Source organism: Scyliorhinus canicula, chromosome 4 (assembly GCF_902713615.1).
Source record: "Scyliorhinus canicula chromosome 4, sScyCan1.1, whole genome shotgun sequence".
Lineage (NCBI taxonomy): Eukaryota > Metazoa > Chordata > Chondrichthyes > Carcharhiniformes > Scyliorhinidae > Scyliorhinus > Scyliorhinus canicula.
Window position 1 is genome coordinate 210042174 of NC_052149.1, and position 288358 is coordinate 210330531.

Sequence of the window (288358 nt, forward strand, 5' to 3'; positions counted from 1 at the left end):
CTTTTGGGTGAAATCTCCCTGACTTTCCGCAGGCAGTGCAGATCTCCTTGTCCCAGGAAAGCATGGAAAGCGGTATCCAAGAGATATAAGGGATGGAGGTGAACATTTTGGGCCATCATCCCACATGTGGTACTCCCGCGGGCCGGTCCGAACGCTGCGGTAACTCCGGCCCTGGGTGAAGAGCTGGCCGCCGAGAAATACAACGTCACCGGACTCGGCTGAAGGGGATTCCGGCCCGTGTGTGATGTGTGGACACCGGTCTAGCCATATTCGCAGATTAGAAAGGCCAGCGCTTCAGCCGCCCCAGTCAAAGGCGTCAGTCCCAGTTCCGGGCCTTGCATCTGGATGATCCAGAAGAAGGGGAGGATGAGGCTGAGATGCACCTGAACTGTTTTGCATCACCCCGTGTGGCCCTAATTTGTGTTCTGATTTAAGAGAATGGTCATATGTTCCAAATGGAGTTGGATATGGGAGCTGCCATTTCTGTGTGTTAGCGCAGTGCACCTAAGTCGCATTAAACAAGGTGTGCATACTTTGACTTTGGCTGACATGGCGGTTCATTTTGGCCACTTACACGGGGGAAGAACTGAGTGTTGTGGGGTACAACTGAATATTGTGGGGTACATCCTTGCTCCGGTGGTTTATGGGAACCAATCAGTTTGCCTTCTGCAAGGAAACGGCCTTAGCCTGTTAGGCCGTGACTGGCTACACCAGCTGTAGTTGGATTGGCAACATATCCTCCAAGTAGGATCTGTCGGTCTGTGTGTGGTACTGAACAAGTTCCCCGAGGTTTTTCAGTCTGGCTTGGGTACCATTAAAGTGGCCATGGTCAAGATCCAGGTGGACCCGGAGGCCTAACCCCGATATTTTCGTGCCGGCCCTTTTCCCTCCCCTTCAGTGGAGAAAGTTGAGACAGAACTTCGTCGTTTGGAGAGTTTGGGCATAATTAGGCCTGTGTGCTTCGCCAACTGGGCAGCGCCCATGGTCCCTGTAATGAAGCCGAGTAAGATAGTCTGCCTCTGCAGAGACTATAAATTGATGGTTCAAGGTCGGACCGTTATCCTTTACCACGCATTGAGGATCTGTATGCGACATTGGTCGGTGGCTGTACATTTACAAAATTGGATATGAGCAATGTTTATCTGAAGCTGGAGCTCAATGAATCATCACAGAAGTACTCCATGATCAATATAAACGAGGGACTATCTTGAGTATACCCAGCTCCTATTTGGAGTATCCTAGATACTGGGGCTGGTTTAGCACAGGGCTAAATCACTGGCTTTGAAAGCAGACCAAGGCAGGCCAGCAGCACGGTTCAATTCGCGTACCGACCTCCCCGAACAGGCGCCGGAATGTGGCGACTAGGGGCTTTTCACAATAACTTCATTGAAGCTACTTGTGACAAACAAGCGATTTTCATTTCATTTTTTCTCATGTGCAGTCTTCCAGCGTGTCTTGGGGTTAATCCAGCACGGATTTCCACACATAGCGGTTTATGTTGTAGACAATGCGCTAGTCACAAGGACCACAGACCAAGAACACTTGCAGAACCTTGAGATGGTGTTAAAATGTTTTTCAGAGTATAGTGTCCGCCTGCACAGTGCAGAGTGCATAATTCATGCTGAGGAAGTGGGGTATCGGGTGGACCGGGAAAGCCTGCACCTGGTCACCGAGATAGTGAGAGCCATCAAAATGGCCGCCGTCCTGTGAGGTGCCACCGAGCTTTGCTCTTTTCTTGGACTAGTAAATTACTACGGGCGATTTATTCTAAATTTGGCATTGGTCCTGGCCCCCCTTCACTTGGTCCTAAAGAAGCACCAGCCAAGGGAATAGAGCAAGGCCCAGGATGAGGTGTTTAGGAAGGTGAAACGATGGTTATCCTCTTCGGGAGTGTTGACGCATTTCGACCCCTCAAAATAACTGTGCACCACATGCGATGCTACGCCGTATGGGGTTTGGGCATTCCTGTCTCATCAGATGAGCGATGACCGTGAATGTTCGATCGCCTTTCCCTCCTGGACGCTGGCTTTGGTTGGGAGAAAATATGCCCAAATAGAAAAAGAATGCCTAGCGGACGTATTTGGTGGAAAACAATTTCATCAGTACGTCTGTGGCCGTCATTTCTTTATCGCCGTGGAGCACAAACCATTGCTGGGCCTCTTCCGTGAAGACTAGGCGATTCCGCTAATTGCGTCTGCAAGGATTCAGTGCTGGGCCTTGTTATTGCTACCTATGAATCCTCTGTCGAGCACTGCCCTGGGACCTACATTGCATACTGATGCTATAAGCCATCTTCCCCTGCAGACTGAATCCGCAAAGCCCCCCCGGTGGCGGACAAAGTGGTTGCTGCCTGAATTTTATGGACTCCTTGCTCATCACTGTATCATGTATTCGTGACTGGACACAGACCAGTCACAGATCTGCGGTATCAGATACCAAACGGTGGCCAGCATTCACAGCTGGATTTGAAAGCTTTCTCCTCCAAGTTCTCAGATCTGACTGTGAAAGGTCTGGGGCATGAGGGTTGTTGTTCTGACAAAGGGTCAGGCCATCACAACGGGCACCCTGGAGTGTCCAACATTGTGATGCTGGTGAGAAGCTACGTCTGGTAGCAGGATTTGGGCACTAATATCAAAACATTGGTCCAAAGCTGCTCCATCTATAAAGAGCACCAGAAGTTCCCTGCGGCAGCACCCCTCCACAATTGGGTGTGGTCGGGTCACCCCTGGGCTTGCATACACGCTGATTTTGCTGGTCCATTCCTGGGGTCGATGTTCCTTGCGCTGGTGGTCAGCCACTCAAAGTGGTTTGAGGTCCAGAGAATGGCGACACCTTCCTGGGTGACCGTTGAGCGATCGCGAATTTCTATTTCCACGACAGAATTGCTGAGATATTCGTGACAGATAACGGGGCCTCTTTCACGAGTGAAGCGTTTGTCGCTTTTATGAAAATCAATGGGCAGCCAGTGCTGTCTGGGACGAGGTGGCGGCGGCCCTCAGCACTGGAAGTGTGACCAGGAGGACTGGCCACCAGTGCGGTAAAAAGGCCAACGACCTCCACAGGGTGGCACGAGTAGACACCAACTCCTCCCTTCCCCACCTGAGACCATTCTCCCCCCTACGCGAGCATCCATCCCTCCAACTCTTCATGTGGTTCCCAACCCTCCCTTCAACTCCTTCTCTCCCTTCAACCCCCCCCCCCCAACCCTTCCATCACACCACCCCTCCCACCACTGTGACCATGCATGTGGCTAATGATGCCAGTTCTATGTCTCCTTAGGAAAAGCTCTTCCACAATCATCAGGGGAGGGGGATTTGTAGGGGGTGGGGGGCCCTTGGCCCATTTCTCCAGGCATCTTCCCCTACCCCCTGGGCACACTGGGTGCAGGTGATTAGTGTGAGCGATCGCTCAGCAGACCGGCAGGGGGTCAAACTATGGCAAAGATTAAGGAGCACTGGTGCACAGGTCATGCGGATTATCCTCGCGGACGGCACCACATGGAGGAGGAGGACACCTGCTCCCGGTGATGGTCAAGATCACTGCAGCCCTGAACTTTGTGCCTTGGAATCCTTCCAGGGCTCGAACAGGGACCTGTGTGGCATCTCGCAGGCCACAGCCCAAAGGTGCATCCAACAGGTCACGGATGCCGTATTTTCCTGGGTGGAAAACTACATCAACTTTGACATGGACCAAGCCCAACATGATGCCCGGGTGGCAGGTTTCTTCACCATCGCCGGGATGCCCAAGGTCCAGGGGGTATTGGATGGCACAGATAGTGCCCTGTGCACACCGGACCATCTGGGAGTGCCCTACGTTAACATAAAGGGTACCACTCCCTGAACAGGCAGCTCGTGTGCAACCACCACATGAAGATCATGCACATGTATGCACACTTCCCGGAGAGTGTCCATGACAGCTACATCGAGCCCTGGAAGGATCGAGAAGCATAGACATTCAGGGCTGTGGTGACCTTGATGACCACCGAAAGCGGGTGTCCTCCTCCTCCATGAGTTGCCAAGTCCGCGAGGACATGACACAGAGGCTACACCGTCTCCTTGTTGACGCGGAGCCTCCCAAGGCATGCGCTGTCCGTCATCTGGTAAAACAACTGCAACACCTGTACACCATGGGCCATCACAGGACTTCCTCTCTGGGTCACTCCGTGGCCTGATGGGCGGCTGGGTCTTCAGGGTGTAGGGTGGGCTCTGGCACGTGGGCCGCCACCTCGAGCATCTGCTGACGCTGCTGCTGCCATCGTCTCCGGTGTCTGGCCACCCGGCCTAGAAGCAGCATCACTAGGACAAGTTCTGTTGGGTTCGAAATCCTTGTCATCGCTTTCAATATTTGTAAGACATTGGAGAGGGTATTAGACTGACAAATGGCGACGTGTCCCATCCTCAATACTGGGACCCCACAAGGCTGCATACTTAGCCCTCTACTATACTCCTTGTACACACACGACTGCGTGGCAACATTTGGTTCCAAGTCCATCTACAAGTTTGCTGACAATAAGACCATCGTGGGCCGGATCTCGAATAAAGACGAGTCAGAATACAGGAGGGAGATAGAGAACCTAGTGGAGTGGTGCAGCGACAACAATCTAACCCTCAATGCCAGTAAAACTAAAGAGCTAGTCATTGATTTCAGGAAGCAAAGTACTGTACACATCTCTGTCAGCATCAACACGGCCGAGGTGGAGATGGTTAGCAGTTTCAAATTCCTAGGAGTACACATCTCCAAAAATCTGTCCTGGTCCACCCATGTCGATGCTACCACAAAGAAATCACAACAGCGTCTATACTTCCTCAGGAAACTAAGGAAATTTGGCATGTCCACATTAACTCTTAGCAACTTTTACAGATGCACCATAGAAAGCATCATATCTGGCTGCATCACAGCCTGGTATGGCAACTGCTCAGCCCAAGACCGCAAGAAACCTCAGAGAGTCGTGAACACAGCCCAATCCATCACACGAACCTGCCTCCCATCCATTGACTCAATCTACACCTCCCGCTGCCTGGGGAAAGGGGGCAGCATAATTAAAGACCCCTCCCATCCGGTTTAATCACTCTTCCAACTTCTTCCATCGGGCAGGAGATACAAAAGTCTGAGAAAATTCAAAAACAGCTGTTACCAGACTCCTAAACGACCCTCTTATGGACTGATCTCATTAACACTACACCCCTGTATGCTTCACCCGATGCTGGTGTTATGTAGTTACATTGTGTCCCCTGTGTTGCCTTATTATGTATTTCCTTTTATTTCCTTTTCTTTTCATGTACTTTTAATGATCTGTTGAGCTGCTGGCAGAAAAATACTTTTCACTGTACCTCGGTACACGTGACAATAAACAAAACAAAATCCTGGGACCCTCCATTCCCCATTGATCCCCCGCCCCCCCCCCCCCCCCCCCCAACACACCCAGAATGCCCAGCTCATGCACTCATGGCCGCAGCTCGCTCCTCTCACTGGGCCCTAGAGTCTGTACCCCGCTCAGAATGTCAACTGGAAAGGGCGGTGGTCACCTACCCTCCGGCCGTGGACATGTCCCTGGAGCAATGTCCCTTCCCCTGGGTGTTTGGATGATGGCTGCTGCATCTGTGGTGTTGCCTTCTGCAGTGTTCAGGCAGAGTGTCCAGGCATCACAGTCTGATTGGGCTGCTAGGCAATGACTTCCAAATATTAGTAGCTCACCCACCCATGGGAATCCACTTGGGTTGCGTGAAGTGCTCACTTAACCACAATTGCCAATTCCCTATTAGTAATAGCCTTCAGCCATACGGCCGGATGCCTAGGCAGTTGGTGGGGGTTATGGGTCGTCGGTGAGGCAAGGACAAGGGTTGCACCCAGAGCGGATACACACAATCCAGGGGTATGCATGGTGATGCCTCATGCGGTCCCCCACACCCCACCGGTTGCCCTCTCAGCACCTGGCCCTCCACTCGCCCATGGTGGCTGACCCCTGCTGAGGGTCCCCCACCCCCAGCCGTAGTTCCCCTCAGCTGATAGTCCCCCAACTCCACCGAGCAGTGGGGTGGCAAGCCCAGCGTCCCCGAGCTCTTTGCTGTCAGGATATGCAGACACACACATAATGACATACAGACAAGCAGCTAATGGACACAGAGAACAGGACATGACCAGTGAGCAGGCAGGACACTCAGGGGTGGGATCTGACTATAAAAGACACGAGGGACTGACACTCTGCCTCTTTCCACTGATGAACATCTAGAGAGTCAGTCAAGGGTGTTGTTACAATCTCACACCTCCACCACATGGCTAAGAGCTAGTCTGGTTCAGTCAGACAGGGTAACCACACTTAAATTAGCAGAGAGTCGAACTCACAGAGAACTGTGCTAACTGTGCTATTGGTTCAATAAACCTGATTGAACTAACTTCAAGGTCTGGAGTATCTTTCTGATCTAAGCTGCATCCAGTTGCAGCCAGTGTTAGACCAGTGTACCTAACATTTGCCTGTGAGCAAAGATGGCTACTCACCTCCTCAGCTCCCCACAGGGGCCTTTCCGCTAGTTTCACGTTTTTAAGGAGTACTAATCGGCGCCAGGGTGACCACGTGCTGAATCATGAGACACAGTTGAATAAGGGGTGGCTCCTGTTAATTGTAGGGCTTAAGTGATGATAATTGGTTTCTTGCCACATTATGGTGAGATCCTGATTTCGACTACGAGTGTGAGCCAGTTGCATCGCAAATTAATTGGCATCTGGTGTGGTTCTCGTTTTTGGCCTCTCCTGCTTTTCACCAGCCTTGTTTTGCTCGCGTGAGAGCGCAACGAGGCCGGGGAATCGCGCCCATCGTTTTACTTGGTGTGGAGTCCTCATGTCTTTATTAAAGATGGCATTCGGCCCAACAAGTCTACACCGATCCTCCAAAAGAGCACTTTATCTCGGCCCACTCCCAGGCCTATTCCCATAACCCATGCATTGATTATTGCCAATTGACCTAACCTGCACATTGTTGGACACTAAGGGCAATTTAGCATGCTCAATGTATCTAACTTGCACATTTTGGGACTGTGAGAGGAAACCAGAGCAGCAGGAGGAAACCCACACAGACTCAGGGAGAACATGTAAAGTCCACACAGACAGTCACCCAAAGACGGAATCGAACCTGGGTCCCTGGCGCTGTGAGGCAGCAGTGCCGCCCTAATGTCCCATGTCTAGCTATATATTTAATTTTGTTTCAGAGAAATTTCAAGGCGGGTTCCCGTGTTAACATATGCAAAGGATCCAATGCTTGTTTAATGCAAATGTTGTGGATGACTGAATATCACTATAATCAATACAGCATTGGACTTACTTCTTGATAACAGAGTACGTTCTGATCATGTTCAGCATCATGAAATTATACCCGACGCATCCTTATCAAATTGAATTGAATTATTTCTCATGACACTCTCAGTATACATTCACACTGATGTTTAAGAGCTAAAACAATATTGATTTTCTCAACCACCTTAAAATGTTCTAATAACTTAATCAGATTTTCAGTGGCATAATTATTTTCACATTAGGTGTGCGAACCTCATAAGATACAAAGTGTATTTTTCTTCACATTCAAAGCAGTCATTGCATGCTAGACATTGATTTACTTGTAACTTACACCTGTCTTCAGTACTCTGTGAAATAAAGTCCTCTGGATATTTTTATTGAAGCACAGTCAGAAGGGAACTGGTGGCAATGGTTCAAAGTATTCTTCTCAGAAGCAAATATGCTTTTGATTTCGAAATTGTGGCAGGAATGCTGCTCAAAAGAATACATTCTCCAAACTTAAAGAACTGCTCAGCGTGGGAATGAGGAGAGATCTCAAGGAAAGAATTATCAACACTTGTTATTTGCTCTGACTTGTTTGGGACTGAAACATGATCCTTGAGAAAAATGGTCATCCAAAGATGAGAAAGTTGTGAAGTGTGGTTCTGGACGGAGCAGGTCAGCTGGAGAGAACACAGGAGCAAGGAAGAAGTCCTCAGGATGGTAGAGGAGGAAAGACCATCATCAAGAAAAGGCAAGAAGCTTGGATTTGCCATATGCTGAAGGAGGCGACGAAAGGAAGATTCAAGGGATGTAGACTAGGAGGGAGAAAGAATTATAATATTAGACAACTTGCAATTGAAAATCGGAGACACATACTGGCAAGAAAAGTGAAAGATTAGGATGTGTGGGTAAATGAACTCAGGCAGATCATACAACTAACTGTTCATAAGTGGAAGTGGCATTTGTCGTATTTTTGGCCTGGTTTAGTCTCGACTGGTTCACAGTTTAGCAATTCTTCAAGCAGATTTGACAACCATGGCAAGTGAGGCCAACTTTCAAGCACCTGAATCAAAGATGTAGTAAAAATCATACACACAGTGGCAAATGAAATGAAAATTCAGTGTTAGCTAGAATAGTTTGTACACTCTGTTGCTCGTTCTGGGTTAGTGTGCTTAACACTCACTTTGGCTCTGTCTCTCGTTCTAAGCTCTGGAGTCGCCAGGTGCCATTAAGACACCACCACAAGCTTCAAGGTGAAGTTCAAAGCAATAAAACTGTACACCAATTAGTAAGTCCAAACAACTGGAGTTTATTATAATACAATTATAATAACTACCCATGCACACGCTAAAGGATTAAACTTACTCCTACCGCTAAACAACTAATACTTATCTCGAAAGAACTGCGAGGTCAGGGAACAAGGCCTCTTGCTCTGCTCTGGTCTGCAGACTTCGGATTGTTATCAATTGCCAAGGGTGTCAGGAGTGCCTATTTCTGGTAGCGGTCGTCGTCGTTAGGCACTTACTTGTTGGTGGCTGCTGCTCGATGGCTGGAGTAGAAGACAGGAGCCCGGAGACAGGAGACTGAACCATGTGTGGGACCTTTCTTTATAGGTCCCAGGGGGTCCGCGCCCCTTTGGGCGGACTCCCTTACCTGCTTGGAATCGATTGGGTCTCTTCCCAATCGATATGTTTGAACCCCCCAATCATAGGGCAGTTCCTTGGTTGCTGGGGCGGTTCTTGGGACCTATTGTTTTGGGCTTCTCTGGCGCCACTGGGTCTGGCCTTCCATAGAATGTATCGATTTGTGCTTAACTTTTGTCCATTGTATCTGGGACTCGCCCGGTATTGCCTCATTAGTATGTTAACGGGTTTTCTTTCACAGTGCTGTCTGGTCTCTGCAGCAGTCAAAACCGGTTTCTGCAGTCGTCCCAATACACAATCGCCTTGCAAGCTGCTTGCTTTCCAACATGTCCATTTTCCCTGCATTCCTTGCAATCTTCCATTTTGTGTTGGGCAGTGGCCACCCCAGGTGGCTACAATTCTCATATGTGGCCCTCACCCAGCCGTAGCTCCACTGCACCCTGCCTTCAACTGGATCTCCATCATGTAATCCTCAGCAAAGTCTCCGGTAAGAACCTTTAGCTGAGCACCCATACTGAAAAGAAGTAAGTCAGCGTTACAGAGAGGGGTGGGATATAGGGAAATCTCCCACTTCCCACCTCTTGACATTCTGCAACAACACGTATTTTAAAGAAGAAGTGTTTTAACTCCTTAAGTGCTGTGACTATTTTCTCAATAGCTGAAATGTAATCACAAGAACATCCATTCCTCATTCACACAAGACATACGCACACAGGAAAAGATGATTACAAGCAAAAAGTAGCATGCACTGATATCTTTTTTAAAAAATCAAAAGCCACCATTATGCTGATTCTTCAAGATAATAGTTGGAAACATTGCTGGCTTGAGGATTTTCCTTTGGTTCACTGAAGAGAATATGGAGGTTGGAAATGGCTGTTGATGAACTCACAACGGCTTGCTTAATACTTGCAACAGCTAGTCCCTGACTCTGCTCTAGTCAATGTTAAGCTCCAGTAGTGAAGATGTGTCTTGTAGATAAAATTAATTAGCCCCACTTTTCTGTCTGTAATAAATGTTTTGGCTGGGTTCCTCTTTTTACTGGATGAGATCTCTTCCCTCTGTGTTGCTTGTCCCAGACTGCTTGCTGCTGGTCCTCGATATCAGTTAATAAGCCTTATTTTGCATAAGCCAGTTTCTGTCATGTGACCATTGAATCAGAGCTTCCATTGACTGCACATGTGGGTTGATCGCTAAGCATTTTGTTACAAGATGGACAATATCTGATATCCCATGAACATTCCCTCTTGGGTCAAGGTAAATTGTCCTTTCATTCTTTTGTTTTTCAAAATGAGCAAATCCATCTATAAATCTGCCGCCATATTATGTGGCTGTAACATCAGTAATAACATTATTCATTTCAATGTGCAGATTGTCATAAGATATTGATTGTCAGGTGTTATTGAGAGTTCGCTGAAGCCTGTTACGGAGGGTTATGTTAAGGACTTGTAGCAGGGATTGGCTGACAGCTGTTACAATGTAGCAATGCTACTATAAAGTTGTCCAAATTTGTGCATCTATTTCCCATTGTAATGTTTAATACACTGCAATCCAGCCTGCTCTTCTCATTTTCAACTTCCTGTATGCAAAGACTTGTCTTTGTGTGTTTATATGGATAGTGTTCTGCAGGAACACGTTTACTGTTGTGTTGTTTATCGACCAGAAGAAGCATGCAATGATATGATGTACTCCTAATTGTTCGATGGACCCCAAAACGCTATCCCAGCAGACCACATAGTACAAGCTAAGCAATGGATTAATTAGTTTTATAAAAAATTACACTTAAGTGTTTTGTCTTTGTTTTGAGGTCGAGATGGTGTTTCATTTCGGTTTGCCTGTTACCCTAGAGTGCTATTTATTTGTAAAAAGACATTCTTGTTTATTTACACGTCTCAGTACTCGACATGAAGTTGTATTTTTGCTTCCCAACAGATCCCTGTCATGTGACATTGCATGATAGTTACATCAGTAGTAACACTCGTGTCAGGTGCTTCTTTACAATAGGTGAAATCAATAAAGCAAAATACTTAACTTTCACCATCACTTAACTGATTCAAAACAATAAATATGTCCAAGTCTTACTAGTTATTTTCAATGACTTTTGAATGCAAGTCCACAATGAAAAGCAAACTGGCAGGTTAAAAGGTATCTTCACACTGATCAAAACTATGTCAAATGATTTCCTGTAGCAACAGGCCAGGAACTTGACAAAGTAAGCAATTTCAACAACTGAACTCTGGCTAAACAAACTTTGACTTAATTAGATTCAAATTTCGGACAATGGTTTGCATATTTTCCACCACTGACAGGTTAATCAAAGGACAAGATCCAAAAATACCTCATAATATAACGACAATAACTTTTGGTTCTCTGACCTTGCCATGTTTGTGTAAGAATCAATCATTATAAGAATTTATATCATTTGAAACTGGACAAATTTCAATCCACCAGGTAACTATTGTCAGGGGATGATGATTATTTCTGGGGCTGATGTATACCTTGCAAAAAGCAATAATAAATGTAAGGACTTCCCATTCACCTTATTTGCACCTAACACCTCCTGCATCTTATTCCTCTGCTCTCATTAGCGTTGCCAACTTTGATTAAATGTATTCCTGGAGCTTTCATCACACAACTTGCCCCCCCCTCCCCCCACCACACTCTAGTTATTCATTGGGCAACACTTCCTTCCTTGTGTTACACTGACTTGCTACACCAAGTGGAAAGTAAAATACTCGTTACCCAATTGATGTTTGCCAAGCAACCTTCAATATTTTTTACAAAGAAATGTTCAAACAATTTTCTAAAATCTATTCTTTTTAATGTCTCTATGATTTTTCTCCAGAGTGCGACACAGGGTGCTGGAGATTGATCTAATTCCTGGAGACACCAGGTCACTCCTAGAGGGCTCACACGCCTAGCTCTCATGCAATGTGGGAAAGGGCTACCAGATTTTCCTGGCTGGAATTCAATGTCTGTATTTGCCCCTCAAACAAATAGGCTCAAGCAGCCAGTTCTGCTCAGCAATTATGGTTAACGGCAAAGAAAATACTTCAGCCAATAAAAACAGAGCATGTTGGAAATATGGTTAGAGTTAAAGTTTCAGGTTAATGACCTTTCTTCAGACGTACTTAACTAAACAGCCAAAGCGGTTTTGCCTCCCAAGATGTGTACTAAGTGGCCCACTAATGCGCTAATTATGCAAATCCAGATGTTTTTTCATCAGGCAACACATGTACGGCTAACTCACCATGAGGAAATGTAATTTTGAATCAGTATCATGCATTATTGACTGTTATTGATTAAAAGATGATACATTTTCTCAATGGAATGACCCAGTAAATTCTACGGCACTTTCAGGTCAATGAACTATGGTTACTGTTGTGTTATGCTTCTTGACGTAGCATAAGCTGCTTCATTGATATACACTCTGACAAAGGAAGGTTCAGACTTGGAGATAGTTTTAACACATTTATTGAACAGTTAACAATTCTCCTACTTGAGTTCGACTCTCTTGCTAATCTAACTATAGTAACTATATCTAACTAACTAGTCTTCTCTAATCCATGATGTGGAGATGCCGGCGTTGGACTGGGGTGAGCACAGTAAGAAGTCTTACAACACCAGGTTAAAGTCCAACAGGTTTGTTTCAAACACGAGCTTTCGGAGCACGGCTCCTTCTTCAGGTGAAGAAGGAGCCGTGCTCCGAAAGCTCGTGTTTGAAACAAACCTGTTGGACTTTAACCTGGTGTTGTAAGACTTCTTACTGTTCTCTAATCCATGCAGTGGGTGTGATGCTTTCCTCATCTGCTCCTAAATCTCTAAGTGTTGCCTATGGAAAGACAACGAGCATGTGTGCTCTGTCCTTTTATATGGGTAGCCCCCTTGTGGTAGTGTCACCTCTGGGTGTGTTGTGACTGCCCATTGGCCGTGTTCTATCTTACTGGCCTATTGGCTGAGTGTCTGTGTGTCATGATGTCTCTGTTGCATATCACCACAGTTACTTCCACTGCTTGATTAATGATGGGATCGGGGTTATAGGGAGAAGGCAGGAGAATGGGGTGGGAAACATATCAGCCATGGTAGAATTGCGGAGCAGACTTGATGGGCTGAATGGCCTAATTCTGCTCCTATGTCTTATGGTCGTATGCCCCATATTTATGGCCAATGTGTTGAACTCCTTTCATTCCATTCTAGTCAGGAATTATATTGCCCTCAAACAATGAAGAAGGCAATCTATATACTGATAACTCTGTACCAGTTACAACACATCTATATATGAGTACACCACACAAGTCTTTTGTTCACCAGTTATTCACTATGATTGGGAACAAGGATGGTGCCAGATTCCTTACTTTCAGGGTGAATGAACACTCATGGCTCACAGAAGCAGATTTTGCCCAGATGCTCTCAGACCAGCAATATTCTTTATGCCCCCCCCCCCCCCCCCCCCCCCCCCCCCCCCCATTCCATTTATGACATTTAACTTAGCTTGCATCACCCTTCTGCAATTTATTTGGTTGTACTGTGAGATTATTAGGTTACTAACATGATAATTGTTCAAATTTAACATACCTGTGCGGTAGAATGAGAAAACGTAGGAAATAGGGAAGAGCATAGAAAAGGGATTTTGGGGGTTTATGTCACATCTTGAAAAGCTTAGGACAGCTAGAAGCTAAAATAACTTGAAGGCTACCTGTGCAAAAGACAAAAGCGGAATGTAGAGATTTCTCTATGCAATGAAAGAAAATGGTGAATATGAAGGCCATTATGTAACAAGAACCCCATGACCTTTACCTGGTTGGTCAAGAAAAGCATGCCCACCACAGTGCTGAAGAAGGCTGTCCAGAACCCGATAAGTCTGGCTCATGCCCAGAACATGTGGGTGTGGTTGGCTGGGCCTCCCTGGCAGCTCCGGGAAGAACTTGTTCATTCGGGTTCTGGTTAGGTGAGCTCTGTGCACCAATTTAAACTGCATGAGACTTGGCTTTGCACAGGAGGGAGTGGAGTTGTCCCTACTTAGTGCTTCGTTCCACAGTCTCCAACTCACTTCCATCCCGAGTTCGTCCTCCCATTTCTGCCTAGCGACCTTGTCCTTTCCAGAAGTTGTCCGTAGCTGTCCCCACAGTTCCCCCGCTCCTTACTATCCATATTTATTAGCGCCTCCATGAAAGTGGCTCTCGGGGCTCTAGGGTACCTCGTCGTCTCTTTGCGGAGAAATGAAATGAAATGAAAATCGCTTATTGTCACAAGTAGGCTTCAAATTAAGTTACTTTGTAAAGCCCCTAGTCACCACATTTTAGCACCTGTTTGTGGAGGCTGGTATGGGAATTGAACCCACGCTGCTGGCGTTGTTCTGCTTTGCAAGCCCACTGTGCTAATCCAGCCCCGAAAGTGTTTGATTTGAAGGTGCCGGAGTTCCTGTCCTGTCAGTAGCTCCAGTTCTTCCGTTAGTTCATCTAGGGTCACGGGTCCGTCCCCTATGCAAAAATCCCTGACCGCGAGCATCCCCTGTCCTGTCTCCATGTTTTAAAGGTGGCGTCCAGCATGGCTGGTGGGAATTCGTGGTTAGCGCAGATGGGGCAATGGAGGACATCCCGGTTAAACCGAAATGCTGCTTCATTTGGTTCCACGTCCTTAGTGTGGCTACCATTACTGGGTAGGATGTGTATTTTGCTGTGGCCCGGGGGGGGAGATGGTGACGAGGGCCCAGAGGGTCATTCTTTTGTAGGAGAACTCCTGCAGCCTCACCCATTCCATGTTAGGTTCTCAAATCCATCCACTCACCCTCTCAGCTGTGGCTACCCATTGCAGGCTCGGGAGGGCCAGGCTGCCCATGTTTTTCCTCCTTTGCAGTGCAGGCTTGGGGATCCTTGGGTTTTTCACCCCCCCCCCCCCCCCCCCCCCCCCACACAAACGCCATGATCATTCTGTCCATCCCTTGGGAAAAGACCTTGGGGATGAAGATCAGTATGGATCTGAACAGAAAGAGGAACCTCGGCAGCATATTCATCTTGATAGTCTGCACCCTCCCCGCCAGGGAAAGCGGGAGTGCATCCCAACTCTTGAGGTCCTTTTTGACTTCCACAGCCAGACTGGCCAGATTCCACTTGTGGATCTGTGTCCAGTCATGGGCTATCTGGATTCTCAGGTACAGAATTTGCTTTGAGTTAGTTTAAATGGTAGGTCCCCTTGCTTTGTCCCTCACTCGCTCGGGTTCACTGGGAACGCCTCGCTTTTACCCAGGATGAGTTTTTAACCCGAGAAGGCCCATACTCTTCCAAGAGCTTAATGATTACTTTCTGTAGGTCCGAGATGTAGAAGAGCAGGTCATCCACCTAGAAAGAGACTCTGTGCTCTCTGCCTCCTCTTCAGATGCCCTTCCAGTCTTTCGTGTCTCGTAGAGTGATCACCAGAAGTTCTTTGCCAGGGCGAACAAGAGCAGGTCAGTGGGCATCCCTGCCTTGTGCTTCTGTGCAGCTGGAAGTATTCAGAGCTGCTGGTATTGGTCTGAGCACTCACCTTGGGGGGTGTTGTACAGGCGTTTTACCCACACGATTAACCCCGTCTCTGGCCCAAACCGCTCCAGTACCTCAATGATATATTTCCACTCAGCTCTGTTGAAGGCCTTTTCTGCGTCCAGGGAGATGATCACTAATGGTGTTCTCTCTCTGGATGGGATCGATATTATGTTCAGCCGCTGCCTGATATTCGCAGTTAGCATGTCTGGTCCTCTGCAACCACCTCTGGTATGCAGTTCTCCAGTCTCATTGCCACGACTTTTGCGAATACCTTCGCTTCCACAGTGAGCAGCAAAATGAATCTATATGATCCACGTTCCATAAGAACATAAGAACTAGGAGCAGGAGTAGGCCTTATGGCTCCTCGAGCCTGCTCCACCATTCAATGAGATCATGGCTGTTCTTTTGTGGACTCAGCTCCACTTTCCGGCCCGAACACCTTAACCCTTAATCTCTTTATTCTTCAAAAAACTATCTATCTTTACCTTAAAAACATTTAATGAAGGAGCCTCAACTGCTTCAATGGGAAAGGAATTCCATAGATTCGCAATTCTTTGGGTGAAGAAGTTCCTCCTAAACTCAGTCCTAAATCTACTTACCATTATTTTGAGGCTGTACCCCCTAGTTCTGCTTTCACCCGCCAGTGGAAACAACCTGCCCGTATCTATCCTATCTATTCCCTTCATAATTTTATATGTTTCTATAAGATCCCCCCTCATCCTTCTAAATTCCAACGAGTACAGTCCCAGTCTACTCAACCTCTCCTCGTAATCCAACCCCTTCAGCTCTGGGATTAACCTAGTGAATCTCCTCTGCACACCCTGCAGTGCCAAAACTGAACACAATACTTCAGGTGTGGCCTCACTAACACCTTATACAATTGCAGCATAACCTCCCTAGTCTTAAACTCCATCCCTCTAGCAATGAAGGACAAAATTCCATTTGCCTTCTTAATCACCTATTGCACCTGTAAACCAACTTTCTGTGACTCATGCAATAGCACACCCAGGTCTCTCTGCACAGCAGCATGCTTTAATATTTTATCATTTATAAAATAATCCCGTTTTCAGTTATTCCTACCAAAATGGATAACCTCACATTTGTCAACATTGTATTCCATCTGCCAGACCCTAGCCCATTCACTTAACCTATCCAAATCCCTCTGGAGACTTCCAGTATCCTCTGCACTTTTCGCTTTACCATTCACCTTAGTGTCGTCTGCAAACTTGGACACATTGCCCTTGGTCCCCAACTCCAAATCCGTCGGGTCTTTGTCTTTTTTGTGTATCAGCAATATCATGGCCTGCATTAGCATTGGAGGCAGGGTGCCCCTCACCAGCAAATCCACAAACATTTCCCGGAGGTGTGGGGCCAGGGCTGGTTCAAATTTTTTGTAGACGTCAGGATAGATGCCATACCATTTAGGATAAAGCAATACGCACCCCATCCATGGGTTAAAACATTCATTTCTTTATGGTTACAGAGTTTACCATTACAAGATAAAGTGCAGCAACTTGCCAAGTCTTTAGAAGCACTTCCCAAATACTCGGGAAGCGCGGTAGCAAAGTGGTTAGCTCAATTGCTTCACAGCTCCAGGGTCCCAGGTTCGATTCCCGGCTTGGGTCACTGTCTGTGTGGAGTCTACACGTTCTCCCCCTGTGTGCGTGGGTTTTCTCCGGGTGCTCCGGTTTCCTCCCACAGTCCAAAGATGTGCAGGTTAGGTGGATTGGCCATGATAAATTGCTCTTCGTGTCCAAAATTGCCCTTAGTGTTGGGTGGGGGTACTGGGTTATGGGGATAGGGTGGAGGTGTGGGCTTGGGTATGGTGCTCTTTCCAGGGGCCGGTGCAGACTCGATAGGCTGAGTGGCCGCATTCTGCACTGTAAATTCTATGAAACTTGACATCAGCCATTTTGAAGGACAAGAGCAATAAATGTATGGAAACTTCCAAATTCCATTCCGAGGCACATGCCATTATGAATTGGACTTATTTCATTATTCCTTCATTGTCACTGGACAAAATCCTGGCATTCCCGACTCAACAACATTGCGGGAGTATCTTCACCTCATGGACTGCAGCAATTCATTTACAGCTTCACTCTTAGATCTTTGCAGAATCACAGAATTATTATGGCTCAGAAGGAAGTCATTTGGCCCATCAATTTGCACTGGCTCTCCAAACAAACATCTTGACTTAGTGCCTTTTCTCCATTTCCCTGCACACTTTTCTATTCAAGTAATCATTTGATGTCCACTTGAATGCCTCAATTGAACCTGCCTCCACCACACTTTTAGGCAGTGCATTCCAGACCCTGAACCATTTGTTGTGTGAAAAAGGTTTCCCTCACATCACATTTGCTTCTTTTGCAAATCACTTTAAATCTGTGCCTTTTTTTGAGTGGGATCAGTTTCTCCCTGTCCACGTAATCCAGCCCCTCATGAATTTGAATGTCTCTATCAAATCTCCTTTTGCGGGAGGGTCGGGGAAGTCATATGATGTGAGCATGGGAGTGGCTGCGTTTTCATGAACTCTAGCTCTGCTCATTTTTTAATCCTTTATTTTATCCAAGTGCAGATTTCATTATTGTCTTTTTTGGGGATACATGTCTCTGGATGGTCCTGATTGATGTTTTGAGATGAACAGTTGTAAAGAATCCTCGTTTGACCGTGGCGGTCGGAGCTGGCCGAAGTGGAGCTCCGCTTGCAAAGGCATTACTGTTGGCGAACAGGCCTTCGCCTGGGCGGTGCTGTGTGCATCGGGATGATGACGGCCATTGAGAATGTTGTGTTAGATAAGAATCTTGGCACCGGGTTGCAGGTCTTTGGGGTTTGATAGGGCACTTTCTCTGGCAAGGGCCCACCTTCGATTTGTTAAGATCCTGCTGCATGGTGTGTCGTCTATCCTGACGGGTTCGAGATCCTGTCAATGGCTTTAGCCTTTTTAGTGGGTGTGATTTAACGAAAAAAAAGCAGAGTCCTGTTTTGGGTGGGTTTAGCGGGGTCGTTCCCGGTGTTGTAACGACAGGAACAGCCCTGCTATCTAACGGGACTCTGTTATTTTTTTCGGGCCTCGGTCAGGAATACCCCACTGAGGCCGCACTCAGTCACATTTCCTGCACTGAGGAGCTCCGCTCACCAGTGGAGGAAGAGATTGGGGACCCATTTTCAAATGGCGCCCCGATCTCTTGACCCCCCCAATGCGACCCCCGCACACTCCCAACTCATCTGTTGGGGGGCCCTCAAGCCCCTCCCCGCACCCACCTCATAATGGCAGGGCACCCGGGCCCGATTTCCATCACGGGCAAAATGCCATCCTCGCATTGCCCCTGACAGGGTGCCAGGCTAGCAGTACCACGGTGCCCAGGCGACATCAAGAGTGCCAGGGTACCATCCTGCCCAGAGGCCGAACACCCGGGAGCCTCAGATCGCCTGGGCGACCCTCCCCCCTGAAGTGCCGTTCTGCCTGATCCCCGTTTGTGGAGACCAGTGCTAAATAGTGTCCGGCTGGGATCTCCTCAGCAAGGCTGATAGATCCTGGTGGCTGGTTAGTTCTGGCATAGGCATACTTAAGTGAGCAGCTAAATTCTCTTGACTGTGCAATTCTGGATCCCGCCTGTTGTGGACGCAACAACTGTCGGTAATCTCGGAAGACACCTCTTGCGGAATTTACTGGCCACGTTCCGTCCCGATTCCGGTGTTATTATCCTGCTATTCTTCAATAATCTTGGACTTTGCTCCCATGTGGTTAAGTTGTTGATTATTGTTTATTGTCTTTTCTCCTGCAAGGGTGTGTGAGGTGTGAGTATGAGAGTGAGAGTCGCCTGTTCCCTTGTTCTAGCAAAACCCAGACTGAGTCGATTATAGTTTTACTCCTTTTTTAAATTCTGTGCTGTAATCCTTGTGGTTATGCAAAGTGTTTTCTGGACATCCCTTATCTCGGTTAAAATGAAGATGACTGGAACCAAGGAAGTTGGTTGTGGAGGTTGGAGGTCAATCATTTTAGCTCCAGGGCATCACTGCAGGTGTTCCTCAGGGTAGTGATCTAGACCCAACTATCTTCAGCTGCTTCATCAATTATCTCCTTTCCATCATAAGGTCAGAAGTGGGGATGTTTGCAGATAACTGCACAATGTTCAACGCCATTCTTCACTCCTCAGATACTGAGACAGTCCATGTCCAAATACAGCAAGACTTAGACAATATCCAGACTTGGGATGATAAGTGACAAGTTACATTCATACCACACAAGTGTCAGACAATGACCATCTCCTACAAGAGAGGATCTAACCACTGCCTGTTGACATTCAATGGCATTACCATCGGTAATCCCCCACAATTAACATCCTGGTGGGGTTGCTATTTCTCAGAAACTGAACTGGACTAGCCATATTAATACTGTGGCTACCAGGGCATGTCAAAGGCTTGGAATCCTATGGTGAGTAACACACTTCCTGACCCACAAAGGCCTGTCCACCATCTAAAAGGACCAAGTCAGGAGTGGAATGGAATACTCTCCATTTGCCTGGATGAGTGCAGCTCCAGCTCAAGAAGCTCAACACCATCCAGGACAAAGCAGCCTATTTGATTGCTCCCCCTTCCACAAATCTTTAAACCCTTCACCACCAGTGAACAGTGGCAGCTGTGTGTACCATCTACAACATGCACTGCAGTAACTAGACAGCACCTTCAAAATCAACGACCACTACCATCACTGCTCCTTCTCTGGTGCTGGGGTAATATCCTGGAACTTCCTCCCTAACAGCACAGTGGGTGTACTTACACCTCAAGGACTGCATGGTTCAAGAAGGCAACTCACCACCACCTTCTGAAGGACAACTAGGGATGGGCAATAAATGCTGGCCTAACCAGTGACACACACATCCCGTAATGAATTTTAAAACATTTTTTAAAGGGTGAGGGTGGTTGGTTGGAATTTGGTGGTAGGGTTAAGTCCTCACTGAGATTTGGGATGGCCCCTCGGTTATAGCTAACCATATAGAATCTTTATTTTGCTTCTTTTTACTTTGAATTAAGGAATCCTTTGATGGCCGGGCAGATTATGTATCCTGGGAGGATGAGGTTCCTTCTAAGTTTTCCTCGATGTTGGAGTTTTTTGGGGGTCTTTGTCTTTAGAGCTATTAGAATAGGAGGAATTGAGTGGAGATGCACACCGAGCTGGGTTTGATTAATCCTTGACCGATTTGTTGAAAAGTGAGGCTATTTACCATTTATCAACATTGTTAGAGACCTTCACCCATTTCGGGGTATGTTTGATGGGGTTGGGGGGGGGGGGGGGGGGGTGGGGGGGTGGGGGGTTAGGCACCCTCCTCCAAATGGTCTAGATGATTGTTTCCTGAGTGTCTGACTCCGGTTGGAGTTTCCATGTGGAAACAGTGTTTATTTCTCTGTTGAGGCAACGTTATCACTTTCCTTGATATCCTTTGTGTGATGGGGTGCAGTGTGGGGCGGTGGTTAATATCCTAGCTCAGGTTTTCTTCCCTTTGGGTTTTTTTCTTCTTCTCTTCATCTGGGTGAGCAGTGTGCTGTTATAAATCCTGGTCCAGTCCTGTGGTCTATGGGAGGTTCCCCTTATTGTACTGGGGAGGAGGAATTCAACCCACACTTCCAGGGCACCCAATTATTGGGTGTCATGATGATTCATTTTTTCTTCAGTGAGGGCAACATCCCGGCTGGGGCTGGTGTAATTTTTTTTGTGTAAATGTGGGTGGTCGGCTGCCCTGGGTGTGGTTGATGAGGTGCAGGATCTGCTGAGGTGTAGGTTTTGGGATGTGCTGGAGGGCCGAGGCTGATTCCAGTCTGTCAGAATGTTCTGGGCTAGGTCAGGGTCAGTTCTGTGGTTGGCATCCCATTGCCGCCTGGAGCTTGGGATGTACTCAAACGCAGTTATTAGTGAAATCCTGAAAGGCTGAATTTTGATTTTTTTTGTGCCCCAGGGCTGTGGTTTAGCAGAGTCCTGTATTTTGGTTGATATCCTGTTGACCCCGCTGCTGCCAATGTTCGGGATGCTTTCCTGTTTGAATGAGAAGCTTGTTCTCTTCTTCATTAATGGGTGATGGGTGTGCACCAAGGAAATACAGCCCCATGGTGGGGTCCAGATCCTTTATTATCCTGTGATCCATTCCTGGTCGTTACTGGGGCTCTCGCGTATTTTTGTTGTAAGTTTCCTTTTTTTTTAAGGGAGGTATACAGAATCCGTGATTCATTCCTGCATGGGTGCAGATCGCTCCAGTATCCGAGGACAGGAGATTGTGATGTATCGTTGGTGCCTCCGGTGCTGTTAACATTGAGGGAGATAAATATTGGTGCAAGACCGAACATGGCATGAAAGATTTACCCTGAACTCTTGTGCCAATTGCGAGGGAAAGGTCCACCATTTACCATATTTTCATGGCCTTATCCTATTTCTCCCTTGGTCTCTGGTTGGATGTTGCTCATTTTGAGTAAGTGTGCTTAACACTCACTTGGCTCTGTTTCTCTTTCTATGCTCTGGAGTCGCCAGGTGCCGTAAAATACACTATCACAAGTATCAAGGTCAAGTTCAAAGCAATAAAGCTGTACACCAATTAGTAAGTCCAAAACAATTAGAGTTTATTATAACACAATTATAATAATACTCATGCACACGCTAAAGACTAACTTACTTCTACCACTAGACGACTAATACTTATCTAAGAAGGAACAGGCGAGGTCAGGGAACAAGGCCTTCGATCCGTTCTGGTCTGCAAGCTTCGGGTCACTATCGGTCGGCAAGGGTATAAGTAATGCCGGGGTCAAGTAGCGATCATCGTTTGGCACTTACTTATTGATGACTGCTGCTCGACGGCTGGTGTAAAAGACAGGGGTCTGGAGGCTGGAGTCGGAGACCGGAGACAGGAGACTGAACCATGTGCGGGACCTTCTTTAATAGGTCCCAGGAGGTCCGCGCCCCTTGGGGCGGGCTTCCTCACCTGCTGGGGATCGATTGGGCCTCTTCCCAATCGATATGATTTGAACCCCCCTATCCTAGAGCCGTTCCTTGATGGCTGGGGCAGTTCTTAGGATGCATTGTCCTGGCTTCGCTGGCTCCAGCGTGTCTGGTTCACTATTAAAAGTATCAATTGATACCTAATTGTATCCATTGTACCTGGGACTGCCCGGTATCACCTCATTACTATGTTAACGGCTTTCCCATTTACAGCGCTGCCTGAACTCTGCAGCTGTCGGGAAACCGGTTTCTGCAAGTGTCTCAATGCTTAATGCTTCTGCAAGCTGTTTGCTCTTTACCATGTCCGTTTTTCCCTGCACTCTTTGCAGTCTTCCATTTTGTGTTGTTAGTGGCCATCTTAGATGGCTACATGGGCCAATAGAGGCATCAATTTATATTGAATGATTGTATTGAGCTAGTTATACTGCTGTTATCCTGTCCCCCCCCCCCCCCCCCCGTATTTATGTATGCTGAGCATTTTGTTTGCTTGTTGTGCTATGTCATTTTTGTGGTTTTGTTGCATTGTTTGTCAAAATGTAAAACCTTAATAAACGTACTTATAGTAAACAATCTCCTCTTAGCCTTCTTCTCTCCAAGGAGAACAGTTCCAACCTCTCCTCATATCTGAAGTTTCTCATTCCTGGAAGTATTCTTGTAAACCTCTTCTGCACTCTCTCCAATATGTTCACATCATTCCGATAGTGTGGCACCCACAATACTCCAGCTGAGGTCTAACTCGTATCTTGTATAAGTTGAGCATTGCCTTCTTGCTCTTGTACTCCATGCCCCTATTAATGACACCCAGAATACTATATAGCTGTATTAGCTGCTCTCTCCGCCTGTCCTGCCATCTTCAATGATCTATGCATCTAAACATCCCTTTAAGAACTCTATCCCTCAGGGGCAGCACAGTGGTGCAGTGGGTGAGCCCTGCTGCCTCACGGCACCGAGGTCCCATGTTTGGTCCCGGCTCTGGGTCATTTTCCGTGTGGAGTTTGCACATTCTTCCGTGTTTGTGTGCGTTTCTCCCCCACAACCCAAAGATGTGCAGGGTAATGGATGAGCCACGCTAAATTGCCTCTTAATTGGAAAAAATGAATTGGGTACTCTAAATTTATTTTAAAAATACAAAAACAAACAAGAAAGAATTCTATCTCTTATTTTATATTGTCTCTTACTGGAAGATGTCTAGAAATGTCATGATTGCTGGAGCAAAATTTTACATTATCCAGGTAAACATAATTAAAATAAAGCCATTCCAAGTGATAGCCATCCCAAGTGATCATCCAGAGCTTGTGTTCTTGGAGAGCTGCTGTCATGTCTTAAAGTGAACTTAACAAATTAACTTTTTTTTTGAACAATGTGTATTTTTTTAAATTAAGTGCAAACCTGCTAAAATTGAAAAGATCATCTCAGTCAAAATTGAAAAGGGAAGCTGGGGTTCGGGGGGGGGGGGGGGGTTGGAATGAGCTTCAGAGGCATTTCTTTAATCAAATAAACCCGCTCATTCTGTCCCTGTCTGCCATTGGGGATCACACTGCGAGCAGACTGGTCACAGGGACAATAGGACTGGACTTGAAATTGTTCAGTAGCAAGAAGTGGATGTCAGTCAGCGTTGAAGTGGCTCAACAGACCACTGGAATGCGTTCAGCACCAAAAGCAAGAGGAGAGCACAGGAATTTGCTGTGATTTTTGTCTGGGAATAGTTGGGAGCGGATAGGTGCTGCAAAATCACCACCTTTCCTGCCTGAGGCTCCCTCGGATACGAGGGGAATGTGGTTAAGATTGAGGCTCTTGAGTGTGTGTTTAAACTTGGATTACAGGAGGTTGCTATGACACACTTCGCCCTCTGTACTGCTCTCTCTCTCTCTCTACCTCTCTCTTTAGCTTTCACGTGGAATCGCATCCATTACAGTTAGAGCAGCTACGTATAATACCAAGCTAAAAAAAACAGCCAAATCAGCAGCGTCTCGAACCATACTGGGGCTTGTGACGGTATATTTACCACAGGAAACGTCGTGGATTTTATTGGTTTCAAAGGGAAGGTTCCTGTAATGTCTGGATTAATGTCACAATTCTAAAAAAAAAACCCGGAATATAAGGTAAATATGCACATGTAATAAAGATACCATTTTCCAAAGCACATTAAAGAAACCTGCCTCGGTGCTCCCGTCTCCGAGATTGATTTGCAATCGAAATTAAATGAAATGTTTGGGTGTAAAGCGTAATAAACTTATTTCCCTACTAGTTCCGATTGTAAATGTGTCATTCCCTGGGAGACGGGGTTTTTTTTGGGGGGGGGGGGGGGGGGGGTTGCTGTCTGATCTGACGTTTAAATTGTCTTCAGCAGGCTGCCGATCGCTTGCCGCACGCCAAGAACCAAGTTGAAGCTGCCTTGTGCTATGCTTCTGAGTGGATATCGGCGGTGAGCGGACCGAGCCGACGACACGGATGAAACGAGAGATGGCTTCCCGCAAAATACATCTCCAGTGTCCCATCGCGTCCAATAACGCCTCTTACCTCAGCAAGGTAATCTTCTGGACATTTCTGATCGCCTGTCTTCCATCCTGGTGAGTAGTTGGCAATTGTTTTCCGCTTTGCCTGTGCCTTAGCGTTTTCCAGAATAGAATTAGAATTGGAAACCCCCTCAACCACCCCCCCTCCTCCCCCATTACTGCATTCACGAGAAGGCTTTAGCTTCCTATCAGGTGTTCCACAGTTCCGTTGCTATGGGTCATAGGGACTGTTCAAATTTCAACTTGGCTTTATGTGTGTTTATTTTTCCTGAAATATTGTAACATGTCAAACTCTCTATCGCATTCCCCTGCAAGCCTGGGGCAGAATTCGGCTTCCATCGCCCACATAGCCTTCGTGGCGGAGAAAGGGATCATAGGATTCCTCTGCATGGCTCCTCTCTCTTCCTATGTTTTTTTTAAAAACATGGGATGGTTTGCAGGGGACGCCAGAAAGGACGGTTGTTCGATCACAGCTTCCTCGGTCCCCGTTTAAAGGCTTTCCATTGCAACAAACCCCCCCCCCCCCCCCCCCCCCCCACCGCCTATTTCCCATGCCCTCCCCTGTAGGTCATAGTTTGCCCCACACCTGGCAGTCGTCCAACCAAATATGCATTCTCAGTCACGTATTCTGACAAATAAAGGGCACTGGGGCTGACATACCTTACACCCAGTTACATAAACACGTGCCTGTACACACACACACACACACACACAAAGACATGTAGCTGCTTTGTTTGACAGCTGTCAGCATGGAGTGAAAGTCTCCATGAATCCAGGTTGCACATCGTCCAGCCAGCCAATGGAGCGCAAAGGGCGATCAGATGGAGCAGTGGCACCAAGTGTTTTACGAATGGCTCTAATGGGACACAGGCCCTGTCAGGTTTATACCAGCCTTGGAAAGCCGCCCTGACGTTTGGGATTCCCAAGTTTATTGGTGGTGAGGTGAGGGCAGGAGCTGGGGTGAATGATGCATCCAATCTCTTCCCACGCTTGAAAGATTGAATATGTCACCTGTGGCTGTCCCCAACAATTGAAAAGATAAATACATTTGCAAAGTTAGACAACGCAACACAGGTTTCCCAACATTGGGGTTACAGAGAAGTCCCAGATTAAATTGATTTGATGGCGACACATTAAAATTGGACTTTATAGATAGGTCATGAAGAGGACTACACGTAGGTGTCATCATACTGTGCTAAGATTTCCATTGCAGAGGCAGTAATGTAGGGACGTGCAGTTAAACAATTATGTAGAGATTGGAGAGAAGGACACCTGTTATTTTTCAATAGAAAAAAGTTTGCCCTTTGTGGATTGAATAGATGGCCTGATGAAAACAGAAAAGTGGCCTTACATCACACCATTCCATTCTCAACCATGTTGGTAATCTGTGGCCTGGGCCAGATTATGCATTAATTTTATTAGATTTTTTTTTAAAATGCTGCAAGGAAAGAGAAGACAACCAATTTTCTTTGTAACCAAAGCCTTTGGATACTAAACCACAACAAATGGATAATTTAGAGCTGCCTTTCCCTATATCACCCTTCCTCTCCCATCCCACCACACACATGTCTTGGAAGTATTTTCTTTAAGTTTTCCTTGGGTGAGTATGTGGAGTTTGCGCATTCTCTCTGTGTCTGTGTGGGTTTCTTCCGGTTGCTCCGGTGTCCTCCGACAGTCCAAAAATGTGAGGGTTAGGTGGAATGGCCGTGCTAAATTTGTCCAAACATTTAGGTGGGGTTACAGGGATAGGACTGGTGCGTGGGCCTCGGTAGGGTGCTCTTTTGGAGGGTCAGTGCAGACTCGATGAGCGAATGGCTTCCTTCTACACTAGCAATTGTATGATTCAAAGTTAGGAAAAGATAAAAACGCATGGAAATGTTGAATAAATGTTACACATTGAACAGTTTTCAAAAATGAGAAAGTATAATGTATTATAATCTATATTTTTACAGAAACACCGAGACATCTATTTTATTTCATGCAATATTTTATGAGCAACTCTGCTCTTTTGGGCTGAGATTTACAATCTGATGATCTTAAACCTAAACTTTATTTTTTTTTAACACGCTTTGCTTTCTGATAACATCAAGCTGCCTGTCAAGTATAAAGGAAAGATCATTTTGGGCCTGCTAATTAACTCAGTGACTGTGTCTGTTATATAGTTTTTAAAAGATCACAAGCTCATATGGTGGCACTTTTTCCTTTAGCGTGTGCAGTAATCACCAAAACAGGCGATGGCTGCCGCAGTGGCTAAATTAAACTCTCTGAGACCTCTGAATTTTGTGCGGGGAGGGGACAGTCTTCAATGATGTGAATCATTGATGGTGACACTGTCTATTACAGAACAAAGAGGGATACCAAAGATTAACTATGACATGTTCCAGTCTCTAATTTCCCTGAAAATATAATAACTATTATCATAAGCCAATATTATTTGATAGAATGATTCCAATTTATATATAGTGATGTTAATAAGGTATGTAGTGCTTACTGAAGTTTGTACTGACCATATTGAAATAAACACTGAAGTTGTAATTTTACTGATGTGCTTTCAATAATGGCACACACCATGCTATATATTATTCAAAACTACAGTTTTGAGTCCATTTTTTAGTTATGTATCAACAATTGACCCAAAACCTTTAGATTTGTTTGCATAATGCCTTGTAGCCATTGCTCAGAGAATGACATTTCTACTTTGCAAACACATTTATGTTTTGGTGTGAAATAAATTAAGTGGTTAAGTTATCCTAAGAATAATAATCTTTAATTATCGTCACAAGTAGGCTTACATTAACACTGCAATGAAGTTACTGTGAAAATCCCCTAGTTGCCACACTCAGGCGCCTGTTTGGGTACACTGAGGGAGAATTCAGAATGTCCAATTCACCTAACAAGCACTTCTTTCGGGATTTGTGGGAGGAAATCCACACAGACACAGGGAGAACATGCAGGCTCCGTACAGACAGTGACCCAAGCGGGTATCGAACCTGAGACCTTGGCACTGCGAAGCAACAGTGTTAACCACCATGCTACCGTGTCATGCATATTCAAGCCAATGTTATATACTCATTGATGACCACATGTCTTAAGTCAGTATCTTGCATGGCAATTACAAAGGCCCATTCTGGAGACATAAAAGAAATCTCACACTCCAGTTCAGCACACTCCAATGCAGCACAGAGGAAGGGCTGCACTGTCAGAGGTACTCTCTTTTGGATGAAATATTTGTCAGAGGTTGCATCTCCCCTTTCAGATAATCGTACAAGCTCACATGGCACTATTTCAAAGAGGAGCAGCAGATATTTCCCTCATATCCTGGTCAAAATTTATTTCTCAGCCAGCATCACAATCGGATCATCTGCTCATGATTTAATTCCTGTTTGTGGGGCCTTGCTGTGCACAAACTGGCTCTCATTTCTCCAACAACAAAACTGTGACTTCACTTTGCAAGTACTTCACTGGTTAGAAAGTGTTTTGAGATTTCCTGAGGTTGTGAAGACACTATGTAAAATACAAGACTTTCTCAATTATAACTTCCATTATGTCACTTGAAATTTAGTTGCAAGGAATATGAATCATCAATCAAGGGTATTTAGTAATACTTTCAAAGGACTTTCATGTGTTGGTATGAAATAAGTCTTAAGTGATAAAGTTATCTGAAGAAGCACAGCAACATGAAAAATAAGTGAATACTAAATTAAAACAGAAAATGGTGTAAATACTCAGCAGGCCTGAGAAACAGCAGAGAAACAGAGTTAACCTTTTAGGTGGATTACCTTTCATTAGAACTAGGACAAGTGAGAAATATAATCAGTTTTAAATAGGTCAAATGAAGGAGGGTGGAAAAAGAAGAAAAGGGAGGGTTACTGACTTGAGAAGTTAACTCTGTTTCCCTCCATAGATGTCACCTGGCCTACTGAGTACTTGAAGCATCTTCTGTTTTTTTAACAAAATGGGAGGTCCGTGATCGGGTGGATGATGGGAGACATTCAATGGCAAATGACTTGAGACAGATGAGTTGGAGCAGAGCCAAGGTAATGGGACAAACAAAGAAACAAAATAAATAAAAGCAGAAAATGCTGGATAAATCCAACAGGTTTGGCAGCGTCTGTGGAGAGAGAAATTGAGTTAATGTATTGAGTGTGTATGACCTTTCCATAGGAGAAACATACAGACTCAAAACTTTAAACTCTGGTTCTCTCTGTACAGATGTTGCCTGGCCTGCTTACTTTTCCCAGCATTTTTTGCTTTTATTTCAGATTCAGATCACCTGGACTACACCCCAGGGTTCTAAAAGAGATAGCTGAGGAGATTGTGGAGGCATTGGTGGTGATCTTTCAGGAATCACTGGAGGCAGGGAGGATCCCAGAGGACTGGAAAGTGGCTAATGTAACACCCCTGTTTAAGAAAGGAGGGAGGCAGAAGATGGGAAATTAAAGGCCGGTTAGCCTGACTTTGGTCATTGGTAAGAATTTGGAGCCCATTATTAAAGATAAGATCGCGGAGTTCTTGGAAGTGCATGATAAAATAGGACTGAGTCAGCACGGCTTCATCAAGGAGAGGTTATGTCTGACAATCTGTTAGAGTTTTTTGAGGAGGTAACAAGGAAGTTAGACAAAGGAGAACCAGTGGGCGCGATTTATTTAGATTTCCAGAAAGCCTTTGACAAGGTGTTGCACAGGAGAGTGTTAAATAAGTTAAGAGCCCATAGTGTTAAGGGTAAGATCCTGGCATCGATAGAGGATTGGCTGACTGGAAGAAGGCAGAGAGTGGGGATAAAGAGGTCTTTCCCAGGATGGCAGCCGATGACTAGTGGTGTGCCTCAGGGGCCGCTGCTGGGACCACAACCTTTCACAATATACATTAACAATCTGGAAGAAGGAGCTGAAGGCATTGTTGCTAAGTTTGCAGATGATACAAAGATATGTTGAGGGGCAGGTAGTGTTGAGGAAGTAGGGGGGCTGCAGGAGGACTTGGACAGGCGAGGAGAGTGGGCAAAGAAATGACAGCTGGAATAAACTGTGGAAAAGTGTGAGGTTATGCACTTTTGAAGGAGAAATGGAGGCATAGACTATTTTCTAAATGGGGAAATCAGAAGCACAAAGGGACTTGGGAGTCCTTGTTCAAGATTCTTTTCAGGTTAACGTACAGGTTCCATCGGCAGTTAGGAAGACAAATGCAATGTTGGCATTCATGTCGAGAGGGCTGGAATACAAGAGCAGGGATGTAACTCTGAGGTTGTATAAGGCTCTTGTCAGACCCCATTTGGAATATTGTGAGTAGTTTTGGGCCCCGTATCTAAGGAAGGATGCGCTGGCCTTGGGAAGGGTCCAGAGGAGGCTCACGAGAATGATCCCTGGAATGAAGACCTTGGTATGAGGAACGCTTGAGGACTCTGGGTTTGTGCTCGTTGGAGTTTAGAAGGATGAGGGGAGATCTTATTGAAACTTACAGGATACAGCGAGGCCTGGATAGAATGGACGTAGAGAGGATGTTTCCACTTTTAGGATAAACTGGAACCAGAGGACACAATCTCAGGCTAAAGGGACAATCCTTTAAAACAGAGATGAAGAGGAATTTCTTCAGCCAGAGGGTGGTGAATCTGTGCAACTCTTTGCCGCAGAAGGCTATGGAGGCCAAATCACTGAGTGTCTTTAAGACAGAGATAGATAGGTTCTTGATTAATAAGGGGATCAGGGATTATGGGGAGAAGGCAGGAGAATGGGGATGAGAAAAATATCAGCCATGATTGAATGGCAAAGCAGACTCGATGGACCGAGTGGCCTAATTCTGCTCCTACGTCTCATATTTCCATCATCCATAGTATTTTGTTTTTATAAGGAAACAAAAGATGGACCTGAGGAGGTGTGAAAAGCAGAATAATGAACAGCTTCAAAGACAAGGAGCTGGATTTTCCATGGGGTCGGGAGCTACTACTCATCCCACCTCAGAAGAAAAGTCAGTCTCAAACGGATCAACTCTTTAAAAGACTTCCCCTCAGTGGCATCACGCTGTGGGCAGGCTATACCGGCTCAGGGCCAGACATCCGCCCCCTCAGAAAGTCTCACCTTTGAGAACTGCCGATGAATTTGATCGGCCATCAACTTTCACAGTCCTCGTGGCAATTGAAATCAGAAATTGGAGCTGTTGGTGGGACTGGAAGGATGCAAAGGAGGAAGAGTGATGCCAATTCTCCACCTTGTACCCACGCCGACATCTCTGTCCTTGGCTTCCTGCAGTGTTCCTATGAAGTTGAATGTAAGCTCGAGCAACAGCATCTCATCTTGCACATTCCAACCTTTTGGACTAGCACTGAATTCAACAATTTCCAACCTGGAATAAGTCCTGGGGTTTTCAGGGCAGGAAGGGATTGGAGAGCTTAGGGAAAGGGAGGCAGGGGGGAAAGGGGGTTAGCCTTTGGAGGGCTGGCAGTGAGGGACAACAGGAGGGTGACATCTTTGGGGTGGAATGGGGGGGGTCACCCCCTGAATGATGTGCCCCCCATCTCCCCCCCCCTACCTTCCCATTTTTTTCAAATGAGTTCTTTCAAAATCAGGCTTTAGACTCTGACACACCTTCCACTGCTTAACCCTTCCTGACAGTGAGGCAGATTGAGTGCCCACTAACTTCTTGCAAGTTAGTTTGTTTTAAAGCGTGGCACGGTAGCACAGTGGTTAGCACTGTTGCTTCCCAGCACCAGGGTCCCGGGTTCGATTCCCGGCTTGTTTCAATGTCTGTGCGGAGTTGGCACGTTCTCCCCCTGTCTGCGTGGGTTTCCTCCAGGCGCTCCGATTTCCTCCCACAAGTGCTGAAAGACGTGCTGTTAGGTAATTTCGGCATTCTGAATTCTCTCTCTGTGTACCCGAACAGGCGCCGGAATGTAGCGACTAGGGGCTTTTCACAGTAACTTAATAGAGGCAGCACGGTAGCACAGTGGTAGCACAAATGCTTCACAGCTCCAGGGTCCCAGGTTCAAATCCCAGCTTGGGTCACTGTCTGTGCGGAGTCTGCACATTCTCCCCGTGTGTGCGTGGGTTTCCTCCGGGTGCTCTGGTTTCCTCCCACAGTCCAAAGATGTGCAGGTTAGGTGGATTGGCCATGCTAAATTGCCCTTAGGGTCCAAATTGCCCTTAATGTTAGGTGGGGTTACTGGGTTATAAGGTGGAGGTATGGGCTTGGGTAGGGTGCTCTTTGAAAGAGCCGGTGCAGACTCGATGGGCCGAATGCCCTCCTTCTGCACTGTAAATTCTATGAGATATGAGATCAAAGTTGAGCAGTTAAGGTCTTCTCAGGCCTAAGGATGGGTGCACGGCCTACCCACACTCTGTATTTTGGGGAATGGGTTCGGGGTGGGCAGGAAGGAGCTGGGCTGTACAACCAACACACTTTGGGCTCCCGTGGAAAATACGGCTGGCAGGGTGCTGTAAAATCCAGCCCAAGAAAAGTGAGATTAAAATCAACACATTCAAGGAAGAGGAAATAAAATGTAGGGCAAAGGTTAGGACAGAGAGGTTGGAAATTGTTAAACACAGTGCTAGTCCAAAAGGTTGGAATGTGCAAGGTGAGATTCTGTTCCTTGAGCTTACATTCAGCTTCACAGGAACACTGCAGGAAGCCAAGGACAGAGATTTCAGCGTGGGTGCAAGGTGGATAATTAACATGACCACTCACAGAAGCTCGGTTTCACGATTACAGACTGAATGGCGGTTTTCCACAAAATGGTCACCGAATCTGCGTTTGGTCTCCACAGAGCAGAGCAGACCGTTTTGTGAGCAGGGAATATGGTGTAAAAATGTGAAAGCAGTTTCAAGGGGAAGGAGTATTTAAGTCCTTGAACGATGAGAAGGGTAGGTGTTATATCTCATGCAATTGCATGGAAAGGTGTTGTGGGACAGTGATGGGCTGTTGGGGGTTATTGAGGAGTGGGCCAGGGTGTCGTAGATTGTCTTTTGGAATACCGAAAGGGAAGGGGAAGGGAAGATGGGTTTGGGCACATGATGCTGGAGGTGGCAGAAAGGGTGGAATTTCATCCATTTGATATAGAGGATGCTGGGTGCAAGGTGAGGACAAAGCGAATCCTATCATGCCTCTTGGAGGGAGGGGAAGGGTTGAAAGCAGGTGCGGGAAATGGGATGGAGAAAGTCAAGAACCCTGTCATACATGGTGGGGGGGGGGGAAGGGGGGGGGGGGGATAATCCTCAGTTGAGGAAAAAGAAGGATATTTCAGAAACGCTAATGTGGAATGTTGCATCAAGAGAAAAGATGTGATGAAGATGGAGAAACTGTGAAAATGGAATGGAGCCCTTATCGAACTGTACAGGAAATATAGCCAAGAGAGCTGTGGAAAATTAGTTGGTTTCTGGTGAATATTTGCTGATGGCGTCTCTCCAGAAATGGAATCAGAGAAGTTGAGGAGGGCAAGGGAAGTGTCTGAGATAGACGTGAAGGTAAGAGAGGGTGGAAATTGGAACCAAAGCTGAAATTTTCCCCTTCAGTATCAGAGGAGGAAACAACTCCAAAATAGTCATCAATGTACTGGAAAAGGAGTTGAGGGAGGGGACCTGAGTACTGGAACAAGAAGTCTTCCACATCTCTCACAAAAAGGCAGGCACAGCCAGAAATCACTCATATTTGGAGAAAGTGAGAAGAGCTAAATGAGAAATTATTTAAGTTTAGCTGGAAGAGGAGGGTGCTGGGGGATGGAAACTGGTTGGACCATTCAAGGGAAAATGGAGAGCCTTCAGACTGTCCTCGTGGGGGATGGTGGTGTAGAGATATTGGCAGCCCATTGCGAAGAGGAGACAATGAGGGTCAGGAAATTGAAAACTGTCAGAAGTAACAAAGGGCAACAGAAGAGTCACAGATTTAGATGGACCAGGGGAAAAAAATAGAGTCAAGATTGGCTGTTCAGGGTTGGGGGCCTATGAAGTTTCTAGAAGAATGTCAATGTTACATAGTCATTGAGCATCCCATATCGCAAATCTAAATTTTGTACATAAATTAATTATTTCACATATTATTTTCCTATGCATTCTGATTATTGAATGAAGTAATCCCCAGAAGCATTCTCACCATCAGCTGGTTGCATTCTCACATATCCTTATTATTCCTCTTTCTGTTCTGGCTGCACTAATACACTGTGTGAAACAGCAGATGTAATGTGAAAATTGTGGGTAGGAAATCTGACATAACTGGCTTGTGGCAGTGAATCTCCTAAATAAAGAATATTTCATTCCCGATGTATCTCACTATTGATTGGTGACTTTTTTCTTTGTATTTTTTTATCTCTTAATTTTCCAAGTTCTGGCAAAAATGAAGATGAAGACTATGAAGATTTGATACTTAACAAAACATGGGTATTGACTCCAAAAGTTTATGAAAGCGATGTTACTCTTATTTTAAACAATTTATTGGAAGGGTATGACAATAAACTCAGGCCTGATATAGGAGGTACGTGTACTTGAACCTCCATTTATGCAATTTTTTAAATTAATCTTTTTTTTTCAAAATTTCATGTGCATTTTTTTTTCAAAATTTAATTTCTAAATGAGAGCTCTAATCCTGACAACTTGGTATGTTTTATTCCAGTGAAGCCAACAATAATTGGTACTGACATGTATATAAATAGCATTGGTCCAGTGAATGCTATCAATATGGTAAGTAATACCAATATCAATCTTAACTTTTGAGTTATTAGAGTTGTAATGTTAATATGTCAAATTTTGATTGATTTGGATCTTTGATTTCTGAATAATCTTTGGGTCATGAGAACAGGAGCAGGAAAAGGCCTTACAGCTTCTTGAGCTTGACTTACCATTCGACAAAATCAACGCTGATCTGATTTTGACCTCATCCCCACTTTCTGGCCTGTCCCCCACGATCCTTGACACCCCAGCAGATGAAAAAAAGTTGTCTTACTCAGCCCTGAATATTCAATTACCCAGCCTCCATTGCGCTCTGGGGAAGGGAATTACAAAAATTAACCACACTAAGGGAAGAAATTTCTCCTCATCTCCGTCTTAAATGGAAGACCGCTCATTTTGAAAACGTGTCCCCTAAGTCTGAATTCTCCCAGGAGGGAAAATATCTTCTCATCATCTAAGCTGTCGAGCACCATCTCTGCCCGGCACCTCAGCTGTCGAGGCCCCTCAAAATCCTATATGTTTCCACCCAATCACCCCGCGCCGGCCTCCCTATTCTACGGCACGTTTTCGGCTGCCCACTGACAGCGCCGCCGCCCCCCCCCCCCCCGGGCGATTCTCCGGGCCCCGATGGCCCGAGTGGCCGACGGGTTTGGCCGAATTCCTGCCGGCGTGGATTACTCACCTCCCGCATGGCAGGACCTGGACGGTAAGTGCGCGAGGGCCGTCCTGGAGGGGGGGCGAAGGTATCCGACCCCGGGGGGGGGGGGGGGGGGGGGGGGGGGGGGGGCAAGGTGGCCTGGCCCGCAATTGGGGCCTACCGCAGACTGATTCCGTGGGGGCCTACTTTACTCCGTGCCGGGCCCCTGTAGGGCTCCGCCATATTGCCCGGGGGCCGGCAGGAGAAGGGAACCCCTGCACATGTGCAGAAATATGTGGCCCGTTCCACGCATGCATGGAAATATGCCGGCCGTTCTCGCATGCGCGAACTCGCGTGGGCATTCGGCGCCGGCTGGAGCTGTGGGAACTACTCCGGCAGCAACCTCGCCCCCTAGAAGGGGGAGAATTCCTCTTGAATGGTTGGCGCTGGTTTTCACGCCGGCGTGGGGACATAGCCCCATTATTGGAGAATTCCGCCCAAGATCATCTATATTCCTCTGTACCGTAGCATTCTGTAGCGTCTCTTCATTTAAATAATATTCTTGTTTTTCCATTCTTCCCACCAAACTAGACAGCTTCATATTTCCTCACATTATACTCCCTCTGTCTAACTTTTGCCCATTCACTGAACCTGTCTGTATCCTTCTGCAGTCTCTTTGTGTCCTTCTGACAACTTGCTTTCCTAAGTATCCTCAGAAAATTTGGCTACTCAATTTGGTCAACCTCAAACAAAATATTTTAATAGCCTGGTGTTCCACATGCTCAATGTACTGGCAGAAGTAAGTTTGGCTAAACCTGGTGATATTTTTATTCAAGCAGAGGAAGTGGGTGTTTCTTTTTTTTAAATTTTAGATTACCCAATTATTTTTTCCAATTAAGGGGCAATTTAGCATGGCCAATCCACCTACTCTGCACATTTTTGGGTTGTGGGGGCAAAACCCACGCAGACACGGGGAGAATGTGCAAACTCCACACGGACAGTGACCCAGAGCCGGGATCGCACCTGGGACCTCAGCGCTGTGAGGCGGTTGTGCTAACCACTAGGCCACCGTGTTGCCCGGAAGTGGGTGTTTCATAGCAAGGATGGTATTCATCATCTATTCCCAATTGTCTTTGAATCAATGCAGTCCATCTAGGTACACACACCATGTTGTTAGGTAGGGAGTTACAGGATTTTTACCTCATGATAATGTAGGAATGGCAATATAGTTCCAAGTCGGGATGGTATGTGATTTGCAGGGGAACATGTGCATTGTGGTATTTCTGTGTGCCTACAGCCCATGTTCTTCTCGGAGACCAGGTTTGTGGGTTTGGAACAAGCTGTTGAAGGAGCTTTGGCGAGTTTCTGAAGTGCATCTTGTAGATGGCACATCCCACAGCTTTGGTACATCTGTAGTTGATGGAATAAATACATTTCTGAGATGGCGGATGGGTTGCCAATCAAGCTGACTGGTCTAAATGGTGTCAAGCTTCTTGAGTGTTGAAGCTGTAGGCATTTAGTGGGGTGTGTTCTGTCATATTTCTAACTTATGACTTTCAGATAGTGGAAAGATTTTGGGGAGTTAGTGACATAGTCCAAAAAGTCAGTTGGTGAAGGGTAGAACTAGAGTCTGATTTAACACACATTAATAAGATTTATTTAAAGATTCACATTACAAACATATATCTTCTCGACAAAGAACCCCAATCACAGTGAGGAAATCTTATGAGAGCACAAGTGAATCTCCACGTAATGCCCACCACCAGCATAAAATGGATTTAATTAATATTCAACTAATAATCAGGAAGTAAGCTACTCACCACAAAATACCTCGCCTTTGACCTGCTCTTGTAGCCACAGTGTTTATGTGGCTGGCTGGCCCAGAGGTTTCTGGTTACTGATGGCTCTAAAACTGTTGATGGAGGATTCACCAATGGTGGTGCTCTTGAACATCAAGGGGTGGTGGTTAGAATTTCTTCTGCAGATGGTCATTGTCTGTCACTTGTGTAGTGAAAATGTACTTTCCACTTATTAGTCCAGCCTGAATATTGTCCAGGTCTTCCAGTCATGGATACAGACTGTTGCATTGAAGAAAAATCCCTGACAACATTCCGAGGTTATTTTATTGCAAATGCACTGTTGTGGTATATGCGATTTTTACATTCCAGTGTGATTATGTGCTGAGGCTTTATATTTACAACTGAATAGCCTTTTAAATGGTGTTATTTAGATATTTTTGGAAGGGTAGGCCAGTCTTTACAATGTTGGTAAATCCTGGGATTCAAATACAATAATGCCATCCACATGTCACATTTGCATGCTGGACATTTTGCCTTTTTGGCATCATTGCAGAAAAGCCTGTCTTTCATGGGTAAATCAAGACTCCCAGAGTGTTCAAATTACACATGAAAGTTGACTTTCATGTTTCCCATGTGGCAAATCAAGTTTCATGATTTATTTTGTATTTTTGTTTTCCTTTGTAATTCTGTGCACCATGCCTTGACAAGCCTCCTGGTATATTTGAGATGGGTGAATAGAAATTTGGATTTGCAGCACCTATATTTCAGGCACTACCGATCCGAAGTCCAAATATGGCAGGTAGAAAGCGTTCACAGATGTCTGACCAGAAATACGCTGTCAACCATGATTGAAAATTATGTTGTGCTGATGGTAGAGTCACATACTAGCAACATTTGAAGGCAAAATTATAATTGATGTTGGAGATGCTTCCTACAGGACCCACTCAACAATGCTTCCATCACCCCACTGATTCATTTGCCACACACTGATGTTGCAGAGCATAAAGTGGTGCTAACTCACCATCACCATTTAAAGGGACTGTACAGTACTTACAGGTCATTATTTCGCACTAGCCCAGCATAAATTGGAAGGCTCCAGTGCCTCAAAGTACAGGTGAGATGTGACCATGGGCAATGCATCAAGCTGGTCTGTTTCCGATACCCCAGCAGCAGTAATGACTCTTTCATCTGGTGCCAGTCCTCCATGCTACCATTAATTCAATTAAGCTACCAAGTTATAAGCTGGCTATTGGGTGGTGAGGGTTATATCCTCCGGACATTGCTTATGACTGCTCAACAATTCACACACAGCTCCAAAGCAGACCTAGAATTAGGGCTGTGCTCTGACAAGGAACAGCTGGCGTGCTGTTAGCGACACTTCTGCTAACTGGATTGTTCTGTAGGAGCTTTGCAGTACATGCCTGAGCTGGTATCCATAATTGCCTTCATCTGCACACTACAGGGACCAACCTTTACCACTACCTTGGCAGCGACAAGTGCAGGATGAGGAGAAGAAAACAGAAGAGGAAGATGATGATGAGATGGAGGTAGTGTAGCAAGTAATGCAATGCCTACTTGCCTGAACTTTCAGAGATCAGGGGCTGGATTCTCCCCTACCCGGCGGGGCGGGGGGCTCCGGCGGGATGGAGTGGTGTGAACCACTCTGGCGTTGGGCCACCCCAAAGGTGTGGATTTCTCTGCACCTTAAGGGGCCAAGCCCTCACGTTGAGGGGCTAGGCCCGCGCCGGAGTGGTTCCCCTCCCGTCGGCTGGCGTGGAAGGCCTTTGGCGCCACGCCAGCTGAAGCCAAAGGGACTTCGCCGGCTGGTGGAAGTCTGCGCATGCGCAGAGTGTCAGCGGCTGCTGACGTCATCCCCGCGCATGCGCAGGGGAGGGGGTCACTTCCGCATCGGCCATCGTGGAGGCTATGGCTGACGTGGAAGGAAAAGAGTGCCCCCACGGCACAGGCCCGCCCGCGGATCGGTGGGCCCTGATCGCGGGCCAGGCCACCGTGGGGGCATCCCCCGGGGTCAGATCAACCCGCCCCCCCCTCAGGACCCCGGAGCCTTCCCGCGCCGCCAGTCCCGCCGATAAGGGAGGTGGTTCGATTCACGCCGGCGGGACAGGCGTTACAGCAGCGAGACTTCGGCCCATCGCGGGCCGGAGAATCGCCGGGGGGGGGGGGTGTCCCACTGACCGGCGCGCGTAATTCCCACCGCTGCCGAATCCCCGGTGCCGGAGAATTCGGCGGCCGGCGGGGGCGGGATTCACGCCGCCTCCCCGTCGATTCTCCAACCCGGCGGGGGGTCGGAGAATCCAGCCCCAGCTCATTGAGACCTCACATCCCCATTCACCAACAGTGAAACAGCTTGCCGTTTCGTAGTGCAGAGTTTGAGCATTGCTGAAAAAAGAGACATGCTATTAAAGCTTTTCATCTTGACTAAACTCTGGCTCATTTCGCAGGGCAGTGCCTCAACCAATCAGAGACAACCTGACTCGTTTGAATTTCAACTAAGTTGGGCAGCTAACAGCGCCTCCACCAGAGTCCACTTGCCAACCAATCAGCACTCTCTTCTCATGGAGCATACATTGTTGTTCCCTCGTTACATTTTGGTAAAATCTTGCAAGTTATCCTGCTGAGTTTTGATAGCATGTCTCTTTTTTCAGCAATAGCCATGCGACTTTCTAACAAGCATCATTCAACAACATTCCTTTACTCTAATCTGTTGGGCCTTTTTACTTAAAGGACAACCACAGATTTGATACTCATTTTTCTATCCTTGTGTTCCTATAAAATGTTTCTCCAATGGATATAGCTTGGCTGGTAGAAGATTGATGAGCTTCAATTGGGGATATTTCAGGATCCTTAGAGGATGACCTTGAATATCTCTGGGCCTCAAGGGCCTGTCTTCGGACTGAACTATCCTAGTTTGGGCTGACTGATTGATTGACACTCACAGAAGCACTGGTTGTGTGTCTGACAGAGGAGCAGGCATGCTATCATCTTGAACAAGGGCTGCAGCTGCCGTTCCTATGGGACCATGTGCACACACCTTGCTGGTACATGCAGAAATGATGTGATGCCCTGGAAGTCGCTGAAGCCACAATCGTCGGCTCTTTTGAAAGAAGGTAATCAGTTTGTCCTCCCGTAGAAGCTATCAGTGATGTCAGGAGGCCCCATTAGGGCAAGGCAGGGGGTGGGGTTTGCACTGTGATGCTGATGGATCTGATCACTTGGTTTCTGTACAATGGTCTCTGTGCCCTCAAAAAGCCTTGGAAAATATTCAAATAGGGCTCCTCCATTCTTTATGATATTGCACACCAGCTTTCTTGCTGGCTTCTCAATGCACCAAGCATTTCCTGATCGATGTCCATCAGCTTTCTGCGACAGCCTGAATCTTCAAAGTTTGCATCTGAGTCTTCTAAAGAAGCATTTGTATGTAAACGATATTCTGACGAACTGGTCACGGGTTCCTGCTCCTCTGTTTGAGCTCCTGTGCACTCGTCAGAGCCCTAAAGAGTCATCAGATGCAGATACCTACTGTCACAAAGATGCTATGTGGAATTGATTTGATATATCTCGTTGGCTGTTTTCACATACTAAACTTTTTAAACAGGGACATTGCACTGAAAAACAAAGAAAGACTTAAAATGACTGTCAGTTTGCATCTGTGCAGCCACAGTCCATTTCATGGAGAGGTCTATGGGGGCTGCAACAGACAACCTTCTTGGAGGTGTGAAAGTTTATTTCCTGCATCATCCAAATGAAAGAATGAACCATTCAGGAGACAATTGCTGGAACATTAAATATAAATAATCTCAATTATCACAATGAAGAGGAGGAGTTGTGCCAAGTCATGAATTGATCAGCGTCCTTTTGGAATACACAATCAGCATGGAGGGAAGTCATGTATTACAACCCTTTGTGTGGATGTCGAATTTGGGATTTGGCAGAGATATTCTAGCTGCTGGAGGGAGTGGCTGTCTTTTGCCCTGTCTCTCTACAGTATTCCATCTAAACTTTGAACCCTGTTTTGCTGACTTAAGAGTGGGTCTACATTAGTATGTCATACAGAAATGCTCCACTAAAAGCCATTGGATTTCTAGAAGTGTTTCAAAAAGAAAATGGACATACCAACCATGACTTTAAATCAACTGTTTCAGTCGAAGAATCAACACATCTGGATACAATCAGCGAATCTTTATTAACTTTCCTTTTGCTTAACCTGCATGTCAATTTGACCACGTTTAGAACATAGAACATAGAACAGTACAGCACAGAACAGGCCCTTCGGCCCTCGATGTTGTGCCGAACAATGATCACCCTACTTAAACCCACGTAACCCGTATACCCATAACCCAACAATCCCCCCATTAACCTTACACTACGGGCAATTTAGCATGGCCAATCCACCTAACCCGCACATCTTTGGACTGTGGGAGGAAACCGGAGCACCCGGAGGAAACCCACGCACACACGGGGAGGACGTGCAGACTCCACACAGACAGTGACCCAGCCGGGAATCGAACCTGGGACCCTGGAGCTGTGAAGCATTGATGCTAACCACCATGCTACCGTGAGGCCCCTAACATCTGGTACTCTATAAAGTTGCATATTTTCTGCATGCTTGTGTTCTGAGTGTGTTTGCATGTGTTTGTTGGAAGTATGACATATTTGTACATTTTTTTACATTTTAAATAGTTTTGTGTGGAGAGGTTTTAGCACAATAGAATTAATCCTTACGCGTTTAAATAAAAAATACCTGTATGTCCTATCTTACAAATTTTACACAGTCAAGTGCATACTGAATTAGCAATCCAGCATCCTTTTAAAATTCAGAATCTCTGCTATAACCAAATGGGGAGGTGGAAAAGTTGTAAAAGTTTACCCCTCTTCCTCTGTTCACCAAAGCCCTCTAATCTAGTTTATAAAATTCCCATTTTGACAACATTTGAAACACTCGCTGAAACTCACAACAAGTGAGAGTGCACTTTCTGGAAGATGGGGCCCTTGTCCTCTTTGAGTTAGGGGCATTTGCATTCTAAGCGGCTACAATGAAAGAGAGGGACAAGGGTGACAAGTGGTATGGGAGAAAGCAGAAAAGGAATTGGGAGTTGAAACTATCTGCAGCTGTCATGCTATGTGTGCAGTGTGAGGGAAGACAAAGTAACAAAGATTGGATGTGATAAAAGTCCTGTGTGGTATCTCTTGCAGCATTACCTACCACGCATGACCTTCACTTGCCCCTTTCACGTTGTGGTCAGTGTGCACAAAGATGGTCTGGAGGCAGACTCCTCATCTGGTTCCAGTCTTGTGTCATGTACAATCTTTTCCTGAGCAAAAGAAGGGAAAGAGTTAGAGTCTTCAGGTGTTTGGAGAATGTAGCTGTCTGGGAAGGACAGCTAACAATCTGTCAATGAGCTCAGAGTTGTTGGTAAGTGAGAGTTGCAGTAGGGATGAATGTGTGAGTATAAGGAGAAGGCAGTGCGATGATATGCTGCAGTGATTGCAGGAGAGTGAAGGGTAGTGAGGGAAGGTACTCTTGCGTGCCTGCCAATATTACAATGAATGGGTGGTATTTAGTCTCTGTGGCGAGTTTGATGTTGTGGTTATTTAGTCAGGCAAGAGGATAGAGGGTTAGGACGCCATTACCTTCCTGCCTCCACCCTGACTGAGTTTGTGACAGGAAGGTGTGTGATGGCCTTCCAACTTCAGTGTCAACTGAGGCCCAGAAGTGGGCAATTAATGAAATCAGAAAACACTGGAAATATTCAACAGTTACACAAATGATACTCATTCAAGAGCTTCACCCCACTGCCGCTTGTGCTAACCCAGTGGGGAGCATGGGAAGCATCCCCAATCGGGTTTGCTTGTGGGTGCTTGTTGGGGGGAACAGTGGTGGAGAGGGTCCCTCGTTCAAAGGCACTCAGTGCCTGTTTGAGGATCTTAACATCGGGAAGAGGAATCCATCGACAACCACCCAGCCCCCTTTCTGCTGACCACCGTCCCCCCCCCCCCCACCACCCACCACCCCCACTCTCCTCCCACTGCAACCACCACTCTGCGAACCCCCTTCTGCCATCACTCACCTGTGCTCTGGGATCCAGTAATGATTCTAGGCCTTGGATGCACGTCATATTGTCAACAGCCAAAACCTGTAGGTAGCCTTGTTATTCAATAGAGTTGGAGCAGCTCTCGGCCTGAGATCTTGTTCCTGGGGAAGGCCCTCCACTGTCCAATTAACAACTGAGTAGCAATTAATTTTAATTAATCTTCAATGGGACAAGTAGGTTTACATTGAAATGAAGTTACTATAAAAAGCCCCCAGTTGCCACATTCCGGCGCCTGTTCGGGTACACTGAGGGAGAATTCAGAATGACCAAATTATCGAACAGCACGTCTTTCAGGACTAGTGGGAGGAAACCAGAACACCTGGAGGAAACTCACACAGACACGGGGAAAACGTGCAGACTCTGCACTGACAATGACCCAGCCGGGAATCAAATCTGGGACTCTGGTGCTGTGAAGCCACAGTGCTAACCACTGTGCCACCATGCTGCCCTTTGGCATACCTCACCTAAAATATGCATCGCGGGGCCCTCACTGGCTCTCCAGTCAGGAAGGAAGACCCCCGTCGTCTCCATTAAGTACTTCCCGATAAAGTTGTGAGCAGAAAAATATGAGAGCAGCCTTCTTACCTTAACAACTCAAGTTAGAACATTTAATGCTTTTTTACAGCCTTGTAGTTTGGTCCTTGGTGCAATGTTCCTGATATTCACATATAGTGGTTTCTTCTCACTGTGAAGAAGGAGCAGGGGGAAACGGAAAGGAAATGTCCCTGCTGTTCAATGACTGCGTAAAGGTCCCAAGTGCGACATCCTAAAACCTTGGCAATAACTTGCTCCCTCTTTCAGAGATTTGATTTGATTTATTGTCACATGTACCGAAGTACAGTGAAAAGTATTTTCCTGCGGCCGAGGGAACATACACAGTACATACATAGTACACAAAAGAAGAATCAACAGAGAACATTGACAAATGGTACATTGACAAACAGTGATTGGTTACAGTGCAGTGCAGAAGAAGGGGCCAAACAAAGCAAATACATGAGCAAGGGGAACATAGGGTGTCATGAATAGTGTTCTTGCAGGGAACAGATCAGTCCGAAGGGGAGCCTTCTAGCTGTAGGGAAGAAGCTGTTCCTATGTCTGGATGTGCGGGTCTTCAGACTTCTGAACCTTCTGCCTGATGGAAGGAGGCAATATCTGGGTGGGAGAGGCCTCTGATAATGTTGTCTGCCTTCCTGAGGCAGCGGGAGGTGTAAACAGAATCAATGTGGGGGTGGCAAGCTTGTGTGATGCGTTGGGCTGAATTCACTGTGTTGACTATGTTCAACACTCATGAAACCATCAATTTAGAACTGAGGAGTCAGCAACATTTTTGTTACATTTTATAATGCACCATTTAGCCGAGTATAAAATAACCAGTAAAGTGGCATCCATTGTTTGCAGACCTGGGTATCTAAAGTAACTCAAATCTTCAATGTTGATAACATTGACATGTAGTATTTCTTAAGGCTACCTTATATGCAGATATATATTTTGGATAATTAATGATTTTAAGTAATTGATAGATGCAAATCTCAATGAATGAGAATGATAGGTGGGAGTGTTTTTATAAATAAATTAAAAGAGAAATTCAGATGACAAACTACCTGAACTTCTGGCTTGCAGTCTGAAAGCTTAAATTGAATCAGTTCCTTTTGTGTTTACCTTTGCATATCTATTTGTTATCGGGGAAATACTGATGGCTAGATTATTCATCACTTTGTCCTTCTGAACTGATGTTTAAAAAATGTCCCATCTGCCCTCTCTGATAGTTCCATGTTAAAGATCAAATGACAGTAGTTACAGAAAGATTCTATTGGCCGTAATGGTATCCAATAATAGGACAGGCTCAAGGTGCTGGATGTCTTACTCCTGTTCCTTGATTCTTATTTGAATAAGAATGGGTGTTTGCCTTTTTCTTACTCTTTCACAGCATGTGGTGTTACCTTCTTGAACCTGCTGTGTGGTCCATGTGGTATAGGTACACTCAGTTCTGTTAGCGAGGGAGTTCCAGAATTTTGATCCAATGACAGTGAAGGAACAGTAATATAGTTCCAAGTCAGGATAGTGTGTGGCTTGTAGAAGAAGCTGCAGGTGGTGGTTCCATACACCTGCTGCCCTGTCCTAGCTGGTAGAGGTCTTGTAAATGGTACACACTGCTACCTTTGTGCATTCATAGTGGAGGGAGTGAATGTTTGTGGATGGCGTGCCAATCAAGCAGGCTGCCTTGTCCTTGATGTTGTTGAATTTTTTGAATATTATTTTTATCCAGGTAAGTGGAATACATTCTATCACACTCCTGAATTGTGCCTTATAGTTGGCAGGCATACTTTGGGGAGTTAGGAAGTGAGTTAAGTTTTGCAGAATTCCCAGCGTCTAACCTGCTCGGTAGCTACAATATTAGAACATAGAACATAGAACAGTACAGCACAGAACAGACCCTTCGGTCCTCGATGTTGTGCCGAGCAATGATCACCCTACTCAAACCCACGTATCCACCCTATACCCGTAACCCAACAACCCCTCCCCCTTAACCTTACTTTTTAGGACACTACGGCCAATTTAGCATAGCCAATCCACCTAACCCACACATCTTTGGACTGTGGGAGGAAACCGGAGCACCCGGAGGAAACCCACGCACACACGGGGAGGACGTGCAGACTCCGCACAGACAGTGACCCAGCCGGGAACCGAACCTGGGACCCTGGCGCTGTGAAGCATTTATGCTAACCACCATGCTACCGTGCTGCCCTAAATATTGATATGGCTGACCCAGTTCTCTGACTGGTCAATGGTAACCCCCCAGGATGTTAATAGTGGGGGATTCAGTGATGATAATGACATTGAATGTCAAAGAGAGATGCTTAGATTCTGTCTTATTGGAGATGGTCATTGCCTGGCACTTGTGTGGCGTGAATGCTATTTTCCACCTTATCAGCCCAAGCCTGAATGTTGTCCAGGGTCAGGATTTTCTGGTCACATCTGCTGCGGGATCTTCCAAGCCCTCCAAAATTCAGTGGCCTTTTGGGCAGCTTGCTGCATTCCCCATGGCTGGTCCGCCCATGGTGGGGTTAGAAAACCCTGGACCAGGTCTTGTTGCAATGGACACAGCCTGCTTTAGTATCTGAGAAGTCATGAATGCTACTAAGTATTATGCAGTCATCAGTGAACATCCCCACTCCTGACATCATGACGGTGGGAAGGTCATCAATGAAGCTAATGAAGATGGCTGGGTCTAGGACACTACCATGAGACAATATCATGGGACTGAGATTTTTTTCCAATTATGGGGCAATTTAGCCAAGCCACCAACCCTGCACACCTTTGAGTTGTGGTGGTGAGACCCACGCAGACAGGGGGAGAATGTGCAAACTCCACACGAACAATGACCCAGGGCCGATACCGAACCCGGGTCCTCGGCGCCATGAGGCAGCAGTACTAACCACTGCACCACCATGTCGCCCCCCTCATGGGACTGAGATGATTGACTTCCAAAAGTCACAACCACCTGTATTTGTGCTCGGGATGGCTCCAACCAGTGAAGAATTTCCCCCCCTTTCAGACAGACTTCAGTTTTACTTGGGCTCCTTGATGCTACTCATTGTGAAATGCTGCCTTGGTGTCAAGGTCAGTCACTCTCACCTCACCGTGGAATTCAGCTCTTTTGTCAATGTTTGCATCAAGGCAGTAATGAGGTCAGGAGCTGAGTGGCCCTGGCGGAACTCAAACTGAGTGTCAGCAGGTTATTGCTGGAATATTCTCAGGGCCTATAGCCGTTGCACTATCCAGTTCATTCAGCCATTTCTTGACATCAGGGAAGTGAATTGAATTGTCTGAAAACTGGCAACTGTGATGCTTGGGTCTTCAGGAGAAAGCTGAGATAGATCATCCACTTGGCAATTCCGCTGAAGATGGTTGCATGGTGGCACAGTGGTTAGCACTGCTGCCTCACAGCACCAGGGACCTGGGTTCCATTCTATCCTCGGGTGACTCTCTGTGTGGAGTTAGCACATTCTCACCGTTTCTGCGTAGGTTTCCTCTGGATGCTCAGGTTTCCTCCCACAGTCCTAAGGTGTGCAGGTTAGTTGGATTGCCCAAATATTAGGCTGAGATTGGGCCGAGGTAGGTTCCTCTAAATGAACAAGGGCCGGTGCAGACTTGATGGGCCGAATGATCTCCTTTTGCACTGTAGGGATTCTATTAAATACACTGATTAGCTGGGTTTTCTCATCATTGAGAAAGGGAATATTAGAGCAGCCGCCTCCTCCGGTGAGCTCCTTAATTGCCCACCATGATTCACGACTGGATGTGGCAGGACTGCAGAGCTTAGATCGGATGCAATGGTTATGGGATCGCTTAGCTCTGTTTATTGCATGGTGCATTCACTGTCTGGCATACAAATAGTCCTGTGTTGTAGCTTCACCAGGTTGTTAGCTCATTTTTAGTTATGCCTGATACAGCTCCTGGCATTGAACCAGTGTTGATACTCCGGCTTGATGGTAATGGTAAAGTGAGGGATATGACGGGCCATGATGTCTCGGATTGTATTTGAATGCATTTGAACTCAAGGTTTACTTGGCTGATACCTGGAATGGGTGAGTTTTCTCATGAGGAAAGGTTGGACAGTCTTGTAGCCACCGGAGCTTAGGTGCGTAAGAGGTGACTTGATTGAAAATATAAGATCGTGAGGGGTCTTTCCAGGGTGGATGTGGAGAGGATGATTCCTCTTGTTGGAGAATCTAGAACTAGGAATCACTGTTTAAAATTAAGGGGTCACCATTTAAGACAAAGATTTGAATTTTTTTTCTTTCAGGGTTGGGAATCTTTGGAACTTTGTTCCGCAAAAGGCGGTGGAAGATGAGTGTTTTAATATTTTAAAGCAGAGATACATATAATCTTGATTTGCAAGGGGCTGAAGGTTACAGGGGGTATCTGGGAATGTAGGATTGAGTTTAGAATCTTATCAACCATGATCTTATTAAATGATGGAGCAGAGTCGAAGTTCCAAGTGACTTACTCCTACAAATTTGTATGTTTGTATGTAATTCTGCTGCTGCTGATGGCCGACCACTCCTCGAATGCTCAGTTTAGAGTTTCTATCAGTTTGAAATCTATCCCATGTAGCACTGTGTTCGTAACACACAATACAACGAAGGATATCCTCAGGGCGAAGACAGGACTTTGGATGGGATTCTCTGTCCATGCACAGTAGCAGGATTCTCCCATCCCGCTGCAGTGAATGGGAGATTTGGCTGAGCGCCAAATTCTCTGCCCTCACTAGCAGCGGTAACGGGGGCGGCTCGCAACAGAGAACCCCAGCCATTGTCACCACAAGGACTGAACGGTGCAAATCCTACCAATACTGTCATGCATTTCGGTAGTTACATTGGTGAGGACGAGGTCAAGTACGTTTTTACCTCTTGTTGGTTCCCTCAACATCTGCTGGAGACCCAGTCAAGCAGCTATCTCATTCAGGAGTCAGCGAGCCTGGTCGGTCATGGTGCTATTGAGACCCTCTTGGTGATGGACATTGAGTTCCAACACCAGGAGTACATCCTGTGTCCTTGTCACCCACACTGTATCTTTAAATTGGCGTTCAACGTGGAGGAATACTGATTCATCAGCTGGGGGCAGTGGCGGAGCTGATGGTGGGGATGCTAGGTGTGAGATCAACAGGAAGTTTCCTTGCCCATGTTTGACCTGATGCCATGGACTTCATGGGTTCAGAGATTTTGTTACAGACTCCCAGGGCAACTCCCTAACTGTTGTGCACCACTGTGCTGCCACCTCCAGTGGGTCTGTCCTACCAGTGGGGCAGAACCTATCCCAGCATGGGGCTGGTGGTGCCTTGTATGTTTTAAGATATGATTCAATGAGTATGACGGCTGCTTGATTAGTCTGTGAGATAGCTCTCCCAATTTTAACACAAGCCTCCAAATGTTCATGAGGGGATGTTTGCCAGATTAACAGGACTGGGAATGCCTTTGTCTTTTCCGGTGCCAAGGTTGATACCTGGTGGTCTGCCCAGTTTCATTCCTTTTTGACTTCGCAGAAGTTAGGTACAATTGAGTGACATTTCTATGAGCATTTAAGAGTTAACGAATTGCTGTGATTGGCCAAAACTTCGACTAACAATATAATTGGACATTAATCTAATAATTATTTGTGAAAAGTTGCTAGTGTAAGCTGGCTGCTTCATTCACCTGCACACTGACAGTCACTACTTCAGAATAGCAATTCGTTGTGTAAAGCATTTTGAGATATTCTGATGTGGAAGTTGTATGTCCTTATAATTGATGCATAATGGCCTCCTCATTGAAATATTACCTTTATTACCTTATTACAGTTTACCAGAAACTAATCTGCATTTGATTACTAGGAAGCAAAATTGGCATAATTAATGAAACAGAGATACTGCACAAGTGAGGATGATCCAGTAATTCAGAACTGATAATACAGGAAGAATTGGCCTGCTATGTAATATTAGGAGGTGGACAAGACATTTCATGGTATAAATAGATGGTATGTCATAGATGGCTGTGGAATGTGATAAATATAAGCACAAACTGACTAGATAATCTGTGAAGACGTGAGTGGGCTGTGATGCACCTCACAACTACAGATATTTATCACATCACAGTCGCCCAGACACATTCAGTATTTGCACTGTGCACTGCATTGTTCAACCCTTAAAATTACTCCCACGTAGATTTTATTGGGTCTTTGGCCACACGCTTTGAAGATACTAGGCAGGAAGTGAAACATTTTGATGTGCATTGCGATTATTGCATCACAAAGTACAGAGCCTCTTCCCCACCACGATGTGACATATCTTCCTTGACTAAAGTATCATCCAGCAGTCTGCAGTGCATTAGTGCAGCTTCCTTTTTATAGGGACAGTGCCTGTAAAAAGGGAAACTTCCCTGGAGCATGTGTTTTGTGAAGCACAGAGACTACCGAAAGTATTGCAGAGAGGAGTAAAGTGCCAAATCTGCTTGGGGCCACGCTGCAGCGTGAAAATGAGATGTGCATGCCAATGGTTCTAGCAGGTTGCAAAATGTGACAACCTCCCCCTCCCGTACCACCTCCCCCCACCCCACCCGCCCAAAACACAGAGCTATCCAATTCCTTGCCCATTTAGTCTTTGATACAATACTGTCAAGCACTTATGAAATTTGTATCCACTGCCAGTGAATTAGTGGACATGGGTTTCCCTCTGCAATACCACACAAAATCAGGCAGCACAGTGTTGGAAGAGGAAGGAAGTTTTGGGGTTGTGAGTGTTGCAGCTGACTCAAAGCTTAAGCTGGATTTCCCGTCCCTTCTCTTTCTGGTACAATCTCTCATTCCTTGTGGTGCATTAGCAGCTGTTAGGCAGAATGGCCTACTTTTGTGCTATAATCCCATGCAGTTCCACATTTGCATATGATAAATGATAGTGCAGATTTTTCCTTCTGTGCGCCTCACAGATCCCCACCATCATCATGTGGACTGTGAGGTAGAAAGCTCTGTAGAGCGCCCTTCCTCCAGTCTCGCACGAGCATACCTCCTTTTGTGGGCCTTGGTTTCTGCTGAGGCTGACGAGTCTAACTTGCTCATCAATGCGGCCTTTGCGTCTCTTTTTAAATGCTTGGCCACCACTCTTGGTGTGGTAGTGCCAATCCTGTTGCAGCTCCAGGTGAATTCTTCAGGTTCTTCCTGTGCATCACAAAAGGATTTAAAAACAGAAGGTAGTGCATATTGTGTTTAGTCCCTTGTACTTTATGAAGTAACTTATCAAACACTTTCATGTCCAAACCAGGATCTTTTTATTATGTGTCGTGGAAGGGTGGCAATCTGATTCAGAGCATGTAATCATGGAGTCTTGCTATTCCTCTGGAACGTATACCTGGCAGTAATCAATTACATATACATCTTATTTCCCTCTCCTTGTTCTGCTGAAGATGGCCTGATGTGCCTCTCTTTATATCCGAGTCCTATGTCAAATTACCTTGGTCTGTGGACCGCATGGTGTGTATATACCGCCACCTGCTGGTTGGAGGTCTCACACCATCCAACTATGATGTAGCCCATCAGCATATCACAGAGTGCAGTTGATGTAATTCATCTGGATTTTCAGAAGGCCCTTAATAAGGTGTATAGAGTGTAAATAAAGGAGAGCTATTCATAGTGGCAGAAGGAAGAAAGTGGTGTTCCACAAGTATCAGTGCTGGGCCCGCTGTTGTTCACAATTTATATTAACGATTTGTACTTTGGAATCAAAAACAATTTTTTTAGTTTCCAGATTGTGGGGAATAGTCAATATCAAGGAGACATGCAACAAATTATAGGAGAGTGGAAGTAAACATGCAGAATGGGAAAATGAAGTTCAACACAGATAAATGGGATATTTTGATGGGAATAACTGGGAGGTCTCTAATTATTGGAAGCCACAAGTCTAGGTGGGACTGGGGAACAATGGGATCTTGGGGTACGAATATAGTAATCACCAAATGTTGCGCTGTATGTTCGTTAGCAAATCCATATAAATGCAAACCAAGAACGACAGGCCCAATCGAACGTCCTCATCGTGCCCGATTACCCAGGTGACACTGTCATGAAATAAATGAAAATCGCTTATTGTCACGAGTAGGCTTCAATAAAGTTAGTGTGAAAAGCCCCTAGTCGCCACATTCCGGCGCCTGTTCGGGGAGGCTGGTACGGGAATCGAACCGTGCTGCTGGCCTGCTTGGTCTGCTTTAAAAGCCAGCGATTTAGCCCAGTGAGCTAAACCAGCCCCTGTCATGTTACCCGGGTGCCAGGTTGCCCAGGTTTAGGGTACCTCAGGGTACCCTACCCTTATGAGGTGGGTGAGGGATGCTCAAGAACCCCCTAATCGGTATATTGGGGCGTTTGCGGGCATGTGCGCGGTGGCCATGGTGGCGGTGGAGAGATCAGGGCGACATTTAAAAATGGTGCCTTGATATCTTCCTGAAGGTAAGTGCAGCCTTGGTGGGACGTTATTCGCTCCGCTATTCACGCGCAAAATGGAACTCTGGTTTTTTTCTGTTAAATCAGGCTCTATATTTTATTTCTGGTGGGATAGAATTGGAAAGCAGACAAATCATCCTGAACCTGTGTTAGAACATAGAACGTAGAACAGTACAGCACAGTACAGGCCCTTCAGCCCACGATGATGTGCTGAACATTTATCCTAATCTAAGATCAAACTCACCTACACCCCTTCAAATTACTGCTGTCCATGTGCCTGTCTAAGAGTCGCTTAAATGTCCCTAATAACTCTGACTCCACCACCTCTGCTGGCAGTGCACTCTACACACCCATCACTCTCTGTGTAAAGAGCCGACCTCTGACATCTCCCCTATATCTTTCTCCAATCACCTTAAAATTATGTCCCCTTGTGACAGCCATTTCCACCCTGGGGAAAAGTCTCTGGCTATACGCTCTATCCATGCCTCTTATCACCTTGTACACCTCTATCAAGTCACCTCTCTGCCTTCTTTGCTCCAGTGAGAAGAGCCCTAGCTCCCTCAACCTTTCTTCATAAGACATGCCCTCCAGTCCAGGCAGCATCTTGGTAAATCTCCTCTGTATCCTCTCCAAAGCATCCACATCCTTCCCATAATGAGGCAACCTGAACTGGGCACAATATTCCAAGTGTGGTCGAACTAGAGTTTTATGAAGCTCCAGCAAAACCTTGCGGCTCTTAAACTCAATCCCCCTGTTAATGGAAGCCAACACACCAAATGCTTTCTTAACAACCCTATCAACCTGGGTGGCAACTTTGTGGGATCTATGTATGTGGACCCCTAGTTCCCTCTGTTCCTCCACACTTCCAAGAATCCTGCCTTTAACCCTGTATTCAGCATTCAAATTCGACCTTCCAAAATGAATCACTTCACATTTATCAAGGTTAAACTCCATCTTACACTTCTCAGCCCAGTTCTGTACCCTGTCAATTTCCTGTTGTAACCTGAAACAACCCTCAACACTATCTATAATTCCACCAACCTTTGTGTCATCGGCAAACTTACTAATCCATCCTTCCACTTCCTCATCCAAGTCATTTATAAAAACCACAAAGAGCAGAGGTCCCTGAACAGATCCTTGCGGGACACCACTGGTCACCGACCTCCAGGCGGAATACTTTCCACTAACTCGCTGTCTTCTTTCGGCCAGCCAATTCTGTATTTAGACAGCCAAATTTCCCTGTATCCCATGCCCCCTAAGTTTCTGAATGAGCCTAGCATGGGGAACCTTATCAAATGCCTTACTGAAATCCATATACACCACATCCACTGCCCGACCTTCATCAATGTGTCTCCTCACATCCTCAAAGAATACAGTGAGGCTTGTGAGGCATGACCTGCCCCTCACAAAGTCATGCTGACTATCTTTAATCAAACTATGTTTTTTCTAAATAATAATAAATCCTATCTCTCAGAATCATTTCCAATATTTTGCTCACCACAGACGTAAGACTGATGGGTCGTAATTCCCAGGGATTTCCCTATTCACTTTCTTGAAATGGGGAACAACATTCACCTCCCTCCAATCATCCGGTACTAATCCAGTGGAGAGTGAGGACACAAAGATCATCGCCAACGGTGCAGCAATCTCCTGCCTCGCTTCCCGTAGTTTATCTATCTTTGGTTTATCTAACTTTGGTATATCCCGTCAGGCCCAGGGGACTTATCTATCCTGATGTTTTTCAAAATTTCGAGCACATCCTCCTTCTTAATATCAACCTATTCGAGACTATTTACCTGGTTCACACTGTTCACATGAGCAACAAGGTTCCTCTCTCTAGTGAATACTGAAGCAAAGTATTCATTTAGGGCCTCCCCCATCTCTTCAGACTCTAGGCACACGTTCCCTCCGCTAATCCTGATTGGCCCTACTCTCACTGATCATCCTCTTATTTCTCACATAAATGTAGTATGCCTTGGGGTTTTCCCTAATCCTTCCCACCAGGGCTTTTTCATGCCCCCTTCTAGCTATCCTCAGTCCATTTTTGAGTTCCTTCCCGGCGACCTTGTAACCCTCTAGAGCTGAGTCAGATCCTTGCTTCCTCATTGTTACATAAGCTTCCTTCTTCCTCTTGACTCAAAGCTCCACTTCTCTTGTCATCCAAGGTTCCTTCACCTTACCATTCCTTCCTCGTCTCAGTGGGCAAACAATTCAGCACTCGCAGCAAGTGCTCCTTAAACAATCCCCAGATTACTGTTGTGAATTTCCCCAAGAACAATTGTTCCCACTTTATGCTCCTCAGCTCCTGTCTAATAGCAGTATAATTTCCCCTCCCCAATTAAATACCTTCCCATGTGTGTTCCTATCCCTCTCCATGACTATGGTAAAGGTCAAGGAGTTGTGGTCACTGTTACCGAAATGCTCTCCCTCTGAGACATCTGACACCTGGCCTGATTCATTGCCGAGCACCAAGTCCAATATGGCCTCCCCCCTAGTCGGCCTATCTACATATTGAGTTAGAAATCCTTCCTGTACATACCTGACAAAATCTGCACCATCCAAACCATTTGCACTAAGGAGGTTCCAGTCAATATTAGGGAAGTTGAAGTCACCCATGACAACAACTCTGTTACTTCTGCACTTGGGGTTTGGTTTGAGAATGCTGGGAGACAGCACCAAGGGGATAGTGGACCATTTTTATGGGGTGGGGGCACAGAAGACCCCCTTCCTTCTCACCTTTTACCCTGAGCTGGGTAAGTAATGCCCGCCATCCCACCCTCTTCTGGCCATCATGTTCTGACAGTGGACGAAGAAAGAGGCTCTTAATTGGCCTTTGATAGAAAACTGAAGGGCATAATAGGCCGAATGGTGTACAGACCTGCTGATGCATCACACTCTCACCATACCATGGAGGGCAACTTTGGGGTAGGTGAGTACACAGTGGGCTAGCCATCCATTTTATTTTATGTAAACCCCCCCCCCCCTCATCCACCCCACCTTCAAATATGTCAGTAGGGGCCCGTAAAACTCTTACCACTATGTCAGCAATTTAAGTCTCTGCAGTGCAGAAGGAGGCCAATCAGACCATCAAGTCTGCACTGTCGCTATGAAAGAGCACCCTCCCAGGCACACTCCCTTTCCTCGTAACACCACCTAACCTGCACATCTTTGGACACTTAGAGGCAATTTAGCATGGCCAATCAACCTAACCTGTACATCTTTGGATTGTGGGAGGAAACCAGGAGCACCCGGAGGAAACCCACGCAGATACGGGAGAAAGTGTAAACACTACAGAGTCACCTAAGGCCAGAATCGATCCCAGATGCCTGGCACTGTGAGGCAGCAGTGCTGACCACTGTGCCACCGTGCCACCGAAATCTGATCTGAATCTAATCCTACACATTCCGACTCAGTTTACTGAAGATCTAGTGCACTGAATCAGCTCTGCCCTTGAGACATCAATTGTTAAGCTGGCTTTTAAAATTCTAATTGGATTTAACAGCGATGGAAAAGGTCCATGCCACTATATAACCACTTCCTTGTTCGTAGCTATGAAGGAAAGGGCCAGCTCAGTTAGACTGAGCCAACCACATAGGTTAAATCCCAATAGTAGCTGAGGTAGTTCTTGACTCCTCTCTCTTCTGATTCCAATATGATACCATGACATTACGGAGCCATGATTGAAAATCCTCAGACAACAAGGGGGCTAAAAAGAGAACAATCAAGGAATTCAATATGTTAACTGAAGTTCTGATTGATGTATATTTAAACTGACTAGTAGCTTCCTACTGTTCCCACTTCACTTTATTTGAAGAAATATATTTGCACATTTCATAATTGTCTTATTAACATATTTTGCATAATATTTACCCATAATGAATTTTGAACTTTATACACATGCAAGATGTCATCCAAGATTTTATTTTCAGAAATTAATTATCCCATTCACTTGTTGAATCACAAATGTATTTATTGTTTTAAAATTATGTACAATTTTCTTGGATAGATATAAATTTCTTAAGGGACATAAAAGATATTCTGCCCATGGCAGAGGATAAATGACATCTTCATTATAGAAATAAGTTGTGATTGTTCTCCCTGTACTCTGCATCTCCCATGGGTGGAGATTATTAAAACTGATCTGAACTTAAATTATTTTACAAGTGCAAAGGGTATTTACTAATTCTCATCAAGACTTATGAACGAGCACTCAGCTCTCCTCAGAGGTGCCTGGCCATCGATCTCTTGGAAATATCTTGTGCAGAAATGATTCAATTCACACGACCTTCTCAGCCAATTCTTTAAGAGTGAGTCAGGAGCTTCTCCATGAATCTAAGACATGAGAGAAATATATATTATGACAAGTCATCCACTGGCTGTTATAGGCAAGGAAATCTCTCTGTTTTATTTCAATTCATTAAAGTAGGTCGTAGGGCACCATATCCTTCCACTAGATTTTTAACACTAACAGATTTTATGACAGAGTGCTCCTGATACATTTATCACGCCCAGATATATAACGCGTGTGAGGTAAGCATGAAATCAGCACTACTTATAATATTAATATACATTGGATCAACTCAATATTGTACTGTTCTAAAATTTTAATTTGTTTCATATTATTAATGTTTTTACTTGGATGTAAAACTCAATATGCAGTTTTTCCTTAATGTTAGCTTGATGCATTTCAGTATCAAAAATGACAGACATTGATCATGTTAGCCATTGGCTTAAATACGTTAAGATCAATTTTGAACTTTGTACCTCGGATTAACATTGCTGATTGGCCGCCTGCTATAGAAAATCCCCAATCTTCTTTCTTGTTGACAGCAGGAGGGAAACATGTGCCCTTTCAAGGGCTGTAAAGTATCTTTCTTCACTGAATGGTTAAAAAATAGATGGAAGTATCAACTAATGAAACATGCCTCCCCTTGTTTGATTACATTTTTGTTAAAATTGTTGAAGACAGGTACTCCACTTCTTATAACTTGAGAATCAATATTTATATATATGGCATCACAGGTACATTCACAGCTAATTTTGTATATACATTACTGATTCTATAATTGCTCATGACTCATGCTATAGAAACAAAGAAAGATTTTCAAGGCTGCTTCTAGTCTATAAATCTGGATTTAACAGGGTGAATGAATGCCTAGAGCAACTCAAGAACATTAATTGCCTTGAATCCAATTTAAAGCAACTTCATGTTAAGAACAGCACCATGTTTACTTGAATAAATAAATTGTTACTTGTTACTGACCCTGTTGGCCCAGATGATTCTCACTATGTATGCTGATTAAACAGATTTAAAGTAAAATACCATTGATGCTCCATAATGCATTTTACTAGGGGATGTGTCTGATGGGCTGCCCTCTTAAGGGGATCCTCCTTTCACCGCTCAGATTTAACGGGTGATAAGAGAGGCATGCATTTAACATATAGGCCAATAGGCTTGACCATGTGAGCCAGGGAAAGGAATGGAGGGGTTGTAGAATGCCACCTTTTTGGGTTGACAATGCCATTTGGAGGTTCCCCTTACACTCTTCCCTCCTCCCTCTACCCTCCCTCCCCTCTTTGCCTTGTCCAACATGCACCCCACTGCCTCTCAGATCCCCATCACCTAGGCCTGCCAACATGGCCCTGGAATGATCCTGGACTTGGTTGGAGGTCCAGTCCAGCACATCACCCCCCCGTGACTTTGCTCAGCTGCAGTACAGGCAGTGGCCACCATTCCTGGTGGCGCTTCTGGTACTGTAGAACTGCCTACATCTGATTGGTCAGTAACTTTATAATGTGGGATTTCCTCTTTAAGAGGGGTAGAAATCTCGCCTCATAACAATTGCTTGAAAAATTAAAGCAGGGCGAGGTAGTCAGCTGGAAGTGAGCTTGCTTCTGACATTTATGCTGGGAAACAGGGAACCTACCATCAGCATATAACCCATCTCGGTGTTTCAGGCTTTCTGTTCTGAATTCATTTTCAGTTGAGGTAACCCCATGTTTTAACACTGAGTACTTCAGGGGGAAGATAGCAATGTTTTAGAAGCTTCATGTACAGTATTCAAACAATGTTCCTGAAAACAAATATTGATTACTTCATATTTTTATTTGATCTATTCAACAGGAATATACCATTGACATATTTTTTGCCCAAACGTGGTACGACAGACGTCTCAAATTTAACAGCACCATGAAGGTTCTCAGACTCAACAGCAACATGGTTGGCAAAATATGGATACCGGACACATTCTTTAGAAATTCCAAGAAGGCTGATGCACATTGGATAACAACTCCAAATAGAATGCTTAGGATATGGAACGATGGGAGAATATTATACACACTAAGGTAATTTAAATTAAGTTATCAATATTTTGCTAAAGATTAAGAAAGAAAATCAACTTTGTCCTCAGATCAACTGAGTGCACTTTTTAAGTGTCATGGAACAAACTTAATGATTTCACTTGCTTATTTTATTAATGCCAGTAAATCTTAATTTTATTCCAATTATTCCGATGGAGAAGCTGGAGAATAGGCTTTTATTCAAATCAAGATTATTTGTTCTGAACATTGCCTATGAAATTGAGATTCACTTTTTATCCACAATGTAGAATATGTCTCCTGCCCATCATACTGCTGAGCAGGATCTTGCTGTGAGTGGCAGATTCATACAGATCAGGAATGCCATGGATTGAATCCCAGAGTTCCTGGGTTAGAGAGAGAAAAAAAATCATCCAGGAATCTTGCTCCTGAGCATCATCCAGTTCAAAGTGCACAAGCGTGAATATTGACTAAGGATAGGAACAGGCTTAGCTGTGAATAGCTCACTGACACTGACAATCAAGGCAGGTTAATGAACATAGCCAAGGTGCTGCATAGTTTCTGTGTGAAGCTTAAACATTTTCTGCATCCTCCTTACAGTGAGCAACGATAGTAAAAACTGAATTATAACCACATTAACTGAGAAATACAAAAGGAAAGATCTGATTATCTTGGCTTTGAATGTCCTCAAGCTTCCGACTGTTTAATTTCAGAGTATGTGTTGGAAGCCCTATATACATGCATAGTGGTGGGTTCCATCACATTTTCACTCGAAGGAAATCATTGACCCAGAATATTCTGGAAAAGGGCATCATCAGTTAAACTTTGTCCTGTACTTTTTAACTTGTAAAAACAAGTAAGTTTGCTCAAAGTTCGATGCCAACAGGGGACCCAGGACATACGAATATACAAACATATGAGTTAAGAGTCGGAGTCATTCACTCAGCCCCTCGAGCCTGCACCGCCATTCAATAAGACCATGGCTGATCTGATTGTCACCCCAACTCCGCATTCCTGCCTGCCTCTGATAACCTTTCACCATTTGCTTATCAAGAATCTATCTAACTCTGCCTTAAAAATATTCGAAGACTCTGATTCCACTGCCTTTTAAGGAAGAGAGTTCCAAGACCCTCAACTATCTGAAAGAAAGGAAATCTCCTCATCTCTGTCTTAAATAAGCAACCACTTATTTTTAAACAGTGACCCCTAGCTCTAGATTCTCCGACAAGAGAAAACAACCTCTCCCTGTCAAAAGCCCTCAGGATCTTAAAGGTTTCAATCAGATTGTCTCTTAATCTTCGAAACTCCAATGCATACAAGCGGAGCCTGTCCAATTAGTCCTCATAAGACAACCCATCCATTCCTGGTATTAAAACAGAAAATGCTGGATAAACTCAGCAGGTTTGGCAGCATCTGTGGTAAGAGAAACACAGAGCACTACTGACCCACCACGTTGTGCCCATTGTGGATCTGGGCGCACCGGAATAAATGTGGGAAGGCCAAAATCGAGATTCACACCGGGCGCAAATCTGTTTGCTATATACCCAACCTACTACTGATGGTGAATTCTGAATCACACCCAGATATGGCGAGCATATCATTAACCCTCATCTGCATTCATTTTCATCTCATTAGCGAGATCGAAATTGAATTTAATGCCCTCCCAGGAATTAACCCGCTCCCCACTGAGAAATCATGGGGCAGCCATTTAGTACTCCTTTTTAAAAACGTGAAGCTGGTGCAGTGGCTGCTGAGGGGATCTGAGGAGTTGAATAGCCACTTCCATTTTCTGGCATGCAGCTCAAAGGGGTTGGACTGAGGTGGGGGGCGGGGGGGGGGGGGGGGGTCGGGCTGCAGTGTTCCAGGGCGAAGAATACTTGGGGTGGGGGGGATGCGGTAAGGAGCTTTCTGTCTGTGATGCCTTAAAACCATCTTTAAATATTGTGGATACCCATAACAAGGGCAACTACAGATGCTGCCAGGATAGAGCTCTGTTCTTGGTTCTATGCTGAAGGTCACTTTAACTCCCTTTGACTGTAAGCAGCCTCTAGCTTCACAGCTGATGGCTTTTGCTAATGAGAAATTGGCTTTGTTAGTTGTGAGAACACTTCACAGCTCTCAACTGGTTTTGTTTGCTGCTTGTTCCTGCTGGTGGTTGCAGATGCCTGGAGGCTGCTGTTGCTGTTTCCTTCCTTTTCTGTAGCCGGAAAGAAGGACAATTTTTTCGAGATACATGGTTGCCAGAACACAAGTCTCGGGAGGACATATGAGTCCACGGGCAATCTGCTTTGAATCAAGCTGTGGGACCTGGTGCGCAACAGTGATCTAAATGGGCCACCTGATGAGGCTGCTGAAGAAATGCTTTCGCAGATAGCTGATGCTTTTGATGCTGGTGTAGTGAGTGCTGCATGTAACTAGGGGTTAAACACGCTGGAAGTCAAGGATGTTCAACTGCACCTTGACAGCCAGTGGAATATGTGGATGCCAGGAATTGATTCCGGTGAGATTGGGCCGTGTAGGAGGGCCTGCACAGCTGCGGCTCTTGGACAGAGAATGGCACTGATACGTGGAACAAGGAACACATTAATGGACAGATCATTTCTGTGACAAAGTTCTGGACATAATAACACATTCTCAGGCTTATCCTCCATTTCTGTTGAGGAACATGTGAGGGGTGGTACCGCGTGTTTGTTTTTTTGCGAAAATGAGCTGATATAACTTTGTATTTATACAAATGTAGAACCATGACATTTCCTTGTTGTTTAATGGTTAGTGTGATATGTGGAATGTTACCTATCATTTAATAAACAAAATATTATCAAGTGGCTTCTCGTGGGTACACGTGCCATGTCTCAGATGATGATTATTTGGAAATTTTGAAGTCAGAACAGTTTGCCTGAACTCTTGAAGTGTCAGCACCATAGAGACAACAGGCAACAATCAAACACTTAAGACCTGACTTTCAGACCTGAGGATATCCTCGCAACCATAGGATCAGGGGAGGAAACCTGAGCACAGTCTTTCTAATGTTCCCGGCAGGGTCTGGAGTCTAGGAGCTCCTGCTGTGATCAGGGGGTGAGTGTTCACAATGAGGTTTTCCAGCACAACTGGCTCGCTGGATGGCACTCTGAGAGAAGGCAGGACACGGAAGGATGGGAGAGGCTTGGGGAATTTGAGGTACCTGAGGTGGAAATCTTCTCCAATTCGTTACAGACATAACAATATGGCTAGTGTTGCCGGTCCCACGGAGGCCGTCCCCGCTGTGCGGATGGCAGCCGAGGCAGGCAGATGCTGGAGAAGGCGTCAGTAGCGTCGATCAAGGCTGTAGGCGGCACTCCATGTTCAGGGGGTCACATCACCCTGAAGACTCAGCCGCCCATCAGGCCGAGGAGGAACCCAGAGCAAGACACCAGTTATGGCCCAGGGTATAGAGGCATTGTTGGTCTTTCGAGGAGATGACGGACAGCGTGTGCCACCGGAGACTCCATCTCAACAAAGGGACAGTGCAGCACCTGCGCCACGTCCTCACGGACTTGGCACCAAGCGGAGGAGGAGGAGACCCGCTCTCAGTGGTCAAGAAGGTCACCACAGCCCTGATCATCTATGCAACTGGCCCATTCCAGGGCTCGAGCAAGTTCTTGTGGGGCATTTCTCAAGTTACACCCCATATATGCAACCGTGAGGTCATGGATGCCATGTGTGCCCGTGCATCAGATTTTATCAAATTTGAGCTGGACCTGGCCTACCAAGTTGCCCGGGCTGCTCGATTTCCCGCCATCGCCAGGATGCCTCAGGTCTAGAGCTAATTGATGGCATGCATGTCATCTTGCATGCATCAATGCATCGGGGAGTGACAAGGTTCAGCATTTCCGGAGGATAAAGAAGGCCCTCATCCTCGTTGATTCTCATGGGACGAGGCTTTGTCAGTCAGCACACACCCCTCAACTTCATCCCTCCTTCCCCAAATTCCCTCTCCCCCAACGCCTCCAAACCCCCTCCCCACATTCCCTTCCTTCCCACCCACTTAGATCCTTCCCCCCCACCATTCCCCATCCATCCCACACCACCCACCCCTACGACGACCCAGTTCCAACCTCTAAGGGTCTGTGTAACATCACCTCAGGGTGATGGGCCTGTGTCGGCACTGTCAGCGGGTCAATATACAAGGCAGGAGAGTAACACGGTGTGAGGTTAGCTCTGTTGCTCCTCACTTTATGCCAAAATCTGACTCCTGTCACCTCTGAATGGGGTGTGCATTGGAGGAACTTGACCTTGGACCACTGTGCCCAGGTGGGGGAGATCTAGTGTGCCCGCTGCCCTTGAGATGCGCCAGTGTCAGCAGCGGGGATTTGGTAGAACTGGAGACTGCCTCCAGCACTTCCTTGTCCCTGACGGTGCTCTTGAGGTCCTGGGGATCTACATGGGGCAGAGATGCAGCTGGAGTGAGATCCAGAGGCCTCTGTCCTGGCAACTCCCCATTGTCTGCATCATGGTGTTGACACCCTCAGTGATGCTCCTCTGGACTGTGCCACGCTCTGGAGTGCAGTGTCCACATCCCTCAGTAATTGAGCCATGCTTTGCAGTGCCTCGGCAATGTCCACCTGCGTCTGGGACATGTCCCTCATTGACTGGGACTTGATATCGCTGACCTCCCCTCCTGAATTTCAGGGCTGTGTCCTATCATCTGCATCTGCTCTGAGATAACCTTGTCAAGAGGCTCGGCATCTGACTGGCACTCAGCTACGTGCTGTGATTCAGCAGACCTCTGACTGCTGACTCGCTTGGATGTCCCAGCCTCCAGCTGATGTGCATCATCAACTGTGTGGTGCTCACTAGATTGTGCCCCAGGAGCCTGTCCAGTAATGTCCTCCACTGACATGTGTGCCTCTGTGCTGGTGGAATGTGGGGGTGATAGCTGTGATGCTTCAATGGTGGTCTCCTCGATGCTCTCCTCTGTGGTGGTGACTTGGGTGGCAGGGGTGGAACGCCCCAGATGGCCCAGCTCATCAGATGGAGATCCTGCGAGACAATGGACATGTGAAGTGTGAGAGGGAAGGATCATTTTGTTTGACATGAAGAACTCACTTGTGACAGGCCATCTGGGTGATGGGGCAGTGTATCCTAACTTCTGCGGTGCAGGCCAACCTCGCTGTTGGTGACTGCTCCCTCCTCGATCAACCCCGCAATCTCCAGGGCCCGTTCCCCATAGGGGGTGAGGACTCGAATCTCTAATATCCCGTCTCCTGCCTTGGCCCTTTCATGCTTATTATGGGCTATCTTCTACGGGGACAAAGAGAGCGCGTTGTGAACCACACACTTGATGGGTCAGGGGTCTAAAGCAGGTGCCATGTTTGGGCACTGCACCTGGATATGATGGGGTTGTGCTGGTGGGTGCCAGTGGGTTCTGAGGAGCAAGCACGATGATCAGATGTGGGGAAGGTGCAAGGTGATTTGGGCGGGGGGGGGGGGGGGGGGGGGGGGGGGGGTGGTTAAGGGGAACTGATGTCATATAAATGACATTGATGACGATGTGGAGGGTAGGATCAGTAAGTTTGCGGATGACACAAAGATAGGCCGGGTGATTAACAGTGAGGCGGAGAGTCTTGGGTTGCAGGAAGATATGGTCAAATGGGATGAGAAGTGACAGATGGAATTTAATCCTTAAAAGAGTGAGGTGTTACACTTTGGCAGGAGCAATTTGACAAGGAAATATTTAATGAATGACATCAAACTGTGAAGTCCTGAGGAACAAAGAGATCTTGGCGTGTTTGTAAATAGAACTCTGAAGACAGAAGGGCAGGTTAATAGGGTGGTGAAAAAGGCATATGGGACACTTGCCTTTATCAATCACGGCATAGATTCTAAAAACAAGGAAGTCATGTTGGAGTTGTATAGAACATTGGTGAGGCCACAGCTGGAGTAATGTGTGCAATTCTGGTCGCCACATTACAGGAAGGATGTGATTGCACTGGAGTGGGTGCAGAAGCTTTTCATCAGGATGTTGCCTGGGATGGAACATTTTAGTTATGAAGAGAGGTTGGATAGGCTTAGGTTGTTTTCGCTGAAGCAGAGAAGACTGAGGGTGAGCTGATCGAGGTGGACAAGCTTATGAGGGGCATGGACAGGGTGGATAGGGAACAGCTGTTCCCCTTAGGTGAACAGTCGGCTACGAGGAGACACAAGTTCAAGTTGAGGGGCGGGAAGTTCAGGGAGGATTTGAGGAAAAACGTTTTTACCGAGAGGGTGGTGGTGCACTGCCTGGGAAGATGGTAGAGGCGGGCTACCTCACATCCTTGAAAAAGTACCTGGATGGGCACTTGGCACGACATAACATTCAAGGCTATGGGCCAAGTGCTGGCAAATGGGATTAGCATTGGCAGATCAGGTGCCTTTCATGTGGTAGTGGAGACTCGGTGGGCCGAAGGGCCTTTTCTGCACTGTATTTTTCAGTCATTCTGATTCTGAGAGGTGCAGCTCAGTGGAGGTTGTTAATCTTCTTCCTACATTGTACGGCTGGTCCTCCTTACCATGTTGCCCGCACTGACAGCTGCACACTATGCCTCCCGGGCAGTATTAAGGGCCTCCCAGGCCCTTCTGCTGGTCACCTGATCCCCTTGGAGGAGCAGTATGTCCCACCTCCCTTCCACTGTGTCCAGAACCCTGGCCAGATCGGCATCCCAAAACGAAGAGCAGGTCTGCCCACTGCCATGCTTAAGTTTTGACTGGGAGTGAGTGCTGAGGGAGCATTTAAAAGCAGCTCCCCCCAGTGAATCTGAAAAATCAGACGGTGACACGGTAGCACAAGTGGATAGCACTGTGGCTTCACAGCGCCAGGGTCCCAGGTTCGATTCCCCACTTGGTCACTGTCTGTGCGGAGTCTGCATGTTCTCCCCGTGTCTGCGTGGTTTTCCTCTGGGTGCTCCGGTTTCCTCCCACAGTCCAAAGACGTGCAGGTTAGGTGGGTTGGCCATGCTAAATTGCCCTTAGTGTCCAAAAAGAAAGTTAGGAGGGGTTATTGGGTTACGGGAATAGGGTGGAAGTGAGGGCTTAAGTGAGTCGGTGCAGGCTTGAAGGGCCAAATGTCCGCCTTCTGCATTGTTCAGACACAGCCAGTAATGACGAGAGGTTCATGGGGACTCATTTCCGGCACCAAGTGCCATTAAATATGGATCGTGATCTCGCCAACACGACTGTTGATAAACACCCCGCCAATCACGCTGAAAATGACACTATAATAATAATCTTTTTTATTGTCACAAGTAGGCTTACATTAAGACTGCAATGAAGTTACTGTGAAAATCCCCTAGTCTCCACACTACGGCATGTGTTTGGGTACACTGAGGGAACATTCAGAATGTTCAATTCACCTAACCACGTCTTTCAAGGCTTGTGGGAGGAAACCGGAGCACCCGGAGGAAACCCACACAGACGCGAGAAGAACTCACAAGCTCCGCACAGACAGTGACCCAAGCCGGGACTCGAACCCGGGTCCCTGGCACTGCGAAGCAACAGTGCTAACCATTAAGAAATGTTGCCATTAAATTGTGCCCACAGTTTCGAGTCCTTCAACCCTTCTGCAGAACACTTCTGTAGAAGGGCTAAATGGACTTGAACAGTTAATTCTATTTCCCTTCACAGATGCTGTTGGACCTGTTGAGTTTATCTAGCATTATCCACAATTATCCACCTTCTATAATGCATTTCTTTCAATAAGAATGCCAATACCATACACAGTACTCCAGATATGGTCTCACCAGTGCCCTGTACAACTGAAGCATAACCTCCCGACCTTTGTGTTCAGTTCCCCTGACAATCAATGATAAAATTCTATTAGCTTTTCTAATTATTGCTGTACCTGCACAAGGCTATCCAGATCCCTCTGAATCTTGGAGCTCTGCATTCTGTCACTAATTAGATAATGGATTGGATTCTCTGTTTGGCAGACTGTGGGTGGGATTTTCTGTCGGTTGACACCGGAATCAGGAAACGCGATTGGGCGGAGAATCGGTTTTGACGCTGAAATCGTGCGCAGTTCCGGTTCCGCGGCAAATCTCAATTCTCCGTGTCTCAACAGTGGCGTCAGTGCGTGCCGTACAGTAAACGCTGCTGGCATATCACTAGTGGGCCTGTCCCAGTACCTCCGTGGCCTCCTTCATGCTGCACTCCACTGCGACAAATTCCCGACGGCCAGGTTGACGTGCGCATTTAAAAATCATGAAACGGGCGCCGTGGCTGCTGAGGGAGAGAGGGGGTACAGAAAGTATCCAACATCGCCATAGTTTGCTGGTAGTTGTGCTACTGGCTGGGGGGCTTCTGCCAGGGCTGGGGGAGTCACAGGGGATGGCCAAGAGGTGGGCCACAGGGTCGGGGTGGACAGACACTGAACACCATTGCTGCAGTCTGCAAATCAGCCATGCAACTGTGCACACCACTAACATAGGGCCACAGCTCATATGGGTGTCCCCCCAGGGCCCATCCGTAGGTGCCCTCTGGCCCTAGCCGACCCATCAGTGGCATGAGCGTGCTCCAGCACAACCACTGCCATCTTGTTGGCTGGGATGGTGTGTGTGGGGAGTGAAGTGTGTATATGCGGCTGCATCTTCCCAGCCTCCCAAGTGTCAATTACGGACCCGGCAAATCACGCACCATTTCTCACTGGAATCAATTGTGTTCCATGTGGCGCTGGCGCTAGCCCATCCAGAGTCGCTGAATTGGTCCAAGTGCGGCACCAGTTTAATGTCATAGAAGTCCATGAATCCTGTCCCTGCGTCAACATTTAGGGCGGGATTCTCCATTGCCCGACGGCGATTTAGTAATCGACGATCGAGCGGACAATCCCTTTTTACGACCGAATCAGGGGTGGTGCCTGTTTTCGGATGCTCTGCCCCCTCCAAAACGTCATCATCGAAGAGTATGCCGCATGCCGTTGGGAAGGCCTCAGGATGTTTCCTGAAAGCCCTCCCCCGATGCTCCGCCCCGGTGGGCCGAGTTCCCGACCACGTGGATACAGATGCTCTCATTTTTTGTGAACCCAGTGTGGCGGCTGCGGACTGCTGGCTGGGCGGACTTCGGCTAGGGCTGGTGGGAGCTGTTTGGGGGTGGCCACGGGGGTGGCGAGGGGTTGTCTAGGGAGGCACCATCTGGCAGGTTGGGTCAACGTGGTGCCGACGCCATGTTATACATCGCGACTACTGCTGCAGGTCGTCGTCGCGCGCATGTGTGTTTACGGTCCCACCAATTCTCCGGGAGTTTTACATGGCCGGTTGCTAGCCCTTCACCGGTCGGAGTATCGGTGCGGGGGAGACGGCACCAACTTTTTCATCGTAAAACCAGACACATCCTCTGGACGTAGTTTCAAAGTCGGAGAATCCAGCCCTTAGTCTCAGGAGTGGAGAAATCCGCGCTCCCATCGGAGATGAATCGCCTCTAATTTACGCGTGCGTTGCCACTCACCTTTGCACAATTATGTACTTTTCCTTTAAGCTGATACCATCTTTAACTTTTTTAGTTAATCATGGATGGTGGGTTCTCCCCTTGGGATGGTTCTCTCTCATTGGAATTTATCTATTCTGTGTGCTCTGAAACATCCCTTTAAATGCCTGCCACTGCATCTCTAATGCCTTATTTGTTTTTATACTTTCACTCACTCTATGTTTATGCCCTTTATTTAAGTTTAAAACACCAGTCTTGAATCCACCTGTCTCCCCCTCGAACTGAATGCAAAATTCAATCTTGGTGAAACATGAAACTGACAGAATATCCCCTAATTGGTGAGATTTAAACATTGAGAAAGAAACTGAGGAATGAACGAAAAGGGAATAGGCTGAATTGCAATCAAATCAGGTAAAGAAAATGAAATTAAGAGATGAGCAGAAAGATTGTATTCAGATTCAGAGAAGTAAGAAAAAATAATTTAAAATTAGAATCAAAAGTGTCTTACATGCAAGAATGGGGCTCAACAGTTGGAAGTTACCGTGGGCAGCACAGTAGCACAATGGTGAGCACAGTTGCTTCATAGCTCCAGGGTCCCAGGTTCGATTACCGGCCTCGGGGGACTACCTGTGCGGAGTCTGCACGTTCTCTCCGTGTGTGCGTGGGTTTCTTCCGGGTGTTCCGGTCTCTTCCCAAAGTCCAAAGATGTGCAGATTAGGTGGATTGGCCATGATAAATTGCCCTTAGTGTCCAAAAATGGTTAGGTGGGGTTACTGGGTTACGGAGATAGGGCAGAGGCATGGACTTAAGTGCGGTGCTCTTTCCAAGGGCAGTTGCAGACTCGATGGGCCAAATGGCCTCCTTTTGCACTGTAAATTCTATGAAACTGTTTGAGTTTTTTTCCTTTTTGGGCCAGATAGGTTGATTGACATTATGGGCGGGATTCTCTAATCCCGGGGCAGAGTGTCCACGCCGTTTTACAACCGTGTGAACGAACCGACCCCATGACTAATTCTGGCACGCACGACACTGGAGCAGTTCACACCGTTCCAGCTGCTAATCCCGGCGCAAACTGGGTGCCACAGGATCCGCGCATGCCCGTAACCCAATAACCCCACCGAACCTTTTTTGGGCACTAAGGGCAATGTAGCATGGCCAATCTACCTAACCTGCACATCTTTGAACTGAGGAAGAAAGCGGAGCACGCGGAGGAAACCCACACAGACACGGGGAGATTGCGCAGATTCTGCGCAGACAGTGACCCAAGCTGGGAATCGAACCTGGGACCCTGCAGCTGAGTTTGATTTTCAAAATGTGGCAAATTCCTAAAAGGAAACTGGGAACTTGAGGGCTGTTTTTAGAGCCTAATATAAGGGCACCTCAAATTGTCCAGCAACAGGTGATGATTTGCAATTCAAGAGGAATCCCTTCCTGATCACAAGCTGCTGGATCATTTACATGTGAAGAATGATGAGTCCGATTAAACCTGCTGTCATTTTGGCTGAAAATCCTGGGCCATTATTTCTGTCCTCTCTTACTCAGCTAATCAAAAGCACCACTTAATAATTAAGCCATAATGGAGTGATATTAAGAGCTATGGGCGTTAAATCACTTTATTTAGTAAGGTGATGATTTATCAACTTACTGCTTCACTATGACCACAGCAAATTCCAATAAACAACATTCGATATTTTTGCAGAAGCTTTAGATATTTTGGCTGGTAATTAGCTTGAATTGTTCAAATCTATAACTTCAACAAAGCACTTTACTTATGCAAAAGATTGTTGATGGAGAATAATGGGAGGGATTCTCACCCCCTCCGGCTGCTGAATTCTCCGGCAGCAGGGTTTTGGCGGGGGCGGGAATCGCGCTGCGCCGGTCGGTGGCCGCTGGCAGCAGGTGATTCTCTGGCCCGCGATGGGCCAAGCGGCCACCCGTTTTAGGCCGTTCCCACCAGTTTAAATTAGACCTGGTACTTACCGACGGGACCTGGCTCTGTGGGTGTCTTCCGGGGTCCTCGGGATGGCGCGGGGGGATCTGGCCCCGGGGTGGTGCCCCCACGGATGTCTGGCCTGCAATCGGGGCCCACCAATCCGTGGGTGGGCCTGTGCCATGGGGGCAATCTTTCCCCCCGCACCGGCTGCTCTGGACCTCCGCCATGGCCGTTGCGGAGACAAAACCCTTTGCGCATGCGCTGGAATGACGTAAGCACACGCTGGTGCTCCCGCGCATGTGGCAACTCGCAGCAGCCAGCGGAGGCCTTTCACGCCAGTTGGCGCGCCCCTTCCATACCGGTTGGCGCAGCGCCAGCCCCGCCGGCGCCGGCCTAGACCCTGAAGGTGCACCACCCCTCGACGCTGGGACCGCCCGCCTCGTCGGGTAGGAGAGAATCCCGCCCAATGAGTGTGGTATAATATGCTGCTGGAAAATAAATGTTTTGATAGTAACAGTCATGCTACAGAAATGCCAGGCAAGGGACATCTCCGACAAATGGGAATCCAACCATCTCTCCTTGATTTTCAATGGCATTACCACCATTATCAACATCCTGGGGGCTACCATTGACCTGAAACTAAACTGGACTAGCCATATAAATACTGTGGCTACAAGAGCAGGTCAGATGTTGGCAATTTATTGGAGAGTAACTCACCTCCTGGCTCCCCAATGCTTTCCCACCATCTACAAGGCACTAGTGTAATGGAATATTCTCCACTTTCCTGGAAGAGTGCAGCTCCTACAACACTCAGAAAACTTTACACCATTAAGGACAAAGCAGCCTGCTTAATTAGCACTCCATTCACTACCTTCAACATCCACTCCCTCCATCACCGACACAGAGGCAACAGCGTGTATCACCTACAACAGTATTTTTCAAACGTTTTTTCCCACGACCCACTTTGACCAACTTGCGGACCTTCGGAATCCACGCTGGCTGACGTTCATGACCCATGTCGGCCGACCTTAGCAACTGACTCTGGCCGACCTTCACACTACATCATTATTGATTACTTTTAATGCGGCAGATGAGCTTGCTCAGTCCTCACAATCTCACTTGCTTCGTCATTCAATATTACATTTTTGCGAAGGACTTCAGCTGATGACTTAACTTCTCACTGCATCCCTTGAAGAAAATCAAGAAGTTTGTCCTGGAACTTGCCATGCTAAGTCTTTAAATTCCTTTGAATATTTAGGTTTTGAAACTTTCATCTTGCAGTACTTTCGTGCAAATAACTCACATGGGCTTTGCATCCTGATTTGCACTGGCACAATTACAGCCATATCTCAAGAAATCTTCTTTCTATTGTTTTGTTCCCGATTTCAGTCTCTTCTTAATTGTTTGTTCACCAGAGGCCCTGGAGCTCTGGATACAGCTCACACCAGCGTTGCATTGTCCTGCCATGGACTCTCCTGTGAGGCTCTCTCCAGCAGATTTAATTATGAGATCCTGGCCTGTTTGTGCCTTGGGTCCTCTCTTCCTTATGACAAAATAATCCATCTTGAGTTCTTCATGCAGTCCTGTTGCTTGCTTGCTGGCAGCTACAAAATGGAGGAATCTCTCCTCCATGATTTTGCACTCAAAGCACGGATGTCCAGGGCGCGTGGTGTCAGTGAACATGCCGGGCACATGACCTTCTCTCTGCCGCTGCCTCTGGCAGAAAGACTTGATCATTCATATTTAAAGGCCAGTTGTGGCTGGCCTCTTTTTTTACTTTGAAACTTTATTTCTAATAGCTGATTTTTTTCCAAGTTTATGACTTTGTACTGCAGATAATTAAGACAATTTCAGTTGAAAATGCGCATCCTTACATTAACACACAAACTTTGTTTTAAATTTATTCCCATTTCTTTAGAAATTTAAACAAGTCTTGTTTTTACTTTACAAACTACGACTTTAGACGAGATGAAGTAACTTGCAAACACATACAATGTCACAATATTTTTTACTGGTTCAACTGCATTGCACTATCCAAACGTCCAAGTAATGTCCTGCTCCATTCTCACCAAAAGCACTTAATTACTGGTTTCCAGAGAGTGTCGGCACAAAGTGATGAGTGTTGACATGTTTCAGCCCTATTGATTGGTTTTGTTTGATCGATATTCCTCGCTGACAAACCTGGTCTGGCTTCCCACTCACTGTCCAGTAACTGCGTCCACCTCAGTCACAGACCACTACCCGACCAGTACTTCATGCCGTGGGAGTGCAAGCGGACGTTGTGCCGGCCGTTGAACAGCTTGACCATGGAGCCGCTGGCCGCATACTGCCAATCGGTAGCGAGAGACAAACTGAGAAGTGTGTAAGCAGTAGCACCAGAGCGAAGCTCCAAGCTGGGGCCACCACCATCAGTCCCAGTCCCCACCCACCCGCTCACATACAGTGACCAGGATGCAGCCCAGCCTTGCACCGCCCCACCCTCTCAAATGTTGTAACCAATCGGGGACTGCACGCGGCCGGTAATCTTGACAACTGGTCACGTCATTGGGGGCTTCTCCCTGTGATTGGGAACGCCACAACAGATCGTTCCACAACCTTCCCGACACCCGGCCGCGACCTACCCGCGGGGTTGAGAACCTGAGTTTGAAAAACCCTGATCTACAAGATGTAACGTAGCAACACACCAAGGCTTCTTCTGCAGCATCTTCCAAACCTACGACCTCTACCATTTGGAACAGCAGATGCATGGGAATACCACCACTTTCAAGTTTCGCTCCCAGTTACACACCATCATGACTTCCGTTGGGTCAAAATCCTGGAACTTCCTCCCTAGCAGCATTGTGTGTGTACCTACACATGGCATGCAGCAGTTCAAGAAGGTGATTCATTCCCACCTTCTCGAGGACAATTGGGGATGGGCAGCAAATGCAGATATTGCCAATGATGCCGACGTCCTGTGAAAAATTATTTCAAAAAATATTATCATCCTATTAGTTCCAAAGCATTTAAAAGTTAAGAAATTTATCAATACATCAGACATACAACATGTTAAAGTATTTGAATGGTGATCATGCTAACTTGCAGATACTGACTGTCTTAGTTTTTTAAAGGAATATCTCAGAAATAAAATTAGGCATGTCAACTAGATTTACCTTTCATTATCTGAAACAATTCCAATATTGTGATTAATAGCTAAAAATATAATTGAAGAAAAATTTCAATTATATTGTTTCTCCGTGTCTAAATAAAATTCACCTTGAGTAAGAATTGTGTGCAACATTCCCGTCATTTGAGTTATGCATAGTCATGCCACCGTATTTTGCATTTTGAAGTCTACTATTTCCTGTGTATCTTACGTAGCATCCCAAGTTAACTCTTTCTGTGTCTCTGTGTCTTAAATATGAAACACATGCCTATGTCTTTGGTTTAACCCGATTCAGAATTTTACATGTACTATATGTAGGTGAATATTTTTCATAACGAGATTTCCCTCTCGGTTATTTCAATGCATACAATGATCTTTTACTATTTTTAGGTTGACAATTGATGCCGAATGTCAGCTTCAGCTCCATAACTTCCCAATGGATGAGCATTCATGTCCTTTGGCATTCTCAAGCTGTATGTATAAGTTTATGTTATATAATTTAACTACACATACGTAAAATAACACTATCATCTGTTAAAGATTGCAAAATGCTTGAAGAGAATTTTTTCACAAAGAAGGCTGTAAAAGATTTACTTCAGAATTTTAGTGCATATCAACATTCTTTGAGCTCATTCTCTTCCTAAAGTGCATATTTCAGCGTTTATAGTATAAATTAAAGTTTTAAACTGTGGGATTTTTCAATAATTAACAGTTCAACGCTTCCTGCGAATGCAATGGAAACTCACAGTTGTTCTTTATTAGTGATATCCAGAGGACAGCACGGTGGCACAGTGGTTAGCATTGTTGCCTCACGGCGCCAAGGTCCCAGGTTCGATCCCGGCTCTGGGTCACTGTCCGTGTGGAGTTTGCACATTCTCCCCATGCTTTCATAGGTTTCACCCTCCCAACCCAAAGATGTGCAGGATAGGTGGATTGACCACACTAAATTGCCCCTTAATTGGACCAAATTAATTGGGTACTCTAAATTTATTTTTAAAACAATTAGTGATATCCATGCTCATCTCAAGATGGTCCTGGTTTTGAATCTACACGCACCTGGAATCAACAGTGCAGGTGGGGGTTACGGCAGATTGATAGTGGGGCTATGAGGGGCAGATTTGTTCCTTGTTCATCCTCCTAATTGCTTTACTTGCCTGTCTCCAGGCACAAGAAGGTTAACCACACCAGAGTTGTGGAGCCATAATTTAAATTGTGGTTCGCGCCCAGATATTTCAGGGATGTGATGTTATTTTAATTGCATGCCTTTCACAGTTTTGCAGCTTCAGCATAGATGATGGAGCAAGCTTGCATTCTTTTTTTTGGAGTAATTTATCATTGTGGGCCACGAGGCTGGCATGGTTCCTTTATTATGATCATTGACTTGACAACCTCTCATAATTCCTATTTACGTTACCGTATCTAGATCTGAACTCCCAACTAGTTTGGACTCTTGCCCACCAGTGGTGATTGTGCTTTGGACCTTGCATACCCATTTCCCTTCCTAATTAACACTGACCCTGCAACAGGCTATTCCCCACGTACAGGAAATTATGGCACCGATACCCAATAAGTTATTCCATTTAATGGCCTTGCATTTGTAACACTAAATAGCTTTGCTTCACTAACACATGATCCTTGCACCTGCAAAGATTTGCTTCATAATCATGCATCATCGTCAGTTGACCAGATATTACAGCTACTAAAGCAGTTTAGTGGCTGTGCGTGCAACATAATAGTTTGTTTCTTGCCTTTGTAAAGCTTTTCCTCCACACACTCAGCAAGGCACATGTGAGGAGTGTGGCAGATTACTCTCTGCTTCCCTGGTTGGATGGAGTTGCAAACAGAATTTAAGAAGCTTGATGTATGGGCAGCATGGTGGCACAGTGGTTAGCATTGCTGCCTACGGCGCTGAGGACCTGGATTTGAATCCCGGCCCTGGGTCACTGTCCGTGTGGAGTTTGCACATTCTCCCCGTGTCTGTGTGGGTTTCACCCCCACAACCCAAAGATGTGCAGGGTAGGCAGATTGGCCACGCTAAATTGCCCCTTAATTGGAAAAAATAATTGGGTACTCTAAAATTTAAAAAAAAGAAGCTTGATGTAATGTTCTTGTTGGATGGCCTGATTTATATTACAAAAGCACTTGTAGCTAAAGCTATAAACGATTTATTAACATCGACCGTGGGTCAAATATATACCAAACAACAGATGAATAACAGTATGAACATGCACAAACCACTATCTCTCTCCCAGCTCTCAAGTCAGTCTGAGGTCACCTGACTCTAACATTCAGTTATATACAAATGAGACTCCTAGTGGTCAGTTGGTGAATTACAACACATCCATGATATCACTACACTTGACACCATTCAGAACAAAGCGATCCATTGAACCGGCACTCATCCATTCACCTAAATATCCAATCCCCCTTCACCACTGTTGCCCCCTGGCTCTGATGTGTGCTACCTTTTGGATGCACTAAAGTAACTCACCAAGGATTCTTCCCCAGCACCTCACAAACCTACAACCATTACCAACTGGAAGGACAAGGGCAGCAAGTGCATGAATAAACCATTAGATCATAGATCATAGAATTTACAGTGCAGAAGGAGGCCATTTGGCCCATTGAGTCTGCACTGGCTCTTGGAAAGAGCACCCTACCCAAGGTCCACACCTCCACCATATCCACATAACCCAGTAACCCCACCCACCACTAAGGGCAATTTTGGACACTAAGGGCAATTTAGCATGGCCAATCCACGTAACCTGCACATCTTTGGACTGTGGGAGGAAACCGGAGCACCCGGAGGAAACCCATGCACACATGGGGAGAATGTGCAGACTCCACACAGACAGTGACCCAAGCCGGGAATCGAACCTGGGACCCTGGAGCTGTAAAGCAATTGTGCTAACCACAATGCTACCGTGCTGCCCACAAGTTCCCTTCCAATTCACAAACCATCCTGAATTGGACCTATATCGCCATTCCACAATATTAAATCATGGAGCTTGGTACCTAATGGCACTTTCACCATATGGACTGCAGTGATTCAAGAAAAAGGCTCATCATCACCTTCTCAACGAGGAATTGGTAATACATGGTGAACTATCCAGCGACATACACTTTCCAAGAATCATTTTAAAATAAAATAAGCATTATTAATATCTATATCTGGTTGCATAATTATAATTACCCACTGCTAACGTTTACTCAATATAATACACTGCTAACATTCATTAGGTAGAAGGGCAGTGGGGGGGGAGGGGGGGTAGGTTAATGTTACTTGTGAATTGCACCAGACAAGGGTGGAATAGTATTCAAAACCAGGAAATACTGGACAATCTCAACAGGTCTGACAGCATCTATCGAGGGAAAGGGAGCTCAAGTTTAGAATCTGGATGACTCATTGTCAAAGTCGAAATATCTCTCCTCAGATGCTGTCAGAGCTGCTGAGATTTTCCATATTTTACATTTTTGTTTCAGATTTAAGCATCTGCAGTAATTTGCATTTATCTTCTGGTGAAATAGTATTGTTGTTGGAATGGATAAATATTCAGAAATTTCGATCAATTAAATATTAATCAATACTGCTCAGGCAACAAAACAGGATAGAGAAGTCAAGCTTTGGACATATGCCAGTTGAAAGGACTTATTTAAAAAACGTTAGATGTTTGTTTTAGTCGGCACCGCCATGGGAGGATCTTGCAGAATCCATGCTAAAAATACTGCTGTTAAGTTAAGTATAGCTCTCAAGGGATTCCATTCACAAAAACTTAGATCGAGGGAACATAGACGGTAAGGCTGCACAGTGGTTGGCACTGCTGCTTCACAGTGCCAGGGACCCAGGTTTAATTCCGGCCTTGGATAACTGTCTGTGTGGAGTTTGCACTTTCTCCGTATCTGCTTGGGTTTCTTCCGGGTGCTCCGGTTTCATCCCACAGTCCCAAAGGTGCGCAGGTTAGGTGGATTGGCCATGTTAAGTTGCCCCTTAGAGTACAAAGATGTGCAGGTTAGGTGTGGTTGCAGGGAACGGGCAGGCGAATGGGCCCAGGCGGGGTGCTCTTTCGAAGGTCAGTGCAGACTCGATGGACCAAATGGCCTCCTTCTGCATTGTCTGGATTCTATGGGGTCTAGGTGAACCACTTTGCACTAGAAAATAGAAATTCTTCAGTAACCCAGTGAATATCCATATTTGGTGCGTTTGCAGTGACCTGTCTATTTGAGCCCAGCATAGGGTTCTACTGATAATACACACTGCGGAGGGAAAATTGTAAGGCTTATAGAAAAGCTAAAGATGTGTACAACAATTATGGGGATTAAGGAGATAGATCTTACCTTAAATTAATTTGTAAGAGTAGCTGACAAAAGCACACAGGTTCAAACTAGTAAAAGTTAAATTCAAAACTGATATCAGGAAGTTCTTCACACAAAGAATGATCAATTTCCAGAAAGAGAAGTGGAAGCAAAAATCATCAAAGTCTTTGAAGAAAGAATTAGATGAAGCAATCATAGGGCTGCAGGGTATTTCTGAATGGATTACTCATGGTGGGCTTACTCATCCATAATTACATTTTGATCTTATGATTCAAGCTGTTCTCTGATTATTTACTTCTGGATATTGAATAGATGGGATAGCGCTCATGGTAGGACGGTGTACTTGGTTTGTGGAATGTGCAGATTTGACAGTCTTTTATTCCTTCATGATTTCTCGTACCTTCCCAAATAAAAGATTACACCCCCACTCAAAACTGCTCACTCAAAACTGCTGTCTTAATAGAAAAATAGCAAACTTTCTTGAATCTAATTTTTAGATGGCTATCCCAAAGACGAAATCATATACCAGTGGGCAAGATACCATTCTATTATCTTTGGAGAGCCACGCTTTTGGAGGCTGTATCAGTTTGCATTTCTTGGATTGAGAAATACGACAGACACTGTCAGAACGACTTCCGGTAAGTCACTTTTTGAAACTGTGAGCCAAGAAATAGTTCTTCTCATGAAGTGGTCATTGAGATTTCAGCACTTGTGCATGCTCTAGCAGTGAGTCTTTCAGAACTGTGGACTGAAATATTTGCTTAACAAAAACGTTAGTAACAAGTTGATTTATGCAGCTGAAGTTTTGTTCTACCATTGATAAAACTTGGTACTTACATCTGGAAATGTTTATGGTCAATCACTAAGGAATGTAATGTGCGAGAATGCGAAAGTTAACTGAGGATCAATTTGGTGCTTTGGCAGAAGCAAAGTATGATTAAAAACCTACAGGAAACCATCTGGAAATGCTATCCCATTTTTGGCATAAGATGTTACTCTTCTGAAGTTATATGGGTAAATTTGGTATGTTCTGATGTCAAGTATGACAGGTATCAGCACACTGAGCATGATGTGTTGAGTTGATAGGCTATGAAACTAATGGAACAGAATGCAAAATATGTAAATTCAAGCATAATAATTTAGTGAGTCTGTTCCACACCTGAAACCCTTGTTTGGGTGAACTTCTGGAAGCTCAAAATGGTTTGGAAATCAAATTAAATTTGAGTTTGCCTTAAAGTGAATGTTGGCAAACATTCATAAATCACAGTTCTGATTTGCGGCTGATTATAACTGAGTTCAAAATTATCATGTAACTTATATCTGTAGAAGGCATATGTAGTTTAGATTGAGATAAAGCTGGAGGTTTTCATGGACAATTCATGTGGACTACCTGCTTCCATTCTGTATTCTTCTTATACAACGGACAATATTTAATCGGACTGATTGAGGTCATGCCCACTGGGCGCAGAACCGGTTGAGAACACCGGTTAGCTCCATGTGGGAGGCCACATGGTATTATAGGTACCTTTCAGGGACTTATGTGGCCACCCTTGGGCCTTTCCCAGGATTCAGGAACCTGGCAGCAGAAGTCCGGCAGGCTGAGAGCTGCCAGCCAAATCAAAGGCTGTCCTTACCTCTGACCCCCTTGCCTTTCCCTCCTCCTTTGACAGGCACACCACAATCCTTAGTTTGCCCTCGCTCAACTTTGACCTGGAGTCCTTTGGATATCTCTCGGTCCGTCCCAGTGGTGTTTCCGGCAATGAGGAACTGTCGCCTTCCTGCACTCCCACCCATCCCCACCCACCTCTCCCCGATACCAGGTCCTTTGATCCGGTATAGTGTGCATGATAATGAGTGACTCATCTCTGGGAGGCCACAGACAAACCCAGAAGGATTTTCTGGGCCACCTTCGGGAGGTGCAGGAAAGCCTTGAGCTCCCACTTAATCCCTGAGCCACTGCTGAATTGTGGTGGGATTAAGGATGATTGGTTCATGAATGAACCTAACTGAAATCCTTTTGCTGGCAGCCGGTAATCCCAAACCAGCCCCTTCCACCCTCCGACTTAATGGAGCGTAGGAGATGTTGGGGGCTTTTCCCATGATAAAGTAAGTCAGGCCACCTGTGGTAGTCACCACTGTTTGTATATATCACATACGTGAGATGTAATACGGGAAGGCTCCTGTACTACAGGTACGGGGGTAGATCCCCGCCTTCTGGCTCTGCCCAGTAGGCGGAGTATAAATGTGTGTGTTCAACTAGCTGCAGCCATTTCGGCAGCAGCTGCAGGAGGCTACACATCTCTGTGTAATAAAGCCTTGATTACTGTCTACTCTCGTTTCATCATAATTGATAGTGCATCAATTTATTAAGCAGAGATTTAACAAAGATGGACCTCCACATCCAGCCAGATCACCTGCAGCTGCACCCTCAAGCAGACAACGCCACGTTGGCCTTCGCCCACTGGCTAGCTTGCTTTGAAGCCTACATCGGATCTGCGACAGAACAACCCACAGAAGCACAGAAACTTCAGATCCTGTATACACAGCTGAGCTCCGATATCTTTCCCCTCATCCGGGACGCGCCCACCTATGCTGAGGCCATGACACTGCTGAAGGAGAACTACACCTAGCAGACCAACAAACTCTACGCCAGGCACCTCCTGTCCATGCGGCATCAACTCCCCGGTGAGTCCTTGGAAGATTTCTGGTGTGCCCTACACGCCCTGGCGAGGGACTGCGATTGCCAGGCAGTCTCGGCCGTTGAACATTCCGAACTCCGAATCAGGGACGCTTTTGTTACGGGCATAGGGTCGGCTTACATCTGCCAGCGCCTCTTAGAACGGTCTATCCTCGACCTCATGGTGACCAAGAAACTCACGACCTCACTAACGGTTGCCTCCCGTAATGTACACCTGACTGCACAGCGCCCCCCTCCTGGACATCGTAGACCCCACCAGCGAACACCCCATCGTTCACCCCACCAGCGACCGCTCCCGGTCAACCCCAAGCCTACGCCGCATGGCAGCCAGCCAACCCCGGGGGTCCCAAGTGCTATTTCTGCGGGCAGACAAAGCACCCCCAGCAACGCTGCCCGGCGTGGAGCGCGCTTTGCAAGGCCTATGGGAAGAAAGGACATTTCGCTGCGGTGTGCCAGGCCCGGTTAATCGCCGCTGTAACCAGGCCCATTATTCCTTCACCCCCCACGTGCGGCCTGTGGGCGCCGCCATCTTCCTCGCATCAGAACACGTGCGGCCCGTGGGCGCCGCCATCTTCCCCCCATCAGGCCTCGTGCGGCCCGTGGGTGCCACCATCTTTAATGCCACGTGCGCCCCGTGGGCGCCGCCATCTTCCTCGCCTCAACCCCTGCTCGTCGGGCACCTCATCGGGCCGTTCATCGCCCGCAACCGCCGACGACCAGCCCAGGGCCTACCAACACCAGCAATAGCTTGCCTCCATCACGATCGACTAGTCCCGGCTGCACAATCTCGCAACCGCGTCGACGACGGTAAAGGTCGATGGGCACAAGACATCCTGCCTTCTTGACTCCGGGAGCACAGAAAACTTCATCCACCCCGCTACGGTAAGGCGCTGCTCCATCGCGGTACACCCCATTATGCAACAAATCTCCCTGGCCTCCGGATCCCACTCCATGGAGATCCGGGGGTATGGCACCACCACCCTCACCATCCAGGGCATAGAGTTCAACGACTTACAGCTCTACATCCTCCCCAACCTCTGCGCTGCTTTGCTACTCGGCCTTGACTTCCTGTGCAACCTCCAAAATCTAACCCTAAAATTCGGTGGGCCCCTACCACCCCTTACTGTATGCGGCCTCACGACCCTCAAGGTCAACCCGCCTTCTCTGTTTGCAAACCTCACCCCGGATTGCAAATCCGTCGCCACCAGGAGCAGACGGTACAGTACCCGGGACAGGACCTTCATCAGGTCTGAGGCCCAGCGGCTACTGTGGGAAGGCATAATCGAGGCCAGCAACAGCCCCTGGAGAGCCCAAGTAGTAGTTGTGAAAACTGGGGAGAAACACAGGATGGTCGTTGACTACAATCAGACCATCAATCGGTACACGCAGCTCGACGCGTACCCCCTCCCACGCATATCTGATATGGTCAATCAGATTGCACAGTACTGGGTCTTCTCGCCAGTGGACCTGAAATCTGCCTACCACCAGCTCCCCATCCGCAAGGCAGACCGCCCGTACACCGCGTTTGAAGCGGACGGCTGCCTTTACCACTTAGGGTTCCCTTCGGCGTCACTAATGGGGTCTCGGTCTTCCAACGGGAGATGGATGGAATGGTTGACCGGCACGGACTGCGGGCAACCTTCCCGTACCTGGATAACGTCACCATCTGTGGCCACGACCAGCATGACCATGACGCTAACCTTTCCAAATTCCTCCACACCGTCAAACTCCTGAACCTTACGTACAACAAGGAGCAGTGCATGTTCAGCACCAACCGCTCAGCCATCCTTGGCTATGTGGTGCAAAATGGAGTTCTTGGCCCCGACTCCGATCGCATGCGCCCCCTTATGGAACTCCCCTCCCCCACTGCCCCAAGGCCCTCAAACGATGCCCGGGGTTCTTCTCATACTACGCCCAGTGGGTCCCTAACTATGCGGACAAGGCCCGCCCACTCATTCACTCCACCGCTTTCCCACTGACGGCTGAGGCTCACCAGGCCTTCAACCGTGTCAAGGCCGACATCGCCAAGGCCGCGATGCACGCAGTCGACAAGACGCTCCCCTTCCAAGTCGAGAGCAATGCATTAGACATCGCTCTGGCCACCACCCTCAACCAGGCAGGCAGGCCCATGGCATTCTTTTCACGCACCCTCCATGCCTCCGAAATTCAGCACTCCTCCGTCGAGAAGGAGGCCCAAGCCATCGTAGAAGCTGTGCGGCATTGGAGGCATTACCTGGCCGGCAGGAGATTCACTCTCCTCACTGACCAACGGTCAGTTGCCTTCATGTTCAAGAACACACAGCGGTGCAAGATCAAAAATGATAAAATCTTGAGATGGAGGATCGAGCTCTCCACCTACAATTACAAGATTTTGTATTGCCCTGGAAAGCTCAACGAGCCCCCCGATGCCCTATCCCGAGGTACATGTGCCAGCGCACAAGTGGACCGACTCCAGGCCCTACACAACGCTCTCTGTCACCCAGGGGTCACTCGGTTCTTTCACTTCATAAAGGCCCGTAATCTGCCCTACTCCATTGAAGAGGTCAGGGCTATCACCAGAGACTGCAAGGTCTGCGCAGAGTGCAGACCGCACTTCTACCGGCCAGAACGAGCGCACATGGTGAAGGCCTCCCGCCCCTCCGAACGCCTCAGCGTGGATTTCAAAGGGCTCCTCCCCTCCACTGACCGAAACACGTACTTCCTTAACGTGGTCGACGAATATTCAGATTCTCCTTCGCCATCCCATGCCCCGATATGACGTCTGCCACAGTCATCAAGGCACTCAACACCATCTTCGCCCTGGTCGGTTTCCCCGCTTACATCCACAGTGACCGGGGATCCTCCTTTATGAGTGCTGAGCTGCGTCAGTACCTGCTCAGCAAGGGCATTGCCTCGAGCAGGTGGAGAGGGAGAACAGGACAGTCTGGAAGGCCGTACAGCTGGCCCTCTGGTCTAAAAATCTCCCGGTCTCCCGCTGGCAGGAGGTCCTCCCCGACACCCTTCACTCCATTTGATTGCTACTTTGCACGGCGACTAACGAAACACCCCATGAATGTCTCCTACCCTTCCCCAGAAAGTCCACCTCTGGGGTTTCAGTCGCAACAGGGCTGGCAGCACTAGGAGCCGTCCTCCTCAGCAAACACATGCGGCTCCACAAGGCGGACTCGTTGGTCGAGAGGGTACAGCTACTCCATGCAAACCCACAATACGCCTCACCTCGACGGCCGCCAAGACTCAGTCTCCCTCAGGGATCTGGCACCAGCTGGTTCCGCACCCCCTCCCCCCAACTGCCCTGGTGCCATCCATCCTCCCCCAGCACACCTCACCACTGGCAGCTCCAGGACGATCCGTCCTCCCCTTGGTCCCACCCGGGGATGAAGATGAAGTCTACATGCTCCCGGAGTCACCGGCGACTGAGCCGACTCCTGCATCGCCACCGTGACTGCGGCGCACACAACGGAGGATCAAGGCACCGGACAAGCTGAATTTGTGAACTTTCTCCAAAATGTACACTTTAAAATGCTCACATACATGTAACTAGTTTTTCCACCACCCCCGCTGGCCTCTTTTTTAACAGGGGTTGAATGTGGTAGTCACCACTGTGTGTATATATCACATACATGAGATGTAATACGGTAAGGCTCCTGTACTACAGGTATGGGGGTAGATCCCTGCCTGCTGGCTCTGCCCAGTAGGCGGAGTATAAATGTGTGTGCTCACCGAGCTGCAGCCATTTCGGCAACAGCTGCAGGAGGCTACACATCTCTGTGTAATAAAGCCTTAATTACTCTCTATTTTCATCTCGTCGTAATTGATAGTGCATCACCACCATAGTTCCCACTCTATCAGTCTGCATTAAATTGGACCCAATGTATGTGAACCGAAAAATGTACTCTGAGAATTTAACTTGACATTTGGAGGTCAATAGGTCCAAGAAATTCTATGCTCCCTGTACTAGTTCATTGAATTGTTTTCCCCATTTACAACACTGTACAGCAACTTAATAATATACTTAAATAGCATTGGAGTAGTAAAGTTACACAATACAAATTAACCTGCAACAGTTTTAAAAATACATTGAAAAAATGTAAAGACCTTTTATACATTCCCTCATCATGCCCTCCTTTTTTTTATCAACTCTCTTTTCCTCTTCTGCTCTATTCTCTCAGCTAATCCATTCTCTCTCTCATATTTATATTTCCTCTTCACTGTTTTTACTTCAGACGCAATCTATTACTTTATGCTAATCTTAGCCCCTTTAAATCTTAAACGCTTCTCCTTGCCTGTGTTCCACTGCCATTTGGATTGTTCTCTTGGAAGAACATACTGTAATGTTGACCTTCCTTAAAGCAATCAATTTTTAATCAGACAGCAGCTGCTTGTTCATAATATCTGAATATTATGTTCACAACAGTTGAACTTGAGATCGCCATTTATTAGCCAAAGCAAATGACAAATACTCTGGATATATTTGCATTCATATTGTCCTTAAATACAATCAAGCCAATTGTAGCATCGAGATTAGATGATCTAGCAGATGGCCTTGAAGGTCTTCTTGCTTCATTTGCTAACACTCTTATTTCTTAAGATCTTTTTTCTAAGGATTTGTTTTTGATATTCAGTATCCCTTCACCCCATTGATGAAAGTCATGGACGTACATTTCTTGTGATGCTCATCGATCGAGTAGGAACTTATACGATGGGATTTGCAACTGTTGCAATTGTGCAAAGTAGACATTATCATGGCTGAATGGAAAGTAGACATCATCATGGCTGAATGGAAAATATCAATGGTGTTTATCGACGGAATTAGATGGTTGTCAATATTTACCTTTTTAACACTGAAACATTTGTTTGGTAGCCATATCATGAGGCAGATAATGTAGTAGTTCAATTCTAATTTGCAGCAGATTTCATTCACACCACCTTTCATGTGTAGCTGTTATGTTCAGGTCTCTGCCTGTGGTATATTGCTCATTGCCTCAGTTGATTATCTCTTAATTAAGGACGTCTGAGTTTAATTTGGAACTAACTTGGCAGGGCGATGGAATATAGAGTGAAGGTAGAGTAGGGAGTGATGCACAGCCAAATGTGGAGGAAAAGCCAAGTCAGTCTGGAAGGCAGAGAGATTATAGACAAATTAGGACACAAGGGAGTAGTATGGCAATGCTGGATGGCATTTATTTTATTGCAAGGACTCTTGCGAGTCAGGCACATTGAGGGTGTTGATTAACACATATATTACTGCTATCAAAGAGACATGGCTGAGGGAGGGGCAGGACGGACAGCTCAATATTTTGGAGCATAAAATCTTCAGGCGAGATGGGGCAGTGGGGGTATCCAAAAAAGGAGATGATGTTGCAGTATTGATCAAGGTGTCAATTGCTGCATTAAGGAGGCATGATATCGAGGATTCCTCAAATCAGGCCATAAGGGTAGAACTAAGAAATAAAAATGGGGCAGTCTCATTGCTGGGAGTGTACCGTAGGCCGCCAAACAGTCAGGGAAAGATAGAAGATATATAGGCAAATCTCAGAGAAGTGTAAAAACAATGGGGTAATAATAATAGGGGATTTAATTTTCCTCAACATTAACTGGGAAACTGTGGGTTTGAAAGGCTTAGAGGGGGCGGAATTATTAAAATGCATCGAGCAGTGCTTTTTATGTCAGTACATAGAAAGTTCCGGTGGTGGACATGGTGTAAGTGGTCACACGCAGGGCAGCTCCTGCTTGAAGGCACAGAAAAGAGCTCTTTTTACCCGATATTGGGTGGAATTTTGATGAAAAGGTGTAGGCGAAGGTTGGAGGAGTCATTTCCCCCGGGAGTGGTATGTCTGCTGGTTACCAACCCAACCTAAGATGGTGAGAGACCAGGCTAAAGAGTTGGAGGAAGCCTGTATTTTAGCAGCAGCCAGTCTAAGCATGGCTGCGGGAGAAGGGCTGTTGCAAGGTGGAAGGCCCCAGATGGAGCAGTTTTATTCAGGAGACATTTTGCCAGCGGAGGAAGGTAATGCAGGAGGATCAATCAAAGGCCATCGAATGAGCTGTGGCACCCCTGAAGAGTTCTTTGGAACAGGTGGAGAAGTGTTTGGAGGTGCAGGGGTCAAAGATTTGTGTGATCGAAGGAGTGATCTCAGACCACAGCGATCGTGTGGTGGCTCTGGAGGCGGAGGTGGAGCTCCGAGATCTCTGTAAAATGGTGAGAGCAAAATTGGAGGAACAGGACAGGAGAATACCTCAAGAAGACAGAAGCTGCGATCAGTGGGCCTGCCAGAAGATGTAAGTGCCACGAGGTATGTCTCGAAGATGCTGGTGGGGGGTGGTGGCAGAAGAGGTGCTAGATAAGGCCCCTTACGTGGACCGAGCGCTTTGGTCCCTGAGGCAGAAGCCTAGAGCTGGGGAGCTGCCACTAGCGGTGATCTTCAGACTCCGGAAATTTGCAGAGAAATAGAAGATTTTGCGTTGGGCCAGGGAGAAGCGTACCTACAGATGGGAGGGGAATAAGGTCCAAAATTATCAGGACATCGGAGCCGAGTTGGCAAAGCGGCGGGCAGGTTTCCAGAAGGCCAAGGTGGTACATGTACCGGCGGCATATCAGGTTCGGTTTACTCTCCCTGGCGAAATTGTGGGTGACGATCGGAGGCCTGGAGTATTATTTTGAGACCCCAGAAGCAGCCGAAGACTTCATTAAGGAGCATAAACTGGGGGAGAACTCAGCGGACAATGCTTGGGAAACTGAGTGCTGGTACTTCGTAATGGTTGGGAGCATGTTTTTTTACACTAATCTTTATTGTCACAAGTAAGCTTACATTAACACTGCAATGAAGTTACTGTGAAAAGCCCATAGTTGCCACATTCCGGCACCTGTTCGGGTACACTGATGGAGAATTCAGAATGCCCAACCCACCTAACAGCACGTCTTTCGGGATTTGTGGGAGGAAACCTGAGCACCCGGAGGAAACCCACGCAGACACAGGGAGAACGTGCAGACTCTGCACAGACAGTGACCCCGAGAATCGAACCCCTGGCTCTGTGAAGCAACAGTGCACACCACTTTGCTACCGTGCCACCTGCTTGAAGTGGGGGTAGGGATTGGGGGATTTTCATCCTCTCCGGTTTGGAGGGCGTCCTTTTTTGGGGGAGGGGTTTGCTGTTTACTATTGGGGTTGGAGGGGTGAAAAGTTTATGTGCGGCTGGATGTTCCCATCCACCTCTCCTGTTTTGTGGGACTGTTTGTGTGTAGCATTTGCTTGTTTGCTTTTGAAGGAGGCTGCCTGGAGTTCAGGAGAAGCCTTTGTTTGGGTGAGGGAAGGTAAGGTCAGCAGGGAGCCTTCCTCCTTGAGCTGAGGGGGGGGGGAGGGGAGATCATTGTGAGGTGCCTTTGGGAAGGGGCTGCTGCGCTAGCCAGCGATGCTGGTGAACGGAAGTGAGGTAGTGGGGAGAAGGTCGAGAGGGGTGGCCAGTGGGGTGGGGTGGGGGGGGTGGGGGGGGGGGGGGGGGGTGCAGGGGGTGCGGGGAAGGGGGGAATGGGTGGGGGGAGAGGTTTTTGCGACGTGGCAGGGGTGAGAGATGAAATGGTCAGGGGCAGAGAAGGGAGGAGGCCATCTGGGGTGGCCAATGTTTACAAACATTGGGGTTTCACCATTAGGCCACTGAAGAGTGAAGGGATACAAGAACATAAGAACTAGGAGCAGGAGTAGGCCACCTGTTCCCTCGAGCCTGCCCCGCCATTCAATGAGATCATAGCTGATCTTTTTGGACTCAGCTCCACTTTCCGGCCCGAACACCATAACCCTTAATCCCTTTATTCTTCAAAAAAAAACTATCTTTATCTTAAAAACATTTAATGAAGGAGCCTCAACTGCTTCACTGGGCAGGGAATTCCATAGATTCACAACCCTTTGGGTGAAGAAATTCCTCCTAAGCTCAGTCCTAAATCTACTTCCCCTTATTTTGAGGCGATTCCCCCTAGTTCTGCTTTCACTCGCCAGTGGAAACAACCTGCCTGCATCTATCCTATCTATTCCCTTCATAATTTATGTGTTTCTATAAAATCCCCCCACATCCTTCTAAAGGTTTGTTGTCTGCAAACTTGGGCACATTGCACTTGGTCCCCAACTCCAAATCATCTATGTAAATTGTGAACAACTGTGGGCCCAACACTGAACCCTGAGGGACACCACTAGCTACTGATTGCCAACCAGAGAAACACCCATTAATCCCCACTCTTTGCTTTCTATTAATTAACCAATTCTCTATCCATGCTACTACTTTACCCTTAATGGCATGCATCTTTATCTTATGCAGCAATCTTTTCTGTGGCACCTTGTCAAAAGCTTTCTGGAAATCCAGATATACCACATCCATTGGCTCCCCATTATTTACCGCACTGGTAATGTCCTCAAAAAATTCCACTAAATTAGTTAGGCATGACTTGCCCTTGATGAACAATTTCTATCCAGGTGCCTCGCTATTTCTTCCTTGATGATAAATTCCAGCATTTGCCCTACTACCGAAGTTAAGCTAACTGGCCTATAATTGCCCGCTTTCTGCCTACCTCCATTTGCTAATTGCCAATCCGCCGGGACCACCCCAGTCTAGTGAACTTTGGTAAATTATCACTAGTGCAGTTGCAATTTCCCTAGCCATCTCTTTTAGCAATCTGGGATGCATTCCATCAGGGCCAGGAGACTTGTCTACCTTTAGCCCCATTAGCTTGCCCATCACTACTTCCTTAGTGATAACAATCATCTCAAGGTCCTCAGCTGTCATAGCCTCATTTCCATCAATCACTGGCATATTATTTGTGTCTTCCACTGTGAAGACCAACCCAAAAACCTGTTCAGTTCCTCAGCCATTTCCTCATTTCCCATTATTAAATCTCCCTTCTCATCCTCTAAAGGACCAATATTTACTTTCGCCACTCTTTTTTGTTTCATATATTTGTAGAAACTTTTACTGTTTTTATATTCTGAGCAAGTTTACTCTCATAATCTATCTTACTCTTCTTTGTAGCTTTTTTAGTAGCTTTCTGTTCCCCCTAAAGATTTCCCAGTCCTCTAGTCTCCCACTAATCTTTGCCACTTTGTATGCCTTTTCCTTCAATTTGATACAGTCCCTTATTTCCTTAGATATCCACGGTCGATTTTCCCTCTTTTTACCGTCCTTCCTTTTTGTTGGTATAAACCTTTGCTGAGCACTGTGAAAAATCGCTTGGAAGGTTCTCCACTGTTCTTCAACTGTTTCACCATAAAGTCTTTGCTCCCAGTCTACCTTAGCTAGTTCTTCTCTCATCCCATTGTAATCTCCTTTGTTTAAGCACAAAACACTGGTGTTTGATTTTACCTTTCAAATTCCACCATATTACGATCGCTCCTTCCGAGATGATCCCTAACTATGAGATCATTAAACAATCCTGTCTCATTGCACAGGACCAGATCTAGGACCGCTTGTTCCCTTGTAGGTTCCATTACATACTGTTCTAGGAAACTATCGCGAATACATTCTATAAACCCCTCCTCAAGGCTGCCTTGACCGACCTGGTTAAACCAATCGACATGTAGATTAAAATCCCCCATGATTACTGCTGTACCATTTCTACATGTATCAGTTATTTCTTTGTTTATTGCCTGCCCCACCATAATGTTACTATTTGGTGGCCTATAGACTACTCCTATCAGTGACTTTTTCACCTTACTATTCCTGATTTCCACCCAAAAGAATTGAACCTTATCCTCCATAGCACCGATGTCATCTCTTACTATTGCCCGGATGGCATCCTTAAATAATAGAGCTACACCACCTCCTTTACCATCCACTCTGTCCTTCCGAATAGTTTGATACCCTTGGATATTTAACTCCCAGTCATGACCATCCTTTAACCATGTTTCAGTTATGGCCACTAAATCAGTCATTCTCAATGATTTGCGCCATCAACTCATTTATCTTATTTCGAATACTACGAGCATTCAGGTAAAGTACGCTTGTGTTGGCTTTTATATCTCTGTTTTGAATCTTAACACCTTGATCAGTAACTTCTCCTAAGTTATTTTTCCTCTTAACGTTTCTCCTAATTTTCCTTGTCGTTGAACCCATATCTTCATTTAACAACCTGCCGCGTCACTTTCCATTGATGTTTTTACTTCCCGTTTTATTCCTTTTAGTATTACTGGGCCTATTCACTGAGCTCCCATCAGTCACTGTACCTTGTACTGTCGCCCTTTTTGATTTTTGACTGTGGCTTCTCTGCCTTACACTTTCCCCTTTATTGCCTTTTGTTTCTGCCCTTGTTTTACTACCTTCCTACTTCCTGCATCGGTTCCCAGCCCCCTGCCACATTAATTTAAACACTCCCCAACCCTTCTAGCATATAGCCCCCCTAGGACATCAGTTCCAGTCCTGCCCAGGTGTAACCCGTCCACTTTGTGCAGGTCCCGCTTCCCCCAGAACCAGTCCCAATGCCCCAGGAATCAGAAGCCCTCCCCCTGACACCATCCCTTCAGCCACATATTCATCCTATACATCCCGTCATTTCTACTCTGACTAGCACGTGGCACCGGTAGTAATCCTGAGATCACTACCTTCGAGGTCTGATTTCTTAACTTCCTTCCTAGCTCCCTGTATTCTGCTTTTAGGACCTCATCCCTTTTTTTTACCTATATCGTTTGTACTGATGTGTACCACAACCACTGGCTGTTTACCCTCCCCCTCCAGAAGGTCCTGTACCCGCTCCGAGACATCCTTGACCCCAGCACCAGGGAGGCAACATACCATCGTGGAGTCTCGTTTGCGGCCACAGAAACGCCTGTCTATTCCCCTTACAATTGAATCCCCTATAACTATTGCACTGTCACAATTATCACCCTCCCCTCTGCAGCAGAACCAACCGTGGTGCCACAAGTTTGGCTGTTGCTGTTTTCCCCTGAGAGGCCATTCCCCTCAACAGTATCCAAAGCGGTATATCTGTTCTGCAAGGGAATGGCCACAGGAGATTCCTGCACTACCTGCCTCGCTCTCTTGCTCTGTCTGGTGGTCACCCTTTCCCTTCCTGCCTGCGGAGCCTGAGCCTGCGGTGTGACCACAGACTCAGGCTCCGTGTGAATGGATTAAAGCTGCAGATGGTTTTTACGAGCTGTCAATCACAGACCATGACTGGAAAGCTATGAATGGCTTCCAGATAGTGAGTCTGTGGGAACCAGAGGCAGGCACAGCTGCTCTCCATGGAGGAATGGGCAAGTGGAGCTGCAAGGTAAGTATTGCAACGATAATACTTCCCACTGCCACTGTCTGAACTGCTCTCTAGCTTCCAGACAGGGGCCCCTTTACTCACATGTGGGTTCTGTGTGTGGGGGTATGTGTGGAAGGGTTCCTTTAGCCCTGTGGGGGCTTCTTATCACAGGTGTCCCTGTAGGGGGTCCTCCATTACATCGGCACCTATGGGGGGGGGTCTCCCTATCACAAATGTCACGGGGCGGGTCCCCCAATCACAGGGGTCCTGGGGGGAGAGATCTTCCTGTCACAGAGGTCTCTGAAGGAGTCTTCCTCAAGGGGTGGGTCAGGTCACCCCTGTACTTGGGGGTGGAGGGGCACCCAGGCAACCCACGGCTTAGGGGCTGCGCTGCGGTGTTGTGGGGTTGGGCCTCAGATGTTCTGTACCATCGTTGCCGTGGCATGATGGACCTCGCGGTGGGCCAAGGAGGCTTGCCCCCTTGGCCCACCGCATTGTCCATCATGCCAAAGCCACGATGGTAGAGACCACAAGTGAACCTCGCCCACATGATTCCCATCTGCGGGGACTAGAGAATCGGGGAGGGTGGAGCATAGGGTGCTGGGCCCGCTAAATAGGTGCAAATAGGTCAGTACGGTGCATTTGTATTTATTTTCCCCGCTGGTGTGGTACCCGTTCACGTCCTGACGCCCGATTCTCTGTCCCATTGGGTAATGCATTCTGGGTGTCCTGGAACAGAGAATATTGTTTCTTTGAGGTGGCAGCATTCACAAGTTTGTTTAATGAGGCTTTGTGTTAAAACTGAAAGTCTTTGAGTTTTTATACAATTCCAGTAATTATTGACAATTTATGCAACGTAGAACAAGTTTACGGAAATAAATCATTGATATATCTTTGTGCACAACGGTATTCTATATGTATAAACATTGTTTCAATTATGTCTAATAATTCATAATAAACGTCATTACGATATTTAAATAATTTAAAGGTTTACCTTTCTTGCATTTAATTAATTGGACTCAGTAAATTAATTGTATGTGGTGGTGCCATAAAATAAACAGAATGTTCTCGGTAGTGGATCCTTTCTTAATCAGGGGATGTCTCTGGATAACTTATAAAACATGTATTATTCTGGTATACTTATATGTGGTCCTCAGAGACAAGGAAATCTGTGTTTTATGCACAGATTGTCTTGTCAACTCGGAATGGAAAAGCCTGAATCTTGAAGGGAAACTTTTTAGTTATAATGTTTTGAAAACTGCAACTTGCTATGCTGCACAACTGCTCAGCACTGATTAGTATTGACAAGTTAAGCAGTGAGTCAAATTACATTACTGTTATGATAGCTGGGGCAATTGGAATCTTATCCTGTAGAAAATGCTAAGAACACAGGAGTTTAGACACCAGAAATACAGACGTTTACCATATTGGACCCATGTGTATTGTTGCGCATGCTGAGTAATTCAAGTATCAATTCAAGTGAATCTCCTGAATGTCTTTCCTTTTGGACAAATGTCAATTTGTAGTTAGTCTTCAGTGCTGCAGTCCCCAGAGGCTGGTTCAGTTTCATTTAACAACTGGTGAATGATCTTTGTTCTGGATTATATCAGCCCGTTAGAAACCCACATATATGACACTCATTCTGGTTTAGTCTTGAGTTTCCTTCGTGTCCCTCCTTTGGGCTGGCGTCAAACCATTAATGATGCTCCAGAGTGACATTCTCATTGGGCTAGCCCGAGATTTTTAGTGAGCTTTCTTAATGATGGACCCATTGGACCAGTGTCTGTACAGCAGTGAGCTTCACATGTGATATTTATCTCTGTGCTGCCACTAGTTTCTCAGTGGAACTTATCGACAATGTGATTTCTTTCTCATTTATAATACTGCCTTCAGTATCTTTCAGCCTTACATTCACTACAGTACCCCTAGAAGCTATTGACAAGGGAAAGTACTTTGAAAATTGCAAATAGAACAATCCTGAATAATTGACTTAATGTCAGTTTGGGGCGCGATCTAACGGGAGTAGCACTAAATGCAGTAGCGGGTGAGATTTGCCGGGTGTTTCCCGACGGCCGACCCAACGAGATCGCAGCCGGTATCTAACGCCAATTAGGGCCGGAAATGATCCCCCACGGGCTTCACGGCGGAAATGGCCATCCCACCAGCTGATTTGCCTGGATCGCACCCGCCTGCTCCCCACTAACAAGGGCAGGCAGCACATAAACCATACGCTCCAAACACACTCCAGACAGCACACAGCCATGGCACCACAGAGACCTACTCCGAGGGGTTGGAGGATCAGCCACAGGGCTGACAGTGCCACATGGCGGCAGCAGCCGTCGGTCCGGGCACCATGACAAGGAGGACCTCTGTCCAATGTCGGAAGAAAGATGGCATAGTGGCACAGCTGTTAGCACTGCTGCCTCACAGTGCCAGGTACCCGGGTTTGATTCCTGCCCGGGTAACTGTTTTGTGTTGAGTTTGCACATTTTCCCTGCATCTGCATGGGCTTCCTCTGGGTGCTCCGGTTTCGTGCCACAGTCCAAAGATGTGCAGGTTAGGTGGATTAGCCAAAATAAAATTGCCCTGTAGAGTCCAAAGGTTAGATGGGTGACGGAGATAGGACGTGGGAGTGGGCCTCGGTAGGGCTCTATCAGAAGGTCGGTGCAGACTCGATGGGCGAAATGGCCTCCTTCTGCACTACAGGGATTCAATGATTCAACGACCTCCACCGAGCTGCACGGGTAAGTTGACACTGGCCCCCTGGCATTGGACCTGCCTGCCACTCCCCTGACTACTGCCAACCCCCCCACCAGCCCCTTCGAGTCGGCAGGTGGCACCTCACACCACACCCTGGGTGGGTTGTGCTGGTGGGTGCCAGGGTATGCTGGAGCACGGGTGTAGTATCCTGATGGTGGAGGGGGAGGCCTCCCTGGGAAGCGTGCAAAAATGTACATGGTCCAGAGGTGGTGGTCGCACACAAGTTGAACATTCAGGGAGAGGAACCCCTTCCTGTTAATGAAGGGCCCTCCCTTCCCCCCATGCATGCCATCAATTCCCCCCTGAACCTGGGACATCCTGGTGATGGCCGAGAATCCTGCTGCCCAGGCATCTTGATGGACTTGGTCCAGCTCCAAGTTTATAGTCAGCTGCCTGGGCAAACAGGGCATCCGTGACTTCACGGATGTACTTGTGGACTGTAGGTTCGAATGTGCCACACAAATCCCTGCTCGAGCCCAGGACTGAACCCATAGCATAGATGTTCATAGCCTCAGTGTCCTTCATGGCCACCGGGAGCCGGTATCCTCCTCCTCCACGGGGTGCCAAGTCCGCAAGGACCGAGTACAGGTGCCGCACCATCCCCTGATTGACGCGGAGCCCCCTGCAACACATGCTATCCGCCATGTCATTGAACAACCAACGACACCTGTACACCTTGGCTGTTGCTAGTTTCCCCCTCGGGGTCTCTCTAGGGTCTGCAGGGTTTGTGACTGCCACCTTCTCCAGCATCTGGCTTCCTGTACTGTCACCAGCACCACAAGGATCGCCGCTGCGGCATCTTCAATACCATCCATATTGCATCTATTAGCAATTTGAGACAGTGAGAGACCGAAAATCAGTTATGACATCCACCCGGGACCCTCAGAGCCCCAAAGCCTCACACACCCTTGCGTGTCCTGTCGACCCTCAGGATGCCATCCAACGAGCCTGTTGTGCTGGGGGATCGCACCCTGCACACGTACCCACGGCCAGGGGCCCCTGGATATCAGACCCCTGCCGTGAACATTAGGCAATCTGAGTTCAGGTACCCGCGCACCCCCACCCCATCCACATGCCCACCTCCGCCCACCCCATCCACACACTCACTCTCTGGATGCAGGGTAATCTGCAGTACTGAGGCCCAGCCCTTGAGTATTTGACTATCTCCAGACATCAAAAAGTAAACAGTCAACAGTACAATAACTCAAATTACGTGTATCACATTAACTAACAACCGACAGGGAAAGGCACCGTGCCATACACAGAGGCACCTTTTCACGACAAAGTATTGGTATATACACAAACTGTAAGAGTGTAGTTATACAAAGAAAACCAAATACACGGTAAACATTAACTAGGCAACAATGTAATTGAATAAATACGCCGCTCTCTCTGCCTCCCACAGCTCCAAGAAGCAGACTCGCATCAGTGGAAAGTCACCTGGGCATGATACGACAATACACCGGAAAGTCACATTGATGCAGAGCATGGCGCAAGAGCGAGAGATCACCCCCTTACAGACTCCAGGCCTCAGACAAAAGGGGTCGCAGCAGACAAACACACAGCCTCCACACATTAAACAGTCAACAGTACAAGAACTCTCCACCCCCCCCCCCCTCCCCCCTTGCCCCCCTCCCCCTCTCCACATGCAGCTCAAGCAGTAGACCCACATCAGTGGAAAGTCACTCAGGGGTGAGCAGAACAATACACTGGGAAAGTCACACCAACACAGAGCATGGTGGAAAAGCAAGACAGCACCTCCTCCCCCTCTTCAGCACTGGCAGTGGTTCTGCACTCCAGGCCACAGAAGTAAAAGGGGCTGCAACAAACAAGCACATAGCCTGCAGGCAAGAAACAGTAAACAGCAACAGCACAATAGCAAGCACATGGCTTCCGAACATCAAACAGAAACAAGCAACAGTATGAAAAGGTACAAGCAATCTGCACTGCTTCCAAATGTGAAATAGTAAACAGTCACCAGCACAATAAAGCCACCAGAAATCTTCAAAGGCATTTCTGTTCCACCTTCAAATTACTCAGGTGCAGTGAGCCATCACTCTACCCTTCCTGTAGTATCGGTGTCTGGTCACAAACTCTACCCAGTCCTTGGCCCAGGCCACAAAAGCAAAAGAGGTGGAAACAAGCAAACACACACTTCCAAACATGAAACGTTGAACAGTCAGCAGTACAACAAAATCACCAGCAAGATGCAAGAGCAAGCCTTTACACCTTTACCAAGTTGCTCAAACGAATTGACCCGCCATTCTTCCACTCCTGTAGCACCGGCTTCTGGTCACCAACTCCACCTAGTCCTTGTTCCAGGCCACAGAAGTTAAAGAGACGGTAGGAACATAGAACATAGAACATAGAACATAGAACACTACAGCGCAGTACGGGCCCTTCGGCCCTCAATGTTGCGCCGACCTGTGAAACCATCTGAAGCCTATCTGACCTACACTATTCCATTTTCATCCATATGTCTATCCAGTGACCACTTAAATGCCCTTAAAGTTGGCGAGTCTACTACTATTGCAGGCAGGGCGTTCCACACCCCTACTACTCTCTGAGTAAAGAAACTGCCTCTGACATCTGTCCTATATCTCTCACCCCTCAATTTAAAGCTATGTCCCCTCGTGTTGGTCATCACCATCCGAGGAAAAAGACTCTCACTGTCCACCCTATCTAACCCTCTGACTATCTTATATGTCTCTATTAAGTCACCTCTCAGCCTTCTCCTCTCTAACGAAAACAACCTCAATTCCCTGAGCCTTTCCTCGTAAGACCTTCCCTCCATACCAGGCAACATCCTAGTAAATCTCCTCTGAACCCTTTCCAAAGCTTCCACATCCTTCCTATAATGTGGTGACCAGAACTGCACGCAGTACTCCAGGTGTGGCCGCACCAGAGTTATGTACAGCTGCAGCATGACCTTGTGGTTCCGAAACTCAATCCCCCTGCTTATAAAGGCTAGCACACCATATGCCTTCTTAACAGCCCTAATAACCTGGGTGGCAACTTTCAGGGATTTATGTACCTGGATGCCGAGATCTCTCTGTTCATCTACACTACCAAGAATCTTGCCATTAGCCCAGTACTCTGCATTCCTGTTACTCCTTCCAAAGTGAACCACCTCACACTTTTCCGCATTAAACTCCATCTGCCACCTCTCAGCCCAGCTCTGCAGCTTATCTATGTCCCTCTGTATCCTATAACATCCTTCAGCACTATCCACAACTCCACCGACCTTCGTGTCATCTGCAAATTTACTAACCCATCCTTCTACACCCTCTTCCAGGTCATTTATAAAAATGACAAACAGCAGTGGCCCCAAAACAGATCCTTGCGGTACACCACTAGTAACTGAACTCCAGGATGAACATTTGCCATCAACCACCACCCTCTGTCTTCTTTCAGCTAGCCAATTACTGATCCAAACCGCTAAATCACCTTCAATTCCATACTTCCTTATTTTCTGCAATAGCCTACCGTGGGGAACCTTATCAAACGCCTTACTGAAATCCATATACACCACATCAACAGCTTTACCCTGATCCACCTGTTTGGTCACCTTCTCAAAAAACTCAATAAGGTTTGTGAGACATGACCTACCCTTCACAAAACCGTGTTGAGTATCGCTAATCAACTTGTTCTTTTCAAGATGATTATAAACCCTATCTCTTATAACCTTTTCCAACATTTTACCCACAACCGAAGTAAGGCTCACAGGTCTATAATTACCAGGGTTGTCTCTACTCCCCTTCTTGAACAAGGGGACAACATTTGCTATCCTCCAGTCTTCCGGCACTATTCCTGTCGACAAAGACGACATAAAGATCAAGGACAAAGGCTCTGCAATCTCCTCCCTGGCTTCCCAGAGAATCCTAGGATAAATCCCATCTGGCCCAGGGGACTTATCTATTTTGACATTTTCTAAAATTGCTAACACCTCCTCCTTTTGAACCTCAATTCCATCTAGCCTGGTCGACTGAACCTGAGTGTTCTCCTCGACAACATTGTCTTTCTCCAGTGTAAACACTGACGAAAAATATCCATTTAATGCTTCCCCTATCTCCTCTGATTCCACACACAACTTTCCACTACTATCCTTGACTGGCCCTAATCTTACTCGAGTCATTCTTTTGTTCCTGATATACCTATAGAAAGCCTTAGGGTTTTCCTTGATCCTATCCGCCAACGACTTTTCGTGTCCTCTCCTCGCTCTTCTTAACTCTCCCTTTAGGTCCTTCCTGGCTAACTTGTAACTCTCAAGTGCCCTAACTGAGCCTTCATGTCTCATCCTAACATAAGCCTTCTTCTTCCTCTTGACAAGTGCTTCAACTTCCTTAGTAAACCACGGCTCCCTTGCTCGACAACTTCCTCCCTGCCTGACAGGTACATACTTATCAAGGACACGCAGTAGCTGTTCCTTGAAAAAGCTCCACATTTCGATTGTACCCATCCCCTGCAGTTTCCTTCCCCATCCTATACCTCCTAAATCTTGCCGAATAGCATCATAATTGCCTTTCCCCCAGCTATAATTCTTGCCTTGCGGTATATACCTATCCCTGCCCATTGCTAAAGTAAACATAACCGAGTTGTGATCACTATCACCAAAGTGCTCACCTACATCTAAGTCTAACACCTGGCCGGGTTCATTACCCAGTACCAAATCCAATGTGGCCTCGCCCCTTGTTGGCCTGTCTACATACTGTGTCAGAAAACCCTCCTGCACACACTGCACAAAAACTGACCCATCTATAGTACTCGAACTATAGTATTTCCAGTCAATATTTGGAAAGTTAAAGTCCCCCATAACAACTACTCTGTTACTCTCGCTCCTGTCAAGAATCATCTTTCCAATCCTTTCCTCTACATCTCTGGGACTATTTGGAGGTCTATAGACAACTCCCAACAGGGTGACCTCTCCTCTACTGTTCCTAACCTCGGCCCATACTGCCTCAGTAGACGAGTCCTCAAGCGTCCTTTCTACCGCCGTAATACTTTCCTTGATTAACAATGCCACACCCCCCCCTCTTTTACCATCTTCTCTGTTCTTACAGAAACATCTAAATCCTGGAACCTGCAACAACCATTCCTGTCCCTGCTCTACCCATGTCTCCGAAATCGCCACAACATCGAGATCCCAGGTACCAACCCATGCTGCAAGCTCACCCACCTTATTCCGGATGCTCCTGGCGTTGAAGTAGACACACTTCAAACCAGCGTCCTGCTTGCCGGTGCCCTCTTTCGAACTTTTAACCCTATCCCTGACCTCACTACTCTCAACATCCTGTACACTGGGACTACAATTTAGGTTCCCATCCCCCTGCTGAATTAGTTTAAACCCCCCCGAAGAGCACTAGCAAATCTCCCCCCCAGGATATTGGTACCCCTCTGGTTCAGGTGAAGACCATCCTGTTTGTAGAGGTCCCACCTACCCCAGAATGAGCCCCAATTATCCAGGAAACCAAAACCCTCCCTCCTGCACCATCCCTGTAGCCACGTGTTCAACTCCTCTCTCTCCTTATTTCTTACTTCGCTAGCACGTGGCACGGGTAACAACCCAGAGATAACAACTCTGTTTGTTCTAGCTCTCAGCTTCCACCCTAGCTCCCTGAATTTCTGTCTCAAATCCCCATCTCTCTTCCTACCTATGTCGTTGGTACCTATGTGGACCACGACTTGGGGCTGCTCCCCCTCCCCCTTAAGGATCCCAAAAACACGATCAGAGACATCACGAACCCTGGCACCTGGGAGGCAACACACCAACCGTGAGTCTCTTTCGTTCCCACAGAACCTCCTGTCTGTTCCTCTAACTATGGAGTCCCCAATGACAAGTGCTCTGTTCCTCTTCTCCCTTCCCTTCTGAGCAACAGGGACAGACTCTGTGCCAGAGACCTGCGCCCTATTGCTTACCCCTGGTAAGTCGTCCCCCGCAACAGTATCCAAAACGGTATACTTGTTATAGAGGGGAACGACCACAGGGGATCCCTGCACTGCCTGCCGGTTCCCTCTCCCTCCCCTGACGGTAACCCATCTACTTTCTTCTTTTACCTGAGGTGTGACTACCTCCCTATAACTCCTCTCAATAACCTCCTCCGCCTCCCGAATGATCCGAAGTTCATCCAGCTCCAGCTCCAGGTCCCTAATGCGGCTCTCGAGGAGCTGGAGTTGGGTGCACTTCCCGCAGATGTAGTCAGAAGGGACACTAGAGGTGACCCTTTCCTCCCACATTCTGCAGGAGGAACATTCAACTGCCCTAGCCTCCATTCCCACTGAACTAACTTCCCAACTACTGAAAAATAAAAAAATAAAAAAACTTGTTAGTTTAGCAATCCAATGGAAAGAGCTTTTTTTTTTGGTTAGAGGAGGAGGATGGGTGGGAGACACTACGTAAGTAGTGTTTCGGGTAAAGCTGTCACTCGAGAACAGCCCCTTCACAAACCACCTTCAACTTACGCTGACCGCACTGCACGTATGCAAATCTCCCCGGAACAGCCAATCAGAAGCTCTGCTCTGCTGCCCTCTGCTGGATGCAAACCCACACCCTCCGGACTTGAAACACAGCACAATCAGCAGTACAACAAATCATCAGCAAGCTGCAAGAGCAGTTCTTCATACTTTCAGCAAGTTGTTCAGTTGAATCAGCCACCAGCCTTTCCCTTCATCAACACTGGCAGTCATTGCATCTCACTCTTTCCCCTTCCCTGCTCCAGGGAACAAAAGCAGAAGTGGTGGCAGCAAGCGGGGCGGGATTCTCTGACCCCCTGCCGGGTCGGAGAATCGCCGGGGGGGGGGGCAGTGTGAATTCCGCCCCCGCCGGCCACCGTGTTCTCCGGCCCGCGACGGGCTTAAGTCCTGCTGGTTCTTTGCCAGTCCTGCTGGCGTGAATTAGACGAGGTCCCTTACCGGTGGGACCTGGCGACGCAGGCGGGCTCCTGGGTCCTGGGGGGGGGGCGATCTGGCCCCGGGGGTTCCCCCACGGTGGCCTGGCCCACAGTCGGGGCCCACCGATCCGCAGGTGGGCCTGTGCGGTGGGGGCACTCTTTTCCTACGCGTCGGCCGTGTCAGCCGACGCGATGGCCGATGCGTAGGTGAACCCCCCCCTCTGCGCATGCATGGGGATGACGTCAGCAGTCGCTGACGCTCCCGCGCATGCGCAGACTCGCGCCGGCCGGCGGATCCCTTCGGCCCCAGCTGGCGTGGCGCCAAAGGCCTTCCACATCAGCCGGTGGGGTGCAAACCACTCTGGCGCCGGCCTAGCCCCTGAAGGTGCGGAGGATTCCGCACCTTTGGGGCGGACCGACGCCGGTGTGGTTCCCGCCGGGACCCCCCGCCCCGCCAGGTATGGAAGAATCCCACCCACAGTTTCCAAGTGTCAGCAACAGCAGTCGGGTCACTCCTCTCTCTCACCCTCTGACAGCTTTTAGCACAGTGGGCTAAACAGCTGGCTTGTAATGCAGAACAAGGCCAGCAGCGTGGGTTCAATTCCCATACCGGCCTCCCCAAACAGGTGCCGGAATGTGGCGACTAGGGGCTTTTCACAGTAACTTCATTGAAGCTTACTTGTGACAATTAGCGATTATTATTATATATTATTGCTCCCAGCAGCAGGTCCTCGAGGCAGGAGCAATCGTTACCTGAAAACCATACTAATACAGACCATAGCACAGGAGTGAGGGAGCACCCATTCCCCTTCTTCAGACCAGTAGTAGGCCAGCCAATCCTCCCATTGCCTGACTCCAGGTCACAGAACCAGAAGGGGCAGTAGTAATCAAACACTAGGCCTGCATGATGTGGAGATACCGGCGTTGGACTGGGGTGAGCACAGTATGAAGTCTTACAACACCAGGTTAAAGTCCAACAGGTTTGTTTCAAATATTAGCTTTCGGAGCACTGCTCCTTCCTCAAGTGAATGAAGAGGTATGTTCCAGAAACATATATATAGACAAATTCAAAGATGCCAGACAATGCTTAGAATGCGAGTATTTGCAGGTAATTAAGTCTTTACAGATGCAGAGATAGGGGTAACCCCAGGTTAAAGAGGTGTGAATTGTCTCAAGCCAGGACAGTTGATAGGATTTTGCAAGCCCAGGCCAGATGGTGGGGGAAGAATGTAATGTGACTTGAATCCCAGGTCCCGGTTGAGGCCACATTCATGTGTGCAGAACTTGGCTATAAGTTTCGCCTCAGCGATTCTGCGTTGTCGTGCGTTCTGAAGGCTGCCTTGGAGAACGCTTACCCGGAGATCAGAGGCTGAATGCCCTTGACTGCTGAAGTGTTCCCCAACTGGAAGGGAACATTCCAGCCTGGTGATTGTCGTGCGATGTCCGTTCATTCGTTGTCGCAGCGTCTGCAATGTACCACGCTTCGGGACATCCTTTCCTGCAGCGTATGAGGTAGACAACGTTGGCCGAGTTGCACGAATATGTACCGAGTACCTGGTGGGTGGTGTTCTCATGTGTAATCGTGATATCCATCGGGAGCTGTGTAATGGTCTAGCATCTTTGAATTTGTCTCTATATATATGTTTCTGGAACATAGCTCTCCGTTCACCTGAGGAAGGAGCAGTGCTCTGAAAGCTAGTGTTTGAAACAAACCTGTTGGACTTTAACCTGGTGTTGTAAGACTTCTTACTAGGTCTGCAGGCACTGTGCATCTTGAGCAGGAGCAGTCAGCAGACACACCCTACCCAGCCACTTGAGAGCTGTGCAGTGCTCATATAACCAACAATGTCAATTCCTTATGAGCAAGGGCCTTCGGCTGTGCAGCCAGAGGCTGCTTACAGTCAGAGAACGTTATAGTGACCCTCGGCATATAACTGTGCACAGGGCTGTCTGTCCCGAAAAGTGTTTGGTGGGACAGACAGGCAACAGCTGTAGTTTATCCTGTTTTGGGTCTCCACGATTCGGGGAGGGGAGCGGGGGGGGTGATGGCCTTGGGACCTGAAGGCGCTGTGACCTTGATCCTCCCCAGCCCAGGGGCGTCCACCGACCGATATCGTCTGACCCCCTCCCCGACTAGGTGCCCCCCCCCCCCAACCTGGGGGCTCACCGCTGAGCACTCGCCTCTTCCAATCCCCTCAGCAGCCACTGTGCTAGGTTCCCATTTTTAAAAAGGAGTGCTGATCGGCGTCCACATGCCCTTTTGCTGGGGAGCCGATTAGATCCTGGGTTGCCATTAGATAGGTCGTCCATCTCGTTAGTGAGATGGAGATTGCCCATAATTAGTGATGATTGGTTGCTTGCCACATTTGGGCGTGATCTGGAACCCCCCCCCATTGGGAGCATGCCGGTTAGATCGCAAACAGCTCGATGCCCGGTGTGGTTCCTGATTTGGGTCTCACCCGCGATTCAACCGGCTCGCACAGATTCGTGCCATGAGCGCGGCCTTTAGATTACACCCTTCGAGAATAACCAAGGAAAATTATCAATCACAAATCAAAAAGATCTGATCAGATTATATCAGTGTCAATATTTAGCTCCTTATATAACATTTTGATCGGCGATTAAACATTGTGCAGAACACTGACAGACAACAATATTATCGCTAAGTCTTCATCCCAGTAACCTACAAAGTGACAAAATATTTCAGCTGTTGCATTGCATCTTGAATTAGTCACATTATTTGAATGTGAGCTCTTGAGAAATATAGCGATACCATGCAGTATATTAGATGAGCAAGTTCATAGAACATAGAACATAGAACAGTACAGCACAGAACAGGCCCTTCGGCCCTCGATGTTGTGCCGAGCAATGATCACCCTACTTAAACCCACGTAACCCGTATACCCGTAACCCAACAATCCCCCCATTAACCTTACACTACGGGCAATTTAGCATGGCCAATCCACCTACCTACCTTCTACCCCGTCAGCATAGGGTACTAAAAGTTTGCATTTTTTTCTACATTTAGCTTTATGTATTTTATTAAAATTAAGTGATGGTGGTTGCACATTTCAAAATAGACAAGACTGTCATGCTCAGCCTCCTGGCGCAATGCAGACAAAGTCCATTATTATATTCCATCACAGTTTCTGTTTCATCCACTCTGGCCTTTCTGATTTCCCCCGAGCGAATGTTATATATTGTTCTTCACTTGCCAGGAATATAAAACAATTGAGCATGGATGATTCTACGCAGAGATATATTTGCACATTGCATGTGCTTTAAACTTCAAGGGGAGAAGGAGACATAAAGAGGGAAGAACCTGCCTCGGCACTGTTGAATTGCTTGTGAAGGAATGAATTGGGATGTGCATAGATAACGATTTGGAATTCTCATTTTCTACTCCACTTGGCAACTGTTGCCTTGACGTTGCCTATTATCACAGCACAGACAAATTTACTTGTTTGGATGTACATTCGTGCCATCAGCAGCCCATCCTGTGCTGATGTGTTTTTAGGCAACAAAAGGCAATTTTTGAAATTTCAGTGCCGCCCTACGTTCAGAATGGATGGTGGCAGCATATAAGTGGAAACAAAAATCAGGAGCGGGGTACTCTGAACCCCCGCCGGTTCGGAGAATCGCCAGGGGGCAGCATGAATCCAGCCCCGCCGTCTGCCGAATTATCCGGCGCCAGGGATTTGGTGGGGGCGGGAATCGCTAAGCGCTGGTCGGCGGCCGCTGGCAGCGCCCCCCGGCGATTCTCTGACCCGCGATGGACCGAGTGGCCGCCCGTTTTCGGCCGGTCCCGCTGGTGGAAATTACAACAGGTACTTAGCAGCGGGACCTGGCTGCGCGGGCGGCCTCCAGGGTCCTCGAGGGGCATGGGGGATCTGGCCCCCGAGGGTGCCCCATGGTGGCCTGGCCTGCGATCGGAGCCCACCGATCCATGGGTGGGCCTGTGCTGTGGGGGCACTTTACTCCTCCGCGTCGGCCGCTGTAACAGTCCGCGATGCCCGACACGGAGATGAACCCCCCTGCGCATGCACTGGGCAGATGCCAGCACACGCTGGCATGCCTGCGCATGCGCCAACTCACGGCAGCCGGCGGAGGCCCTTTGGTGCCAGTTGGCATGGCGCCAAGCCCCCTCCGCGCAGGCCAGCGCGGCGCAAACCACTCCGGCGCCGGCCGTGCCCCTGAAGGTGCGAAGGATTCTGCACATTTGGGGCGGCCCGACGCTGGAGTGGTTCACGCCATTCCTTTGGGCCGGAGTTCCCCTTCCCGCCGGTTTTCGCAGAATACCGTCCCAGGTCCATAAAGTGATTTGAGTAAAACTGAAAGGGTGTGGAGGGTGAGCAAGAAAGTAAGATTAGATTAAATAGCCCAACAGGGAGAAAAATCCCAGCAAAGACTTTATGGATTGAATTGCTTATTTCTGTGCTGTGACATTCTCCAATTCGATGAAATTAAGTAATTTAAATAGAACATAGGGAGATAATAGATTAGGAACGCAGAAGCAGTTTTTTATTTTGAAAACTGGTTCAAATAATAATAATTACTCTTGAATGTCTGAAGCCATCATTATTAGAGTAACAAAGCTTAATAGTTGAGTTGGTTTGTTACTGTGATATTAATTGTTAGTTCCATGTGACAATTTTCCAAACAGATTAGGATTTTAAAAATCAGAAGATTAACACACTATTAATTTTATTTGAATTTGCTTAATGTTCTGATGTAAGGTAATTCAATTGACAAACATTGTTGAAGTTGAAGCACTGTGGATTGGTTACAAAACCTCTTTTAATGTTAGTTCATTTCACTCCCCCCCACCCCCACCTAAATAAGCAAGTTAATGATTTTTGTTGTGCAACTAACTAACTTTAAAATAAAGATTTTTGTGGGAAAGACGAATATAAAACATTTTGTCTCAATTGATGGGAGGGTGCATACTTTAAACTTAGTGTTTAGCAACATATAAATGTTGTATGCGCTCCTTTGCTTTACTCCGATTTGGTGCTGTTTTTCGTTTGTTTTAGGGAAAGCTTATTAAACCAATTGTGCCAATTGCATTGTGCTTGCCCCTTATTATTTTGCATGCATGAATCTCCACAGCTGATGTGTGTACTTTGGCAGTGAAATTACACAGTTGTGTAATCAATAGAGTGAGACAACAATCCCCATAAAAATGAATTTTGACACTTAACTCCTCTCTGTTAAATCTTTTATTTCCCTTTAATTTAATTTTGTGCTTTCGGTAGTAAGTGCCCGATCAGCACTATTATAAGTGAACTGCTCATTACAGCATTCCCCCAAGAAGCCAACTATTTTAGTTTCATAATGATATGCAGTGCATCAGAACTGCCTGAAGAAAGCAGGGGATGCAGGGCAAATTTGGAAGCCTTATCACAGGGAGACTTACATTTGAAGGTGGGTGGAAAGGAATTACTTTTATTATTGGCAGCCTTATAATGAGGCTGGGTTGTAAAAGAGACGCTCCTACTATTAAAAACAGATTCTGAAATTCATCTGTCAGGTTTGTTTAATTGTTTCAGCAAGAGTCCTTCAATTGTCAAGTTCTCAAATGAAAAGCATCAGCATATGGGTTGAAATGCAATATAAAAGGATAAATCCTGGGGCAAAAATAAGGAAAAATCTGCTCCCTCGGTTAGCCAGTGGTTAAAGTTTTAAGTTTTCACAACTTGATGCTCAAACTCTAGTGCAACTCAGGGAAGGCAACACATTAACAGCAGCTTGTTATTCAGCCCTCAAGCTGATCTGTCTTTCAATTAGTTGCTGATCAGCACTTCGACCTAATTTGTCTGCCTTTGATCCGTATCCCTTGAAACTCACCCAACAACATTTATCAATATCACTGTGCAAAATTTCAATTGGCACAGCATCCACAATCTTTCAGGGGAAATATTTCCAGATTCCTACTATCTTTTGTTGAAGAAATGTTTTTTGATTTCATTAATTTGAAGACTATGGGAGGGATTTTCCACTGCTGCCCGCCCCACCTCCCACCTGCCACCACCAGTCCTGCCAATGTCAACGGCGCTGTGCTATTCGGGGCAGCATGGTAGCACAAGTGGATAGCACTGTGGCTTTACAGTGCCAGGGTCCCAGGTTCGATTCCCCATTGGCTCATTGTCTGTGCAGAGCCTGCACGTTCTCCCTGTGTCTGTGTGGGTTTCCTCTGGGCGCTCTGGTTTCATCCCATAGTCCAAAGGTTAGGTGGATTGGCCATGATAAATTGCCCTTAGTGTCTAAAAAATGTTAGAATGGGTTATTGGGTTACGGGGATTGTGGGGAAGTGAGGGCTGAAGGGGGTCGGTGTAGACTCGATGGGCCAAATGGCCTTCTGCACTGTACGTTCTGTGTTCTATTTTCGCCAGCCACTCCGCCGGGATTCCCATCGCGAGGACCACCAATGGATGGACCGGAAGATCCCAGAAAACCCGGTCCTGTGTCTCCCTGTTATGAATTGCCCAAGGAATAATAGATCCTCTGTGTCCTATTGTATCCTTTTATCATTTTTAAACACTGATTACAGCACCCCTCAATCTGCTGTACTCAATGGAATATTCAAAGAAAGATTATGGGTGCAATTCAGTGGACTCAAGATAAATCTGCTGATTGGCATGCTTCCTGGTTTATGTTTGGGGGCTGGTTTAGCTCACTGGGCTAAATCGCTGGCTTTTAAAGCAGACCAAGCAGGCCAGCAGCACGGTACGATTCCCGTACCAGCCTCCCTGGACAGGCGCCGGAATGTGGCGACTAGGGGCTTTTCACAGTAACTTCATTGAAGCCTACTCGTGACAATAAGCGATTTTCATTTCATTTCATTACTGGGGCGTTTCTTGGCAGCTACAGAGCCGAGAAACAACCCATTATCCAACGGCACTTTGTCATTTCTTTTGGCCTCGGTGTTTCTCCCTGCCAAGATTTCCTGCTGTCGAGTTGAAGCCCGCCAACAAGAAAGACTCCTCATAGATCGGGGTGCCATTTTGTCCGGGTGAATCCGGAGCCCAGGTATTTACATGAGCAGTGAGGCTCATTAATGAAATTGACAGCACTTAACTCAGTTTGAAGTGGTTGATGTTTTTCTCAGTTCAGTGCTGAGAGGTTAGTGTCATCCCCAGACTGGTGTGCCGAGGTGTGCTGGGGTTGTGGCTGGGGGAGAGGTACCCCAGACAGGCCGACATAGTCTGTTAGTGATCCTGCAAGACAAAAGACAAGACACATGATGAGATCTTGGCATGGAGTGGTCTGGGGGAGAGGGGTGACTCACTTGCTGTAGGGACATCATTTTGCATTAGGGATTTGTTTGGGTGTTGCATGTCAACATCCACCTTGAAGATACTCCTCTCCTGCACCTCCCCAGATAATGCTAGTTATCGCCATCTGCTCGGAGGGGGTGAGAGCCCGGAGAACCGGGACGCCCACTCCGATCTTCTCCCGCTCCCTTCTCTTATGAGCCGTCTTCTCCTAGGGGACACACTTAGGACATGGTGAGACACATGGAGGAGCGTTACAGGGGGCACCTTTAGCTGGTAGCCTGTGTGTGCAAGGCACCTGGCCAAAGAGAACAATACAGGTGTTGGGGTTTAGTGCAGGGTGGGATGTGAGGGAGATGCAAGCAGGTAGGTTTATATTGGCCCCTATGGGGGTGAGGGTGTGATGTGAGGAGTTTATTATTCAATGACCATTCATTGCATGTAATTGGGATCCATGTAACTTACAATCAGATACTGATTGACAATAAACTAACTTAAATGTTAGTTTTAAACCACTCGGGTGATTAGTAAATGTAGGTTATCTGCTTAATTTATTCAAGTGACTCATTCAAAATATGACAGAACAGTGAGCCAAAATTAAGAATTTCAAATTGGTCTAATTTTTAAACTAGCAATGCAGATAACAGCGTGGTACTGAAATGAGTTACTTCATTGCCAGCACTCAAACGCTCATTTCAAAAATTTTGATTATTTGACTTAATTAACTTTTTATTACGTAATTAAATCACTAATATGCACGAATATTTGCTGATTTCTGCAAAATATTAGAAGTAACTCAATCCACTTTGTAAATTGCATTTGCAGCCTTATGCAAATTGTAAAATGGAATGAACCCATTTATTAAAATAATTTTTACTGTTCAAAACTTTTAAATGTTGTAAAGATAAATAAAATTATTTTAATTCGCGTCATTATCAATTTCAAACTACATGTATAGGCATTGTTTAACTCTGGCTCATGATCATGATCATTATCTATTCAGCCCCAACACTACATAGAGGAGCAATTCATAGAATTATAGAATTTACAGTGCAGAAGGAGGCCATATGGCCCATCGAATCTGCACGGGCCCTTACAAAGAGCACCTTACTGAAGCCCACGTATTTACCCTAACCCGTAACCCAGTAACCCCCACTTAACATTTTTTGGGCACTAAGAGCAATTTAGCATGGCCAATTCACCTAACCCGCACATCTTTGGACTGTGGGAGGAAACCCACGCAGACACAGGGAGAACGTGCAGACTCCACACAGACAGCGACCCAGCCGGGAATCTAACCTGGGACCCTGGAACTTTGAGGCATCTGTGCTAACCACTATGCTACTGTGCTGCCCACATCATAAAAGAATGGTAGGAATATCGAGAAATCTAATTTGTAGGTTCAGGATGTTGAATCATTTTGTTAATGATTAGGTTAATTGACAATTTAGAAAGTGCTGTTTTTGGCTGTGCAATTATTGGATTCTGGAAAATAGGCAGAAATAATTGTCAGTAAGGTTGCTCCACCCCAGATCACACTAATTAACACCCCACTGGAAGTAGTTAGAAAATTCTGTTACTTCAGGTCCATGGTGAGAGACAATCTGTCCCTTGATTCAGAACTTGATACAAGCATAGGGAAAGCAGCGACCACCGGACTCGTGAAATATGCATGGAATAACATAAGGCTGACCCTAATGGTTTATGTGACCTGTGTTCTCAATACCATGCTCTATGGCTGTGAAACATGGGTGACTTACAGCTGATCTGGGGCTGGTTTAGCACACTGGGCTAAAGAGCTGGCTTTTAATTCAGACCAAGGCAGGCCAGCAGCATGGTTCAATTCCCGTACCAGCCTCCCCGAACAGGTGCCGGAATGTGGCAACTAGGGACTTTTCACAGTAACTTCACTTGAAGCCTACTTGTGACAATCAGCAATTTTCATTTCATTTCATTTCAAGAAAAGGTGCTCCTTAATTTCTATTGTTTCTGTCTGTGGTGCATTATTGGTATATTCTTGCAAGATAAAATCAAAAACGCGGCAGTCATCTCAAAGATAGATTTCCCAAGTTTGTAGCACTCATCAGAGGTCGCTTCATTGGCTCAGGCATGGAAGATGGTCTCTTACCCAAGCACTTTTTGCAGAGTGAGCTAACCGGAGCCAGATGACATTCACAAGTGTGACATGGGCCTCACGGTAGCATGGTGGTTAGCATCAATGCTTCACAGCTCCAGGTTCCCAGGTTCGATTCCCGGCTGGGTCACTGTCTGTGTGGAGTCTGCACGTCCTCCCCGTGTGTGCGTGGGTTTCCTCCGGGTGCTCCGGTTTCCTCCCACAGTCCAAAGATGTGCGGGTTAGGTGGATTGGCCATGCTAAATTGCCCGTAGTGTAAGGTAAATGGGGGGATTGTTGGGTTGCGGGTATACGGGTTACGTGGGTTTAAGTGGGGTGATCATTGCTCGGCACAACATCGAGGGCCGAAGGGCCTGTTCTGTGCTGTACTGTTCTATGTTCTATGAAGGGCCTACAACATTGATTATCGCACTTGGGAGTGACAAGATAATGATAGAGGAAGAAGACAACATCTCCTATGGGCAGTCATACACCACTACAATGACCAGCGGCTACAGTGGTTTGGCAATTGACACCAAAATCAACAACCCACAATGACACTTGGTAGCTTGATTATAGAACAGTACAGCACAGAACAGGCCCTTCGGCCCTCAATGTTGTGCCGAGCCATGATCACCCTACTCAAACCCATGTATCCACCCTATACCCGTAACCCAACAACCCCCCCTTAACCTTACTTTTATTAGGACACTACGGGCAATTTAGCATGGCCAATCCACCTAACCCGCACATCTTTGGACTGTGGGAGGAAACCGGAGCACCCGGAGGAAACCCACGCACACAGGGGGAGGACGTGCAGACTCCACACAGACAGTGACCCAGCCGGGAATCGAACCTGGGACCCTGGAGCTGTGAAGCATTTATGCTAACCACCATGCTACCCTGCTGCCCCTTTTTTTTTTTAACATAATTCTAATTTATTTAACTTTTAGCCAGAATATTAGCCCCTGTAAATGGGCTGGAGTTTGTTATCAGCAGAAAGAGACCCAAATGAACATGGTTCAGTCCTGAATGTGAGTTAACAGCAAAATCCAATCACTGTGGTTACTTGTGGCCTCTTTGGTGTTTCAGCAGGTGGGATAACTGAGTGAATCCCTTCCCACACTCTGAGCAGGTGAATGGTCTCTCCCCGGTGTGAATTCGCTGATGTACACTGAGGTTAGATGATTGTCTGAACCCAATCCCACAGTGAGAGCACCTGAACGGTCTCTCGTCAGTGTGAACACGTTGATGGCTCATCAGATCCCCAGAACTTTTATAGCATTTCCCGCAGTCTGGACATTGAAACGGTCTCTCCCCATCGTGAACTCGCTGGTGCTGCTCCAGGTTGGATGACTGAGTGAATCCCTTCCCACACTTGGAGCAGGTGAATGGCCTCTCCCCAGTATGAATGCGCTGGTGTCTCAGCAGGGCCGATGACTGAGTGAAGCCCTTCCCACACTTGGAGCAAGCAAATGGCCTCTCCCCAGTGTGACTGCGTCGATGCGTTTCCAGCTGGGATGGGGAAATGAATCCTTTCCCACAGTCCGCACATTTCCACGGTTTCTCCTCAGTGTGACTGCATTTGTGTTTCATGAGGCCTGATGATCGAGCGAATCCTCGTCTACACACACAACACATGTACGGTTTCTCCCCACTGTGAACGATGCTTTTTCCTTCCATGTTCAAAGTACGATGATATTCAGGAGACGATAAATTGAGGGCTCTGTCAGATCCTGATGTGGTGTTTGATTTGAGTTTCTGAACTTTGAAGTCTCCCCTTCGAACACCCTTCCACACCCAGTGCGGTACTTGATGTGCGGTACTTGTGGCAGAACCTGCCTGTCTTCAACTATAAGCAAAGGTGAGCCATATAAAGGCATCCCATCTGAAATGGATTTGTTTGTTGCCAGTTCATCTACTTTAGTAGATGGAAGGATGCTGGAACTGAAGGTTGTTCAAATAAATTATTACCAATTAAGCTGGATTTTGGTGAAGGCGTGAACTTATGAAAATGGGCAAATGGCAAGAAAAGTTGGGACATTCTTTTAGAACGTAGGACTGATGTAGAGAAGTTTAACACTCACAATACCACTGTACATCAGGCCCAAAGACCCTGTACTATAGATCTTGAGGCTACTGTTGTGAACTCTCTGGTTTTGCCAGCCTCCCCAAACACTAAACACCAAGCTCGTTATGGGTTTATTTACCCAAATTCGGGAATAATCTCATAATGCATTAGAACTAACAATTTATCACTGTAGACACTCAGCGCCTGTAAACAAAATGTCCTTCCATTTGATGGGTCCTTCATCTTAAAGGAACTGACTTGCTGCCAGTAGCTGTTGTGTTTATCTTCAGCTAGTTCAGTGATTTATATTTAGCTGTTTTGCGAAATTATCTTACTGATAGCTTCTTAAAGCTCAAACTTATCTGGTAACTGTGGGAAGATGTACTGTGCACTTATTATAGGTTGTCATTGAAGAAGATTAGAGGGAGCATCCCCGACTGATGTTTTAGTAGCCTAGGGGATCACTTTGGGCCACCATCTATACTGCCAAGAGAACTGAAGGCTTTTTACGCTAACACAAGACAAGGCTAAAGAGGCCTGGAGTTTTGTGGTGGTAATGGTGACAGCTTTACTCCTCTGAGACGGCTGAAGTTAGCACTTTGTTTAACATGAAACTGTTCTATACTTTTGTTCGTTTGCAACATTTATTGCCGTTTCAGAGGGCCTTTGAAAGTCAACCACATTGCTGTAGATCTGGATTCACATTAAGGGACATTAATGAACCAGATGGGGTTTTATGACAATTGGTAATGATTTTGTGGTCATCACCAGACTTCCAATCCCAGATTTTGTTTTATTTCTGCCATGGTGGGATTTGAACCCAGGTGCCCAGATCTTGCCTTGGATCTCTGGATTACTAGTCCAGGTACAATACCAGTATGCCACTGCCTCCCCTTGGGAAGATTCCTCCAGAGATGTGCTGTTGAAGACCCTCCCAGACTGCATTTGTGTAAAAATCATTGATCTGACAAGAAGTTGCCCTTTTATGCTATTTGCCTCATTGCAGAACCCTGTGAAAAACTATACCTTGTTGAATGAGGTGGAACTGGGCTTTCAATGGTGTACTAAGTCCATAAGTAATGCTGAACAACCTCACTCACCTGGAAAAACTAATTTTACAATTGCAAAATGCCAGGTTTCTCCATTATGATAGTTTGAAGTAATATCTTTAATGCCTCTTTACTATATTTTAGTTTCTACCTTACTCTCATATGTATGGCCCAATCATTTACTACATTTCTGTAAAATTGCAATGAAGACTGAAGGTTAATCCTGATTGTTATCTCGGAGGACACTTCAGTGACTGGGCACTAGATGACATCACTGTTGCTGGAGAACCTCTTAAATTGATTCCAGTTTCAAATTGCCAATAGAAAAGGAGAAACCCATGCCACAGAGATGGTGAGATCTTAATAGACAGCTTTCTTTGATGTTGGTGGTGAGTACCACCACGGGGCCTCACGGTAGCATGGTGGTAAGCATCAATGCTTCACAGCTCCAGGGTCCCAGGTTCGATTCCCGGCTGGGTCACTGTCTGTGTGGAGTCTGCACGTCCTCCCCGTGTGTGCGTGGGTTTCCTCCGGGTGCTCCGGTTTCCTCCCACAGTCCAAAGATGTGCGGGTTAGGTGGATTGGCCATGCTAAATTGCCCGTAGTGTAAGGTTAATGGGGAGATTGTTGGGTTATGGGTATACGGGTTACGTGGGTTTAAGTAGGGTGATCATTGTTCGGCACAACATTGAGGGCCGAAGGGCCTGTTCTGTGCTGTACTGTTCTATGTTCTATGTTCTATGTACCATTGTTTTGCTGTTAACTATAAAACGCAGAGGCGGCATGTGGCGCAGTGGATAGCACTAGGACCGCGGCACTGATGACCCGCCTTCAAAACCCGGCCCGAGGTCATTGTCCGTGTGGAGTTTGCACATTCTCCCCTTGTCTGCGTGGGTTTCACCCCCACAACCCAAAGATGTGCAAGTTAGGTGGATTGGCCATGCTAATTTGCCCCTTACTTGGATAAAAAAAAAAATAATTGGATACTCTAAATTTATTTTTAAAAACTATAAAATGCAGGGCATCAGATTTCAGGGTAAGTGAAGTACTGAGTTAATTTCGGAGTACGCCTGTGACATCAAGGGAAAGACATTAAGCAGTTGGAATTGTTATTGGTCGCCAAGGTGAAAACCTGTTGGAAAGACTCATAGGAGTCCACGGAAGTGAAAAAAAGCATGGAGGAGGATAACAGAAGGGTTCAGGGACAAGGAAGACATTGAGGCGGGGCTGTACACGTGTTGTATGTGTGGACAAGACTTCAACTCATCGCCCAATCTGGAGAGACACTAGTAGATCCACACTTTGGAGAAACTGTGACAATGTAGAACATGTGGGCAGGGATTCAGATCACCCTCTGCTGAACATTCATCTATGCAGCCACTCTGGAGAGAGGTGGTTCACCTGCTCGGAGTGTGGGAAGGGATGTACTGAGCCATCCCAACTTCAGACACACAAGCAAATCCACACCTGGAAGAAACCATTCACCTGCTCTGAGTGTGGGAAGGGATTCAGTCCATCAGATAACTCAGTGACACACCAGATAGTTCATACTGGGGTGAAGCTGTTCATCTGCTTCGTGTGTGGCAAGGGATTCGGTACTTCAGGTACTCTGCAGAGACATCAGGAAGTTCACACCGGGAAGAGGCCGTTTATCTGCCCTGAGTGTGGGAAGGATTTCTCTTGATCATCCAGCCTGCTGAGGCATCAGAGAATTCACACCGGGGAGAGACCGTTCATATGCCCCATGTGTGGGAAGGGATTCCCTCATTTATACAACTTGCTGCAACACCAGCAAGTTGAGCAATGGCAAGGTTGGATTCTGCTGTTATTGCGGCTGTTAATCACACCCAGGACTCAACCATGTTCATTCTGACACTTAGTGAAGTGGGAGGTTCAGAGGGTTTCTTTCAGCTGGACTGGCTGGCCTCATGACTTTGCGTCATTCATTTCAGTGGGCGGCACAGTAGCACAATGGTTAGCACTGTTGCTTCACAGCGCCAGGTTCCGGATTCGATTCACGGCTTGGGTCACTGTCTGTGCGGAGTCTGCACGTTCTCCCTGTGACTGCGTGGGTTTCCTCCGGGTGCTCTGGTTTCCTCGCACAAGTCACACAAGACGTGCTGTTAGGTGGGTTGGACATTCTGAATTCTCCCTCTGTGTACCCAAACAGGCTCTGGAATGTGGCGACTAGGGGCTTTTCACAGTAATTCATTGCAGTGTTAATGTAAGCCTACCTGTGACAATAATGACGATTATTATTATTATGGATTGTTATGAGTGGAGGTACAGGGAGAAGAGAGTAACATGCAATGTTTTATGTCACTTGCTGAAAATGCACATTTTGAATGGGTGGAGTTAATGGGCTGGATTCTCCACTCCCCGATGCCGAAATCGCGTTCAGCGACGGGGCAGAGAATCCATATTGAAGCCAATATCGGACTCAGTCTGGCGCTGGCACAGTCGGGGGAGGGCCGATCCACGGGCAGGAGGGGCTTTATTCGGGGCAGGGGGCACTGTGGGCGGGTGGTCTGGTGCGCGCGAGTGGCCGAAGGGGGGACACTACTTTTGCAGTCCGGGTCCGCTGGTTGAGGATGCCCTGAACCACGGCGTAGCCGCTGCAGGACGCCACCATGCGCGGCCACGGAACCGGAAGTTCTCAGGGTCATATCGCCAGCTAGAGCTGCGAGCTCGGCTCTGCCTCCCTGCTAACACCCAGCAAAAAGGGGAATTGGTGACCGTTTTGCATCGGTTTTCCTGGCGTAAAACACAACCGTTTTCACGCCGGAGTGGAGCCTTCGTCTCCCAAACGGAGAATCCAGCCCAATGTTGCTGACAACTGGCTGATTAAAGAGACTCTCTTGTAATTTGTTAAATGGATGCGAACCATGCCCTCACATGTATATCTTCCCACTTCAAACAGTGCAATTACACCAATAACCATGGGGCTCATTCACCTGATAAACCTTCAGCCTCCGGAGCAGGAGAGAATGCGAAGAAAGCGAGCTCTTGCTGCCCAATGACAAAGGCCTCGAGGCCAACAACAGGCAGCACCAGAGGGGGAGCCCATTTTTCTTTGAGAAATTTAGAATTGTCAGGAAAAAAATAAAACACTGAATTTTCCGTCATATCCTGCTGGCAGAATCTTCCGGTCCTTCCAATGGGGGATCCTCCGCTGCAGGCTCCCTAGCGGTGTGGCCAGTGAACAGCATGGAATGCTGTTAACATCAGCGGGACCAGGAGAATCTCCGGCAGCAGCTCACCCCTCCCCGATGAGTTCAATGCATTCTAGGTCATTTTGAGCAGGAAACCAACAAACTGTTGTCAACTGCCCCAGCAGTCTCGGACACACCGGGCGCGATTCTCCCAAAACGGGAGAAATCGTAAAGCTGGCGTCAAACCCGGGCGGGTTTGACGCCAGCGCGCCCCTTCCCGACCGGGAACCGATTCTGGTCCCCGGTCGGGGCTAGCAGCCCGACGCCGTAGGCTCCGGCATGACGGGCTTAACGAATATCGTTAAGCCCGCTTGCTGGAGTTAGCGCCGGCTGACGCGTCATATGACGTCAGCCGCGCATGCGCGGATTGGAAGACTCCAACCCGCGCATGCGTGGATGATGTCATCGCGTATTTGCGCGAATCCCGCGCATGCGCGGGCCGGGTTGCCCCTCAGCCGCCCCGCGAATGGATACTGCGGGGCGGCGGAAGGAGAAATAGTGCGCGGGCATCGGGCCCGCTGCCCGCGATCGGCGCCCACCGATCGCGGGCCCATGGCACCCTTGGCACGGCCGTGCCAATCGGTGCCATGGTTATGAAAAGCGAGTTTGTGACGCCGTTTTTACGAACGGCCAGACCAGGTGTGTTTGCCGTTCGTAAAAACGGCGTAAAGGGCTGGGACTTCGGCCCATCGAACAGCTGTGAATCGCTGCCGGCCGTAAAAAAATGGCGGCAGCAATTCGGGTCGGGAGTTGGGCGGGGGGTGGGGGAGAATAGCGGGAGGGCGGGAAAAATGTCGGGCCCTCCCGCTATTCTCTGACCCGTCGTGGGGGTCGGAGAATTTCGCCCACCATACCTACCGTCAGAGTCTCTGAAGTATGATCGGCCTTCATGAAAGTGAATCCTCGGAAAGCAACGGGTCCTGACAGAGCCCCTACTCGTGCACTCAGATCCTGCACGGACCAACAGTCGGGTGTGTTTGTGAACATCTTCAACCTCTCCCTACTCCATTCCAAGATTCCCACCTGCTTCAAGAAGATCACTATCATAATGGCACCAAAGAAGAACCTGTAAATGTGCCTCAATGATTACCGGCCGGTGGCCTTGACATTTAGCATTATGAAGCGCTTCGAGAGGTTGGTCATGAGGCGCATCAACTGCATACTCCCAGCAATCTGCATACCACCGCAACCGGTCCACAGCAGACCCCCATTTTCCTGGCCCTACATGCATCTCTGGAGCATCTCGACAACAAGGACTCCTACATCAGATTCCTATTCATTGTCTACAGCTCCACCTTCAACACCATAATCCCAGCCAAACACATAGCAAAAATCCAAAACCTAGGACTGGGCCCCTCCCTCTGAAAGCGGATCCTCGACTTCCTGATCCATAGACCACAATCAGTCAGGATAAACAACAACATCTCCTCCACGATAGTTCTCAATACCGGGGCCCTGCAAGGCTGTGTATTTAGCCCCCTATGATACTTCCTATACACACATGACTGTGTGGCAAAATTTGGTTCCAGCTCCATCTACAAGTTTGCTGATGACATGACGTAGTGGACATGATCTCAAATAATGACCGTAGTAAGCCGGATCTCGAACCAAGCCATAGCAAGAATGGCATTAGAGGAGTATTGAATTTTAGTCCAGAGGTGAGCAGGTTAGGTCGGTTGGCCATAATCAATGTGTGGGGTTAGGGGGATAGGATGGGGGAATGGGCTTAGGTACAGTGCTCTTTCAGAGGGTGCGATGGGCAGAATGACTCCTTCGGCACTGTAGGAATTCTATGGATTTAGCTGATAAGAATAACTCTTGAGTGTGACTGTGACCAGTTTGTTGAACAACTCTCCCAACTTTGGCACAAGCCGCCAGATGTTAGTGACTGGGACTTTTCATGGTCTTTTTATGGGATTTTCAGGGTCAAGTGGACTGGGTCAGATTGACCAAAATTCCTGAATTTTATGGGATCCTCCTGTGCAGCGATTGTCTTGTTTCTCAGGTTGTATGTGGTTGGGACACTGTTTTCCCATATTTAAGTATTTAGATTTTGCTCATACACAGGATATATCTGCACGCTAAAACCTGGTTTGCCGATTACAAACTGCCCCCCTGCCGCCCCCAGCTCTCACAGATCACCAGTAACCCTGCCCTCTTATGGTTTCCCCATGTCGAAGTGTCCCCTAAAAGTTTTTCCGTGAGTTGGGCACCCTGGGGTTGCCTTTATTTTGTCCAAATCCATTATCTAAGCCGATGTCAACTGGCTTGTTGGGTGTTGCTCTTATTGTACTTCTTGATAGCGGTTTGATACAACTGAGTAGCTTGCTGCACCTTTTCAGAGGCAAGTTAAGAACTAACCACATTGCTGTCAGTCTGTAGTCCCATCTCGGCCAAATAGATAATGAAGAAAGACTTCTTTCTTTAAAGATCATTGGTGAACTATTGTTTTTTTTTGCTGAAATCTGGTAACTTCATGGCCATTATTACTGATGCTAGCTTTATATTCCAGATTTCTTTAATTTAAATTCACAAATCGTGATGGTGGAATTTGAACTTACAGCTCTAGGTTATTGGTCCAGGCCTTGGGATCACAACCACTATGCTACCGCCTCCAACAGTAGCTAAAGAATTAGCAGAGATAGTAACTGAAGGAAACACAGCAAGCTCACTGTTTAGCTTTATTAAATTAAAGGAACTTCCGAAACTACACAAAGAAAATGGGAAAAGTGGTAAATTGGAAAGGATATGAAAACAAGGCCAAATATGCTAAACAAGAGAATCATGAAATTATACAGCACAGAATGAGGCCATCCAGTCCATCAGACGTATTCTGTTCCTTTGAAAGCTATCCAATTAATTCCCACCCATAATCCTGCGAATGTTCCCACAATAAACGGAAATTTACAGTGGTTTTTGGTGTATCTTTCCTTGATTATGGAAACTGAGACTGAAATGTATAAAAAAATGAACTTAGGAAGCACGCAGAAAGATGAAGAAAAATAGTGAAGAGATTTGATTAAGTGTATTCAGGCAAAATTGCACATTTAAGAAACAAAATTCAGGCAACGTCGTTTCTCAGAAAACTTAATAAATATATAGAGTATATTAGTAAAATAGTAATAATTCTCTGATTCCAGGGACCAATCTAGTAAGTCTTTGCTGTGCTACCTTCAATGCAAATATATATTTCCTTAAGTATGGACACCAAGACTGCCCACACTATTGGACTTACCCGGATTTTGTTACTCTTGTACTTCAATCCCCTTGCAATAAAAGCCATCATGCCATCTGCTTTCCTAATTGCTTGCTGTACCCATATACTTACTTTCTGGGTTCCTTTTGCTCAAGTCCCTCTGAACATCAACATTTATTAGGTTCACGCCTTTCTTACAACCAATAAATAACCTGACATTTCTCAACATTGTACTCCATCTGCCTCCTTGTTGCCCATTCACTTAAGCTGCCCTGATCTCTTTAACGTCTCTTTGCGCCCTTCTCATAGTTTACATTCCTATCTAACTTTGCATTGTTAGCAAATGTAGATACCTAACTCTCTGTCTCCTCATCTGAGTATAAATTACATTAGGTTGAGGCCCCAGTACTGATCCTTACAGCACTCAACTAGTCACAACCTGCTCATATGAAAATGCCCAGTTTATTCTTACTCTTTGCATCCTGTCCATTGGCCAATCCTCTACCTATATTAATATATTACCCCCAAATCCACGAGCCCTTACCTTTCATGTTAAGTTTTTGTGTGACACTTTATTGAATGCCTTTTGGAAATCCAAGTTTACGACATCGACTCATTCCCCTTTATCAACCCTACTACATCTTCAGAAAACTCTGTAAGAAATTTATCAAACATTTCTGTTTCCTAAAACCATGTTGACTTTTAAAATCATGCCATCATTTTCCAAGCACATTTTTAAGACTTGCTTAAAAATCGATTCAAACATTTTCCTCATGATTGATGTCAGGCCAACTAGCCTGTAGTTCATCGTTTTCTCTCTTTGTTGAATATCAGTGTTACATTTGCTAATTTCCAATCTGCTGGACTGCTCTCGTATCTGGGGAATTTTTCAAACATTATAACCAAGGCATTCAATCTCTGCAGCTATCTCTTTTAGAACCCATATAGGATGTAGGCCATTGGGACCCAGCGATCTGTTAGATTTTAGACCGTTTTCCCCTGCTCCTTTTCATTTCCTCACTCTTATTAGCCCCTCGGTTACACTTTATTTCTGGTCTGTAATTGTCTTCTACTGTGAAGACAGACACAAAATACCTGTTCAATACCATTACCATTTCTCCATTCCCCTTAATAATTGTTCCTGTCTCTATATCTAAGGTGTCAATATTTACTCCAGCTACCCTTCATTTTATAAACTGGGAAACTCTTACAATCTGTTTTTATGTTCCTGGTTAGTGTACCTTCGTTCAACTTTTTCCCTTTTCATCAACTTTTTGGTGGCCATTTATTGGTTTCCATAACCACTTTCCTAATCCTCAGACTAACTGCTATTTTTTGCAAGATTATAAGTCTCTTCCTTAAATCTAGTACGATAGTAAGTCATGGAGGCATCTTTCTTATTGAGTTTTTATTTGTCAATGACATATTTTTATTGAGCATTTTGAATTGTTGTTTAAATCTTTGCTACTGTTTATTTATCACCCTGCCATTTGGTCAATTTACTCAGTCAGCCTTCGCCAGCCCTCCCCTCACTCCTCTGTAATTGGCTTTGTTTAAGTTTAAGATGATTGTTTTGGACTGGAGTATTCGGACTGGAATTCAGTGGTGTTGTGAACAATAATATCCATATGAGATTGCTAATTAATCCTGCCTCATTGCACTAAATCTAAAATAACTATATCCCTAGTTACAGTGGGAGACTTTTCTTTAACTCATTCATAGAATGTAGATGTTGGGCCCTCAATTGTTGGCCATCACTAATTTCACATTGGAGTGGCTTTCTCAACCATTTCAGATGGTTATTAAAGTCAACCAATGGTGTTCTACGTCCAGATTCAGATATAGGACCAGAGTGGGTAAGGACGTTCAAGATTTATTCTAAGACTTGAGCATATAATCTACCTTAACATGTCACTGCAACACAGGCATTTCCTTCAACTGTTTCAGTCTGCAGACATGAATCCATCAGGTTCCCAAAAATGGCCCAGCCACAAATTACACTTTGATGGTATCTTTGACAATGCTGCCCTCCCTCTGTGTTGCAACAAAATGTCAAATTTGATTATGTACTCAAGTCTTGGACTAATCTTGAACTTACAACTTTTTAATTCAGAAGAAGAATACTGCCATCTAAATTAAAATGACACTTAAATTATCTTTCTTATTACCCACTTTTATTTCAAATCAGGAATCTATTTAACAAGCAGTTGAGCTACTTTAATGGAATAAGAGTATAGGTTCAATCTTGAAGCACAAAAATAACACGTATATATGCAAGACAGTGTTTTTCAAACTTTTTTTCCTGAGTCCCACTTTTGCCAACGGGCCAACCTTCGAAATCCATGTCCCATTCGCTACCCCAGTTTTCCCTGAGTCTAGGCAATGGTTGGGACACTAAAGCTTCCTTGCCCCAGACAAAGGAGAGAAAGAAAATCAACCAGTTTTCCTGTTCTTAATCACTATCTAGAAGCCCCTGGTGTGTTAAACTTACAGCAACATTGAGTGAGGATGGGGCAGCATGGTGCTGCAGTGGTTAGCACTGTTGCCTCACGGCGCCGAGGTCCCCGGTTCGATCCTGGATCTGAGTCACTATCCGTGTGGAGTTTGCACATTCTCCCCATGTTTGTGTGGGTTTCACCCCCACAACCCAAAGATGTGAAGGGTAGGTGGATTGGCCACACTAAATTGCCTCTTAATTGGAAAAATATAATTGAGTACTCTAAATTTATTTTAATAAACATTGCGTGAGGATAGGATAATTGAGCTTACGGACCTCCAGAATGCAAAGTGCCTGAATTTAAAATAGACCATACTGGAAATAGTCAGCAGATCAGGCAGCACTTAATGGCTGTGATGGAAGGTCATCGACCTGAAACGTTCAGCCATTTATTTTTTATCACTGAACTTTGAAACGCTGCTCAAAACTAAAATGAAGCGTAAGAGAAAGTAAAGGCAAATATATCCTTATTCAGTCATCCTGTCTCCCCTTTCTCTGTGTCTTCCATATTCTAAGTGTTGAAACCACTGAGAGTTATGTGAGCTGGCTGAGTTGTGCGATTGAATACATCCGCCATCACAGTCACGTGAAATCAACACAAGTGAGTAGGCACTTAATTAAAACAGAGAGCGAGAAGGGAATGATGGTTTTCATGGTCAGTGGTGTGGAGGGATTTAAAATAAATATGTACAGAATCATAAAACAGACTGAATCCCATTTGCAAATCTTTCTGAACAGTTCCAATGCTCAATTGTATTCAGCAATTAGAACAGAATTTCGGATAGAACCATATAAATCCGAGCCAATGTGCAATTTCACCTCGATCATTTAATGTGAATTGGTGACGGACCCCTTTAATTAATAGACAAATAAATTGAGTAACTACGATATTTATTATCTTGCCAATCCTGCCCTTCAATACAGAAGTTGCTTCCCGTGCTTTAATAATTTGGTAGGTTAATCAAATGCCACCTTAAACACCCTTCACTCATCAGCGGGTGGCTTTATCACATTTCCAGACAGAAATGCTGAGCAAAAATTAGGGAAGGATTTTAAGATATGAAGCCCCGTTCTGTTCTCACCTACAGTGGTTGACACACGGTCACTTCCCCTGAGTTGCATTCACTCTAGCGTGATCTTCCTTATAAATGTACGTCCATCAGCTCCTATGTTCCCAAAACCAATTACAGTGCACTGAAATTACTTCTTTAAAATAATTATGGGAGCAAAATTGATAAACATGAATCTGGCGCAATAAGCTAGAATTCCTAACTGTCAAATCTGTCCTCATTGTGATTGTTTAAGGAGAGGACTGAATTGACATTTCAGGTAGAATTTTCCAATCATGGTCACCCATTGATCAGGCAGATATATTGCCACAGGATCAGTATAACTCGACGCTAATGCTCACATCAGGGGCGAAATTCTCCGACCCCCAGCAGGGTCGGAGAATCGCCTGGGGCCGCCGAAAATCACGCCCCCGCCGTGGCAGAGATTCTCCGCCACCCGGGAAGTGGCGGTGGTGGGAATCTCGCCACTCTGATCGGAGAGGCCCCTGCGGTGATTCTCCGGCCCGGATGGGCCGAAGTCCCGCCGCTGGGAGGCCTCTCCCGCCGCCGAGGTTTGAACCACCTCTGGATCGGCGGGATCAGCAGTGCGAGCGGGCCTCGGGGTCCTGGGGGGGGCGGGGGGCGATCGAACCCCGGGGGGGTTCCCCCACTGTGGCCTGGCCCGCGATCGGGGCCCCCCGCTCAGACTCTGGGCCAGTGCCCTGGGTGCACTATTTTCCTCCGCGGCCGCCACGGCCTCCGCCATGGCGGAGGCGGAAGAGAACCCCACATCGCGCATGCGCCGGCCGGCGAAAGCCTTTCGGCCAGCCCCGCTGCGGGGGGCGCCGGTTTTTTGCACCAGTCTTCTGGTGCAAACCACTCCGGTGCAGGGCTGGCCCCCAAAGGTGCGGAGAATTCCCCACCTTTGGGGAGGCCCGACCCCTGAGTGGTTGGCGCTACTCCCCTATGCCGGCACCCTCCGTCACGCCGGGTAGGGGAGAATGCCGCCCCTGACTCCCAGGGACCACATGCTGCTGTTGTTCCCACTGCTCTGTTATAGTACAGCTGCAGTTATAAGTACTGTTATTCAGGATTTCTGTTGCTGAAGAGAGACTGGTGGCTGCCAAGTCTGCAACAATTATTTTCTTCTTAGCTTGCCTCATTTTTTCTGCATTTTCTGACAAGATCAATTGACAGTTGGATGCAAGCTCAAACTCCACCACTCCCCCTAGTTGCCTGTATTCCAACAGCGAGACCTGGGACAGCTCACCAATCGTACTTCCTTGACTGTAACCAGGGTCCCTATCTAATGTTAACAACAGATGCACTTGCCACCAACAATTCCATTAACAGCGTCTGCAAAGTTCAACTTAGTGGAGCTGCTAACTTAAAAAAAAGGGAGCTTTGATGTTTACATTTGCTTCCATGCCACTGAATGGAATGTCTGCTGCACGCAATGTCAGTTTGCAGAGAAACATTCAAAAGATGTGTCAGTCAATGTCATAAATGTATGGGGGTTAGGCAGACATTCTGCTGATTTTTAAATTACCAACTCAGCGGAACTGATTTCAACAGAGGCCATTAAAGGTGAATGCATGTTGCCTGGAATGCTCCCCTTCATGAGCCTTTGGGCCTGTGGATGAAGACAGGTGATCAATTTTTCCGACTTTTTCATATGTTACAGCTGGAGACATGAGAAAAGGCAGGAGGGGACTTTGAGCTGTGTTGCCCTTTAGGACTCTATACAAGTTTCCCAAAGGTGATGCTGTACTGGTAATAGTGGTGGTGTTTCTATGATAGTAGTAAAGTTTAATTCGGCATGGTACTTGAGCAGTTTACAAGTTGAGAATTATGTTACCCTGTTGTTCCTTGAGTGACGATTATGTCTCCTATTCCACGTTCCCTCCATAGTTAGTTCTTGTTCACCAGCCAGGTGCTCAATGTTAAATCATTTACGTTGAGAGTGGTTTCAAGCTCCTGGACACACACTAAAAATAGAAACTGTTTCAAAATTTGTTCAATCGCATTTTCTCCTGTACTCCCCACAACCTCCCCATATTGATGATATGTACCTGTACAGGCAGAAACAGTACATGGGCCCCTACTATCCATAGAATCTCTACAGCGTAGAAGGAGGCCATTGGGCCCATCGGGTGTGCACCAATCCTATGAAAGTGCACTCTACCGAGGCCCACTTCCCTGCCCCATCTGCATAACCCCACAGGTTAATCATGGCCAAACCAGCTAACCTGCACATCTTTGGACTGTGGGAGGGAACCACGCAGACACGGGGAGAAAATGCAAACTCCAGACAAATAGTCACCTAAGTCTAGAATTGAACCTGTACCCCTGGCGCTGTGAGGCAGCAGTGCTCTCCCTTCAGTTTCAACGCAAGCTTCTGTTGTCTCTGACATAATAGTCCATCTTGTAGACATTGAAACCCGTACCCCTGGCGCTGTGAGGCAGCAGTGCTCTCCCTTCAGTTTCAACGCAAGCTTCTGTTGTCTCTGGCATAATAGTCCATCTTGTAGACATTGAAACTAAAGGCCTTGCTGACTGTATTCGAGTCTCAAAATATTCATTTCTTTCAGCTAGAGAATGAATATGGGGTGAGATTCTCCCATCGGGAGACTAAGTCTTGACGGCGGAGTGAAAACTGGAGTGTTTCATTCCGGCGTCGGAGGCTGCTCTTCGCCCCCTATTCTCACCCCCGGGGGATAGGAGCGGCGCCGCGTCATTTACGCTTGCCGAGCCTTGGTGCCGCGTAAAAGCGCCGGCATGTAGATTATGCGGCCAACGGCGCGTAAATGACGTCACCCGCGCATGCGTTTCAAACGGCGAGCGGCGAATTCTCCGAGCGGCCAGTCGTAAATCACGCCGCGCCGGTTTGGGGGAGGTGGGAGAATCGCGTGTGTGTGTGCCGGGGCGGCGTGGCAGGACTCACCCGGCACCCCAGCGATTCTCCCACCTGGCGTGGGAGGGGAGAATTGCGCCCATGGACTTTCACAGCGAAGAAATTTAATGTCGCCTACCAAGGCCCAATATTGTGAAATAATTAAGACGTTGGAAATTGGACAAAAGAGTGAGAATTCTACAGTACACGTGACTGTCGTTGGGGAGGCAAAGACCAATTCAGTGAGTTTGCTTCGGAACCAAGTACCCATTAGTCTGGTGAAGCCTATCATTAGTTGTTTCTAGACCTGCAGTTCCAGGCAAGATTGCAGTTTTTAATTCTATTGAACTGGTTACCCCAAATACCTTCTAAACCCATGTTTCCTTCCTGCTGGAATATCTCCTGAGAATTTCCCGTCCTGTTACACCCTGGCTCAAATCCTGTTATGGCCAGAAACTCTTGCGAGAGGAACAGGGTGGGATTTGCACTGAGGAGACCTCAGAATTACATCTTTCCCACCCACAATGGCGACATAATCAGGTTTACGGTCAGCGACGGTGTGAACCTGATTACCATCTAATTTAATATATTTAAATATTGAAATGCCAAAATCTTCCGGGAACGTCAGATGTTCCCACTTGCTGGTGTGAGTCATTACTGGTCACCAAAAATGGAGATCAGACATGATGACCTTGATGGAGACTTGAAGGGCAATGTATCACACAGGTGGACAGGGAAATAGCAGAGCATTGCCCTTTGGCAGTGCCAACCTGGTGGCGCCAACTCGGCAGTGCCAAAATCGCAGGGCTGACCTGACAAGGCCAACCTGGCACAATGAAAAAGGAGATTGCTCTCAATGAACCTGAGGTGTCTGATGCCAGTGAACCATGGTTGAGGGGAGGGGATGGAACTATACCAGCGATCCGTTGGGGAGGAGGTGGTTGATGCCAGTATACTTGGGGGGGGTACTGCTGCCAGCCATCCTTGTGGCAAGGGGGTTGATGCCAACCATCAATGATAGGGGGGGGTGGGGCTGTGCCCCAATATCCAAGGTGGGGATCTTTAACTTAACTTTGAGGGGGCACTCTGATGTCTGTGGACAGGGCCGGCCCAAGGTACCGGCATCTCGGGCAGTCACCCGGAGCGCCATGTGCTAGTGGGCGCCAGAGACGCGGGTCCCGCGCATGCGCAGTTGGGCCAGTGCCAACCAGCGCATGCGCGGTGGCTGCCCTCCCCCAGGGCGGCCCCCTCCGCCCCCCCCCCGCCTCCGGCCGCCCCCCCCCGCCTCCGGCCGCCCCCCCGCCTCCGGCCGCCCCGCCCGCCTCAGGCCGCCCCCCCCGCCTCGGCCCCGCCCCCCCCACCTCGCCCCCCCGCCTCGGCCCCGCCCCCCCCACCTCGCCCCCCCCCGCCTCGGCCCCGCCCCCCCGCCTCGCCCCCCCCCACCTCGCCCCCCCCGCCTCGGCCCCGCCCCCCCCGCCTCGGCCCTGCCCCCCGCCTCGGCCCCGCCCCCCCGCCTCGACCCCCCCGCCTCGGCCCCGCCCCCCCGCCTCGCCCCCCCGCCTTGGCCCCGCCCCCCCGCCTCGGCCCTGCCCCCCGCCTCGGCCCCGCCCCCCCGCCTCGACCCCCCCCGCCTCGGCCCCGCCTCGCCCCCCCCCCAGCCTCGCCCCCCCCCCCCCCCCCCGCCTCGCCCCCACGCCCCTCCCCCCCCCGAAGGGCGCTGAAGTTCAGCTTGCCCGGGGCGCCAGCAACCCTAGGGCCGGCGCTGTCTGTGGAGCTGGGCTTGCTGACATTGTTTGACCCCGCCCCTCACAATGATTGCCCTCCTTCTGAAAATGACAAAGTGTAGGAAGATCTTGGTGGAAAATCTACCTTTTTCAGTCGGAACCAGACAGTTTGCAATTTTCTGGGGAAAATTGCTCTCTAGATCTTCCAATGCCAGAGAATCTCATGGATTAGAGGAGCACTGCTGGAGAGAAGAAATAAGAAATAGAAGCCATAGTAGGCCATCCATTCTTTTGAGCCTGCTCCCCATCTAGAAAAATCATGGCTGATCTTCTACCTCAAGTCCATCTTCCTGCACTATACCAATGTTTCTTAATTCCCTTTTTTCCAAAAACTTCTTTCTTGGGTATACTCAACAACTGATTATCCACAGTTCTCTGCGGCAGTGAATCTGAAAAATTCACACGCCTTTACATGAAGAAGTATCTCTTCTTACACCTAAATGATTGAGTCCTTATTCTGAAACTGTGCACTGCATTCTCGATTAACCAGCGAGAGTCTAACCGACCAAGTCCACACAAAATGTCACTATTTTCTTTGTTCACATATACCAGTTATTGTGCTGTTGGAAGCAGATAATATGCCATGAAAGAGGTAGACATGCTTTGCACGAGAATGACCTCGATTGACTCCCAGTTCCCAGTACCCTATTTACAGCTAAAGGCTTGGCCACTAATAGTGAGCATGAAGGGAGGGAATGCGCAAAGGTTTGGCATCAATACTGGGCGTGCTTCAACCAATGAGAATGGAGACGTATTTAACTGAAATCCTTTTTTTAAATCAATTAACCGCTTGACTGAAATATTGCTAATAAATGGAGATCATTTAGATGATGTTATTACAATTTACAGTTGAATATTAGTGTCCTGCTTGGAGCATCAAGAATAGTAGGACCATCTTAAATTCCATATATTAATTTAAATTGATGGAAATTTTAGTGGTTCTGTTGTGACTGAAGAAGGGCATTCCAGGGCATGGGAAAGCTTAAAAACTGGTCACCAGTAGTGAGTTTAAGGGCGGGAATGCTCAAGAGGTTGGAGTCAGAGGAGCATAAGGTTTGACGTTTGATACAATGCTGGTGAACATGATAGAGACACGGGGGGATGAGGTATTGAAGAAATTTCAACAGGAGGCTGAGCATTTTAAACTTAAAGTGCTGGAGCAACTGGGAAACAAATGTAGGTCAGCAAGGGAATGCATTCTGGGGGAGTGGATTTGGATTATGATATAAACATAGCAGAATTTTGCGTGCGCTGAGGAAGTTTGAAAGCCAGGGATTAAAGAATTGTTTTAATTGAGTCTGGAGGTGACAAACGCATATTTGATGATGGTCGAAACAGGTTTATCAGGAGCGCAGGCAGGTAATTTCACAAAGGTGGGCCTCACTAATCTTTGCGATTGAGTTATTACAAGATCAGAAGATTAGCTTGATGGCGAATAGGCAGTGCATTTGTGAATAGTTTTAGCTGAAGCAAGGTGATGCACGAAAAAGGTCTTTCAGAGAATGGCACTCTAATATAAAATCTTTAAACGCCCCAAAATAAATAATAATCCACTGAAGGAAGTGTTGAAAGAAAGAATGAGTGTCATCTGATAGAATTAACAAAGACTATGTTTGGTGTGGAGTTGCGAACACAGTATGAGAACTCTTAAAAGATGTGTGAAAAGAGGTTGTAAGAGTGAATACCTGTTAGTACAACATACCATGTCTTGTATTAGAAAGTGCTGTGAAAACCTCCAAGACTCGGAGTATTGTTTATTCTCAGCCCATTTTTATAGCCACAGCATAAAACTGTCACGCAGATTGGCTATGTGTATACAAAAACTGCACATATATGGATCGGGCTACAAGGAAAACCACACAAGTATGGATCTGTTTCCATGTGTAAAAATTACTTAGCGCTGCTTTTCTAAACCAGATTCACCACCATCGTTAGAAATAGTGATTTTTAAAAATCAGTGCCATCATCAAGCATGACTATTTCCAATATAGTGTATGTTGGCATGTACGTTGGGCATAGAATATAATTCCCTGTAAACTAAGGCAGCTTTTCTGTGGAAAATATTTCGGTGGTTCAACCAGTCAAAAATTGGACAGTGAGTCACAAAAGGAAATATTAGATGGGGTGAGCAAAACGCTTGGTTAAAGCATGGCGCGATTCTCCACAAATGCGGAGAGTCGTAAAGGCTGCCGTGAAACTGGCCGTGTTTCACGGCAGCCTCCGCGCCCCCTCCCGGGACCCGATTCTCCCCCCCCCGGGCGGGGCTAGCAGCACGGCCCCGTGAAGCACGGCATCGCGGGCTTAGCGACCGTCGCTAAGCCCGAGTGCCAAGCGTCACGGCGGCTGACACGCACGATGACGTCAGCCGCGCATGCGCGGGTTGGACGGCTCCAACCCGCGCATGTGCGGATGACGTCATCGTGCATATGCATCAAACCCGCGCATGCGCGGGCCGTCATGCCCCTCAGCCGCCCCGCAGACTGATCCTGCGGGGCGGCGGAGGAACAAAGAGTGCGCGGGTATCGGACCCGCTGCCCGCGATCGGTGCCCACCGATCGCAGGCCCATGCCACCCTTGGCACGGCCGTGGTACGGCTGTGCCAATCGGTGCCAAGGTTGTCCGGGACGGCACTTTGCGGCCGTTTTCACGAACGGTGAGAGCAGGTATGTTTGCGTTCGTGAAAACGGCCGTAAAGGCCTGGGAACTCGGCCCATCGGCCTGGGGAGAATCGCTGTTCGCCGTAAAAAAATGGCGAGCAGCGATTCGTGTCGTGGGGCGGCCGTGGGGGGGGGGGGGGCAGGGGAGAATAGCGGGAGGTCAGGAAAAATGTCGGGAAGGCCCTCCCGCTATTCTCCGACCCGTCGTGGGCAGCGGAGAATCGCGCCCCCGTTTCTCAAGGAAGGGTTTTAAAGAGGCAAGGTGGTGGAGAGTCAAAAATACTTATAGAGAAGCACTTCAGTTACATTTTCCCCAGAAACCTATCCAACTGCTCTACTAACCTTTCCACTTTAGTTATTTAACAGCAACCTGAGAAAAAAAGTTCCCCTGCTCCACTATTGTAAACATTTTCTCATGACCAGAATTACTTTTTTATTAGATTGCCGATTCTATATTCCTCATTGTGGACTAACTGGAGGGAAACTGCAAAACTGCAACCCTTGTTAACAGCCAAGGAAAGCATATGCGTGGATTTCAAGTTGGGTCCCAATGATAAAGAGAAAGCACTACAAAAAACAGCATGGCATTAACTATTTTAAGTAAAATGTGGTATTAACAATATTGATGTAATGTGAGTAGTTAGAACAGTGAAAGGCTGTTTTTTGTTTGGTATGTTTTCTGATTATTGTTCGCTTTCCAACTGAACCGCTGCCCATGGTGCTGAAACTTTACACAATTATTACATGGAAGGAAAAGGGTATATGGGCATGGATTGAGGATTGATTAACGGACAGAAAACAGAAAGGAATAAACGGGTCATTCTCAGGTTGGCAGGCAGTGACAAGTGGAAAACAACAAAGGTCAGTGCTTGGGCCCCAACTATTTATAATCTAAACCAATGATTTTGATGCCGGGGGGGGGGGGGGAGTAAAACATTTTCAGATTTGCCAATGACACAGAACGTGGTAGGATTTAAGTTGAGGGAAGATGCAAAGAGGCTTTCAAAGGAATTTAGATAGGCCAAGTGAGTGGCCAAGAACATGGCAAATGGAATGTAATGTGGAAAAATGTGAAGTTATCCAGTCTGTGAGGAAAAACAGAAATGCAGAGTATTTCTTAAATGGTGGGATACTGAGAAGACGAAATGGTGGCACAGTGATTAGCGCTGCTGCCTCACAGTGTCAGGGGCCCAGGTTCGATTCTGGCCTTGGTTGAATGTATAGAGTTTGCATATTGCCCTCGTGTCTGCATGTGTTTCCTCTGGGTGCATTTGGTTTCTCTCCACAGTTGAAAGATGTGCAAGTTAGGTGGATTGGCCATGCTGAATTGCCCCTTAGTGTCCAAGGATGTGCAGGTTAGGCGGATTAGCCATGATCAATGCACAGGCTTATGTGAGGATCGGTGCAGACTTGATGGGTTGAATGGCCTCCTTCTGCACTCTGGAGATTCTATGGGAAATGTTGATGACCAAGGGGTCCCTGGTATCCTTGTTCATAAGTCACTGAAAACTAACATGCAGGTGCAGCACGCAATTAGGAAGGCAAATAGTACATTGGCCTTTATTGCAAGGGGATTTGAGTATAGGAGAAAAGATATATTGCTGCAATTGCAAAAAGCCATAGTGTGACTGCACCTAGATTTTTGTGTACCGGTTTAATCTCTTCACCTAATGAATGATATACTTAATATAGAGGGAGTACAACAAAGGTTCACCAGACTAATCCCTGGGATGGTATATTTGTCCCATGACAAATTGATATTTTCTGAGAAAGGTGTACTTTACGGGCAGGATTCTCTGTCTGTTCATGGCAGTGGAGACTGAGTCTGTATTCCCTCATGTTTAGAAGAAGATGTGATCTAATTGAGGCACACAACATGCTTGCAGGACTCAACAGGGTAGATGTAGGAAGGATGTTTCCCCTGGCTGTGTTTCTGGAACCAGGGGAACATAGTCTCAGTTTAAGGGGAAGGCCATTTAGGACTGAGATGAGGAGCAATTGTTTTACTCAGAGGTTGGCGAATCTTAGGAATTCTCAATCATTGGCCTTTGGACTCAGAATCATTAAGCATATTCAAGACAGAGATCAATAGATTTCTAGATATGTAAGATATCAAGGGATCTGGCAGCACGGTGGTGCAGTGGGTTAGCCCCGCTGCCTCACGGCACCGAGGTCCCAGGTTCGATCCCTGCTCTGGGTCACTGTCTGTGTGGGGTTTCACATTCTCCCTGTGTTTGCGTGGGTTTCGCCCCCACAACCCAAAGACGTGCATATAGATGGATTGGACACACTAAATTGCCCCTTAATTGGAAACAATTAATTGGGTACTCTCAATTTATTTTTAAAAAAAGATATTAAGGGATGTGGGGACTTTGCAGGAAAATGTGATAGAAGATCAGCCATGACCTTGGTGAATGGCAGAGCGGGCTCAAGTGGCCAAATGATCTATTCCTGTTCCTAAATTTTTAAAGCCTCGATCAGAAGGACTAGCTAGCAAGGCCCGCATCCCATTAAAATTATTTTTAAAAAAAATTTCCAATGCTCCTATATTATGGATGTCTACGAAAGAGTTCTTCATTTAAAAAACCTGCCTGTTGTTTAGGCAATTTGTTCTCAGAAAGGTATTTTAACCTCTTGTGCACTGATTTTATCTTTGATATTTTCTGAGATATGTGTACTTTATGGGCAGGCCGTTTACTGCAGTGAATGGGAAATTTGGATGACCACCAAATTCCCCATCCTCGCTGGCAGCAGTAGCGGGGTGGACTCGCAACAGAGAACCTCGGCCTTTGTCTTTCGGTATCACAATGATTCCACCTGTAAATAAATTAGCTTATTCATTTTAGCCTCACACCTTGGTCTAATTATATTTTCTGTCTTTCAAAATGCACAGGAAAATGTGCTGCAGGGGTTACATGTAATCTTCATTGTGCTAAGTATCTCAACTAGGGTTATGTACAAAGTCTTTGGCATGCTGATCCGTGAGGAGATTATTTTTGATTCATTGTTTAGAACAGAGTGAGTTTGAATCCAGCAATTTTAGTGCTGATGCATTTCTTCAGAGGTGGCTAAGGGCATACACTATAGGAAGTAGGAACACAAGTAGGCCATACCTGCACCTGCTCCACCATTCAGTAAGTAATGACTGACCTCAGCTCCACTTTCCTGCTCTATCACCATAACCCTTATTTTTATACCATACAATCAGCTGTGGAGATGTTTATAAGAATGCTACTGGAAATGTAAATGTATTTCCAAGCACTTTTTATTCATGATTGAGTGCTGATGTAATTATTGGCAGAATGGCTGGCAGGAGTGATAATATCCTGATGCATGCAGGGGGATTGACTCTCCATATTGGTGTTTTTTCAGCTCTTTTATATTTGTTAATCCTTTCAGACGATTTCCAAGGTCGCGTTGCTCCATTCACTACTTGGACAAAAATATTCAAACAAAACAACATTATTGTACAGAGAATGGAACAAAAACATGTTAAACTCAATGCTAATTAATCATCGCAGTTAAATTTTTGAAAGGGCGCTCAGGCGCAAGTGCTTGGCATGAGAAAGGGTTCGTAGATGATACTGGACTAACAATCCTAAGGAATGAGTTCAAATCTCACCATTGTATTGGGGAATACTAATAGAGTCAATGAAAATAAAGCAAAAATAAATAGTATCAGTAATAGTAACCATCTGCCTGGTTCACTAATGTTCTTAGCGAAGAAAATCTGTCATCTTTACCTGGTCTTGGCCATATATGGCTGTCCTCTCAAATTATCTAGCAAGCCACTCAGCTGCCAAGAAAGTGGCCCAAAACCACCTTCTCAAGTGCAATTAGATATGGGGAATAAATGCTGACACTGCTGGTGATGCCGACATCCTATGAATTAATAAAAAGATTAGTTATAAAGGATTAAACCGATAAAATCACAAAGGAACATTGAAACTTTTTTCATTCAGAGGATGTAGCCTTGAACTGTTGCAGTCTGTGTGGTGAAGGTACTTTCAGACTGCTGTTGGGGAGGATGATCGATGATGTCGACAGAGCCCTGAAGGAATGGCAATGTTCTGAAGTTAAAACTCACCACTATTCTTAGAATTCCCCCTATACCAAAAAAGGGTCGATATTCTAAATGGTGAACAGGGATTCTCACTCCCTGACTCCGATGCAGGCTTCGGTGGGTGCTATTCAGGTCAAACTATATTTTCAAGTTATCCCCCGGTATAACCCATACCTTCACCGAAGAATTTTACCAACTTACCCCTTAGTAGCATTGATGGCCTGGGTCCTGCATTGTTAAGTAAGTAAAGTAGGCTAACAACCACTGTTTCAGGTTAAAACTTTTAAGTTATTTTATTATTATAATTTTTTTTTAAAGCTGTAAACACTTTCTTAACAGAAAGGTAAAAAAATCTTGCTTCTGGATCTTTCCTGTTGGTTGAAGGGACCTTCAGGCCCACCTTGACAATCAATCTTCTTTAAAGTCTGGTCTCCTTGAGATGTATTCGCTGGTGAACTCGGTTGCTGTGTCCTATCCTTCCCATGTACTGAGCTGTGAGAGCTGGCTCTGCTGGCTGTCCCCTTTCTTCGGGTTTATATTCTCTTTCGAAGAGTTATTAAGTTTTAACGACTTTATTGTAAATGAGCTTGTTTCACTTTGATTGTTAAAAGTATCTTTGATGTAAACATTTTAATACAACTAATTATTCATTTTTGGCATAACGTCACCTCTCAGATCTGATTAAAAAATGCTTTGGTTTCAATAGGTGTTACTTTTATTTCTGTGATTTCGAATTGTTTAATTTTCCAATTGTCCCCAGCTCATAACTTTGCCTTTGATTTTGACTTTAAATTATGTTTCTTGTAGACAGGTTGTCTCCAATTTTCTTTTAATTGACTTGATGTTAGTAGAATTTTACACTTTGAATTGACACCAAATTCGACTGAGCATCATCCATCCTTTCCAGCTGTTTACTAAGAGAGTTCATTTCAATTAAGGTGTGAAACTTTGCTTTTAGCTGTATGCTAAAATTGAACTTGATTATGACTTGAAAGACCTGCCTGTTTTAAACATTCGTCACTTAATTCAATTGAAACCCTCATCCATGCTTTTCCAGATGCTTCCTAAGATATTTACTTTCAATAAAGGTGTGAGCCATTGTTTTAGCTTAATACATGGATCCTGTGTGTTTGCTAAACCTGCTTGTGAGAAAGAATCTGCATTTTATAATCCTGCTCTTTGCAGCTGCTATTAACCTTTTGTGGGATCTTTCCCTGTATCCTCACATGTTTCTCTCAGACCAGATATTGCCAGACTTCCATGTTTCAATTGACACATTTTTCTGTATTTTCAAGAACAGTTCTTAATTTCCTTTACTCCTCCATTGTTTTGCCGATTCTATGCTCATCATGTGCATCACCAGTCAATATCTCAAAAGAGCTTGTGGATTAATGAAGTAATGAAGCTAGAACTGTTTCCCTTCCTGTAGGGAAGCTCCTCTTATACTGACCTGTTGTGCGCCATCAATTTTAATTGCTCTACTATTGGTCACCATGCCTTACTTACATAAGACCCAGGTTCTGGAATACCCCCATTGCCTCTATACCTCACTTTCTTCCTTCGAAATATTCCCTAAAATCTACCGCTCTGATCAAGCTTTTGAACATTTGCCTTAATATCTCTTCACGTGGCTTGATGTCATACTTTGTTTTGTAATGTTGTAAAGCACCTTGAGATATTTCACTGTGCACTCAAGGTGCTACTTAAATATAAATTGTAGTTGTTTCTATGGGAAAGATCACTTATGGAAGTATGAAAATTATGAGGGGTTTTAATAGCATATATAGGAAGAAACAGTTTTGACTACTGAAGATTAAGTAACCAGAGGACAGAGATTTAAATTAATTGGTAAAGAAGCTAGAGGGTGACAAGAATTTTTTTCATTTATCAAGTTGTTATGGGCAATATATATTTCCCATGTCTAATTGCCCTTGAGAAGGTGATGGTAAATATCTTCAAGAACAAACTATTATGGGTTCACCACAGCACAGTCATATAGGGAGTTCCAGGATTTTGACCAAGAATGAGGAAGGAACCATAATACATTTCAAAGTCAGGATGGTGTGAATTAATGAGGAACTTGCAAGTGGGTAATGGTCCCATGCTCCTGCTGCTGTTGTCTTTATACACAGTAGGTTTGGGAGGCGCTTTTGAAAACTCCTTAGTGAGTTGTCACAATGCATCTTGCCGATGGTAAACACTGCAGCTATCGTCCTCTAGTGATGGAGGGCGTGAATGTTTGATGTGATGAATATGTGCCAGTAGAACAGACTGGTTTGCCCTGGATGGTGTCAAATTCTGTGAATGTTGCTGGAGCTGCCATTCGCCAGACAATTGAAGAATACTCCATTATACTCCTGACTTATGTTTTGGAGATGGTGGAAAGACTTTGAGGAATCAGGGAGTGAGTCGGTTACTGCAAATCATCCAGCCTCTGACCTCCTCTTGCAATCGCATTGTTTACTTGGCTGGTCCAGTTGGGAACTGCAAATCAACTAGTTAGTTCTGCGCTGTTGCTCTGTTGTACTGTTTGGGACAGTAAACCTGAACATATATCTTAATCAACAGGAATAGCTATAATTGAACTTACAAGAAACGTTAAAATTAACCAGAGTACCTTTTATCTGTTTAATTACTAAATGAGGGAACTAGGGTAACTATACAACTTTAACAAATAGGAATAAACTTTGCAAGGTTCTGCACAGTTAATGGAGCTTCATTTGTTAGCTCACTTAATTGACCATCAGACCTCACATCCATTATTTAGATGATCCCTTATAAATGTTTTCTCATCTGTGTGTGTAAAGTGAAATTATGTAAGTCAGTGTCCATTCTGAATTTTACAATGTGGTTGGGTATTAAGGATAAGAATGGGGTGGGTGAGGGTGTCTACTGTCCCTCAGTGATTGTTAATCCATATATAATGGAGTATTTATTTGATAGTATCCAGACTGCTTTGAAACTCACCTGAAAGGTGGCTTGCCATGGTTTGAATTGCACCTATTTCACCACACAACCTATCTCGGAGCATTTATGACTGTCTGTATTGGGCATTTTGCACATTATAAAGATCTGGGGCTGGATTCCCCGTTCCTGAGGCTAATGCCGATGCCAATGGAGGATCCATGGTGATTCACAACGGGAAGATCGGCGCAAAACCCTCACCGATTCCGGTACAGGTGAGGGGCTAGTACCGGCGCCACGTGAAACACCTGCGGAACAGACGGAAAATGGTAGGAGAATTGCCGGCTCCGGTGCTGCACATGCACAGGCCTGACAAGCTGCAGCCGGCATGTCCACAACCCCCACGCATGCACCAGTCACGCTGGAAAAAATGGCGCCGGCCATGCTGGATTGCATACTCGCCCACCCCGACCCACCTTCTTGCCACCGCCCACCACTCCCCCCAACTCTGGCAGAAGTCCTCAGACCAGTGACATGGATCTCGACCGAGTGTGGTGTCACTGGACACTGCCCTCACGCCCTCTCTCTCCTACAGCCGGCATGCCAGGCTCCCGACCGCTGAAACCACATGTGGCTATTGGGAACTCGGCCAATCGAAGGCGGTGCATCGCAGGTGGGCCTGCTGATGACGTACAAACAGCATTGGACAGGGCACGACGCATTTCCTGATGATGCCGATTTGGAAGGGACAGAGCATCGCGACCCGGCACCAAACCGGCGCCTGCCTCGATTCCGGCGTTGGGAACCATTCCCCGCCCTATTGCTGTTCCTGATTTTGGAGTCGGGCTAAGGGGAGTCCCACCCTTTATTTTTTGGCCATACTGGCAAAAAGTTGAAATGTTGCCAATCACACTAGCCCAGACTCCTGGCTGTTGTGGCTGCTGTTGAGATGACAAGAGTTTTTTAAAGAATTAATTTACAGGATGTGGGCATCGCTGGCAAGGCCACCATTTATTGCCCATTCCCAGTTGCTCTTCAGAAGATGGTTGCGAGTTGCCTTCTTGAACTGCTGCAGTCCTTCAGGTGTAGGTGTACCCACTGTGCTATTAGGAGGGACTTCGAGGATTTTGTCCCATTGACAGCGAAGGAATGGCAATATATTTCCAAGTCAGGGTTGTGAGTGACTTGGAAGGGAAACTCCAGATGGTGAGTTCCCAGGTATCTGCTGCTCTTGTCTTTCTAGATAGATGGTAGTGGTTGTGGGTTTGGAGGGTGCTGTCAAAGGAACCTTGGTGAGTTATGGCAGTGCATCTTGTAGATGGTACACACTGCTGCCACTGTTCTTCGGTGGTGGAGAGTTTGAATGTTTGTGGAAGGAGGAGCAATCATGTGGGCTGCTTTGTCCTGGATGATGTTGAGCTTATTGAGTGTTGTTGGAGCTGGACTCATTCAGGCAAGTGGAGAGTATTCCATCACACTTCCGACTTGTGCCTTGTAGATGGTGCAATGGCTTGGGGCTGTTGGGTGGGGGGGGTGGGGAGTCAGGAGGTGATCATGTGGTAAATGTGGTAATGTGCATGTAGCAGGGAATAACTAGATGCATGCATGCAATCTGATCCTCACAAGTGGGAATCAGAAAATCTAGCCTGGCCAGTCTCTGCATGAGCAGAGTTTTATCACACACGGAAAGTCAAGACTAGACTCTCGATAATTCTCATTCACACCAAAAACAAGAGCTTTAAACTTGCTGTCAGTGTTGCCTCTCAGCTCTTCTTAGTTCTTATTTTTGTAGATCCCCTGTAATTTCTTTCTGCCCATTTGATGGAGTAGAGTGACAGACAAAGAAATGAATATTTTCAGGCCACTTCGCAAGACAGGCATCTGCGGTCTGCTGTTGACTTAAGCAGTCACTTTTTGTGTATTGTTCATTATTTGAAATGTGCCTTTGGAAAAGGTTGTCATGTTTCAACTGTTTCCTCAGGCTCATGAAACTGGTTGTGCTGTATTTTTCTTCTGCAGGCAGCTGCAATGGAACCTTATAGCAGGCTATCACCACCTTTCACAAGTGGATAGCCAAAAATATACTTTCTCCTTCATGTGTATTGTACAAAAAGTTACATGCAGTTCCAACAAAATCTCTTTATAAAATGGAAAACAGTAAAGTTAAATTTGGTGCAATTTCTTCATGCAAGAATGAATTTCAAAACAAATTATTCTATTTAGATGAGATGACATGAACCAAGGTACAATTAATTTCACACAGAATGCATGGTACTGGCAAAGTTGTGAAGGAGTGATTTAAGTTCTTCAGTTCATCTTTATGAAGTGGAGAATTAAAAATGTTACTAATAAATCAGATGAAAAATCATGACCTTTTTAACTGAAAAAAAAAACCTGAATGTTTATATTTAGCATTTTCTATCAATAGGATCTGTTTTGCACAATGTTATTGATCACTTATAAGTATGTAGGATTGAGGAGCTGGAGTAGGCCATTTGGTACTTTGGACCTACTTTGCCATTCAATAAGATCATGGCTGATCTGATTGTGGTCTCAACTCAATTTCCCTGTCTGCCTCCCCGAGCCCTCAATTCCCTTGTCCATCAAAAACCTATTTAACTCAGCTATGAATAAATTCAATGACCCAGCCTCCACTGCTTTCTGGGGAATAGAATCCCACAGACGAATGAACCTGTGCGGGAAAAAAATTCTGATTTCTGTCTTAAAAGGAAAATTTCTTATTTTTAAACTGTTCTAGCCACTCCCTCAAGAGTAAGTATCTTCTTAGTATCCAGCCTATCAAGCCCCCTATATGTTTCAATAAAATCACTTCTCATTCTTCTAAGTTCTAATGGGTAAAGGCACAATCTGTTTAACCTTTCTCCATAAGATATTTCCGTCATCCCAGAAGTGAGTTCAGTGAACCTTCTATGAACTGCTTCTAACACAAATATCTCCTCTTTCAAATAAGGAGATCAAAACTGTACATATTACTCTATATATGGTTTCACCAAGGCCCTGTATTGCTGCAGTAAAATGTCCCTACTTTTATATTCTATGATGTGGAGATGCCGGCGTTGGACTGGGGTGAGCACAGTAAGAAGTCTTACAACACCAGGTTAAAGTACGGTAGCACAGTGGTTAGCACAATTGCTTCACAGCTCCAGGGTCCCAGGTTCGATTCCCGGCTTGGGTCACTGCCTGTGCGGAGTCTACACGTTCTCTCCGTGCGTGCGCGGGTTTCCTCCGGGTGCTCCGGTTTCCTCCCACAGTCCAAAGATGTGCAGGTTAGGTGGATTGGCCATGCTAAATTGCCCTTGGTGTCCAAAATTGCCCTGAGTGTTGGGTGGGGCTACTGGGTTATGGGGGTAGGATAGAGGTGTGGGCTTAGGTAGAGTGCTCCTTCCAAGAGCCGGCGCAGACTTGATGGGCCGAATGGCCTCCTTCTGCACTGTAAATTCTATGAATGATAATTCTATGAAGTCCAATAGGTTTGTTTCAAATCACTAGCTCCTTCCTCAAGTGAATGAAGAGGTAGGTTTCAAAAACATATACATAGACAATGTCAAAGATGCCCGACAATGCTTTGAATACGAGCATTTAAGGTAATTAAGTCTTTACAGATCCAGAGGGAGTGGTAATCCCAGGTTAAAGAGGTGCCAATTGTCTCAAACCAGGACAGTTGGTTGGATTTTGCAAGCCCAGGCCAGATGGTAGGGGGTGAATGTGATGCGACATGAATCCAAGGCCCCGGTTGAGGCCGTAATCATGTGTGCGGAACTTGGCTATAAGTTTCTGTTCAGTGATTCTGCGTTGTTGCACGTCCTGAAGGCCGCCTGGAGAACGCTTACCCGGATATCAGAGGCTGAATGCCCTCGGCTGCTGAAGTGTTCCCCGACTGGAAGGGAACATTCCTGCCTGGCAATTGTTGCACGATGTCCATTGATCCATTGTCGCAGCGTCTGCATGGTCTCGCCAATGTACCAGGCTTCAGGACATCTTTTCCTGCAGCGTATGTGGTAGACAACGTTGGCCGAGTCGCACGAGTATGTCCGCGTACATGGTGGGTGTGTTCTCACGTGTTATGGTGGTACCCATGTTGATGATCTGGCACACCTTGCAGAGATTGCCATGGCAGGGTTGTGTAGTGTTGTGGTCCCTGTTCTGAAGTCTGGGTAGTTTGCTGCAAACAATGGTTTGTTTGAAGTTGAGCGGTTGTTTGAAGGACGACCTTGGCAAGATGTTCGTCTTCATCGATGACGTGTTGAAGGTTGCGAAGAAAATGTTGTAGTTTCTTTGCTAGGGGGAAATACTGGATGACGACGGGTACTCTGTTAGCTGTGTCCCGTATTTGTCTTCTGAGGAGGTTGGTGCGTTTTTTTGCTATGGCGCGTTGGAACTGTCGATCGATGAGTCGAGTGCCATATCCTGTTCGTACGAGGGCATCTTTCAGCATCTGTCGATGTCTGTTACGCTCCTTGTCTGAGCAGATCCTGTGTATCGGGAGGGTTGTCCATAGGGGATGGCTTCTTTAATGTGGTTAGGGTGGAAGCTCCACTTCTCCAGCTTCCACCCTAAACACATCAATTTATGTCGCATTACTTTCACCCCCCCCCCCCCCCCCCCCCCCCCCCAAAACCACCATCTGGCCAGGGCTTGCCAGCCTTCATGTCTAACAATTTTCCCAGTACCTTTTCCCTGTTAATTGTGATTGTTTTATGTTTTTTGCTGCGTTCCACTTCTTGATTTTCAAAGACATTTGGGAATTTCTCAAAGTCTTTGACAATGAAGACAGAAATAAAATACCTGTTCAACAATTCTGTTATTTCCCTGTTTTCCATTATTAATTCCTAGATTCTCTCTGGAAGACTAATCCTCGCTTTGGTTACTTTTTTTTCCCCCTTTGTAAATAATTGTAGAAATTGTAAATATCTGTTTTCATACTCCCATACTCTAATTAATGTATTTTTTTAAGTCAGTCTTTGGTTTCTGAAATCTGTCCAATCTTCTGACTTGCCACTAATCTTCGCAGAGTTATACAGTTTTTCTTAACAAGGCGACACGATCCTTAACTCCCTTATTTAGCCATGGATGATGCACCCTTTTCTCACTGGGATAAATCTTTGCTGAGAGCTATTAAATGTTTCCTTCAAAATCTGCCGCTGCACTTCCTCTGACTCACACATTAACATCAGTTCCCATTTCATTTTAACCAACTGTGCATTTGAACTCTTATTTAAGTTACAAACATTTGTCTCAACTTCAAACTGAATGTGAAATGTTGTCATGTTATGATTGCTGTCCTTTACGGTAAGGTTTTCAATTAAACCTGTCTCATTGCACACTACCAGGTCTAAAATATATGGCTCCCTGATTTACACTGGAATATACCGCTCTAAGAAATTGCCCCGAATACATTCTAGGAATTCATTTTCTCAGCTACTCTTTCCAATCTTAATGAACAGAGATGCCCCACCACCTTTTCCTTGCTTCCTGTCTTTCCAAAATATCAAATACATTTTGAGTTCAGAGGGGAGTTTTGATTCAAAATATTAATTACATTTCTCTCTCCAGAGATGTGGCCAGACTTGTCGAGTATTTCCAGTACTTTCAGTTAATATTTCAGATCTCCAGAATCAGGAATATTTTGGTTTTATACGGACTCCAGTTCACAAGACTGTTCAGCATCAGAATGGGCTGTGAAGGACTGTCCATTCTTCATAAATTAATGGGTAGCCCCAGAAAGGAAACCATCATGGTGTAGCATCATACGTCTCACTGAGACTCTAAAGGATCCTTACTGCACAATTTAGGCTCAATGTGAGCTTGTTCATTCATCATATCAGTGAAAGCTGTACATGTTTTGTATAATCTGGGCAGGTTTAGTGTCGATCTACTTGTGTTTCATAATGAACCACATTGTACAGGTAAACTATCAGCCTGACTTAATTATCAAGACGTCCAAAGGAATTGTGCAGTGTGAGATTTGGCATTCCTATGACTGTCTAAGTATTTGAGGAGGGAACAAAGGCAGGTGAATTGAGCCAGAGATGTTGTCAGCCAAGAAGAATGCATTTAAGCCTGGCTTTGTCTGCAGAGATCTGCCTTCATTGTTTAAGCCTGGCATTGCATGCTGTCATTGTATTTCTCCAAGTAGGACGCCAAGACAAGTTCCATCAAGGGTCAGCCTGTGACTGCGATGGTGAACACAGCATTCAATCGTTTTGCTATTGGATCCTCCCTAGCCGTCACTGTTGGCATTTGTCAAATTGATCTGTCTTCTGTGCATCGCTGTATTAAACAAGCGACAAGAACTTCCTTTGCTCAAAAAATGCTTGCTTTCTTTTTTCCCAATGAAAAGGGGCCGATGGGTTTCTGATCTAACCGTCCTGCTCCCGTTGAAGGGTTCTGGATCCTGTCCTGAAGTGGCGAGGTTCCAATTAACACCAATTGAGGGCAATCTTCACATCATTAATGGGACAAACACCCTATCTAACAGCCTCCTGAGATCTAACCAGCTCCCCAGCGGGAGGTCACGTGAGGGTCATTTAGCACATCTATTTAAAAACGGGAGGCTAGCTGGCAAAACAGTCAGCTTGCCAATGTCACTTGCCCTGCCATGCCACCCTGTTCCACCCACTGACCCCGAGACACACTGTTGTCAGGAGGGGAGACTCGGCAGAGCTGGAGACCACCATCGTCTCCCAATTGGAAAGCTCCGGGTCGCTTCCGACATTCTCTCCTCCCAGACAGTGCCCGTAGCGCCCTGGTGGCCACCTTGGGACAGACGGCAGCAGTGAGCTCCAGAGACCACTGCATTATCTGGCTCTGCCAGCCTTGGTGGCTCCTCATTTGCTGCATCCTTCTGTCGACATTTCTGCGATGCTCCTCTGTGACTGGGCCACACTCTCGAGTTCCTCGGCAGTGTCCATCTGCATCTGGGACACGTCTCAGTGACTGGGACACGTTCTGGAGTGCATCGGCAATGTCCACCAAAGACTGGGATATGCTGTGAGTCGGCAATGTCCAACTGCATATGGGACACGTCACTCAGTGACTGGGACACGTTCTAGAGTGCATTGGCAATGCCCACCTAAGACTGGGACATGCTGTGTTTCAGCAATGTCCAACTGCATATGGGACAAGTCACCCAGTGACTGGGACACGTTCTGGAGTGCATTGGCAATGTCCACCTAAGACTGGGACATGCTCTGCTGTGAGTCGGCAACGTCCAACTGCAGCTGGGACACGTGACCTAGTGACTGGAACATGATGCTGAGGCGCTCAGCCACGGCCGTCACTGACTGAGTTATGCCTTTGGCACCACCACTCAAAGCAGACAGGATATCCGTCGAGAAGCACCCGGAAAGTTGCACTCACTACCGTACTTAGAGCTTCTCCTGTTAGATTGCGTCCTATAGCTCCTGGAACAAAAGGAACAGTAGCAATCAGGATACAAAACTGGCTGAATAATAGGACACAGAGAGTAATAGTTAGTGGATATTTTTCAGGCTGGAGAAAGGTTTGTAGTGATGTTCCCCAGGACCAGTGCTTTTCCTGATATATATTAATGATTTAGATCATGGTGTGCAGGGACAATTTCAAAGTCTGTGTTGACACAAAACTTGGAAGTATTGTAAACTCAAGAGGAGAGTGTCGAACTTTGAAAGGACATAAACAAGTTGGTGGAGTGGGCAGATAGGTGGTAGACTCAGTTCAATGCGGAGAAGTGTGAGGTGCAGCATTTTGATAGGAAATGCATGGAGAGACAATATAAAATAACGGGTAACATTCTTAAAGGGGTGCAGGAGCAGAGGGACCTGGGAGTTTATGTGCATAAATTATTGAAGTTGACAGATCAGCTGGAGAGAGCAGTTAATAAAGCATATAGTATTCTGGGCTTTATTAACAGGGGCATAGAGTACAAGAGCAAGGAGGTTTTTCTGAACTTATAAAAGACATGAGTTAGACCTGTGTACAGTTCTGGGCACCACATTACAGGAACAATATGAAAGCATTGGATAGAGTGCAGAAGAGGTTGACAAGAATGGTTTCAGGATGAGTAACTTCAATTCTGAGGATAGTTTGGAGAGGTTGGAACTGTTCTCCTTGAAGACTAAGGGGATTGATATGTTCAAAATCAGGAGCGGGCTGGACAGAGTAGATAGAGAGAAACCGTTCCTCTCGTAAAGGATCAAAAACCAGAGGGCACAGATTTGAAGTGATTTGCAAAAGAAGCAAATGTGATGTGAGAAAAATCTTTTTCACACAAGTGGTTCAGGACTGGAATGCACTGTTTTGAAGGTTCAATCGAGGCAGTCAAGAGGGCATTAGATGATTACTTAAATGTACAGGGGTACGGGGAAAGACAAGGGAATGTCGAAGTCTTGCGCTCGTTTGGAGAGCCGGTGCAGACACGATAGACCAAATGGCCTCCTTCTGCGCCATAGCAATTCTGTGATTCTGTGAAGAATCAAACAAAACCAGTGACCTATTGCTGCAGTGCACTGAAGTAATGCGGTATTACTATTTTTACCCGTCAGATTCAAATTTCTGTTTGAATGATTGCAAATACGGAAATTTAGATGTAAAGGATTATGCTGATGCTGCACTATATTTGGAGCACAGCACTTGTGCCCTACATTCTATACCACGGACTAAATTAAAGGTGATAAACTGGGGCATGACTTCCTTTGACAACACAGATCAGAGAAATTCATTTCTCATCCGCTTCCATGGTCCACGATAATGGTTGGAAAAATATTGACTCAATAATCTACCACTTATCATTCTTGTATTAGGTGACACAGAAACGGTCTTTTCTCTATTCTGAATATAGAATATTCTGAATATGGAACTATGCCAGTAACACATTGCAAGTGTATTCATGAAGGAAGAATCTTTGGGTCACATTCTCTTGTCTAGCTTTCATTGGTCGTATGGTAGCTTTACTGCGAACAGGAGGTTTGAAAACCTATTGCTCTCAGGATATCCTCCTCGAAAGTATCTTAGTACTCACTGCACATATGCAAAACCTGCAGAGGGAATATTCATGAGATTGTCATGATCAGACCTTGTTGAATCTGGTGAGCTCAGTTGTCTCCAGGAATAGTGTAGTTTTTCAACAATGTCACTTCATTCAAGATTGCAGAATTGGCTTTTACATTAACATAGCGGATTTGGTAATCTTCGAGAAGAGACTATCTGATTTTGGTGGAGACAGTTTTTGAATAAGCATCCATTACTGTGACCAGCGTCCACCCATTTTATGAAATTAATGGAAATTAATGTTATTGAAAAACATTCTTGATGAATATGGGCCGGGATTCTCCGAGCCCACGCCAGTCGGAGAATCGCCGTTGACGCCGAAAATTCCCGCCAAGCCACTCCGATGCCGGAACTGCCGATTCTCCGGAGAATCAGCGGCACTTGTGCGGCGTTTGTTGGGGGCCATTGAAAGAGCCCCCCGAGGCAATACTCCACGGTCGACCAACGAGTTCCAGTGGCGTAGTTCACATATGGTACCACGCGGCGGGAGCTCAAATCCGCGGCCACAGGGTTCTCCTGGTTTGGGGGGGGGGGGGGTGGATCATATTCCGGAGGGGGGGGTGGCCCTCCATGATGGCCAGGCCCACGATCAGGGGCTACCGACCGGCGAGCGTGCACAATCTGGGAGGTGCCTACCTTCTTTCGCGCGGACCCACTCTGTCGCTACGCCATGTTGCACGGCGGTGCAGCTGAAACGGCCACCACACGCATGCGCCGGCGCGTAAACGGGCACCATGTGGAAATGGCTACCGCACACATGTGCGGACCTGCGGCGGCAGCGCAGGGCCATTGTGGGCCACTGAATCGCTGGGCCAAGAGGCCTGTTGACACCGGCGTGAAACACTCTGGTGTTTGTGCCGGCATCAACACTTAGCCGGGATTTTGGAGAATCCCAGCCATGGTACCCGAAAGTTACTCTTGCCATCAAACCATTTTGTAGATGTCTGACTTGTAGCGTTAGTAACTCAGAAGAGTAGTGGGGCATCCGCTTTACCTTATTTTACCGGTTGCTTTATACTATGTTTGAGTCCAAAATCAGATCGTTCAAGAAAGATGATTTAGTTGAGGGCTGAGGAATTGTTTCAAATTATGGGGTGGATTCTCCGGCGGCAGTCGCTGGTTGGGAAGTTTCTGGTGCGGTGGAGAATACCGCTCTAGATTGATGCTCTGGTCCCCTGCCAGCAGTTGCAGCCGCGGGCTGGTGGAAGGATACAGATGGGCCATTTGAACCCTTTTGCATCCAATTAATGGGCTGGACACCAGATTCTCCACACTTCTGTGATGCTCCAGCCCTTTCGGGTGGGATTTACGTGGGTATGAATTGGTGCAAGTATTTTCCAACACGGCCCTGACGCAGTAGACCTACACGGTGAGCCAAGGGGGTAAGTGTTTAACGTAGGTGCTCCAAGGCCGAGCGGAGAGCCCCCTACAATGCAAATATTGCCCACCCAACCTCCCTTCCCTCCCAATGGAACCCCCCATCAGAGATTCCCAACAGGCATCCCACATCACTGTCCACCATCAGACTTCCCCATCAGATTTCCCCATCAGAGACCCCATCAAAGAACTCAATCAGACTCTCACATCACAGATACCCATCAGACATCCCTAGCAGACACCCCCATCAGACACCCCATCAGAGATGCCCCCATAACCGAGACCCCCCCCTTCCCTCTCATCAGTCACTCCTGCCTGGAAGCTAAAGAGCAGTCCAGGCAGAAACAGTGAAATTGCACTGCCTTTTCACTTACCTGTCCCTTACACCTGCTGCCTCAGACAGAGGTGTAGAAAGCAGCAGCTGTTACTTCTTAGAAAGCCAGACCACATCACAAGACTTTAAATCACATCAGGACCTTTTATCTTTGAGGCTTCTATTCATTTTCAAAGAGAAATACGTTTTAGTAGGCTTTAATTGACAGGGTAATAGCTTCCTGACAGCCAGGTGTTGTGATTGTTTATTTCCTTTTCCCTTCTTGCTTGGATGCATCTCAAGTACAGAGCTGTGAACCAGACCATAACACCATAATGCTTATAAACATCTGGGATTTTCACCTCCTCTTTTTTCTCACCAGAAAGCACTCAACTGCGTTTTATGTGGCTGTCATTCATAGGTAGATAAGGTTTAGTTGTGTACACCTTAAGTGTAATGGATATTTGAAAATGCTCTGATGGATTCAATAATGCCCCTGGAAACAGCAACAAAAAAACCTGCTGTATTTCCTTCATCTTATTTTTGCCTCTTTTTTCTGATATTTGAGAAATCATGTGAAATAAATTATTTCCTGAAACTCGTTTTACTTATAATTTGTACCACAATAGTTTGGTAGAACTTTATCTGGTTTAAAAGGCGTGGAACTTGACCATCAACTGTTAGATGTGGATTTAAAAGTATTTGCAACAGTGTCTCTTTCTCTTCATTTTAGTGCATTTTACAAATATATTTCTTGACTCCACTTTAAAGATTTTGTGGTGAAATGTTGGCAGGCACTCCCAATCTCCTTGCATATCTGAAAGCAATCCCCATAGTCTTGTGTCACAGGCAGAATGAACATGCTGTCTTACTACCTGTGATCAGTATGTTTTCATAAATTCCTACAGTGCAAAAGGAGGCCACTCGGCTAATTGGGTCTGCACCAACCCTCTGAAGGAACACCCTACCCAGGCCTACACCCCCGCTCTATTCTCGTACTCCCACCTAACCTGCACATCTTTGGACACTAAGGGGCAATTTAGCACGGCCAATCCACCTAACCTGCACATCTTTACACTGTGGGAGGAAACTAGAGTACCCGGAGGAAACCCACGCAGACACGGGGAGAACGTGCAAACTCCAGTCACCCAAGGCCGGAATGGAACCTGAGTTCCTGGCGCTGTTCATCAATGCCGCCATTGGGACAGGCTGTCTGGAAACTCCTTAATAAATTGTGTTGGCTCATCCTTAAGAAATGAGATGTGTAAATTTCACGGATGGCTGTGAAGTGTCCTCACTTACGTCCATATTTAATTAAATATCCATCAAAGACTTGATGCTGACTATATCTCAAATGCTAAAGGCCGGATGAGTCGCAGAAACCATTTTAATAGCTCGTTTGCATTCAACTTTTAAAAGAATTGTCTGAAAGTTCATATTATATCCCAGTATTGGACATGATGTTTTTCATAAAATTATAAAGAGAGAAAAAAACAATTTAAGCGGCAGCTTCCCAATTACTAAAAACCTTGTTGGCTTTAATGTCCATTTTTAATAATAAAATAAGTATGAGGTGAGAACAGGTTGTACAATACCGAAGTCGGTGGTTTCTTTGTGCCCTTACCTGAATATATTTGCCTGAGTAAGGTCAACAACAATGGTTTGTATTCATGGAGTGCCTTTAACATAATAACACGTTCTAAGGTGCCTCAGAAAAGCAAACTAAAACAAAACATGGTACTGAGTCACATGAGGAGATACTAAAGGAAATGATTGAAATCTTGGTCAAAGAATTTAGTTTTAAGGAGCGGATCAGAGGAAGAAAACAAGGTTGAAATTTCTTCCTCATGTTTCACAGAGTGCTGCTTATTTTCAATCATTTTCTGTGGCATCCAGGACCATTTGCAAGCTCACTCTCTTCCACTGAGTGCTTATCTTTGAGCTGGTTCTTGTGAGGGAGATGGTGAATGGTGGCTCATGCTGTGAAATGCTGGCATAGCAGAATACAGAGAGACCCAGCTGTTCTTCATTCATTGCTTCTTTGGACATATAAAGAGGAGGAGAAACACAAAGATAGAATAACTTGGTGAACAGCATAGTCCTCGTGTCACTTCCATGAGATATCATTGTCTAGTTTTCTGGGAGATAACAACAGCAAGTGTAGAATGAGAAACAGAAGCTTGCTCTGACTCACTCTATATCTTTAATTCCAGGATGTGAGAAGGTCTTTGCTTATAAGAGGTGAAAAGACAGACGGTCACAATCAATCACAATTCTCTTGTGTTATGGTATTGTGTTATAACCCTCATGAAGACCACGGTGGGGGGTTCGCTGATTGCCCACCCCCTGGGCTTCGTACAACATGAGTTCCCATGTTCAGAAGGTGGAGGCCCAGCCAATAGGGACTAACCAGCGGGTCCTTAAATATCAATCCCCAGACCTGGACCGACATATCCCGATAGTCCCGGACTGGGACATTTGTCTTGTATACCAAGGCTGCAGCCTTATTTGAGTTGGAGAATAAACCTGCTTTGCTTTTTAGCCTACGTATCCTGGAATTACTACAGTATATCTTGTGCTTTAAAAAGGAAGCAAAAAGAGATAATTATCTTGAGTATGCAGTGTAGTACAACTTGAGTTATCAACACTTAGCTCACACTGGGAGTTAATGACAGGTACTAGCAGCAACCTTGATGGTTTTTAACAGGAGTATTGCAGATCAGGCTCTGAATCGAGGATCAAACCTAAGTAAAGGTCTTTGGGGCAGTTCTGGTCTGCAATTTAATACTTTAATAGAGTTTGAAGGGAGGTTACTTCAAATATCTAACATGTTTGGCATATTTGCATTGTTGAAATATTTAGCTGGTATCATTGAGTGTCCCCGTCCTGACCAGATCAATAAACTTTTTTTTCTGGCATTAAGTTGCCATGCATGGGGTGATTGATTGGCACTAAATGTTCTGGCCATCTCCTTGTGGGCCTGTGCCACTCTGTGCAAGACATTGCTCAACTTCATAAAGAAAGACATCTCCACCTTCATCGATAACCTTGGGAGTTTTGAAATTTCCTGCAGACCTCACAACTTTAAAGGCATTCTTCAATAAACAAACTTTATATTGTGCACCAAACATGATTTTTGTCGTGTGCTCCCAGGTTCTGCATTGTGCAGATTTTTAAATCATGCAATAATGTTATTTCTTCTGCCCCCACCACAAACCACCTCTTCCGCCTCCCCTCCCTAATTTTTCAGTGTGTGAGTCTAAATTGAACGCCACCATTTTTCAAGCTGGGCATTCACCTGATTAGTAAATCCAGGCAGGGGTCAGACTTTCCACACCCCCTCATGGCAGGCTTGCAGTGGTAGAGATGGCCTGCCATTGGCTGGCGGCGGGGTCTTTCGGTCCCACCTCTGTCGATGGTTTTCCAGTTGTTCGCCCAAGAGGAACCTGTGGCGAGGGGGTCACCATCGTTGAGACCGGAAAATCCCGCCGGTGGGAACAGCCGGGAGATTTCACCCCGTGTATTACACTATCGACTTTTCTGCCTTTGAGGAATTCACTAAAGAATCTTTTGCAGATTATTGATAGTTTAATGATGGTGGAGATTTCCAATGCTTATAAACCACAAACAAATTAATTTATCAATGGACTTGCTGAAAGATCCCAGTGGAGGAACAGATGTTCGACAAATTGCTGTACAAAGACTGGTTAATGTGTAGATGCCCCACCCATTAATTATCCAGATTTGTTTCCAAGCATTTAATCATGTATCACCACCAGAAAAGGGTTACTATTAGAGATCATTGGTAAATCTTCTCTCCCCGAGTAAACGTATGTCAAATCAATCAGTGAGAATATTAATCTAATAGGAGATATTAAATTGCAATTAAATTTACATTTTGTAGGAAACAGACTCTTATTATAGAACTTGGGAGGATAGTTACAGCAATTGCAAAGTAGGGGGAAGGAGGAGAATGTTTCAACATTACTTACTCCAATGTAATCATCATCAGACACTATTGTACAATTTCATATTCCACATTGACAAAGTAATATTAAGTTTATTGCAGTCCAAAAATAAGCATCTCGATCCAAAAAAGTAACTGCGAACAGGCTACAAGCAATATGATAAAAGAAAAATGCTGTGATTGCCGGAAATCTGAAAATAGACAGAAGGGCTGGCAGGATCTGTGCAGAAGAAACAGTGTTCATGTTTTGAGTTGAAAATGGCTGCAGAAACCTTGAGTGGGAGTTTCTGCGTCAATGCTCAGATGCAACCTGCCATTGGCCGGTGGTGGGATCTTCTGGTCCCGCTGCTGTCAACAGGACCGGAACTTCCTGCCAGCAGATACAGCTGAAAATTCTGGCCCTTAACCTCTGTTTATTCTCTGCACGTGAGATATGTCATGGCCAGAATTTTGCAATGCTCGGGTGGGCCTGACCTGGAAGTGCATGAAATCAGGAAAAGATGTAGGGCGCACAGCATCCTGGGCGTTACCATTGATCAGAAACTGAACTGAACTAACCATACTAATACTGTGGCTCTGAATCCTACGGCGAGTAACTCACCTCCTGACCCCCAAAGCCTGTCCATCATCAACGAGGCACAAGTCAGGGGTGTAATGGAATATTGCCCACTTGCCTGGATAAGTGCAGCTCCAATAACACTCAAGATGCTCGTCACCATCCAGGACAAAGCAGTCCTATTGATTGCTCCCCTTCCACAAATATTCAAACTCTCCACCACCGATGAACAGTGGCAGACGTGTGTATCATCTATAAGATGCACTGCAGTACCTCACAAAGGTTCCTTCGACAGCACCTTGAAGGACAAGAGCAGCAGGTAAATGGGAACCCCACCACCTGGAGGATTCCCCTCTAAGTCATTCACCACCCTGACTTGGAAAGATATCGCCATTCCTTTGCTGTTACTGGGGCAAAATCCTGAAATTTCCTCCCTAACAGCACTGAGGGCATACCTACCCTTCAGGGACTGCAGCAGTTCAAGAAGGTAACTCACAACCACCTACTGAAGGGCAAGTAGGGATAAGCAATTAATGCTGGTCTAACCAGCGACGACCACATCCTGTAAATGAATTTTTTGAAACCCTGATGTCATCACGACTCTCGCAATATTTTGGTTGGCAAGCCCATGCCAGAGTCAAAAGCCTTTCTGCTGACAATCAAGCTGGCAAATTGGCCCATTGAAGGGGCCAATGGAACACAATTTTACATGACCCGTCTGCTTTTACGGCTGCCAGGAGCTGGTTTAGCACAGGGCTAAATCGCTGGCTTTGAAAGCAGACCAAGGCAGGCCAGCGGCACGGTTCAATTCCCGTACCAGCCTCCCCGAACAGGCGCCGGAATGTGGCGACTAGGGGCTTTTCACAGTAACTTCCTTTGAAGCCTACTTGTGACAATAAGCGATTTTCATTTTCATTTCATTTCAATTGGCCAGGCAGCCTGTACGTTTCAGCTGCAATCTCGATCCACGGCGGGATGACATATCCTGGCTGAAATCAAATTTGAAAAGGTGCCTGGGTAACTGAGGTTTATGTTTGAATGTGCGGCCTAGACATTATTTGCAGCAATTTCCATCGCAATTTATTTTTTACAGATCTTCAGCTCCCTCAGTCAGTCACCCGAGGCCGGATTGAACCTGTGACCCTGACACTGTGAGGCAGCAGTGCTAACCACTGTGCCACCGTGCCAGCAAAAAATTCCATTCAGCTCAGTACTGGGAAGGAAAAGACTAGTAGGAGAGGGTTAATTGTATGTTCAGTGAGTATTTAATTATCTTCAGGTGCTGGGCATTAACTGATGATTCCGTTGTACTTCTAGGAGCTGACAAAAATCGACATTCTTAGGTTTGAAGGTGTATGTTTATAACCTGTGGGCGTGATCTAAACAATCTAACCGAATGGAAAAGAGACCCGTAACGAATACGTTTTTTCAGGCATTTCCTGGCACTGCCAGCGGTGAGAAAAACCATGCTATCTACCGGGATTCTGGTTATATTTGCAGCCCCAATGGGGAACTCCGCAATGAGGCCGCACTTTGTCCTGCATTGAGGAGCGCAGCTCGCTGAGTCTCCTCAGTGCAGGAAAAGATCGAACTGCCCAATCTCCCGACCCCCAGACCTGACCTCCAAACTGCCAACTCACCTATAAGGGGGTCCTCAGGGCCCTCCCTACACCCCACGGGACCCCCGGGCCCAATCCACTGCACTGGAAAAATGCCAGCCTGGCAAGGTCCCTGCCAACTGGCAGTGCCACCTGGGCACCATGGCAGTGCCAGGCTTGGACATATGTAACAATGCCAGGATGCCACCCTGCCCAGAGGTCATGCACCTGGAGCCTCCTATTCCCGGGAGACCCCCACGAGTGCCGGTACATCACACCCTGTACCTCTGTAATTTAGTGGCTTCTAAAGTTTGTAAAGATTAGGTGCTAGTTCTATTCGTCACCCTGGCTTTCTAGAATGGAACAGAACGAAGGTGCCATATGAGTCCTTCAATGGTCCTATTCCTTATGGTTGCATATCAAAATTTGTTTTTAAAGTTGAACCAATATAGTTGGTGACAGCCATTTATGCCGTACCCAAGACCAGGAAAGCGTTAATAAAACAGACTTGCATCTGCTGTGTTCAGGGCAGAAAATTGCTTTTATCATATATAATTTACAGAGCAGAAGGAGGCCATTCGGCCTATCGAGTCTGCACCGGCTCTTGGAAAGAGCACCCTACCCAAGGTCAACACCTCCACCCTATCCCCATAACCCAGTAACCCCACCCCACCCTAAGGGCAATTTTGGACACTAAGGGCAATTTATCATGGCCAATCCACCTAACCTGCACATCTTTGGACTGTGGGAGGAAACCGGAGCAACCGGAAGAAACCCACGCACACACGGGGAGGATGTGCAGACTCCGCACAGACAATGACCCAAGCCAAAATCGAACCTGGGACCCTGGAGCTGTGAAGCGATTGTGCTATCCACAATGCGACCGTGGATCCAAAAGTAAATATTCGGCACTTTGTTGGCATATGCAGAGAGTCTAATTTTACTCAATGGTCTCTAATCCCTGAAAAAAAGGAGACTTGACCCAGTATCAAGTCAAAGATTTTTCACATTCTCTTGAGCCGCAGGATTGTGGTTCCTGAAATTGCTCCCTGTAGCTACACACATAAAATAGGGGCAATGATATTCAGTTCCTGGGTTTATAGCATAGAAACCCTACAGTGCAGAAGGAGGCCATTCGGCCCATTTAGTCTGTACCGACACTCTGAAAGAGCACTCTAACGAGGCCCACACCCCACCTATCTCCGGAACCTCACCTAACCTGAACATCCTTGGACACTGAGGGGCAATTTAGCATGTCCAATCCACCTATCGTCTTTGGACTGTGGGAGGAAACAGGAACAGCCGGAGGCATCCCACGCAGACTCGGGGAGAAAGTGCAAACTCCAGAGAGTTGACAGTCATCCAAGGTGAGAATTGAACTCGGGTCCCAGGTGTTGTGAGGCAGCAGTGCTAACCACTGTGCCACCACAGTGTGCCACCGTTATGCCTCACTGTGCCACCGAGCAGCTGTGTACTTATGATTTACTTTGCAGCAAATTCTTTGCCATCCTGTTTATCATGTTGGCTTTGTGAACATAAGAAAACACAGAAGAAAGGGGATTTATTCCAGCAAATTATTCCAAATGTAGCCTTTTCATATTTAATCTTTTTTGGCTAAGGATTGCTATTTCTTTCTCCCAGTTCCCACAAAGGCAATTAAACTGAAGTCCAGTATATTGATCTTTACATCCCTGTTGTACAGCCTGGATGGCTTGTTTCTAAAAATCACCCAGTAAAGTTGTCAGCAGCCCCCAAACTGTAATAGTCCAGGAGCTCTTCAATGTTATTTGCTTAAGCTGGTTCATATAATCTTCAATTCTATTTCTAATCAGACACTTACATAACTCCATTCTGAGCTTTTCTCGAAATAGCATTAACTATTTTCGAAGACAGCCTATTCCACAGAATCACTCCTTAAGAAAGTGTCTTCTAATCTCTCTCGCGTCATGTTTCAAAATTGTAAGACTGTTAATTTTATACGAGTCTCTTGCTTTGGTGTTTGAATTATCTATACATCTCAGCATTTGATGCTGTTTATTTTAAATTGCCAGATTGTTTTTTTCTGCCAGTTCTCGTTACCTACCCACCTCTCCAGAAACCAATAATGATGCACAAGGTAATGGTTTCTGTGGGTTTTGGTCAAATTCTTGTGCCTCATGCGTGAGGCTTGACCATAAATGTCAGTGGGGTTTTTGACTGAAAATGGGGACTCAAAGCCAAGCCTGGTCTTGTCACTACCTGGCTTCTCTGCAAAAGGTCCATCAACGGGAGTCACTGGTCATTGGAAGAATTGAAAACCCAAGCTACTTTTTTGATGCTAACTGCTAACTTCCTTCAGACTAACTCACTCATACCGGTTGCCAACCTGTTTAGTGTCATTAAGTGGACAAACATGTTTCAACCTATAGATCCTATATTTAAATATAATCTGCTTTTGTTCACTATAAGGAGCAAACTTGCAAGGAAATTCTAGAAACATGCAATCATTCTGAGGTAAGTATAATGGCGAGCGTTAGTTAACTTTATATAACCTGGGATAGTAATAGCTTTGGGGGTGGGTGCCATGATTTCTACATCATGATTTCTAAAGTGTGTTGAGGAGAATTTTCGACATCAAAATATTTTCAGTCCGATGAGGAGGAAAGCATTTCTGGTTCCGGGGAATGAGGTGGGTCAAATTAATCAAGTGTCAGTAGGGGAACGTTTCGGAGGTGGTGATCATAATATCATATGGTGTAAGTTAGCAATGGCAAAGGACAAGGAGTAATCCAAGGTAAAAAAAATCATTTTTGGGGGATTATCAATTTCAGTGGAGTGAGAAAGTGAAAATAAATTGGAATTAAACGTGGCTAAACAAAGCTGTAACGGAACAATGGGTTCCCTTGAAAGAGGAGATAGTTTGGCCACAGTCAACGTACATTCTCAAAGGGGGAAGGGTAGGATAAACAAATCCAGAGCTCCCGGAATGATGAAAGATATAGAATAAGATAAAACAGGAAAATGGCGCATATGATGCATGTCAGGGGATAATACAATTGTGAATCAGGTTGAATATAAAATATTGAGATGCACATACGCACAAGTATTAACTAATAAGAAAAATATAACATTGAGTTGTGTCAAGATAAATAGAATACATAGAGTATTTGAGAGAATTAAATTAGGCAAGAATAAATCATAAGATGGAGTCAGAGTACAGGGGAAAGTAAAAAAGCCTAAATCATGGTTAATGTGCATGTGGAATATGATTGGTGAACTATCGGCACAGGTTGGCAAATGGAATTATGATATTATTGCTATAACAGAGACCTGGCTCAAAGAAGGGCAATACTAAGTGTTAAATATTCCTGGGTACAAGGAGGGAAAGAGAGGAGGAAAATGGGGAGAGTGGTAGCATTGATTAAAGATGGCATTATTGTACTGGGGAGAGAGAATGTTCCAGATAGGTCAAGGATGGAATCTCTCTGACTTGAGGTAAGGAATTAAAAAGGTGCAATAACATGAATCGGTGTAGTATATAGACCACCGACTAGTGGAAGGAATGTAGCGAAACAATTTTAGGAAGGAATTACAGAGAGGTGCAAGAATTAAAGAGTAATTATAATGGGGGACTTCAATTATCCAAATTAGACTGGGTTAGGAATAGTGCAAAGGGACAAGAGGGGCGAGTGTTTCTGGAATTGTTTCAAGATAATGTCCTGCAGCAATATGTTTCCAGTCAAGAAGAGGACAGGCACTGTTGGACCTGGCTCTGGGGGATGAGTTGGCCAAGTGGATCAAAGATCAATGGGAGCATTTAGGGGACAGTGATCATTTTATGATCAGTTTGGGTTGGCCACGGAAAAGGACAAGGAGCAACTCAGAGGAAGGATAATTAATTGGGGGAAAGCTAACTTAGATGGGATGAGAATGCATCTCATTCGGGTGAGTTGGAATTAAATGTTGGCCAAAAAGACGGTGGCTGAACAATGAGCCAGCATCAAATCAGCAGACAATGTCAAGGTATATTCCCTTGAAGGGCAAAGATGGGCAAATACATTCAGGTGCCCTGGATTACGGGAGATAGTGCTGAATATGAAAAGGAAGAAGTGAGCATAACAGATATTAGGTAGAAAATACAATGGAGAATCAGGTTGAATGTAGAAGGACTAGAGTGGAAGTGGAAAAACTAATAAGAAAAGCAAGGAGAGAGCATGAAAAGAGACTGGCAGCTACCATAAAAGGAAATCCCAACATATTTTAAAGAATATAAATGATAAAAGGATGATTAAATAAAGAGTAGGGCCGTTTAGGGAGGGAAAGGTGGGCTTATATGTGGAGGCAGGAGAAATAGCAGAGGGATTAAACAAGTAGTTTGCATCTGTCTTTACAAAGGAAGAAGATGCTCCTCAAGTCGAGGTGAGAGAGGAGGTAACTGGTACGCTTGAATAATTTACAATTGAGAAGGAGGAGGAGGTAGAAAGGCTATCTTGAAATTGATAAGGTACTAGGACCGGATGAGGTACTGTTATGGACGCCTGGTCAGACGTCAACATTGGCTAAGAGATTGAACCAGACACGTAACTTTTTTAAGTTGTAATACTGTGCAGAAAGATCAATTTCTTCCTGGAGTGATAATATAAGAAATAGGGCTTGGTTATTTTATAAACAAACTTTATTAAAGCAAAATAAAACAATATTTAAACTTTTACTTCACAGTTCTAACCCGAACAGATTACTTGCCGTTTCTTAACCGTAACACTAGTTCCCATCAAACAACACTTTGCATAAATACAGCTCCCATTCCACTTACACATTCAAGCAAAGGCAACAGCTGCATTTAGGAAGCAATATTTCTTCTGTTCAGGAGATTTGTTCAGAACCCTTTGCCAAAGCCTTTTCACGGTGGCTTTTTCATGATCTCTCCAATGATTGCTGACATCCTTTTTCCTTTACCCGTTCCAAATTCATTCTCTCTCCCTCTCTGTAGAAGCCAGGTATTTCTAATACAACTAATATAGGTAAAAAGATAGCTGCTTAAAGCATAAATATTATTTCCCAGTTTTAAAATTAAAGAGAACATATAATTTTGCAATCATGAGTTTGCAAGTAACACAGAAGTCTGATAAGGTCATTACATTTTTCCAAGGACAAGGGCTGAATCCATGGCAACGAGGAATAGGAATGAAGAATTCTACGGTTCTCACGCCGCTCGAGATTAGGTTGAATCATATCCCATGAATTATACAAGCTAAAAAAAACATATCTTGAACTGTGTTGCCTTATTTTTAATAAATGGACAATTAAAACATCAAATCAAATATAATATATATATATTTGATTCCAACATTCTCATTATAACGATTTTATAAAAGACTGAATTGAAATAGACAGTTTGAATTATATTTTCGGAGTTATGCCCAGCGTGGCATGACGAGATAACATAAGGTCTCCATTGTTGCAGTAGTGAGGTCAGCATGAGGTCTCTATTGTGGCAATAGGTAGGTCAGCATTAGACCAGTTTTTGCTGGTTTTGATAAAGCACAATATCGCATTCTTTAACATGCAAAAGTAAGCAGGCAGGCAACAATTAGAAGTAATGTTACATAGTGAAGATGGGCAGCTTGCTATCAAATCAAATGTGTTTGAGTCTAACTCAAACCAATTAGGATTATATTGGGGTGTGATCAGATCGCTTAAGACAGATATGAAATAGTATATCCATGGACGATTTGGCCACCATTGAGAGAGATAGAAAGAAAGGGTTGAGAGAGAGATAGGAAGGGTTAGACAGAAAAGAAAAGGAAATGAAAGGAAGAGAGTTAGAAAAGGGTTCTGTATTCACATTTCATTTTCAGACTTTGACTTCAGACTTTGACTTTTAAAGTTGTGTTCAAGCTGTTGTCTCAGAAGATAATTCCTGTGATTCTTTGAAAGAATCAAATTGTCTACAAACTGCCTTTCAAATTACTTTCAAGTTGTAACCAATGAACTCCAAATAAAACAATTCTTATTTGCACCTGGCAATTTTTAACTTGAATTTCTACTGAGTTTCAGCAATGCACAAGAACGACCGGTAACCCTGAATTGAATTAACTTCAAATCCTAAGATCCTTCAACTCCTTCACTCTCTCTCTCTTTCCTAGCTCCACCCAGCCCTTCAATCAAAGATCCTCCTCTGGAATGTCCAGACAGGAACTTATTAACTGTAATTGGGTTGCTTGATTGCCCACTCCCATTTATACAAAATATCAGACCTATGCCATTCATAACCTTCCATTGATAGACAAATGTGTCATTAGCATCTGTAATAGGATAATTTCTGGTCATGCATGAATGTCCTGAAAGACAATGGATCTCAGGTGACACACCTTATGTATTCCAAAACAAGTTTACGTCTGAATGGGACCATGTGACTCAGCCAGGTGTGGGTGAATCACTGAGTGTGCTGCTAACAATCTTTTTAACCCCTAAATTGCCTGCTACATCTTGGACCCTATTTCTGGACCCAAGTTCCTAATATCTCCCTAAAATGCCAGGTACATCCAAGCATACTGAGTGAAGTGAGACTGGAAATTGCAGAGGGATTAGTGATAATCTTCCAGTCTTCCTAAGACACAGGAGTTATGCCAGAAGACTAGAGAAGTGTGAATGTTGCACACTTGTACAAAACTGGGTGAAAGGATAAAACCGACAACTACAGACCAATCAGTTTGACTTCAGTGATAGGGAAACCTCTGGAAATTACAGTTTGGATGAAAATCAATAATCACTTAGACAAGTGCAGGATAATGAAGGAAAACCAACATGGATTAATTAAGGGAGAATCATGTTAAAGTAACCTGCTGATGTTTTTTGAGGAGGTAGCAGAAAAGGTTGATAAAGGAAATACTGTTGACATTGGTGTGTATGGATTTTCAAAAGGCATTTGATACAGTGCCACACAACTGACTTGTGAATAAAATAAAATTCTAGCTCATGGAATATAAGGGCTAAGTTAAGAAGCTGTCTGAGTGACAGGAAACAGAGAGTAGTGATAAATGGTTGTTTTTTAGACTGGAGGAAGGTTTGTAGTGGAGTTTTCCCAGGGGTCAGTGTTGGGATCCTGACTCTTCATGGTGGATATTGATGACCTGTTCAGGACGTGATTTCAAAATTCAGATGGTACAAAGATTTGAACCATTGTCAACTTTGATGAGGAAAGTCAGACCTTCAAAAGGACATAGCCATGTTGGTGGGTTAGGCAGGCAAGTAGCAGATTGAAGTGAACTTGATTCATTTTGGCAAGAAGAATGTGGAGTGTGAGTATAAAATAAAGAGGGAGACTCTAAAGGAGATGCAAGAACAGTGGGACATAAGTCATTGAAGATGGCAGGGCATGTTGAGAGAAGTCAATACCTAGTACCTAGATTGTATTAATGGGAGTATTGAGTACACAACTAAAGAGGTCATGTTGAACTTGTACAAGCCACTAGTATAGACTCCTGCGTTCAGTTCTGAACGCCATACTTGAGGAAGGATGTGATTCACAAGAATGTTTCTGGCGGTAAAGATAAAGGCTGGAGAGGCTGGAGCTGTTTTCTTTGGATTAAAGATGGCTGAGAGGAGACTTGATAGAGGTATTCAAGATCCTGAGGCATGTGGGCAGGGTAATTAATGCAAAACTGATTCTACTCGAGAGCACCAAGAACGAAAGGGCACAGATTCAAAATTATTCATAAAATGAATAAAAGTGATGTGAGGATTTGTTTTTTCACCCAGAGAGTAGTTTGAGTCTGGAATGGACTTGCTGAAAAGGTGGTAGAGGCAGGTTTTATTGAAGTAGGCAGAATGGAAATTGGATTGCAAAAGAAAAAAATTGCAAGGTTACAGGAATAAGGTAGGGGAATGGGAATAAGCAGAATGTTTTTTTAGAGAGCCAGTGCATCCCTGATGGGTCAAATGGCCTCCTTCTGCACTGTTAAGATTCTGTGATTACTGCTGTTCCACAAGCTTCGATCCACCAATACATTGTCGCGAGATTCAGTATTAAAGGACTCAAAAGACATGGGATTGTGGTACCTACCCACCAGTTACCCACTGACGACACCAGGATAACCTAGGGTTTGTACCTTCAGAAGTGGCTATTTAGTGGTGTGAATTATGTTTTAATTATTATCAAATAATCTCCCTATAACACTCAAAATGCACTTTTACGAATTTTTCAGATTTCAATATTTTTAAACATGAAATTAAAGTAATTTTTTAAATTGACTATAAGGGCAGAATTTACAGTTCCACAGCCTGCAGATGTAAAGGCAAGGTGGCCCGTAGACTTCTGAGATGGCCTCTCCACTGCCCCCCTATCTACCCCAATATGTCCACAAGTTTATAGTAGGCCTGCCCCACCTTGCTCCAATAGAGGCCCTTAAGGGGGAAATTAATGAATACTAAAAGGTCACTTCCCTATACGGCTTCAATTTTGAGGCTAATGGGAGGAGTTCAGGCGCAGGGCGGCATGGTAGCATGGTGGTGAGCACTGGAGCTTCACAGCGCCAGAGACCCGGTTCAATTCCCGGCTTAGATCCCTGTCTGTGCGGAGTCTGCAAATTCTCCCAGTGTCTGTGTGGGTTTCCTCCGGGCGCTCCAGTTTCCTCCTGCAAGTCCTGAGACATGTGCTCATTAGGTGTATTGGACATTCTGAATTCTCCTTCAGTGTACCCGAACAGACGCCGCAGTGTGGCGACTAGGGGAATTTCACAGCGACTTCATCGCAGTGTTAATGTAAGCCTACTTGTAATACTAATAAAGATTATAAAAGCAGGAGGAAAACCAGGCAAGTAATTATACTCTGGCCTCCCTCATTGGCCTCCGTTCCACACCACAAGCTCTGTCCGCTATGGAAACTGCCTCACATCTGACTCCTTCATAAAGACCCCTGCCCCTATCTCCAAACCTCTCTGGGCCTGACCTCCTTAACCTACGTGAGACCACCTGCACCTTATCTCGTCCTGGACTCTAGGGGACTGTTTGTAGGCAGGTTGGATAACCCCACCATCTGAACAATCCTGCCTGTGTCTTTTGAATCTCTCTCTCTTTCTCTCCTAATTCCATCATTCCATTGTATTTTTTTCCACTTTCTCTATATGATTACATTGATTACTTATGCTTGGACTGCATGGCACAGTGAGGATTTTTCAGTTTGATAGGTAGAAGAGGTATGCTGTTGTTACCTTGCTCTTCGAGGTCCAACATCTCACGTCATGGGTGCCACACTGAAATGGTTTTCAAATTACCTAAGGTTGCTGCAACAAAGCCGGTTTGAAGTATACGAACAGCTGTATGTGATCAGTGGCTGGCATTGTTCATTCTCCACTGGCCACAAAATCATGACTAATGTTGTTTTACTAAGTGTGAAGGACTGATTTGCCACTTTCATTTTTTTTGTAGGAGAATACGTTGTAATGTCCGTGTATTTCGATCTCAGCAGACGAATGGGCTACTTCACCATTCAGACCTACATCCCTTGCACATTGACTGTTGTATTATCCTGGGTTTCATTTTGGATCAACAAGGATGCAGTACCGGCCAGAACGTCATTAGGTAATTACATCACAACTACTGTTTACTTTTATGATGTAACAATAACAATTTGTATCGCTTCTAATTGTTTTTTAAATATACTGGGGGGAAATTACTTTGCAGAGCACCGTTTCGCACTACACAGACTTATATCTCGTCTGAGTGGGAAGGCAGCACTACAGATCGATATCTCCAAGTGACCATGCAAGACCATGACCCATGACTCTGTCTGCCCCAGGGTTTTGACTTAAGTCCACATTGTGTTGCCAAGGGGGAGATGGTGTTGCAGCGGTGATGTCACTGGACTAGTAATCCAAAGGCCCAGGCTAATGTCCTGGGGACATTGGTTCAAATCCCACTGGAGCAGTTTATGGAATTTAAATTCAATTAATCAAATCTGGAATTGAAAACTAGTCTCAGTCATGGCGATCTTTGAAACAGTTGTTGTAAAAACCCATCTGGTTCACAAATGTCCTTTGGGTAAGGAAATTTGCTGCCGTACCTGGTCTGGCCACAGCAGTGTGGTTGACTCTTAACAGCTCTCTGGCTTAACAAGCCACTCAGCTCAACAAATGGGCAACAAAGACTGGCCTTAGCAGTGACACCTACATCCCATAGAGGAATAAAAAGTGCCATACGTGAATTAAATTCTCCCTCTCTAAGTTTAACAGCTGAGTTAAAATTATTTTAAAACCACGTTGGTTTAACCCTTGCTCTTGTCTCTTGCAACCTGTTGAGTCATATCGGCCACTGTGTTACTACTGAGTAAAATACAATGCTAAGTGTGAAACCTGTCACATTTTTCCTTGTACAATATGCAAACGGAGAAATGGAAATTCTGCATGTTTTCGTGTGGTGAAAACAGGTAGCTTATGTGTTGATTGGGGAATGGATAATGCCAATGACTGTTTAAATCTAGTTAATTGAGATTTCAGTCAAACGTTCAGCATGTAATTTTGTCCGTACGGGCATTTGAATTTTGAGTGACAGCTAGAGATTGTCTTATGACCTTACAATCATTTCTTGGCATTTATTTTCTTTATTTATGTACACAGTGGAGTTTATGAAATATTTTACAGACCACAGTAAATTGTTTTAAAATATCCTTCAGTCCATCAAATTATTCTCTTCAAAGACTATGTACAATAAAAATTTTGTGAAGTAGGCAATTAACCACATAATGGAAAACTCATTTTTTTTCATAATCCTCAATTGATCAGAAATCCGGAATATTAATTTAACATTACAATCAAAATTACTTAATTTTCTTTTTGTTTATAGCCCATTTGGTACTGGTATTAGTGGGAGCATCAACAGTCCCAGTTAATAAATTCATGACAAAATTCATATACAAAAATAATATAGCCAGACTGACAGTCTTGAACTCTTCCAAAAACCCATTCAACCTCTGAAGATGAAATGAAATGAAATGAAAATGAATGAAATGAAATGAAATGAAAATCGCTTATTGTCACGAGTAGGCTTCAATGAAGTTACTGTGAAAAGCCCCTAGTCGCCACATTCCGGCGCCTGTCCGGGGAGGCTGGTACGGGAATCACCCATTGTTGTAAATTAATAATACAATGGAAGTGTATTTTTCAGGATTAAATTCAGTAGTACTATTTCATACCACATTAGTCTAACTTGCGATAGTTACATGGGGCGGGATTTTGCGCAAAACGTCGGGGCGGAAAAAATACGGCGCACAACCTGGCGGGAACCACTCCGGCATCGCGCCGCCCCAAAGGTGCAGAATCTTTCGCACCTTCGGGGGCTAGGACGCCGGCGGAGTGGTTTGTGCCGCTCCGGCTGGTGGGAAGGGGCTTGGCGCCACGCCAACTGGCGCCGAAGTGACTTTGGCGCGAGTTGGTGCATGTGCGGGAGTGCCAGCATCTGCTGGCGTCATCCCCACGCATGTGCAGGGGAGGGGGGTTCATCTCCCCATCAGCCATCGCGGATCGGTACAAGGCTGACGCGGAGGAATAGAGTGCCCCCACAGTACAGGCCCGCCCGTGGATCGGTGAGCCCCAACCGCAGGCCAGGCCACCATGGGGGCACCCCCGGGGCCAGATCAACCCCCCCCCCCTTCCCCCAGAGGACCCTGGAGGCTGCCCATGGAGCTGGGTCCCGCCGGTAGGGACCAACCTTGATTTATGCCAGCGGGACCCTCGTTAAACGGGCGGAACTTTGGCCCATCGTGGCCCGGAGTATTTGGGCAGCCCCGGGGCCCATTGCGTCACGCCGGTCCCCGCCATTCTCCACTGTGGGCGGTGCAATTCACGCCAGGATGATTTTTGGGGGCCGGAGAATTCGGAGGACGGCGGGGGGCGGGATTCACGCCGACCCCCAGCGGTTCTCCGACCCGGTGGGGGGGGTCAGAGAATCCCGCCCATGATTTTATTTGATTCTTGCCCAGCAAATGTCTAAGCAATCTCATGCTGAAACAAGATATTGCAGCCTCAGCCTTCTCTAGAGCATTAACATGCCAAAATTCATCATTATAGACATTGGGCGGGATTTTCTGGCTACTCACGCTGGGGGGATCTTGTGGTCCCACCAGTGGTGCATCCCCGCCGTTGGTTTCACAGTGGCAAGGGTAGCATTCAACTAGAAACCCTGTTGACAACAGTGGGTCCAGAAGATCCTGCCGCCAGCCAATGGCAAGTGGCCCTCCGCCACTGCAGAACATGTCGCCGAGGGAGAGGAAATTCCTGCCCAGTATATCAATTACAAGCAGTATTATTGTTTGTTTATTGTATGTTGTGGAGGTCGTTTGGTGTGATTTTTGCCTGTATAAAATCATTATTGTATTATTCCCACGTGAAGAAAGAAGGACTTGCATTTACAAATCACCTTTCACACAACTTCTAAACACTTGAAACAGTTCACAGCCAATGGAGTACTTTCTACTTGTATTCATTGTTGTATTAGGAAACATGCCAACCAATTCTCACACAGCAAGCTCTTACAAACAGCAATGAAATAAATTACCCGAGTACCTGTTCCAGGCCGTGGTTCAGAATAAATCGCACCCTGGATATAGGGAAATTTCCCCTCTTCTTCTTCGAATAAAGCAGTAGGATCTCTTCCAACCACCTGAGAGGACAGGCTGCTTTGACGTGACACCTCTGACGGTGCTGTGCTCCCTCAGTAATCCATTGGATTTCTGTCCTAGACTTTGTGCCAGGCTTTTCGACTGGAACTTGAACCCACAGCCTGCCTCAGAGATGATGCCAAGGCTGAATCTATATTTATACCCATTTTCAGCCACAGGCCTATTGTAAACTGACTGACAGTCCCCACAAATTAATCCAGTCCAGTACCATGGCACAGCGTCACCATCCTGTGTTGCTTCAACCATGACCTTTCTGCCTATACTCCCTTATTACGTGATCATGTGTAGCCAGACCATCGGTTAAGTGTTTCTGACTTCAACTGTACGCAATTCTCCACAACTTAGCGTATAATTCCCAGAACATAGATATATTTTAGAAAGCAGTGAGAAAGGTTAAAGTCCCTCTGGATCTAATGTTTATCCATTGAACAGAATGAATGTCATAACACACTCAGGACTTTGTTACCATGTGTTGTTGGCCAGCTGTGTACATGGGATGAATGTTAAATCCAGTGGGACCACCAGCATTTATCCTATACAGAAGAGCTGAAAGGGAAAGTTTCGGAGATGTGCAGAACTCAAGTGCAGGGCAATCTGATTTCAGTATTAATCTTATGGGACCTAATATAGACACATTTAGCTTTTAAAGTTGGGTACAGATCGTTACGTCTCCCTGTGTTTTTTGCCAGACATTTAGGCTCATAGATTTGCCACTCAGCACACAAGTCAGAAAACAATTGTGTGCAGAAAAGTCAGTGCTATCTTTTCAGAAGACATTGCTTGTGCCATCATTACACGCTGCAACTAAAACTTGACCTGTCCAATTTTTCCAGAATCATACTGTGAATTTGACTACAATAATTAGTAAAATATTTTGGTTTTACAGTTCCAGGATCTAATGAGGACATTGAACTTCATTTCATGAGCAATCGCCAGGGAAGAGAAGGGCAATACATTTAGCTACCGAACCAAAAAGCACAAACATCTATTATAATAGGTATATAATTAATCTTCCTGAGACAGCAGTTAATGCAAATCATTTGAAAATAATATTCAACATTAGTGATGACAGCTCATTAAAAGAAAAGATTTAAAAGAATGATACAGCACAGGAGGCCAACCAACTATCCGATTAATCTTATTTTCCAACTCTGTCCGCATGGCCCAGTAATTTTTTTCCCTTCAGATATTTATCAGTTGTCTTTGTGAAGTTGATTCATGCACTATATCCAAGATCACATTAGCTTGTGGCTTATAAAATGCTTCATATTGCATCTAGTTATTTTGTCCATCACTTGAAATCTGTGTTCTCTGGTTACTAACACTTCTACCGCTGAAAACAGATTCTCCTTATTTACTCCAATAGGACTATTGATGATTTTGAATGACTCCATCAAATTTCACCTTAACATTTTCTGCTCAAAGGAGAACAAATCCAACATCTCCTGTCCATCCACATAATTGAAGTCCCTTATGACTGGAACCATGCTACTGTAGTAAATCTCTTCTGCATCTTCTCTAAAACCCGGCCATCGTTCCTATAGCAAGGTGCCCAGAATTGAACACAACACTCCAGCTGAGTCCAAGCCTGCATTGTATAAAGGTTTGGTTTAAGTTCATTGCTTTAGTACTCCCCGTGTGTGCATGGGTTCCCTCTGGGTTCTCCGGTTTCCTCCCACAGTCCAAAGATGTGCAGGTTAGGTGGATTGGCCATGCTAAATTGTCCTTAGTGACCAAAATTGCCCCTAGTGTTGGATGAGGTTACTGTGGGGTTACTGGCTAATGGGGATATGGTGGAGGTGCGGATGCTCTCGGGTAGGGTGCTCTTTCCAAGAGCGGGTGCGGACTCGATGGGCTGAATGGCCTCCTTCTGCACTGTAAATTCTATACTCTATGTGCCTGATTTCCACGGCTGAGGTCGGTAGCTCGCTTGCCTTGGCTAAAGTACCCTGAAAACGCAGTTTTCATTCTGGTGGAGGTGGGGAGTTGGGGAGGGGAGCATGGGGTGTAGGGAGGTTAGGAGGTGGTGGTGGCAGGTGTGAAATAGAGTTCGGCCCACTGACCTGGGAAGCAAAACGTAGGCACCACAGTGGCAGGTGAGTGCCAAGATAGGCTGGTTAGAAGGCCCGCCTCAGTTCTCTTGGACATTGTCCCTATTGTTTTAAAATATTTTAGCCTTCCTAATGCTTACCCCCCCCCCCTCCAATTGTCCCTTACCCACCCCCAGATGGGCTCTAAATAATCTCCATGTTATCTCCATATCCACTTATTTATTATTCATCAACTCAGGAGTCTGTAGGGATGAAAATAAATAAATTTCTAACAATCTAATGCAAATCTCAGTCTTACACACTTGATCGTGAAAACATTTCCATTCATAAATTCCAATCAAAGGCTTTTAAATCTCCTCAAGTGGATAATCTCTTATAAAAGCAAACAAACTTCTCTTTGGCAACTACATTAATGACTGTTAATTCTTTAGTAGCTTTTTTGAGTTCATCGCATACCCCTGCTGAGATAATTTTATCGTTATCTGTAAATCGCCACCAATTGATGCATTCTCCTCAGGAATGTCTCTAGCAATCAGGGTCCACTTGCCAACCAATAAGCATTCTCTTCTCATGCAGCATGAATTGTTGCTTTCCCCTTATGATGATATTCTTGTGAAATGGCCTGATGAGTGCAAGATGAAAAGCTTTGACATGTCTCGTTTTTTGACAATGTTCAAATAGAATTTGAGGGGGATTTTCCAACCATTCTTGCCAGTGGGAATGTCCGGTCCCACCAACGGCGAACCCGGGTGGATTCAATGGGAAAGCCCATTGACTGTGGCGGGATCAGAAGATCCCGTTGCCAGCCCCTTTCCCACCATTGAGAAACATTCTGTGGGGAATCACTCAACTACATCATCACTTTCCAGTGCTGCAATGGCTTCGTTGATCGATACTGCTGCCCCCTTCATTTTTTCTTTCAAATTCCCTGGATAGTTTTCAGTCAGGAGTATTAAGCTGCCAATCCTCCCTGTCTTTGAGCAAAATCTCTATTTCTGCCACTATTTCATGATCCCATGTAGTGAATTCTGCCTTCAGCTCACCAGCCTGCTTTACCATGCTACATGCATCTATGCACTCCAAACCCATACAGGACTCCTCATGTCTGCCTGCTTCCTGATCCTTCCTATTTCTGAACCATTCCATTTGCCCTTCATGTCTACCAGTCCCATGTGTACGGTTTTCTCCTCTAAAACTTTTCATCCCACTGCTTATTCACTGGCCAAATAAGTTTAAATCCTCCTCAATACTAGTTTACCACTCCCTAAGGGCTTAGTCCCAACTCTGTTGAACATAGAACATAGAACAGTACAGCACAGAACAGGCCCTTCGGCCCTCGATGTTGTGCCGAGCAATGATCACCCTACTCAAACCCACGTATCCACCCTATACCCGTAACCCAAACAACCCCCCCTTAACCTTACTTTTTAGGACACTACGGGCAATTTAGCATGGCCAATCCACCTAACCCGCACATCTTTGGACTGTGGGAGGAAACCGGAGCACCCGGAGGAAACCCACGCACACACGGGGAGGACGTGCAGACTCCGCACAGACAGTGACCCAGCCGGGAACCAAACCTGGGACCCTGGAGCTGTGAAGCATTTACGCTAACCACCATGCTACCGTGCTGCCCTAATTGGTTGGTTGAGGGGCAACCAACCTGCCTATGCCTTGAGTAGGTCATTCCTGCCCCAGAACTGATCACAAATTCCAGGAATCTGAAGCCCCTCCTATATTGCCATTTGCTATATTATTCGTTAAGCTGTCAAAATACTTTTTTTAAAGTTACAAATATATGTGATCATCAGGTAGAAATCTCAGTTTCAGAACCTGCCACAGTGCTACATTTACATTCTCAACCTTGTTTTAGCTCAGGGCAATCCTGTCCCTACACAAAGTGGAAATGTTATGGTGTGTGATGTTAAGGGCTCAAAGTCACATCCCACCACTTATAAATGGAGCGTTAAGGAATCAAATCCACGTTCAATGAGGGAGAAATTGGCTGACTCTTGGAAATGACTGTGTTCTTTAGACTACATGACTAAGCAATGCAGGCAACATGTTAAATTGATGCCTCTTGGTCTTCTGTGTGTACCCAACACTACTGTTTATGGGCAGCGTGCACCAGCAGAGGGCTTGTGAGTGAGTAGCACATCATCATCATTATGTCTGCTCTGCCTGAAGGCAGGTCTTTGGCTCTTGGTAGTCTTTCCATGTCCCTCTATCCTGTGCCAACATTTCATTTACCAAAACTTCCTTCAAGTTCTGAGCCATCCAACATTGATAGTCTCTTCCTCTTTTTAATCATGAAATCTTCCCTCTATGATGTCTTCAGGTGTGGCCGAAGACTCTCGACTTGTTCCGAATTACGTTCAACAAATTTCTTTGTTGATTAAATCTCTATAGCATTTTATAATTTTGTGGATCCTTTCTATTCCCTCCCAAATCTACATTTCAAAGTAAGTTCATCGACTCCTTCCATTAAGGTCCATGTCTCACATCTATACAAAGCAACACTCCAAATCAAACACTTTACAAGTCACTTCTTGAGCTGTCTATTCGGCTTTCTGGTTAGCAACTGTCTCTTCTTACCAAATACGGCCTTGCCCATTGCTCTCCTTTTCTTATTTCTTTGTTGCGACTTCCATCTGCAGGTATTATGCTTCCTAAATATTTGATTTTTCGCAGCAGTTGTTTTCCTTCTATGAATATCTGAATATTTCTTGGCGATTTTGAGATATGCATCGCTTTGATTTTGCTAATGTTGACTTTCAATTCCAAAGTTGAGGTCTGCTAGTCTATATACTAGCTCTTGTATTCCTTCTCCTGTGCTTGCGACAAGTGTTTTGTCATCTGCAAAACTAACTGATGTTATCATTTGTCCCCCAATCCTAATGCCATATTCAATGTCTTCAAATGCTCCTTATGCTAATGCTTCTGAATTGACATTGAAGAGAACAGGTGATAAACAACACCCTTATCAAACAATACACCTTTCAAACTCCTTGTTCAATTAAGAGAAGATTTTCTAAAGGGAAAATGCATCAAGAAACCATGGATTATAAAAGATGTTGCAAAAGATGGAAGAAAGGAGACAGGAAAAGAATATCAGTATTGAAGAAGGCAAGCTGAAATACAGACACTTAAATAATGTGTTAAGAAGAGAAACAGAAAATGCATGAGAACAACAGTTAAAAGAGTGGTGTGATCTCTCAAAGAATTGGATCAACTAGGAAAGGTCGACCTTACGTATTCTAAAACAAAGCACTCAGTCTAAAGAACTGAAAACAACAACAGAAGAGAGTAAGGCAGGTACTTTATTAACAAACTCTGATGAAATTTAAAAAAAAGATCCAAGCAGCATTTGAAGAATGATATGCAAAAAATGAAAAACATGAAACGATTGAGCTCGAAGAAACAAAGGAACTTTAACATTGATATAATTGGACCAAAAATATTAGAAGTGACATCAGAGCAGCAATAAATGAGATAAAAACAGGAAAAATAGCTGGACTAGATGAAATACCTATAGAGTTGATTGAAAACATAGAAAAGACATTGATGTTCACTAAGTTTTACAAAGATGTTCACTTATCACAAGAATGGCCAGAGGACTTCAAGCAGACAGTCGTACTTATGCTAGGACAGAAGCCAAACCTGGCTATTTCCTGAGCTTTGTACAATTATGTACACGCATCGAAGATTGTGCTGCAAATTATAACAAAGAGAGTGGGTTGGAAGGCTCAGAACTACATGAGAGATAACCACTTAGGATTCCAGGAAGGAAAAGGGACAAGATAAGTAATCAACATTCCAAGAATGCAGGTTAGAATTTGGACATGAATTACTGGTGCGATTTACAGGCCTAGGCGTGTCCTACTTGGTGATGCGGCGAGGCTGTTAAATCTCACGAGTGGCTTCTTGATAGATTCACGAAGCTTAAGAAGCCTCGTGAAATTCATCTGAAGCTCACGTGATGATGCAATCTCGATTCCAGATATTTAAATGAGCCGTACGGTGCGGTTGAATAGCCTTGTAGATCTCAACCAAAAAGCCGCATAAAACACCCGCCAAACTCGCCCAAAATAACACTTAGAAATTTTTTGGTGTGCGATCTAATTGCCATGTCGCCCAGGTCTTGGGCGCAATGCAGGCGGTAAATCTCCTGAGAGAGGTCTCGCGAGATCTAATAGGATCTCACAAGACGCCGCAAACTGGATTCTGCCCACAATTCCAGGCCGGCAGTGCCGAAGTACCCGGGTTGCATTTTGCCCATCAGACCCGGGGGTGACCTGCCCTTATGAGCTGGATTGCGGGATCTCCAGGACCCCCTTTTATGCGAGGTCGGTCATTGGAGGTGTTCAGAGAACCTGGTGGAGGGTCTAAAGATCGGGGTGCTATCTCTTCCTGCACTGGCAAGCGGAGCTCATTAGTGCAGGAAATGGGACTGAGCGTGGCCTCGGCGGGGCCCTGAAATGAAGCAGAGCCCTGTTCGATTGCCTGGTCTTTCTCGGTGCTGTGAATGCTGAGTGTTGCTCCGAGAACATTGGTGAAGTGTGGGAAAATGTTTTACAATCTCGTAGCATGGTAGCACAGTGGTTAGCACAGTTGCTTCACAGCTCCCGGGTCCCAGGTTTGATTCCCGGCTTGGGTCACTGTCAGTGCAGAGTTTGCACGGAGTTCTCTCCGTGTCTGCATGGGTTTCCTCCGGGTGCTCCAGTTTCCTCACACAGTTCAAAGATGTGCAGGTTAGGTGGATTGTCCATGATAAATTGCCCTGAGTGTCCAAAAAAGGTTAGGTGGGGTTACTGGGTTACGGGGGTAGGGTGGAGGCATGAGCTTAAGTAGGGTCCTCTTTCCAAGGGCTGGTGCAGACTCGATGGGCGGAATGGCCTCTTTCTGCACTGTAAATTCTATGATTCTCTCATAAGTTGTCAAGGTGAATCATTTTACTTTCAAATCGCACGTCCTACCCACTGTACCTGTAGCTTAATCTGCTGCACAATTCACTGCACCCTCATCACCCACCTACCAACAATCTCTTTAAATCAGCATTCAGTCCTTCCATGAATCTGCTTTACCTCACCCACTCACACTTAGCACTGCTGCAAACCTAGCAAGTGCAACTCACAGTATCCTAGCAGCTATTCAAGTAGTGGCAGAGTGATAACACCACTGGACCTTAAATTCAGAGGCCCAGACAAATGCTCTGTGGACATGGGTTCAAACCCCACCACAGTAGATGGTGGAATGTAAATTTGCTTAACAAAACCTGGAATTACATTCAAAAATATGAATTAGAAGTAGGAGTAGGCCATTTGGCCCCACAAGTTTCTTCCGCCCATTCAATAAGAACATTGCTGACCTAATCAGGGAAGGAAGTCTGTTGTCCTTTCCTGGTCTGGCCTAGCAGAGCAATATGGTTGACTCTGAAATGGCCGAGCAAGCTACTCAGTTCAAGGGATATTAGGGATGGGCAATAAATGCTGGCATTGCCAGCGAAATATCGATATCACATGAAAGAATAAATTGAAAAACCATGGCAACCATATCAACCACTCATATTGCATACACTCAATATCCTTTTTCAGGAAATGATGGCACATAACAGGAATGAGCAGGAAAAAACGAGAGGGGGCCAAATGTGTCTAACGTTCTAACCCCATGCTAGAGACAGTGCTAGCGATTATGGGAAGGGCCGTCAGTGAATCTCTGGCCGCTGGCAGTGATTGGTGATGAGGGTCTCTGTATACCTACTCTTCCTCCTTTCATTCCAGTTCTCCTTCATCCTGTAATCTCTTCAGACTCACAAGCTGCGAATGGTGTAAGTAGACATTTCTTTCTTTCTCAACTCCCTTCGGCAGAACCTAACCCTTAAACCCTTTTCCTTTGTGATGAGGATAAAGAGACAATGTAATTTGATCTTACTATCTCTCTGAACCGCGCGTAGTTAAGAGGCCAGGATAGAGGCGGGATCTGCATTTGGTGAGACACCATGCATGAGCACAGGAGCCAAGGTGGAGGAATGGATAACATAGATGTTTGCTTGCTGAAGGGTGAAGTCACACTAGTTCTGCTTTAGAGGAGCCAGTTGAGGACTTGGATGAACCGAAGAAGGCTGATGGCTCTAATTAACAGCTTGCATCTAAGATTTGACAGCTACAGTGGAAGCTAAGCTTGCTGCCTTGCAAATTTAACTGCTGCTATCACAGTTGTGGAAACACTGTTCAGAGAGGTTTCCAGAACACCACAGCAGTCCACCAATCTGTTCTCCAACAGATCAGCAGGTTTTCTAAGGTGTCAAACGGGAGAGTGGCAGTGGCTCCAATGAGCACGGACTGCTGTCCTTTCTCAGGATATCAGATCCCTGTCACATTCTCAGTGCCCTTGCTTTTGCCTGTCAGCGTGCCAGCTAGAACAGTCTGCTGCAGTCAAGGACTAGATGGTGCAGTCTGAAGTCAAGCCTTCGAGGCCCAGAACTGCTCGACGTCGTCCTCTAAAACCATTTGCGGCCACCTCAAATGGATGTCAGCAACCATCTACAACCCAAACTGCAGCCATTGGGGAACAACCTCAGAGGAGCACGAGGAAAATAGAAATTGTGGGAATTCACACGGGTGATTGCCTTATTTTTGCATGAATTTTGTCATGATTGAAATTACAAGCTTGGATTGGACTGCGCATTTCCTTGATGGCTTTTATTTTTGCATCATGAGAAAAAGCATGAAATGATGATCAGTGAGTAATGGTAAAGTGTAGAGGACTGTTGGTGAATGGAGAGCTGTGGTAAACAATACTGATATCGGTTATGAATTATTTGATACAGTCGAACTGGAGCAGAAAGTAGCTATCTACATGAAAGCCTCCCCTTCCTCTTTATGTTCCTCCACTCCATGTCACATTTCCTCCTCCTCCATTTCCTCTCCCACTCCTGATTCTCCTGCTCTTCAGCTTCTCAATTGGTAAGTGATGACAAGGGCTGTTCGCTTAATGGTGCTCTTTATAAAGTTGTTTGTGACAGCGTTGTTCTCATTGTATGTCTGCTACATACATGTTCATGGGTCCTGGATCGGAGTCATGTGTCATGACATGAGAGGATAGACCTTGCCATCCAGGACAATAGTCAGCCTTTGATTTGCTGTAGTGAGTCATGTACAGGTAGCACAGAGGACTGGCGCAGAAGGAAGGGATTATGACAGCGGAAAGACCCATGGGTATTCAGCTGCACGTTCTCGCACTCCAGTGGCACATCGAGGGAATGGCATTGCATCCGTTCAAAAACAAAGGTCAAATTGACAGGAGACACACATGAGGTCAATGGCACCCTTCACCATGGAGAAGCTCCATGTGTTCAGCTGGCAGAAAAAAAGGAGATGAAGCCAACTGTTTGGACAGAATACTCCTTGCCCTGTGTTGGTAGGCTTGAGGGGAGAGAATAGGTATGGAGCTGCATCAGGTTCCCAGTGCCGTCTTGCTGCTGGGGATGAATACAGATTGATTCCCACACCCTAGCGGCAGGCAACCAATTTACATAATTAAAGCCCCAAATTAGGGATATTTTTCTGGAGATTACAACCTCCAACGAGGGGGACATGGGCATCAAAGATTGCCACACAGCTCTACAATCCAAGCAGAGGGACTTCCACTCTACTCTGAAGGGCTGCCTCCTCTGAAATATTTGCTTAATTTTGCACCTGCAAGGATGCCAGCATTTTGAGGTCGCAGATCCTGACCCTGATTGGGCCGGCAGAAACAGGTGCTCTTGCGTTGTCCTTATTATTGGTCAATTAGAAGGCTGCCTCCAGGCAAAATAGCTCTGCGAGTCTGGCTTCTTCCTAGTGCGGTTCTGGACCAGTATTTCATCCTGAATACAAGTCCCAAAGTCCCATGGAAAAACCATGCCCTTTGTCTGCCGAGAGTCTCAGAAAATTTCATTCTGCAGTAACGAGATGCTATGAATTCTCCACCTCCCAGCAGTGTGTTCCTGGGAGGCATGCCGTCGCCCACCCCATCCCGCCGGGAAACTCGCGGGCGGAGGTACACTGCTGGCAGTACGGAGAATCCCTCCGGCTGAGAATTCACCCCGTTGTTTATACCACCACCAACAGACTAAAAGGAGCCAGGCTTAAGGAAAAGTTAGGGGTCACCTTTGGCTGGCCAGGTAATACTCTCTTTACCTTACTTTCAGATTTCAATCACAATCTATTTTGTTAAGTGAGTTTATCTCAAGAATTCGGCCTCACTAAGGTTGAGGTAAGTGAGTTGCCCCTAGAGACCAACCCTGTGGATATGGCTGAGAGTTCTTCCCCCCTCCATTTACTAGCAGCTTGTTCTAGTCAGTGTGGCCTTTCTGATTTTCCGGTTATGCTCAATTCCATACCTGGGAAATGAAGAGAGGCTTTCCATGTTGAGAAACAAGTTGTTGCAACACAAACTGGTGAACCAACAAAGTATTTCAGCATCAACTAGGCCACTGCTTATCTGTGTACAATTGCAGCAGCATCCAGGAAAGAACCCAGCAATTAACCCTTTAAATAATGCTTCAATGGGGTCCTTGTTGCCGCTTAATGCCATGTGCAGCTGTGTGAGTTTAAGCAGGGGGCATGGCATGCCTTCAAAAATAGCAGCTCTGCATGCTGCCGATGGTCATTAAGTTGAAATACGCAAACACCTTTACCAAGGTGATATCCGCGCCCTTCTATTCCAAATTGCACCATTTTTGAACGCGTGGAGGCTATAGGGTGCCTAAAAACAGGTGCTGAAGATCCTAATTCCTTCCCCATTTGTCTGAAGTAAATGATTTTTTTTTTTGGTTATCCCTCATGTCGCATCGGACCAGCATCTGTTCTTAGAGGACCTCATTTTATGATGGCCTAGATTTTTCACTTGTGATGATCATGAAGCTGTCAGTCTTCACTGTCATTACAACTGTGAAATTGACTGTGACTTCTGGCATCCACACGTGGGCAGAAACCCAGAAGTTACTGTCAGAGGTTTATTTTGTTCCTCCACAGGGTACGCTGTTGAAGTCCAACAGATGGAAGTAATTAGTAATTACTGAACTGATGAGAAATTCTCTTTTTATGCTGTAATATCGATGTTTGTACACCCAAAAAGTTATGCCTTATTAATGAGGTGTAACTGCAATTTAATGTGGTACCAAGTCATAACTACTTCTGAAGAACCTTTGTGGTCCTGGTAATCTAATTTTATATTTTTCTACTGTCAAAATTTCAGGTTTACTGTCAGTGAAGACTGACAGTAATATTTTCCATTATGATAAAAAATAAAAGATCCATGTTTTTCACATATCAATAAAAATGATTTTGTTTTGCTCCCATTCTGAATGCCTTTATTTTTTGCTCTGCAAAGTTTATTAAAAAAATGAAGGGTAGCCGGTGCATTTTGCTTCCTGGTTTGTTGTCTGTGAGAATTATTTAATGCCATTTGCTGCTTACCCTGTTTGCTGACCTCGATATTGCTGGAAGCTCGGTGCCAGATTCAAATGAACGGCAGGAAAGGTCAAATCCATGCCGCCGTGATCGTTAACTCTTTGCAGGCGGCTTTCTTCAAATCAGCAACAAGTTCCTTCACCACTAAATCCAAGACACCATCATGTTTTAAGCAGTGACCATTTTCTTACACCATAACAGCAGTGCATCAATTTTAGTTTCATGATGGGTTTGAAATTATTGGGATTGACATATCTTCCTGAAAAAAATGATGGAGTACATTTAGTTTCAGTAAAATGTCATTACCAAAGTACCATTTGTTTAGAATCAAGGAAATGTTAATGCAAATGTGAAAGGCACAAACGCACAGGACCTTTCATTATCCACTTCTCTACAGCAAGTAACTTCTCTTACAGTTTCAAGTAACGAGTAAGGGAGTTTGATCACTTATCTTATTTTGTGGCCTTACTTTTGTTGCAGGCATCACAACTGTCCTGACTATGACTACACTGAGCACGATCGCTCGCAAATCCCTACCCAAGGTTTCCTATGTGACCGCTATGGACCTCTTTGTGTCTGTCTGCTTTATCTTTGTGTTTGCTGCGCTGATTGAATATGGGACCTTGCACTATTTTGTCAGTAACAGAAAGCCCAGTAAAGACAAGGACAAGAAGAAGAAGAATCGAGTATGTACCCTTATCATAATAATATTCTTAGATGCAATTATTGATGTTTGGCTTTACGGATATGATCAAATTATGCACCACATTAGGTGTAAGGCACGGAAGCATTTCTTCAAAAGCTTTGTCATAGCTTTTTGCTATAGCACTGACTCCTTCAAAGATTGTAACACTGTTCTTTATTTTGTTTAATGAAATATAGGACAATGTGTTGAAATACAGCATATGTTTTGAAGGGAAATTTCCTTTGGGCATTAATAAGGCACATTTTAGCCTTCATGGACCCTTCTTTTTCCATTTAGAATGAAAATGTAGTCCATTTCCTAAATGTGGTCATTTGCTTAAATGATTGGTTCATCCTTTTCTGCGGGATTTTATTGATCTAACCTTGGGTCACCATGAGCAAATGCAAAACATTCATCATTAACATTTTCTCCTGTCACATTCTAATTCTGTTTCGTGACTACATATCTATCAAATCTTTCACTAGACCTCAACCAGTTTTTACAATCTTTGACATGAGAATTAACCAATGTACATGTTGGCTGTACATTGTACCAAAATAATTGTGTGTTGGTCATACCATCATACTTTTGCATTCAAAACAACTTTTACAAGTTTATTACTTATAACCAGGAATAAAAAATGAGGAAATTTGCTTTTGCACTTTATAAATAATAAGATGCATTTTATGGAAGTGTGGTTCTCAACACCAGACGTTCAATTCCAAATGCCCTCAATGTAGTTCATCAAGGAATGTGCCAGATTATTCAGCATGAACCTCTGTTTCCTGTTCCGTAATGAGTTTCTTACTACTTGTTGATTCTTTGAGTTGAGTCTGCAATTCTTTCTGCTGTTGTTCAAGATTTCATTTGCCTTGTGTTCATAAAGTAGCCCTTTAAGCTTTCATTAAATATTTTTATTCCATTTTGTTTCTCAAAAAAAAAAGCTTCTTCGGATGTTTTCATCAAAGGTACTTTATATTTATTTTTACAATAAAAATAAATATATTTAATTTTAGAATGTATGTTTGTTTCTAGAACAATGTTTATTGCTTGAATGTGTGTTGTTTCTGCCTTGAGATAAGGCATTACAAACCCAGTTGGTGTTATAGCTGGAAGGGACGACCCCAGAATGGAAGTCTGGCTCAAAAGGCGTAACATTTATTATTTTATAAAATGTAGAGGAACAGAGTCAGAGGACCGCTAATTAGTTTTAACAACAAAAAAGTATTATTAAACATGAAAGCATTGGATTATTATACCGTTACTCCCTCCTCAGTTTAACAATTACACAGATCAAAAAATACATAGAAATCTTCAATGTCTCATTAACACAAAGTTCGTTTTAAGCACACAAGATGACTGGGAGCAAAAACACACAATCCGCTCTGAACCCAAGTTAGTGCCTGTGATTTTCTCCTCTGAATCCACCCAGATGATTGTCACATGAGAGTTTCCAAACTCCACTCCCAAAAACACACTTTAAAATCTTCTGTCATATGTATGATTTTCTTTAGCGGTTGCATTCTGAAACTTAACCATGTTTTCCAAATCATTTTTTTTAACCCAAACTTCCACTCCACTTTTAACATCAAAATCAGTCTAGGATTTTACACTAACCCCGTTAGAATTTATTTGTCTTGACTGCTGTGCAGACTGCTCACAATTGCTTAAATTTCGATTTCTAAACTATACTAAATTGGCATCAGACATTTATTTTGCCTTGAAGGCTGTTGTCCCAACTTTAAATCTGGTGATTGCAATTGACTCTTAAACTCAGAACACTTTGTTTACTCTTCCTTGAATTCTTCTGAATCATACCTTGGTCTCTGTTCACAGACTTCTTGGACTCTTCTCTTCTTTTCTCTAGTTTCCTTAACAAGATGGACTTTAGAATTTCGGCATTTGTTTTCTTAGCCATTATTCCATAGTATGCGTTTCTTATAGCAAGGCTGAGAGAGATGTTCACTCTTTAGCCTTCTAAAACCAACTGCTTCGAGCACATCTGTGTGAACTGCCTTCTCTCTCACTACCTATCTTCAACTGCAATCAAATGAACTAACCTAAAACTTAAAAGCTTCTCTACCTTACAAGTCCCAAGTTGCTGAGCAACCACTGCTGATTTATTCATTCTTCATGCTGCAGCCCTCTCTAAGCACAATAGAATCACAGTTGTAATTAAACAGACTCCCACACATACAAACACCTTTGTCCAACATGAATCCAACTATAGTTTTACCCTTCCAGGCACAGAAACATCAAATTAAACACACTTAAAATTATACCTTATTTCTATGTATGGCCACTGCTGTAATGTCAGAACGCCTTGTAATATCTACCAGTAGCTGTTAGCTTCATCCTTCAACCTCCTGTTCAGCCCTTTATGCATTTGTTGTTCAGCTGTCCACCAGGATGGGCACCAATAACAACATGATATATGATTAATTCTTTATAGCTCAGTAGTTATCGGGATTGGAAAGAAGGGATTAAAAACAAAAATAAATTAGATTTCAGATATATGACCTTGCCTCCCCTCTGGGGAAGAGAATCCCACAGACTCACGACCTCTGAGAGGACATAAATTCTCCTTCCAGCGAATGGCTGACCCCTTATTTTTAAACAGTGCCCCCTAGTTCTATTCTCTCCCACAGGGAAACATTCTTTCAGCCTCGACCCTGTCAAGCCCCCTCGGTCTTGTAATCTTATAAGTTTCTATAAGATCACCTTTCATTCTTCTAAAATCCAGTGGATACAGGCCCAACTCGTTCAATCTTTTCACACAAGATAACCCATTCATCCCAAGAATGAGTGAAGTGTACTTTCTTTGAACAGCTTCTGATGGATGTATATCTTTTCTTGAATAAGGAGGCCAAAACTGTTCACTGTATTCCAGATGTGGCCTCACGAATGCCCTGTATAACTATAGCAAAACCTCCCTATTTTTATATTCCTTTCTCCTTGCAATAAAGAATAACATTGCATTTGCCTTCCTAATCACTTACTGTATCTGCATACTAACTTTTTTGTGATTCCTGTACCACAACATACATATCCCTCTGTACTTCAGGGATCTGCAATCTTTCTCTATTTAAATAATGTGCTGCTTTTCTATTCTTTCTGCCAAAGTGGAAAAGTTCCCAAAGATACTTAATCTGCCAAATCTTTGCTCACTCACTTAACCTATCTATGTCTCTTTGCAGACTCCACAACTTATTCTATATTTGTGTCATCAGCAAATTTAGCTATCATATATTCAGTCTCTTCACCTAAGTCATTGGTATAGACTTTAAATCGTTGGGGCCCCAGTTCTGAGCTTCTATCCTTGCCGATATGTATGTTACCCCTTACATCATGAGCTCTTACTCTATGTAGTAAACTTTGATGTGGCACCTTGTCAAATGCATTCTGGAAATTCTAGGACACCACATCTACTGGTTCCCCTTTAGCAATATTTCCCGCTACTTCTCCAAAGAACTACAATAAATTAATCAAACACAATTTTTCTTTCATAAAGCCATGTTGACTGTGCCTGATTGCATTGAGATTTTCTAAGTGCCCTGCTATAAGCTCCTTAAAAATTGGCTCCAGCATTTTCCCTATGACAGGTGTTAGGCTAACTCGCCTGTAGTTTCCTGCTCTCTTTCTCCCTCCTTTATTGAATTGAGGTGCTACATTTGCTATTTTGCAATCTGGTGGGATCTTTGCAGAATCGAGGGAATTTTGGAAATGCTTACAAAAGTAAAGCGATCTGTGAAAGATGAGCAGAAGATGGGGATAAATTCCCATTTAATTCCCAGCCACTATTTGCTATTTAACTGAAATATGCCTACATCCATATCAATGTTAATCATGGTTGAATTAAGCACATGCGTGGCCATGTGCAATTTTTGCATAATTTTTCAATTGTTTCAATTTTTTTTCAACCTTGTGAAAGTCTGATGAAGTCACTGGGTTGATTTTCTGCCTGATGTATTTCAACTGCCATTGAAATTTGGGCACGCAAAGCCAGTTTTGACAGTCAGTATATTTATATGTTGCTACAAACAACCCTGGAATGGTTGCAGTATATATTCTAAATCCTTACAGCCTCCCACATTAAAGTGTCCATTTCCTTTTGCATTTGTAAGTATCTCTTAAACGGCTACTGATACAAAATGCCCATCTATTCTCTGACAGATTCCTAGCATCTGGTTATTTCGGCTCAGAAATATATTAGCCGCAGCAAATCATATTTAGTCATCAGTCAAACAGCATTGTTACTGGTGTCCCTGCTCATTAAGCATGTGTTTGAACAGACCAATATGTCCATCAGAACTTCACTTCATGTTAACGACAGAATTTGAAGAAATACTCATTATATTATTTAAGAAACAAAGGCATTTCTTTCAGTGATTCCAATCCAATATCTGCGTCCATCAACTTTACGGAATAAACTCATATCAAAACCGGTTAGTAAGTCAATTAGCTCTTTTGAAAAATGAAAATCGCTTATTGTCACGAGTAGGCTTCAATGAAGTTACTGTGAAAAGCCCCTAGTCACCACATTCCGGCGCCTGTCCGGGGAGGCTGGTACGGGAATCGAACCGTGCTGCTGGCCTGCTTGGTCTGTTTTAAAAGCCAGCGATTTAGCTGAGTGAGCTAAACCAGCCCCTAAAAATGAAAATCGCTTATTGTCACGAGTAGGCTTCAAATGAAGTTACTGTGAAAAGTCCCTAGTCGCCACATTCTGGCGCCTGTTACAGGAATCGAACCGTGCTGCTAGCTTGCCTTGAGTTTGCCTTCAAAGCCAGCGATTAGCCCAGTGAGCTAAACAGCCCCTGAGTTGAGGTGAATAGTTCTGAATTAGATTCAAGGTTACAGAGATAAATATTATTATAGAGTTTCAGGTGCCCTATGTAAGATTACAGTTCACTCCCATTCTAATCACAAGAATGGTATGTGTGAAATCAATGGATTTGGTTTAAGTGCTAGTCCAAAAGCCTGGAAATCATTGCTTTCAGAAGCCAGAGATTTGCCAGAATTTTATTATTTGTCAGTGCTTTTTGCCTCAGTCAGCATTACAAATAATTTAATGATTGTCCATCATGGATATCATAACAGATATTATGCTGGGAATAGGTTCAGGGTTATATTTGATCTCATTTATTAACTTGAAAATATTTTTTATTAAATTATATTATAAACCAATAACAGGTCGTTGAAAGATTTTTTTTCAAGTTCCCACGTCTCTGTGAGCTGATTGACTTTTATCAGTGCATAATGTTCCCAGGCAGTTAATCTCCTTTTGTACTCTGAATCATTTAATCATATCATTCACTTCTAAGAAACAATCAAGTTCATTGTCTCAGTCTTTTAATTGTGTCATTATGCCAAGAGCTTTGATTTTGAAAGGCATGTGCATTAACAAATCTCTACAATGCACTACTTCTCAAGGCTTTGGAAAGAGCAATTGACGATACCTTAGAATCTAATGAGGTACATTTCTGTCTTCGCCACCTGGGTGGTAATCTGGTGGAATGGTTCCTTTAGATAACTCAGATGATTTTCTTTCCATTTCAAATCAGAAAGAGGAACTGTCGAAAAGATTTTCGATCTGCTGCAAGGGCATAAAACTTGCATTATGAATCAGCAGTCCATTCTAGAAACCGGACGATTTTCATTTCAATAAATTAAACCAACTGTTTTTTATAACTGGAACTGATGACAATGAAATCATTGTCAATTGTCATAAAAACCCACGTGGCTCACTAATGTCCTTTAGGGATGGAAATCTGTTGTCCTTATCTGGTCTGGTCTACATCTACAGCAATGTGGTTGTCATTAAATGCCCTCAGGGATGGGCAATAAATGCTGGCCCAGCCAGCGATGCCCACATCCCATGAATGTTTTTTTAAAAAGGAAGTATACAGCAGAACTGTTGATTAACCAATTAGAGTAACAGGTCTTACAACACCAGGTTAAAGTCCAACAGGTTTGTTTCAAACACGAGCTTTCACCTGAGGAAGGAGCAGTGCTCCGAAAGCTAGTGTTTGACTGTGCTCACCCCAGTCCAACACCAGCATCTCCACATCATAACCAATTAGAGACAGTGCACCCAGAGGTTCCAGGACCTCAGGAGGATGGGAAAGGTGATTGGCATAACACTTCCATGTGTCAAGCCCCACACTCTGATTTTCCCAGCATTCTTTTGCACAGCACTTATCATAACAACACACCACACAGCTCCACTCATTCCTCTCTCTCCCAGCACCTCCTCACACTCCCATCTGAGGAGTCGCCACTCACACTCATCCTATTGCCCTCTCACTTCCATCCCTCAAAGTCACTGTGCACAAATGTTGTCCCTTGTTCCTCTCCACACAAGCCATTATGAACACACATGCACCCCTCTGCTTTCTCTCCATGCAGGAGAACACTACTTGGCACTTCCTTGCTGCCTGCCTTCGCCAATACTTTCAAATAGCTCATGCAGCTCCACCTTGTACCTCTGATGAGGAAAGAAGTCACCAACTGCCAACAGCTCCACCAGCAGGAACAATACCAACAGCAGCACCAGGTGCCTTCTCTACAGTCACATGGTCCTTCACAGGAGAGAAGCAGAGATTTGCATGCCAGTCAACTGCAGGCACCGGTGCTCAGATTTGTTGAGAGACCTTTTGCCTGTAGACCCTATCTGAGAGTTCTCGCCTCCTTCCAGTTGGATCTTAGTATCCATTCTTCTACCCAGTGAAGGAGCATGTGACTGAGGAGAAGGCAGCCGGATGATGTTGCCGGTATTGTTCCTGCTGCTGCTGGAGCTGTTGGCAGTAATGTTACTTCTGCCCATATCAGAGGTGCAAGATGGAGCTGCATATGCTACTTAAAGGCTGTGCTGAAGGCAGGCAACAAGGAAGTGCAGCTGCAGGTAAGTGAAGTACTAGACAGGTGAAGTGCCTGCCAAAACATTCGCAAGAAATGAGCAGGTCAAATGCCAGAAATCCTGTGGCTAGCAACTCACCTCCTTGCTCCCCAAAGCCTGTCCACAAAGCACAAGTCAGGAATGTGATGGAATACTGTCCTCTTGCCTGGATGAGTGCAGCTCAAAACAACACTCCAAAAACTCAACCCCATGTGAGACAAAGCAGCCGGCTTAATTGACACGCCATCCACAAACTTTCAATCTCTCCGCCACCAACGCACAGTTGCAGCAGTGTATACAATCTACATGATACACTGCAGAAACTCACCAAGGCTCCTTAGGCAGCACGTTCCAAACACATGACTACTACCACCTTGAAGGTCAAGGGCGGCAGATACCTTGGAACACCTCCACCTGGAAGTTCTCCTCCAAGTCATTTACAATCCTGACTTGGGAAGTATAATGCCATTCCTTCACTGTCCCAGGAACTGCCTCCCTAGCAGCACTGGGTATATCTTCACTACATGGTTTGCTAAGGTTCAAGAAGGCAGCTCACCATCACCTTCACAAGGGAACGTATAGAATGCTGGCCTGGCTAGTGATGCCCACACTCCATAAGTGAATTTTAAATGATCACCTGTGAAAAAATGCACAGTAACCTCTCCATAGCTATGGCTGGAGTTTCTCACTTTCACTGATCAAGGCTTTTGCAGCTTGTCAATCTCTCTGCTGTGCACTCACCTTGGTAACCTTTGCAAGTTGCTGACAGGTTGTGAAACAGGTGTTTCAAATGAAGTCTGTGTTAAATAAAAGGACTTGGGCAGCTTTTATCTCTTGATCATGAGAACCGGTCACAAGTAGAACATAGAACATTACAGCGCAGTACAGGCCCTTCGGCCCTCGATGTTGCGCCGTCCTGTGAAACCCTTCTAAAGTCCCTCTACACTATTCCCTTATCGTCCATATGCCTATCCAATGACCATTTGAATGTGTTTAGTGTTGGCGAGTCCACTACTGTTGCAGGCAGGGCATTCCACGCCCTTACTACTCTCTGAGTAAAGAACCTACCTCTGACATCTGCCCTATATCTATCTCCCCTCAATTTAAAGCTATGTCCCCTCGTGCTGGACATCACCATCCGAGGAAAAAGGCTCTCAATGTCCACCCTATCTAATCCTCTGATCATCTTGTATGCCTCAATTAAGTCACCTCTTAACCTTCTTCTCTCTAACGAAAACAGCCTCAAGTCCTTCAGCCTTTCCTCATATGATCTTCCCTCCATACCAGGCAACATTCTTGTAAATCTCCTCTGTAGCCTTTCCAATGCTTCCACATCCTTCCTATAATGTGACGACCAGAACTGCACACAATACTCCAAATGCGACCGCACCAGAGTTTTGTACAACTGCAACATGACCTCATGGCTCCGAAACTCAATTCATCTACCAATAAAAGCTAACACACCGTACGCCTTCTTAACAACCCTCTCAACCTGGGTGGCAACTTTCAGGGATCTATGGACATGAACACCGAGATCTCTCTACTCATACACACTACCAAGAATCTCACCATTAGCCCAGTACACTGTCTTCCTGTTATTACTGCCAAAATGAATCACCTCACACTTTTCTGCATTAAACTCCATTTGCCATCTGTCAGCCCAGCTCTGCAGCTTATCTATGTCCCTCTGTAACTTGTAACATCCTTCTGCACTGTCCACAACTCCACCGACTTTAGTGTCATGTGCAAATTTACTCACCCATCCTTCTACGTCCTCCTCCAGGTCATTTATAAAAATGACAAACAGTACCGGCCCCAAAACAGATCCTTGTGGCATACTACTAGTAACTGGGCACCAGTCAGAGCATCTCCCATCAACCACCACTCTTTGTCTTCTATCAGCTAGCCAATTTCTGATCCAAATTGCTAAATCACCCTGAATCCCATGCCTCGGTATTTTCCGCAATAGCCTACCGTGGGGAACTTTATCAAACGCTTTACTGAAATCCATATACACCACATCAATTGCTTTACCCTCATCCACCTGTTTGGTCACCTTCTCGAAGAATTCAATGAGGTTTGTGAGGCACGACCTACCCTTCACAAAACCATGTTGACTATCTCTAATCAAATTATTCCTTTCCAGATGATTATACATCCTGGGCTGGATTCTCCAGTACCCGGCGTGACGGAGGGTCCCGGCGTAGGGAAGTGGCGCCAACCACTCAGGGGTCGGGCCTCCCCAAAGGTGGGGAATTCTCCCCACCTTTGGGGGCCAGCCCCGCGCCGGAGCGGTTGGCACCAGAAGACTGGCGCAGAAAACCGGCACCCCCGGCAGCGGGGCTGGCCGAAAGGCTTTCACCGGTCGGCGCATGCGCCGGCAGTGACGTCAGCGGCCAGCTGCCGCTGACGTCACCACAGGCGCATGTGCGATGTGGGTTTCTCTTCCGCTTCCGCCATGGCAGAGGCCGTGGCGGCCGTGGAAGGAGAAAGAGTGCACCCAGGGCACTGGCCCGGAGTCTGAGCAGGGGGCTACGATCGCGGGCCAGGCCACCGTGGGGCACCCACCGGGGTTCGATTGCCCCCCCCCGCCCCCCCAGGACCCCGGGGCCCGCTTGTGCCGCTGATCCCGCCGTTACAGAGGTGGTTCAAACCTCGGCGGCGGGAGAGGCCTCCCAGCGGCGGGACTTCGGCCCATCCGGGCCAGAGAATCACCGCAGGGGCCTCGCTGATCGGGGTGGCGAGATTCCCGCCGCCGCCACTTCCCGGGTGGCGGAGAATCTCTGCCACGGCGGGGGCGGGATTTTAGGCGGCCCCAGGCTATTCTCCGACCCTGCTGGGGGTCGGAGAATTTCGCCCCATATCTCTTATAAACCTTTCCAAGACCTTTCCCGCAACAGAAGTAAGGCTCACTGGTCTATATTTACCGGGGTTATCTATACTCCCCTTCTTGTACAAGGGGAGAGGATTTAAGAACACATTTCCTCTGAGCAGCCCTGTGACAGTTACAATTTTTGAAAACCTTACAAAACATGCTTTTGATTTCTGCAGTGCAGCAGTTTAATAAGAACAAAGAACAAAGAAAAGTACAGCACAGGAACAGGCCATTTGGCCCTCCAAGCCTGCGTCAACCATGCTGCCCGTCTAAACTAAAATCTTCTACACTTCTAGATCTGCTATAAAAAATGGAACTGATTATTAATTAAAAATTTGTTGACTGGAAAATTCAGAGCCCCAATTCTCCAGTTCAGTGGGACTGTATTTGCTTAGTTCCAATGTGAACCAAGCAGCCATCAATGGAGCATCTTTCGGAATTGTTTCCTCTTCCTACTCCTGGATTGTGTAAGTGAGAATGTCCGAAAGATCAATTCTGAATACCCTCCTCTTCCTCATGTACATGCTATTCCTTATCAACTGCAGAGATAGGAATCAGCTTTTACAAATGCACTGATAATGCACAGCTCTACTTCACCAGCACCTCTCTGGTCCCCTTCTCCACCTTTGAGTCGTAAGCTGCATAACAAGAAGAACAAAACCATTGTCTTCTGCACCAGCCACAAAGTCCATGCCTCCATCCATTGCCATTGACTTTGGCTTGTTAATAACCCAACAATCCTACATCACAAAAACACCTACTTCCAACTTCGCACCATTGTGTCACCCCCCTCCCCACCGCATGAACTCAATCCATCTGCCACTGAAACCAGTTTTTATGTCTTTTTCAACAGATTTGATCCAATATTTCATTGCACCTCAAACTTTGCTCTCCGTTTGCTATGCCGGACCAAATCCTGCTTGCCAATTGCCCCTGTCCTCATTGACCTATGGTGGTTCCCCCCCCCACCCCAATCCCATAACATTTCAAACTGATAATTTCCATCTGTGCGTTAAAATACATCCACCCCTTCTCACTATATCTGTAACCTACAAGTCCCTTGAACTATCTTATTCCACTGACCATGTATCTATGTCAGTTTACTCCACTATTTGTGGCTAAGCATTCAGCTGCTAAGTTCCATACTGAGGATTTCCTTCAATAAATTGCAGTGCTTCTTCACAACCTTCCAAATTCCTACTTAAACAAATCAATCATGAGGACAGGCCAAATGGGGAAACATTCAATAGATAACAGAATATCCAAAATGTTTATTTTCAGAAGCAAATTATTAACAATATCTGAAATCAGTAATTCATTCTATAATTAAAATCATTCCGAAAATACATTTATTGCACAGGAAAGGCTTTTTACTTAGGCTGTGTGATATTATAATGAATGTATTGTATGAAATTTCAGTATTACTGCAAAATGTGATTGAAACCCACTTGAGAAGGTTCAGAACCTCCTGTATTTTACTTCAAAATATAATAGCATATTATTTAAATTTCTCAATAAGACTTATTCAGGGTGCTTAATTCTTAGTGGGAAGCTGCATTTAAAGTAGATTAAGTTGGAGAATCAAGGCCATACTACACCCTTAACACCATCCTCTACTCTTAGCAAATCTTTTCCACTCGGTGCACAATATTGCAGAATCACCTCTATTATACCACAGTCTGTCCAGTACAATTAACAAGCCTACAAACTACATGCTTTAGTGATGGAAGAAATATGAAGTATTATTGTGCGTCCTATAGTCCTAAAGACGCTGGCACATAAGGGGAGGTGAAATGCATTTCAGACTATGTGGCAAAATAGGTGAAGGTGAAGGATAAGCCACTTTACATGTTGCTCAATTTTGTTTTCTATTGGCCAGTGTAGTCAATCACACTCTGCTTGTAGTGAAGCCGGGTACTACTACAAAACAAAATAATTTCCCCTGTTGAGTCAGTGGAGAAGATGATAAAATCTTTGCCCAGGTGGCATGCCAGCTGGATTGGGCACTGCCAGCTTTGTGGAGCTCGGAGATCGGAACGTCATGTAAAAACGGCATCCTGATCTCTCGCTACACTGGAGAGTTCCAGCGAGCAAAGCTCCCCAGTGTACAAAATGAGGCTCCATGGAGCCTCGGCCATGTGTTCCCCACTGAGGCCCCTTACACAACGCGAGTCATGTTGTGTGGCCAAGTGTTTCTCGGCATTGCAAGCATCGGGAAACACGCGGCTAAACGTGCTCACTATGGGGCTTTGTTCCCATTTAGTTGAATTGAGCCTAAGTGTAATTTGATAGCGGTGGGGAACTCGCTGGCGGGAAGCCCCCGAAAAACACGGCAGAAGTGAACTTAGAAATGTTTCCATCAAATTCTGCCCAGAATTTTCAGACAGATATAGATAGGCTAGGAGAATGGGCCAAAATTTGGCAGATGGAATTTAATATGGATAAGTGTGAGGTTATCCATTTGACCGAAAAATTTAGAGAGGCAAATTATTATCTAAATGGAAAGCAGATTCAAAGTTCCTCTGGGCAGAGGGAAGTTCCTCTGGGTAGAGGGAAGTTCCTCTGGGCAGAGGGAAGTTCCTCTGGGCAGAGGGAAGTTCCTCTGGGCAGAGGGATCTGGGTGTCTTTGTTCATGAATCGCAGGAAGTCGGTTTTCAGATATAGCATGGAATAAAAAGGTTGGTTTTCAGGGCTGGAATTCTCCCCTACACGGCGGGGCGGGGGGTCCCGGCGTGATGGAGTGGCGTGAACCACTCCAGCGTCGGGCCGCCCCAAAGGTGCGGAAGTATCCGCAACTTTAGGGGCCAAGCCCTAACTTTGAGTGGCTAGGCCCGGCACCGGAGTGGTTGGCGCTCCGCCGGCTGGTGTGCAAGGCCTTTGGCACCATGCCAGCCGGGGCCGAAGGAACTTCGCCGGCCGGCGGAAGTCCACGCATGCGCCGCGGCTGCTGACGTCATCCCCGCGCATGCGCAGGGGAGGGGGTAACTACCGCCTCCTCCATGGTGAAGACTATGGTGAAGGTGGAAGGAAAAAAGTGCCCCCATGGCACAGGCCCACCGGTTGATTAGTGGGCCCCGATTGCGGGCCAGGCCACCATGGGGGGCACCCCCGGGGCCAGATCGCCCCGTGCCCCCCCCAGGACCCCAGAGCCCGCCCGCGCCGCCTGCTCCCGCCGGTAAGGTAGGTGGTTTGATCCACGGCGGCGGGAGAGGCATGACAGCGGCAGGACCTCGGCCCATCGTGGGCCGGAGAATCGCCGGGAGTGACACGCCGACCGGCACGGTGCGATTCCCGCCCCCGCCGAATCTCCAGTGCCGGAGACTTCGGGACACGGCGGGGGCGGTATTAACGCCGGCCCCGCCGATTCTCCGACCCAGCGGGGGGGGGGGGGGGTCAGAGAATCCCGCCCCCAATATAGCATGGAATTTTAGTGTTTATTAGAAAAAGACTGGAGTATAAAAGTAGAGAGGTTTTGCTGCCGTTATAAAGGGTGTTAGTGAGACCACATCTGGAGTATTGTGTCCAGTTTTGGTCTCCTTATTTATGGACAGATGTGGTGGCATTGGAGAGAGCTCAGAGGTGGAACACCAGATTGATTCCGGGGATAAAAGGGTTAATGTATGAGGAGAGATTGAACAGATTGGACTTATACTCGCTGGAGTTTAGAAGAATGAGCGGCGATCTGATTGAGGTATATAAAATACTAAAAGGGATTGATAAAGTAAACATAGACCAAATGTTTCCCCTTATGGGGCAATAGAGGTCATGAAATATAGGTTGAGAGGCAGTAGATTTTAAACTGAGATAAGGAGGAACTACTTCTCACAGAGGGTGGTGAATTTATGGAACTCGCTGCCCCATAGTGCGGTGGAGTCTGAATCATTAAATGGTTTCAAGAAGGAGATAGATATATTTATGATTTTAAAAATGGGTTAAAGGGATATGGGGGACAGGCAGGGAGGTGGATTTGAGACCAGACAGAGAGCAGCCATGATCTGATTGAATGGTGGAGCAGGCCTGAATTTGTATGGCCATAGTTGGCTTTTGGTTAAAATGGTGTGCTCGTTTCAATGTTATCATCAGGCTACACCTTCACTATTTAAAGTTGTTGCTTTCTTTGGAGCAGGCAGCCGTCCCCCACCTGATGGTTAAGATGGTGGCAGGCAGAATATGTCAAGAATGTAGACAATGTCTACCTGCCATATTAACCTTTCATGGTGGGAGGATTATTAAACTAAGCGATTTGTTTTTTTCTCTTCAACAGAACTTGGAGACCAAACGAAGAAAGCTAATTAATCTCTTTTAGGTGTTATGATAGCGATCTGATAAATTTCAACAGAGATCAGCATTACTGCACATAGTTATTGTTCAAACAACACTGCAATATACTCAGCCTATTATTTCATCTGAATTTGGTTTACAATTTTCATGCATATTTTCAGTCTATGGACAAAATTATACTCTGCTCCTATCAGCCAGAATGAATGATTCAATATACAATAGTTACCAGCCTCACATAACTTAAGTTTAAAAAATGTACACCTTTGATTGAAGACGCTCATGCATGAATGTGTTATTGCACTACATTCCTGTACATTCAATTTTTCAGTGGTTCTTGTAGAACGAGCAAGGACTCTTTCAAAATAAAATCAAAACACCCCCATGGCAGAAGGGCTGCTTACAGATACCCCACCGACCAACTTGGGGAGGGAGGGTATTAGTGGCAGCATTTGAAAGGTGTGTATGCAATTAAAAGTTTGCTATCGAATTGTTGGGTGTAATCACCACATGTTTACGAATTGGTGCTGATTAATACTTAGCACAGATGGCATCTCACTGAAAGGACTAGCAGCTCTAACAATACAGCATTCCCTCAGTCTGCCCAGCTTGAAAGGATGAATGTCCTCTCTGTAAGAGCTCAAACAAAATCTTGTTTCCAGCGGATATGTGTGCAAAGTTACAAATCATCCAGTACTCTGACATTGCCATAGAATTCCCATTCGGCCTATTGAGTCTGTACCGACCCGCTAAAAGATACCCTATCTAGGCCCACACCCCTACCCTATCCCCATAACCCCACCTAACCGGCACATCTTTGGACTATGGGACAAAACCGGAGCACTCGGAGGAAACTCATGCAGATATGAGGAGAAAGTGCAAACTCCACACAGTCACCCAAGACTGGAATCAAACCCGGGCCCCTGGAGCTAACTACTGTGTCCCTGTCCCACCCATGTTCATTTAATATTATCCACAGCGATGTGCTTTCTTTAAAGTTTGGGGAGAAGGCACATTGCCAGGTGTAAAGAGGAAATTTAACCCCATTTCCAACCTAAACCACTGATGATTTTAAAATGCTCGCTCCTGGACACCTTCCTTAGCGATGACACCGACAACTGAAAAGAGCACAAGAGGTGCACAATTCTTCTTTTGAGTGCACTATTTTTTTTCACAAAAGACAAACCAAAGTGTTTCTTTTCTTCAAATGATTGTAGGCGCCTACTGTGGATATCCGCCCTGGATCATCTGCTGTCCAGATGAACAATGCATCACACCTACAAGAGCGGGACGAAGAGTATGGATATGAGTGTTTGGATGGCAAAGACTGCACCAGTTTCTTTTGCTGTTTCGACGAGTGCAGCACAGGAGCTTGGAGGCAAGGGAGGCTGCACATCCGTGTCACCAAAGTCGACTCGTATGCTCGTATCTTCTTCCCCACAGCATTTGGTTTATTTAATCTGGTCTACTGGGTAGGCTACCTTTATCTGTAAATAGAGCGAGCAGGCAGAAATTTAGGCATTTTCTGTTGATAATTAAAGTCACATATAAAAATAGTTAATTGGAAAAATGTTGTAAATTTTAAGCATGCCTTACACAGATTGGTGATTGAAAATTCAGTGCATGTTTTTATTTCAGGGCCAAAATTGCTATGGATTTTTTAAAATTCTGTGTTTTTGGAGGACTGTATTATAAATGTAGCGTGTGGCAAGTCAAACTCAATGGCTTATCTGTTTTCTCGGCATAAAGATTGGCCAGAATGCACTTTCGGAGTCAAATTTGCACTGGAGTCAGGCTAATGGATATCTATGGTTTTGGAGCATTGCTCAGCACTACGTTTTTCTGAAGTAGTGGGCAAATAAATGAAAAAGTCCTAAACAAACTTATCTATCGATGATTTCTTTCCATTGTATTGTGTATTCTTTGCGATGATTTGGACAGCTGCTATTAGTGATCAACATTAAAACAAATTCTGAAACGAGTGGATATGATGGAGCCTCATTATGGCAAGGTTTAAAGTCGAAACAAAAAATGCTAAAGTATGCAATGTGTCTATTAATGAATAGAGAGAAATGATGACTTAACTAGGAGCGATTTTTCATCACAACTGAATAAGTAAAGGGGGACAAAGTTTCATTGTTGTATTACATCTTCAGATGCCGGCAGGCTGTGTGTTTTTTTCCAAAGCCTTTTTATTCTCTTGAATATCAGGCCTTCTGCTAGAATAGAGACTGTCCCCATTGGAGGTAAAATGAGAAATGTTAGCTAGTTGAGGAGATGTAGCCCTAATAAGGAGGTTCATTAATAAGAAGAGCTGGTTGTCATGTTCACTTATGATTCCTCCTTTTTTAAAGTAATCTTTCTTTTTCATCACATTGCCCAGCAAAGAAGACAGGCTGGTAACCTGATCCCAGGCCACTGCCAGTTCTGCACTATAGTCAGGTGTGAGGAGATGAAGTGAATTAATGAGTCCTAGGATGGAGGACTTGAGCTAATCCTTTTTGTTGTTCACCATGAGGAGGTGCCATGGTCTATATCTAGCACCTTTCCCCCTCCTTCCCTTTATCTTCTATCATTGAAATATCTGTTATGTGGGATACAGCCACAGGTTGAGATTTAATGTGTGTTAACAAAAGTTATAAATATCTGTCACAGCACAGGTGTTGTAAGTATGAATATTGGTACCATAGTGCCATTGAAAGGATCATAGATGTAATTCCTGTTTTGAGACTTGACATCAAGTTCCCAATTTCTTTGCACACATGGCACTCATGTGTTGCACTGTTAAGATACCGACGCACATCTTGACAATTTCATGTAAAGTTTTAAAACAATATGTGTACTTAAACAGCTGTAGCAGCCTCATAGTTGGTGATACAAATAAAAATTCTGGGATAGCCTCATCCAGGAGTGACAGACTATTCATTTATACCTATCTACTGCAACATAAATATAATTGATTGTGATGGAGTGCTACTGCTAACAATGGAGGATATTCATTGCTGACTTGTGGTACGCTGATAGTTCAACGATTGCATGACTTGTCACTGGATATTTGTAACAAGGCAATGAGCTTGCCAGGGTCAGATAATTAAGTAAAACGGGATTTTCCGGTCCGTCAGCCCCGTTTCCGGTGCAGTGCACACCAGCCAGCTGCGGGATTCTCCGTTCCTGCAGCCGGCCAATGGGGTTTCCCATTGTGGCCACCCCAAGCCAGAGGGGAGCCCAAGGCCTGGGTGCGCTACCGACAAAGCAGAGGATGAAGCTGACGGAGAATCCCACATCATTTTGCTTTGAGACAAGCCAGCATTTATCACCTTCAACTTAACCATCATGTGTATGTTAAAGGCATGCAGGTACCTGGGAAGTCAATGGTCCACACTTGCACCTAATTTTCAGACATCACTGTAATAACCAACAAACACAGCATTTATCCAAACTTGCCTGATTGCCTCTGTGAATATTTTAACTGCAATAAAAGACAAATAAGTGATTATGTTTTGTGTAAGAAACCTACAGCAAAGGGCATTATAAATCCATTTTTTGTGATCATACCCTGAACTATTCACAAACATTCCTACACAGGGGACAGATTTTATACACTTACCTGAATGTAATTAAGCAACTTACCAGAATGGAATGGAATGACTGGAAGATCCTTAAAATTGTTGCTTATTTCAGTGTTTGATTTCTCAATTAACAGTAACCTTTTTAATATTACCAGTTTGCTGTTGTCAGTTCTAGGATTAGCAGAGGCTGACAGCTTTCATGCAGCTGGTATTCTCAATAGAAATAAATAGTTAAAGGAGAATTATCTTCACCAAACTTTTTTGTTTATTTACATACACACAAGACTGGGTTTTCGCTAATGAGGTAGCTACTCTAAGTGGGAAATTTCATGTCTCAGTGGACCCCCCCCCCCCGCAAGAGAAAGTTTCCCAAATGTAAAGACCTTTGCTCGGGTGAGCAGGTAGGCAATAGAGTCAGGCCTGCCGTAACTGAAGGCAGGGCATGCACGGCAACCGGGACAGCCAAATATCAAGGCGGGCTGCTTACAAGGCCCATCTCAGTTCTCTGAGATGTTGACCTAGCAGCCTGAATGGTTCTTAGGCCTCCTAGCCCTCATCTCCCACGCACCCTTATATCACCTCACCTCTTGTCACTCCCAGTGGCAGATCCATGGAAATCCATCGCTCCCGCCCACCCTCCATTGCCCCTCATGCCCTCCATGCTAACTCCTGGCACTTCCAATCACCACCATTGCCCCTTATGGGAACTCATGCCTCTCATTCACCCCTCATGGCTTCTCATACCCTCTATGTCAAGTTATGACTCTTCCATTCCCATTCGCCCAGTATGTCCAGAATCAATGAACGAGATAACTGGCAATCCAGCTCTACTAAAATAATTCTTGAACCTGCCTTCATTATGTATGCTCAAACTCTCAAAATGATTATCTCAGAAAGGGGCAGCAGGGTAGCGTGGTGGTTAGCATAAATGCTTCACAGCTCCAGGGTCCCAGGTTCGATTCCCGGCTGGGTCACTGTCTGTGTGGAGTCTGCACGTCCTCCCCCTGTGTGCGTGGGTTTCCTCCGGGTGCTCCGGTTTCCTCCCACAGTCCAAAGATGTGCGGGTTAGGTGGATTGGCCATGCTAAATTGCCCGTAGTGTCCTAATAAAAGTAAGGTTGGGGGGGGTTGTTGGGTTACGGGTATAGGGTGGATACGTGGGTTTGAGTAGGGTGATCATGGCTCGGCACAACATTGAGGGCCGAAGGGCCTGTTCTGTGCTGTACTGTTCTATGTTCTATGTTCTAAAGGGATTCAGTTTTGAAAAAATGAAAATCGCTTATTGTCACAAGTAGACTTCAAATGAAGTTACTGTGAAAAGCCCCGAGTCGCCACATTCCGGCACCTGTTCGGGGAGGCTGGTACGGGAATTGAACCGTGCTGCTGGCCTTGGTCTGCTTTAAAAGCCAGCTCTTTAGCCCTGTGCTAAACCAGCCCCATGACAACTAGAGAGAACTGTTGACTTTGTTTTATTGACATCTTTATGTGATTCTAATAAGTTGTTCTTTCTGTTATCTCATTTGTCACTAACTCAATTATTTTGGACAGGCAGAAGAGGTGTGAAGTGTTTGAACCCTCTCTTATTGATACTTTAATGATCTGTCTGATTGACAATTCTATAGGGGTATGGGAATAGCAGTTCTTTTTTCCAAAGGATGCTTAATGAATGTTTTCTTTTTGTTCTGAGCAGTTCCATACATGCAATTGTTGCTTTATGGCTCACTGATTCTGTACATAATATATACTGGGTGAATGAGCATGGAAGGGCCATGAGTTGTCATGGAAGGCATGAGGGACAATGGGGCTGGTGAGGGTCATAAGTTGGAATGGAGGGGGCACGTAAGACCTTCCAAAAGGTCCCCAAATCCAGACTATGGTTCATGGATCCTCTGAGGGTCCATGAACCACAAATCATCCATAAAATGGCACATACATTACAGGAACTCAGGCTGTGCCTATCCCTGCAATGGAACCAACCAGGTTGGAGGTGCAGGGTGCCAGCTTCCTACTCGCAACCTTATCCTGTGCCAGCAAATATTCAGGCTGCAGAAATGGGGTGTGCGGTGGGGGTGGATGGAGACTGGGGAGTATCCTGGAATCAGACCTGCCTGCCATTTTTAAATGAATCCAACCACCTACATGGATAGATCATAGAATGGATGAAGTGCAGATGGAGGCCATTTGGCGTGCCTGGCCTGTGCCACCTCTCTTTCAGAGCAACTCAAGTTGCCTGCCTTTTCCCCATAGCCCTGATCACCTCTACAAATAATTATCCCCCTTTTGACAGCCTTTATTATAGAAAATGTATATGAAAGCACTTCGCAAAGATATATTCAAAAACATGGACACTGAACCAAAGAATATTAGGAGAGATGACAAGAAGATTGATAAAAGTGTTGGTTAATAAGGAGTGTCTGAAAGGGGAAGATGATGCTCAAATGGTAGAGCAGTTTAGCAAGATAGTTCCAGAGCATGAGGTCTGGAAGGGAAGAGGAACACTGCCGATCATGCATCAAGTGTACAGACTGTCGTTATGGGAAAATTGCTATTTTGTAAAAATCAATGTTTCAATCTACTAGCTGTTGAGAAGTCCCCACTAACTGAAGCGGTTAATGTACTACATGATATGATATCAAACCTTAAGGATTTGAGAGGTTGGGGACACTGAAGTTAGTTTTGGTGCCGGGCATATTGATTGATATTCACTATCTCCATTGGAATTTATCCATTGAATGAAGACAATGGTTTGACTTGATTCTGATTGTTTGACCTAAAAGCTTGATACCAATCAACATCATCTCAATGTGCCATTGGCTGGGATTCTCCGGTTACGTCCGCCAGAAGTGAGATTCGGGATCAGGCGGAGAATAGCACGATGGCCCAAAATCAGGATTTGCGCTGGGCATGAGACACATGAGTCTGCGGCCCGCCCCGCTGGCCATAATGGGATTCCCGCCCTGCGATAGCAGGAACATGCAAAGTAATAATCAGCACTCATTTAATGCGATTAATGGGCTGCAAGCCCGATTAAGGAGCTGCCCGTGATGCTCCTCCCCCACCCCTCAAACGTTCCGTCGTGTGATCCACGGGCGTGGTTTGGCACAAGTATTTAAGAAAGAGTTCATGGCACCACAGCCTTTGAGGGGGAGCAAGAAGCTAAGAGTCTTTCAGTTTTGTTTCGGGGTTGCTGAGGGATGTATGTCTGTTGACGTATTGATTTGGCGGCAAGCGTTTGTGCTCGAGGGAGCTGGTGCCAGCGGGGATGGTGCTGGTATACCTCACTTGACCTCTTAGCTGCACAGCTCCATGGCAGATGAAGCAGGGGATTAGCAGAGCTATGTTCACACAAATAACACATGCACCAGTGGCCGCTAAAATCTTCTTTGGCACACAACCCTGGTCAGGGTAAAAACCTCACTGCTAAGACTATAATCTAACCTACTCCTTAGGCTTCGGCAATTACCGTGGCCCTGCAGATCAATCTAGTTCTATTTGCACCACACAGTATGAGTATGAAGCCCAGACCTGCCCTGGAGACATGAACAGATTTCTGACACAACCTCTGTGCTAAACCCTGACTCAATATATCATAGCTGCAAATCTCCGAGCAAAGTCACATGTAATAACACTAACAAGGTCCACGAGGATACCCTGATGGACCTCTCCATGAGGACTTGTGGAATCTGATCTTCCCCACTAGTGGGCCCAGCTGGGGCTCATAGAATTCAGTATAAAGGCCGGCCCGGCCAGGGTCTGGCATGTTGTTGACGACAATGGGAGTGCACAGTGTAAATATATTCGCTACCTTGGACAAACTTGTGACTGCAAATAAATCTATGTTCATCTTACAGCTCAGCTTTCTGGGTCTTAATAGCACACATCTTTCAAAGACTCCCATCTTTAGGATGTGACCTCACTTTAGCATCTTAACACAGAGCTGCATTCCTGCACAATATGGACATTCTGCTACAGAGTCAGCTGCCACACTTCAAGCAGGTATGCACAAAGCTGAGTCTGCATCCGATTCCCTGGCAGACCCAGGAGAAAGGCCACTCTCCCCATCACTGACATTTTCTGTTGCGGCCACTGGATCCTCATTTGGCAGGGAGAAATAGTGAGGGTAGAAGGTTTTCACATGCAGGGCCATGTACAAGTCTCTGAGAGGGAAAGGGCAGCACAGCCAAGTACATGAATTGGGAGGGTCTGGAAGGGGGCTGTTAGGAGGAATATCAACATGGCTGCAAGTCAATGTAGAAGTGGAAGATACTTCAGTGGCTGCCCTGCTGGTAGGAGGGCAATAAAATGTCAGGATGGAAGTGGCATGATGTTTAATGCTGATCGTCTAGCTGCCATCTCGCCTCAGCTCTGCAAGAACCTGTGCCCTTCCGGATCCAGATAACATCCAGCCACCTCTTGACTGTCAGTCATGAATGAGATCCCGGCTATACCTGAGGCTCAATATCCAAGCACAGCTCAGTGGAAGAGGGAGTCATAGGCAGGGCCTGAACCTCATGGCAATGGAACCACAGATGAGCATCAACTGTAATCAGACCATGAGGCCAACCATCACTCAGGGAATGAAGGGAATGGTCACTGGGACCTGAGGCAGTGGATGAACATGAGGAGATGTATAAATGACTGTGCTAGATCCTTGAAGTGACCACCAGTTCAGTATTGCAGCACCGGACAGCAGGAATGGTGAGTGTAGCTTAGTAGTCATACGCAGGATGACCATGCGATTTGGGGTGAATGGATGGTCAAGGGATGTGTGACATTACTGATTCTCTCCCACCCTGTGCCTTCCCTCTTTCTCTTACCCTTTAACCACCCCCTTCCCCTCTCCCTTACCCTTTCACCACCCCTTTCCTTTGGGTTGGCAGTGTCAGCAGGTCTCCCCAGCAGGACGGAGGAGGATGATGATGACTCGCTGTGAGATGGTGCTCCTCATAATCTGAGAAAGCCTGATTCAAGTATTTTTGATAACATGAGGCTGTCCCCCTGGATGAACGCTGGTTGTGAAATGGGGACTCCTCCTCATGGACCACGTTCTATTGTGCGAAAGGGGGGTTGGTGGGAGTCGGTGGGAGATGGTTTGGATTCATTGAATGGGGATGCTGTCATAACTGGGTGCTCTCATTTCCGATCAGTTCTGGGTGAGGATTGAGGGCTTGTGGGATGTCTATGGGTCAGAAGTGCACGAAGACTCCCACCTCCCCACCCATCCCCCCGCACTGCCCCAGACCCAATCCAGTCTTCCCACCCACGGGGAAAAATGTGAGCGTGAGAGCCAGCTCAGAGTGGTGATGAAGAAGTGTTAAACTGTGCATTTTTACATTGGGTGTCCTCTTCTCCCTGATTACACCTGTGCCAACTTAGTGGTCCTGAATCTTTCTATGCTTCCCTGGCCTCCATCTCCTTCTAGATGTCTTCCCAGATTGCTCATCAGGAGTGGAAGAAGCCGGCTGACTTCCACACTATCTGGCCTGTCAAGCCCATGGTGGCAGTCCTCTGGAGGATCTGGATCTGGAGGGGCCCAGCAGATGTTCAGGTGTCTTAGGTGACAATGTGCCAGCCTGTTCAGCCCATTTTCCCTGACAGGAGGCACTGGGATGGGCCATATCATTCCTTAAAGTCATCTGGTGCTGCCAATCCTGATAGCCTACTATTGTCTGAACTATGATGACGATGCCATCAGCCATGGTGCTCTGTGATTGGGACATGACCCTTGGCGAATGGGCCATATCACACAGTGCCTCAGACATGTCCCTCTGTGTCCGGACATTGTCCTTCAGCATCTGGCCAATACTTTCAATGCCCTCAATCATGATCCTTTGTGAATGGGTCAAGCTCTGGAGCACTGCAGCAAAGTCCATCCGCACCTGGGACATGTCCGCCTGAGGCTGGACTATCCTGTGGGCATCACAGTGTGGCCCAAACCTTTGCTGTCCTCACACATGGTTCTGACTCCTTGCCCCATGTTTCCCACTGCGACCCTTGCAACGTTGTTCTTTGTGCCATGCATTGTCGGCGCCATCTCCTGTGCCTGAAAGCTCTTGGACTCTTCCAGTTGGGTGTGCAATTGCTGGAATGTTGCAGATACCCCCTCCTGTAAAGTCTGGCTCTGAATTCACATCCAGACTAGCTATGGGATAACTTTATCCAGGGACAAAACATTTATCTTGGGTGCAGCGGTTCCCTGGGGTCGGACAGCCCTCCGACTGTCTGCTCCCTCGGGACTCCCTGCATCCACCTGTCATGCTGTAGCAGGTGTGTGGTACTCACCAGAGGGTGACCCAGGTGTCTGTCCGTTAACATGTCCCATCGAAGTGATTGTCTCTGCACTAGTGGATGGTGCAAATGAACGCAGTGCCAAAAAAATGAATGAAAATTGCTTATTGTCACAAGTAGACTTCAATGAAGTTACTGTGAAAAGCCCCTAGTCGCCACATTCCGGCGCCTGTTCGGGGAGGCCGGTACGGGAAGATTCGGTGTCCTCCCAGGGGGTCTGCTCTGGGATGTTCTGAAAGGTTGGATGGGAGGGTGCGGTGGTCATGGAGCCCAGACAGCCCTGCCTCATCTGGTGGTGATCCTGGAATACAAAGTACTCCGGTATTCCCACTGGTGGGAGGATTTAGTCACGGATCGCGCCAATTGTTATTCAGTTTGTTAATAACATTGGAGTGCAATAAAGGTGAGGCAAGCTTTGCATGGGATTTTTCAGAATGCAATTTCTGACACACCTCGTGATCCAAAGCCAGAATCCTATACTGTCTGCCAGCTTGAGCGAGGTACCACTGGAACCTTGACAGTCTGTAATTCTTTTATTAAAGCCACAAAGTTTAAGTCTTTATATGCATATATCAATATCTGGAGCGATGCAATTTATTGCCAGTAAACTGTTGTCTATTAGTGCACAAGGTTAAATAACTGCCAACCTTCTTACATTTAGAGAATTCCCATTGGTTATTATGGTTGGCATTTTAATGGATGTTTGTCGAAATGTATGATATATTTTTGCTGCCAGCTGCTAGTGCTACATATTTTGTAAATGCCTCTTCAGAGAATGGTCATTTGGATAATGGCCACAATATCTGTGATCCTATTAAAATGGAAAGAGCAATAGTTACATCTGAATTCCCACTGGGATGGGTTGTCAAATATCGCATTCTCGCTATTTCCAGTTTTTAAATGATGTTTCTTTGAAGAAAAACAAAACAAATCATGTTGATTTTTAATTCATCTAAAGCTGTTGAATATAATGAAAACCTGTTTCCTGAGCAAGCTTCAGAAAAGTGACCAGCTACATTGGTTCTGGTTTGCCTAAGTGGGGGGGGGGGGGGGGGGGGATTTTCTGGCTCTTCCCACCGGTGGAACCTTCCGGTGCTGCCCATGTTGCCTGCTGCCACTGGGTGAGACATGCAAATTTCCATTGGCTTCGGTGGGGCCGGAAGATCCCACCTGTGGCCAATGGCAAGGCGCCTCTGCCACAGAGGGCTGGAAAATCTGGGCCCTCAGCAAAGCTTTGCACAGCATATATTTCCTGAGAGGGTGCTACATTTTGAGGGTTAAATGTGTCTTTAAAAACAATCAGAAAAGGGATTTTGTGTCTGCATGAGCCTCGGGTTTCTTCCCACAGTCCAAAGATGTGTAGGTTAGGTGGGTTGACCATGCTAAATTACCCCTCAGTGTCCAAAAATGTGCAGGTTAGGTGAATGGGCATAGGTGGGGTGCACTTTCAGAGGGTCGGTGCAGACTTGATGGACCGAATGGCCTCCTTCTGCACTGGAGGGATTCTACATTCTATATATTTATGTTAAAGGAAAGTGCCATTACTTTTGGGTTGGACAAACAGCATGTGGGATAATTGAATGAGGTTTTTTTTTATTGGTGATGTTTAGTGAGGGCGGAATACAGGAATTTCCTTCTTATGGGTCAGAAAAAGCCACATTTTCATTTCTCATCTGAAAGACCTCTGAAAACATAGCACTCTCCAGTACTGCAGTGTTCAACATAAGAACATTACAGAAAAACAGAAGGAAAAGGAGGAGGAGTTGGCTAGCCAGATCTTCAAGCCATTCAAAAAGGTCAAAGCTTTTTTTGTGCTAAATTTAGAGTACCCAATTCATGGCCGGGATTCTCCCCGGCGTGATGGAGTGGCGTTAGCCACTCCGGCGTCGGGCCGCACCTTTAGGGGCCAAGCCCTAACATTGAGGGGCTAGGCCCGCGCCGGAGTGGTTGGCGCTCCGCTGGCTGGCGGGAACGGCCTTTGGCGCCACGCCAGCCAGGGCCGAAGGTTCGACGGCCAGCGGAAGTCTGCGCATTCGCTGGAGCGTCAGCGGCTGCTGACATCATCCCCGCGCATGCGCAAGGGAGGTGTTCACTTCTGCCTCCGCCATCGTGTAGACCATGGCGAAGGCAGAAGGAAAAGAGTGCCCCCACGGCACAGGCCCGCCTGACGATCGGTGGGCCCCGATTGGGGCCAGGCCACCGTGGGGGCACCCCCCGGAGCCAGATTGTCCCGCGCCCCCCCAGGACCCCGGAGCCCGCTCGCTTCGCCTGGTCTCACCGGTAATTTAGGTGGTTTGATCCACGCCGGCGGGACCGGCATGACAGCGGCGGGACTTGGGACCATCGCGGGCCGGAGAATCGCCGGAGGGGGCCCGCCGACCGGCGCAGCGCGATTCCCGCCCCCACCAAATATCCGGTGCCGGAGACTTCGGGACACGGCGGGGGCGGGATTGATGCCAGCCCACGGCGATTCTCCTACCCGGCGGGGGGTTGGAGAATACCGTCCAATTTTTTCCAATTAAGGGGTAATTTTAGCGTGTTCAATTCACCTACTCGGCACATCTTTGGGTTGTGGGGGTGAAACCCACGCAAACACGGGGAGAATGTGCAAACTCCACACGGACAGTGACCCAGAGCTGGGATCGAACCTGGGACCTTGACGCCATGAGATTGCAGTGCTAACCACTGCACCACCGTGCTGCCCTTAATAAGGTCAAAGCTGACAACAAAACAAAATACTGCAGATGCTGGAAATATGAAATTAGAATAGAAAATATTGAAAATTAACATTCCAGGCAGCAACTGCGTGGAGAGAAACAGAGTTAAAGGTTTCAGGTTGATGGCCTTTCACCAGAACAGACAAAAGTTAAAAATTTAAGAGGTTTTCAAGTAAACCTAAGGGGGGGGGGGGGGGGGGGGGGGAAGAAGAACAAATGGAAGGTTTGTGAAAGGATGGAGGACAGCATAGATTAAATGAAAAATGTTAGCGGAGCAGGGCCAATGACAGTGATAATGGGACAAGTAAAGAAACAAAGGAGGAAAGATTGTGTCTAGAGGAGGTGTGATTGGCAGAATAATGAACAGAGCAAAAACTTGCAAAGGAAAAGGAACCAAAATGGGAGCAGAGAATACAGTCAAAAATTGTTGAACTCAGCGTTGGATCCAGAAGGTTGCAATGCCCCTAATCGAAAAATGAGGCACTGCTTCTTGAACTTCTATTGATCTTTGCTGGAACACTGCAGGAGGACATGAACACAGAGGTCAGCATGAGAGCAAGGTGGAGAATTAAAATCCACAGGCAAGTGGAAGCTCCGAGTTGCAATGCATCATCACAAACTTTGGGTAAGATTGGTGAATGGTATCTACGTCCTCAATGAATCATACAATGTGCAGATTAGTTATGAGTTGCAGATTATATTACAATTAAATTGAAGCAATAGGAGCTGATGTTGTTCCATTGTGAATTCCAACAATCATCACGGGTACACACTGCACTGATGGTCAATGTCTGTAGTGACAGCTGATGCCAGTACAAAAATGGAATAAAACCAGAGTAAAATCCTTCATTAATGCAACAGTTACAATGAAACATAATAGTAATAATTCCAATGCTGTATTCATCATTTAGATTAAAACCACTGAAGTATCACTCTTAAGATTTATTGAATTATGCAAATCGCAGCGCCAGGGACCGAGGTTCGATTCCAGCCTTGGGTGAGTGTCTGTGTGAGTTTGCATGTTCTCCCTGCGTGGATTTACTCTGAGTGCTCTGATTTCCTCCCACAGTCCAAAGATGTGCAGGTTACGTGGATTGGCCGTGCTAAATTGCCTCAATGTACAAAGATGTGCGGTTTACGTGGTGCTGCGGGGATAGAGCGGGGGGTGGGCCGAGGTAGGGTGCTCTTTCAGAGGGTCAGTGCAGACTCGATGGGCCTTCCGCACTGTCGGAACTTGATGGTTCTATGGTCATTTATAGTGTTTAAGTTCTGTGGTTCTCACCTCCCCAACCTCATAATTTGGAAAAGTTCCTATCCTCCTCCCAGCTCCACGACACTGCTTCCCAGAATTTTACAATCAAAATTAAGTAGCATCGAAGTGTGGACATAAGAAGAAGCTATGGTTTTAAAATGGAGATTATATTATATTGACGGCCATTGGTCCAATTAATTCTCACCCCTGAACCTTGTTTCACTTGAAGATAGCACTTGTTATTTACTCCCCTGATAATAATAATCTTTTATTGTCACTGGTACAGAAATTGGACCCACGCTGCTGGCCTTGTTCTGCATCACAAACCAGCTGTCTAGCCCACTGAGCTAAACCAGACAGGGTTGTGCCGTTCAATGGAAATAAGTGCAAAAAGGAATTCTAATTAACTTCACAAACTGCATAGACCAAAATGCGTTGAAATTTGTTCATAAGTGAGTGATACAAAATTCCTAACGTGTATTGGTTTCTGGAAGTTTGGAAATTTATACTTGTTTTGAATTCAGTGGTTACATACTGCTAATTGTGGGTGGCACTGTTGACACTGTCAATGTCAAAGCATTGAATTCAAAAGTTTTCAGGACAATGATTCGGTTCCAGTGCCTACTTCGAATGAATCCAGGCTACCCATTATCCTAAACCTTCTGTATCAGCCATATAATGTATACACAATAGAACTATGCTACATCTATTCAATACATATTACTGAGCAATCATAAAATGTATAAATGTAAAATTTCTGCCCGAGAGTAACTTTTTTTAGATCATGTATGAATGAATGAATAGCCTCATCTGAGGTATTCTCACGCTGCCACTGCTAGTGTCTCCTCCAGGTATTTTCAGTTCAGTATTTCCAAGATGGCGGCTGTCTGTCACCTGTTCGTGCTACAACTGGAGCCCCAAATAATGACTGTCAAGGTCACTGTGATATTTAACTTTTACGCTGCAAGCTTGTTCCAACTTGTAGCAAGTGTCATCAGTGACACCAGTTTGTCATCCGCTGTCGTGTCAGGGAGAATCGTTATACCAGGGTGAAGAGCTGCATCATGTTCCTCGTAGACAGAGTAAAACAGGATGAGAAAGCAGTAGGCTTCATCCTCATTGCCCATTTCCCCAGGATCTAAGGTGCTATTTACTGCACCCTCTTGCCCTATGTACTCCCTATCATCAGTTTGACATTGGTCTCAATAGAAAGAAATACTAATCCCTAAATGTGCGGCTTGTATGAAAATCTGTGCTTGGTTTCCAGTCATGATACACTCATCCTGCAACAATCCTCTATGACCCATTTATTCTAATCAAACTTCAAACTTTTCCAAAAACAGAAAATCCACAGCATGCCCATCAGTTTGGTGGGCTGAAATGTAACTTTAAAAAGTAACTGACAAGTGTGTCAGCAGAAAAAGTGCAAAAAAATCTTGATCAGGAACTAAAGGAGGCTTGAACCAACACCTCACATCATCTTGCAAATTTAAATATTATAATGAGGCTGCTGCCTTAATTTTAACATTTACTCTATGTTTAACCACAAACATTCAGGATTTTCTCGGCTATGGGAGACTCAGCAGATTAAAAAAGACAAAGGGACTGAATCCAGGAGGTACGTTGCTTTACTGTAGTGTTTGTGGGATAGCAGGAACGCTTCCTCAAGGCTCAACAAACTACCCAGTAAATCGTCCAACCCTCACTCCTCTCCATGGTCATCAGACCCGACTACCATCTGTTCACCCCAACAAATGTTGGACTCACCACCCCCATGTGGTAGTCACCACTGATGTATATACTGTATATATATGTGTTTTACGGTAAGGCCCCTGTACTACAGGTACGGGGGTAGATCCCTCCCTGCTGGCTCCGCCCAGTAGGCGGAGTATAAATATGTGTGCTACCTGTACAGCAGCCATTTCATCAGCTGCTGTAGGAGGCCACACATCTCAGTGTAATAAAGCCTCGATTACATTCTACTCTCGTCTCGTCGTAATTGATAGTGCATCAATTTATTACACAGAAGATTTTCAGAGATGGACCTCCGCATCAAGCTGGATTGCCTCCAGCTGCATCCTCAAGCAGTCAACGCCTAAAATGACTTTGAACATTGGCTAGTCTGTTTTGAAGCATACATGGGTCTGCGCCAGATGCAATCCCAGAAGCACAGAAGCTCCAGATTCTGTACAGGCGGCTGAGCTCTAACGTTTTTCCCCTCGTCCAGGACGCGCCGACCTACACAGAGGCCATGGCGCTACTGAGGGAAAACTACGCTCAGCGGACTAACAAAATCTACGCCAGGCATCTCTTCTCCACGTGGTGCCAACTTCCCGATGAGTCTGTGGAAGGTTTCTGGTGTGCCCTGCTCGCCCTGGTGAGAGACTGTGACTGCCAGGCCGTTTCGGCCACTGAACACTTGAACCTGCTGATGAGAGACGCATTCGTTACAGGCATAGGGTCTGACTACATCCGCCAGCGCCTCTTAGAAGGGACCTCGCTTGACCTTGCGGCGACCAAAAAACTAGCGGTCTCACTTACGGTCACCTCATGCAACTTCAGGCGTATGCTCCAGACAGCGCTGCCCACCCCTCCTGTGCATCCTGGACCTCACCGATGGCCACCCCATCATGGACCCCATCAGCGACAGTCCCCAGCCTGGCTGCGCGGCAGCCAACCAACCCTGGGGGACCCAAATGCCACTTCTGTGGATGGTCAAAACACCCCCGACAGCGCTGCCCAGCCCGGAACGCCTTCTGCAAGTCCTGTGGCAAGAAGGGACATTTCGCTGCAGTGTGCCAGGCCCGCTCAATTGCCACTTTTGTCCCGGCACCTCCCACATGCGGCCAGTGGGCGCTGCCATCTTCCCCTCCTTGGACCACGTGCGGCCCGTGGGCGCCGCCATCTTGCCTCCCACAGAACCAATGGGCGCCGCTATCTTGCCTGCCCCAGGAAACGTGCGGTCCATGGGAGCCGCCATCTTGCCTCCCCCAGGACTCGTGCAGCCCATGGGTGCTGCCATATTACCCACCTGAGGACCCCTGCCTGTCGGGCACCTCATCAGGCCGCTCATCGCCTGCAACCGCCGACGGCCAGCTGCATCTCGCCTCGGCCACGACTGACCAGTCTCGACCACACAACCTCGTGACCGCTTCAACAAAGGTGAAGGTCGACGAGCACGAGATCTCCTGCCTGCTGGACTCTGGGAGCACTGAGAGCTTCATCCACCCCGATTCAGGAAGACGCTGCTCCCTCACGGTACAGCCCGCTAACCGGAGAATCTCCCTGGACTCCAGATCCCACTCCTTGACGATCCGGGGGTATGCATCGCCACCCTCACCGTCCAGGGCGTGGAGTTCAGCAACTTCCGCCTCTACGTCCTCCCCAACCTCTGCGCTGCCTTGCTACTCGGCCTGGACTTCCAGTGCAACCTCCAGAGCCTAACCCTGAAATTTGGCGGGCCCCTACCATCCCTTACTGTATGTGGCCTCACAACCCTTATGGTTGACCTGCCTTCCCTTTTTGCAAACCTAACCCAGAATTGCAAACCCGTCGCCACCAGGAGCAGACGGTACAGTGCCCAGGACAGGAACTTCATCAGGTCTGAAGTCCAGCGGCTGCTTCGGGAAGGTATCATCGAGGCCCTGGAGAGCCCAAGTGATAGTTGTGAAAACTGGGGAGAAAAACAGGATGGTCGTTGACTACAGTCAGAGCATCAATCGGTATACGCAGCTCGACGCGTACCCCCTCCCATGCATATCTGATATGGTCAATCAGATTGCACAGTACCGGGTCTTCTCGACAGTGGACCTGAAACCTGCCTACCACCAGCTCCCCATCCGTAAGGCAGACATCCCAACCACGGCGTTCAAAGCAGATGTCTGCCTTTACCACTTTCTTAGGGTTCCCTTCGGCGTCACAAATGGGATCTCGATCTTCCAACAGGAGATGGACTGAATGGTTGACCAGTATGGACTGCGGGCCACATTCCCGTACCTGGACAATGTCACCATCTGCAGCCACGATCAGCGGGACCATGACGCCAACCTTTCCAAATTTCTCCGCACTGCCACTCTCCTCAACCTAACCTACAACAAGGAGACGTGTGTGTTCAGCACGAACCGCTTAGCCATCCTCGGCTATGTGGTCCAGAACGGAGTTCTGAGGCCTGACACCGATCGCATGCGCCCCCTCATGGAACTCCCCCTGCCCCACTGCCCCAAGGCCCTCAAACGATGCTTGGGGTTCATTTCGTTTTATGCTCAGTGGGTCCCAAACTATGCGGACAAGGCCCGCCCACTCATTCAATCCACCGTTTTTCCCCTGATGGCCGAGGCTCACCAGACCTTCAACCGTATCAAGGCCGACATCGCCAAGGCCGCGATGCACGTGGTCAACGAGATGCTCCCCTTCCAAGTCGAAAGCGATGCATCAGACGTCGCTCTGGCTGCCACCCTCAACCAGGCAGGCAGGCCCGTGGCATTATTTTCCCACACCCTCCTTGCCTCCAAAATCCAGCACTCCTCCATCGAAGAGGAGGCCCAAGCCAGTGTTGAAGCTGTGCGGCATTGGAGGCATTACTTGGCCGGCAGGAGATTCACTCTCCTCACTGACCAACGGTCGGTTGCCTTCATGTTTAACACAGCGGGGCAAGATCAAAAACGATAAAATCTTGAGGTGGAGGTGGGGGCTCTCCACCTACAACTACAAGATTTTGTATCGCCCCGGTAAGCTCAACGAGCCCCCCGATGCACTATTCTGAGGTACATGTGCCAGCGCACAAGTGGACCGACTCCCGACCCTGCACGACAATCTCTGTCACCCAGGGGTCACCCATTTTTACAACTTCATCAAGGCCTGCAACCTGCCCAACTCCATTGAGGAAGTCAGGGGTATCATCAGAGACTGCAAGGTCTGTGCGGAGTGTAAACTGCACTTCTACCGGCCAGACCGTGTGCGCCTGGTGAAGGCCTCCTGTCCCTTTGAACGCCTCAGCGTGGACTTCAAAGGGCTCCTCCCCTCCACCGACTGAAACACGTACTTTCTCAGTGTGGTCGATGAATATTCCCGATTACCCTTTGTCGTCCCGTGCCCCGACATGACGTCTGCCACCGTCATCAAAGCCCTCAACACCATCTTTGCTCTGTTCGGTTTCCCCACCTACATCCACAGCAACCGGGGATCCTCATTCATGAGGGATGAGCTGCGCCAGTTCCTGCTCAACAGGAGCATTGCCTCGAGCTGGACAACCAGCTACAATCCCAGGGGAAACGGGCAAGAGAAGCGGGAGAATGGGACGGTCTGGAGGGCCGACCAGCTGGTCCTACGGTCCAGAAATCTCCCGGCCTCCCACTGACAGGAGGTTCTCCCCGACGCACTCCACTCCATTCGGTTGCTCCTGTGCACCGCGGCTAAAGAAACCCCCCATGAACGTCTCTTTGCCTTCCCCAGGAAGTCCACCTCCGGGGTTTCGCTTCCTACGTGGCTGGCAGCTCCAGGACCTGTTCTCCTCCGTAGACACGTGCGACTCCACAGTGGACCCGTTGGTTGAGAGGGTACAGGTACTCCACGCCAACCCGCAGTACGCTTACGTAGAGTACCCCGATGGCCGCCAAGACACAGTCTCCCTCAGGACCTGGTGCTAGCTGGTTCCACACACACCCTCCCCTCTGCCCCCCTCCCTTCCCCGGCGCACCCCACTGCAGCACCGGCTCCAGGACAATCCGTCCTCCCCTTGCTCCCACCCGGGGATGAAGAGGATTTTGACATGCTCCCGGAGTCACTGAAGACCAGGCCGCCGCCTGAGTCGCCACCAGCACTGTGGCGCTCTCGACGGCAGATCAAGGCACCGGACCGCCTGAATTTGTAATATTCTCTGTGATTTTAAATGCAACTTGTCTGTATATGGTTCTCCACCACCCCCGCTGGACTCATTTTTTAACAGGGGGTGAATGTGGTAGTCACCACTGATGGAAATACTGTCTATATATATATATGTGTGTTTTACGGTAAGGCCGCTGTACTACAGGTACGGAGGTACATCCCTGCCTGCTGGCTCCGCCCAGTAGGTGGAGTATAAATATGTGTGCTCCCCAAACAGCAGCCATTTCGTCAGCTGCTGTAGGAAGCCACACATCTCTGTAATAAAGGCTCGATTATATTCTACTCTCGTCTCGTTGTCATTGATAGTGTATCACCCCATAACCGGGATCCCGCTCGGACCACCACGTGGTATTCCTCCTGCAGTCAGAGCACCAGGACCTTGGGATCACCACTCCAACTTTCTTCAGACCCTCCCCCAACAAGCAGGATCCCATGGGCTTCCCACCCCACCTCCCCTCCACATTCAAGGTGCCTGGGACACTTTTGGATCCTTCCTTCTGCCAGTGGGATGCCCGGAACATCATCGGACCCTCTCTCCATGATCTGGATGCCCCAGCTACCATTGAAACCTGTGGCTGGGGCCTCCTGGGCTTTCATGCAAATGCCCTTCTCTGATTGTGACCTCTTCCCCACGAATCAGATACCTCCAATCCGGACCGGCTGTATTCCAAATCCACCGTCAACCATGTCCCTCATTCCTACAATACCCTATCTACTCTGTTCAGCTCTAGCTCGCTGATGGAAGCTTCCTGCCAAAAAGGCTTAAAGTCTTTCAGTCAGACTGCCTGTGGACGTGAACCCCACCTAACGGAGCCTCAGGTTAAATTGTGCAGGATATGCAGGAAACCCATTCTTCCACATTTGGCGAATGGTCAGCAGCTACCCATCCCATATAGAACTCACCTCCAAGCTAAATTTCAGATATTTGTTTCAATGATAGTCACTTCATCAGAATGTCATCAGACTAAAGACTCAAACATTCTTTTCTCTCCTCGGATGGTACGAAATCAGCTGTACATTTTCTGCTTCGATTTCAAATGTTCACATTTGCAATTTTATTCTTTCCACCTTTGCTATCTACTGATTCATCATTCTATCAATCCTTAGTTAACCTCATTCAATGCAGTCCTCGGATAGTGAAATGCTGTTATTTAGCTTTTACTGCTTTAATAGTAAACATGCAATAGTGTCTGATTTTTCTGATTTTTCCTTCATAGAATTGAAAAGAGCCAAAGAAACTCTCAAGCATGTTATATTGTCTGCATGCGATCATCCATCATCTGCCACAATGGAACGTACTTAAAGCACTGACATAATCAAAGTTCATTGTACAGAAACTAGGTGCATCCGTTCCTCATTTTATGAGACTTCCGTTCAAAATCAGCCAAGACTGATGGAGAAAAGCTTTCTTCTGTTGGGTGCCTGTATAAGTTTCAAAGGAAATGCGTTCATCACAAGAATATGTCTAATTTGCTCGCCTCACTCATAGAGAGTTTTTTAAAAACATGAGTGTGGGAAATGGTGCTGTCGATGCTTCCAATGGTTGGGCCTCTGTACCTATTTACAATATTGCTGCAGTTTTATCTTTTGCTGTACCTAACATTCAAAAACAAATAGGAAGATGTAATAGTCCTTGCTGTAATATCTCTCATTTTGGAGAAGAAAAGATGCCTCGGCATTTGTGTGCCAATTTATTCAAAGGCATCATTTAACAAACTGCAGGAAGCAGAAACTGTTCTCGTTTGACTTTGAACCTTGCATTTGTATTGGTCATTCCCTCTGATTTCGAAGCTGACCTTTGGACTGGAAGATGAAAACTCATCAAAGCGAACATATTATGACAAGAAAAATGACCTTTTGCACCACCTTTTGCCGTGTTCCATCATCCAACATGTTCTCTGATGTTAACAAGTCATCGCTCTTTACATTCTGACCTGAAAAAGAGTGACTTTTTCAGAAAACCAATTATTCTACAATTTTACAGGGATGAATAATGCCCAATGAACATATGTTGTCATCTAAAACATTTTACTTTTTACAATAGCAGCAAGGAATTCTCCATATCACACCCTTCTTCCCCCACAACATCGAGGGGTGAAACACTGTGAACATGTTGGAGAATTTTGAGGTTCAGAATTTGTGGGAACAGTTTCTTCCCCCAGCAGTGATTGGGTGGGTTGCTCTCCTTGACGCACCTATCGAAAACAAGTACCTTTTATTTAACTTCACTGCAATGAAAACTTCATTCATTTTTAAGACTGTAAGAGGTCTCACAACACCAGGTTAAAGTCCGACAGGTTTATTTGAAATCACAAGCTTTAGGTGCGCGTTTCCTTCACCTGGTGAAAGAGCAGCGCTCCGAAAGCTTGTGATTTCAAATAAACCTGTTGGACTTGAGCCTGGTGTTGTGAGGCTTCTTACTGTGCCCACCCCGGTCCAACGCCGGCGACGCCACATGATTTTCAAGACCAGCATCTTTCAACATTAACAATATACCAACATCCCAGAATTCTGTACTGCCTGGGGAATTTGTGGGCAGCTTCTTGTTTGGATCTTAATGGTCGGAATCTATGTGAAAGAGTCCTTGTTATACTTGTAAACCAGGAGCAGATTGAATCCCTGCTGAAATTCTGAATCATGGTGGAGATGGGACTCCTGGCATGGCTACACAATCGTATATCCTCAATCCAGGAAGAGCGCAAGCTGGAGGTTCAAAAGGATCGCTGTGATTGTGACTATATTCAAGAAGGAAAAAAAGAGCAATTTCAGTAACTGCCAAGGAGTCTCCCCACTAACTGCCACAGGGCAGATCATTTTGTGGATCATCCTCCACCATTCCTTCACATTCGCCAGGAAATGCCTTCCAGGCTCACATTGTGGTTTTCCCCCAAAGAGGCATTATTAATTACTGCATGGCAAATTCAAGAAAAGCGAAGGAGCAGCTCAAAACTCAGTGCACGGCCTTTTTCAATCTCATGGAAACCACCCTATGACCACAAAGGATGATGGAATATTCTCCTCAGATTTTGCTGCCCTCAGAAATTTATCACCTATTCCACAATAGAAATGCATGCCACTGTGGGAGGAGACCGGAGCCCCCAGAGGAAACCTATGCAGACATGGGGAAAAAGTGCAAACCCCACACTGACGGTCTCTCAAGGGTGGAATCAAACGCGGGTCCCCGGCACCGTGAAGCAGCAATGCCACCGTGCCGTTATGGGAAGGTTGTTAACCACTGTGCCGCCGTGCCGCTATGGGAAGGTATAATGCTTGTATAAGCAAATTTCTTTAGGTGAAGCTCACTGGAGATGAGTTGCAGCATAGTAGCAAGGAAAATGAAGGAGAGAGTTAAGGCTATAAGATATAGGAACAGAAGTAGGTCACTCGGCTCATGAGTCTGCACCGCCATTCATTGAGATCATGGCAGATCCTCAATGCCACTTTCCCGCCTTATTCCCATCACCCTTGATTCCCTTACTGTATATCTCAGCCTTGAACATACTTAACAACCCAACTTCTACAGCTCTCTGTGATAAAGAATTCCACAGATTCACTACCTTCTGAGAGAAGAAATTACTCCTCATCTCTGCAATGGGCAACCTTTTACTCTTTGATTATGCCATCCGGTCCTAGAATCTCCCACAAGAGGAAATAGCCTTCAGCATCGACACTGTCAAGTCTCCTGAGAATTCTATTGCCGGGATTCTCCTTTCCGGGGACTAAGTCCCCACGCCGGCGGTAAAACCGGCGCCAACGACTCCAGCGTCAATGGGCCCCAAGGTGAGGAATTATCCACTTACCTCCACTTTCTCGGGGGATAGGTGAACGCCAGAGGGGTTGGCGACGCTCCAGCTGGCGCCAAAGAGGCTGCGCGAGTTCGCGCATGCGCCATAGGGCCGGCATGATCTCGCGCATGCACGGAACCACCGGCGTGTTTTGGCGCATGCGCGGGAGGGTTCTCTTCTCCGCGCCGGCCATGGTGGAGGCCTATAGGGGCCTGTGTGGAAGGTAGAAGTGCCCCCACAGAACAGCCCGCCCGCAGATTGGTGGGCCCGGATTGCGCTCAGGTCAACATGGCCCGCCCCTCCCCCCCCCCCCCCCCCCCCCCCCCGGGGTCGGATCCCCCGCGCCTCCCTGAGGACTTCCCACACCGACTTACCTGCCAGGTCCCGCCATGCGTAACCCACGCTGGCGGGACTGTCCAAAAACTGCCCGGAGAATTGCCGGAGGGGGCTGCTGCCAATGGCCCCGACTGGTGTGGCGTGAACCCCCCCCCCCCCCCCCGATACATGGCATCAGAGAATACGGCAGCCGGCGTCGGGGCGGCAAGGCGGGATTCGCGCCGCCCCCCCCCCCCCCCCCGGGATTCTCCGACCCGGCTGGGGGTTGGAGAATCCCGCCCTATATGTCTCAATAAGGTCACCTTTCATTCTTCGAAACTCCAATGAGTACTGGCCAAACCGACCCAGCCTCCTCTTCAGGAAATCACTCCATGGCCGGGATCAACCTTGTGGCTCTTCTCTGGATTGCCTCTATTGCCATTATATTTTTCCTTAAATACGGAGACCATACTGTTCACGATATTCCAGGTGTGGCCTATGTAGTGCCTTGCATAGTTTTCCTGAGGACTTTCCTATTTTTACACTCCATCCCCTTTAAATTGAAGGCCAACATTCCATTTGCCTTCCCAATTACTTGCTGAACTTGCATGCTAGATTTGTGTGATTTATGCACGAGGATCCCCAAATCCCTCAGAGCTGCAGTTTCTTTGCTGACTTTCTCCATTTAAATAATATTCAGCTCCTTTATTCTGCCTACCAAAGTGCATAACTTCACATATTACTACAGTATATTCCATCTGCCATGTTTTTGATGTAGTGCCTTCCCAACTCTCCATATCTGTGAGCAAGAAAGGAGGCCAAACAGCAGCATCCTCATCCGAGCAACTTCACTGGGCGGGCCATATCATTTGTATGCCTGACACCAGACTCCTAATCTAATTGCTTTTCTTGGAATTGGACCAGGTGAGGAGACTCCCAAAAGACAGCAGGAACACTTCAGGGATTTCCTCAAAGAATCCTTGTAAAGTTGAAACACCTCTGCAGACCCATGGGACTTCCCGGCTTTTGAATTACGTAAATGGAAAAGGCTCAACTGGAAATGTCCAAACACGTCAATGGACTTCGCTGGGAATGGGCAGAGGTGAAGCCCAGACACCAGCAGCAACACATCAATCTTCAAACACCCTGGGTGGGATTCTCCGTCGGCTGACACCGGAATCGGGAAACGCGATTGGGCGGAATATCAGATCCCACACTCAAATCATGGCGGGCGCCGGTTTCATGCCAAATCGCAATTCTCCGTCGCCTCGACAGCATAGAACATAGAACGATACAGCGCAGTACAGGCCCTTCGGCCCTCGATGTTGCACCGACATGGAAAAAAAACTAAAGGCAGTGTCAATGGGTTCCAGAATCACTACATTAAACATCATTGGCAGACCTGACCCGGGGGGGGGGGGGGGGAACATGCGGAAGCAGGGTCCTCAGTGCCAACTGAGGGAACCATTTAGCCCGTTGGACCTGGTTGGGCACGGGGGTTGCACGGGGGTTACAAAAGATTGCACAGCCTGATCAAGAGGTGATTGATAAGAAGGTGCCAGATCTCTTTGAAGAATTTACTTGTGTGGGTTAAGTTTACTCATGTGTATCAGGAGGAGCAGGTAAAGAAGTCACAAATTTAAGTTATACGGGAGCTAGTCAACCTTAAATGGTAAGAGATGAGGAGTTATGTAGTCTGGGAAGAATGTTGCCAGAAAAGGTGGCAATATGTGGAATTTAGGGTGAGCGGAGTAGTGTTCAATTATTTAAGGTAAGGTTGGAAAGTCCAGTGAAGAGTGGTGAAGTGGTAGTAGGAGTAATAAAGAAACTATCCTGTCCAGGAATACAGTTTAGCGTGGGTAATGATATAGCTGGATCACAGGTGGGACTGATGCCTACTGTGGTTGATAAGCCAGTGGAAAATTAGACAACTAAAGTGTTGAAGGACGAATATCCTGGGATTTTTACGGATTGTGTAGTAATAAGGTCTCAAACTCACAGGTTAAGACAAAAGGATAAATCAAAGAGTGAAGGTGAAGTGGACGTGCAATTATCAGAAACGATTTTTGATCAGGTGGTTGAAAAAGAACCAGAACAGGTGGAGGATGAGGCGGATATTTTAGTTCAGGAAAATTGTCGGAGTTACAACAAAAGATATAGAAATAAAACGGATGTATCAGAAAGCATACACGGAAGAGGAATACCAGAGTGTTATTACTGTAAAAATAATGTCTTGATGAGAAAATGGAGACCTTTACAAATGCAGGTGGATGAAAAGTGGGCAGAAGTTCATCAAGTAATATTGTCGGTAGGGTATAGAAAGGAGGTGTTGCGAGTTGCACATGAGGCACCAGTGGGAGGTCATTTGTGAATAGGGAAAACTCAAGCTAAAATCCAGAAACTTTTTAATTAGCCTGGACTACATAAAGATGTAAATTTTGTCAATCATGTCACACATGTCAGGTGATAGGGAAACCTCAAGCAGTGATAAAACCAGCGCCCTTAATACCCATTCCAGCATTTGAGGAACCTTTTACAAGGGTCCTAATTGATTGTGTAGGACCGCTTCCTAAAACAAAAAATGGGAATCAATATCTTTTGACGATAATGGATGTGTCTACTAGGTTTGCAGAGGCCATTCCAGTGCATAATATTACAGTTAAAAAGATTGTGGAGGAGTTACTTAAATTCTTTACAAGATATGGACTATCCACAGAAATACAATCAGATCAAGGATCGAATTTTACCTTTAGGTTATTCAAAGAAGGTATGGATAGCTTAGGAATAAAACTATTTAAATCAACTGCATACCATCCAGAATCGCAGGGAGCATTAGAAAGTTGGCATCAGACATTAAAGACAATGTTGAGGGCGATTATCCAGAGGATTGGAATAAAGGAATTTCATTCATACTGTTTGCAATTAGGGTTGCACCTAATGAGTCAACCAAATTTAGTCCTTTTGAACTAATTTTTGGTCATGAGGTAAGAGAAACACTTAAATTGATTAAGGAAAAATTGGTGAGTGAGAAATCGGAACTTACATTCTTGGATTACATGTCAAATTTTAGGGAACGATTAAATAGTGCAGGTGTATTGGCTAGACAACATTTGAAGGTTGCACAAAATGTGATGAAACGGGTAGCGGACAGGAAATCCAAAGTTCATAGTTTTGCCTGTGGAGAGAAAGTTTTAGTATTGTTACCAGTGGTAGGTGAGCCTTTAAAAGCTAGGTTTTGTGGACCTATCAGATTGAAAGGAAATTAAGTGAGGTGAATTATGTGGTAAAAACACCAGAAAGGAGGTTTTCATGATTCTAACTCAAAGTGACAAACCAAATCCAGATGACTGTGAATTTGACATACCTCAAATTAAAATGTAAAACGAGAATGTTCTGAAAAATTGGGATAAATTGTTAAGTTACCTTCCAGAGGAAAAACGAACTGACATGAAAGAGTTGTTGATATCACATGGGCAAGTTTGTCAAGATAAATTGGGAAATACTAAAATGGCTATACATGAAATGAATGAAATGAAAATCACTTATTGTCACGAGTAGGCTTCAATGAAGTTACTGTGAAAAGCCCCTAGTCGCCACATTCCGTGCCTGTCCGGGGAGGCTGGTACGGGAATTGAACTGTGCTGCTGGCCTGCCTTGATCTGCTTTAAAAGCCAGCTATTTAGCCTTGTGAGCTAAACCAGCCCCTGATGGAGACAATGGATGGGAAATCCGGGGTGGTAAATCAGATTTCCTCCAAAAATAAACTCAAGGTGGTCTTTTGTGCATCGAAAGACGCTTCCAAACCCTGGCAGAAATTTGACCCCATGGCTGTTTCTGACAGCCAGTATACATAAAGTCACTAATGTCGGGTGATATGAAGAATGACGAGTTGCAGTTGGACTGATATATGTTTATCAAGTGCCCATAGACTGTTGATTCCCAGAAATAACACAATCACTGCACAATAAGGCCGAACATTTGTTTTTTGATGAACGGCTGAAAACTAGATTCGGTTTTACTCCCTCATGCCAGTTCAGTCTCACTTTCAGCTTAAATAAATTGAAGGGCGCTGAATCAGTAGCTGAAGATCTTGGCTGAATGTCAATCAACACTAAGTTTCTTTTTATGCAGCTGCCCAGGATGACATTGCTGTAGGCATGCTTGTTATCAAATCAATATTTACCTGGTTCTTTGACTACTTTGTTAGAATATGATGTAAACTACAGGAGCCGAGAGACTGTTACACCTTCTTGAATTCTAAAACTTTTAATTAGAATTCACCTTGAGCTTCTCTTGCGTTTATTCCATGTGAGTGAAAGAGGGCAAATACCCTACTTGTTGCCCCCTCGTACTGAAAAGGTCTTTGTCTTTCAAAGAAGGGATATCTAAATGAACAGCTGACATTACATTTGTCATTAAATGGTCAGCAGGGCACATTTCGCAGTTCCACAGCTCATATCGAGACTTGACAAGAAAGTATGTCAGTGTTTTGTCGGTGTAAGGGAGTCTACCACTTTGGCAGCTGCCAAGCTGAAAATGCAGCTTCCGATATTCAAGAAATTGAAGAAGTGAGAAGCGAATTGTCATTTGGATATAAAAATCCAACTGCGGATTGAGTGCTTGATTTCTGCACTTTTGAGCCATTTCCTTACATTTACTGGATACTTAGTAGCCTTCTCTATCTTGACACTGTAAAGACAGTAGACAGACAATTGGCCACCTCTTGCCATGATAGAGTATGAGAGCAAACTTGCTCAGAATATAAAAACAGACAGTAAAAGTTTTTACAAATATATAAGACAAAAAAGAGTGGCTAAGGTAAATATTGGTCCTTTAGAGGATGAGAAGGGAGTTTTAATAATGGGAAATGAGGAAATGGCTGAGGAACTGAACAGGTTTTTTGGGTCGGTCTTCACAGTGGAAGACACAAATAACATGCCAGTGACTGATAGAAATGAGGCTATGACAGGTGAGGACCTTGAGACGATTGTTATCACTAAGGAGGGAGTGATGGGCAAGCTAATGGGGCTAAAGGTAGACAAGTCTCCTGGCCCTGATGGAATGCATCCCAGAGTGCTAAAAGAGATGGCTAGGGAAATTGCAGATGCACTAGTGATAATTTACCGAAATTCACTAGACTCTGGGGTGGTCCCGGTGAATTGGAAATTAGCAAACGTGACGCCACTGTTTAAAAAAGGAGGTAGGCAGAAAGCAGGAAATTATAGGCCAGTGAGTTTAACTTCGGTAATAGGGAAGATGCTGGAATCTATCATCAAGGAAGAAATTGCGAGGCATCTGGATAGAAATTGTCCCATTGGGCAGACGCAGCATGGGTTCGTAAAAGGCAGGTCGTGCCTAACGAATTTAGTGGAATTTTTTGAGGACATTACCAGTGCAGTAGATAACGGGGAGCCGATGGATGTGGTATATCTGGATTTCCAGAAAGCCTTTGACAAGGTGCCACACAAAAGGTTGCTGCATAAGATAAAGATGCATGGCATTAAGGGTAAAGTAGTAGCATGGATAGAGGATTGGTTAATTAATAGAAAGCAAAGAGTTGGGATAAATGGGTGTTTCTCTGGTTGGCAATCAGTAGCTAGTGGTGTCCCTCAGGGATCCGTGTTGGGCCCACAATTGTTCACAATTTACATTGATGATTTGGAGTTGGGGACCAAGGGCAATGTGTCCAAGTTTGCAGATGACACTAAGATGAGTGGTAAAGCGAAAAGTGCAGAGGATACTGGAAGTCTGCAGAGGGATTTGGATAGGTTAAGTGAATGGGCTCGGGTCTGGCAGATGGAATACAATGTTGACAAATGTGAGGTTATCCATTTTGGTAGGAATAACAGCAAACGGGATTATTATTTAAACGATAAAATATTAAAGCATGCCGCTGTTCAGAGAGACTTGGGTGTGCTAGTGCATGAGTCACGGAAGGTTGGTTTACAAGTGCAACAGGTGATTAAGAAGGCAAATGGAATTTTGTCCTTCATTGCTAGAGGGATGGAGTTTAAGACTAGGGAGGTTATGTTGCAATTGTATAAGGTGTTAGTGCGGCCACACCTGGAGTATTGTGTTCAGTTTTGGTCTCCTTACTTGAGAAAGGACGTACTGGCGCTGGAGGGTGTGCAGAGGAGATTCACTAGGTTAATCCCAGAGCTGAAGGGGTTGGATTATGAGGAGAGGTTGAGTAGACTGGGACTGTACTCGTTGGAATTTAGAAGGATGAGGGGGGATCTTATAGAAACATTTAAAATTATGAAGGGAATAGATAGGATAGATGCGGGCAGGTTGTTTCCACTGGCGGGTGACAGCAGAACTAGGGGGCATAGCCTCAAAATAAGGGGAAGTAGATTTAGAACTGAGTTTAGGAGGAACTTCTTCACCCAAAGGGTTGTGAATCTATGGAATTCCTTGCCCAGTGAAGCAGTTGAGGCTCCTTCATTACATGTTTTTAAGGTAAAGATAGATAGTTTTTTGAAGAATAAAGTGATTAAGGGTTATGTGTTCGGGCCGGAAAGTGGAGCTGAGTCCACAAAAGATCAGCCATGATCTCATTGAATGGCGGAGCAGGCTCGAGGGGCCAGATGGCCTACTCCTGCTCCTAGTTCTTATGTTCTTATGTTCTTATGTGTACTAGTGATGATTAGAAGATTTCCCTTGCCCCTTAAATTAGCACTTTTCCTCCAGTGCTGAATGGTCTGTTAAGTGGTTGAAGGTCTCAGCAAGGGAACAATGTTTGTGCGAGGTCAGCACTACTTAAAGCCAGGCAACACCTCTGAAAGCAAAGTGCATTCTGATTGTAGCAGGGGTTGCAAGCATACAAGAGGATTTGGAGATATTTGATTTGATTTGATTTATTATTGTCACATGTATTAGTATACAGTGAAAAGTATTGTTTCTTGCATGCTGTAAAAACAATGCATACCGTACAGAGGGAAGGAAGGAGAGACTGTAGAATATAATGTTACAGTTATAGCAAGGTGTAGAGAAAAGATCAACTTAATATGAGGTAGGTCCATTCAAAAGTCTGATGGGAGTAGGGAAGAAGCTGTTCTTGAGTCGGTTGGTACGTGACCTCAAACTTTGATATATTTTTCCTGACGGAAGAAGGTGGAAGAGAGTATGTCCAGGGTTGGCATGGGGTCCTTAATTATGCTGGCTGTCTTTCTGAGGCAGCAGGAATTATAGATAGAGTCAATGGATGGGAGGCTGGTTTGTGTGATGGACTGGGCTACATTCACAACCTTTTGTAATTTCCTGCGGTCTTGGGCAGAGCAGGCTCCATACCAAGCTGTGATACAACCAGAAATAATGCTTTTTACGGTGCATCTGTAGAAGTTGATGAGGGTTGTAGCTGACATGCCAAATTTCCTTAGTCTTCTGAGAAAGTAGAGTTGTTGGTGGGCTTTCTTACCTAATGTGTCAGCATGGGGGGACCAGGACAGGCTGTTGGTGATCTAAAAACCTGACGCTCTCGACCCTTTCTACTTCGTTCCCATTGGTGTAGACAGGGGCATGTTCTCCACTTTGCTTCCTGAAGTCGATGACAATCTCCTTCATTTTGTTGACATTGAGGGAGAGATTATTGTCGTTGGACCAGTTCACCAGATTCTCTATCTCATTCCTGCACTCTGTCTTGTCATTGTTTGAAATCCGACCCACTACGGTGTTGTCATCAGCAAATTTGAAAATCGAGTTGGAGGGGAATTTGGCCACACGGTCATAGGTGTACAAGGAGTCTAGTAGGGGGCTGAGGCCACATCCTTGTGGGGCACCGGTGTTGAGGATGATTATGGAGGAGGTGCTGTTGCCTATCTTTACTAATTGTGGCCTGTGCTTTCTTGTAGAGGTCAGGGTCGCCTGACTTGAACGCCTCAGACGTAGACTTCAGCAAGCAGTGGATATCCCTGTTCATCCAGGGTTTCCGGTTGTGAAACACGCAGATTTGTTTCTTTGGCACACAGTCTTCTACACACTTACTAATTAAGTCAGTTACTGTAGTGGCATACTCGTTCAGACTGGTCGCAGAGTTTTTAAATACTGACCAGTCCACTGACTCTAAGCAGTCCCGCAGGAGATCATCCGATTCCTCAGACCAACAATGTACGACTTTCTTTGATGGATTCTCCCACTTCAGTTTTTGCTTATAAGCCGGGAGCAGGAGCACAGCCTTGTAGTCAGATTTGCCAAAGTTTGGGTGGGCGACAGATCGGTAGGCATGTTTGATATTTGTATTGCAGTGATCCAGGATGTTTGGGCCTCTGGTGGAACAGGTGATGTGTTTGTGGTAACTTAGTAGTACGCTCTTGAGCTTGGCCTGATTGAAGTCCCCAGCTACAATGAACAAAGCCTCGGGATCTTTCGTTTCAAGCCTATTTGTGGTGGTGAATATTTCGTCCAGTGCGATTTTCACGTTCGCATGGGGTGGGATGTAAACTGACGTCAGGATAACGGAGCTGAACTCCCGCGGAAGGTAGTAGGGGTGGCATTTTATTCAGGTATTCTAGGTCTGGGGAGCAGAAACCCGCCACTGTTGCTACATCTATGCACCAGGAATGTTGATTAGGAGGCAGACCCCATCTCCCCCAGCCTTGCCTGAGGCCGCCGTACGGTCCATTCGGTGGATTGAGAAGACCTCTGGTTGTAGGGCACAGTCTGGTGAAGCAGGAGTGAGCCATGTCTCTGTGAAACAGAGCACACACAGTCCCTCAGTTCTCTTTGAAAAGTGAGTCTGGCTTGTCAGGGGGGAACTCTGGAAAGAATTATCAAAAAATATCAAGGCAACTACAATCTTCCCCCAACTAAAATCTGCATCCTTCCACCACCCATGTTGAAGGTATGGCATTGAAACTGCACAGGAGCACTGGGCCAGACAAAGGAACCAGCCCATATCGCCCTGCAGCCAGCCTCTGGTTTGATATGGTTGCTGAAATATTGTGGGAACAGTGGGCTGCTGGAGAATAATTACGCACAATGACTGCTGTCAGGATGACAAACATTCACCAGTTTGATTGTTCACCAACTGCTCATTCAGCAAGTGATAACTATTGTGATCTTGGCATTTGTTAGCGTTGAGATGCAGCACTTGCAAAGTAACTTGTGTGTGTTGTCGATTGCATCCTGCATCATGGAGCATCCTGCTATCCTGGCATAGCTACACATATTTCTTTCTGTTCAGAGAGAGCATGGGGAAGTCTCCCATCTGGCATGAAGTACACCCATCTCTCTGATACTGCAATGGATGGCACACTGAGAGATATTAGATATGTCACCTGTTCCAGCGTGGAGGGGTCTGGTTCCAAATAAATTAAGGGCCACGGTCACTTTCATGGCAACTGACAGTGCAGTTCTTGCCCTTCACGGGCACTGCAGACCCGTTTTTAATAACGAGCACCATCTACATGAATCGTAGACACCAACACACTGTTCCTGGCTTAGGTGGGAGTAGAATAAACCCTTCTGGAAGATTCTAAATGGGTGAAGCCTGTGGGTGTAAGGTTTCCCCTCAACTCCTCCTCCCACTGTGAGCAACATGTCTGCCACTGCACCATCTCTGATAGATGCTATCCTCTAAATAACGTCAGTTACCAATATTTGCTCAATATTTACAAGCATGTGAAAAAAAATTATCAACTAAATGCTGTAACTGTAGTGTAGCTCACAAAGTTAGTCACGTGTTAGACCAGCTAACGAATACAGAGTGGGATTCTACCCCAGTGATGGTATCTCGGTGAGGCAGCAATTGAGCCTGCCCCCCCCCCCCGGACATTACCACAACTTCACCTAGTTTCTTGCGTTGGGCTTCCTGGAAGTTACCTGGCCAAGGTGGAGCCCATCAGTATTCAGTTGGCCAGCTAAATGGGCAGAAGGACCCCACACATTAGACGGCTGGCATTCCAGCAGAGACTGATGTCTGCAATGTACATTAAATGAAGACAGAATGTTGTGAGAGATGTGTTGTTCCTCGTGACTTAATAAAGCTCGTAGTCTCAAATGTGGAGAAGATGCTTTATTGTGAATTTGTTCTCTCTTCAGAGCGTTACCTACGGCTACCTCAAGTGCTACCAGCTGGCGTGTCTGTGTCCTGCTCCAAGTTCTGCCCTCTGTGAAGTGTGTCCTCACTTCCTGTCCCGGTCTATTTATATGGCTCTCCCGTGCTCCCTCTAGTGTTTGCTCAGTTGTATTGCATCTAGTTAACTTGTGATCACCACATCCCCCTTTTTCTCTTTACATATTTTCTGTACATCGTTAAAGAAAATTGTGCATCCTGTCCCGGTGTATTTACAGCTCTCCCTCTAGTGTTTGCTCAATTGTATTGTATCTAGTCAATCTACGATCACCACAAGAGAGAAGACCACTGACATAGAACATAGAACATAGATTCCTCCTGTTCTTTTCTCAAACAAAGTTTTAACAAACCATTTGTCAAAAATGAAGATTAATTATCAAAGCGTTACCTGTTGAGAAACACAAATAGTGAAATACACATTACTTTTCAAATATCATGGGGGTGACAACATCACATGGGGAAGTGGGAGAAATAGTTAGAGTAATAAACATTTCAAATTCAAAGGACACAGTAGTAGGGGCCACAGCATTCATACTGCCACCAGCACAGTAGAACCAAATCACAAAGGAATGTAAAGGTTGACGTCTTGATGTTCCTCTCAAGGAGCAGCCTCTCACTAGCAGCATGCGCACAGTGCAGAACTGATGGGAAGGTAGAAGAAGATAACAGACACAACCCTTATTAGAGCCTGAAAAATTATTTACATCCATCCCAATAACTTGCCTCCTGACTTCTTGTGAATTTAAATCGACCACCCCACTGGCTTATCTGCTCTCCACCATAAAAAGTCAAAAAGCAAAACCTGGAACAACCGCTTCTTTTGTAAAGCTTATTGTTTTAGATTAGTCACACAGCTATTTCTGCATAATTGCTCTTGCAATAATGTTCTTGTTGCTGATTTTTCATGATACGTGACTCTTTTTGAACAGACCTCCAGCCACTGATTGCCTGCTGTCACCAGCTATACCCAGCGTAAGTTGTTTCATTTGACCTACCAATGTTTACCCTGGATCTCAAGGAGATAAGGAATTGATTCAGAGGGAAGAGAGACAATTGTCCTTGACCCCCAGTGATCTCAGGCACAGCTGCAATCAATCAAGGAACGAGGGGCTTTTTCGTTGATAAGAATCTCTTGGCAATGAGTGGCACTCACAGGGAGCAGAGATGGAAAATTTGCAGGCCCGTGGTACTTGTTGAAAATCATTGATGAAAACTTAGCAGAATTATGTAATATTCTTCAGTCCACTATCTTAGTTAAAGCTGTAGAACATTTACAATAACCAAATTGTTTAATGCTATTACGTTTTAGCTTCTGGCAATATTATTGATGAATAAGTTCAAATCATCAGCTTAAATATTTAATTTTGAAGTATAAGTATAATCTGTCATAATAAGCAAGAAGGTTGTATCCATTCGATGAGCCTAGTATTCCCTGAGTTTGACATTCAGAGTCGTCAATTGGAGCCACCCATGACTGAAATTTCCTGACCTTTATAATACTCCAGTAAATTATTCAACAGCTTTTGTCCTCTGTTTTATCATTGTCTTTAAGCTTTCTTATTTCTCATTGTGTGAGCAATCTAGTAAATTTGATTGTTCGTTTGTTAACGTCGTTTAGACTGTCCCAGTTGCTTTTATTTCTGCTTCCCATTTTAACTCACCCAAACTGATTGACTTGCTCAAGGTTGTTGCTCCCTCAGTTAGCCGTATCTGAACTTATTTTAACCTTTTTTAACCATGATCATTTTTGAAAAATGAAAAAAAAAACCTGTTTTTATGTTTCACCACCATTACAGAATGTTCATAATATGGGATGGGATTTTCTGGATTTTCCCACCAGCAGCATCTTCTGGTCATGCCAAAGGCAGCCCCCTGAGGCGGTTTCCCTGGCAACGGGCGAGCCACACATAACCCCATAGACACAAGCGGGACTGGAAGATTCCTCAGGCAGTCAGTGGTGAGCTGCCTCTGCTAAAACCCACAAATGTTAAGTTAAAGAGCAGACAAGTGCATATGATATGGAGGCATTCAGCATTTGCTTGTTATTATCACAAACAGCAACTTGACGAATTTTGGGCTGGATTCCCTGGTCCCCAGCCGCATGTTTCTTGCTTCGGCGTCAGGATTCTCTGTTCACCCCGCTGTCAATGGGGTCCGGAATTCTCCGGCTGTTGGGATTTTCTGTTCCTGCAGACAGCGCACACCCACCTGTTGTTTTCCTGGCAGTGTGGAGTGGCTTCATTGAGACCATTGACAAGCAGCGGAAGTAGAGAATCCCCACAAGTGGGAGAAAATGAAGGCAACCACCTGGACAAGAAAAACAAACACATCTGAAAGTAAAATATGTATCGCATTCATAGAAAACAAAGACATTTATTTTCCCAATTTTTAAAAATCTTATAAATGTTGTACCAATATTGATTTATCACATGGAGAGACCGTTTGGGAAAATTGTTGGCTATCTTCCAGTTCAACTGCCAATGAATATTGAGGTCCAAAAAAAAACAAATCAACTCTCCAGTCTTACTAATAGGATAACATGGCTTACCCCAGATGGTGCTCAACAGTTTCATAGTTTTTAGTTCCGCGACTCTGTGGTTAATCTTCCCTGATAATAAAATTGGTGGATTACACAATAAAACTGAATGGATCTGTTTTTTTGTTTCACCACCATTACAGAGTGTTCATAATATGGGATGGGATTTTCTGGATTTTCCCACCAGCAGCATCTTCCGGTCATGCCAAAGGCAGCCCCCTGAGGCGGTTTCCCTGGCAACGGGCGAGCCACACAAAACCCCATAGACACAAGCGGGACTGGAAGATCCCTCAGGCAGTCAGTGGTGAGTTGCCTCTGCTGCAGGAAAATACACCACAGGGGACTGGACAATCCTCCCCATGAACGATCTTTTCATTTCTACCATACCACCATTTCTCCATTATTAACCGGTCGAGCAAAGCTGCACCGTGTTTAAAAAATTCCAGAACATACATAAAATCAGTCATTTTAGATTTCATCTTCATCCTTCCTTCTGATTTTGTTAGATCACTGTTCAAAGCAGATTGCAGTGGGGATTTAACTCAGTTGGTTTGTTGGCTCATAAATACAAGCATTCCATGAAAGTATGTTATTACTGAAATCCTTCAAGTGAAATTATGACTGACATTATTATTTTGATTACACAGCCATGCACTATTAAACCAATGGGAACAACGTGCACCAGTTTATATATATGGAGATGCACATGGAGGGAGATTTGCAGACATGCCAAATGCCAAGAGAGATTCGATATAAGGTGAGATGGTAAATGAGAGCATAGGACAAATAAATTAATGAGTATATGAGTGATTGTTTTTGGATCTGCAGAGAAATTTGAAAGGGAACCAGCATGCAGAGAGGTGTAATGGCTAAATTAAATGGAGACTGTAAGGGAAATTGTAAGCAAGTTAACTTAATGCTATGAATTATAATTGTGTGAAAATATGAAGTATTAAAAAATAATGAAGATGCAGCACTCATTTAATTTAGCATCCTGTTCTGATTATAGCTCAGGTAGCAAAGTGTAAAAGTTCTAGGTTATTCTCCTAACATCTAGACTCAAGCCTAAATAGTTAAAACTGTTTGAAAATATCAAAGGTGGTATTTTATTGAACTAGATGTGTTACATTTAACATATACTCAGATAGGAAAGACAAACAAACATTTTGTGAAATTGCTGCATCGATTTATGACTCAAACATCACAGAATAATATTCTGATAGCCGGAATTTTCCAACCGCTCCCGATGGTGGGATCTTCTGTTCCTGCCAACGGTGAACGCTGCTGTAGGTTTCCTGGCAACAGGGGTTGCACACAATGAGAAGCCCCATTGACAGTGATGGGACCAGAAGAGGCCACGACAGGTCAATGACGGGTCACCTGCACCCCCGTGCAACATGCCACGGGAGGGCCAGGAAAATCTCATCCGTTGAGGTTTTGTACATATAGAAATGAGATTCAAACACCACCCACCTACACAGCTACAAGTGGGCACTCTAGGAGCTCAAGACGATTTGACAATGACCTTTGGAATTCAGTTGGGCAAGGTAGACAGTGCAGGTCATACAGTGATTAAATTATTCCCTTTTACATCAACACTTCGAAAGAAGTTATTGCAAATCTTCATTTTCCCCGAAACAGCTGTCATAGCGAATTAAATTGGATTGGACACATCACCCACTCACATTGAAAATCATGATCTTGTAAAAGGATCAACCAGCCACGTTTTAAATATTTACTGGTTAGAGAATGCAAAGTCCAACAATGATCTTTCAACAATAGTTTTCCACTTTGGGAACGTGTTTTGCAAATATCATATATGGCATATGTTGTATCCCTATAGTCACTTTCATAATTTACAGATGTATGGAACACATTGTGTAGGTATGCACGTTTCTCTCATTTGTGGATGAAGGCGGCCTTCCCTCTCGTAATACAATGGTTGATCCTGTGATGGTCAGCACCAAGTGTTGCCTAGTTGCGGCAGTTTCTGCCACATTTGTTTTAGAGGAGGACAATAGGCTGAGAAGGTACATGATTTGCTGGGCCTTCTTCTTGACCAGCTGACCTTTTTGTTTCTGCTCCGGCACGTTGTGGCATATTCTTCTCCTCGCTGCAGTCAAATGCCTTCAAACCATTGATCGTTGATGGAGCCAGTTTAGCTCAGTTGGTTGGACAGCTGGTTTGTGATGCAGAGCTAAGCCAACAGTGCAGGTTCAATTCCCTTACCGACCGAGGTTATTCATGAAGGTCTCGCTTTCTCAACCTTGCCCCCTGTCTGAAGTGTGGTGATCCTCAGGTTAAATCACCACCAATCAGCTCTCCCCCTCAAAGGGGACACTAGCTGATGGTCATCTGGGACTATGGCGACTGATGGAATGCTGTCCAATCTGAGATCCAAGACAAAGGTGTCCCAGGTTGTTGTTAATATCCAGTTTGTAACTCAGTTGTTTTAGAAATTAAAGTTTTAACTGTAGAAAAATGGGCGCACCAGATTCAGAAACTGATAAATAACTCTGAAGGTGAAATATGTATTTTACATTTATGCTTGAGGACATCCCAAAGCATGCCACATTACCATAGAGGCAGTGATTCAGAGTTAGAAGGAGCTTTTGTTTAATTTATCTGTGCATGTTTGCTGAGAAAAGCAAGAAGTTCAGTTTGGAAACATACAGGGAAAGTTACAAGTTTGATTTTGTATAGGCCGGCGGCGGAAGGGCTGGTGACGCGCCAACCGGCGGCGAAGGGCCAGCGCGAGTTGGCGCATGCGCAGAACCGGTGGCGTGGTTCTGCGCATGTCCAGACTGGCCTGCATGTTCCTGTGCAAGCGCAGGGGGGTTCTTCTCCGCGCCTGCCATGGTGGAGCCCTACAGAGGCCAGCGCAGAAGGACGGAGTGCCCCCACGGTACAGGCCCGCCCGCAGATTGGTGGGCCCCGATCACCGGCCAGGGCACTGTGGGGGCCTCCCCTCGGGGCCGGATCCCCCCGTGCCACCCCGAGGACTCCACTAGATGGCCTACCAGCCAGGTCCCGCCGTGTGGGACCATGTCCATTTCACGCCGGCGGGACTGGCCAGGAACTGACGGCCGCTCAGCCCATCGGAGCCCAGATAATTACCGGGGGGGGGGGGGGGGGGGGGGGCTGCCAACGGCCCCCGACCGGCTTGGTGTAAACCCCGCCCCCCCCATAAACCAGCACCGGAGAATACGGCAGCTGGCGTCGGAGCGGCGTTGCGGGATTCATGGCGCCCCCCCAGGGATTCTCTGACCCTGCGTGGGGGGGTCAGAGAATCCCACCCATGGTCTTTAAAGAAAATTAGTGGCCCACTTAACCAAAATCTAATGGAAGGATCCCCACAAATCTTGTACATGGTGAAAGCTGGAATGCTGAATAAATTCCAAAGAACCTTGGCCTATCTTTGGGTTTGACCCAGGAAAATTGAACGAATCTTCAAAGTTTTATATGCTAAGGGTCTTTATTTGCTATAGTGTAAAGGTTTTTAAAAATTCATTTTTATGGGGTGCGGGTTTCACTGGCATTTGTTGCCCAGTTTTAATTTCCCTTGAGAAGGTAGTGGTGAGCTGGCTTCTTGAATGGCTACAGTACTTGTTGTGTAGGTACGCCTGTTGTGCAATTAGGGAGGGAGATCCAGGACTTTGACCCAGTGACTGTGAAAGACCGCCGATTGCAAAGTCAGGATGGGGAGTGACTTGTGAACGTCAGTGTAGCTGGTGAGCTTTGTGTTGTAGGATGTGTAGTGTGCCGGTATTTCATTATAAAGCTAATGACATGTTAAGGAGAGACTCTTTATCCCTCAATCTTCACTGCATGCTTGAGCGATTGTATGAAATGTTCAGATAAGCCATTGGTAGCTGGATGTTAGAGGGAAGATTTGATATGGCGGATGCCACAACCCTTCAGTTAGTTCTCAAATTTAGCTGATGTGAACTGAGTATCGTTATCACTCATATGTTTTTCTATGGTCTGTCCTCTGGCCGTTGATTTCATGATGGCAACCTCCGGCCACATCGAATGCACATCAACCATGACCAAAAACATATGTCCTTCGACTGATCCCACAGAATCAACATGGACTCTTTGCCATTGCCTGGTAGGTCATTCCCATGGATACAAAGTTTGTAGTAGAGGTATATTTCTCCGTGCAGCACAGGATTGGCATAACCCCACCTTCTCCTCCATTTAGGCAGCCAACCCAGCCCACCTGAAGTAGCTTCTTGCCAACTCCTTCATTCTAACTATACCTGAATGGACTTCATGCAACTGTTCCAGGATTCTAATTCATAGACATAGAGAGAATGATTACTCCAATACTCCACAACAATACTCCATTTTGCACTGTCAACTCAAGATGTCTGGTAAGATAGGATTTATCATTGGGAATCTTTCTGTGCCTTATGTTAGAGTGCCCTTTTGATTCATGTTGGGAATGCAGGGGGCGTGATTCTCCGCTCCCCACGGCGGGTGGGAGAATCGCGGGAGGGCCGCCCTGGCACCCCCCGCGATTCTCCCACCCCCCACCCCCCCCCCCCCCAAAATTGCATGTCGCGTTTTGCGACATGCCGCTCGCCGTTTTTCACGGCGAGCGCCGATTCCCCGGCCCGGATGGGCCGAGCGGCCTGACGACCCCGACGGGTTCACGCCGGTGGCAACCACACCTGGTCGCTGCCGGCGTGAACATCGCGCGACAGGTAAGTGTGGGGCCACTATGTCACGGGCGCTGATTTCCTTGATCCTTAAACGGGACAAGGACCCCCTGCAGTGTGGATCATCTAGGCTGATCTCGCTGTTAAATGTGGATGCCAAGCTGTTGGCGAAGATCTTGGCCACAAGGATAGAGGACTGTGTGCCGGGGGTCATTCATGAGGACCAGACAGGGTTTGTGAAGGGAAGGCAGCTGAACACCAATATACGTAGGCTTCTGAATGTTATAATGATGCCGGCGGTAGAAGGGGAAGCGGAGATAGTGGTAGCATTAGACGCGGAGAAGGCCTTTGATAGGGTTGAGTGGGGGTACTTGTGGGAGGTGCTGGAAAGGTTTAGGTTTCGGGGAGGGGTTTGTCAGTTGGGTGAGGCGTTTATATGAGGCCCCGATGGCGAGCGTAGCCACGAATAGGAGGAGATCGGAGTACTTTTGGTTGCACCGGGGGATGAGACAGGGGTGTCCCCTGTCCCCCTTGCTCTTTATGTTGGCAATTGAGCCCCTGGCCATGGCGTTGAGGGAGTCGAGGAATTGGAGGGGTCTGGTGCGGGTGGGGAGGAACACCGAGTGTCACTATACGCAGATGATTTGTTGCTATATGTGGCAGACCCAGTGGGGGGAATGCCGGAGGTGATGAAGATTCTTAGGGAATTTGGGGGCTTTTCAGGGTACAAGCTCAACCTGGGTAAGAGTGAGCTGTTCGTCGTGCACCCGGGGATCAAGAGGAGGGGATTGGTAGGCTCCCACTGAAAAGGGCAGGGAGGAGCTTTAGGTACCTGGGAGTCCAGGTGGCTAGGAGCTGGGGGGCCCTACACAAACTTAACCTCACTAGGCTGGTGGAGCAAATGGAGGAGGAGTTAAAAATACGGGACATGTTGTTGCTGTCGCTGGGGGCAGGGTGCCTAACACTTTTCCCTTGATATTCAATGACATTCCTATCGTCAAGTTTCCCATCATTGACTGTTTGCAGGTCATCAATGATCAGAAATTCATTTTAATAAGTCATATAAAATGCTGTGACTATAAGAGCATGCTGGATATGCTCCCAGTGCCTCACCTGCTGAGTTCTTAAAGCCGATTCACAATTGCAAGTCAAGACTGTGATGGAATTCCTGGATGGGTACAGCTGCACAACATTCAAGAAACTCAACACCATCAAAGGCAAAGGATTAAACCTGATTAGCAGCTCATTCTTAAGGAACAACTGTCAGTAAACTTCTTTCCTTCCATGGTTCACAACAATACACTTCAACTAATTACAAGCCACTCAACACTGGAGTATAAAAAACAGCCTTTGGCCAGATTTTCCAGCTGTTGGGTCTTTCCTTTCCCGCCGGCAGTGCACCCTCACTCGCGGGTTTCCCGGAGGCATGGGGTGGCTTCAATGGGAAATCCCATTGACAAGCAGCGGGAAGAGAGTATCCCGCCACCAGCGAATGGCATGCCATCGAGATACATCCCTTGCCTTGGAGCTTGTTCATGATAATAATAATCTTTATTATTGTCACAAGTAGGTTTACATTAATACTGCAATGAATTAACTGTGAAAAGTCTCTAGTCGCCACACTCCGGCACATGCTCGGGTACACTGAGGGAGAATTCAGAACAATCATATCTTTCGGGAATTGTGGGAGGAAACCGGAGTACCCGGAGGAAGCCCATGCAGACTCGGGGAGAACATCCAGACTCCGCACAGACAGTGACCAAAGCCGGGAATCGAACCTGGTTCTCTGGCACAGTGAAGTGACAGTGCTAACAACTGAACTACTGTGCCACCCTGAAGGCCCGCATTCTCAACCTTGCCCCTCGCCTGAGGAGTGGTGACCCTCAGGTAAATCACCATGAGTGAGCTCTCCCCCTCAAAGAGGAAAGTAGTCTATGGTCATCTGGGACGATGGCGACTTCCCCTTTACCTTACCTTGGTAATATAGGGCGGGATTCTGCGAAAACCGGTGGGGCGGGCAACTCTGGCACAAAGGAGTGGCGTGAACCACTCCGGCGTCGGTCCGCACCGAAGGTGCTTTGCGCCACGTCAACTGGCGCTGAAGGGCCTCCACCGGCTGGCATGAGTTGGTGTATGCGTGGGAGTGCCACATGTGCCTGCGTCATCCCAGCACCTGCACAGGGGGGTTCATCTCCGCATCGGCCATCGCCGTGGTCCACAGCAGCCGACGCAGAGGAATAGAGTGCCCCCATGGCACAGGCCCGCCCACAGATCGCTGGGCCCCGATCGCGGGCCAGGCCACCGTGGGGGCACCTCATGGAGCCAGATCACCCCGCACGGCCTCGGACCTCGGAGGCCGCCCGCGGAGCCAGGTCCCGCCAGGAAGTACCTGTTGTAATTTACGCTGGCGGGACCGGCCATAAACGGGCGGCCACTCGGCCCATCGCGGGCCGGAGAATCTCCGGGGGGGGGTCCCCCGCTAATGGCCCCCGACCAGCGCGGCGCAATTCCCGCCCCCGCCAAATCCCCGGGATTCACGCCGCCGCCCCCACCCCCCCCCCCCCCCCGGGCGATTTTCCGACCCGGCTGGGGGGTCGGTTAATCCTGCCCATATTGCCATTCCAAGGATGAATTTAAAATAAAACTTACAACACCAGGTTAAAGTCCAACATGTTTGTTTCAAACACTAGCTTTCGAAGCACTGCTCACCTGAGGAAGGAGCAGTGCTCCGAAAGCTACAAACCTGTTGGACTTTAACCTGGTGTTGTAAGACTTCTTACTGTTTTCACCGCAGTCCAACGCCGGCATCTCCACATCATTTAAAATAAAACTGTACATCTCCATGTTCCTTTTCGTCTTGAAAGCAATTTTTAGCTGATACAGACATCTGTGGGTCTTTTTTCTATGTTAAAAACTATTGTTATTGCATTTACAACAGTCTGACATGTCCACTGAGGTGGTTTAACTATTGAATCTTCTGTTTGTTCAAGACAACAAAGACTAAATAGGTTTGATCGAATTGGAGCTGTCAGGCTCCCATCCTTCAAGATGAGGTATTTGTGGTACAAGATAAAATTGTAAAGATTAAGTGGGGTGAAGAGGGAAGATTTGATCTTGAGGGAGTTTGACTTCTTTTTATCCGAATGACCTACTTTGCTCAATCCATTCCCCAGTAACTGCTGTTGTGTGTAATGAAAAAATAGGGTTGTACATGATGAAGGTTACCTAGTTTTATAAGGAAGAAGTGAGGGTCAACTTTATTCTGACTTTTTGATTATTATAGTTTTCAGTTTACAGTTATAATCCCAGAGCTGAAGGGGTTGGATTATGAGGAGAGGTTGAGTAGACTGGGACTGTACTCGTTGGAATTTAGAAGGATGAGGGGGGATCTTATAGAAACATTTAAAATTATGAAGGGAATAGATAGGATAGATGCGGGCAGGTTGTTTCCACTGGCGGGTGACAGCAGAACTAGGGGACATAGCCTCAAAATAAGGGGAAGTAGATTTAGGACTGAGTTTAGGAGGAACTTCTTCACCCAAAGGGTTGTGAATCTATGGAATTCCTTGCCCAGTGAAGCAGTTGAGGCTCCTTCATTACATGTTTTTAAGGTCAAGATAGATAGTTTTTTGAAGAATAAAGGGATTAAGGGTTATGGTGTTCGGGCCGGAAAGTGGAGCTGAGTCCACAAAAGATCAGCAATGATCTAATTGAATGGCGGAGCAGGCTCGAGGGGCCAGATGGCCTACTCCTGCTTCTAGTTCTTATGATCTTATATTCTTATGCAAGGTCTAAAACGTATTAAATAAAAAAATTTATGGATCATAAATTTGTCATATTAATTACAGGTGAAAGTACTTCAAACATATTCAATTCCAAAAACTAACCTCTGCAATGTGATAACCATTGTCATTAAGTTGACTTGGTCGAAAAAATATTACAAAATGTAGTGGTGTGATTCATATGTAGCCAGTATTTTTAGTTTGACTCTTGAGATATGGATACTTGGCAGAAATGAATAATGGCGTGGGACAATATCATTCGAACATACGAACATCTGCTTTTCCTCTGAAGTAGAGAAAAGAACATGATTTGAAAGGAACAGAATGTGAAGAGCTAATAATCAAAAGCAGGGGAAAAAATAAAATTAATAAATTTAACCATTAGTTTAAAGCGTTTTGACTTTTCTCATGATGAAGACTCTACTGCCATTTTGGTTCCACAAATCTCTGAGGAGCTGAACCCGCCGGTGAGTTGACCTCCACATTTCTGAAACAATTTCTGTGGCCAGATTTTATTAAATCCCATAGAGAGCGCGTTTAACCGCTTGTTTCCCGCCGTTCGCAGCGCTGAGAAACACAACGCTATTAAACATCACTCGGGTTAGATAGGAGGCCTCAGGGACGATCTTGCAGCTGGGTCTGCACATAGTCCCATTTTCGGCACTGAGAGACTCTGCTCGCCAGAACTCCTTGGTGTAAGAGGGATCGGGAGTAAAAATGTCATCAAGCACAGCCACAAAATAGCTACAATATCTCTTCCAGGATATTTCTATTGAATAAAATCCCATTCAGATAAATTGAAACTCAGTAATGTTATTCAAAGCAAAATATATCTTACAACGAGCTGTTTTGGCCATGGCTCTAATTGTTTCTGATAATTAATGTGATTTACAAGTCCTCTGAGAGTGCATTCAATCTACTTGGAAACCACAGACTATTGATCAATATGTACTTAATGGAAAGGCAGCAGGGAGAGAAGCTCTTTGAACAAGACTACAGACTATGCAAAAGACAATTCGCTTTTGACTTCCTTTGGTTTACTGATTAAGAGTCACATAATTACATCACAACAACTACGCTGGTGAGAGGTGACATGAAGATGGTGGACAAACCCACGCTAGTGCTGCAGTACATTAAATAAGCCAAAGAGAAATTGTAATTAATTCTGTCATAGTGTTATGCAAAATATTTTTGAAACTTCTATTTTGCCACAAGATTTTTGACGAGCAAGAAGAGGATTTTGCCAACTTGAGGGCTGGGGCTTATTTCGCTATGATTGACAGACACCCCATCATTCAATGGCATAGGAGCAAATGGCAGAACAGTATTGTCACTGGACTAGTAATCCAGAAGCTCAGGGTAATGCTCTGGAGACCCAGTTTCGGATCCCACCAGAATTCAGGACAAATCTGGAATTAAAAATCTAATGCCGACCAATTCCTCCCATTGATCGTCGTAAAAATCAACCTGGCTTACTACTGCCATTCAGGGAAGGAGATCTGCCACCTTTGCCTTGTCTGGTCTATATGTGATTCCAGATAGAGAGCAATATGGTTGTAAATACCCTCTGAAATGGCCTAGCAAACCAGAGGGCTGTGATACAACCAAAAAGAATGCTTTCTATGGTGCATCTGTAGAAGTTGGTTAAGGTCGTAACTGACATGCCAAATTTCTTTAGTCTTCTGAGAAAGTAGAGTCGTTGGTGGGCTTTCTTAACTATAGTGTCGGCATGGGGGCATCAGGACAGGTTGTTAGTGATCTGGGCACCTAAAAACTTGAAGCTGTAGCCCTCTAAAATGGACACCAGTCTACAAAATGGAGAACTGCTAAGACTGCAGGGAAAAACAGCCATAGTAAGGACAAACAGCTTCAGAAGCTTTCAACAGTGAGACACTCGTAAAAACCGGTTTCAAGGCAGGTGCAGAGACTCAGCCAAAGGTGCAAATAGGAAAGCGATCTGCATACTAATGAGATGATATCAGCCCAGTCCCAGATACAATAGAAACATTTTAAGTATTGATTGATACTTTCTATAGCTACCCAGCCAGAATGGCGCCAGAGAACCCAGGTCAATGACCCCTAGGAACCGCCCCCGCCATTGAGGAACGACTCCAGGATAGGGGAATTCGAATGATATCGATTGGGAAAGACCCAATTGATACCTAGCAGGTGAAAGAGCCCACCCCAAGGGGCACGGACCTCTAGGACCTATAAAAAGAAGGTCAAGCACATGATTCGGTCTGTTGCTTCCAGACTCCGGCCTAGGCTGTTGCATCCTGACTCCGACCCCAGCCTCCAGATCCTGTCTTTCATCACCGGCCGTTGAGCATCAGCCATCTTTCAGTAAGTGCAAAACAACGATCGCTACGTGACCCAGGCATTGCTTATACTCTTGCCGACTATTAGTGAACAGAAGGTGCAGTCCAGAAAGGAACAAAGGCCTTGTCCCCTGACCTTGCTGGTTCCTACTTAGATAAGTATTTAGTCGTTTAATAGTAGAAATATGTATTAGTCTTTTAGCGTGTGCATGAGTATTTATTATATCTGTTATAATAAACACTAATTGTTTAGACTTACTGATCGGTGTTAAGACTTATTGCTTTGAACTTGACCTTGATAACTTGTGACGGTGTCTCTGACGGCACCTGGCGACTCCTGAGCATAGATACAGATACAGAGCCAAACCAGTGTTAAGCACATGTCCTTTAAATGGAGGCGTGTTAATCACACTAACAGTAGAACGAGCAACAAAGCTCTCAACCTTTTCTACTTCGTTCCCATTGATGCAGACAGGGGCATGTTCTCCACTACGCTTCCTGAAGTCGATGACAATCTCCTTCGTTTTGTTGACATTGAGGGAGAGATTATTGTCGTCGCACCAGTTCACCAGATTCTCTATCTCATTCCTGCACTCTGTCTTGTCATTGTTTGAAATCCGACCCACTACGATGGTGTCATCAGCAAATTTGAAAAACGAGTTGGAGGGGAATTTGGTCACACAGTCATGGGTGTAGAAGGAGTATAGTAGGGGACTGAGGACACAGCCTTGTGGGACACCGGTGTTGAGGTTGATCGTGGAGGAGGTGTTGTTGCCTATCTTTACTGATTGTAGCCTGTGGGTTAGAAAGTTCAGGATCCAGTCACAGAGGGAGGAGCCGAGGCCAAGTCCACGGAGTTTGGAGATGGGTTTCGCAGGAATGATGGTGTTGAAGGCTGAGTTGTAGTCGAGAAATAGGAGTCTGACATAGGTGTCTTTATTATCTAGGTTTTCCAGTGTAGAGTGCAGGGCCAAGGAGATGGTGTCTGCTGTGGACCTGTTGCAGCGGTAGGCGAACTGTAGTGGATCAAGGCAATCTGGGAGGCTGGAGTTGATTCGTGCCATGACTAACCTTTCGAAGCACTTCATAATGATGGATGTCAGAGCCACTGGACGATAGTCATTAAGGCACGCTGCTTGGCTTTTCTTTGGTACAAGGATGATGGTCGTCTTCTTGAAGCAGATAGGGACCTCAGATTGTTGAAAAGAGATGTTGAAGATGTCTGCAAATACCCCTGCCAGCTGATCCATGCAAGACCTGAGTGCTCGTCCGGGTACCCCATCCGGGCCAGTGACTTTCCATGGGTTGACCTTCGAGAAGGCTGCTCTGCCATCTGCAATGGTGATCTCAGACACAAGCTCATCCGTGTCTTCTGGGGTGGAGGGCTCGCTCTTGCTGACCTCTTGCTCAAAGCGGGCATAGAATATATTGAGCTCATCAGGGAGTGGTGCGTTGGAGCCGATGATTTTACATGCCTTTATCTTGTAGCCTGTTATGTCTTGCAGACCTTGCCATAGGTGGCGGGGATCCGTATGGCTAGCCTGGGACTCGAACTTGGTCCGGTACTGTCTTTTGGCATCTTTGATGGATTTCTTTCGATCATATCTGGCTTTCTTGTCAAGGTCAGGGTCGCCTGACATGAACGCCCCAGTCCTAGACTTCAGCAAGTAGTGACTATCCCTGTTCATCCAGGGTTTCCTTTTGGGAAACACGCGGATTTGCTTCTTTGGCACACAGTATTCTGCACACTTACTAATGAAGTCAGTTACTGTAGTGGCATACTCGTTCAGACTGGTCGCAGCATTTTTAAATACTGACCAGTCCACTGATTCTAAGCAGTCCTGTAGGAGATCATCCGATTCCTCAGACCAACAATGCACAACTTTCTTTGGCGGATTCTCCCACTTCAGTTTTTGCTTATAAGCCGGGAGCAGGAGCACAGCCTTGTGGTCAGATTTGCCAAAGTGTGGGCGGGCGATTGGATTGGATTGAATTGGATTTGTTTATTGTCACGAGTACCGAGGTACAGTGAAAAATATTTTTCTGCAAGCAGCTCAACAAATCATTCAGTGCGTGGAAGAAAAGGGAATTAAACAAAATGCAAGAAAATACATGAGAATACATAAAAGGGCAACACAAGAAACACAATGTAACTACATATGCATTGGCATCGGTTGAAGCATACAGGGTGTAGTGTTAATGAGGTCAGTCAATAAGAAGGTCATTTAGGAGTCTGGTGACAGTGGGGAAGGAACTGTTTTTGAGCCTGTTCGTGCGTGTTCTCAGACTTCTGTATCTCCTGCCCGAGGAAGAAGTTGGAAAAGTGAGTAAGCCGGGTGGGAGGGATCCTTGATTATGCTGCCCGCTTTCCCCCGGTAGCGGGAGGTGTAGATGGAGTCCATGGATGGGAGGCAGGTTCGTGTGATGGACTGGGCGGTATTCACGACTCTCTGAAGTTCCTTGCGGTCCTGGGCCGAGCAGATGCCATACCAGGCTGTGATGCAGCCCGATAGGATGCTTTCTATAGTGCATCTGTAAAGGTTGGTAAGGGTGAATGTGGACATGCCGAATTTCCTTAGTTTCCTGAGGAAGTATAGGCGCTATTGTGCTTACTTGGTGATAGCATCGACGTGAATGGACCAGGACAGATTTTTGGTGATGTGCACCCTGAGGAATTTGAAACTGCTAACCATCTCCACCTCGGCCCCGTTGATGCTGACAGGGGTGTGTACAATACTTTGCTTCCTGAAGTCGATGACCAGCTCTTTAGTTTTGCTGGCATTGAGGGAGAGATTGTTGTCGTTACACCACTCCACTAGGTTCTCTATCTCCCTCCTGTGTTCGGACTCGTCGTTATTCGAGATCTGGCCCACTATGGTCGTATCGTCAGCAAACTTGTAGATGGAGTTGGTACCAGGTTTGGCCACACCGTCGTGTGTGTACAGGGAGTAGAGTAGCGGGCTAAGTATGTAGCCTTGCGGGGCACCGGTATTGAGGACTATTGTGGAGGAGGTGTTGGTGTTCATTCTTACTGACTGTGATCTGTTGGTCAGAAAGTCAAGGATCCAGTTGCAGAGTGGAGAGCCAAGTCCCAGGCTTTGGAGCTTTGATATGAGCTTGGCTGGGATTATGGTGTTGAAGGCGGAGCTGTAGTCAACAAATAGGAGTCTGATGTAGGAGTCCTTGTTTTTGAGATGCTCTAGGGATGAGTGTAGGGCCAGGGAAATGGCGCCTGATGTGGACCGGTTGCAACGGTATGCGAATTGAAGTGGGTCAAGGCGTTCGGGAGTATGGCGGTGATGCGCTTCATGATCAGCCTCTCGAAGCACTCCATTACAACTGACGTCAGGGCCACCGGGCGGTAGTCATTGAGGCATGTGGCGTGGTTCTTCTTTGGTACCGGTAGGATGGTGGTCTTCTTGAAACAGGTGGGGACCTTGGAATGGAGTAGGGATAGGTTAAAGATGTTTGCGAACACCTCTGCCAGCTGGTATGCGCAGGCTCTGAGTGCACGACCAGGGATCCTGTCCGGGCCCATCGCCTTCCGTGGGTTCACTTTCAGGAAGGCCGATCTGACTTTGGAAACTGTGTTGATGGGTATGGGTGAATTATGGGCTGCTGGGGCACTCGACAGCGGATTGTTGGTTACCTGCTCAAACCGAGCATAGAATGCATTAAGTTCATCGGGGAGGGGTGCGCTGCTGCCAGAGATACTGCTCGGCTTCGCTTTGTAGCCCGTTATGTTGTTTAGTCCTTGCCACAACCGCCGAGAGTCTGTCTGTGACTCTAGCTTTGTTTGATATTCTCTCTCGGCATCTCGGATGGCTTTGCGGAGGTCGTACCTGGATTTCTTGTATAGGACAGGGTCGTCTGCCTTGAACGCCTCAGATCTGTCCTTCAGTAGGGAGTCAATCTCATGGTTGAGCCATGGTTTCCGGTTGGGGAACATACGTACTGCTTTCTTTGGCACGTAGTCGTCCACACATTTGCTGATGAAGTCTGTGACGGTGGTGGCATACTCATTTAAGTTAGTCGCTGAGTTCTTAAATATGGACCAATCCACTGTCTCTAAGCAATCACGTAAGAGCTCTTCTGTCTCCTCGGACCAGCACTGCACAACCTTCTTAGCTGGATTCTCCCGCTTGAGTTTCTGCTTGTAAGCCGGGAGAAGGAGCACAGTCTTATGGTCTGATTTCCCAAAGTGCGGTCGGGGGATGGAACGGTAGGCACCTTTTTTTTTTGAGTAGCAGTGGTCAAGAGTGTTGTCGCCCCTGGTGGTACAGGAGATGTGCTGGTGGAATTTTGGCAGTACACTCTTGAGGTTGGCTTTGTTGAAGTCTCCGGCCACAATGAACAAGGCCTCCGGGTGTCCTATAGTTGTTTATAACTGTGTACAGTTCATCCAGCGCCTTCCTCACTTCTGCCTGGGGTGGGATGTAGACCGCTGTGATAATGGCTGAAGTGAACTCACGTGGAAGATAGTATGGGCAGCACTTTACGGTCAAGTATTCCAGGTCTGGGAAGCAGTAGGTCGCCAGGGTCACCACATCTAAGCACCAGGAGGAGTTGATGAGGAGGCAAACCCCTCCACCCTTCGCTTTGCCTGAAGATGCTGTGCGGTCCGCCCGGTGAATAGAGAAGCCTTCAGGTTGTATGGCACAGTCCGGTGAGGCGGGGGTGAGCCTTGTCTCTGTCAAACAGATCACAGCGGTCTCTTACTTCCCTCTGAGAGGTAAGTCTGGCGTTAAGTTCATCCAGCTTGTTTTCAATCGCTTGGACGTTTGCCAGGAGTATGCTGGGGAGAGGGGTCTTGAAACCGAGTTGCTTCAGTCTAACCTGCAGACCGCTGCGTTTCCCTCGCTTTCTCGGTCGGCGGCTGCTGCTGGATGATCCTGGGATCCGATGGGAGACATCAGCCCTTGTGGAAGGTAGGTGGTTGCGTCTGGCGGGGTCCAGGGCGCTAGCGAGGTCCAGGGCGCTGTTTACGTTTCCGGGGTCACTTCTGGCAGGGTCCCGGGCGCTGGTTAAGGTAGAGGGGTTGCTGGGGGAGCGAGTTTGCAATCTGGATGGGTCCCGGCGTTCTGCGGGCGCGGGAATACCTTGCAGCGTGTTCGGGTCCTCGCACGCGATCTCCGTTGTTTCTGGGGTCCTGGGTCGTGGGCAGCGGCTTCCTGAGGCAGGTTGGGCTAGGTCCCATGATCTGTTCCCTCCCTGGGCGCTCCTGGTGTCGGATCTTGAAGTCGGCACGGTGGGGCCTCCATGTGGATTTTTCTTTCTTCCATCACCAGGGAGGTCGGGTTGCTGGGCGTGCCTCTCCGGGTTAGGTCGCTGGGCGGGTCTCTCGGGGTCGTGTTGGGCCGGGTCTTGCCGTCGGGGGTCGGGTTGGGAGCTCCGGGGACTAGGCCGGGCGATCCGGGGACTGGCGTCGGTAGTTAGGCCGAGTTTGGAGCACCGAGGCCCGGGTCGGCTCCAAATCGAGGTTGGGGCTTCACTTCCGGTTTGGGCCGATAGAGCGGTAGGCATGATTGATATTTGTGTAGCAGTGGTCCAGGATGTTTGGGTCTCTGGTGGAACAGGTGACGTGTTGGTGGTAACTTAGTAGTATGCTCTTGAGCTTGGCTTGATTGAAGTCCCCAGCTGCAATGAACAAGGCCTCGGGATGAATTTGATAGAATCCTCTATCCATGCCAGGAATGGTTCAAAAAGAGCCAACTTTCAGCCTGTGTGGTGTCACCTTGCACCAATGTTCTATCAATGAGGGGCTGTTTAGCACACTGGGCTAAATTGCTGGCTTTGAACGCAGACCAAGGCAGGCCAGCAGCACGGTTCGATTCCCGTAACAGACTCCCGGAATGTGGCGACTAGGGGCTTTTCACAGTAACTTCATTGAAGCCTACTCGTGACAATAATTTATTTTCATTTTCATTTCCATTCATAATATAATGATAATCTTTATTGGCACAAGTAGGCTTACATCAACACTGCAATTAAGTTACTGTGAAAAATCCCTAGTCGCCACACTCCTGTGCCTGTTCGGGTACACCGAGGGAGAATTCAGAATGTCCAATTCACCTAACTGCACGTCTTTCGGGACTTCTGGAACGAAACTGGAGCACCCGGAGGAAAGCCATGCAGACACGGGGAGAACGTGCCAACTCAGCATGGACAGTGACCCAAGCCGGTAATCAAAAGTGCAACCCTGGCACTGTGAAGCAACAGTGCTAACCACTGTGCTACTGTGCCGCCCACCCTGTAACGTTTAGCTATCTGTGACAGCTTGGCCACTTGGTCTTTGTGTCCCTCGGTACAAAGTTCAATAAACTGCTGTGAAACTCTGGGTTGAAATTTGTGTTTCAGGGGTCCATCTTGGACAGATTGGTGGGACAAGTGGATTGGATCTTTTATGAAATCCTCACCTTCTTTATTGTTCTTTACTGACAATGAGTGGAAGTGATGAGCCCCACACGGCAGGCAGCGCACAGCCAACATGTTGCCTACTCGCAGCATGTCAGCATATCTGCTGCATCACTACTTCCTTAACCAATGTCTGCCATGACTCAGCAGGTTAGCTGAGCCAGACCTCCCCTGCAGCTGCTGTCGTGCAGCTATCTATGGCCAGACACTTACAGGCTTCAGAAACTGAACAGTGATCTTAAAGAGCCCAACACGAGCAGCATCAACCTGATACCAAGGCTGCTGAAGCCACTGTATGGAACACCTCACAGACGGAATAGAGTTTTGTAACATTTTTCAGTTGTTTCAGTGGCTATGGAAAATAGAATTACATTTGCTTCTCAGGCAGATTGGGTTGTGGGCTAAGTTTCCACAATTTGCATGAAAAGGTGGCAAAGGTGTAGTTTTGTAAGCAATGTACAAATATAAATCGTGAAATCTGGGAATCCCCACAGGCCACATTCAATTCAACCGTTTTGAGTTACCACATGTATGTGATTATACCGAAAAATTTAAAGCACTCTTAAAAAAATTTAGACAAAATGTTGCTTGCGTGCTATTGTCTTTCCAACTTCATAGGAAAGCAAATGTTTGACTCTTATATGCTTGTTAAATAGCAACTGTTAGTTTCATCCTCATTGCTTCAATGGTTCACATGTTTCGACTAACGATAAGACACTTCATCGAGTAGCATGGTTTTATTGATATGCAGTTCAGTGATCAGCCGAACAGTATATAGAGACGGCAGCTTTTCATCTTCTATGTATTTGTGGCTCCCTGAAGAATTATTCAAAATCTTGCCCCTTTATGAATTATATTTTGTGTACATCAATGTTGCATGTCATAGACTGCATGAGATACCTATTCACAAACTCTTTTGAAGATGATCTATTTATAAAAGCACTTATAGTTGTTTACTCCAAAGCTACTTCCTCAAACAGGCTTCTTGATGCAAGTGTTGGGGGTAAGTTAGCTCAGTTGGCTGGATGGCTGGTTCATGATGCAGAGTGACGCCAACAACCCAGGTTCAATTCCTGCACTGGCTGAGGTTATCTGTGAAGGCCCTGGGCGGGATTCTCCCGTTTCCGGTGGGGCGGGGCTGAACAGGGGGTCTTGGCGGTAAGTGTTTGCGCAGTTCTGTATCTCAGATTGTATGATCAACAACCCTAATAAAACCTCTCATTGTGTTTGGAAGAATCCACAGGAGCTGGTTTAGCACAGCAGGCTAAACAGCTGGCTTGTATTGCAGAACATAGCCAGCAGCGCGGGTTCAATTCTGGTACCGGCCTCGCCGAACAGGTGCTGATTGTGGCGACTAGGGGCTTTTCACAGTAACTTCATTGAAGCCTAATTGTGACAATAAGTTGTTATTATTAATCCAGTTGGTGGGCACTTCTGTACTTTTTCTCTTTGCGGAAAACTCAAAGATATAACATGATGCTCATAGGTCGTTCTCACTCTTTACTTCCCACTTTAAGTCTGTGTGAGGTAGCAGAGGACCCCAGGCACTTACAGAACTATACCAAGCTATATTTATCTTCAGATAAGAGAGGAGTAAATGAAAATAAATAAAGCAAAGGGTCCATGTGTCCAGATGGCTTCATCGATAAATACAGCACATACTGCAGTACCTGAGAAAAATCATGAATTGAATATACTGCCAACAATGAGAGCAGTGGGCGATTAATAATAAGTCCTAAAGAGCAGAATAGATGATAGGCAAGCCTGAAGTCATTGCTTCCAGCAGAACAGGGGAGAAAACTTCACTATCTTTAGAAAATATTTTTGTTTGAACTATGTCCATGATAACAACTGTCGCAGAATTTGTTTTAGAGAAGTAAAGCGAGGGTGAGGCAGAAGGACGAGAAAGAAGGATCGATTTAATTTTGATTAGTCAGGTATAATTGACCAAGTTATGCTTTTAGAACCATAGAATCCCGACAGAAGGACGCCATTTGACCCATCAAGTCTTCACCGACTCTCTGAAAGGGCACGCTACTGAGGCCCACTCGCCTACCATATCCCCATAACCCCACCTAATCTACACTCACCTGGACACTAAGGGAAGTTTTATCATGGTCAATCCATCTAACCTGCACATTTTTGGACTGTGGGAGGCAACTGGAGCACCCGGGGGAAACCCACGCAGACATTGGGAGAAAGTGGAAACTTTAATATGGTCTACCTTATTGTGTTATATTTTTGCAAACCAACATGAAAATATTTTTCAAAGATGTTTTTCAAATAATAGTAATGTAGCATTAAGAACGTGATGTAGGATGGTACTGTAGTTGTGTCTTTATACAAACTAAAGAACCACGCTGTGGTGCAAATAAGTCATTTTCTACCTACCTACCATGCACATGTATAGGATGTTCATGAACATCTGACTGGAAGTGAGATTGGCAAAGCTTTGGGTATCCACACATCACTTGTCGGAGATGAGTGGGGACCATAAAAGACTAAAATGTGAGGAAAATAAAATAACATTTGCACTAAAACTATCATGATACGTTGTTCCCCTTTTCCCTTCACTTACTAACCTGACCCTCCAGCTCAGTAAAGAAGCTGTGGGGAAAAGGAAAGGAGGCAGCCATTCACTGCCTTTTTTGGGTTTTGGAGAATAGATCAAGGTGAATTATCGTCCAATTTCTCTTCTTGTTAAGTTTGGACAGTAAGAAGTCTTACAACACCAGGTTAAAGTCCAACAGGTTTGTTTCAAACACGAGCTTTCGGAGCACGGCTCCTTCTTCAGGTGAATGGAAAGGCTTGTTCCAGAAATGTTTATATAGACACAGTCCCTTTACTTTTCGGATAATCTCTTTAAATCTGTTTCTTATCTGCATTTAAACACTTTAAGACAGTCATCGATTGTAAATTGCAGCTTTAAAGAAAGCTACTGACACCACTCATCAGAATATGGTGGCACAATGGTAATGTCACTGGACTAGTAATCCAGACGCCAAGAACAAATGTGCTGGGCATGTGGCTTCAAATGCTACCGCGGTAATGGGTAGAATTTAAATTTGGTTCATAAATCTTAAATAAAAACTAGTCCTCGTCATGGTGAACGAAACCACTATCAGTAATTGTCGTAAAAACCCATCCAGCTCACTGGATGTCCTTCAGGGAAGGAAGTCTGCTGACTTTACCCTATCTGTGACTCCAGATCCACAGCCACGCGGTTGACTCAGGTACCCCTTGAAATGGCCCAGCAACCCAAACAGTTCAAGGTCAAGGTCGCCCTCATCCCCATGAGAGAATCAAAAAAAGTCAAAATGTCCATAAATAATTGGTTCTTATGATAGTGCAAATTAATTTTGTTGTTAGGCAAGTGGAGAACTGAGGTGTTAAATCCATCGTTAAAATAATTTAGTAACAAAATATGATAACATTAATATTAGCTGGATGTCTCTGGCAGACTGGTGTTTCACTCTCATTAATCAGGAGTGTCTATTCTCGTAGCGTGCGTTGTGACTTACTTGTTGACGGCTGCTGTCCAGACCTCTCCTCCTCAAGGTTCTTCTGCTGCAACGGTGTTTTGCTGGGAGGGCTAGCTGGTCGAGGAGAGGCTGGTAGAGAGAGAGAGAGCTGGGATCGCGGTCTCTGCCTTATACTCCCCTCAGGGTCTTGCGCCCACCTGGGCGGACCCTATATACTCTCTCAATCGATTGGGTCTCTTCCCAATCGATTGATTTGAATTCCCCAATAACGGGGCAGTATCTCGATCACTGGGGCGGTTCTTGGGACTTATTGTTTTGGGCTTCTTTGGCGCCGAAAAATCTGGCCTTCCATTGAATGCATCGATTAGTGTTAACTTGTTTCTTTTGTGCCTGGGGATCACCCGGTATCGCCTCATTAATATGCTAACTGTTTCTTTTCATAGTGTTGTCTGGTTTCGGCAACAGTCAAACTGGTTTCTGCAGCAGTCCAAATATACAAGCGCTCTGCAAGCTGCTTGCTTTTTACAACATGCCCATTTTCCCTGCATTCCTTGCAATCTTCCATTTTGTGTTTGGGCAGTGGTCACCCCAGGTGGCTACAGAGCTGATTGGGGTTGGCTGTACAGGAGTAGTTTATGTGCTGCTCTCCACTGTTAGCAGGGGGCTGGCGAGTGCCGTCATGGTGAATAAGTCAGTGGGACCATCATTTGCTGTGTGAAGCTCATGGGGCCTCATCAAGTGGACCAATTAACGTTTTATAGCAGCGACAGCCTCGCTGGTCCGAGCGTCGGGAAGCTTGCTACCACACTTAGAAACATTTTGGTTAAATCACACCCTAAGTGTGGGCAAAACTGGTGAGACATTCCCCAGGGCCTAGAAAAATTACTAATTGTGATTAGATAGTGGTGGGGAACTTGGCCACAGAACCGATGGGAAGCCATCAGCAAAGCCCACCACAAATGACACTTTGAAACTTTTCTGTTGGATTGTCGCAAGTGATTTCACTGCACTTACCTCTCTTTGATGTGGTCAATGATTATAAACATTTGAGTTTCACCACTTATGTCATTGAGGGGTGCAGGGGTATGAATAGATCAAAGCTGCAGATCGTTTTTACGAGCTGTCAATCGCAGACCACAACTGGAAAGCTATGAATGGCCTGCAAATACTGGATCTGTGGGAACCAGAGGCAGGCACAGCTGTTCTCCTTAAAGGAATAGGCACATAGAGCTGCAAGGTAAGTGTTACAGCTACAATGCTTCCCATAGCCCCTGTCTGGGCGGCTCTCCAGTGTCCAGCCAGGGGTCCCTTTTCTGGTGGGGAGGGAGGTGTCTGTGAGTGGGGATGGTGTCTCTGGAGGGGGCTCCTTTCAGCAGTGGGTCTCTGTGGAGGGTTCCCCTATTACAGGGGTTCCCTGGGGGGTGGTCCCCCATTACAGGGTCCCTGGGAGTGGCAGGTCAGGTCAGCACCAGACTTGGGGGTGGGGGCACCCAGACAGTCTGGAGGTTGGGGGCTGCTGCATTGTGCGGTGTGGGGAGGCAGGGTTCAGGGCTGATTTGCAATGCAGGAGAGGGTCTCTACCATTGTGGCCCTGATGTGGTGGACCTCATGGCCCTTGGCCCACTGTGAGGTCCACCATGTCAGGTTCATGATTGCTGAAACCACAAGTGATCCGTGGCTACGTGATTCCCGGCCACGGGGACTGGAGAATCACAGGAGGGCGGAGCAGAGGGTGCCGGGCCCGCTAAATCAATGCGTGACAACCCATTAATTTCCATGTTCCCGCTGGCTTGCTGTCAGCGAGGGGCTGGAGTATGGTGTTTGGGTTGCCGCCTTTTGCCCGAAGCCTAATTTTCTGTCCCATCAGGGAATGCATTCTGGGCATCGCAGGGACAGAGAATCCCGCTCATAGATCTTCAAACTATCCTGGACACACAATGCATGGGGACACGGTGCATAATGGTAATCACTGGATGAATAATCCAAAGGCCAGTGCTCTGAGAACATAAATCTAACATGGCAGCTTTGGAATTTAAATTCAATTATTAAATATGGAATATAATGCTAGCCTCATTAATGGTGACCACAGAATCTATCATTGCTCTTTGTTGTAAAAACCCATCCACTTCACTAATGCCCTTTCGGAAAGGGAATCTGTCATCCTAACCAAGTCTGGCCTACATGGGACTCCAGAGAGACAGCAATGTGGTTGACTGTAATGGCCTGGCGAGCAACTGAGTTAAAGGGCAATTAAGGATGGGCAACAAATGCTGGTGGTGTCAACGACACCCACATCCTCTGAAAGGATAAAGAATAAAAATAATCACCTCATTCCCCCCAATTGTCCAATGAAGTTGCCAAGTCCATCACAACTCTGCTGAACTCCATGTCCAGTTTACAATGAAAAATATAACTTTCATAATGCTTCTTGTAAGTTCCAAAGGTCTATCTGCAGAAGAAGATTTCTTATTGTTATGCCCAGCTGAAGATTCAAGCTCAGTTTATGAAATGGTCTGTTCTGATTTCAACATTTGATCCTTATTGTCCATCATGTCTATTCATAACCCCCACAAGGATGTTTCAGTTAAGCCCATAGTTAAATTGTTGCCCTCTTAGTTACCTGTAGTTGAACCTTCATTTTTAATTAATTTTCCAGATTCAAACAGTTTTAATTCAAGTTTTGAGTTAACCAGTTAAAATGGCTTCTATTTGTGAAAACCCGTTTTTTCTTTAATCAAAATCTTCCTCAGGGACTTTAGGAAAATAATTCAAATGCTATTCCTTCTCAACAAGATGTTTGATGTTCTTGTTTGGTCTGATCTCCAAACAATTTGTAATCTTTTGTTTTCTCCTTATCCCATTCAGAGTTAATACTATTTAATTCTTTTTGAGCAATATCAACAGCCTGCACATTTTGGATCTTGAATTTTATTTCTAAGACTTTGAGGCTTCCATAGAATTCACAAATTACTTTATTTCAATCATTTTGACCTTGTAACTGGTTTATTGAACTCCATCCAGTTGCCTAGAATTTCCAGCTGTCTTCTGTATCTCGAGACTGACAGGCATGGCTAATTCATGTATTGTCTCAGCATTGACAAGACCATTTAATTATGTGTTAACTGTTATTAACCCTTTGGGGTCAGTCTGAGTTCTTAATTCTCTCTGTGACAAAGTTCGATTTGGATATTATGCAGCGACTTTCGCTGTCTCGGTACTGTCCGTTACTAGAATTATCCCATCAAGTATCTTTTGCATCAGTTTATTTCTTAACTGGGTCACAAGAATTATTCCTGAATTATGGCATACTGTCCCAGATTGTCAAAACAACGTCGCCCACTAGATCATTTCCCGATATAAAATCTATATTTTTAATCTCTACATTTTTAATCAGTAATTTCAGAATTATTACCACCATACAAGAGCCCTTCACCAGAGCATACTTTAAATGTATTTTATGTGATGAAAAAGGTGCACACTTACCCTCATGGGCAGCACGGTAGCATTGTGGATAGCACAATCGCTTCACAGCTCCAGGGTCCCAGGTTCGATTCCGACTTGGGTCACTGTCTGTGCGGAGTCTGCACATCCTCCCCGTGTGTGCGTGGGTTTCCTACGGGTGCTCCGGTTTCCTCCCACAGTCCAAAGATGTGCAGGTTAGGTGGATTGGCCATGATAAGGCCATTTCCCTTAGTGTCCAAAATCGCCCTTAGTGTTGGGTGGGGTTACTGGGTTATGGGGATAGGGTGAAGGTGTTAACCTTGGGTAGGGTGCTCTTTCCAAGAGCTGGGGCAGGCTCGATGGGCCGAATGACCTCCTTCTGCACTATAAATTCTATTATCTATCAATGCCCTGTATTAATATATTCTGAGTAAGCAAACTTTCGGAAGAAAGGTTTAAATCCTTTGTAAACAATAAGCTCTGAGTCGAACCAGTATTGCTGAAGATCGCAATCTTTCTAGGCACTTTCTTGGACAAAAATGGAGTGACTTCCACTATTAGGCCCCTTATAATCCTTTGGCCCTTCTATCTATTACCAAGGGAAAAAGATTCGATGCAATGGGATTCTCATAATCCTCATAATCTTCACTTCCTAATGCTGCTTTCTCTGTGAGCATTGCTCCCACTTGTACCAGTGCCACTGATTCAACACACGTTTCCTTTTCTGGTCCACACTTTGCTGAAGACTCCTTCAGCACCCCTATTATTGCCACCAGTTTACCATTCCACTTCCAACAATTTGTTTTTATATCCCGTGCCTTATGACAATAGAAGCATAGTGATTACTTCAAGTACTTTTATCCTCCATCCTATCATCTTCATTAACTGGAACAGCTTCTGCATTCTCCCCACAGTTAAACTATTTTCTATCCATTTAGTTTTTCTGTGGTTTTACAAGTGGGGATCCACTGCCCCCTGGCTACCAATACAATATGTCATAGACATCTGCCAGAACTGCTGCTTGCCTTGCGTTAGAAATCTTGCAGCCTTCCAGGTATGACCGAATCACTATTAGTGTCTTGTTACCATATTCTTCCGTTATCTCTAGTTCTCTCACATTCTCCAAATTCTGTTTACGTTTCACTACCCGAAACCAGGGACCCCACACCATTTCTTTCACCCTCACAATTTCTACAAATGTTTCATTTGGCTTTATCATAAAGTCCAAAATTTTAACTGATGTGCATTAAATACCACAGTTTGAACTGTTCCATAATCTGAGGATTGATCTGCTGAAAGGTTTGAATCCATAGCTTTCCTGTATAAAATGTAAGTCCATGTATCATTTGGCCATTTTAACTTTGCTACCACCTTTTCAAATCAGACAAAATGGGCTAGATCATGCGGTCCCACTGATGGCGCACCCACTCCATGGGTTTCCTGGCGGTATGGGGTGGATTCAGTGGGTCATCTCAGTGACAGCGGTGGGACCAGAAAATTCCACTGCCGCTGAGAAACATGCTGTGGGGAAGCCAGGGAATCTCATCCATAAGACGGGATTCCTGAATCGGCACGATGGCCTGACGCCAGCGTAAAAAACAGCACAAACCATTCCAGCATCGGGCCAACCGGAAGTTGCGGAATTCTCCGCACTTCCGGGGGCTAGGCCGGCGGCGGAGGGGTTGGCGCCGTGCCAGCCAGCGCCGAAGGGACTGCATGAGTTAGCGCATGCGCAGACCCGCCGACGTGGTTCAGCACATGCATAGACCCGCCGACGTGGTTCAGCACATGCACAGACTGGCCGGCGTATTCTTGTGCATGCACAGGGGAGTGTCTTCTCCATGCCAGCCATAACAGAGCCCTACAGGGGTTGGCGGGGAAGGAAGGAGTGCCCCCCCCCCCCCCCACGGCACAGGCCCCCCGCAGATCGGTGTGCCACGATCGCAGGCCAGGCCACCATGGGGCACCCCCCTGGTGTTGGATCCCCCCCGAGGACTGCACCAGCCAACTTACCTTCAGGTCCCGCCGTGTGGGACCATGTCCAATCCATGCAGGCGGTACTGCCAGAAACCGACGGCTGCTCGGCCCATCGGGGCCCGGAGAATTGCCGGGGGGGCGGCTGCCAATGGCCCCCGACCGGCGTGGCATGATCTCCGCCCCCACTCAAAAACCGGCGCCAGAGAATACGGATTCACGCCGCCCTCCAGGGATTCTCCGACTCAACGGGGGGTCGGAGAAACCCGCCCAATATCTCTCAACTCTGCCTTCAATGATGTAAAGATTCTTCATTCTATCAAAGCTCTGACTGTGACTTGACTCATCATCCAAACTACTATACTCGCTTTCAGCCCATAATCTAAGCTGTTCTTTTACATGTTCATGTTGTCTGATTTTTCTCTTGCTTTGAAAACTCTTCTTCCTTTACCCGTTTCATCCCTTGCCAACCACGTTCTCCAGAGTTCAAGCTCAAGCATTTGTAATTCTCTTTCGTCCTCAAACTGCTTTATCAGCAACTGAATTCTATCCAGTTCAAGCTGTGTTATAAACATGTCAAGCTTTTCTTCTTCTAATTCCAAATATAGTGCTATTACATCATACAAACATACGAATTAGGAGCAGGTGTAGCCACTCGGCCTCGCGAGCCTGCTCCACCGCTCTATAAGATCAGGCTGATCTGATTGTAACTTCAATCCCACATTCCTGCCTACCACGAATAACCTTTCACCCTTTTGTTAATCAAGAATCTACCTACCTCCACCTTAAATATATTCAAAGACTCTGCTTCCACTACCTTTTGAGCGCAGTAAGAGTTCTGACAACACCAGGTTAAAGTCCAACAGGTTTGTTTCGAATCACTAGTTTACGGAGGACAGCTCCTTCCTCAGGTGTTGTAAGACTTCTTACTGTGCCCACCCCAGTCCAACATCGGCATCTCCACATCATGACTACCTTTAGAGGAAATTGGTTCCAGAGACTCACGGCACTCTGGGAGAAATAATTTCTCCTCATCTTTGTCGTAAATGAGTAATCCCCTATTTTTAAATGTTGACCCCTAGTTCTCGATACTCGGACAAGAGGAAACATCTTCTCCACGTCCACCCTGTCAATACCCCGCAGGATCTTAAAGGTGTCGATCAAGCCGCCCGTACTCTCTAAACTCCAGTGGATACAAGCCTAACGTCTCCAACCTTTACACATAAGGCACTTTTGCTATCTTCCAATCTAATGGAACCTTCCCCGAATTCAAGGAATTTTGGAAAATTAAAACCAAGACAGCAACTATTTCATTAGCCACTTCTTTCAAACCCTTAGGGTGAAGTCCATCTGGACTAGGGTTATTTGTCAACCTGCAGACCCAACAATTTGCTCAATGCCACTGCACTGGTCTTTGTATTTTCCTGAGTTCCTCCCTCCCTTCCATTTTTTGATTTATAGCTATTTCTGAGATGTTACTTGTGTCCTCTATCCTGTAGACCAATGCAAAATACCTGCTTAATTCATCTCCCATAGCCCTGCTTTTCATGATCAAGTTTGCAGGTGCACTTTCTATCGAACCAACATTATTAACGCTTATCTGATCAAACTCTTACTCTCCGCCTTTCGACTACCAGCTAGCTTTCTCTCATTCTCTAATTTCTCCTCCTGAACAATCTTTTTTGTCATTCTTTTCTGTTCTTTATATTCTTTCCAATCATCTGACTTGCCACCTGTCTGCGCAATTAAATGCTGTTTCTTTAAATTTAATACTGTCTTTAACTTTTTCAGTTAACCGTGGCCTCTCTCACTTAAATGTTTCTTTTTCATTAGAATGTGCCTATTCTGGATATTCTGAAATATCCCTTTAAATGTCTAAAGACAGAAATTCTATTGACCTATCCTTTAAGCATATTTGCCAATTCACTTTAGCCAGCCCTTCTTTCATGTGTTCATATTTGCATTTATTTAATTTTAAAGTATTGGTCTTGGACACACTCTTCTCTCCCTCAAACTGAATGTAAAATTCAATCGTATTTTGATCGCTGCTGCCTAGTTGTGCCTTCATTATGACTTTGTTATGACATTATTAATTAATCCTATCTCATTGCACAATACAGGTCGAGCATAGCCAGCCCCCTGGTTGGCTCTAGTCTCTTCAAAGAAACTCTTCCAAAAACTTTCTATGAACTCCTCATCTACACAACCTTTGCTCATCTGTTTTCCAATCTATGTGTAAAATAAAATCCCCCATGATCATTGCAGTTCCTTTCCGAAATGCTCCCATTATCTCATATTTTATTCTCTGCCCTACCATGCAGTCACAGTTAGGAGGCCTGTACCCCTCTCCCACAAGTGACTTATTGCCATTATCATTTCTCATCTCAACCCAAACCACTTCTACATCCTGGTTTCCTGAATCTAGGTCATCCCTCTCTAATGTGCTAATAACAAGATTACTTAACAGAGCCACCCCTCCACATATTCCTAATTTCTTGTCCTTCCTAAATGTCATGTACCCTTCAATATTCAGGTCCCAATCTATGTCATCATGTGGCTATGTTTCTGTAATGGTGATCAGATCGTACTTATTCATTTCTATTCACACCATCATTTAATCTGTTTTGTTTAGTATGTTATGTGCATTTAGATATGAACGTGGCTTTGTCTGTCATCTCTCCTATTCTCCCATTCCCATCCACCATCCCCCCACTCCATGCCCTACCCCCCTAAACCACTCCACTTCACCCTGCCACCTCCCATTCCAAACCCCCCTCCAGAATTCCCCCACCCAGCCACCCATCACCAGGACCTCCAGAGCCCATTCCTCATAGTGGGTGAGGACCCTGAGGTCCGACACCCCACTGTCCATCTGGGCCCTCTCCCATCTTTTGTGGGGATACAGAGGGGGCATTGTGAGCCACTCGTTTCATGTATTGCTGGGGCGGGGGTGGGGCATGGCAGGAGACAGGCATGGTCACCGACGCTGGTCATGAGTGGGGGGTGCTGGTGGATGCCACGGTGCACTGGGGTACGTGGCTGTATTTTGCTGGGGGGGGGGGGTGGTGAGGACAAGCGTGAAGACTTTGGGGGGCCCCTGGGGGTGGCAGGCGGGATCGATGCCAGGAGGCTGAGGCCAACTTACCCATGTGGCTCGATGGAGGTCATTGAGTTTCTTGCTGCATTGGTGGTGGTCCTCCTTGTACATGCCCAGCGCTGACGGCCCCTGCCACTGCCTCTCAGGAAGCACTGGCTGCCCTGTGGCTGACCCTCTGTACACCTCGAGGGAACATGGTAGCCTGTCTTGACTCCATTTTGTCCATTGGTCAGAGCAGGTCGACATCTCTGAATTGTGGAGTTGGTCTGCACAATGGCATGGCTGCGTGAGGTTTGCTCTGTGGAATCAGTTTAAGTGCTGCTCCCCCTCGTAGGCGGGGAACTGCCGATTGTGGTCCCAGCGAATCAGCCAGCAGGACAGTTACTTGCGGCATGAAGCTCGTGGGGCATCGAGCGGCCTAACTAACATTAGATACCGGTGACAGCCTCGCCAGGTTGGCTGGCGGGAAACCCCCAGAAATTCCCGCTCACTCTCACACTTAGAATGAATTCCATTAGATCCCTCCCTAAGATTTTGATGCTGCTGATATTCCAAACTGTGTTTGGAACTTGAAGCCAACAGTATTCGTATATTCTGAATAGAAGTAGAAACAAGTTTTTTGGTTTGGGGCAGTTCATTAAACATAAATGGGTGGTACGGTAGCACAGTGGTTCGCATCCTATTCTATTATAAAAGTCTCTTCGTCATCACCAAGAGCACATACTTCATCTCTAACATCAGTTGATCTGCCCCGACCTTAAACCTTTAGCCACTGAAATCCTCATTCATGTCCTTATCACTCCAGTCTTGAGGATTCTAATATCTCCCTAACTGGCCTCCCCTCCTCTACTCTCTAAACCTCAGCTCATCCTTTGTCCTATCTTGCACATAGAGTGCAACTTTGTCACCACATGGTAGCACAGTAACTAGCAATATTGCTTCACAGCTCCAGGGTCTCAGGTTCGATTCCCAGCTTGGGTCACTGTCTGTGTGGAGTTTGCACATTCTGCATGTGACTGCGTGGGTTTCCTCCGGGTGCTCTGGTTTCCTCCGGCAAGTCCCGAAAGACGTGCTGTTTGGTAATTTGGACATTCTGATGTCTCCCTCTGTGTACCCGGACAGGCGCCGGAGTGTGGCGACTAGGGGACTTTCACAGTAACTTCATTGCAGAGTTAATGTCAGCCTACTTGTGACAATAATAAAAAAAACAGATCATAATGGGAGTGGCAGTCCAAGCTCATTTTCTAAATATTGCTAATTGCTCAGCATCGTCAAGTTAAAAAAGCTTAGCAGTAAAAGATACATTGCTTGTGATTCAAAAACATATTTTATTTGTACTGTAATAGAATTTTTATGATGCTGTTTGTATTAAATATGCCACAATTTAGTGCTTTCCCAACTTTTAATTTTTACAATATTTAGGGCAATATGAAATGAGCAACATTAAAATTAAACATTCTGAACATGTTTCATTAATAAAACAGAAAAAATACCTTTAATTACTATTATTACAAGGATAATTATTGCTATTTAAAATGATAATTCAGAGTGCAAATATTCAGATATTCTCCCTCGAATTATTCATAAATGGCTACATGGTCATTCTTAGCAAACTCCTGGTATGAACTTTTTATAACACACTTCAGAGCGATCCTGAACTCTTCCATACTCAAAAAAACAAATAACATTTGTTATGGGACAGGGTTTAGAGAACCCCAAATTGTATCATGGAGTTCACCTGACCCACAACTTTTAATAGATTGTGGTATGGAGAGCACACGGCCCACTCTACAGGTATGGTACAGCAGAAATGAAAAAGTTTTTGTTAAGCAAAACAATGTTTATTCTATGAACTCAAGTTAACCTTTTTAAAACATACAGTGAATATCTTAGCAGCCATCAATTCAAATACAACCCCCAAAGAATACAACACTAAGTAATCCTGAATAACTTCCTAAACACCATCCAGAAGACAAAAGAAACACCTTTTAACAGAAGCACATTAGGTTTACATTTAAACGGAGAAAATTTATAATTCTGAATTCACCAAATGATCAAGAGATAGTCTTTTAATGGCAGAGAGATCAACAGTACACCTGCTTTGTCTGGCTTCAGCTCCAGCACTGAAAATGAAACTAAAACACACCCTGCAGCAAACAGCCTAAAACAAAAATAAAAAGCTGACAAACAGCCCAGCTTCACCCACACTCTGACATCACTGATAAACACCCATTTCTTAAAGGTACATTTCTTTAACACCCATTTCTTAAAGGTAAACTCACATGACACTGACTTTAATGATCTGGATATATGCAGGGTGGAATCTTAACATGTTTTTCTGAGTGACAGGCTTTGACTGAAATCTTGCAGCTCTCCAACTGCACAGACCAGTTCTCATTCCAGATCATGAACCTTTCTGAAGAAGAAAAATGAGTGGGCGGGGTATTTGCCGTCAGTCTGGTGGGGTAGATTCTGAGAGAGTCGGTTCCATGGAGGTCAGGGCATCATCTTTAAACGGCATCCCAATTAGAACTGAACATCAGCTCCAACCCCATCCCCCACGCACCCCACAAACATGAACTTTCTCTCCCCCTCATTCCCCATGATTATCGGTCTCTCTCCCCCCTTCGGCACCACAATCATCGGAATCTCTTCCCTTCCCACAATTATCGGACTCTTGCTCCTCCCCCCCCCCCCCCCCCCCCCCCACACCCGCTCCACAATCATCTACCTCACCTCTCACCACAAAAGTATCACCAGCATTAACCCCCTCTCCTCCATGACCCTGGCTGCTGGCTCCCCTTTCAATGGCCTTGCTGCTTTCACCCTCAGCGCCCCACCATACACACTGGAACTACCCCCTACATGCCTCACCATGGACCTGCACAGTGCCAACCTGTGCTGGGCGCAGTGTTAAGGGGCAATTCCAGGGCAATGAGCTGGCATGTCTCTCTTCCTCCGCTATACCTACCTTTGTGCTCTATGGAGATACACTCGACTGAATCTCATAAAAAAAAATCTGTTTGAGGGCAGCACAGTGGCGCAGTGATTAACACTGCTGCCTCACGGCGCCGAGGTCCCAGGTTCAATCCCAGCCCTGGTCACTATCCGTGTGGTGTTTGCACATTCTGTCTGTTTGCGTGGGTTTCACCCCTGCAACCCAAAGATGTGCTGGTTAGGTGGATTGGCCGTGCTAAATTGCCCCTTAATTGGAAAAAAATAATTGGATACTCTAAATTTTAAAAAATATAATAAAAAACTGTTTGAATATTCAGTGATGGGGTTCAGGTGGATGGGGGGGGGGCCCAGCTAATCATATTCAAATTGATTTAGATCCGTTAAAATGAAGCTCTCGCCGTTTGTGGGCATGGAACTCGTGACATCACTGGCGAGGTACGTGGAAAATTGAGAAACACGATTCTCTCCAGATTTTCCACCTGCATCACCATTCTGTGTGACGCCAAATGCAACTGAAAATATTCCATCCCTCATCCCACCCCCTCCCCTGTCTTGCACTCATGAGGAGTGAATGTACTGAACTAGCCTATGCTTGTAAAACTCAGAACATCGTGTCTAATATTGGATGTGATTCCATGATTGGACAGCACTGACTTAAACATCCCGAGTGTGCTCAGAGGTACGCCAATAGCAATTTAAGAGTATCAGTTGACTTTGCAATGCGATTCACTGACACTTTTTTTCCTTCTTTCATGGAATGTGGGCATCACTGGCACGGCCAGCATTTGTTACCCATCCCTCATTGCCCTTGAACTGAATGGTTTGCAAGGCCATTTCAGAGGACAGTTCAGGAGCAGCCACATTTCTGTGGGCCTGGAGTCACATAAAGGCCACAACAGGTGAGGATGTCGTTGATGAATCCCAAATGGGTTTTAACAATAATTGATGATAGTTCAATGGTCACTATTAGTGAAAGTACAGGAGACAGAGGTCTCAGTGTACTGGAGAGCCAGCAAGAGCCATAAATTGCCTCTTTTAGAGAAGGCCATGTTAAGTACCACGCTGAGCAATGGCAGGCCTTCCCCAGGACCGAGGACCCCGGGGGCAGAGGCTCTGCCCCCAGATATCTGAAGCTAGTTTTATTGAAAGGTTGCACAAAGGGAGATATGGCTGCATCCGGAACTACACCCACCTGATGCCCAGCGTCATCGCTGGACCCTGGAGTACAGGTAAGTGATGGCAGGAGGGAGGTCATGACATGGAGGTCACAGAAGAGGGAGTGAGGGCTGTCGGCAGCAAAGGAATGAGGTGGCTCTTAGTGATCCTATACCTGATACTCGATCCCTCAACCAGCTACTGAGGATCTATGAACAAGGGACTGCTCCACACCCCACAGGAGCCCCCATGCATCTCCACACAGGTTTGATTCTTGTGCTTCCAGCATGGCAAGCCCCATGCCTATTGGGTTAATACCAGTAGTGGAGGAATGAGACCCTTAAGTGGCGATCTTCCACTTATGGGTTAAATTAATGGTGGAACAGGAAGAACATCTACAAGCTTGCCCACCATAGACTTAATCAGGTAGAGGCAGGAAAGTGATGAGGTCCCCACCTGACATCCTGCTGCATGATTAAATCCATAGAAACCCTCCATTCCCCCACCCACCAAACGTCTCCTGGAGTGGGCCCTCAATTCCATTGTCAAAGCTTTTCATTCTGCACTCACCAAGACGGATGCAAAAATACTCAATTTCAAAGGGAACAACAATTTATACCTCAGGAGAAAAGTGTGCTGATTGGTTGGCATGTGGACCTTGATTGGTCGAGGTGTTGCTTTGGAGAATGCACCAGGAAGCACATATTCCCTCAGAGTTTGTTTAAATTCAAATAAGGCAAGCGGCACGGTGGCACAGTGGTTAACACTGCTGTCTCATAGCGCCAGGGACCCAGGTTCGATTCCCACCATGGATGACTGTGTGGAATTGCACATTCTCCCTATGTTTCATGGGTTTCCTCCGGGTGCTCCGGTTTTCTCCCATACTCCAAAGATGTGCAGGTTAGGTGGATTGGCCGTGCTAAATTGCTCCAGAATGTCTAAAGGTTAGTTGAGGTTACAGGGTTGCTGGGGGGTGCAGCGGGTGGGGTGTTCTTTTGGAGAGCCAGTGCAGACTTGATGGGCCAAATGGCCTCTGCACTATAGAGATTCTATGACTTTGATTGGTTGAGGCTTGACCTGGGGAATGTACAATGCTTTTGCTTAACTGATAAAGGTACAATACCTCGACATATTCTTTCTGCTTGCAGAGGGCACGGTCCTGATGAGGAACATATGTAGCTTCTAGTAAGTGTGATGGGATAGTGGTGTAATGGTAGTGTCACAGGGCGTGTAATTCAGGTGCTCCAACTAATGCTCTGGAGGCATGGGTTTTAATCCCACCTTGGTATCTGGTGGAATTTGAATTCAATTAACAAAGGTGAAATACTATTTGACTAATATTGCCTCATTCATGCACAGCAATAGAAATAAAACTTGAAGTGTGGGATATTGGTCAGTGACTGGAAAGCCACAGATTGTCTGTTTTATGCTGAGTTAAATGCCACTCAGGCACTTAACTAGATGGCGCCAGGGCTTCATCGGGATAAAGGACCCAAAGGCAGATGGAGATGTCAGCTGGATGATGAACCAAGGCTTCCAGCTTGTTTTCCAAATAAACACTCCTTTTGTTGCCTGTCTTCGATATTGCCTGGTGAAAGGTTACTACATTCACCCAATTTCTGTAAATGGAGGGACAGGGCCTAATTAGCTCCTCATCTCCTATATTATCCAGCCCTGCTCCACTCCATGAAGTCCTTAATCCTAGTTTGCGATTGCACCATTGCCATGCCTGCTCCTTTGGAGATGGTACAGAAGAGGTTTACCAGGATGTTCTGGTATGGAGGGTGCTAACTATGAGGAGAGGTTGGATAAACTTGGTTTGTTCTCATTGGAATGACAGAGGTTAAGGGGCGACCTGATAGAAGTCTACAAGATTATGAGGGGCATGGACAGAGAAGGAAGCTTTTTCCCAGGGTGGAAGAGTCAATTACTAGGGGCATCAGTTTAAGTTGCGAGAGGCAAAGTTTCAAGGAGATGTATGGGGGATGCTTTTTACACAGAGGGCAGTAGGTGCCTGGAACCCGCTGCCAGATTAGGTGGTGGAAGCAGGTACAATGGTGATATTTAAGGGGCATCTTGACAAGTACATGAAAAGGGTGGGAATAGAAGGATATGCTCCACAAAAGTGTAGAAGATTTTAGCTTAGACTGGCAGCATGGCCGACGCAGGCTTGGAGGGCCGTATGGCCTGTTCCTGTCCTGTACTGTTATTTGTTCTTTGCAACCCCTTCTGGTGCCTCAGTGACCAGAACTCTTTTTATCGGATCTGACTTAATTTTAAAAGACGCCAATTGCCTGAAAGGGGCAGACATTTAGGACACAGTGGTTGGGAGTCAGGCACATCACTGTTCTAAAGGGAAGGCTAACACTATCAACATCATCTACAGGCCATTACTTTCCCAATTGAATGCATTGAAAATCAAGGGGTTAGCACATGTGATTAATTGGCTGATAAGAATTTAACTGGGGTTTTTCCTGTTTCCGCATGTGTTTATGGGGCTTCTGATAAACCATCTGACGTTCTGACATCCACTAAAGCTGTGGGAAAATCCCTATGGAAACTACCATGCTTTTGATTGGCACAGTAGCACAGTGGTTAGCACAGTTGCTTCACAGCTCCAGCGTCCCAGATTCAATTCCAGGCTTGGGTCACTGTCTGCGCGGAGTCTGCACGTTCTCCCTGTGTCTGCGTAGGTTTCCTCCGGGTTCTCCGGTTTCCTCCAAAGTCCAAAGATGTGCAGGTTAGGTGGATTGGCCATGATAAATTGCCCTTAGTGTCCCAAAGAAATGTTAGACTGGGTTATGGGGATGGGGTGAAGGTGTGGGCTTAGGTAAGGTGCTTTTTCCAAGTACCTGTGCAGACTTAATGGACTGAATGGCCTCCTTCTGCACTGTGAATTCTATGATTCAATCAATGGATTAATAATGGAATGTGTATTACTATGTAACTTTTAGGCATTTCTGTCTGTTTAGATTTGGTACTGTAGCCACCGAAGTTGGCCATTCCCTCAATACAAAATGGAGGAACGCAAAGCTTGCAGGTTAAAATGGACAAAGTTTGCAGCACAAGCAGACTGCACCAAGCCAATGTGTATTCTGTCTGCTAAGAGAGCAGACAGCACTGAAACAAACATTCCGCATACTAATGAGGCAATCTCCGGGATAGTTAACATAGTAATGGAACGATCCCAGGGACAATGGTCACAAATAGGGAAGTGATTGCAACAGTGTATGGGAAACCAGACACCCCGGCACCAGCGGGGTTCGAAAACAAAGCACCTGAAGGCCCGCCCAGCAACTGAGGGACAGCCTCAGTATTGGGGGGATTCAAACAAATCGATTGGGAAGAGACCCAATCGATCCCCAGCAGATAGAGGGTCCACCCAAAAGGGCACGAAGCCCTAGGACCTATACAATACAGGTCCCAAACTTAGTTTGTTCTTCTTGACCAGCCCTCACGACCAGCCTTTTACCGAAGAAGACTTTGACCGAGAGAGAGGAGAGGTTTGGGACAGCAGCCGCCAGCAAGTAAGTGTCTCACAACGATCGCTACCAGAGATAGACACTCCTGACCCCTTTTTAACCCGTACCAACCTGAAGTCTGCAGACCCAGTGCAGAGCAAGAGGCCTTGTCCCCTGATCCGGCAGTTCCCTTTAAGATAAGTATTGGTTTATTTAGTGGTAGGAATAGTTTAATCATCTTAGCGTGTGCATGGGTAGTATTATAATTGTATTATAATAAACTCATTTGTTTGAACTTACTAATTCGTGTATGGTTTTATTGCTTTGAACTTGACCTTGAAACTTGTGGAGGTATCTTAACGATACCTGGCGACTCCAGAGCTAAGTAACGAAACAGAGCCAAATTGAGTGTTAAGCACACTCACCCAGAACGAGCAACAGTACTTCATTAAAAGCTGAGGTCAAAAGGAACCACGGCATTTATGAACTTTATGAACACAACATTTTTAACCATAGAAAAGCTTCAGAGGGGATTAAGAGTTAGAAAGTAAATCAATAAAGAGAAATGTTGAACATTCACACCATTTTGAATAATATTATAACATGGCTGGATCTAAAGAACAAAAGTTTAAATCAACAGGAAAATAAAAATTAACCTAAATATTTCACATTGGAAGGAAAGAATAGATACTACAATGACTTATACTGTCATGAGGGAGTACCTTTAAGAAATGGGCGTTTAAGAAATTTACCTTTAAGAAATGGGTGTTTATCAGTGATGTCAGAGTGTGGGTGGAGCTGGGCTGTTTGTCAGCTTTTTTACTTTCGTTTTAGGCTGTTTGCTGCAGGGTGTGTTTTAGTTTTGTTTTCAGGTTGGAGCTGAAGCCAGACCAAGCTGGTGTACTGCTGTTCTCTCTGCCATCAAAAGACTATCTCTTGATCATTTGGTGAATTCAGAATTGTAAATGGTCTCAGTAGTGAATATAAACCTAATTTGCTTCTGTTAAAAGGTGTTTCTTTTGTCTTTTGGATGTTGTTTGGGAAGTTATTACGCATTACTTAGTTTTGTATTCTTTGGGGGTTGTATTTGAATTAATGGTTGCTAAGATGTTCACTGTATGTTTTAAAAAGGTTAACTTCAGTTCATAGAATAAGCATTGTTTTAATTTAAAAGTACTGTAAAGCTCTGTTTGCACCATACCTGTAGAGTGGGCCGTGTTCTCCCCATAACCACAATCTATTAAAAGTTGTGGGTCAGGTGAACTCCATGATACACTTTGGGTTCTCTAAACCCTGGCCCATAACAATACTCAATAAAATATAGGGAGGAATACTGAATGTCAGTTTAGATAAAAGGAGATCAGAAAGATTACTTCCAGTTAGCAGCAAGAAAGAGCCAATTCATGTTTTTTGCTGTGTGAGTATTACTCAGCGTGCTAAAGAGAAAATAGGTCCTTGAGGAATACATTAGGAAGAGGTTCTGCAAATGGCAGATCCATTAAATAGATTGTGCACATCCATCTTTATAAATAAAGGAACGGACCAAATAACAGATCCAGTTATTTTGGCTCAGAAAGACAAGCAGACGTCATTATGTGGTATGAACAGACTGAATACCTTAAAGAGCGTAGTTTTGTCCACTAATTTTAGTGAAAAGATGGACAAGAATTTAAAGCAGCAATAGCACTTTATATTTCACATTCAATCATTTGATAAAGTGAGCAAATGCATAAAAAAAGATCCATAAGTGTTCACAATATATCTGGATCTGATCAGATACATTGTAGAAACTTTACAGAAATGAGAGAGAAAATTGCTTTTGTTAATAATATTAGGGGCTACATAAAATGATGAATAGTATTACATTCGTATGGCAGTCTGGTTACTAGCGGATATTTTTCAACGTCAGTCTGGAAATTTCAAACAAAGGCAGTTCCCAGCCTTAGGATCTCCTGTATTCATTAAAATTATAGAATTGCGACAGGACGTTCTGCCACAAGTCATCTGTATTATGTACTGCCCTGTTTACAATTCAGGACAGATTCCACAAGAGCCCGAATGGACAGGTTTGCACAGAAAACTTTTTATTTCGCAATTATTTTGAGATTGCCACCCATCACTATTGGTTGTTGCCGCTGTACTTTCCATTATATTTTGGAGGAACACAGAAGACTGAGCTATTTATGCCATACTCAAATTGAAAGCATGCCAGATTTCTGTTTTCTTTTGAGACAACAGATTTGAACTTGTTCAAAAATGTAACTTTGGGCTGGATTTTGTGCCAGTAATGATGACAAAGCTGTCAATGATAATTTTCATTACTCTAATGAAACCAACAGCAACGTTTGGCTTCCGCAGAAGCACAGTTAACCATAGAAATATAGATGTTGCTTTCAGTGATCCAATGCTTCTCTAGAATTACCCCCCCCCCCAGAATGCAGTCCATAGCAATCAGCAAATTGTCACTTCATGCTGCGGGCCTTCCTGAAAAGAGGCAATGCAGAGTTCCCACCGCGCTCCAGACCCCTGTCACCGACATCAATTCCATCCTATACAGCTAATATTCTCCAGGCTGCCCCTCCGCCCTATACCCTGTGGTAGAATCCATCGATGAACAAACCTCAATGGGAGAGCAGCAACAAGCAATCAAACAGATGAAAACCCATAAAGCCTGCGGCCAGCAGATATTCCAGCTGAGGTCTTCAAAGCTGGAGGACTATTGCTCACATTAAGACTCTGTGCATCCATTACGGATTTAGGAGAAAAAAGAACTTCCCCTGGGGAAAGCGACAATTGTACCTACCTTCAAGAAGGGAGATAAATCATGCGGTGGAAGCTATCGAGTTATTCCCTTTTTCTCCACAGCAGGGAAACTCCTGACAAGCATTCTCCTGAATTGCCTACTCCCTGTGTCGGAGAAAATCCTCTCAGAAGCACAATGCGGCTTTACGACCTGCAGAAGAACCTGCTTTTTGTTGCCAAACATATCCGAGAAAAATGTTGAGAGCAACATTAGAAACTCTTCATTGTATTCATCAACCTGCAGAAAGTATTTGTCTCAGTTAATCATGAGAGTCTGTAGACTGCACTCCAAAGCTTTGAGTATCCATGAAACATCATCACAATCCTGCAATTGCTTCATGATGATTTGAGTGGGAGATCTGAAACAGATGCCTTCAAATCCAGACCAGGCTAAAACAAGGCAGTGTGATCATCTCCAGACCAATTACAATCTACTTGCAGTGGCTAGTCGCCTAATGAAATGTCAACTTCCGCCTGGTGACATTATTGAATACCATCTATAAGTAAAACCCTTTAACCTCAGTTGCCTCCATGCCAAAACTAAACTGATCACCATAGACACACATGATCTTCAGTTGGCCAATGAGTGCAATGTAGTTGCCCCCTCTGCCTCAGATTTTCAAGCCACTATTGATCACTTAAATAAGAGCAAAATACTGCGGGGGCTGGACAACTGAAATAAAAACCTAAAAAATCTCATCAGGTCTAGCAGAACCTGTGGAGAGAGAAACAGTTAAAGGCCGGGATTCTCTGTTCTCCACCAATGCGACCGGGAATCCTGATTCAAAGATTTCACTTCCTCTTTTGTAACCGCAGAGAGCGCTTAGCATGGTTGAAGTGGGCAGCACGGTGGCGCAGTGGGTAGCACTGCAGTCTCACGGCGCCGAGGTCCCAGGTTCGATCCTGGCTCTGGGTCACTGTCCGTGTGGAGTTTGCACATACTCCCTGTGTTTGCGTGGGTTTCGCCCCCACAACCCAAAGATGTGCAGGGTAGGTGGATTGAACATGCTGAATTGCCCCTTAAATTGGAAAAAATGAATTGGGTACTCTAAATTTATAAAAACAAAAGCATGGTTGAAGTGCTCAGGAGATGTCAATCATAAAAAGAGTGTTTATAAACATTGTGGTTACGATGAAAGGAGGGTACTTGAGATGCATTCAAGTTTGAAGGGAGAGATAAATAAACCCCCTAGCAGCTGTGCCTGAACCATGAAGCTGTCAATCACAGGCGAGTGACAGTACTCCTCTGTGAAATTGAATGGATGTTTAACATTTCAAAGGATCTCAGGGGACCTGGAGACTTTTCAAATGTGAGGGAAGGCTCAGAAACCTCAAAGGCACAGGGCTGAGGGAGTATATGTTAGGAAAGGGAAAATGTTCCTGTATTGATTCTTCACTGAACTGCCTGGACTGCTCACAGCTGTCAGGCTGAGCAGTTCAGAGTGAGGAAGCCATTTCAGAGTTTAACAAGTCTGGCCAGGATTATGCTGTTGAACAGAGGGCTGCCTGGGATCACCAAGGGTGACCTTCATGTTGCCCAAGGCTGGAAGGGGCAGACCAGGCATGGTTCTGGGAGGTGAGGTTACCTGTCATTCCTATGGTGAGGGGGAGGGGGTGTGTGTGTGGGAGATGCCCCTCCTTGATGAAGGGTTTGCATGCTCCCTTGTCAGTGGGAGTATCGACATTTCCTCTTTGGGGGAGAAGGGGGCCTGCTGCTGGACTTTGGGATCAGGGGGCCTGTTCCGAATGGTGGCCTGAGCCAGAGCATGATGGGAATCCGAAGCACTTGCCATTCTGCATAGTTGCATGCCAAAGGACTGTAACTTTCACTTGGGTGCCATTGCTAGCGCCAGCAGGGACCATCCCTATTCTCCACTGATGGAAGCATTGAGACTCTGGAACAGAGAATCCCGTCCATTGTTTTGAGCTCAGTATGACTCTTCTTCAGAACTGAAGTGGGGTAAGAATGCAATGGGTTTTATGCCTGTTATGATCTGTTCAATTCTGCACACACGAAACGCACCGACCCTTGAAGGTTGCCAAACCCAAACTCATAAACTGTACAGTGTATAAGTCACCCCGTTGCATCAAATTTTGATGCTCAGCGTATACGTGGTCTTTTTGAGCCATGACATTCTATCCTCGCATCAGAAATCAGTCTCAATTTTTCACCCCACAAATGGGTGTTTTAATTACCATACTCACCCATGCCAGTACCTTATAACTGGGTGCGAAGGTCCAAGCAGGTGATACTGGCTGTGTTGTGAAGATATGCAGGATTTTAAGTCACAACCACACAGAGCATACTCTGCATGGTGAACAACAAAGATGGCGACCACCCACACACTCATTGGTGGTTCACCTTTATGCTCAAGAGTGTAAGTCAATCCCCAATTTTGAAGGGATTTTGCAAAGCCTCCAAGGTCAGATTATACCGTTGACTTACATCTAGTCGACCACATATCCACTCTCTAGGTTAGGTGGATTGGCCATGCTAAATTACCCGTAGTGTCCTAATAAAAGTAAGGTTAAGGGGGGGGGGGGTTGTTGGGTTACGGGTATAGGGTGGATATGTGGGTTTTAGTAGGGTGATCATGGCTCGGCACAACATTGAGGGCCGAAGGGCCTGTTCTGTGCTGTACTGTTCTATGTTCTATGTTCTAGATGCAGAATTAACAATAATTTTCAAAAGAGATGCTTGAAAAGAAAAATATTGCAAGGCTGGGATCAGGTCAGTGGGACTAAATACAACAAGTCAGTACAAGCGCAATGAGCCAAACAGCCTCCTTCTGTGATATATATTTCTATGAGCTTTCGTATAGCAAACAAAACAACAGAATATCAGTACGTCATTCCAAAGAACATCAATAAATGCTGCATATATTTTGAGAATTTTGTTTTTAGTCTGGCAGCTAAAGATTAATAAGCAATGCTAATTTATTGTTTTTTAATTACCATGACAAGGAATTGAAATAATTCTGTAATACATCTTTATGTATTGTGGTGCCACCAGGTGCTGTGTGTTGGAAGGGTGGTACTTTTCTCATAATATTCCCTAGTTTCTTGACAAAATTTCCCAACCACAATGGCTGCAGGCTATCAATCCAGAAGTCGCACTGAGGGAAAAATCCTATCAGGAATCAGCATATCGTGGATCAGCTGTGTAGCCGTACCAGAGAATATAAGCAGAGAACTGAGTCCTTTTAAGTGAAAGTCAACTTGATGAGGCATTAAATAAAAAGCGATGAATTGTCAACCCCTGTTTCTGTTGCACAGATACACTACTAGTGTTGAACAATGTTTAGAAATCAGAAGTAGGATTTTCTGTTCAGGGTTGGGCCCCTGATGTTGAGATCAAATACGGGTGCCAAACTCCTGCTGTGTCAGGAGCAGTCACCTGAGATCTTGACCAGTCCATTGCCGGAAGGCATGATTGCTATCCAATTAAGTATGGCTGGCAGGCTTGCAGAGCTTGAGGGTCAAAAGAGGCCCTCTTCTACTTAAGAGCTGTAACCTGCCATTGCAAGTAGAGGATTATGGTGCCTCTTTGCATTTTTGAAATATTGTAAATGAAGAAATGGCCACAGTTGCTGGATCACCATTGTAGAGGGGAAAACATTCCACTGGGTACCCTGCGGTTGCAGCTGTGACCAGAAAGGTGTGGTGAGGGCCTTAAGTCACTCCAGATTGCTGCCTCCCTGGTCTGCTGTTGTGAGGCCAATGTTGTAGTTGCCACAGGAAGTCCATAAGCAAACTGGAAAGTGTCAAATATACTCTGATCAATGGCCTTCATTAGTCTTTTGCCCTCCTCAGTTCCTGCCCCATTGCCATCTGAAAACCTTGCCCCATATTCTAGTCTCCACTCAGCAGGACTGTCTGAGGTTTGGCTCTAACCTTTCAACTTCAGACACAGTGACAGGATTGCGGCCAAGTCTCAATCCTGGAATACAGCATTATAAAGTAAATATCTTGACATTAGGAAGGCTTGTCTATATAACAGTCACAAAATGTTATGGTTGGCCTCAAAAAAGGATCTATTTATCTTTCACCACAGGCCATGATGCACTCTATTTATAGTTGCTGCATATTTTCAATTATATTTGGTATTTGCTTTGTAGTCTATAGAGGAATCAAGCTGATTGTAACAATTTGTCATTGTAATAGTGTACTAAAAGCAGGAAAGATTTTAGTTCAATTGATATTTCTCCACATAAACATTGTCAAAAATTAATTCAATAAGATAATCTGATTTTGAACCATATCGCAAAGTAGTAGCAGGCATTGTTTTGAGAGAACTGTTCATACATTCTGCATTGTAAAAACAGGTTCATTGATATTCTGATGCAATATGTAGCAAGACTTGTTACATGAAATGCTGTCATCATACTGTGAATCAAACTGGGGTAAATGTACCAACGTGAAAAATGCAGTTTAACCCTTGCATTCCAACACCACAAACCTGTATGCTTGTCTCTTTACAATGGATTTCACTGTCATTACTCTGCAATCAACATGCAAATCATTTGGAACTTTGATTTTCTTTTAATAAAACTTGAAAATCCCAATTTGGTTGGTTTGATCCGCTTAGAACGTTAGTGTTCAAATTATGATGTGACACCTAATGTACAAAAAAGTAATCTCAAACAAAAAGAACAGAGGTAATCATAAGTTACCAGTTTTAATGGTACAATCATGATATTTCCCTTATTTTGAAATGTGATAGATTGAACTGATTGGTTCTATCATTTTGAAACAAAGCTAATACCATAAGATCATTTTTCTGCAACATGCTACTTTATTTATTTTTATTCATTTACGGGATTTGGGTGTCGCTGGTTAGGCCAGCATTTATGCCCATCCCTAGTTCCCTTCAGAAGGTTGTGCGAGTTGCCTTCTTGAACCGCTGCGATCCCTGAGGTGTAAGTGCATCCACTGTGCTGTTAGGGAGGGGATTCCAGGATTTTGCCCCAGAGACAGTGAAGGAATGATGATATATTTCCAAGTCAGGGTGGTGAGTGGCTTAGAGGGGTCTCCAGGTGGTGAGGTTCCCAGGTATTGACCTTCTAAATGGTAGTGGTCGTGAATTTGATAGGTGCTGTCTGTGAAACTTGGTGAGTTACTGCACTGCATCTTGTAGATGGTACACATGGCTGCCACTGTACATCGGTGGTGGAGGGTTTGAATGTTGGTGGAAGGGGGAACAATCAATGCTTTGTCCTGGAAGATGTCGAGCTTCTTGTGTTGTTGGAGCTGAACTCATCCAGGCAAGCGGAGAGTATTCCACTACACTCCTGACCTGTGCCTTGTAGATGGTGGATAGACTTCTGGGGTGGGGTGGGGGGGAGGGGGGGGGGGGGGGGTCAGGAGGTGAGTTACTCGCCGTAGAAGTCCTGGACTTTGACCATTTTTTGATATCTTTCTTAGATATGCAATAATCCATAACGCTTTCCCTTAGTTCCTGGTAGTGTTGATTGGAACTGGATGTTAAAAAGTACATTGCACCATGTAGCATGACATGGTGTTTTCCTCCACTGTCTCCATTTGGGAATAGAATTCACCTCTGATCTCTGCCTTCACCTAGAAGAGAAATTGCAATTTGAAAACTCATCGGCTGGGAGCCACCCAAAGACCTACCTCCTCTGATTCTATTAGAACTGAATATATTGTATATTAATGATCATCAAAACACTTCAGTTGTTCCCAGCCCAAAGGCTAATTATCAATGTGTTTACATGCAAGGGTTATGTCAGCGATTCATTCATATTAACATATTTAATGCATTAGCAGGGTACTGCTTTAATTTGCAGGATTTCTGCAATATTTTACTGCATTTACTTTGAGATCTGAGGTGAGGGTCAACATTTATGTTTTCTATAAACACCAAAGGAGAATTCCTTTTTTGCTACGTGTGGTGAATAATAAAGCACTCGAGTACAAAGAGAGAAGCCGTACCTTAGGATCTTGCAGTTTTGAGTAATTGGTTTTTCTCATCCAATATCACAACAAATCAATACAGAACTTTATAATGCCAAACCATTGAACATAAAATTCAGCTCATACATAATGGCCATAAACTTCAAGTGAGATATGTTGTTTAAGTTTGTGAATAAAATTAAATCCATACGTAACAATTTGTTTCAAAAAATCTTTGTTTATCCCACATGTATAGAATAGAATATGTCAAAAGAAAGTTTCGGCAGTATAATTTTATGAGTACAAATCAATACTTGTTCCAGTTAAATTCAGAGGATGGCACTTGGAAGAGAGATGCATTGTCTTTGTCTAAAAAGGTTCATCTTTCTCCATGATGTCTTGCCCATTGTATTTAAAATGCACATTTCGCTGATTCGAGCGAAAGCTCTGGCAGGGTTTGTAAATGCTTACAATGCATAGCAAAGCATTTTGAAAGGTGAAAGCAGCTTCATACGAAGTGCATTTGTCATATTGATGAATTTGCAGTGACTGAGGCACCCTGCCATCATGTACATTAACACATATTAAAAGAAATACATTGATAAATCATACTGCTGAAATCGTGCATAGTTCTAGTTTTAACTTCGAAACCCATGGCTCATCAAAACACCAAATGTTAAAATAAAAGTATACCCACATTTCAATTCCTCCTGTGATCTATTTCAACTTGTGTTTCCAAAGGGCACCTGCAAAGGGGGCAGCACGGTAGCATAGTGTTTAGCACAATTGCTTCACAGCTCCAGGGTCCCAGGTCCCAGGTTCAATTCCCGGCTGGGTCACTGTCTGTGCGGAGTCTGCACGTCCTCCCCGTGGGTGTGTGGGTTTCCTCCGGGAGCTCCGGTTTCGTCCCACACTCCAAAGATGTGCAGGTTAGTTGGATTGGCCATGCTAAATTGCCCTTAGTGTCCAAAAAGGCTAAGTAGGGGTTGCTGGGTTGTGGGGATAGGGTAGGTATGTGGGCTTGAGTGGTTTGCTCTTTGTAAGGGCCGGTGCAGACTCGATGGGCTGAATTGCCTCCTTCTGCACTGTAAATGCGATAAAATTCTATGAAATAGATCTTTAATTCTGTCTCATCAAACACTGAATCACACTTTTTTTTTCCAAAGCTTTGACAGATTTGTCGGCTGGGTAATATAAGAAAGTAGTTCTAGGTCCTGATGCTGAAAACATTAATCAAATTTAAAACAGTTAAGTGATTAAAAAAAAGTTACAATTCTTCAACCTCCATTTGGATGTAACTTTTTTTATTCTTTCACAGGATGTGAGCGTTACTGGCTGGGCCAACATTTACTGCTGACATTGCTGCAGATTTGGAGTCAAGTAGGCCAGACCAAGTAAGGATGGTACATTCCCTTCCCTAATGGACATTAGTAAATTTCTTACAACAATCGTTTCATGATTACTTCCATTATTTTCTTCATCTACCATGGTGGGATTTGAATCTGGGCCCACAGAACATTACCCCAGGTCCCTGGAATATTAAACCAGTGACAATGCCACTATGCCACTGCCTCCCCTGCACAAATGCATATTTTGCGTGGGAAGTGTGGCGGCTCGAGATACTGTAAACTCCACAGCAAAATTTTCTCGCCTTTGAATTCATTTTTAAACAAAATATTTTGTTGCAGCATTTGTAAATTTCACAATTTAACATATTGACGTCTCTAACACAAACATGCGGGTCGATGCACAAAATGCCCTCTAAAATAACAAAACACAATAAACCACGTACCCCACTTCTTCCTCCCTGTTCCCAATTACCCTTATGCTAAATTCCTTGCCTTATTTAACAATACCATGCCTCCTATTTTCCTCTCCCCCTTTTTCCCTTTCCCCCCTTACGGCTGACATTCAGTTTTTGTTAAAGAAATCGATGAATGGCTGCCAACTCCGAGCGAATCCCTGTATTGATCCTCTTAACGCAAACTTTATTTTCTCCAGACTGAGAAACTCTACCATATCACTGACCCACACTCCTGATTTCGGGGGCTCCGCGTCCCTCCATCTCAGCAAGATCCTTCTCCGGGCCACCAGGGAGGAGAAGGCCAGAATATCGGCCTCTCTCCACCCCCCTCCCCCACTTTGCCCCGGATCTTCTGACACCCCAAATATTGCTAATTCGGAGTTACCCTACCTTCCAGGACTTCCGACATAACATCTGCAAATTCCTGCCAGAATTCCCTCAGTTTCGGACATGCCTAAAACATATGAACGTGGTTGGCCGGGCTACCCCCACACCGCCCACATCTGTCCTCCACCTCCTTGAAGAACCTACTCATCCGAGCTAGCATTATGTGGGCCCTGTGGACTACATTGAACTGAATCAAGCTGAGTCTAGCACAGGAGGAGGATTCATTTAACCTTTTCAAGGCTTTTTCCCACAGTTCCGTTTCCAGCTCCCCTTCCAACTCCTCTTCCCACTTCCTCGTCACCTCCCTGATAGGGGCCCCTTCCCACTCTAACAATTCCCTCTATACGTCCAAAACCTTTCCACCTCCAACCATTGTTTTTGACAGTACTTTATCCTGTAGTCCCCTCAGGGGGAGGCGAGGAAAGCTTGAGACCTGTCTCCGTCCAAAGTCCCGCACTTGAAGATACTGAAACTTGTTCCCACCCGGCAAGTCAAACTACTCCTCTAATGTCTCCAAGGTCGGGAAGCCCTCCTGGATGAATAGATCCCCAAACCTCTCAATCCTTGCCCGCTGCCATACCCTAAAGCCCCCATCCAGCCCCCCCCCCCCAGGACAAACCAGTGATTGTCACAGATCGGTGACCACACTGACACCCCCTCCAGTCTTATATGCTGCCTCCATTGCCCCCACACCCTCAGGGCTGCCACCACCACAGGACTTGTGGAGTACTGAGGCGACGAGAATGGCAGGGGCACAGTCAGTAAAGCCTCCAGGCTCGTACCTTTGCAAGATGCTACCTCCATCCGCACCCAGACCGACCCCTCCCCCACTACCCATTTCCTGACCATCGATATATTGGCAGCCCAGTAATAGTTAATAAAACTCGGGAGAGCCAATCCCCCTTCCCCGTGGGCCCGTTCCAGGAGTGTCCTCTTCACTCTCGGGGTTTTACCCACCCATATAAACCTTGATATCGCCATATTCATACTTCTGAAAAAAGCCTTTGGGACAAAAATTGGGAGACGGTGAAAAAAGAAAAGCAGTCTGGGAAGGACAGTCATCTTCACCGTCTGAACCCTCCCCGCCAGCGTCCGTTGGACCATGTCCCATCTACAAAAATCCCTTTTCATTTGATCCACTGCTTTGCCCAAATTTACCTTGTAAAGCTGCCCCCAATCCTTGGCCACTTGAATCCCCAGATACCTAAAACTCTTCCCAACCACTTTAAAAGGTAGCTCCTTCAGCCTCCTTTCCTGCCCCGGTGTCTGAATCACGAACATCTCACATCTTCCCATGTTTAACTTATAGCCCGAAAATCGCCCAAATTCTCCTAATACCTCATGATTTGGTCATCCCCCCCCCCCCCCCCCCCCCCCCACACCGTGTCCGTGATATAAAGCAGCAAATCATCTGCATAGAGAGAGACCCTGTGCTCCACCCCCCTCTCACTATACCCCTCCAGGTATTCGCTTCTATCAGGGCCATTGGAAAGGGTTCTATGGCTATGGTAAACACTAATGGGGAGAGCGGGCATCCCTGCCTTGTCCCCCGACAAAGGCGAAAGTGTTCTGACCGAACTCGGTTAGTTCTTACATTTGCCACCGGGGCCTGGTACAGTAGCCAGACCCACTCCACAAATCCCTGCCCAAACCCAAACCTGCCTAAAATATCCCATAGATACTTCCACTCCACTCGGTCAAAAGCTTTCTCCATTTCCATGGCAACTACCACCTCAACCTCGCGGCCCTCCGCTGGCATCATAATTACATTAAGAAGCCGTCTAATGTTGGATGTCAGGTGCCTGCCCTTTACAAATCCTGCCTAATTATCTCGGGACACAATCCTCTATTCGAGTGGCCAAGATCTTTGCCAATAATTTGGCATCTACATTCAAGAGGGAGATTGGCCTGTATGATCCGCAACTCTCCGGATCCTTGTCACGCTTCAGGATGAGAGAAATTGATCCCTGTGATACTGTTGAGGGGAGTACTGCCAGCTCCTTGGACTAATTGAAAGCCTTAACCAGGAGCGGCCCCAGTAACCCAGACAACTTCTTATAAAATTCCACTGGGAATCCATCAGGTCCCGGGGCTTTACCAGATTGCATCGCCCCCAGTCCCTCTATCACCTCCCCAAGCCCAATCGGGCTCCCCAGGGCTTCCACCAGCTCCACATTTACCTTTGGGAACTCCAGCCTCCCCAGGAATTGATTCATGCCCTCCTCCCCAACCGGGGGATCCGACTCGTATAGCTGGCAATAAAATTCCGGGAACACTTAATTCACTGCCATCACCGGCTTCCCCCTCAAATCCTTTATTTTCCCTATTTCTCTCACCGCCTCTTGTTTCCTCAGCTGATTCTGCCAGCATCCTGCTAGCTTTCTCTCCATGTTCATATATTGCCCCTTTTACCCTCCTCAGCTGACCCTCGCCTTTCCTGTGGAAAGGAGCCCAACCTCCATTTGAAGACTCTGACGCTCCGTCAGGAGCTCCTCATCCAAATATCTCCTCTCCACCTGTAAAATTTCTCCTACCAACGTGTCCAGCTCCGACCGCTCAGTTTTATCCCTGTGGGCTTGAATCAAAATACTAATACTAATGACCGCTTTCAGTTCCTCCCAGACCACCCCAGCTGCAGTCTCTCCCATGTCATTGATCTTTATGTACCCCCGAATGGCCTCTCTCACTCGCTCACAGACCTCTTCATCCGCTAACAGCCCTGTATCTAGTCTCCACTGTGGGCGCTGGGACATTCCCGTGTCTGCCCGTAGGTCTATCCAGTGTGGTGCATGATCTGAGACCACAATTGCTGAGTACTCAGTGTCCTCAACCCCTGCTAGCAGTGTTTTATCTAGCACAAAGAAATCTATCCTGGAGTACGCCTTATGTACATGGGAGTAGAATGAATATTCCCTGCTCCTTGGTCTCTCAAATCTCCACGGATCCACCCCTCCCATTCGCTCCATAAACCCCCGCAGTTCCTTTGCCATTGCTGATAGCTTCCCTGACCTAGCACTCGACCGGTCCAACCTCGGGTCCAGGACCATATTAAAGTTACCCCCCCCATGATCAACCGGTGTGAGTCAAGGTTTGGGATCTTCCCCAGCACCCTCCTAATAAACACGACATCATCTCAGTTTGGGGCATATATATTCACCAGCACCACTGCCATTCCCTCTAGCTTTGTGCCAACCATAATAAATCTGCCTCCCGAGTCTACCTCTATCCTCCCCACCTCGAATGTCACCTTTTTATTAATCAGGATAGCCACCCCCTTGTTTTAAAGTCCAGTCCTGAATAAAACACTTGCCCAACCAATCCCTTCTTTAATCTAACTCGGTCTCCCAGCTTCAAGTGTGTCTCCTGTAACATAGCCACATCCACTTTTAACTGTCTCAGGTGTGCGAACACACGAGCTCTCTTAACTGGCCCGTTCAGTCCACAAACATTCCATGTAACTAGTCATGTCGGGGGGGGGGGGGGGGGGGGGGGGGGCTTTTGCCCCACTCCCCTGTCGGTCAACCGTGACCTTTCCACGGCCAGCTCCTAGCCAGTGTTCCACACTTCGCTTGATCAGCCCCTCGGCGGCGACTGCAATATGATCTCCATCTCCAGTCTCCTAACTGCCCCTTACCCATCAGCAGTAGCCTCCCCCCCCCCCCCCCGCCCGACTTCGTCTTTCCTCAGCTCTCCCCACACTTTGCTCTGTGAACCAGCTATCCAGCTAGCTCAGCATCTCCCAAGCTCTGGCGTCAAAATGCCTGCTGACTGCCAGATTCTATCACATCTAACAATAAAACAAGCACTCAACACAGTAACAACAATCCCAAAAAGCAAATATACCCTCTCCCAACACGCAGGCAAAGAGGCAAACCCCCTCCCCCTTTAACCGATTCTTATCAGTCCTATCACCTTCGAAAAGAATCCAACACAAAGGAAAAAGCTTCAAGCAGTTTAAGTGAAATAATGCATGCAAGAATCAACCGTCATTCTTACAGAAACTAAAACACCCCATCGCATCTTAAAAGTTCTTCCCCCTGTGATATATATCAAGCAGTAAATCAAAATCAAATACTCAAGAAGAGAGGAAAGAACAAAAATATTAAAACACCAAAACCCTTTTCTTCCTGAACATCGCAATTTAACTCACAGAATTAAAAGACCAAAATATTAAACAAGGAGATAGCAAAACATAGAAGCATTTTTCTCACCTCCCCACCATCCTGTCTCCTTCCCCAAACTCAGACCCCAACAGATTGAGTTTAAAAGTCGTTACACCAGATTGCCAGGTTCTACCCCTCCCCCTTTGACCGATTCTTATCAGTCACATCACTTTCAAAGAGAATCAAACACAATAGAAGAAGCTCCAAGCAGCTTAATCAAAATTATGCAAGCAAGAATCAACCATCTTTGTTACAGAGACTAAATCAAAATCAAATTACACAAGATGAGAGAAAAGAAAAGAGAGAAAAACATTTTATTTGAAATAAAACATCCAAACCCTTTTCTTCCCGAACATCGCAACTTAACTCACAGAATTAAAAGACTGAAATTTTAAACAAGACAAAACAGAACACAGAACCATGGGCGAAATTCTCCGCAACGGCCGACACCGGAGTGAAACCCGGAGTGTTTCACTCCGGCGTCGGAGGCCGCTCCTCGCCCCCTATTCCCCCCTCCCCCCCCCTCCCCCCCCGGGGGGCTAGGAGCGGCGTTGTGGGAAACTCGACCGCCGGGCCTTGACGCTTGCGTCAAAGCGGCGCACTGAGAATGACGCAGCCGGCGGCGTGTAACTGACATCAGCCACCCAAGCGCAGGTTGGCCGGCTCCAACCCGCGCAAGTGCGGTTGCCGTCTTCCACTCCGCTGCCCCGCAAGACGTGGCGGCTTGAACTTGCGACCAGGTGTGGTTGCCGCCGGCGTGAACCCGTCGGGGTCGTCAGGCCGCTCGGCCCATCTGGGCCGGAGAATCGCCAGTCGCCGGGAAAAACGGCAAGCGCGATTCTCCGAGCGGCATGTCTCAAAACGCGACACATTTTGGGGGGGTGGGGGGTGGGAGAATCGCGGGGGGTGTCAGAGCGGCCCTCCTGCGATTCTCCCACCCGGCGTGGGGAGCGGAGAATCGCGCCCCATGTTTCTCTCCTCCCCGCCACTCCATCCCGTCCCTCAAACTCAGCCCACCACAGTTAGAATTTACGAGTCCTTAATTTAAAATCCTTAAGCCAGATTATTGTCTTTCATGAAAGTAACCACCTCTTCTGGAGAATTGAAGTACAGCTCCCGGTTCTCATCGGTCACCCAAAGACCCGCCAGGTGTAATAGTCCGAACTTAATGTCTTTCTCAAACAGGGCCGCCTTAACTTTCTTGAAACTTGCTCTCCTCTTTGTGAGTTCTGGTCCCCAGTCTTGGTACACGCGGATCTCTGATTCTTCCCACATGTACCGTTTTGTCTGCCTGGCCCACTTCATGATACGCTCCTTGTCGACGAATCGATGTAGCCTCACCTGGCCCTCAGGGGCTCATGACCCTGGGGCTTACGTACAAGTATCCTTTGTGCCTGGTCCACATCCAGTGGCTTGTCAACACATCGGCCCCAACCATCTCCTGCAACAACCTCCCCACATATGCTCCCGCATCTGATCCCTCCTTCCCCTCTGGCAGCCCGACGATTCGGATCTTTTGCCTGCGATACCAGTTCTCCAAGTCTTCCACTTGATCTAGCAGCCGTTTCTGGCTGTCCTGTAGTATGCTAATTTCCAAAGCCATTGCAGTGGACTCCTCCTCTCGTTCAGTCGCCTGCTTCTGCAGCTTTTGAATCTCCTGTCCCTGGGTCGTCATTTTCTCCTCCACCCGGTCAACCACCTCCTTAATCGAGGCTATCTTCTGGGTTACATCTTCTGTACACTCCTTGCGATGCCGGGCAAACTTCTCATCCAGGTATTCGACCCATTGCTCCATCGACCAATGAGCTGGCATGGACATGCTTTGTCTCGTTACCATTGAGCTCGATGACCTCGGATTCTTGCTTTCACTCATCTTTTGGTTTCTCCTTTTTCGACTCTTATTTGGACATGATCCCATAAATTGAGGGTCACCTCCATTTCCTCTCCCTTCGATCAACTTATGTTGAGAAATGTTGTGAAAAATCCGGCTTAAACACCATTAAAAAAACACTAAGGGCGAGAGCTGCTGAATGTGTGACCGTTTACTCCATGGCCTCCCCCGGAAGTCCTCCTCTCCTCTTTGAATTCATGCCTGTTCTTATTTAATTGGGCTGATTTCTCCACTGCTTCATTGCTATTTTGGAGCAGATTGGGTCTTAAATGGAGATAAAGACTCATTAGAGCCTCAAAGAGTTGCATTTTAACATTAATAACTGCAAGACCAATTGCAAGACCTTTTACTGCCATCTGTGTTTCTGAACCAATGTAAATAGAATCAAAATGGTTTGATAATGCCCTCTGACTCACTTTCTTCCTAGTTTCTTCTCCTATGTAAGGGATACGAGAAGCTAAAGTAATTTGTCTCGAGGTGGACACATTACAGAGGCCATTTTGTATATTGCTACTGAGGGGTGTTGCTTTGCCTGGAAATTATTATTTTTTTTATTATTGAAGTTTCGGTCAGGCCCTTTCTTGCTAACTTTACTAGGATTTGTTCAAAATACTATATTGTGTTGCACTTGTGGATTTCAGAACAAAGTCACTCCTCGGTTGCCAAGAGAAGAATGAAAACATGAACAAAGCTAGAATGGAGGCTCCAAGAGTCGTGGAACACATTCTTCTCTATCTGTGTTTGTACCCACACGTCAGGGTTCACAGATATAAGGTCTTCCTTGGGATGTGATTTTCTGGCCCGCACCCATTAACCGGGTCATCACATCCCAGCTGAAAGTCAGTGAACTTTTGGCTGGGCTGCCGAATCTCCCTTAGCCTATCCCACCACGATGAGGCCAGAAAATCTCTGTGTCCTACTTTGCTGTAGTACGACAATTATTCCCCTTGAGGGTGTTGGGGAAGTATATCGTAGAATCACAGAAAGATACGGTGCAGAAAAGGCCCTTCGGCCCATCGAGTCTGCACCACCGCATGAAAGGCACTTGTTCTGCCAATCCTAATCCCAGTTGCCAGCACTTGGCCCACAGCCTCGAATTTTAAGACGTGCCAAGTGCTCATCCAGGTACATTTTAAAGGAGGTGAGGCAACTCGCCTCTACCACCCTCCAAGGCAGTGTGTTCCAGACCGTCACCACCCTCTGGGTGAAAACATTTCTCCTCAAATCCCGCCTGAACCCCCCACCCCTCACCTTGAGCTTGTGTCCCCTCGTAACTGATCGTTCAACTAAGGGGAACAGCTGTTCCCTATCAACCCTGTCCATGCCCCTCATAAGTGAACTTTGTACACCTCAATCAGCTCACCCCTTAGTCCTTGCTCCAGCGAAAACAACCCAAGCCTATCCAACCTCTCTTCATAACTAAAATATCCCATCCCAGGCAATATCCTGATGAAACGTCTCTGCATTCCCTCCAGTGCAATCACATCCTTCCTCTAATGTAGAAACCAGAACTGCACACGGTTATCCAGCTGTGGCCTCACCAATGTTCTGGATAACTCCAACATGACTTCCTTGCTTTTGTAATCTATGCTACAATTGATAAAGGCAAGTGTACCATATACCTTTTTCACCACACAATTAACTTGCCCTTTAGCCTTCAGAGATCTATTTGCAAACATGCCAAAGTCTCATTGTTCTTCAAGACTGAATATTGAATATTTCCTTGTCAAATTGCTCCCTCCAAAGTGTAACTCCTCACATTTTTCAGGATTAAATTCTATCTGTCACTTTTCTGTCCATTTGACCATTCCGTCTATATCTTCTTCTAATCCAAGACTCTCAGCCTCACCGTTAACCACCTGAGGAAGGGGCAGTGCTCTGAAAGCTAGTGATTTAAAACAAACCTGTTGAACTTTAACCTGGTGTTGCAAAACTTCTTACTGTGATTCATGAACGTAGCTCACCACAGCCTTCTCAAGAGCAATTAGGGATGGGTGCTGGCCTAGCCTGCAACACCCACATTCGGTGAATAAAAATGCTTGCATACCAACTCCCATTTACCTACAGGACGACTCGAGGCATCTTGAAGATTAATTTTAAATTCTTGGATAAATGTGATATAACTCTGCAATAAAGCTCAGCGAGGATCTCAAGAACCATTGGTGTTTGCTGCATATAACATAATGTCTCAAATAAGAAAAGGGTTTGATCTTCATAACACTGAAGACAGCAATGAAGAAGGTGATCACGGTGAAGAGGATGTGGGACAGAACAGTCAGAAGGCAGTAGCCAAGAAAAGATCTCAGGATAACCAAGTATTTCAAAAACAAAGATGAACACACCACAAAAGTCACCATGACTGTCTAGAATCATAGAATCTCTGCAGTGCAGAAGGGAGCCATTCGGTCCATCAAGTCAGCACAGACCCAATGAAAAAGCACACAACCTCGGCTCATTAGGTAACCTCACCTAACCTTTGGACACTAAGGGGCAATTTATAATGGCCAATCCACCTAACCTGCACATCTTTGTGACCAAGGGAGGAAACCAGAGCACCCAAAGGAAACCCACAGATAAGGGAGTCACCAAAGGTCGGAATTGAACCTGGGTCTCGTAGTGATATGTATAAAGTAGGGAGTGTAGAGGGTTCACTAGATGATGTTCATGTATCTCAACACTAGATGGCACCACCGAGTAATCATATAAATATACTGTGACTCCTGGGATTCTAGGAGAAAGTGTTTATGGCAGGTTAAGATAGGGGGCGGGGTCCGCGCATGCGCAGTTGAGCTGGCTCCAACTAGCTCATGCCTTCTTCCCCGCAGCGGCCCCGACGCCCAATGGCACAGGGCTAAAGGAGCCGGTGCGGAGGAAAGGAGGCCGGGGGGCAAAGAGGCCGGCCCGCCGATCGGTGGGCCCCAATTGCGGGCCAGGCCACTACGGAGGACCCCCCGGGGTCGGAGCCCCCTCCCTCCCCCACAGGCCGCACCCGGACCCTTCAACGCCAAGGTCCCACCGGCTCAGAGGATGTTAGAATGGCGCTGGAGGGGCTCGGCTTTTTGTTGACGGCCGCTCGGGCCATCTGGCCCGGAAAAGCGGCATGCCGGCCCGGGCAGGAGAGTGGGCGAGTACCCGGACCGGCACTGAACCAACCACGCCGGTGCTGATGGCGCGATTCTCTGCAATGCGGAGAATTGCGTCCTGCCGTCGGGGCGGCATGGCGCTGCGCGATTCTCCAATCCGGCAAGGTCGGAGAATTCCGCCCAGGTTGTTCATTGTGTTAGAGAGAGATTAGGCAGCATAGTTAGATATTAGATATAGATTTCTGCAGCATAGATTTAATACTGCTATTTTCTTAGCTATTACTTAGTAAGGTGTACAAATAATTTAAAGTAGTGTAAATAAAGTAACTTTGTTTGAAATACATCGCTTGATGTTCTTTGTCAGCACTATGACTTTTAGCCATCTTGAGGGACTCAACAGAGAACATCACAGGTCCCTGATGCTGTGAAGCAAGAGTGCTAACTGTAGCCTTACCCTCATCTTAACAAAAGATTTCTATAAGGCTCTTTCATGAGACAATGTCTACAATCCCTGCTGCCTCCTGTGGTGAATGTATTATACCAATAATCCACCAGTGTATTTGTATCTGTGCTGTTGCCCTTGTGGGCTTCTCCTATGGGCCATTGTATGGCATTATCCATAGGGGAACATGTTGGGACATGTATGGGCTCCGCCCATGGCTTCTCCCCTTGAAGGGAGGCATAAAGAGCAGTCGACCTGGAGGCGGTTCTCAGTATTGGTTCAGTCGCAGGCAGGCACTGTTCTAAGTTGATTAAAGCCACGGTTTACTTCTATGAGTCATGTCTCGAGTAAATTGATGGTCGCATCAATTTAATCAACTTAAACGCAACTATGGAATCGGCCATCAAACCTGACCGACTGGAACTCGATCCTCAGGCTGCGGAGGCGAAAGAAATTTGTTTGCACTGGCTCCGCTGCTTCAAGGCCTATCTCGCAGCCTTCTCCTCACCTTCCGTCACCGACGAACAGAAGCTGAGTCTCCTCCACGCATGGGTGAGCCATCGAATCTCTGTTCAACTCGACGGGGTCTCCTCCTACGCAGACGCCCTCGCGATGCTCGAATGCCTCTATCTACGGCCCGTGAACGAGGTCTACCCGCGACACATCCTCACCACTTGCCGCCAGTGTCCCGGGGAATCGCAAGAAGACTACCTAAGTGCCCGCAAAGTCCTCGCACGCAGCTGCAACTACCAGGCCGTTACGGCCACTCAACATATGGAACTCGCCGTCTGAAACGTCTACGTGGCGGGAGTCCGGTCCAACTATGTGAGACACTGCCTACTCGAAAAGGGGGCCCTGGACCTGGATCAGACGGTAAAGTTAGCCTCCTCTCCGGAAGTAGCGTTTCAGAGCCTTAACGCATTCCCGGATGACCATGTGACCCCCTCGTGGACCCCCAACCAAAGACTACCGCACTGCACACGCTATCCACTCATGTCGGGTTTATTTTACAGAATGGGGCAGCACGGTGGCCTAGTGGTTAGCACAGCTGCCTCACGGCTCTGAGGTCCCAGGTTCGATCCCGGCTCTGGGTCACTGTCCGTGTGGAGTTTTCACATTCTCCCCGTGTTTGCGTGGGTTTCGCCCCCACAACCCAAAAATGTGCAGAGTAGGTGGATTGGCCGCACTAAATTGCCCCTTAATTGGAAAAAATAATTGGGTACTCTAAATTTTTTTTTTTTTTTTAATTTAAATTATTTTACAGAATGACATTTATTTAAAAAATGACAAAAATTCCATTCACCCTGCAGCTAATTTGTAACATTGTGCTTACTGTTTGGGTCAATAACTTACTTGCTTTGACGCTATCTTCCCTGAGTGAGATGATATTG

General features: G+C 46.0%; 1 protein-coding gene across 4 annotated transcripts; it reads left to right on the top strand.

The window, feature by feature from the left end:
- The first annotated feature begins 24104 nt into the window (after positions 1–24104).
- LOC119965350 (gamma-aminobutyric acid receptor subunit gamma-2) lies at positions 24105–196223 on the top strand. Of its 4 annotated transcripts, none has more exons than XM_038795999.1 (11): positions 24134–24517; positions 24763–24985; positions 34236–34384; positions 34523–34590; positions 58216–58436; positions 73310–73392; positions 77731–77871; positions 163835–163987; positions 179068–179273; positions 180217–180240; positions 194538–196223. In XM_038795999.1, the coding sequence occupies exons 2-11, from the start codon at positions 24867–24869 to the stop codon at positions 194811–194813; spliced, it is 1440 nt and encodes a 479-aa protein (XP_038651927.1). In that variant the 5' UTR covers positions 24134–24517; positions 24763–24866; the 3' UTR covers positions 194814–196223. The 4 variants fall into 4 exon arrangements, with proteins under 4 accessions (XP_038651928.1, XP_038651927.1, XP_038651926.1 ...); XM_038795998.1 differs by having other exon boundaries at positions 24135–24517; positions 24766–24985; XM_038796000.1 differs by lacking the exon at positions 180217–180240 and having other exon boundaries at positions 24105–24517; positions 24766–24985; positions 194538–194813.
- Positions 196224–288358: the final 92135 nt, after the last annotated feature.

What these genes read in the sequence shown, in the direction of transcription:
- LOC119965350 (XM_038795999.1), top strand. Translation starts at nt 24,867, where the DNA reads ATGAAACGAGAGATGGCTTCCCGCAAAATACATCTCCAGTGTCCCATC. An exon ending in TCCTTTGGCATTCTCAAGCT is followed by an intron (nt 73,393 to 77,730) that starts GTATGTATAAGT and finishes TCTAATTTTTAG; the next exon opens with ATGGCTATCCCAAAGACGAA. An exon ending in ACCGGCCAGAACGTCATTAG is followed by an intron (nt 163,988 to 179,067) that starts GTAATTACATCA and finishes CTTTTGTTGCAG; the next exon opens with GCATCACAACTGTCCTGACT.